This window comes from Misgurnus anguillicaudatus, chromosome 7, assembly GCF_027580225.2.
Source record: "Misgurnus anguillicaudatus chromosome 7, ASM2758022v2, whole genome shotgun sequence".
NCBI classification, from domain to species: domain Eukaryota; kingdom Metazoa; phylum Chordata; class Actinopteri; order Cypriniformes; family Cobitidae; genus Misgurnus; species Misgurnus anguillicaudatus.
In genome coordinates, this window is record NC_073343.2 from 13,535,922 (window position 1) to 13,824,279 (window position 288,358).

Sequence of the window (288,358 nt, forward strand, 5' to 3'; positions counted from 1 at the left end):
AAGTGTAATTTCTGTGATGCAAAACAAAATCTTTACTCTCACTTCTAACAAACAGAAGTGCAACTTACCATTTTAAGGTAACACTAAACAATTTGTTAACACAACAATAAACTTTGATAATAATTGAAAATATTTCTTGAGCAGCAAATCAGCGTATTAGAATGAAGTCTGATAGATTATGTGACACTGAAGACTGGAGTAATGATGCTGAAAATTCAACATTAATCACAGTAATAATGCTGCCTTCACGTGCTATGGGAAAGATGATATTTTCCATTTGTGAACTGGTATTCACCAGCGTGTTGTGTTCAAGTGCATTTTCCATTTGTGAACTAGAATTTACCATTGCTTTTGTTGTCATTCAACCATTCACGACGTTGCTGCTGCTCTCCGCCATTTTGAAAAGGTCAAAGGTAATCTCATCTCGGCAACTCGGGCATCAAAATATTTTACGAGTTGCCCAGTGGAAAATACCACATGAGGGGTGTTCATGTGCATTTTCCAAGTGGGATTTTGCTATTTACCATAATTACGATAGCACGTGAAGGCAGCATTAATTACAACTTACAATATGTTCATATAATAAAAGACGTAAAAAAATTGAACCTAAACCTTTGAATGGCATTGTAAATTATAGTTATGATGGCTTGTTCCTCCAACTTAATGATACTATTGCATATGTAGTTTGTTCCATAGAGACTGTCTCGGTTCCCCAAATAATGAGAACAAATTTACTAAGGAATCCAGAAAAAATCTGATTGTGATTTGAACCAGATAATTGCTTAATAAGGTCACAAAATTCTTGGTAGTACCCAGGAGTCAAAGTCCACCAAAGGAGGCAGAGCTTTTTCACATTTTACTCCCAAACTCTTCCAGTGTAAATCTAGAAAAAGTCCTACCTTTTTAGCCAAGCATTCACATAACACATTTTATAACCTTGTTCTTAAGTTATGAAAAGTATTAAACAAGTGCACATGATCATCTTTTGCTTGAAATAATATGAACAGCAGCTATGGTAATCCTTTTGCTTTCCTGTTTCTATCAGGATACCCATACAAGTTACAGAAGCTCCAGTATGGATCCAGCCTCACTTGTAAAGACTTCAGATGACGCCTACACTCTCAGAGACTTCAGATGATGGCAACTAGATGGACATACAAGACTGCCAAACATTATATATATATATATTGCACTCACTGCCTCAAAGCATAAGTTTGCAGATTTTCAACCCACGTTATATTTTTACAATAAATTGGGGTATTTGAATGGACAATGTTAACGCTTTAACTTAAATTCCCAATTAGTTCTTGACAATACTCTGCCAGATGACAGATTACATATATTACAGACATTGTAACAATACAAAGTGGGTTGGAAATCTGTAAACTTCCTCTATAATCATAATTGTCTGTTTAACTGAGCATGACTTAATACAAGGCATGTGTTATCTTAGAGCTATATTATTGCTGTATTAACATCACTTCGTTACTTAATGAGATTTATGCTTATCCCTAGTTTCACAGACAAGGCTTAAGCCCATAGTCCTTGACTATAGTCCTAGATGTTTGAGCTGTCTCAATTGAAAAGAACTTTCAATGTGAGATTTTAAAATAAGCCAGTGCCAGTGATTTGTCTTAAGATAGACACCAGTAACACATTTTTTATAAGGCATGTTTATTAAAGATGCTTAAACATCTTATTTTAACTAAGGCATAGTCTAGCTTTAGCTAAGCCGTGTCTGTGAAACCAGGCCTTTATTCTTAATGCATTAAGATATGTAAGTTGAATGAAAAGCTAAAAATCTGTTTACACTTTATTGGTAAAACATACCAAGCAGATTAGCCCAGAAAATAAACCAAATGCGTTAAATTACAGTTTGCTTGACCATTGTATGAATTTAATAATTATTAAAATCCTTATACTTTTTTCACAAATTAATATATCATTATTGAGAACTGAGATTTGGAATTTTGTTTAGTTTTGTTTTGAGTAAACTTTTCCAGTGTTTGTATACTATTAGTTTAACTTGATATGTCTGTTATGAAGTCTTTGACTAACGTTTTTTTACATTATTTCATTGTTCATAATGTTTACAATTATATGTTGTGTCAGTTAGACGTTTTGTCATATTAGGTTGCATTAAATTAAATCCTTGTAGTTCTTAGCATAAGATATTTTCTCCAGTGATTTGTCAGTGTAGCTAACGGGTCCTCAGAAGAATTGTGTTAAACATGAGTTCAAAGCCTACTGGAAATCTACATTTTTCACTAAAATAATGGAAGACAGATTTTGCGGAACCTACAGTTCAAGTCTACCTCCAGAAGGATTGAGAGCTCACAGGTTTGATGATTAACGCGTTCTTTCTGTTAACGCCCAACGCGTTTCGGCACGTGCAACATGAGAGGTATTAATAACGTTTTTTTCACGTTGTGAAAAGGTTGTGATAACGCCATTCTCCGACGCATTCAACACGACCAAATGTCGGGTCTTCTGAACGCCACAAATAAGCACCTTCACAACGTTGCAAAAATGCCCAGATTACGTTATCAAAACGTTTTTGCAACGTTGTGAAAACACGTATTTATAACGTTTAAAAAACCCGACATTTGGTCGTATTAAGTACGTCGGAAAATAACGTTATCAAAACTTTTTCACAACGTAAAAAAAACGTTTTTATAACGTTTTTGTGTTTGCTGGGATGTCAGCCAGATAATATTACATTGATGAGCTCGTATAAATTAAGAAGAGCTGCAAATTCGTCAACAAGTTTTCAAGAACTGTTTAATTTTCTGTGTATCCATTAATTAAAATAAAATTAAAAATTTCTTCCTGTTTATTTTATCCTCCATGTGTGGGATAGATATTTTCAAATAAAAGTGTAATGTTTTGAGTTCGATAACATTTGCTTTTACGTCTTTTTTAACTTTCAGTTTAGGCTAGACAAGATGAGTTTGAAATTACGTACTGTTCAGCCTATTTCCTGTTTACCCATTATAAGGCTTGGGATTGGGTTAAGAAAAATAGACGTCATTCTATGCGACAACCCATTACTTTACGGAGAGCTTACGACCTACTAGCTACATTCTGCCTTAAGAACAAATGGTGCAACCGAATTAAGTAAAGAGTTAGTTATAAACTAGCTAGTAGTACTAAGCCTCTAGTTTGGACTTTACGTCCCAGTTTAAGTAAGAACTTACGAACGACTATAGTGCAACCCTACCCAGGTGTCTTTATGCAGCTAACAACCTCAAACAGGTGCATCTAATTTAGGATAATAAATGGAGTGTTGGTGGACATTTTAAAGTTAGACTAACAGGTCTTTGAGGGTCAGAATTCTAGCTGATAAACAGGTGTTCAAATACTTATTTGCTGTATCATACAAATAAATAGTTACAAAATCATACATTGTGATTTCTGTTTTTTTTTAGATTATGTCTAAAAAATAAGATTATGCAAATAGATTATGCACCTACGATGACAATTTCAGACCTCCCCATGATTTCTAAGTGGGAGAACTTGCAAAATAGCAGGGTGTTCAAATACTTATTTCCTCACTGTATATATATATATATATATATATATATAGAGAGAGAGAGAGAGAGAGAGAGAGAGAGAGAGAGAGAGAGAGAGAGGTGTGTGTGTGTATATATGCATGCATGTATGTATGTAGCCATTCTGTACACTGAGTTTTAGTAGCCTATATATTGATTTAACATAAATACCTTGTCCATGTGCACTGCAGAAAATGAATGCCTTAGTAATGTGTCTAAGTTTAAGAATGTTCAAAAACAAGACACAATTACCTTGTTAGCAAGTGGCTTAAGATATTAAGTCTTGTTTATTGAAATAAGTGCAGTAAGAAAAATAAACTTAATTCAATAAACTTAAGTTGAAATTGAAATTAAGTTTATTTTTCTTACTGCAGTGGCAGATATTTTGACTTGTGTTAAGTTAAAAAAAAACTCTTGATTTACATCATTCATTTCAATAAACAAGACTTAATATTTTAATCCACTTGCTTACCAAGTAATGTGTATATCAATTTAAGAATTTTAAGATATTTTTTATTAGAAAACAAGACAAAAATACAAAGTAAGACATTGGAATTTCATATGGAATTCCATGGTTATAATTATTCATAAGTATGCAGGGTCATAAGTACATCTCTGACATTTTATAACAAACCAAACAGTTTGAAAATCGGTAAAAATTGAGGAAGTTATGGTTATTTAAAAAGTACAGGCACCATTAAAACACAGTGTTATGAGTGAGCGAGCTGACTGTGACAAGATGGCCACCAGCTGCGAACGTCGACCTCTATTAGCCAGCAGCGCGGGCGAGACATCTAGCCTTTATTGTGTATATCTATGGATAAAAGTACAGTGTGAGTGGGTGCGTCTGGGGGAGTAGGGACTAGAGAGGGGGGACAATCGCGCTGCGGCATGGTTTGGTTTGGATAATATGAGTGCGCACATGACAGTATCTTTTGCAAGCAACCCTGGACAGACCTTACACATTGCGTTATTACTCACCGTTTCCACGTGTAGATCCAGAAAGATGTTTTCAACCATGATGAAGTAAATTTCTAACCATTATGAAGTAAAAAATTGTTTTCTTATAACGCGTTGTTTTTCTCGTTTCATGTGTTACAATACTGATCAACCTACAAGTTATTTAGTGATCTACACGTTCTGAAGGTTGCATTCTCAGAGTTTTTCAAAATAAAAGTAAATCGGGTTTAAATGGCAGGATTTGCTGTCGGGAAGAAACACACACTTGTTACTTTTTTCCCACTGCTAATACGTTGTATATGTTGAAAATTGATACTATTCTAGTTTGATTTAATTTCACTTTCATAATGTAGAAAAAAAATATTTTCAACAATTTAAGTTTGTACTGACAGTTGCTTTTGAAACATTTGATAAAACTTAAAGGAACAGTATGTAGGATTGTGGCCAAAACTGGTATTGCAATAACAAAACTTGTGGCTAAAACTGGTACTGCAATCACACAACTGGTGGCTAATACACAAAATGACAACATAAACATCAGTTGAGGGCTGCAACTCCACTTTTTAAATGACAATATCCTGGCCATACCACTGTTGTCAGTGATATAAGTATTTGAAATTAAAATGATTTCTTAATGTCTAGTGACATATCAGGGCCATTTTATGATTAATTGATATACATTTCTTACATACTGTTCCTTTAATTTAAAATGTAATTTTATTATTTTTTACAAAGATAAATTACAAAAAAATTACATTGTAAAATTTCACCTGGTATTGATAGACATGTGAGTTACTGACCACAGCAAAAAATATATCTGTCTCAAATATTATTTTTTAAAATTAAGTTTTATGAAAAATTTAAAACTATATATTAATAATACATTATTAAAATAAACAAAATTTGCAAAATTACTGCATATTTCAAAGATATAAAACAATTTAGTACTGATTTTGCAAGATCTATTCAGAATCAGGTCTTTAAAAAAGCAGTTACTTTGTGTAAAATAACACTTTATGTATCAGTCCATTGACAGGGCAATAGTGTGTCTAGCACCTTAAAAATCGCAGCTAGTAGTCAAAATTTTATGGACACCGCTGTACCTCTCAGTGTTAAGTTCAAATCAAAAGGTTATACGTTCCATTAGAGTCCATCTGTGCTTTATTTCTAATGTATGCTTTTGATTTAATCTTAGCAACAAAAATGAAGACAATAGGAAGTGAGACCAATGAGGCATTGTAATTGTATTTCCTATATACTGTCATCCACTACTGATCTTTTTGTGTGCCTGTGATGGTGGGGTTTGTAGGTGTGTTCTCTATTTATGCATTCCTGGTTATTTGATAACCTTTTGATGGTTTCTGTTGTTTTTAAACAAAGAAATGCTTTGAAAGAAAAATGAAAGCACATTCTTACAAACATTGTAATGAAATTAAAGGCAGTATTTTTATGTGGTGTTAGAGCCTAAATGAACTAGGCAAGTATTCAAAAGACTCTAGGTTTGCTTCCAGTAAGTAGCAGTCATTGAAGCATCACAAGTCACATGAAAACACAATCCTGGTTAATTACCACAGCGGCAATGAGCAAGACATTTAAGCCCTGGTATTTCCGGGCCAATGTTTCCTGCAGCTGGTTTTCCAGGGCACCATTTCCTGAAGTTGGTGTAAAGTCTTTCACAAATGTATCTGCTAAATGACAAGGACCCAAGGCAGTTTTTATTTTCAATATAGGATGAAAGACTAGTTAGAAATATGCTTGATCATGCACCCAGATTAATTGTTGATAGGAATGCACAAAATATAGTTCCATCCATGATCCTCTGATTTTCTAGAGTATATCCGACTGTATCTTATACATAGGTAATGAGAGATTTGGAGCAGAAGCTCTCATGTCCACATTTAGCCGGTAGGCTGGTTTAAAGGTTGGCTTGGCCTCAGATTTAAACTGTGCTTTAGAATCAGGCTTATACTCAGACCTAAATTCTGATTTAGACTCTGGTTTACTCTCCAGCTCATGCATAGGCAGGGTGCAGTTACTGTCTTCATCTCTGTATCGTCCATGAATTGGTGTGCTGCTCCTGTGGTTTCTTTTAAATTTGTTGGCACAGAGAATAACGCGTTTAGAGATGAGATAAATAATCTCGCAGACACTAAGCACGATGCACAGCGCTGAAGCTCCAACCATGAAGTAAGTGAAGACCCTTTTCTCTGTGGGTCTCCCAATGTAACAGTCCACAATGTTGGGACAAGGAGACACATCACATTTAACAAGGCGTGGCAGGTAGAAACTATCATAGATATGATGGAGAATATAGAGGAAAGTGATCTCTATACCAGTCTTCACAAACAGGCTGATCAGGTATGTCCACCACAGTCCACCATGCTTCTTCCCTGTGTTGTCATAGAGCTTGGCATTTTCGCCATGTTTGACCCGGTATTTCCGTTCACGCTCCTCGCGGTACTTCACATGCATCACCACCATCAGCGATGGACAGGTGACAAAGATAAGCTGCAAGGCCCACAACCGAATGTGGGACATGGGAAAGAAGTGGTCGTAACAGACATTCGCACAACCTGGCTGTTTAGTGTTGCAGTCAAAGTCTTTCTGCTCATCACCCCAAACTCTCTCTGCAGCTACAACGTAAACCATCACTCGAAACACAAAAACCACAGAGAGCCAGATCCGGCCAAAAGCAGTGGAGTATTTATTCACCCCACTGAGCAGGGCTTGAAACGTCTTCCAGTCCATGGCTCAGCGCCCTTGTTGTCTCTCAATGCTTCTGCTGAATCACTTTGACACTGTATTTGTCTAAGAAATACAGGTAAAGCTATAGCATCCTGGAGCCAAACATTTTAAAAAATGAAAGAAAAAAAATTATCACTCACAAATACAATTTACAGCTTTAATTAAGGGTACAAACGACATGATTTCTTTAATATTGTTGTAAAGTATGCCAAAGAGGCAGTCAATACAAATTCTCATGAATTCTATTACAAAAGACATCCGTTGTTTTACCATTAAAAGTGTTTTGGGTCTTTTCCTGTAGTATTTTTGTGTTCTGTTGGTTCCTATCAGCAGGATAACATCCCATCAATATAATCCAACATATTACAGTGACCCATAGAAAGAGACTGTCATAGTTCCCATTAATACCAATACAATTCCCATTATAACTATTACAATAAGTAAAAATTCTGTAATGGTCCTTATTGTTTTCATCAGGGACATTTTTCTGTATCAGGAAAGCACTCTAAAATAATTATCTAACAGTTAGCAGTTTTGGAGCCTTGCTTGAATTACATATATGCTATGAAAAGTTTTCTTCAACAAAAGTGATGAAGATAACAAAGGCCACTTGTGCATCATCATAGCTAATGTCAAATTACTTTAGACAGGAGTTTTGTTTCGTGTAACTGTAGTCAAACTAAAGCCTATAATACTATTATCCCTTTACTTTCGGTGTTAACAGGTTTTTCCTTATGGCTTTTAGTCGTTTCGGTTTTGATACAATTCTTAAAACGCGAAAAGATGAGCCTATATTTAACCAAAATGTAATCAAATTATGCGCGGTACACGCGGGAATTAGTAGCATTTTTAATAACGACGAACTGAAACAACGCTTGTAAACGATAGCATCTGTACACTCATTTTACTTTAAGTAATTTACTTACTTTTGGAGTGTGAGTTGTTCAAATATAAAAGTCTGGTAAACTCAGCTTTGAAGTTCTCTTCTCTGTGAATCTGAGCTTTGTTAACACGCCTCTAGAGATCAGTGAGGGTGGAGTTCAGTTGTAGACTGGAGGTTGGTGTAAAATAACTTTAAAGACAACAAACCGGAGCATATGTGCGCAAAATACGCAAAAATCTCATTTCTCGTGATATACATGCAATGTTACACGTAGAAATACGTGGAGCTTTCATGTCTTAAGTTATACTGTAAGCTTTATTTGACATAACTGTAAATTTAACTAATTTACAAATTGTTTAGCACAATTTGATGGTTCAAACAAAGCCTAATAACATTTGCATCTTATTAATACGACTTTGTGGTGGTTGAACACCTTTGTCAGGTACACACTTTGCATGTTAATTAATTTGTGATGTTCCCAATGTCTTTTCTGTGTTCAGACTTGTTCATGAATCCTGTAAAGGACCACACCCTGTCCTGAAAAACAGCTTCTGAGGTGTTTTGTTCCTAAGAAACATGTGACTGTGGGTCTGTGGAGACAGGAAGTTTTTTGAACAGGAGAAACTGGGTGAACAGAAATATTTAGCCTAAAATATGAAAAGTATTGTGTTGCGATCAGGCAACTTCTGTGCCTAATTCAGTCGTGTTTAATTATCAGGTGTAATTTATCTATTTTCGGCAACTGTTGCCTTATGTTTGTCACTTTAAATGTTTCCTCTTGGCAGCTGAATTTCCTCATAACTTCTTATAGTATGATTAATTAAGGACTGGGTTCTAAGTTAAAATCACTATGGTTACTAAACAGATAAGATTCTGAGTTAGAAAGTTTCTGTAACACAGCCCTTGGACTGCAGTTCTTTACCATCAGTGTAGCAGGGGAGACTCTGTTTGAACATGTGTTTAGGCCCTCTGACTCATTCATGAATACCTCTGTTTGCAGGATGCCAAACCCATACCACTATGGGTTTTCTGATTCAGGCATAAAAAATGTGAACTCTTTAGTGTTATGCACTCTGCAATTTTCATTATTTGGGTTGCCATTAAGACTGCTCTCAAAAAAACAAAAGGAACTGTTGTTTTGAGTAATTCAGTTCACTTGTCCGAACTTGTTTGCTTGAAAAGAAAAACTTTGCAGAACAAAACTGGAGCAGATATTGCAGTTGTATTCGAAGTTTAGGAATCAACAGTTTGCACTGAATTATGCAGGGAAATTGTTAACCTTAAGATTTTATTTTAGCTTTTTAAATTATAAGTAGGTACATTTTGTGAATTTAACAAAGCCTTCTATGTACATATCTGTATGCTTATCAGCTGTAAACATTATTGGTGTATAAAGGAGTAAATGACGGGGAGTGTAATCTTGTAATCTTTTTGAAAAGGACTTGACTGATGAGTTACCACACCTTTAGAACGTAACTGACTCAACAGCAACCGCAAACCTGCTTTAACATGAATCTATGCACATACCCCTTTCACTGTTCCTAGGCAGAGACACGGATATATGAAGAAAAAAGAGACAGGACATTTCATAAGGTAACAGGGAGGGAAGATTTCTTTGTTCTCAGAAATATTGTGTGGGTAATAAAATGAAACTACAAACTGAACAGTCTATCTGAAATAGAGCTGAAACTCAATCCAGTTATAAAACAACCCCAGAGTAATTAAAAACAAGTGGTCTGTCTTTCCACATCTAAACGGGCATCTAAAGACAGGCCTGCTATTTAAAAAATAATTTATGAAAAGTAATATATTATGAAATAATGTCAGTAGCAAGATTATGTATTTCAAAATAAATTCTATGGTTCCTCATTCCACATGTGACATTTGGCTTACTGTCATTTAAAATGAATTGTCAAGATGACAACACACATAATCATGCTTCAAGTCTTTTGAAATTTGGTTATTTTATATTCTTGCTATTTTCATGCACCACAACACATTTAGATGTGGAATTTAAGTCAATCAAATCTGTGAACAGTAAAGTTAACCATTCATTTCCTAATCCTTTAAATTAAGACATCACAGATTCAAACAGACACCAGAATTGTAAGAAAATAAAAAACAGACTTTAATAAATCTCAAAATGTAAACAACAACAAACACAGTAAAAAGGATGTAATTGTTAGTATATTGAAAGGTTGACTTTTTACTTACAAAAAATGCATCTTTATCAGTGAACTTGAAAACTGACCTGTCTCACTCATTTATATTTATGAATTTGGCAAACGCTTTTATCCAAAGCAACTTACAGTGGATTACAAGCTATAAATTTTTATTAGTATTTGTGTTCACTGGGTTCGAAACCATGACCTTTTGCGCAATGCTCTACCACTGAGGTATACAGGAAAACACTCAACACATGTACACCTGAAATTGATCATCTGGCAGCACTATAAATCTTTCTCAATAAACTCTTGCACCCTAAAATACTGCATTTTCCTGCCACAAGACATAAGAATTTGATTAGGCACCATCTGATATACAATACAATAACTCTCACTCCTCTCACATCCAGCAATGCTTATTCAAGATATTAGCTCTCTAATAATGTATAATTAAATAAGGTGCAGGGAAGTGTGCTTTAGCAACACTTTTAGTCATGTTTTGCTAGTTAGTGTCAGTTGTGATTGATGTTACTAACTTATTATGATTGGGCACATGTTGGTTGTTTTGTTTTCACAGTTGAATAAAGAACCAAACTGCTTGTTGGTTAAGTTGCTGGAACTCTGACTAATAGATGCCCTACCTAAATCATAAATTACATTGCTTTACTCATACTACAAACATACTATTAAAACATAACAATATTCTGAATACTACAACGTTGATGCCCATAGTTTTTGCTTATGATGCCACAACTTTCCTGCAAAAACATGAAAAAGATCCAGTGAATATAAAGCAAGCCTATAAGCAGGTTCCTCCAATACCAACAGCCTGCTGAGTCAGTACTATTTCAGCTCACATTCTGGTGAACATGAAGAACATTTTGAGTCTCAATTATGATCTGAGATGACCACACTGTATGCGGGCGCTGGCTGGTCTTTACTGGCCAGTTTTTTGCTGTTTGATTCCAAAAGAGCATTTGAGCTCCTCATGTTGGAGATAGACTTTGCCTTGTGTACCTGTCGTGACCCTTGCAACCTCTGGACACATTCAAAGCAACGTTTGACCACCAGGTAGAGAATTTCACAGAGAGAGAGCAGAATGCACACCAGACTTGTCATCACCATAAAGATGGTGAAGATCCTCTTCTCTGTGGGCCGAGAAATAAAGCAGTCGACCACGTTGGGGCAAGGAGGCTCAGAGCATTTTATCAAGGATGGGAAGTCATAGCCCTCGTAAATATAGTACAACAAGTACACAAAGGTTGCATCCACACCCATCTTAAATACCAGTGAAAGGACATACGTCCACCAGAGACCACCACGCTTCTTTCCGGTGTTTTCATACAGCCGCTGACAGCCATCACCAAACTTCAGACGGTGCTTTCGCTCTCGTTCCTCGCGGTACGCCACATGGAGCACCACAAGAAAAGACGGACAGGTGACAAAGATGAGCTGCAGCGCCCAGAGACGTATGTGGGACACTGGAAAGAAGTGATCATAACAAACGTTATGGCATCCAGGCTGAGCCGTGTTACATGTAAAATCCTTCTGATCATCACCCCACACTTTCTCTGCAGCAACAACGAAGACCATGACCCTGAAGAGGAAGACTATGGACAGCCACACACGCCCAAACACAGTGGAGTACTTGTTAACCCCGCTTAAGAGACCCTGAAGAAAAGCCCAATTCATGGTACCTTTTATCTCTTATGGTGTGTCACCTTAATGCCGCTCACCTTTAATAAGAGCAGAGGAGAGGCCGGATAGAGTTAGTTAATAGAACTCAAACAAGGTTGTTACTGAATGGTGTCACTTACTCTAGGGACAAAAAGGACAAAACATGTCTAACAAAACTTTCTCTGCTATTAGTTGTTTAAAAGATAGATTTTAAACTTTAAATAATAATAACTGTATTATTATTATGAAATTATGACATTATGGCTGGCCAGAGTACAACTGCGTAGTAGATTAAAACACGTAATATAGTTTAAACAGAACACAGATATGTATCGTTAAAGTAACATTTCTACTTTGCCCTAACAGAAGCTATTTTAAAAACAAACAGAAAATACAGGAAATGTGTATGTAGTATTAAAACAGTATTAAAGTATAAGCTGAAGTGTCAAGTATTTAGGGTAAACTCCCCTTCCACTTGAGCAGTAGCAGGCAGCTGCAGGATCTTTTAAACATAAATTAAATTAGATTCTAATTTCTAATTCTAATCGAATTACTTCAGGACTCAAAAAAACTCAAGATGTGTTTCGTGCCAAGAGAGGTCACACTAAATACTGACTGATGCCTGAAGAAGACATTTAGTTCTGAAAATTGTTTTGTTTTTAATCTTGTGTACATATTTACTGTATTTTCTGTTTGTATCTTAATAAAGAAGATTGAAAAATTAATATTTATGGACATTACAACTTTGCTAAAACAACAAAGCTGGTGATGGTGGCTTAAAACTTTTTGCACAGCACTGTATAAAAAATAATTGATTTTTAAATAACTGACAGCACTTTTAGTAGGTTAGTAGCTAGAAACACGGGGAAACAAAATGGCTACTGCTATTTAAAACAAGCAAAACAGGCCTAGTTATTTAACATTGTAAGATTATTCCATAGATTGACACAATCCCATATTGAGTTAGCAATAACAATACTTTGTGAACTTGGAAGAAAGAGGAGGTTACACCCAAGCATAGGCTAGTCATACCAAAAGACTATATTAAACAGATTAATCTGTTAAAGCAATTCTTGATACGAGATACAATTTTTCTGTTTTGTAGCTGTTTTAGCTTAAAAAAAAATCAGTGCTCTACACTATCTTGCTGTTTCCATGCCCACCAGACATCACAAAAACATATCCATTACTACATAAATGTCTAAAATAAAACATTTACTAGTTGTCTTATTTATTATAAAAAGGTAAATGACACTTCTTCGGTCATTTATAATTTTGTGACCAAACCTATTTAGCCAACGTAGTATTTAGCCAAATATAGTTTATGTATTTTGTTTATCTTTTATGACTTAGCCTACATTAAACTTAATAAGTTAGTAGTTATATTTAATACCATCAATCGGTTGTAAATTGTATTAAAATCAAAACATGTTGAACTGGCTACACAATCCAAACCAATCTTCAAAGTTAATCTCTCAGTTTTGTAAGTAGCCTACCTTTAAAATCGAAAAATGCTGCCAAAAAAGGAGTATATATAATTGTCTAATAAAATATCTCCAATAAAGAAAATCTTTAGTGTAGCCTATACTTACAACTTAAGAATGCAAAGTCATATATAACTTGGTGGATTCCGATCACTGTGATTTACTTGCTGTTCTTCGCGAGTATGCGCTGAGATGCGTCGTGCAAGGTTTACCCACAACTGTGACACGTGTGAGAAAATTTACATATTTACGCCACCTAGCGGAGAACATTGTGATGACGGCACAAAAGTATCCAGCTGCAGAACCGCAGAACCTGCAGTCTCAGAACCGCGGCGCCAGAACCACATTCACAGAACGGAGGGGCGGAGGTTACGTTCTTAACAGAGTAGCCCCATGTGAAAAAGAAATATATTTAAATTATATTATTTTGGGACATACTTAATATATTTAAATGATACTATACTAAATAAATTTTCAATTCTTCTTACAATTCAGAAACTGTAGTAATTGAAGTCTGCTTTATCACAAGGTGTGTGAAAAGGAAACAGAATTTATACAAAATTAATAATGAATAAACATTTGTGTATCCAGGTTTGAATAGATATGCATGTATGAAAGTTTTGTTAACTTCTCAGTTTACCTTTTAAAGCTTTAACTGTGTCCTCATCAAGCGTGTCAGTTTTATCTGTTACAGCACTCTAAAAGTGGCAATGAAAATAGGATTATAACAGGCTCATGATATAAAGCAATCTGTGTGTATTACAAGATATGTTTTCTTTGATATCTGTGTTTTATTTGAACCTAGAGCATTTTCCATTGCTTGTCTACTAAGTTCAGGTTCACCTCTGTTTAAGGAGATTTAAGGAAATCAGAAATTATGCCAAATGGTGTATGCAAGGATAACTTGACCAAGTCCCTTACAGCTTTACAATAAGAAACTGCTTTTTACATGAAGAAATTAGCCACCTGGAATGGATGTGTTGCAAACGTTTTTCTTCCAAATCACTCGTCATTTGTCCCGATTCAAAAATGTCAATAGCAATTGGCCTGAAAAACAACAGGCAAGTCATTGATTATTAATGATTTGTTTTCTTTTTAAGAATGACTTACCCCGAGTATATATTTAAGATAATATAATATAACCCAGCCTTAAGATCTTACAATCTCTCATATCTTTTTACAAAGTCATTTTTGTATCCATATGTAAAGAAATATATTTTAACAACAGACTTACCACCAAGAATAAGTATTTCTAAGGGTTGTATCTCAGGGACATGCACAGACATTTTGAGGGGCTCAAGTGAAATAAAGGGCACTTATCATAATTACGTATTTTTTTCTTTTTTTTTTAACAAAATAGTATATATATTAACGCAACTCTGACTTAAAAAAATAATTTAAAAAGTAAATACATTTTATCTTCTTCAAACTCAAGCAATTGTTTCATTTTCAAAAAATGTCTACAAAATAATCTGTTCACACAGAAACCATGGTCTCCTTAGTATTCTAGGTTTATAGAGCAGCAAAGGACACCATTACACAATGTGCATGTTTTGAAAACATTTTCTATGCTACTAGTTTCAAGTATATATTTAGAATAACCCAAATAACTGCATCAAGCAGAGGGGCGTGTTTTACTTATAATTTGTTTATTTCTGCCCAAGGCACTACATCATTTTAATTATTTTGGTGTTTTCAGAATACATAAAACCAACCAACCCAGTCTCCTGCTTCTGCGTATCTATACAACGAGTACCAAAACACACTTATAGCCAATCAAATCAAATCAAATGCCGGGTTGCGTATGTGTGGGGCGGGTCTATCAACAGAAGGTCCAGATTCTATAGAGACAGAGCGCCGTTATGCAAATTTGAAAACCACGCCCACCGGGGGGGAAATCAATCCAACCGTCTCCATTGACTTTGTATTGCGAGAAGCCGCCTCCTTGTCATTTCTGGCTTATAACAAAAAACTGAATAATGCCTAAAAGCTGCTGTGTGACAATATGTACAGCTAACAAGCCAAAGAACCCAGAAATAAGTTTTTATAAGCTGTCGAGCCGTAAAACCCAGCATTTAAGGAGAATAAAGTGGATCGCCGACTACGTTTCCCCCTAGTGGACGCAGTTCTACTAATAGAAGTACTATGAAAAGTTGCCTGTATCCATTTTTGTGTCTTTAAACGCTCGTTTTTTGGGGTCGACAGCTTATAAAAACTTATTTACAGATTAAACTTAAAAACAGAATAATACCTAAAAGCTGCTGTGTGACAAGGTGTACATCTAACACGCCAAAAAAATAAATAAGTGATTTTTTGTAGGCTGTCGACTTCAAAAAACGAGCGTTTAGACACAGAAATGGAAACAGGCAACTTTTCATAGTAGGCTACTCCTATTAGTAAAACTGCGTCCAATAGGGGGAAACGTAATCGGCGATCCACTTTATTCTCCTTAAAGACTGGGTTTTACGGCTCGACAGCTTATAAAAACTTATTTCTGTGTTCTTTGGCTTGTTAGCTGTACATATTGTCCCAAAGCAGCTTTTAGGCATTATTCAGTTTTTTGTTATAAGCCAGAAATGACAAGGAGGCGGCCTTTTGCAATACAAAGTCAATGGAGACTGTTGGACTGTTGCACGTATTTAGTACGTGATGATGATTGTGTCAATAAAATTTTCAACCAATTTGAAAACCACGCCCACCGGGGGGGAAAGCAATCCAACAGTCTCCATTGACTTTGTATTGCAAAAGGCCGCCTCCTTGTCATTTCTGGCTTATAACAAAAAACTGAATAATGCCTAAAAGCTGCTTTGGGACAATATGTACAGCTAACAAGCCAAAGAACACAGAAATAAGTTTTTATAAGCTGTCGAGCCGTAAAACCCAGTCTTTAAGGAGAATAAAGTGGATCGCCGATTAAGTTTCCCCCTATTGGACGCAGTTTTACTAATAGGAGTACTATGAAAAGTTGCCTGTTTCCATTTCTGTGTCTAAACGCTCGTTTTTTGAAGTCGACAGCTTATAAAAAATTATTTATTTATTTTTTTGGCGTGTTAGATGTACACCTTGTCACACAGCAGCTTTTAGGTATTATTCTGTTTTTAAGTTTAATCTGTAAATAAGTTTTTATAAGCTGTCGACCCGAAAAAACGAGCGTTTAAAGACACAAAAATGGATACAGGCAAATTTTCATAGTACTTCTATTAGTAGAACTGCGTCCACTAGGGGGAAACGTAGTCGGCGGTCCACTTTGTTCTCCTTGGAGGCTGGGTTTTGCGGCTCGACAGCTTATGGGGACTTGTTTCTGTGTTCTTTGGCTTGTTAGCTGTACATATTGTCACACAGCAGCTTTTAGGCATTATTCAGTTTTTTGTTATAAGCCAGAAATGACAAGGAGGCGGCTTCTCGCAATACAAACTCAATGGAGACGGTTGGATTGATTTCCCCCCCGGTGGGCGTGGTTTTCAAATTTGCATAACGGCGCTCTGTCTCTATTGGGGTAGGGGCGTGTTTGTTTAGGTGATTTCAAATATCAACATTGGCTTTCAAACATCATGGACTCCGCCTTTAACTTCCATTGATGTAGAATGCGTATGAATTGCACGCAGAACTGTAAATTGTTCACAACGTCATCATCATCATTGTCCCGCCCATTCAATCTTACAAAGATTCACGATTATGCCGAAACAGAATATGCTACGTTTAGATCCCTTTTATTACAACTAGCTGTTGTACATTACATACTGTGACGAATCTTGAAACATCTACATACACTGAGCTGTATCGGACGATTGTTTTTACAGTTTAATTCTAAACAATCCGTTTCAGACGGGGAAACAAAAGCTTTCCAGACGTTTTATTAATTCAAAGTTTAAACAGCTGTGCTGCTTGTAGTTAAATATGAAAGCTGTCTGGTTTGTTTAATTTGTTTACTGCTTTTTGGCTTGTGTTCTATATAATATATTAATAAAAATATTTAAATATCTCCGTGCTGCTTCACTGTTGTGATTGCTTTTGGAATATTTAAAGTATAAACTTTATTAAATAATAATAATAAATACATCATTTTAGTACTTCGCTGCTTCAGGAACCGCCCACTCCCGCTTGGAAACCAATCAAATGTTAAAACATCTTTCGTGTCCTTATCATTGTCCCGCCCCCTTATTGGACGGTACACGGTAGTTTAGTACAACCTGGAGAGCACGTGCGTGGTTGAAGAAGCTGCCAATCATATTATCAGGATAGGATACAAAAGTAATGTTAAGTATTTCGCAAAATTAGTTCTTGTGCGTTAATGTTGTTTGCATCACACGTTATTGGCTGAAGTGAGCATGCGCAAGTATGCTTACAGTTGTCAGGCGATTTAGTCTTAAAAAAAATATTTAAAAAAAAATCTGTTTGGGTAAAAATTTGTTTAAAGGTCAGCTGTGCGTAAGGATTACTTTATATTGATACATCATATGTTTGATTACGTTAATTAATCCCACTTATGTCCGTGCAAGGCATTACGTGTAGATCACAGATGTTTGGATTTTTATTGACACAATCATCATCACGTACTAAAACTGTGTTTATACTGGCCAACCTTTAAATCGTCTTGATGATAACAAAGTAGTTTTAAGTGGCTTGTAAGTTTTTCTGTTATGATATCAAGTTTAGTCATTTTGTGTTCTTTTTCTTGTAGTCAAAATGCCAGGTTCAACTATTCGGCAATGTCCCCACTGCCAGAACAAGGTGATTGTGTGTAATTCACACATTTTCTTTACATTGTATAGCTTCTTTTGATACACAATGTATTTCTGTTTCTCTTTCTGTAGTGTGGAAAACTGCTTGATTTTAAAAACAGACAATCCGTGCGGTTGGCAAAGTTTCGAGCCCAAGCCAGTCAGTGGGCAAAAACAACTATTAAGTCTCGGAATCAGTCCAATGTCCTTGACAATTTAGCTGTCATGGTAAGTAAATTTCAACACCCATATTTTAGTACCTCACACTTTGTTGTTAACCAAAATCATTTATACAAGTGGCTATATTATTTAAAGGCACACGCCATATTTTGGATTTTAGCTTATTCACCGTATTCCCCAGAGTAAGATAAGTCGATACATACCTTTTTCCTCTCCGTGCGTCCTGTAACTCTGTCTGACGCAGCCACCGCTAGCTTAGCTTAGCAAAAGACTGGAAGTAAATGGCTCCAGCTAGCATACTGGCCCCAATAAGTGACAAAATAATGCAAACATTTTCCTATAAATATGTTGTGATTTGTATAGTCACACTGTGTACAAATAACAAGGTGATATGAGACACAGCCATCTTTTAACAGTATACATACTGGGAACTATATTCTCAGAAGATGAAGCACTGCTACTTGGGCGGAGTGATTTGCACAACTTTGACCGAACTCTCTGCTCCTCACCAGAGGGCTTCTCGGGTGCTGCCGCCCTCGTAGCAGTCCTTCGCCTTCTGAGAATATAGTTCCCTGTATGTATACTGTTAAAGGTGCAGTGTGTAAATTTTAGCGGCATCTAGCGGTAAGGTTGCAAATTGCAACCAAGAGCTCAATTCACAGCTCACCCCTTGCTTTGAAACGCATAGAGAAGCTATAGTAGCTGCCAAAGGACAAACATGTCATCATTTAAAACAACTTAGTAAAAAAGTTTGCCCATTAAGAGCTTCTGTAGACACATGGTGGCACAAACTGGCGACTTCCATGTAAGGGGACCCTCAGTGTATGTAGGTAAAAACGTCTTATTCTAAGGTAACAAAAACAATACAGTTTATTATTAAAGGTCTTTATAAACCACTGATAATATAGTTTTGTATATTATTTTGCATTTCTCTCAAGAGATTCTCCTAAAAATTACACACTGCACCTTTAAAAGATGGCCGTGTCTCATATGACCTTGTTATTTGGACACAGTGTGACTATACAAATCACAACATATTTATAGGAAAATGTTCGTGTTATTTTGTCACTTATTGGGAGCAGTATGCTAGCTGGAGCCATTTACTTCCAGTCTTTGTGCTAAGCTAAACTAGCGGTGGATGCGTCAGACAGAGTTACAGGACGCACGGGGATGAAAAAGGTATGTATGGACTTATCTAACTCTGGTGAAAAAGCTAAAATCCCAAAATATGGGCGTGTTCCTTTAAAGATGTTTTCCATACATGTACAGATAAAACCAATTCATATTATTGCCGTTGATGTGCCAGATTTAAATGGGCAGAGATCATTAGCAGTTGGTAAAATCATATATCACTGCAGCTAGGGCTGTGACGGTGGCAAATTTTTACCACCGCGGTGGAACCATCAACAACAACCGCCGGTGTTGCGGTGGTGGGGTCCGGGGGGGGGGTTCAGAGGTTTCACTGAATGCGCTTCCTGATGCACGCGACTTAAACATGGTAAAAATGTGAATTCACAACAAAAGACAAACGTGATGTGTATGTTTTTCACTGTCACTGGGGACCAAAAGAAACTATGCAGACGCATAACACACAACACTGTGACGGCGTTTGATCATAATAATAAGCGCAAACGTGTCATTATCGTATTCATAAATCCTCATTATTTATACCATTGTAGAGCGTATGTTCTGGCCGGCGAAAGTTTGTTGCATGATGAATTAGATTATGAAAAATGAAGATGATGCTTTTTCTTTAATGCATCCTTTCCGCAAATTATTTTTGAATTATTTTAACAAATATAATGGCTATTAACGACCCTGACAAAAATCTTCCACCTTGAAATTACGCCTCTGTACCCACGTTCCCAAGTTAATTTACATTTTATCTAAAAATTTAAAAGTGACTAAAAGAAAGAAATGATGCTAAAACATCCGTACAAAGGAGACTGGGTAGGTACAAACGTACATGTTTATTTTAGAACATCCGTCAATAAAACAACACAACACAGGTTATAAATAATAGTTAAACATTAAATAACAAAATTTACAGCGTGTAACAATATAATAATAATAATAATAATAATAATAATTAAACGTTACATTAATTTCACAAATAACAGTGTGGGCCAAACAAAAGTCACATGAACAAAGCCAAAGGCTGCAGCCTTTAAATTATAAATATTAAATAACTCTGCTAATAATCAGTTACAAACAGTACCTATAACTACTAATAATAAGAAGAACAAATATTAAAACTATAGCAACAATATAAGTCAGATGCTGGACGTTTATCCACCTTGTTTTTTTAAGATTTTAAATTCTTTGCCAGAAAAACTAGCATGTTGACTTTTTCGGGTTTAAGCGAAGACCTAATTGGCGTTACAATATTTCCAGCAGTGCTAAATACGCGTTCGGATGGCGTGCTGGTTGCGCAAATGCACAGATATTTTTTTGCAACCGTAGCCAAGAGAGGGTATCTGGGCTCATTGTTGCGCCACCAAGCAAGTGGGTCATCGTTTGTATCGATCGCCTCTTCTTGCAAATATCGCGTCAACTCCTCACCGGCACGCGCTCTCTTGGGAAGAATTGTTGTGACCTTTGCTTTTCTTTTGCCGAGAAGCTGTGCAAGATTCATTTTCTTGACAGCAGGTGCTGCGCTGGTTCCTTCCCCTGCTTCCAGTGACTCCTCAGTTTGAGTGTTTTCCTGCTGATCTTCAGTTATGCGCATTATTTCTTCGATGAGTTCTTCTCTAATATCTTCCTCCTCGAAATTATTCCTGTATCTATGATCCAAAGTAGTTGCTTTTGATAGCATTTTTTGCCCCTCTAAATGTTTGTATTTGTCCTCCAAGACAGCGATCATCTTTGTTTTGAGGTTTTTTGTTAACTCACTGTCTTCAGGCGAAGGGTCAAGGAGATCGCAGGTCAGAAGTCTCAGCACAGGTCTAACCGATGACGCAGTAACAACCTTCTCGTTTGCAAGCACTGCGATGTCCTGCCATGTCAGGTTCAGGTGTTGATGCTTTCTGTCATCCAGCGCTCTTTTAATTGCATTGGCTTGCTCCAGTACTCTCTCTATCATCTTTTGCTTGCTTCCCCATCGTGTGGGACAATCCTGTTGGCATAGCGGAGGAACAAAACAATACAAAATTAAGATATCTTGTTTTTTAGTTGTTGTTTCGGTAAAATATTCTGACAGACAGCCGACATTTGTTTGTTTTCTATATGTTTCCAGTGGTTTAATTTTACATTAATTATCATAAAACGAATAAAATAAATAGGCAGACAGAAAATACGTTTTACTTAATTGACATATTAACAAAACTAAAGAAAAAAATGTGTTTGCTTAACTCGTTTCATTTTTGTGACCATAAAAATGCATTTTTTTAAATATTGTATAAATAATCCGTGATGGCGCCGAAGCACACACATTATTGCTTTGGATAAAAGACATATCAGCGTGTTAATAATAGTAATAATAATAATAATCCAAATATATATATAATATATATATTTTAAGATTTGGTTCCGGTCGGTAATTTTTTTTACTAAGATTTGACTTGAGGTACATGTTTTGTTTATAACGAATATCTTTACATTTTACCGGGGTTAAAAAAAGAACAATATAAATCTGAAAATATTATATAAATATAAAATTATATATACAATTATAGTATATAAATAATAACCAGCTACCTAAATCATTTCAACTCACCAATATCAAACTGTGTGTTGGTAGGTTTAAGGCCTTTTGCTCTTCAAGAAGTTTCTTCTTTCTTGACCAGCTGCGGGCGAATGCAGTCACCAAATTTCGGCACAACCCCATGGCCCTGGATGTCCTCTCCTTTTCGGCTGACATTGAGTTTGTGACTGCCAGGTTAAGATTGTGGCCGAAACAATTCAGCCATGGCCATTCTAATTTTCTAACAGCGGCCACGATGTTGGCCCCGTTATCTGTCGTGATGCATGCGAGATTTTTTTCATTTAATCCCCATTCTTTGAATGCGCTGCGGAGAGATTCTGCTAAATTATCCGCCGTATGACTTTCTGGTGTGTATGCAGTCTGCAAGCACCTGCTCTTCAGCTCCCAATTTTTGTTAATGAAGTGTACAGTCAGACTCATAAACGGAGTCATGTTAACGCTGGACCACATATCGGTCGTGACGGAAAAGAAATCAAGGTCGTGTAGTTTCGCGATGATTTTCTCCTTGGTTTCGTTGAATAGCTGAGGAATTACAGTGTTTGAAAAGTATTTTTTGCTCGGAAGTTCGTATTGTTTATCAAACGACTGAAGCATTTCTTTGAAAGCAGGTTTATCTACAGTGCGGAGCGGCGCGTTCTCGACTACCAAAAATGTTGCCACATTTCTCGTTAATATCTTCCATTTCTCACTTTCTCTTTTGTATTTGGTCATTTTTGAGAAAGCCTCTGCAATACCCAACTGACTAGCTGGGCGTTTGCGTTCAGAAGACATAAGTTGGGTATACGTGGCTGGATGACATGACCGGAGATGACTCTGGAGATTCGAAGTGTTTGCCCATTTAACGCTTATTTTTTTATCACAAAGCCTACAAATGGCTTCATCCAAATTTTTAGGTTCGCCTTTCTCATTCGGCACGAATCCAAAATATTCCCAGATCGGCGATGTAACATTTGGTTTTCCAACAAGCGCCATGGCTAAACTCCCACGTGCTGAGTTATGCTAAAATCCGCCAGTCTAACGGAAACGCCATACATGGTAATGTAGCGGAGATTTGTGTATTAAAATAAAACAATGTTATAAATCTGTATCTTAGGCTATAAATTACTGTTACAACTTTTGTTATTATTATTTCACTTGTACAAAAAAACTACAATTTTTACTTATTATTATTTTTTTTTTATTTTTTTTTTATTTTTTTTATTGAGTAAAAGAATATAAAACAGAGCATAACATTATACAGTATTATACAAAAATATAGTATTAATTGGACATCGGGCATTTGAAAATAATGTCATAGTGCTTTAAACATGTTAATGACTTTTTGTTTTTTAACAATTTTAAAGAAGAAATAAAACATTCAAATTCTGCTAAGAACACCTTGAAAATTGGTGATGCATTTAAATACTTTTGTTTATGTATATAGAATTTAGCCTGTAATATGAATAAATTAACAATGTACTCAAGATCTTTGTTTGCATTGTTTTCATAGTGTACAATGATATCCTTTAAAGAAAAAAAATATTTATCCTTTACTTTACTAAAAATATAGGTTGCCAATTCTTTCCAAAAAACTTGGGTTATGTTGCATTAAAAAAATAAATGTGTTAACACTTCTTTCTCAATTTTACAAAAGGAACATAAATCATCAATATCAGAATATTTTGAAATTATTGACTTAACAGGGTAAATGGTATGCAAAATCTTAAAATGTATTTCTTTAGTTTTGTTATTTATACAATATTTAAAAGGAATTAACCAAGCTGTTTTCCAATTAATATTCTCGATAATAGAGTTCCAAAAGAATTTTCCTCTGGGTTTTAATTTATTTTGATTTTGTAATATAGTGCAGATATGTTTGTTATTGCATTTTTTATCAGTCAGTGCAAGACCATTTAACATTAATTTGGGTTTTATCGTCACTTTAGAGTTATAAAGAACATGACCTTTAACAAGATGAATAAGAGTAAGAGGAATAGCTTTACAGACTGAATTAAATTCCTTGAAATGCACAGGGAAATTGTGAATTTGCATAAATTGTTCATAGGGTAAAAGATTCCCATAATTATCAAACATATTCATAAGATGATTAATATCCCTTTTAAACCAATTTCTTAAAAATAAAGATTTATTGCCAGTTGTTATGTTGGCATTATTCCAAATGAAGGAAGTATGAGGAGAGAAATTATGTGAATAGCATATCTTCGAGGCTAACAGCACTTGCTGGTGGAATTTGGATAACTTAAGAGGAATTTTGGAAATATTGAAGTCACAGGTTAATAGAAAATCTAACCCACCTATTTTGTTAAAGAGACTGTGTGGGATGTGGTTCCAAAAGGAGTTACGATTAATCAAACATTTTTTAATCCAACTGATTTTAAAAGTTCTATTAACATCTTCAAAATAAAGTACTTCCAAGCCTCCTTCAGCTTTCTTATTAGTTAGCACCCTTTTCTTTAGTTTTTGAGATTTGTTTTTCCAAATAAAAGAATAAAACAAATTATTTATATCTTTACAATAAGAGTCTTTAACATACAAAGATAGGGAGGGATAAACAAACCGAGATAATCCTTCTGCTTTAGATAAAAGAACACGACCATAAACAGAAAGATCACGTTGTAACCAACAGTTTAATACCGTTTTTGCTTTTTTTTAATCTAAATGAGAAGTTTAAGTTTTGCCTTTCATTAACATCTTTTGTTACATGAATTCCTAGGTATTTGACAGACGATTTCACAGGAATATTATTAAAAACGTTATCATTTAAATTGTGTAAAGGGAGAATTTCACATTTGGATAAGTTTAGTGTTTAACCAGAAGCCTTAGAGAAAATATTGATGAAGGAGATAGCATTGGGGACAGATGATAAGTTCTTTAAGAATAAGGTTGTGTCATCTGCCAATTGCGATATTTTAATTTCTTTTCCAAAAATTTGGAGACCTTGAATTTGTTCATTATTTACAATACCAATGGATAATAATTCAACTACCAACAAAAATAAAAAGGGGGAAATTGGACAACCTTGACGTACACCACGTTTAATGTTAAATCTTTGAGTGGTAGAAGTGTTAATTATTACGGAGCTATTTATATCATTGTAAAACATTTTAACTACATTCAAAAAATTATTTCCAAATCCAAAAAGTGTCATAGTTTTAAAAAGGAATTCATGTTCAATTGTGTCGAATGCTTTATAAAAGTCAAGAAAAAAAATAATAGCTCCTTCATCAATATTCTCAGCATAATCCAAGAGATCAAGCACAAGTCTAATATTATTAGTTATGTGCCGACCTTTTAAAAAGCCTGATTGGTATTCACTAATAATTTTATGTAAACCTTCTCGTAATCTATTAGCAAAGACTAAAGAAATTAATTTATAATCAATTGTTAGAAGAGAGATTGGTCTCCTATTTTCTATAAAGTGTGGATCTTTATCTGGTTTAGCAATTAACGAAATTATACCTTGTTTCATCGTAGTAGTCATTTCACCACTATTAATGCATTCATGAAACAAATTATGTAGAGGAGTTTCTATAAGTTCCCAAAAATGTAAGTAAAATTCTACTGTCAATCCATCTATACCTGGTGCTTTCCCTTTTTTCATTCTCATAAGGGCATCTTTGATCTCAGAGTTATATTGGATTCACAGAGATCATGAAATTCTTTATCAATAATAGGGATGTGTTGATGGACTATTTGAATGAACTCTTCACAATTAGATAAATCAAATCGAGAAGTATATAGTTCTTTATAAAATGAGTAAACAAAATGAGAAATAATTTTTGGATCCATACAACAATTCCCATTAATATTTAAAGCGGATAAAGCATTTCTTTTAAAATTTCTTTTCTCAAGAGCAAAAAAATAACTTAACCCTAACCCTCTTCAATCCATTTCGCCCTAGAACGAATAAAAGCACCCTTAGCAAGGTCTAAATAGATCAGATCTAGATGGGATTGAATTGTGACCAACTCAGCTTCTTCCTCCTCAGTAAGATTTTGCTTCTGTTCCAAGTTTCCCAATTTATCAATTAATTCTAACTCATTTTGTCTATTAATTTTTTTTAGTTCTTTACAACGTTTAATTCAGTGCCGGCGCCAGCCGAGCGCTGATGAGGGGGCGTCTGAAATACCAGAGGGGGCAATCACATTTGCCATATTTCAACGATCTAGGCGCATGGTCTAAAGCGCACCACCTAAATGGGTGTGTCCGAATCCACTTTTGCTAATTTAACGCCGGGGAAAAAATGGCCAAACACAGAGTGTTAAAGGGTTGTTCCTATATTCTAGTAATGATTTGTTGGTTTGTTTTGAGCATAACGTGCAATAAACCAATGAAAGTCTCAGCTCTCATCACCTTTAAAAGCCAATAGTTGCTTGCACATGCCGATTCGCTATTTAGATGTCGGAATTTGTAAACAGAAAAACTAGCGGAGGGTACAGACCACCAGTTTAAGATTGATGTTAAAAAATTGTGTTTTTTTATTTGTATTGAAATTGTTATTTTAGTATTAAAACCTTTAAAGGTCATTTTTTCAGTCATGGGAGTAAAGATAGCAGGCGTTTAATTGCTGTGTAAATTTACGGATAGCCTATATGATCAGTGTAATCTCAAACAATAATTTACAAATATGCAAGAAAAGGTTTATACTTATTTGTAACAAACAGGAGATAACGAATTTACAAACGTGTGCAGCCGAAACCTTTCAGCACTTGGACAGCGTCATGAGTGTTTAGAAAAGCATTACATAAAAACGGTTCTTATTTCACCATATCCACAGGTACAAAGTCATCATATACAATAAATCCGTGGGGTAGCATTTAAAAAAAATCAAAATAGATGCAATATTTCTATTTGTTTAAAGCAAAACATTAAATTACTTACCAGACTACAGGTGAAGCAGCTCTTTACGCCTTCTAACGTCTCATAATCGATCCTCATTAATGTCCAAGAGACTCAATAATAATCTTTTATATTTTAATCCATTAAGTTTTTAGATTTTAAAACGTTTGTGTGCTGCTCCATGTGTGTGATAAGCAAACGCGCGTTGTCATCCCGTTTATAGGCGCATATTACTAACGCGCTCATTAAATAACAATATTGCGCCATTAACTTTAATTCAATTAAATTCAATTTTATTTATATAGCGCTCTTCACAATAGTTAATTGTTTCAAAGCAGCTTTACATTAATAGATGTATGAAAAGCATAGAAAAACGAGCATAGTAATAATGTAATAATGTAACTTTAGACTGAATGCATAGAAAATAGATACATAAAGCTTTGACGTTCCTTGAGTTTTTAACGCGTCATAAATCAAACATCTCGGTAATACAACCACAAAAACTGCAGCTATAGTTAGCAACGTACAGAGCTCTGAACAATCTTACTATATACAAAAAAAATACATATTAGAAAACTCATCATACATATAAGTCTTAGATAATCAGATATATGCGGGTTGTGTTTGGCCATATTTTACAGAAGCATTGGATGAATCAACACAAGCACTATACCTAAAACTAGGAAGTGACCTCCATTCCTTTTAGTTTCATACTTTTAACATACGTTTTATTAGTTTTTTTTAAAACAAGAACATTCACAATTCAGGATTTTTAAAATTCATTTAACCAACAAAGTATACCCACAGATCTAAAATCTTATCTTTAATTTATGTGTGACCTTTAAAATCACAGAGGAAAACTATCCTTCTGACAGTCAGACAAAGATGTGTGATCAACTGTAAATAATAAATTTAAAAAATATATAAATAATAAACAAACATCTCGTTAATACAACCACAAAAACTGCAGCTATAGTGAGCAACGCAGAGCTCTGAACAATCTTACTATATACAAAAAACGCGTTCCTAATTTCCTACATATTAGAAAACCCATCATGACTTATACATTCAGTAGGTCTAAGATAATCAGATGTCCATATACCCAATTTCAAAAGTTGTAATGCGAATGCGGGCACGTTACCACAACAACAACACCACCACCAAAAGCAGTACCATACAGTACATTAATTTAACGCAATATTACAACAAACCTTTTTAACATGAGCAAAACATTTGCTTGCTTAATTTTAGCCTCAGTAGAGCTGCAATCGTCTCTTTGATGAGTGAAACCTCCTCAGCAATAACTCTTTCCATTCTTCTCTGAATTTTCGAGTAAGGTCATTTTCAAAGGCCAGCTTGATCAGATGTGCTTTTCGACTATGCAACATGCTGCGTCTGTGCTCAGAAAATACATTCTTTAACGTTGAGAAAGAGTTCTCGCACATAGCAGTCGAGGCCCCAAATGTTAGTGCGTGTTTTAGGGCAGTCAGCACCACTGGCATGGCTTGGAAAAGGTTGGAGTAATTTGACAGAAGTTTGACCAAGGTCATTTTCTCGTCCTGGCCTGTGCAAGATGTTTGCCAAAACTGACGTGCAACGGTGAACTGGGACTCTACCATTTCGGTGTTCGTTAAATTCAGTAGTGGTTTCACTTTTTCCACATCCAAAAAGTTCTCACTTCCAGGGTCAAGTGCATCCAAAGCTGTCATGTACTTGCTGTTACGTTCGCTGAAACGCATGGACATTTCTCCGAGAATGGAGTCGATAATGTTAAAAAACAGCCGCTTGCACTCCTGTTCAATGTTCGCTTCACGCTGGCCAAGACTTTCATTCACAACATAGTCTTGCAAAGACTTACTGGCCTGTCGCTGCCGTTTCGGAGGGGTAGGAACCGCGTCTGCACTTATGCTTTCAGCCCACAGTTTATCAAACTCTGCATCCGATCGTAGACTTTCAATGCAAGAAGAAGCGCTGCGAATGAGCCGAACTGCCGTCATTAGATCTGTTTGTTCAGCTTGCAGCATCCTATTCGGTGGATCCATCAAGCCCAAAACTTTGTACATCACAGAGGATATAAATTTGAAAGTTGCTTCTGCGATGGCCTTGTGAAGTCCAACAGCTTCAAGTTTTACATCAGCACCTTTTCCTTTGGTTGCGATCTCATTCAGAAAATCCACAAGCGTGTCGTGCGATTTCAGCACCACGGACACCGTATCAAGGTGGCCCGTCCATCGTTGATCCAGCAGCCTTTTCAGCTTTTCTCCCTTATACTGTGCTGCTACAGTGGGCTTTCTCAGGAATTTGTAAAGCGCATTGCAAACATCAAAAAAATCCGCAACAGCACTCTCAGAAGAAACGGCATGCACTATGACCAAATGTAACTGGTGATTAAAACAATGGATGTACGGCACTTCTCTGTTTAATTTGTTTTGAATATGTTTCTGCATGCCTCCTTCTCTTCCAGACATGACGCTGGCCCCGTCATAACACTGACTTAGTATTTTATTTGTATCGAGACCAACATCTGACAGCTCTTCAAGCACAATGTTAGTGAGTGACAGGGCATCACACTTGTCTGTGGTCAGTATTGACAACAGCCGCTCTTTCACTGTGCAGTTAGAGTCTACATATCGAAGAACAATTGAGACATTCTCACTACCTGTTGGGTCCTTGGTTCCGTCCACTTTAATTGTAAACCATGACTCCCCAACATCTTTCACAATTTGCTCTGTCACGATTGTACTCATCAATTCAATTAAATCGTTTTGAACTTCGTGTGATGTGTATGTAGCATTTTTTGGAATTGTACTGAAGGCATGAGCTAGCTCTTTGTTTTTCCTCAGCGTGTAATCAAATAGAGACAGGAACAGTCCACTGCCCGCTTGGCCTCTGTCATCAACGGAATCAACGGCACCCCTAAGTGGCAGTTCGTTTGAGACCAGGAATTCAATTATGTCTATAATTGCAGACACATAAAGACGGTTTCGAGAAAGCTGATCAGAATTAACCAAAGTTGAAATCTCCTTACCCGTGGAACATCGCAAATGCTGTTCTTTCCAAATAGCCATGCATGCCAGATGTTCTTTACTGTTAGCATGTCTGCAAAAGCCCTTCGCTTTATCTGTCGCGTGCTTCCAATTGCTAAAACCAGTACTTGTAAACACAGAGTCACTCCCACCAAATTTTCGACAGGGGAAACAAAATGCCGAATCTGCTTTCTCTGAATATTCTAGCCATTCTCTCTCATTGTACCAATTCGGCAAAAATGACCGCTTACAGTCATTTTTGTGTTGTTGTTTCTTTGGAAACTGCTTGAGACGAACCTGGACTGGCTTATCTTTACCAAGGTCCTCTGGCACACTTGACGGTGAGTCATTGCTTTTGGCGGGCTGAGTGTTCGTCAGTGGTGTAAGCGGGCCTGCACCGTCGGTGTCCACAACGCTGCTCACTGGGAGCTCAGACCCGGAGGTAGTGGTGGTGGCTGCAGTTGCTGTATTGTCTTTCTTTCTAATCCATTTTCGGATGTCCATGGTGAAAATAATTAATGCAATAGCTTGAAATCATGAAATGTTCGTGTTCGGTTTCCGTAGTGCAAGACATTTTACGTATGTTATTTGGGAAAAACGACCAATCAAAATTCGACGTTGCATCACAGACCGTCCATAATTTAAAAAATGCTATTTTAGCCTATTATTCACTATAGGAATACAATACACTAGGCAAATGTGATTTTTAAATTGTACATTTATTGCACATTTTATCATTAAAATCCCATTCGACATTAGTGTGATCTGAGGGGGCGGGATAGTGCCGGTGAGGGGGCGACGCCCCCTCACGCCCCCCTGTGGCGCCGGCCCTGGTTTAATTGCAATTTTTCTAACATTATATTTGAAAAATTCCCATTTACATTTAAATCCTTCCTTTGATCCTCCCAAAATCTCATTGGCGATTTTTTCCACCTCATTGTTAAAGTACTCATCCTTAAGAAGATTATTATTAAATTTCCAGTACCCTCTAAGATTAGAGTTCTCTTTCGTGCCTGTAAGAGTTAAAGAAATAAGCTTATGATCAGTTAAAGGGGCATAATTATGAGTAATTTCCTTGACATATTGCAGAGCAGAAGTAGAAATAAGGAACATGTCAATTCTAGATTGTAAAGATTTGTTTTTGTTAGACCATGTATATTCAGATATCCCGGGATTGTAGAACCGCCAAGTATCAGTAAGTGATAAACGGGTGCATAAAGAAGCTAAGTTTGATTGTACGTCATGCTGTGAAGAACGAGGAGGATGTCTATCACTCAAATTGTCCAAGCATTCATTAAAATCTCCTGAACATATAACATATGAAGCTTGGAATGTATCAAATTTGCTTTGAATAATATCTGAAACCTTTGCAAATAAGGACTTGTTCAACGGATTAGAATTATGACCGTAAATATTACAAAGTATAAATGTAGTATTGTCCAGTTTCACAGTCAGAATAATCCATCTTCCGTTTTCACACGTTACAGAGTTCAAGACGTCTCCTTTAAATGTGTTAAACAAAACCATAACTCCCGCAGAATGGGAAGTGCCGTGACTGAAAAAAAGTGATTTTCCCCACTGAGATTTCCAAAATTTTTCATCCACGTCCATAGAATGTGTCTCTTGACAAAAAATAATATCAGCATCAGTCCGTTTTAAAAAAAGAAATAAAGCCTTTCGCTTTGCAATTTCTCGGATGCCCCTTACATTCAAAGATGCTATGCTCAAAGAATTGAACTTAAAGTCCATTTCGAACTAAGTAGAACCTGAACAATAACGAAAAAAGAAACAACACAAAACAAACAAACAAAAATCACAAATTACAATTTACCAAGCTCCAAGACCTACTGTCTTGAAGCTGAAATGTATTGGGTTAAATCTGAAAACCCGGAGATGTAGCAGCAGTAGAAAAACAAATAATAAATAACACGCCCGGCATGTGAGAATGGTTGAAAATGCCTTATGGCTATTAGTCATAATTTAATCAGTCATTAACGTCAATCTTTTTCCCCTCGATGTATGCATATGGGCCACGAAATACAGCCCTTTTACCTTCCTCTCTAGCCTTCTTCACCCTCGGCCACAGTTTCTCTCTAGTCGCTTTGTCTTCAGGTGATAGCAACTCAGAGATGCGAAGCTTGTTGTCCAGTAAAAATCTGGAGTTTTTGGCTGCCCTCCAAATCTCGTCACGGTAACGGCGCATCGAAAAGAGAACGACAATGGGTCGTGTACGAGTATCATTTGGTGGTGTTGATTTGCGACCAAGACGATGAACAACGTCCACCGCCAGATCAAGCTGGTCTTGAATATCTGGAACAACTTTTGCTAGAGCATCAATAGTTATCCGTCTGACATTTTCACCGCCATCCTCCTTCAATCCATGCAATTTGAGGGACCAACGTCGAGTGTAACGTTGAGCCTCTGCTATATTAGACTTCAGCGTCGCGTTTTCAACCTTTAGAGCTTGCATTTCATTTTCCATCAGGGATAACCGTTCGTCGTGAGAGTTAACTTCGACGATGAGCTGTTGCACAGAAGTTGCTAAACTGTCTACTTTGGCCGAAGTGAGCTCCGTAGTTTTCTCGATCGCCGAAACCTTTAAATGGGTTTGATCGAGCTTTAAGCCGAGTGCATTTATAGCTTCGAGGATCTCGGAAGTGTTCTCGTAATCCGGTTTTGCGCCGGGACGATTCTTTTTTTTAGCCGGAGACTCAGTTTTTTGGGGTGTTTCAGGCAGAGAGGGGAAATCAGCCAGGGAACGGGACTCCATAACGGACTCGAGAGCAGGTTCCATCTCGTTAGCATCTGCGTTGTGAAGAGAGGAAAGTTTTCTATTTCTCTTTTTGCCCATTCAAAATGTCTGTTTCTTCGATGTCATTAGTATATAATATTAATAGGCACCTTCACGCTAAAGAAAATAAGATAAACGCCAGGATGTATGTTAGTTTCTAGCTACAAACTCCACGTTTACTGAGGACGGAGGAAAAGCACGTCTAACTAGAAGGACGCCATCTTGGGACCCCTTTTACTTATTATTTTGTTTAATCATTCACCTGATATGTGACGTCACACAACCGCCGGTGGTCATCACCGTCATGACAACCGTCCCACCCCTAACTGCAGCTGCAATTGAGAGCTGTAGTTGCTATAGAAAGTAGAAACTACTGCACATGCGCTTTAACTAGGTCAAAACAAAATATACAGTTTTGAACTTAGTTTGCACTTATGACACAAATCATATGACCCAGATCATGTCAGATTTTATTGCAGGTTTGGAATATGTTATTTAAGTTTAAGTTTGGCAAGTAAATATCAGTTAAACTTGCATAACCAAGCTGCCTAAATTTATCTTCGGCAGAAGCCATGATTTATCTATTTTGAAATAAGTCTGCTTGTATTTATGGATGTATGGTTGACAAGAATTCAGGTTTTATTTGTAAATATTGTTGAAGGTTGTATGGAAAATAAAAGTCTGGACATTTTTAAATGTCTCTGTTTTTGTGTTTAACCAAGAAAAAGCATGTTGGCGTAAAGTGACATGGGGCTTAGCAGATTTTTTAGCGGTTACTTTCACAATTAATATGAACCATTTAATAACATGTTTACTGTTTGACATTCTTATATTTTAGATGGAAAAACTTAAAGCCCTTGGTTACCTTCCAGTTCTTTTACTGGGAAAATCATCCAAGGCCCAAAAATGGACAGCAGAGGTCCAATGCCCATTTGAGTTCCCACCTGAGGGCCATGGAGTGATTGAAAAAATGCTCATACTATTTGAGCATATTTTACAGGGTAAAACCTATTGGCATCTCTGGCACTTAAAAGTTTTTCTAATATTTTAATGTATACAGTAAGCTCTGCATCTATTTCTGTTAAACTGCACTTTTTTGTAGTTTTTTTATGTATTTTAAAGGGTTAGTTTACCCCAAACTTACAATTTTATCATAAATCACTTACCCATGTGTCGTTCTAAACAACCAAGTCCTTCGATTGTCTTCCAAACACATTTTTTTTATTTATTTATTTTTTTTTATTATATAATGCAAACACAGAAAGTGACTCTATTTACATGTGCTGAATAACAAAGGAAAAACAAAACAAAACAAAAACAAGTAAAACAAACAAACAAACGAACATATTCGCTGCCCATACAAATTCAAACATAAAAGCTGCTGTATATTTGCATGAAAGTTGTATACAGGTTAACAATGGATAAATCAATTCAATAATAAGATTAAAGCAGATTCATTAGGTTGAGAAAAAAAAAAGGGTGGGGGTATAGGATGAGAGAGATGACCATGAGTAGTTGTATTGTAGTAGGAGAATAGTTTTATATTGTATTCATTGTGTATGTTCATGTTGAGAGGTTGTAAGGGAGTTTCTTTCTTTTTTTTTCTTTCTTTTTTTCTTTTTTTTTCCCTTTCCTTTTTTTCCTTTCCCTCTTATTTTCTGGAGGGGGGGGGGGGCAGATGGGGCACCCCATGACCCCGCAGGATAATTCCTGCCCCAGACCACCGCTCTCACGCCAACCCTGATATATTGCTTTTGGATGGTGTCAAACAAGAATATCTAGTGTGTATTGCATTAAAATAGTGGACGTGCAGTAGAGAACAAGACCTGGGTAGTGGTCAGGTCAACACACACGACACACTTACCCTGTGGTATATTTTTATATTTATCAGTTGATAATGTATGAATATGTCATGGATCTGCTAGTGTTTGATGCATTAAAAAAGTGTGATGTGTAGTGCAGAGCCAGGCCAAAGCAAAGGCCTTTTCAACATACACGCCACACTTGCCCTATTTTATACTTTGTTTGAATGTGCCTATGTCTGATTATTTAAAGTGTAGTGCCTGAAATAATAGTGATAATAATAATAATAATAATAAAAAGGGTGTAAGGCATGAAAAGCGGGAAACACATTTTTAGATATTTTGATGAAAACTTGTGTCTGTCCCATAGACTGCAGTTTGGTTTTCACAATCAAGCCCAGAAAAGAATGAAAGACATTGCCAAAAAGGTCCTTGTTCCATCAGTCGTTCAATAATAATATTATGAAGTTTTCTTGTTTGTGCAAGAAAACAAAACAAATTCGACAATTTGTTCTCCTGCTTGGTTGTTCAGTGCGCGTTCACGACGTCACCTGCTAACTTAGTTGCCAACGTACACAGGTCACATCAGCAGCATGCTTTTCTTTGCACATAAAAGTGTTTTCTAATTGCTTCATAATAGTATTATTGAACTACTGATGGACCTTTCTATCGATGCCTTTGATTCTTTTCTTGGCTTGATTGTGAAAATCAAACTGCAGCCTATGATACAGACACAAGCCTCCCAGTTTTCATCAAAAATATCTAAAAATGTGTTTTGAAGACAATCGAAGGACTTGGTGGTTTAGAACGACAGGGTAAAGGATTTATGATAAAACTATAATTTTGGGGTGAACTAACCCTGTAATATGAATTTAATGCTGCTTTTTTCAAAAATGTTTTTTTAAGGTTTTAGTCCAGAAAAAGAGCTTGAGGTCACAGAAGGTGATAAGGCAGAAGGTCAGGACTTGAACAAGACCATAGAGGATGAAGAGGACATTATATTGAAGAACAATATAGAAGTGGAAATATTGGAGGATGAAGAGCAGATGGAAGAACAACAGATAGAAAGTGGGAAGGGAGAATCAGATACTCAAGAGGGAGAACCAAAAAACCAAGAGGTCACGGGCGATGAGGCAGAAAGTCAGGACTTGAAAGGGACTGTAGAGGATGAAGAGGACATTCTGTTTGAGAACAAAGTAGATGTGGAAATATTGGAGGAGGAAGAGCAGATTGAAGAACAACAGAGTGGGGAGAGAGAACCAGGGATTGAGAGAAAAAACGCTGAACAGGAAAAAAGGGTGAAAAGAAAGATTAGAGCACTTGAGATGGAGGAAAGGAGAGAAATGGAGAGAAGAGAGAATAACATAGAAACAGGTGCACATATAAATGAGGAAGTCATATTGGAAGCAGATTGGTGAGTATAAGTAGAGGTGAAGCAAAGACATAGATATAGGAAAACATTGCACTCCATTTACTTAAGAATAGATGAAAGTGTAATGCACAATATGGCAAATTAATCCTGCTTTCTGAATATGCTAGTTGTTGATTAGAAAAGTAATCATGTAATTTCAGATGTTGTTAGAAGCTGTTGTTGCTATAGACTGTTTCAGCAGTAACAACATAAACAAGCAGCTTTCGTGGTCAACACGTAACTTCCGGTAAACTCCGCTAAGAAAAAATAACAACAAAGTCCTTTTAAAGTAGTTTATTTATATAACAAGCAAAATAAACAACACGTAGATTACGTAGGAAACCAAAACATTTGCTATTATCAAAGAGGTATTTGTTCAAGAGTTCAGTTTAGCAACTAGTCAGACCATTCAAAAACTGAAACCAGACGCGTAATTGTCTCACCATACGGGCGTCTATAGAAACAGACAGTATAGTACAGGGGTTTTTAAACCTGTTCTAGATGACACCTACTGTAGTCCTGCACATTTTGCGTGTCTTCCTCATCAGACACACCTGATTCAAATCTTCAGCTTGTTAGTAGAGACTGCAACACCTGAACTGGGTGTGTAATGTATCTGAATGAGGTGTGTCACAAACGGGAGATATACAAAATGTGCAGTATTAGTGGTCCTCTAGGACAGGTTTGAAAACCCCTTGCGTAGTATACTGTCTAGAATGAAAAGTAAGCATTTTTATCTCCCTTTAAACACGAGAAACAAAGGTTATAAAACGATGAAGTTGTTGTCGGATTTTATAAGTGATTTCAAATATGAAATTTGAAAGTTTTCCCATTTAAAGAGATAGGAGCTGCACTTGCATGCCCGAGAGGCATTTTAGAAATGACCGAACTGATGATCAAAGTGACATGACTTGTCATAAAGGGACTTTGGGTAAAACCATTAGAATAAAAATTTGAACTTGGGCTCAGTGAAAACTGTTCTTTGACATACACTTGAACTAATGCTAAAAACTTTTTACTTTCTTTACAGCAAATCAGCTGTCAACATGGTTGCAAAAAGAAAGCGGAGAAAAAAGATGGACACAGGTATTTAATGTTATACAATATAGTAAGTGGTAACAATTAAGAAAAAGACTTTGATTAATTGCATCAGGTATGTTTGATGAGAGTTGGAGCAAAACTGTAGAGCTGTGGCCCTCCAGGTACTGAGTTTGAGACCAGTGATTTAGCTCCTTAGCACAGCTTAAGGGATAGTTCACCCAAAAATTCTGTCATCATTTACTCACCCTCATGTTGTTACAAACCTGTATAAAATTTGTTGTTCTGCTGAACACAAAGGAAGATATTTTGAGAAATGTTTGTAACCAAACCATTTGTGGACCCCATTTACTAGTATTCTTTTTTCCTACTTTGGAAGTCAATGGGGTCCATGAACAGTTTGATTACAAACATTTCTCAAAATATCTTCCTTTGTGTTCAGCAGAACAAATACATGCAAACAGGTTTGTAACAACACGAGGGTGAGTAAATGATGAAATGGGTGAACTATCCCTTTAATTGTTGCATGTAATCCATTTGGAAAGTTCTTATACTATTGATGTTTATATTTGTTATTTAGGTATGTTTGATGAGAGTTGGAGCAAAACTGTAGAGCTGTGGCCCTCCAGGTACTGAGTTTGAGACCAGTGATTTAGCTCCTTAGCACAGCTTAAGGGATAGTTCACCCAAAAATTCTGTCATCATTTACTCACCCTCATGTTGTTACAAACCTGTATAAAATTTGTTGTTCTGCTGAACACAAAGGAAGATATTTTGAGAAATGTTTGTAACCAAACCATTTGTGGACCCCATTTACTAGTATTCTTTTTTCCTACTTTGGAAGTCAATGGGGTCCATGAACAGTTTGATTACAAACATTTCTCAAAATATCTTCCTTTGTGTTCAGCAGAACAAATACATGCAAACAGGTTTGTAACAACACGAGGGTGAGTAAATGATGAAATGGGTGAACTATCCCTTTAATTGTTGCATGTAATCCATTTGGAAAGTTCTTATACTATTGATGTTTATATTTGTTATTTAGATTTAAATGTTTTTTAATGTTTAAAGATTATTTTACATTTGAACTTTTAGACATTCTCCATTCACTTTATTTACTAATTGAGCAATTCATTTCTAACCAAATGTTACTTTTGTCAATTTCAGAATGTCAATTTCATGAGGCTCTGGACGTATTTCCTGTGGAATCTTTTTCAAAAAGGTGTGTCAGAAAGGTTTGAATTAATCAGTATATACAGTCTGTTAATGTTTTGTTCCATAATACTGGTGACCTTTTTATGTACAGTAAATTAATTTATATAATTCCTAATAAAAAAGTAAAATATTTATGTTTTTGGATCATTCTTAGCATAATTTCTATAATAATAAACTTAGGATAAAATATCTGGCTCTGTTGTAATGTTAAAAACTCCACATATAATGCATGCTAGTGTGAAGGGTACTTTATTGCTAAATTTACATCTAGAATGGACTTCTTAATTGCTTAGTCCTAAGTGCATGGCATTGGACTCATTACAGTATGTGCAAAAGAGCATGAGTTTGAAGAGCACACGCCAGTGAAGAATTGTAAATTGATATAATAATGGCTTTTACGGTGTTCTGTGAATATATCATAATCTAACTATATAACATGTAGGGCTGCTGTCCTGGAAAGAGTTTAGATTAATCCAGAAATAGGTTATAGTTATACTATAGTTATATTAAGGCATATATTAAGTAGTTTTAACAAACATACCTTAAAAGAAACAATACTGGTGTGCATCTTGAGACAAAATTTTTGAGTTATGTTAAATGCTTTGAAAATGTAGTGATGATGTAATGATGTGTAGGGATGGAAATTGTAAAGTTATTTTTGTAATTGGCTCTGTTTTCTTACCTAATTCACAGGGACGTAAAGAGGTTTTGGTGCATTGGCAGCCATGTCCATCCTGGTAAATACACCTACATGCCAATTTAATTCACCACTGTACTCTTATTAGTTATTAATTGTTGTAATTTTTTTTTACAATTTTTTTCCCAGTAAGAAGACATGGCCGCCCACCTGGGAGCCTGAAGATCATGTTCAAATTACCCTCACTCAGTGTTAACTACAGTACATTACTGGTACATGATGGGTTTTTTCCACCGTTTTTATTTCTAGTAAACAAATAAAGGTTTAAAATTTTACTATGTGCAACTTTGTCTTTCATTTACATCTTTTAACTATAAAAAACATCAAGTTTTTATATTTTAAAGGTGTAGCGAAGGATTTTCTCGAATTTTAGAAAAGAACCGCCTTCTCCACTTTTTAAAAAAATGCAATTGCGCAACACTCCTGATTGACAACTAGGAGGACCAATAGTCTTCTTGATCCACACGGAAAAAGAAAATCCTCCGCAATACCTTTAAATATCTAGATGCTGGAGCTTATTTCAGCTACCTAAGGTCAGAAGAGGTGACCAGTCTGTCACAATGATGACACAGAATAATTGCCAATAGTTTCTGAATAACCATTCTTGCATGTTTTTGGAGTGAGAAGACTTCTGCGCCCAGAGGAAACCAACAGCAACAATGGGAAAACCACCTACTACGAATGTCTCAAGGAAGTGTGAAGTCATTTGTAGACTTGCATAGTAACTGTTTAATACTGTGTGTATACAGTATAATATATATATATAGGAGTTATGGAGTATATATACATACATACACTGAATTAGTCTATTTACTAGTGATGGCGAAGTGAAGCTTTCTTGAAGCAGTGAAGCTTTCAACCCAATTGTATCGGAAAAAGGTTCATTACTCGAAGCTTTTCAAATCAGAGCTAAATGAGGACCTCTGCTGGTGAAAGTGCTGTTTCACAACATGTTCCACAACCAAACAACGTATTAATTTAATTATAAAAGCAAAACTTAATGGATTGACAAATTAAGGATAGATTCATAAATAAATGTAACACTATATTAAATACATGACCAAAGCATGTTCCATTTCATGCGAATGGTACTTCAAACAAAAATAACAAATTAAGGATAGACCTTGTCTCAAAAGTATAAAGTGTGAACCAATTAAAAAATATATGGTATTAAGTGGTGCAGAAAAGGCTTTTTACTCCTAATATATTCTATATATATATCCAGAGCCGGATTAAATAAATGGACTACACTAGGCAGGCTGCATTTTTTGGGCCCCCCATCGAGGTTATTTATGAATTGAAATCTGAAACTTACCAAAGTTACTAATAAAAGTTAATTCACATTTTACATAGCCTAGTCTTTGGTTACAAATTGTTTGTATGCCAGATTAAGTCATGTGTTGTATATTAACCAGTCTATCAGACAATTTTTTGCTAAATTTATTATTTATACGTCATTACACGGCTCTATTAAATGCTATTAAATTATCCTCACCTTATTCATTGGGAGTGTCATTATTAAGGCAGTAGTACCAGTAAATAACCAATAGGTGTCAGTAATATGCGGGAGAGCTTCGCTGCATATTTCTCTTCAAGATTGAGAATCGCAACGAAATCCTCGTCGAGCAACACGTCCACTGAGGTAAATGTCCTCAAAACACTGGTTATTTATGTTTCAGTTATATGAATTATATAATAACAGTTTTTATATTATGTATAACAGTTTTATCTCGAAGTAATGGTAGTGCTAAAGTCTAATGTATCGTTTCTGAGGCTGCTAGATTTTTCTTTACGCTATTCACGTTTGTGAAGTGAATTTAAAACACAGATTGCCTCGTTATTATACGCAAACATGCCTTATATAACGTAGGGAAATGATCGTTTGTCCTTTATTTATTTATTTTTTGCAGCAACCATGTCTGTGTCCTTAAAGGAACTCTGTCAGGTACAGAGTGGAACGATGAACTTGAAAATCAACCATTCTGATGACTGGCGTCCCCATCCGAGTCACCACCTCAGACAACAACAGTCATAAACTCACAAATACACTCAGTAATGGGCTTAATAAAGAAAGACTTAACTATGATTTTATCTGTGTTAACCTACGATATCAGTTATTGATGTATTTTAAATATTTACGTATTACTAGGCTTATCATACATGCATTGAAGTTTTAAAATCCCAGCAAACATTGGTCGGACGGCAACGTCGTCTCCCTGGCCAAAAGAGGTCGCGGCAGGACGCCACAAATGGTGTACTATTGGTCCGAAATCAACGTCGTCTCCCCGTCCAAAATTTGTCGGTGCTGGACGGCACAAATGCACAACATGTCCTAAAATGCATTTATGTAGTCCTTGTGAAATATGCAAATGCTGTGCGTACACCTTGGTTAATACTGCAATAATTAATTTAAGTGAACAAAGTATATTTTTAAGAGGTTATGAATAGACGTCCACTCGCGTCTTTTACACGTCTAGACTAGACTCGTAGGAAAAAAAACATAATAATCTTTATGAAATACACGATTTGTATGCAAAGTAAATATATTAACTTTATCTTGTTTAAATAAATTATAATCACAAAGTGCCCAGTGTGATTGCAAAGCCACACTGCATTTTAGTCATTATTTCACCTGTTTTATTATTGAATGTATGCATATAAATGTAAAACAGATACATATCCGGTCACCATTTAGGTGTGAGTTGGATGTAATTTCAAAAACTGTGATTCCAATATTATTTTAAGAAATATATTACAAAATCCCGCGATAGGACAGATTATCTCGCGAGATAGTGGTCACGTCACGCGTTCTTCCGGAAGTTCACATTCAAACACGAGGAGCGATTACGAGGGAGTTTTGTCTATATATTATGCAAAATCTACTGTTGGGTAAGTACATTATGTATTATTTGATTGACGTGCTTAAGTTTTACTTGTTTGACACGAAGGCTCCGAAATAAACGTTGCCAGAATTGTTGTCCACACTGAGTATGACAAAAATTAGCTAGAAGGCTAAAATCTAACGTACTTTGAAGTTATAACGTTACATGGTATAAAGTATGTTTAAGAATACAGTCAAAGTTATTACTGTAACTAATTAATGTAGCCTCTTGAAAGTCTCTTTCAGAAGGTAAATTATCTGAAAAATAAAAGTTATTTGGCATTAATGGAATTACAATGATATGATTGCCTAAACATTGCACATGCAAAATATTAAATACTGTTTTGCATTAAAAGTTCAGCATAAGCGTTTGTTTGATTAACTTCCTTTGCTTTTGTCTTGTACAAAGAAAAAGTAGAACCTCATCCAAATAAAATTAAACAAGCTGTTAAAGGCACTGTGTCCTACACAGACCCTTCAAAATATAACCACCCAAAACCCAAGTCAGGTAAATGCCTCAGTTTGAAAATACATTAACAAATTGGAGTTGTTATTGTGGAGTTAATATAATTAATTACAATTTCGTTTTATTTACAGTTGAAGATCAACACAAACCAAATAAAGATGCGCATTCTACAAACAATAACAAAAGGTATGGAAAACTGTAGATATGAATTTTTGTAGATATGGCTTAAACAGTCTACACATTTGTTAATGTTCTAATTTGTCATATGTCCTTTTTTGTGCTAAAGATCAAGTTTTGTGTGCAACACACCTGGATGAGACGTGCCCGATCCCTGACTTTGTCTACCCTACATTAAGTTGTAAGTTTTTGACTTCTTTGCTTAATACTACGAAAAAGCGTGATTCTTTCAAAAAGGACTTTTATATATTTTGATATGAAACTCAAAAATGTATATAAATTGTTTTGGTGTATTTTGTTTACACAGGCACACTTCATGACAGTAAACATCGGTATCAAGATGGTGTGATTGATCTATACCCTGGCCTAGAATAAGCTGTGACACTATGAGACGTACGTGCTACTGATACTTTTGTTATTTTTTTGGTGCATTCCCAGACTATACAAACACATTGCTTTGCTCCAAAGTGCATACACTTTTGCCTTTTATAATGTCATTCTCATTTTTAGGTAAAAATTTATTCCATGTCAGGGTTTTGCCTGAATGTCAACATAATATCCAAAAACTTTGATATAAAAAGTGATTTATTTTAATATTTGACACTACTATGTATTTTTTTTAAATACATTGTGCATGTGTATGTTTATTGTACTTAATGAAATTACATGCAAGGTGTTTGTTTCGCAGGGTCACATAATGAACAGCCATCTTACAGACAACCGAAAGAGGCATAGTATTGTTTTCTTGTGTATTGTCATACACCTACAAAGGATTTTTTGTAATCATACAATTATGGTGTTATTCATTCATTAATGTGTCCTTTCTTACCTTAAATAACTGACGAGATGCGCATGATATCGCATGCGATTTATCGTGCAGCCCTAGATTTTACATCAGTGACAACACAGCTTAGAGGATAAACATGTACATTTCTCTGAATCTGAGTTAATAGTTACAAATACAGAGCTTATAATGTCTGTCATTGCTCAACCACAAAGACCTAAAAGTACAGACAGCTAATTTCATAACTAATGCAGTATTACACTGTGAAGTTATTTATATATACTGTTAAAATATTACACTACCATATAATTAACTCTATTTGTCCAGGTGAGGTAACACAACGAAAAAATAACAGGATGGAGACTACCTGATTCTTCACCTATGGCCTCAGCTTCAAATGCAAGAAGCAAGAAATGCTATATGACTGTGTATTTTGCATAATGAATACATTATGAATACATCAAAGATGTTGATAACAATGTGATCTGGGTAAATTGTGACATAAAGAATATGTATATATATTTCCATCTATCTTTCTATAACATTATTTCAATTGTTTTCACATGTAGGTCCAGCAACTGTCTGAGTTGGTGTATATTCTGTCAGAGACTGCGTGAACAATGTTATGAACAGGTATGTATTTCTCTTGAATTGTGTAATCCTGCATAATATTTCAGGAATATATATTGATTACCACCATTAACCCAGCTATTTATATTACTTCATTTCAGGATTTAATCTGTCACACATTACTTGTCAGAAGTTTTAATGTTCATAGTGGCTCAAACAGTCAAACAAGAAATCAAAACATAATTTCAGTGTAAGCCATTACTTGTCATCAAAACTTATGGATGAGGATATAGTTTATAGCACTTGTTACATGATAGATGAGTAGTTGTGAAATGTTAAAACATAGTTTATGTTTGAACATTGCATGCAATTGCTATGTTGCACATTACTGTTAATTGTGATTTATTGACCATTTAGGTAATTTGTCTAAGGTGAAGTAATCATACATTTCTTTCACAGAATGATGTCTAATTGTCTTATGGCAAAGTTCAATATGAGCGGTGGTGGACATCTGGAAAAGAAGGCTTTTAAAGGCACACCTTTGTATTATGTTATTCAAGGTAATTTGGGGAATATGTTGATCTAAAAAACTTGTTTTTGTATATAGATAAATTTTTATTGCTATGCTTTATGTATTTAGGGGACATCACAGCTCACCTGTCTTTATCAGAAATATCCTGTTCATTTTTTGACAATTACAAACCTAGTTAAAGGTCTTCCTCAAGGGCACCACAGTGGTTTTGTAGAGGGAGGGGACAAATGCCGTTTCCCCCACAAGTGATCTAACACTTATTTAATGCAGAACATCTTTCATACTATATATTGTATTGTATTTTAATTGTATTTATTTTAAAAAATAAACATATTCTTCTCTTCCCTCAGATGCTGTGAAGAGGTGGAGCCCAAATGCCAGAGACTCAGAAATAGATGCAGCTATGGCAGACCACCTCAAGCACGGTCCAGGATGAGCTGGGGGTTGTGAATACACTAAATAAGCCAAACAGCTGTAATGTGTAAAAGAGAGAGTTGACCCAAAAATGAAAATTGTTATAATTTTCTTACCCACATGTTTCAAACCTGTATACATTTCTATTTTCTGCTGAACACAAAGATTGAAAAATGTTTGTAACCAAGCTAACTGTCAATAATTTTTTTTTACAACTGTAGTAATGGGTTGTGAGATCTGCTTTCTGCTTTCTATTCTTTCAAATATCTTTGTGTTCAGCAGGGCATAGAGGGGTATACAGGTTTGAAACATGGGAGAGAGTAAATTACTAAATAATCATTTTTGTGTGAACTATCCTTTTATATAGTAAAGTATTTTGATATTGTTATTATAGTTAAACAGTTTAAAAAAAATAAAAAGTGCTAAATCAGAACATGCTTCTTTTTTGCTTATGTCCACAAATAATGTGTTCTTTAATGTGTTTGAAATACACGTGATTACAACGTTATAAAGACGTTCAGGTTTGACTGGACTAAATTTGTGTATTTTAAGAACCTTAATAATTGCCTATTACAATTGTACAAACTAGCCTGTTTTATATGCACGTTTTAAGTGAGTATAACGCCTAAATTAAGCAGAGACTCATATTACCGTCCAGAAGAGGACATTTTTAGACGTGCACGGACCGTGCAGAAAAGACGTGTGATTCACGGTCAGATGACGCCAAAGACGTCGGTTGGATTTTCATTTTGGAACTATTTTTCAACCATGACGGGACGTGACGAACGGACGTCTTTTCAACGGTCATCACACGTCCAAATGTTTGCTGGGTTTTCTTTACAGAAATAGAACGTTATTTTTAGGTTATTTTAACGTTTTCCTAACGTTATTCTAACCTTTTCCTTACGTTATTCTAACGTTTTCCTAACGTTAGGAAAACGTTAAAATAACCTTAAAATAATTCTATTTCTGTAAAGAAAACTTTCCTGGCTAACCAAAAACAAACCTTGGAAAATAACGTTATGGGAACCAAAAACTAACGTTAGGGGAACGTTTTGAGAACCAAAAACTAACGTTAGGGGAACGTTTTGGGAACCAAAAATTGTTAGCTGGGTTGGCATTAAATGACAATCTTTTGTCAGAAGAGTAGTTTTACTATTGTATGATGTAAATAAGTCTAAAAACCTAGATTTAAGCAATACTTGAAAACAATGAATACTTAACAATCTTTAAAATTAGCTTAAATATAAAACATTTTAACACATATTATATTAAAGACTTGTGGTACAATCATAAACTGATGCAATTACAATGTCATATGCCATAAAACAGAACATTTATTTACACAATCTCTCACGTTGTAGCGACTACGGCAAATCAGCTGTTCCGTAGTAGACCATTACAGTAGAACGTCGCAAAGTAGCAGATAAATTCGCGCATGCGCAATACAACGCCAGAATGCCGTTCCACCAGAGGCGGTTGCTTAAAGTCACTAAACCAAAAAACTGAAAATATGAAATGTAGTGGAGTAAAAATTATGATAAAATGCGTTGGAATGTATGTTTTCCAAAGAAAAACACTAATAAAATAGGAACACTTGAAAATTTACTTTTATTATGTAGAAAGTAAAAATACTTATGTACTATACACCTCTGCACAAAAGTGTAGCCTACAAAAAATATGCTGCCAGTTGTTATGCTTCGCCGTAGTGTTTCAACGCATGCGTGGTACCAATCGCACAGTGAAATTGACGTTTTCTCCTACGCAATTATGCGCATGCGCAGAACGGATCGGGTGCTGACAGGGGAGCTGGAACTCCAGCTCCTCCCATCCCAACACCCGGGAGCCAATTCGCAGCGTGTGCGCGGGCGCGCATGCGCGCTTTACGTCTCTACCCCTACACGTGTTTTCCGAGCAGACGGACACATGCGGAATGGTAAGATGGCGACAGACGGAGGCCAAGCTGCGCTACCCTGCGCCTTCAGCACAAAATCACGCCAGTTCCTTGCCCTCTGCGCACAAGACGGACGATTGCGGATATGGAATACCGACAGTAAAACTCTACAACAGGAATACGTGCCTTCAGCGCATTTGAGCGCAACCTGTACATGTGCGACATGGGGACCGTGCCGAGCGGTTCAGGTACCGTATAGTATGCGGGGTAACTTAGTGATGGGATGCGGCCCGTTGTAAAGTAATACATCACTGCATGGTCTTAGAGATCGCTATGTCTGTATTTGTCCTTATTTAAATGACAAAAGTAACATCTTGGAAGAATGTGAATTTCTGCCGTTGTATAGTTGTGCTTTCGTAGTGCGCTGCGCACGTGTGAGGGCACATGTTCAAACAGGCCGCTGCACTCGTAGATCCTGCTTTACATACACTGGAAACAATAAAGAACTTTTAAATCAGTTGGATGTAACGTTTACTGGTTAATAACTCGGATTTGATGATAGGATAGGTTTGTGTGGCCTAGGGTGATAATTTTACATAAAACTACAGTTTTACAGCTGAAGCATGCAACAATTTTGTGTTTGTGTGTAAAATTGTTATACTTTTGGTTTTAGTCATCTCAGTATGTATTTAGTATCTTTAGGTGCTCTTGAGTGACTAAACACATTGTCATGTGGCTGCACACATTTGTAGTACACTTTTAATGTTTCTATACAAAGTATCAAATCCAGGTGTCAGATGACCAAGACGAAACCGCATGCTGTTAAACAATTCTTAAAGGAATAGTCTACTCATTTTCAATATTAAAATATGTTATTACCTTAACTAAGAACTGTTGAATCATCCCTCTGTCATCTGTGTGTGTGCACGTAAGCACTGGAGCGCGCTGCTACGCTACGATAGCATTTAGCTTAGCCCCATTCATTCAATGGTACCATTTAGAGATAAAGTTAGAAGTGACCAAACACATCAACGTTTTTCCTATTTAAGACGAGTAGTTATACGAGCAAGTTTGGTGGTACAAAATAAAACATAGCGCTTTTCTAAGCGGATTTAAAAGAGTAACTATATTGTATGGCGTAATAGCACTTTTGGGAGTACTTCGACTCGCCTGAAAAGTCTGTTCCCCTTCTCACTCTCATAATGGGAGAGGGAGGGTGTTACTGCGCCGAGTCGAAGTACTCCCAAAAGTGCTATTACGCCATACAATATAGTTACTCTTTTAAATCCGCTTAGAAAAGCGCTATGTTTTATTTTGTACCACCAAACTTGCTCGTATAACTACTCGTCTTAAATAGGAAAAACGTTGATGTGTTTGGTCACTTCTAACTTTATCTCTAAATGGTACCATTGAATGAATGGGGCTAAGCTAAATGCTATCTTAGCGTAGCAGCGCGCTCCAGTGCTTACGTGCACACACACAGATGACAGAGGGATGATTCAACAGTTCTTAGTTAAGGTAATAACATATTTTAATATTGAAAATGAGTAGACTATTCCTTTAAAGGAACAGTATGTAAGAAATGTATATCAATTAATCATAAAATGGCCCTGATATGTCACTAGACATTAAGAAATAATTTTCATTTCAAATACTTATATTAGTCACAACAGTGGTCTGGCCAGGATATTGTCATTTAAAAAGTGGAGTTGCAGCCCTCAACTGATGTTTATGTTGTCATTTTGTGTATTGGCCACCAGTTGTGTGATTGCAGTACCAGTTTTAGCCACAAGTTTTGGGATTGCAATACCAGTTTTGGCCACAATCCTACATACTGTTCCTTTAACTATGGGTGCGTTCACACGATAAAATTTCGGGAGTGACAACCGTATTTACTTACAGGTGTGAGTCTGGAAGTGTCCTGTTCACACAGCAAATTAAGGACACAAATAGAATACTGCCTGTATGAACGAGCAACCGACCTCAAACCCGTATGCGGCGCCTGTAACCATAGTGACGGACGAATATATTAAAAAAAGTATTATTTATGCAATGGGCAAACTTTATTTATGTAATTAACAAAAACAGCTGGCTGGTGTAACGCTTACCATTGTGCAGAGAAAAATAAACAAGGGTGGTTCCTTATTAAAGTTTTCATTTCCAAAATGAATGAACATAAAATCAGTTTCAGCAACTGCACGTTTTACCAAAGCAGATATATCCAATACAAAAGTAATCATAATGACTTGTGAAGCAAATCGATCCGTTTTTGCAAGAAATTGAACTTTATTTAAAGGATTAACGCAGCCAAATAGGAAGTGCGCTTGCGCTCCAGCTCTGTGGGTGGCGCAGAGAGTATGGTTTACCAACCGCAGGCAAGACCAGCCTCTTAGCGCCACCTTGAGAGCGGGAGTGTAAAAGGCGCACTTTATATGTTGCCACAGTTCTGTATGGACGCTAATAATGTTGTAAATAACGTTCAATATCCTGCAAAAACCGACCGATTTGCCTCACAAGCAGCAAAAAATGTCACCAGGAGTCATGGAGATTACTTTTGTATTGGATATATCTGCTTTTTGACCTCTCAAACTGACGCATCTTTTGCTTGCATTATTTGAATCACAGATGGGTTGTTTTGCAAAATATCTTCTTTATTGCTCTACTGAAGATAAAAGGTGAGTAAATAAACAGCTAATTTGTATATCCCTTTTATTATGCAGTTAACATTATATTAATCGTCCACTTTTAAAGTTTAAACTTTATATATCTCACTTACTTGGCTGCACTCAATTTTATGCGTAATGTAATATGTTCTGTGCCGTCTATGAAGGTAATATAATATCACATTAACCTTATGGAGCAATTCTGCTGCGTAGTTTGCATTCATTTTCATGCACTGTAACGTTATCTTAACACAAGAGCAACAAATGACGTGACAGACAACTGGTTGTCCAGTTGGGATTCCGTTCACACGGCACAGTTTCTCAGTAAATACGGTTGTGAAACCCGTAAAGTTACGGGTGTGAAGTCGGTTATAGAATGCGGTTGTCAAACCCGTAAATAACCGAACTGCGTGCGAACGGAACCGTCTTAAGGACTCAAATACGGGTTTGACAACCGTATTATGGTACCGTATGAACGCAGCCTAAGTTCTCTCTCTGGATGTCAGTAATGTATAAAACCATTATACTCCTCAATGTTAGGTGTTATTGTCAGTTAAAACCAGAGGTGGACAATACTTAAGTATTTTACTATCTACATAAAAGAACATTTTCAAGTATTCGTATTTTATCAGTCTTTTTTTTTTGGAAAACATACAATTCAAAGCATATTATCATAATTTTTACTCCTACATTTCATAATGTCAAGTTTTTGGTTATATTTAATATTTAAGTACATTAAACATCTAGTACTTTTTTTCTTAAGTGTAAAAAAAGTGTTACAATTTTTATGTAATTTGGTATTAAATCAGTTTTAATATGCAATATAAAAGGAATACACAGAATGATTCTACGCTTTACTAAAAAAATTTCACTACATTCTAAAGTACATTTTTTCCCAAGAGAAACACTCTGATAAAGCACGGATGCTTGGAAAATGTGACTAAAATACTCAAGTAGTGTCCACCTCTGCTTAAAACTGTTGTTTTAGAGAGGAGAGAGGCACATTTTATTGACTAGACTTTTTAAATGTTCGTTTGGTCTTGTCCCATGTTAAAAAAATTTTTTTTGTTATATTGATTGACTTTTCTTTTCCTTTTGGAGACAGAATGCTGCGTCTTCCCGGTTATATCGGTTAGGGGTGGGAATCGCTTGGACCCTCGTGAATCGATCCAGAATCGATTCATAGGGTCCCGATTAGATTCAGAATCAATTCTTTACGTACTAATTTGCATATCTGTGACGTCATTACGTCACATTTGCTCTCAAAGCCAGGTTAACGTTTGTGCTTTTGCTACTAGTCTCTGAACTGTCATATACTGTACTTTAATGCAACTAGGGGATAAATAATGTATATACATTATCTTATATCAGTGTTTCTCAAAGTGTGGGGCGGGCCCCACTGGTGGGGAATAGGAACATTACAAGTGGGGCGTGACAAATGGGAGAAAATCTATTAATTCAATTATTTATTCACCATACACTCAAAACGGCACATTTAAACATAATCCTAGCTTAAAACTTAAATAAATCAGACTGTAGAAAATGTCACGCGGTAACTTAAAGCCTAGCTGATTACGATTTTGTTGGGGCGATTGGGACAGGTGGGCTTGAAACCCTTCCCCACCTCCAAAATGGGGAATGGCAGAAAAAGTTTGAGAAACACTGTCTTATATACATATATGTCCTGTTTCTGTTGTAAGACATTAAAACCAGTAAAAATAGTAATTAAACGTGACATATTAGTTCTATATGTTAACGTTATTAACTTCACTGAACTGACGTGCGTCTAGCATCATCATTATACACAGTGATCGGCAGTATTACTGTATTTATATAATGCAGCGCATCCAGCGACTGAATAACAAACTATGTGCATATTTTTACAGAAGTATATTCATGTTATATCTAAACAGTCAGCAGATGGTTTAGGGAAACGCTATAGCACAGTCAGAAGAGTCATTAAATTAAAGGGAAATTCCGCCTTGAAATGATCCTAGGGTTAATAACAAACGTGTACCGAGTTCGACCGTTCACTGGAGTTTGTTTTCATGCTAGTCTAACGTGACCAGTGTTATTGCTAAACGCAAATTAGCATGTTATGGTAGCCTTCGGGGCATCAGTGCATTAAAAACGAAATCGCTATGTCTATACTACTAATAATGCTCAAAATAACCCCACACTTACACTGTAGCACAATGAGGGTCTCTATATGTAAACCGAAGCATTGAGAACTTTGCAAGTGTACAGGCAGTTTATTAAAAAGAAACACTTACCGTTCACGTCTGGATCACATATCCATGCGGGCGCCATCTTGGGAAAACTGAACTCTCGCGTGAAAGCACAACACCTTTTTAGGGCAACAACGTTTCACGCGAGAGTTTAGTTTTCCCAAGATGGCGCCCGCATGGATATGTGATCCAGACGTGAACGGTAAGTGTTTCTTTTTAATAAACTGCCTGTACACTTGCAAAGTTCTCAATGCTTCGGTTTACATATAGAGACCCTAATTGTGCTACAGTGTAAGTGTGGGGTTATTTTGAGCATTATTAGTAGTATAGACATAGCGATTTCGTTTTTAATGCACTGATGCCCCGAAGGCTACCATAACATGCTAATTTGCGTTTAGCAATAACACTGGTCACGTTAGACTAGCATGAAAACAAACTCCAGTGAACGGTCGAACTCGGTACACGTTTGTTATTAACCCTAGGATCATTTCAAGGCGGAATTTCCCTTTAAATGCGCTGTTTCTCCCTGCCGCTCACTGAACAGAGAAAAGGCAGAGCAAGACTATCCCAAAGTGTATCTTGTTTTCTTGCAGTTTAGAATGAGTCAAACAGGGCTGTTCTAGGTCTTATTTCTTTCTCTTCTCCTCTTGTAAGCTGCGCTGTGCGCTCGTGCAGTGCGCACTCTCTTAAGTTGTTCGTGTGCAGCACCGCTCCCCCAGTTGAGTTCCGCCTTTTGGTTCTGATAATGTATTTTGTAAACTAACATTTAAGAATCGATTCTTGACATTTGTGAATCGATTCAGAATCGCCCCACGTTCGAATCGCGATTCATATAAGAATCGATTTTTTTTGTCCCACCCTTAATATCGGTCCATTTTTTTGTGACGCGTTTCTGTGCAAACAGAGGCGTATGATATCAAAGCATCGCAAGAGCAGACTGCCCCGCATGCGTTCTAATTGCTCTCGCTGTACTTTTATGTTTTGATTGATCGCCGCAGTGCCAACAACACACGTGATCATCTGCAGTCAATATTCGTAGCTTACTTATTTGAAAAATAGTTTACTGTTTTGATCCAGTTTAAATTAGCAAAGTTCAAAAACGCGTGTTAAGGTGCATTGTCTGGTTTATCAGGGCATTAAATAATTTTCATTCCTTTTCTACATGTTAGGAAGTGCCACAGAGTAAGAGGAGAAAATGTGAGGCTATATCAGCACCAGAGCAGTCAGATCTGTTGGCACTGGGCACTGCTGCTGGGTCTGTCCTGATCTACAGTACAGTAAAAGGAGATCTCCATTGTACTCTGGTAGGTGGGAATACGTTTTGTGCTTTTAAACTGGGGATGTGTACTTTTTAAACTAGGGATGTGTATTTTCAATAATATTGTTCTGCCCTCACAGGGCTCCAGATTAACATTTTAGAGGGGTGGCACTGGTGGCGCCAGTTGTACAGCTGGTGGCGCTGGGCCTCAATTTTGTGTCACCAGTCACTGGTAGTGTTGTTTTTGGAAGCCTTTTTATTTTAGTTTTAGTTTAAGTCTAGTCTTTGTGTCAAGCTGTCATTTTTCATTTGGAGACAGAATGTTGCGTCTTCCCGGTCATATCGGTCCATCAATTGTGACGCGTTACTGTGCAAACGGAGGCGTATGATATCAAAGCATCGTAAGAGCAGACTGCCCCGCCGCATGCTTTCTAATCGCTCTTGCGGTACTTCTATGTTTTGATTGATCGGCGCAGTGCCAACACATGTGATCATCTGCAGTCAGGTGGCGGGGGCGCGGAGATGCTGGGAATGGCAAAAAAGACAAATTAATGTATAACATTTCGTGTCGTCTCGTTTTGGTCAACGAAAATAGAGACATTTTAGCTTAGTTTTTATTTTGTAAACCACTTTGTCTCGTTTTTATTTGTCAACAATACTGCATTATACATTTTATTATAGTCATCATCACATGAACAGCATTTTCGTTGCGTCTCGTTTTCTTCAAGTGAAAAAGGTTTGTTGACTTTTTGTCGACGAAAGCAACACTAGTCACTGGGTGGTGTGAAAATAAACAAAAAACGAAACACTAAAACTAAGTTCAAACATGTTTAATGCATACACTTTTTCAGGCATCTAGGGTCCGCCAAAAACAACTATTTTGATAATCGATTAATCAACTAATTATTATTTTTTTTGTAGGGTTGTGCTGATAGACGATAGTATTTAGGGCCCTATAAAATCCGTTTTATTTTTTCCCAAATTCCGTTTTATTTTTTCCCAAATTCCGTTTTCTCCGTTTAAATTTTTGCAAATTCCGTTTTATCCGTTTTAATTTTTGGCAATTATATTTTTTACCCTTTACTTTTATTTTAGTCATAAAAAGAGTGTGCCTTTAATGTTAATAATTAAAATGTAAATGATTTGGGGAAAAACTGGATAACAGGATCACTTAACGACTATAAAAGATGCATCTACACACGCACATACACACACACACACACACACACACACACACACACAACTCCATTCAATGCTTTGTTTAGTGTTGTTGCAGGAGGCTATAACAAGGTGTCAAAGCAGTGGTGCCCCCAGAAGTGCCCTAAACACATCAATCCAGCGGAACGCGATCCATATTTTATACACAATCGCTTGAAATGCATATAACTTTACAAACATACACAGTATAGTGATCTGACTTAGGACAGCATGCATGAGCACGCAGCTCTTTGCACGTGCGAGCGAAAGAGAGACAGAGAGCGGCGCCATGATGCAGATGATTATATTTTAAATGCAAGGGATAGTTAGTTTGCCTCAGCTCGCTTGAAATGCATAAAACTGAACAAACACATGAGGATTTGTGTTCGCACTTCGGACAGATGCGTGAGTGCGTTCACGTGAGAGTGGTACAGTGAGACAGACGTGGATGAGAGAGTGCGTGTATCTTTGCGCTCACCGAGAACAGAGTGTTGACAAAACTTCCAAAATAACAGTTCTCCGGTCACATAAAAGTCATGTGAGACCTGCTCGGAACTAAGTGCTTAGCGTCGAATTTCTTAATTTTTTCGCTGACGAAAGCAGAGTCGTGGAGAGCCGCTTCGCCATGGTTTCAGTGTTTTGGAGGAGGTCTGAAACGACGGGAGGGGGCGTGTCGCCCAGATTTACTTCCCCCGGTCTGCAATTCCCCCAGACATACGTTCGTCTCCCACACAAAAACATAATTTTATTCAAAATATGTAAAATTCCGCAAAATTCCGCGTTAATACTAGATTCCGTGTTAATTAGCCGATTCCGTGATCGCGGAAATTATAGGGCCCTAAGTATTGTGTATCGACGATTGTCAGACAAATCGCTAATAGCAGGCTTTCATGACGATAGTTGGCAGTAGTTATTATTATCATCATAGTTTCACATTAATGTGCACTGCATGGTTTTCCTCGCATAAGAGGGTTTGTGGGCTTCTATTCAGATTTTTTTCTTGCACGCACGTGGACTCAATGCGTGCATCTTGGACTCTTGCTCGGACCTGAATGTGCATGGCATGGACTCCTTGCACCTGAACTTGTAATTCGCGTGGCGTGGCTCTGACATTTTCTTGCACTAGAGAGGTTGTTAGGCGTGCAGAGGGTTAAAACCAGCAAGTGTGGTGTTCCCACTTCCTGGCAAGCAGGAAATTTTAGAGCGCCTCTGCTTAATGATGCGGAAGGATTAATGGCATCAGTTTTAAGAAGTTTGCGGTCATAACAGTGTTGCCCTTGCTTCTTTTTTGCCCACAAATCAATTGACTTGTCATAAATAAGTAAAAATGAATGAATAAATAAATGAGTAAACTTCTGCCCCGCCCCTCGATACTATCGTGTATCAGCAATCTTGCAGGCTGATGATAGGACAGTCTTAAAATGGTGTGGGGGATGTTTTCTTGGCACACCTCTTAGTGCCAATTGGACATCGTTTAAATGTAGGGTTGGGTATCGTTTGAATTTGAACGATTCCGATTCCAATTCCGATTCCTTGTTTCGATTCCAGTTCCTATCGTTTCTCGATTCCGATTCTTTTAACAGGCAGGGTCAAAAATGTTTAGTATATTTTAAATGAGCTAGCTAACCAATGGTCTTTCTGAAGGAAATACTATGACCTTCTCCAATTTAAATTTTATAAAATTTTGACTTTTTATGAACTTTACTATTCATTTCTCACATGGCTGTTTTCAACTACAATATAAATATCAAATCTATGAACTTGAATATAAATATTATAAATTATGAATATATTTTTACAGGTGTACACTTTCCTCAAGAGAGCTTTATTTATGAAAACCTCATGAAAACACATTTACACATGAGTGTATGATGCTGCTGCAGGTACTTGAACATGTTACCGTGCTCCCATTGATGGGCTAACTAACAGTCGCACTCTTAGCTCGTAAATTGTCTATGAAAAAATACATGGGCTAATTTGTTAGCTCAATGTTGGCTCAAGGCATTCTTTTCAGGGCTCGCAAAATTGCTAGCCCGACGTCCCGGGGCTATTGCGAATTCCTGTCGGGTTACCAAAATGCATCTTCGCTCTGCCCATCGGGCTATCATAGGAAAAATATTTTAATGTTTTTGCATTCTCTCAGATTTTGTTAGGTAGTATGTACGGCGTCGTCTTGTCAGTCATTACTATCCTCACGTAACAATAAGTGAAACTGAAAGCATAATTAAACCCATTATTCCTTTCGTGTTCACGTCTGAGATGCGCGCTCCTCTGCATCCCGAGTCTGCTCTTCACAAGTACGCGCTTGTTCTTGTGCTCAGCAAAAAGCGCAAACTCAAGTAATTAAAAAATAATAAGTCCTTTTGTTTTCAGAGACTAACATTGTTTTAGCGTTTCTTTTTTCTACCAGGGATTTTGAAACTTAGCGAGCCCTCATTGTATATGTATTGTTTTACTTACTTGATACGGCCTGCAGTGCAGTCACTGCGGTGCCAAGCTGGGGGTCAGAGACAGAGGAAGAGGCAGCAGAGGACGGTCGGCGCAGCACGTCAAAGACGGGGCACACATTTATTTCTACTCAATGAACGAGGTGCTTTATTATGTTCGACGTGCCTATGCACGAAACAGACGCTTCTTCATTGGTGTTCAGCGGTTTCTTTTTCCGGTCGGCGGACTGTGAATGGAAACTAGGAATCGAAATTTAAACTTTTAAACGATTCCGGGAAAATCGCAAAGCTAGTCCCGGTTCCAATCGATTCTCGATTCCCAAGCCTATTTAAATGCCATGGCCTATTTGAGCATTGTTTCTGACCTTATCCATCCCTTTATGACCACCATGTACCCATCCTCTGATGGCTACTTCCAGTAGGATAATGCACCATGTCACAAGGCTTGAATCATTTCAATTTGGTTTCTTGAACATGACAATGAGTTCACTGTACTAAAATGGCCCTATAGTCACCAGATCTCAACCCAATAGAGCATCTTTGGGATGTGGTGGAATGGGAGCTTTGTGCCCTGGATTTGTATCCCACAAATCTCCATCAACTGCAGGATGCTATCCTATCAATATGGCCCAACATTTCTAAACAATGCTTTCAGCACCTTGTTGAATCAATGTCACGTAGAATTAAAGCAGTTCTGAAGGCGAAAGGGGGTCAAACACAGTATTATGGGCTTCCTGGGTGCAGAATTGATGCACATGAGGCATCCTCTCATGGGAATCCTTGCACCACAATGGAAAGTTTATAACTGTTAAAACTTGGGCTGTAACGATTGATTGCGTGTCCAATTAAAAATGCCTGTCTGAAATCGATTCTGAATCGCAAGGCTGCGATTCTGTGTTTCATGCACAGCTTGTGCGTGTACTATGGCTCTGTGATCAATAGGAAGTCCTTATCAATCTCAAATCATTGAGTCTGAGTCGTTTATAATGTGCATTTAAAAAAGCAAAACTCGTTAAACAAAATCATTCAAAACATTCTTTATCATGAAAATACCTGAGACATTTTGAAGAACAGCGATATAAATATTCCTATAGACATTTTCTGGAATAGCGTTTGTTATACTGCTGCTTCTGTGGCACAAAGGAAGTTTCTGCATGAGAGCGCCCCCTGGCTTTGGGATGTGCAGAAATTTCACCGTAATTCATTAAAATTCATTAATTGAGAAAACGCACATTTGCACAATTAATCGTTACTGCCCTAGTTAAAACACAAGGAAAATAGATGCATCGTGTGCTTTGCAAATAGTGAATTGCATCCATTCATCCATCAGCTTATCGAGACTTTATACAATCAGATCTTTAAAATAGCCTTCAGTTGTTGTGTGTGCGTGTGTGAATGACGCGTTTCATCCTTCTACTTACCACATGCAACTCATGACCCGGTTGGGGAAATCCAGTGCATCGAACACACAAGCAAAACTCTGCTGCTACCACGGATAATAAACTATATCCATTGTTTCCATAAGACTGGCTTTCTTCTCCTTACATCCAAAACACACTTCTTCTTTCGTGCCATTGTTGAGTTTTGAAAGTTCTAGCGTCTCCCGCTGATTGACGGGTGGGCGGGGTTTTCCAGGGGAAGGGCCCATATACAGAAATGATACGTATAGAGACCCCTGAAATGTCAGCCGGACCTCTAATAAAAAAAAAACTTTCCGAAACTTGTACGAACCCTGGCGAAGTGCATTCGGCACAGAAATACTCTGTAACACGCCCAAATGCTTTTTTGACACTTTGGCTACGTTTAGCATGAGGAAACAACTTTATAACTGTGTTAAGTCAGAATGCTTGAAATACCATTGAACCACGCCTTTAAATATGTATGTAAAAGTGTACGTTTGTTTCTTAACACGAAACTATCGAGTATATTAAGAAGACTTTGAATATAGTGCCTAAAAACGCTTATGGTGCTTTTATAATACTTTGTTCTTTGTAGGGCTGCACGTTTTCAAGTTTTTAATTAACCGTTAACCGACACCCTTAGCGGTTAATACTCGGTTAACCATATTATGCGCAAGGCAACCCAGAGATACAGACACACAAGAAAGGGGTAGTTATTAATTTTTAACACCTTTAATAACTGGTTGGACCACATTTAAAACGAAATTAATTTATAGAAATAAAACGCTGTGGTAAGGATAGAGCAGCTTAAGTATGTCACTGACTTTTGCGTTCGCGGGGATGGTAGGCTGGGCGAAGGTACTCGCAGGCTCCGCGGCCGCCTCTCTATGATGCCCGGGTGTTGGCTGGGTTTGTCGCGATAGTCGGTGAAACGGTGATTGCCGCCAGCCTCTCACCGGTTAGATCACTTGCCCACCCCGACACCATCTTTCACCGTCGTGTTGATATTTTGTTGTTATTAAATCATTTAGCTTCATTAGAGAGAGCAAACACTTATAACTGAATGTGTCTGCTGCATGAATTCACAGCGGAGCTGAACGCGCGTCACGTCACAGAGCAGCAGGTGTCAGATTTCATTTATTTCTGTCAGAGTTTGCGAGGCGAGCTGAATGACCAGACGATAGCAGAAGCCGCGTGCTTACTAGTTTTTGTTATAATGCACATATATGATGTTTAATATAAGCGAGATAGTTTTTTTGTATTTTTTATCAAGAAAAATAATAAACCCATCATTCAAGCAGCGCTTTATGGAGGAGTAGCCGGTTGCACTGCTTGGACGAGTTCTGCGAGAATTACCTGCGCACATTGACTCAAGCACTTAATTAAACCAACTGTTTATTCATAAGCATGCAAATTCATACGCGATTTAATGCAGCTTACGCAAGCGCTGCATTTAAACAATTGCGTAATTCAAAAGTGAAAGTAAAATGCGCACGTCTGCATGCATTAACCGGTGGGAAAATTCTGTCATATAAGCACTGCATTGCAATACTTGCATTTTGCCCTGTCATTCTCGATTTTAAAGTGCTCCCATGCTGTGCTTTTCTTTGCCCGCTTCATATTAGAAAACTGCTACTACTCGTAGACATTACAAATGTCTGGGAGCGCTTTGGCAGTCTCTGGTGGTGCAAAAATGTATTACAACTCAATTCAATGCACGCCATTGATGCCTCTTAACCGAGCAAAATGTTTCACTCGGTTACACAATTTTTAACGGTTAATCTGTTAACCATGGATACCGTTAGTCCTTTGAATAGGTTGTCAGTAAAAACCACAGGTAACGCACAGTATCGAAATTGGATCGGTCATGTTAGTCCAATATCCGATCAAGTCAAAAAAGCCCAGATTGGCCTCGACACTATTCCAAAATATTGGATCGGTGGATCCCTAAATAAATTTTAAAGGAACAGTATGTAGGATTGTGGCCAAAACTGGTATTGCAATCACAAAACTTGTGGCTAAAACTGGTACTGCAATCACACACATGGTGGCCAATACACAAAATGACAACATAAACATCAGTTGAGGACTGCAACTCCACTTTTTAAATGACAATATCCTGGACAGACTACTGTTGTGATGATATAAGTATTTGAAATGAAAATTATTTCTTAATGTCTAGTGACATATCAGGGGCATTTTATGATTAATTGATATAAATTTCTTACATACTGTTCCTTTAATCCTAATTTCTAAATTTAAAGAAATTAGTATTTTTACGTCAGTCTGCTCCAAAACTCTCAAGATGTGTTTAGTCCCAAGAGAGGTAAATGCCTAAAGAAGACATTTTGTCCTGAAAATGTAATACGTTTTTGTACATATTACTTGTATTTTCTGTTTTGTATCTTAATAAAATATATTGAAAGATAAATATGTACGGACTAGGGGTGTACATCGGAGCCTTCATGACGATTCAATCCGATTCCGATTTCTTAAGCCAACGATTCGATTATTTTCGATACTTCATAATTCCCCGTGATCCGATCCGATTTAATACTAGATATTTTTTAGGGCTGTCAAAAGATTAAAATATTTAATCTACATTAATTGCATGGTTTCATGAGTTTACCTCAATTTAACACTTCAAGTTTTTAATGTTCTAATCAACATGGATTTGGACAAATATGTTTACAACAGCCTGTTTATATTTTCAACAGAACCATCAGTCATAGTTTTATATATGATTTTCCCTTTAGAAGACCTTGTTCTTTTCCATTTCTGTGACCGCTGCTGCATCATTTGTGAAGTGTGCTAGCAAATTGAGTTGGGATGAGCAAATTCTCTAAAATTAGTTATTTATATTTTAACATTAAAAAACTTCAAAACAATGCATGATTTGTTGGAATCTGACAAAACATGACAGAACTACACCTGTTTACGCAAAGCAAAAACAATATCACTGTATTAAATTTATGTTTTTTGTATTGTTTAATTTTGACATTGAGACAGACCGCTTTAAGATACTGTAGGCTAATGCAAGGGTTAAATATAGCCTAATGTTACACAACAGATACTTTTCCTCAACAGTTAACCAAACATTCACTTCAGATATAACAGATTATAGGTCATATCTGCGTGAATTCTTGTCAAAACAGATATTTTTAAAACTGTAATTTTAGATGTCTATATCAGGGTCACGAACTCGCGCGTTTGTGTGGATGCGCGTCAGAAAGATCGCTTTTGAGTCTTGTCACTCTTAATAACTCTTAACATCAATCAGGTCCAGAACTTTATCTCTCTTAATAATTATTTTAACATCAAGCAGTCTATTTTCTGTCATTTCTGCATGCTTTAAAAACAAAACCAAAAGTGAATGAAGACGCTTATTTGCTTTAGATTATGAATTTGGGACGGTACACCTCTCAGGAAACGAACAGATTAAGATCATTTTAGATGTTTAATAAACATTTAGAGCATTGGATTCGCTAGACGAGAGCTTAATGTTCTTATTTTTATGAAAACCTCTGACTCATCTAGACAGCGAGAGTCACTAGCTGTGTCTCAATTCATCCAGCTGTGGGCTTGACCAAGGGTCAAACAGAAATTGCGTTAATCAAGTGTTAATAAAATTTGTGGCGTTAAAATGATTTTGTGTTAACGTGTTCATTTTGCGCGTTAATAAATCAACAAAAATAACACATCATTTGCCTTTTATTGAGGATACAGAAACAGTATTCTATTTACAAAATGTGTATGTTACACTATAGCAGTTGTGCTGAATGTACTGCAAATGGATGCCTGTGTTTTCTTTACACTCACCATCAATACCATGGCGGCTTTTTAGGTGTGCGGATAGATTCGACGTATTGCCACATTCCTTAACTCACACTGACAGCATTTCTCTTTGCAAATGGCAACATCTCTTACCAGTGCTCCATCTGTTTTTCTGAAGCCAAAATATTTCCACACGAATGACTTGACGCCGACTGGAGTGTGTAATATTTCACTTTCATTGTCAGCTCGCCCTGACGGTTCCATCGCTTTTAAAAGACTTAATGTGTGTGAACAACAGACTGAAACGCAATAACGCGTCTGAAGTGGTGTGATGTAGAAGATAACGATGAGGTTAGTAAGCGTCACACGCAGCTTAATAGTAGGTTGTACGCATATGTCGAGCGAATGTTAAAAATACACAGACGAGCAGACAGGCGGCAAAATAAACACATTAATCGATCCTCTTACGTACGCATCGATGCATCGAATCGGCGCTTGTGTAATCAATGCATCGATACGAATCGATTAATCGTTACACCCCTAGTACGGACATTAACATTTCTAAAACAAGTCTTGTGGTGATGGCCGAAGACTTTTGCACAGTACTGTATATATGCTTATTGTGTATGATAACAAATACACGTTGTTCTCTCACTCTGTCTTATGCAGAGAAACCATTAAACAACAGGTTTATGCTTATATTGTGTATGATTAAAGGCTCTCTAAGCGAATCTGCGAGACGTTAGTTATTGTTGACGTTTGAAACTGTTTTCAAACAGACGGAGCGTAGCTAACTCCTCCCCCTCCCCGTCCCTTTCGTGCTTTCATGAACGCGCCCAACCCCCACCCCCAAATCCTTTTTGTCGTTTATTGGCTGGAATACTTTGTTTTGTTTTGTGATGCTAGGTTTGGCTAGGTTTGGCCACTATGTTGATATTGCCGTTTGTGAAGCCTGGGCTGTCTACAGAGATGGCGTTTTTTTACAGTTTGATCAGCGGACAGGCAGCAAGCAGATAGTGAGGAGATTTTTCCGGTATGTAACAAAAAATGTTTTATGGTCTAAAACGCTTCAATTCGCTTAGAGCGCCTTTAAAGTGAATACATTTGCGTTGTTCTGTCAGTCTGTCTCGTGCAGTGCATTAATCCTCATATTCATTTTAAACTTCAGAGAAACGTATAGACCTTTTGCGAGTCGACGTCACAGTTACGTCACGTGCGCAATGTGGTGGCAGAAAAACAGTGTAAATGAATGAGACACGAGTGAAACGAACAATATAACTCACTAGAAAATGTCTTGTTGTGCTGTTGAGTGTCAGAATAGGAATGTCAAAATAGATTACCTTTATTTTTATTGTACACCGTCGTCGAAGACACCATTTGAAGATAAATGTAGGTGTTTATGGTTGCAATAAGCCCTCAACCGGACAGACTGGAGTGATGAAATCATCTGAAAATCTTTTAATAATTTGAGTAGAAAATAATTAGAGAAGATATCCGGTGTTCTGTCGAAGTCTGTTCCCTCTATGTGTCTCTTATAGCATTTTTATCACGTTACGTTTATAATACATTTATTCAAGTTTTCATATTGTTTTCATTTTCTACTAGTATTTTCTAACTTCTGTATTAGCCTATGTCTTCTTCCTGTTTGATCTAAATTATGTTGTTTACTAATAAATACATAAACATCACACACACACACACACACACACACACACTCTAAAGTGTTAATAATATATAAACAGGCCAATACAAATTAATTTGTATGTATAATAGTTTTAGAACAAACGCATAGGCTAAAAATATAGGGAAGAAATTGAAAACAGGAAATGATGAAATATTTAATAAATGATATTATATCAGAATACATGATAGTATTGCTCTTATAAGTACTTCAGCGATTCATACTGTAAAAATAATTGATTTACCAATAAAGAACAATACATGTACATTACATACATGCACACATATCAGTAGCCAAGCCATTTAAACTTTTAATTTATTTAAAAAACAAACGTAACTTGGTGAAGAAGTTATAAGAAACTTACACTTAAGAGAAATATAGGGGAAACAGACTTCTACAGAACACTGGATACATAAAAATCACAGTTTAACGCTAAAGGGCTCGTCGTGCGTAAATAGTAAATAGTCGTGCGTAGGTCCTACGGCGTAGCAGCGACGGCGTAGGTTCCGCGTCGGTTTTCATTTATACTTTTGCGTCGTCGTCCGCGTCGACGTGCAAACACACACGCGACCGCTGGTAGGCAGTAGCCACGCGTGTAACCACAGTAGCAGCGTGACCGTCAGAGAAGAAGAAGCTTGGCAAGGTAACCCACAAACGAAGAAGAACTTGTTGTGTATGATTTGAAAAGACCAGCAATGATGGAAGTAAATAAACAGCGACTTTTGATGCACTTTGAGTTAAATCACTCAACTTGGCTCATCTTTGTTTTCACCTCACAAACGGAAATACCTATGACGCTGTTTTTTTACCTGACGGGAGGGGTTCTGGTGGACCAATCACAGCGCTTGCGGTCCGCGTAGATCTGACGCGTTGTTAATTTTTTTGTGAGGTACGCATCAGGCTACGCAGAGCTACGCACAGGCTACGGATAGTAGTGTTGGGCGATATGCCCTATTTTCAGATCGTCCTATCGTCAGCCTGTGAGATCGGCGATACACGATAGTATCGGGGCCGGGGCAGTAGTTTACAAATTTTTTTATTTGTTAATTTTTTACTTATGATAACAAGTCCCTTGATTGGTGGACAAAAAAAAGAACAAGAGCAACACCTTCATGACCGCAACCTTCTTAAAACTGATGCCATTAATGCGAGCGCGTCATTAAAACCCTAACCATGATTACTTAATAACTGTAAAAACATGCATCTGCACACACACGTGCGCACATACAAACAATTCAATGCATTGGTTTAGTGCTGTTGCAGAAGACTACACGTGTCAAGCAGTGGTGCTCTCATAAGGTGCCTTTTTAAACGCATCGGTCCAGCGGAACGCGATCATATTTTAAACACAATCATATATTAAACACGAGGGACGTGTTGCTACAACTCATTGAAATGCATATCATAAACAGGATTAATACCTAGTGATCTGACTTTGGACAGACCGCAGCTTTCTGCACGTACGCGAGAGTAAGAGAGAGGCGCTAATATGCAGCGGGTCATATTTTAAACAAAAAGTAAAGTTTGTCTCAGCTCGCATGAAACGCATTAAACTGAACAAATACATAAGGATTACTACTTTAGTTTATGTTTAGACTTCGGACAGACGCGAGAGCGCGTGCACGTGAGAGGGAGAAGCGCAGCTGCTCATGACGCGGCGCACTGGATTTAGTGGTAGAAGGAGACCAAGATGCGCGCATTAAGTGCAGGTACGTGCAAGAAGGAATTCTCTCTTTACAAGCTCTCCACGTAAAGTGAAGCCCACAAACCCTCATGTGAGGAAAAGCATGCAATGTGGGTGTTAATATAAAACTATGATGATCATAATAATAACTATCGTCATGACTATCGCCATGAAAGCCTGCCATTGGCGATATGTCTGAAGATCGTCGATACACGATACTATCGTCTATCGGCACAACCCTAACGGATAGCATACGCCGTAGCTACGGCGTAGAACCTACGCACGACTATAAATCGCCCTTAAAACACTTCACACCCCTATTGCAGAGCTGTCACTTTCTGCCACCAGTTGGGCTCCGCCCACAAAAAATGTCATCTGTTTGCAAACACGCAAAAGGTCTATTAAACAACATATTTAATGTTTGTATTGATGAAAGTGAATACGGTCGTTTCGCCGTCTCGCTCTCTCTCTTTCGCACCAAGATAATCCTCATAGGATTTTAACTCTTTCACCGACAACATTTTTAAAAAAAGTTGCCAGCCAGCGCCAGCGTTTTTCATGATTTTCACCAAAGTTTAATGCCTTCCAGAAAATGTTCTTCTTCAGATATATAAACATACAATATACCAAATGAAAGAACAGACCCTCTGCTTTCAAACAAAAAAAAACGTTTCATCCTACCTTGAGTAGTTCTTTTGTAATCAGCTTTTGAATATGGGTAGGTTTCTGCAAAAACACCACATTTTGAGCAAAAAGCAGAGATAATTCCATTTTTGTGACGGACTTTTCATAGAGTTCCCATTCAGAGCGATCTTTAAAACAGACACGGACATGCAGCAGCTTGTCAGAGGGCAATACTTCCGGGTTGTATAAGTTGCGGAAGTGCGCCACCTGGTGGATAAAAGCGGTATTGCGGAAAGACGGAAAATCTCGTCATTGGCGGGGAAGCGTTTTCTCTTAATTGACGAGATATCTCGTCAATGGCGGGGAAAGAGTTAATTGTCTTTCTAAAGGTAAAAGATAAGTTATAAGATTGTACTGTATGTGTTTGAGGGAATACAGACACACAGACAATTAAAGCACTTAAACTTGGAAAAAGTCAGATTTTCATTAGGGCTGGGTATTGGCAAGAGCCTCACAATACAATACATCGGCATCATACAATGTATCACGGTACGATACAATACGATGCATGCTGCAATACATTGCAATACTTTTTCTTTTTTTAGTCAAAAATGTAAAAAAAAATGGAGCTTAATTTTTAAAAAACTTTTTTCTTTTTTAAAGTTTAGGTGCTTCCACATACGGCTGGACAGTAATTCCATATCAATATATCTCGCAGTATATATATTTTCAATAACGGTTATATGGTTTCCGAACACATTTCCGATATTTCGATATACATTACAGCGTTCGGTGGCCGTTCGCATGTCATGTTTAAAAACATGTGTTAAACTCGGGTCAAAGCGTTTCTTTCTTCCAAAGCACGCCCCTGTGGCGGGTTTCGTAGCTAAGCAACCATGAGCTGCGTTTGGTAAGGAAAACACAATAGGTCAAATCATATTGTCATTATTTTGCGATCAACAAATCTGGTCGGGACTTTGTAGTGTTTGCTCGGATAAGAGCAGTCACCCAAAAATGCGAGAAGGAGTTGCGGGGTTGGTTCGTGTCAAGTCAAGGAATCATCTATGTGTGTGTGCATGGGTTGGGAGGGGGTCAGACCAGGTACAAATTAATAACTTTTATTTTCTTTCACAAGCAGCACACATAAACAACTTTCTGATAAAGTGACCAAAACTGTCTTTCAAGTGATGAACGAAGACAAAACTGACGATGCATTAATATATTTTTAAGGTAAAATGTAAGGCAACATTTGTTTAATTATTCCTCATAACATTTTAAAGCCACGATCTACAGAACATCACACAAAAAACATTTTGATAAATAAACCTAAAAATATATCAAAGGTGATCCTGCCTTGGAAACCTAATTCAGTGTTTTTATTTAATTTGGAGATTAAGGGCGTCAAAGCAGTCATGACAAAAAAAAAAAAACGACAAATGAGAAATGACAAATAATTTGTGATTGTTACTGCAAATGATAAAAACTAAGCTTTATATACAATTCATAAAAACACAGAAATTAATGATTTTATAGACACTGCGCGTTATTATTTAGCACAGAAATACCTGCTTGCTTTCACTTTGATCATCTCCATTCATTTTAGATACAGAAACAACTGATGATATTTATTTCATGGAATCTCTTTTCTATCATTTGAAAGTGAACACCGACCATAATATTAAATCACAAGAAAGACAGTCGTGTCAGGCATAAATATAGGTTTGGTGCAGATATTTTCCGTTTCATCACCGAAATTTAAATAAACGGCTTACCTGTTTTGTAGTTTAACTTTTGACAAGATAACCACTATGTTTTAAATACATTTTAAAAACGTATACCCATCGAAAACATCAGTTTTTTAATGTTTAGTTTGATGAACTTCTAAATATGAGACGAAGAGCACGTTCGGCTAAATTGCATGCGCAAGCATGGCCAGCACGCAATAGTGCAAAATCTATACAACGAAAAGCAATCCAAAATGTACAGACTTAAATTAGATCAGAATTTACATTTGTAATAAATATTTTTTTTTAATAAAATATGGTCAGAAGTAACAAAGTGCAGAACAAATGTGCAAAATGCCTCAAGTGCACGAAAACAAAACACAAGCCAAACAGATACATCAGATAACCCAGAGTGATTTATAAATAAAATAAAATAAACTAAAGAAATTATTAAAAGAATGAAAGTATAGCCAGAATTGCCAGCTTTTTCTTTTAAATGTAGAAACAAAGAGGCAATGGTTTCTTAACATAGGAACCTCTTATGGACGTGTAGCCCGGTCACAGGGGTTGCTGGATTTATTAACGCATTTTAAAAATATTTATTGAAAGCTGATACTTCACATATTATTTGCAGAATTATAATAATATGCTGTATATTAATATATTGGGAGAAAGCTGTTATATGTGAAATCAGATTTGTGCACCGTGCACCCATACGGCCAAAATGAAAGGATCCTCATTTCATAACGCATCTGCGACGATTCGACTGTGAGATTGGTAGTCGTATCAGGCTTCTCCTATCGATGCATCGAATCTTCGACTATTCGGGGTCACCCCTATTAATTTTGATACATTTGTATGTTTTAATATGTAGAGCAATTTATTTAATTTGGATAAATTTGTTTGTGTTTTATCAGACTTACCAATTGTTATAATTTATATTTATGCTGGTCAGTTATGAATAATAGGTAACATTGAACTGCTAGCAAAAACTTGAGAATTTGGTGGGGCAGAGGGGCCTCTCCCCCAGAGGTGGGTAGAGTACCCAAAATCTGTACTCAAGTAAAAGTACAAGTACTTATACAAAAATGTACTCAAGTAAAAGTAAAAGTAACAATCTAATTATTTACTTGAGTAAAAGTAAAAAAGTATTAGATGAAAAAACTACTCAAGTAGTTAGTTACTCGTTACTTCCGATCTGATTGAAAAGAAGCGTAAAATCCCTGAATTTCAGACTACTTGGAGGGCTTTCACAAACCTCTCCTTAAAAGTCTCATTGTTCTGCTTATATACTACTTATAAACCTAGGTTAAAGTAAAGCAGTCTATCTCAGTCCTCCAACATCACATAACGTGTCACATAACTGTTTTCTGACAGTTAACTGTGTATTTATTTTCAAGTTCACAACAAAATTTGGCTGCATCTGCCTTTAAACAAGCTTACAGTAAGAAAAAAAGAATGTGTGTGTCTGTTTGTTATCATGTTTTTATATGAATAGGTTATTTTCATTGCCATTAATGTGCAATTAATGAACATAAGGAGCTTATTAAAATGCTTATTTTAGAATTTCAAATGGAACTTATCTGTTTTTGCAAATCAACTCTACATTTATTATAATATATAAAACATGTTTCTTTAAAAACATACTTTATTCTTTTATTTTTATAAGTATATAGATTCTTTAGAAAGGAATTAAATAAAATACAATCCAGTTTTTATTCGTATGTATTTTCTACATTTAAGTAAGGTGTCCGGTTATGTGTAAGGGAGAACAGGTGAAAAGTACAATTTTTCAGAATTATTTTTTTTTAAGTTTTTTAAATTTTTAAAGATAATGTTTCAGACAGAGATATATTTTTGCTGTGGTCAGTAACTACCAATACCAGGTGGAATTTTGAACAAATGTAAAATGACTAGTATAATTTCACTTTGAACATAAGTGGTGAATTGTTACTTTTTTTAACACAACAAAACAATGTAGATTTTCGTGTTACACTTGTTTTTATTAACTATACATGACTATGACCTCTTTAATATGTAACTGCAAACATATTTTGTAATTTATCTTTGTAAAAAATAATGAAATTATATTTTCATTTTAAATTTCAGTTTTATCAAATGTTTCAAAAGCAACCAACAGTACAAACTTAAATTCAACAGTTTGAACAATATGAAAATTAAATAAAATAAAATTAGAATAATATAAATGGTACAAAAGTAAGTGTTACTTTCGTCCCGACAGGATCTCCTCACATTTAAACCCGATTTACTTTTATTTTGAAAAACTCTTGAGAAGTCAAACTTCAGGATGTGTTAGAGCACTAAATAACCTGAAGATTGATGAAACGAGAAACACAACGCGTTATAAGAAAACAATGACCGCTTTTGGAATTTACTTATGGTTGAAAACACCTTTCTGGATCTACACCCGGAAAATGGTGAGTAAATAACGCGATATTTGTCAGCTCTGTCAAGGGTTGCAAAGATGCTGAGTTTGGGATGCAAATGGTATCAGTCCTCTTAGAAAATCGCTTTGTTACTTTCGTCCAGCGTTACTTTTGCCCCGGTTCTCCCGTATTATTAATGCAAGACTTAACATGCTGTTCAATTTGTTTAGTTTTATGAGGAAATGATATTGAAATGTGCAGATGTGAACGTGTGTTGTTTTGTAAGGTTAGAGTAATTTTCATTGCTTGCACAAGAGCGCATATGACAAAAACAGTGCCTGAAATAATATTATAATAAGGCACTGCAGAAAGTGACACCTACCGCCGTGTTGTTTCATGTTGGAGCTTGAATTCCTGTATGCTGAGATGTCAGTTCGTTTTGGTGCACAAAGCATACATTGCATTATGAAACTATTCTTTTTGACCTTTTGTAGTGTAAACATAGACCAAACTTGAGGCCACGCGTGATCTGCCTCCAATAGCTTGCATAGGTCATCCTCCGCTTCAGTCATCTCCTTTTCATCTACGCGCGCTAAAGGGTGAAACGTAGCCACCCCTCGCAACGCACGCTGCCTCTCTAACGTCTCGCGAGACTTTCGAACAAGCCATATAAACTTAATAAAAATAAAATATATTCATTAATTATTTACCATTTGAAAGTAGCGTAGTAACGCCACCGAATGTAGCGAAGTAAAAGTACAGTTTTTTCATTAGAAATGTACTTGAGTAAGAGTAAAAAGTACCCATCCTTAAATTTACTCTAAAAGTACTAGTTACCCAAAAAAATTACTCAAGTAAATGTAACGAAGTAAATGTAATTCGTTACTACCCACCTCTGCTCTCCCCTAACAGATGTTATCTCACTCCAAACTTTTAAATAAAACCTGAGATCCCTGCATTCACCACAACAAACTTGGTCAGACATTTAAGTTCATCACCTGATAGAACACAATAAGTATCAAAAGTCTGTATGCAAAACAAGACCTTCAACCCTCACTCACTCACTCAACCATCCATGTCATGGTCTTATTTAACCACTTATGTTTGTATTGAATGTAGCCTACTGCACAGTTTCTGCTGTTAATTTTAGATGGTTACAGTTATTGTTTTCAATAGCCAAACCAAGTTTAGCCTGTTAAATACCAAATAAACATATTGTTTATGGATACTTTCATTCTTTCTTGTTTGTTGCTTGATAAGAAAAAAATCGGAAATCGGATTGGAATCGGCCAATTTGCTTGTTAAGAAAATCGGTATAAAAACCGGCCATGAAAAATCAAGATCGTGCATCCCTAAATTTAACCGCTAAAAGACGCTAAATTGAGCAATTTCCTGTACGCACATGTGGTTGAATATTTCCGGTCCAACTACGCCCTTCAAAGATCAGAACTCTTGATGTATAAACTTGAGAAAGAGTTACACTACTGTGTTTCATACTTTAGGCCATTTAAATACCTTTGGTGAATAAAGCACTAAAAACAACGCAATTTTTACTTCATGTGGAGCTGCATTCTTCACGAAGCGCTGTTTGGAATCCTCTGTCTATGTGTGTGCGTGTGTTTAAGTGCACTCAACAAATGTAGGCATGTCAGAATTACAGTTATGCCGCTTACATAATGTAGCCTTTTTTAATGTTTGATGACAAGATAGAGACTTAGGTAAAATTATGTAGACTAATAATTTAAAGGGGTGGTTCAATGGTATTTCAAGCATTCCTCAAGCTAAACGTAGGCAAAGTGTCAAAAAAGCAGTTGGGTGTGTTACATTAGTTTTTATTTCTGTATTTCTGTGCCGAATGCACTTCGCCAGGGTTCCTACAAGTTTCAGAAAGGTTTTTTCGATTACAGGTCCAGCTGACGCTTCAGGGGTTTCTATACGTATCACTTCTTTATATGGGCACTTCCCCTGGAAAACCCTGCCCACCCGTCAATCAGCGGGAGACCCTAGAACTTGTAAACATCATAAAGCTAATCTTACTTTTATAAATCTGATTAAACTAAAAAATCTTCGGAGATATAAAGGATGTAAAATACTGCTCTATAGGTACTCCAGAATAACATCAGAAATGCAGAAACAGCGTGTGTTACGTGAGCTTTAAGTTTGATGTCCTAATGATCAGCCTACTTATTTGTATGGCCCACAGCTGACATGGAACGTTATTAACCGGGTCAGGAACTTTATTTTTTGTTCTAACCGGTTCAGGAACATCAATTTTGGGGTTGAACCGAAAACTGAACACGTTAAAAAACTGTTTCTGTTCGGAACTAACCAATTGGGAAAAAATTCTGGTTCAAAGCCCTGCTTCTGAGACATTGGGCGAATAGCCGTTCAGGGCTCCAGACTGCCACCAAATGGGGGCATTTTGCCACCAAAATTTGAGAGTGTGATTTTGAATTTTACATCCAGTTGCACATGTGCGACCAGTAAATTTGACCTTTTTTTGTGATGTGACACTGAATTGGAAAACGGCTCATTGTACTTTCTGCATCTATCATTAAAGAATTTATTAGTAATACAGTGGAAATTAGTAGAAATGTGAATATTTGGATAGCTGGTTGATTTACAGTGTGTACCCCTAAATTTTCTGGTTGTGCCCTTAAAATTTTCAGTTCGTGGCCACTGTGCTCCTAGTAAAAAAAGTTAGTCTGGAGCCCTGCCGTTTATGACAGACAAATGGACAGCGTCAACTACAGCAGCGACGGAGGTCTTTTGATGCACACAGAGGGATTAGATTAGTTTTTTTGTATAAATATCAATACTAGAGATTGCAATATTGATACACTATCATGGGAAAAATATCACAATAGTTAGCTGTATCTATATTTTTGCACAGCCCTAAATTAAATTTTATGAAAATGTACAGAAATCAAATCAAATAGATATTCACACTTTATATTGTATTAAATTATATATACTTAATATTTTTTAGAGCAACAGAAGTTATTTTTTTTCTTTGTCCTGGGTTGTTTGTTTTACATTAATGACACAGACTTACGTAGGTTAATTGAGGTTGCGGTCTCTTTAAGATAAGCATGGACTGGTTTCTGCCTAATCTATACATAACCTTAAGACTTAAAAAATGTTCACTTGCTTTTTGAAACGCGTCTCTCCATGTGTGCACTTTTGAGTGCACTTAAGCGTGCGGAGCACGAATTCCAAAGGGCGCCGTACACTCTTAGAAATGAAATGTTGTATTTAATTAAGTAAGTTATGTCAACCGGTCCCATAAAACTTAGTTGCTTAAATGTAAAAGATAATATACAATTAATTGTAACATAATGTTTTAGGTAAATCACTCATAACTGTGTTAATTAAATGGTACATCATACACTTATTTTGAATAAATGTAAATTATTGTATTGAATTTAATGACGATAGCTTGAACTTAAGTCACTTTAAAGGCGGAGTCCACGATGTTTGAAAAACGCATTGGAAAAGGAGACGGGCCGACTACCAAAACACACTTATAGCCAATCAAATCAAATGCCGGTTTGCGTATGTGTGGGGCGGGTCTATCAACAGAAGGTCCAGATTCTATTGGGGTAGGGGCGTGTTTGTTTAGGTGATTTCAAATATCAACATTGGCTTTCCAACATCATGGACTCCGTCTTTAATTAACTTTATTCAACATTGAATAGACATCATGACTGACAAAATGTTTGAAAATATGTAAGCAAATTGTACATACAAATACAAAAGGTACCAATTAAATTTATGACACTAACATAAACCCACTTATAAAATTCAATTAGACCAATACAAATAAAAATTCAAAAGTATAAAACATGCAGTTTGTGTTTGAGGACCTAGTGGAGAGCTTGTTCCCATCTAATTCCATTAACACTTTCTGAAAAAAATTCGAAAGTGTATCGCAACTAGGGGTGTCACGATTTTCGAAATCCTCGATTCGATTACATTTTCACGATTCAATTCGATTCTCGATTTTTAAAGGATTTTTTTAAGACAAAAATATATGCCTTTATTATTATTATTATAGTTTCACATTAACATGCACATTGCGTGCTTTTCATCGCACGGGGGTTTGTGGGCTTTACTTTACGCGAGAGAGCTTGTAGAGAGAGAATTCCTTCTTGCACGCAGATAGACTTAATGCGTGCGTCTTATACTCCTATTATCTGAAATAAAACCGGTGCGTCATAATCAGCTGCGCTTCTCTCTGTCTCACGTGCACGTGCTCTCACATCTGTCCAAAGTCTAAACATAAACTAAAGTAATAATTAGGGATGCACCGAATATTCGGCCACCGAATGGCCCAAAAGTGGATTTTCGGTTTTCGGCCAAAAGACTTTTATCACCGAAAAAATACGGCCGAAATAATGTGATGACGCAAACAGAAACCGCGACCTGCACGTGCTTGTCTGAAGTAACATATCTGCGGTGTGGACTAGATTTCTCTCAAACCCGCGTCCGCCGAATTTCTGACCAGGATCTCCGCACCCTTTGAGTTTCACTCCCGCCCACGACCGTAATGTTTGTGTCCAAACCTGCGGATTTTCTCTGGGCATTTGTGTACAGTTTTCACAAGCTCCGACTATACATTCGTTCAGATTAACATCTAGAATAACAGACATTTAACATGATTGCTTTTAAAATTAGGGATGTGCACGAATGGTCAAATATTCGATCTGCAATAATAATTAGAATGGGGAAAAATTATATTCAAATGTTTTTAATCCGCCACCGCAGCATTACGGCTACTGCTCATTTAATCCTTTTTCACTTCACATGTACGGTCTTTTACAGACTTTAATATAAAATATACATGAAAATTAATATGTATGTATTTCTGATTGTTTTGGTAATTCAGATTGCAGACTCATTTAAGTGTTTAGAGCTTTAATGCCGGGTGTTAGACGTGCTTCTCCGCCGCTGCATCAGTATGGTTATAACGAACCCGATAACTGCAAATGCCATAACAGCAAACAATAGCTCCGTTTTGTGAAGTGTTGTTAAATTAAACTTTGCACCCTCAGCAATAATGTATCAAGCCAGCTTCTGTTATTTGTAACATAATTATAATATTAAATTCAGATATATTTGTTAGATCCGTTTGTTGTTCTCACTGGATAACCACAGAGCAGAGTTTTTCTGCAGCTGGCATTAATGAGAAAAACGGGTTTCACCGGAGAAGTTGGCTAAATATGATTTTCTTTCTAAACAAAAACATGTCAGACTAAATAAAGAAGATATTCATATTTGACTGAGCCTTCAATCCATTCGGGGTTTTAACGTGCATAAAAATGACATCATTTTTATCAGCATTTTGTAACATTAACGTTTAAACAAACCCACAACTAGCCCATCTCAGTTTTTAAATGTATACTGCATGGCAAACAAGCACCAAAGGATTAATTAAACAAGCAGTTTAACTTTTAACAACCTGATGTGTCACTAGTAGCCTACTCAACAGTTTTTCCAGATGGGAGGCAGATAGCCTATATAACTGAAGTTGGGTTTGTTTATGCCACATGCTGTTTGGCTTAATTTTCTTCTCAAATTGTGTTTGTTGACTCCATTTCTATTACACGCAAAAATACCATAAATGCAATGGTAGTACTAATAATTGGCATAATTTCTTTCGGTGTTTCGGCTTTTGGTTTTCGGCCTTGGTTTCCTCTTTTTCGGTTTTCAGTTTCGGTCAAGAATTTTCATTTCGGTGCATCCCTAGTAATAATCCTTACCTATTTGTTCAGTTTTATGCGTTTCATGCGAGCTGAAGCAAACCATCCCTTTTGCTTAAAATATAACCGGCTGCATCTTGGCGGCTCTCTTGTGCATATGCAGAGAGCTGCGCTCTGTCCGAAGGCAGATCACTAGGTAGTAATCCTGTTTATAATATGCATTTCAAGGAGTTGTAGCAATACATCCCTCGTGTTTAAAATATAAATCGCGTTCCGCTGGATGGATGTTTTTAAAGGCACTTCTGAGAGGTTTATTTTCCCTCGTTTGGCAAGCCGACCGGACGTGACATGGGGCGTGGCAGCATCGACGATCGCATTTTTTAATTCGAAGTTCGAGGTTGTAACTTAAAGGGGACAGAGAATGAAAAACCATTTTTACCTTGTATTTGTTGAATAATGGTAGTCTACCCATATTCACAAACATACAAAAAGTGCTAAACATGTTAAACATCTCAGTCTCAGAAATTACTCTTTTAGAAATTTTAGCCAGAAAACAGCCCAATCTGAAAAACTGATGCTTATGACATCACAGGCATCTAACTCCCCCTCTACTTTAAAATAATTGGCTAGATTTTTTGAGTGGAAGCAAAGTCAGCCAATCAGTAATGAGATTGCAAGTTAAGCCAGTAGGGGGAGCCAAATAGGTGCAAAACCAGTTGCTTAAAATCCCCCCACCCTAATAGAGCTATCTGAGAGAGGTTTTTAGGAAGCTTCTAAGGCATTACAGACCCAAACAAAATGTTTTTGTCTACATGTCACATCACAGAACAAGGAAAAATACTCCGTTCAATCATTCTATGTCACCTTTAATTTCGATCGATTTCGATTTAAAATCGAAATCGTGACACCCTTAATCGCAACTCCTTGGGATAACTCAAGTTTAAACAGTACATCAAGCCAAACAGGACTGCACATCTGTTTGTGATCTCTCTTAGGTCTCGCAACACCGTGCAGCCTTCAATGACGACGCAAACATCCTCAGGTGGATCTGTAGTATCTGCTCCATCATGTCAAACAATGTAGACACCCAAAGCCACTCTCTCCATTTCTGTCATTCGATCGATACCAATATCCTCAATAGCCTATGACAAAGAAAAGACCCATTATTAATTACGCATCATTAGTAACAAACCCAAAATATGTTAAGTCTACAATTAGAGAACACAATACTCATTCCCAAGAAGTATATTTGCTTATTATTTTGCCTGTCTGTTTGAATAAGGCAGATTGTTTATTTGACTTAACTTTACATAATGTTATAATGTGGAAATTGTTGGCCATTATGTATTTGGATGATTAATCCAATTAAGCATCATATTCAAATTTCTTTGAAAATTAGATATATTGCCAACATAGGCAAGTGGTTCTCAATTCCGGTACATGAATAATAATTAGTAATAATAATAATAATTAATAGTTTTAAGTGCTTTCCGAGTTTTGAATCAGCATGGGCATTCATAGTATGTGCATGGATATCTGGAGTGTCCTTGGCCATAATGGCCATGGTTCATTTATAGTGTTTTAGTAATTGGTACCTTGTAGATTCACTTTCAGAACACTGTTTACACCTCCACATTCAGAGCCTAAAAAACATGAAAGTGTTAATGATACAGGGTCCCTTCCAAATCTACAACAATTATATTTTGAGCCACTGGCTCTTCTCATGGTGAGTTCACAGTGCATGGGCGCCTTGATGCCTGGTTCAGATTACACGATTTTGCTTGATCCGTTAGATGTAGGGTCTTGCAGAGACGTGTTTCAGGACGCAAGATTCGATCGTTTCATCTTGTGTCATAGAAGGCGACAACCTACGTCGCATCTGTGATGCTTCAGATGCAGACAAAAAGACTAGGTTTCATTTTTTTCTGTCCTCCACAACGAGTTCTGTCAAGAGTGAGTGAGTGACAGTGTGTGTGCAAGTGAGCAAGTGTGTGTACGAGTGAGTTAGCAACAGCAAATGTGAGTGTGCACGAGTGAGCAAGTGTGTGTGCGGTAAGCGAGCAAGTGCGTGCGTGCGTGTGTGTGAGCGAGCGACAGTGAGTCTGCGAAGAGTGTGTGTGTGTGTGTGAGTGACAGTGAGTGCACGCATGAGTGAGTGAGAGTGAGCAACTGTGTGTGTGTGTGTGTGTGTGTGTGCGCGCTAAGATCGGTTCTTTTTTATGACTTTGCAACATCCACAAAGGAAAGCACATGTCTCATGAACATCTCACGTTTTATATATTTTTATTCTGCTATTTATTCCATTCAATTTATGACGCATTAAAGGCAGAATAGGCAGGAATTATCTAAAAAAACTTTTTTACAAATTTGTTTAAACTGACTTTATATATCAATACATAAGTAAAATGTAAGTACTCTGAAAAAGAGAGTATGGGAATCGAGTGTCTGTATACCTCTCAGCACTGTTTTAAACACAGCTAACTTTTCCATTCACTCCACCCCCTCCCTTCTGGGTTTCTTCTTAAGCCACGCCCCCAAAACACATGAACGCGCGAATTACCTCAGACAAGCGGAGAGGAAGGAGCGCGGTGCATGTAATAACATCAAGTCACAATCACATGTAATAATACACCTAACTTTATCACTAGGAATATAAACAGATGGCTTTTATAAACGGATGGCTTTTAGTACTCACTCAGCCAGTGTTTTGCATGGAAGAGTTTCTGTGATGAAAGCATTGTTGACTCTGACGAGGACTACACTCCGCAGACAATACCGCTACCGCATCATCGACTCGAGGAAAAGCCACGCGATATTTCCTCTCGTTTGATTGCTTCATTTATTCCTTTTTTGCCTTCGCTGACTCGATATGCAGGTACTGTAAGATGTGAATGCAGTTTCTGTGAGTTGTGAATGCTATTTCTCTGCTGTACTATTGCTCTTCGTATTGCCTCGTGCACGTTCAAATCAATCGGGTGTGCGCATGTCTGGGCAGATCCCATAGCAACGGGTGGAGCCATGGTCGCGAGAGAGAGTGATATTTGAGCAAGCTAATCATATGTTTCGTCCCGGATGGAAATAATTAGCTGTGTTTAACACAGTCGTGAGAGGTCCACAGACACTCGAGTTTTGTGCTCTCTTTTTTAGAGTACTTGCATTTTGATTGTGCGTTTGTATATAAAGACAGTTTAGACAAACTTGTAAAAAAGTTTTTTAGATAATTCCTGCCTACCCTGCCTTTAATCACGCGTGGCAGTGAAGTTATTTATAGTTTTTTCGCTAACACGTATTTAACAAGCTACTCACAGTACAACACGGCTCAGCCCAGTGTATCAGCCATGGCGTTGCGATAGTTTTTTAAAATGAGATCTTGGTAACTTTTTTAACTTAAAAAAACTGTCTAGAAATCATTCGGATGGTTAAACAATCTGTTCTATCAATCGTGTTTTTGTATAACTCCGTTATACCCCATCACAAAAAAACCATCATCTCTTGTAACAAGTGTACAATTGTAAAATATATTACTAAAAAAAAGTTACTTACCAAATAGTTTATGGATGACAGCAGATTCAAAGTTGTACGCAGACAGTTGGAAAATGTCATCACTGTCTCATCTTCTCTGCATGTGCAATTACTACGGAAAGCGATTTGGGACAATCTTCAACCGCTAGTAGGTTTAAAGTGATCTGGTTACATTGGTTTTAATCTGTTACATTTTGTAGACTTAAAATGTTATACTTTTTATTTAATGCAATGAAACTTGCTTATTTTTACTGTATAAACATAATACTTTTAGTAATTTTACCATAAAACCAGTATTTAAATTTAACTACACGCATGCTTCATTTCTAAGAGTGTATAAACGTTGCTCATCATAAAAGTTTACATTGTTTTTCAGTGCTCTATTTGCCAAATGTATTTTAATGGACTACAGTATGAGACACAGTAGCGCAACTTTCTCTCTAAAGTTTACACATCGAGTTCTGGGGTCTCATTTATAAAACTGTGTGTAGGATCCATTCAAAAAGTCTACGTACGCACAAAAGCCAAATATGGCAAACGCCAAAAAATATTAAGAATTATAAAACAAAGCAATGTTCCCTTTATAAATCACAGATCACCTGCAAGTGTATGTACATGAGTCATCCTCATATCCCACCCTGCAAGCCAATTCTCCCATCAAGTTTGTTTTTATAGATCACAACCTTTGCGTAGGAACTGCTTTATAAATGGGACCACTGATCTTTGAAGGGCATAGATGATCACGTCTGACTGGAGCTGGACTAGACACATTCAACCGCACATGCGTCTGTACGTACAGAAAGCTGCTCATTTTAGCACCTTTTTGCGGTTAAATTATTTAAAGTAGTAGTCCACTTTAAAGATTGGGTCCATTGACTTTACATAGTAGAAAAAAACTATGGTAAGTCAATGGGCCCCATCTATAAAGTGGACTACTCCTTTAAAATAATTTGAAAGTTAACATTCGCAAGCTTTTGAAACACTTGCAAATGGTAAACTTAACCTATTTAAATGTGTATATTAATAAGCGAATTGCATGTGAGTTGAACTGTGGGTCGTGATCCATACGGATTACGGATCAACTGTGATCCGTCGCAGCACTTCATCTTTGTAATATAGAAAAAGTGAGATCATCAGGGGAGCGTGTGAAAGCCGCAATTACACTTGCTCTAACAGCAGCTTATTTGATCAGAAAAAGCTAATATGGTAACATTTCTTCAGAGGAATTGCTGAAATGTATTAATTTACTGATGTTTTTATTAGTACTACAGCTGGTAATGGTCTTTGAGATGGGACATGGCATTGCCAAGTTCTTTTAATCGGAGACTTGTGGAAAGCGGCAAAACGTGGTTGGTTTCACATGGCACTTCGCAAAGGCATGTCACATGATCTGTAGATCCAAATAAAGAGAAAAGGATGCTGTATTCTATTGCTCTATTCGCCAAGTGTATTTTAATTGGCCACACGGAGACACAATTGTGCAACTTTCTCTAGAGTTTATACATCGATCAAATAGATAATAAGCTGTTTTAATCATCTACAGTTACTGGTAATCTTACAACCTCTCTTGAGTCATTCTCTGAGATGGGTGCCTTTTGGGTCATACTTTTTTTAGAATATATACCTTAAATATTTATATTTTTGTTCATTTCATGTGATAGTGGATTAGTCAAACCTTTAAGAAAATACATTTTCCCACCTCAGGCATGAAATTCTAATCAATATTGAGTGTTTTTTCCACTTGGACTTGGACCCTGTTTAAATATTTAAAAAGATTTTCAAGTAAATTCTTGTAGAAGCTTTTCAATGAGATGTCCCTTGTTTGATATCATTTATTGCATGTAGAATTTTTTTAATACTCACCATTTGAATACCAAATCAGGTCATGAAAACTGTATCTAACATTGGTCTTCATATCTTATCACAAAATATGCATTAACATTAGAATTTAATCAGGCTTTCATATTTTTTCAGACTGTCCTGTAAATTCTGCACACAGCAAAACAAACATTGACCTAATTTGTCGTTTTATCACCAAAATATTAATAAAAATTATCAAATAACAGGGTTGAACTCAGCATAACGGGGTTAAAAATGATAACAGGGTTGAAGTGATGATCATTATTTAATATAGCATGGATTTCTTACCTGTAAAATTAATGATATCACATTCAATAAAATTGTATTTTATTAAAGTTGGCAAACACAAACAAACATTTTAATAAGTATTTAACATTAAATCAAAAGAATTAAGGATTAATTGATCAAAAACATCAATCGATCTTTCAATTTGGTTTTATTGAACATAAAATACCATAATCGATTATTTCTAACAGGTCACATAACAATATAACAAGTCTACAATTGAGTACTCTACTAAAAAGTGTCAAATTTTCAACCCCGTCACAACAATTCAACCCTGTTATAATAAAAATGTGACAGGGTTGAATGTGACGGGGTTGAAGTTTTTGCCTAACAGTAGCTGTAACTCCGTACTTAACTAAGACAGTAGCATCACATGGCATTTAGGAAATCATACAAGTTTAATGTTTTGCAAAACTATTATTTAATTTTTCTTAAACCATTGTTTACTATCATTTAGTAATACAACAGAGTTGAAATGTTGAGCCTGACAATCTTAATCTGACAGTGAAAAGCATGAAATAAATGTAAGAAAAGATTCTGACACTTGCCTTTCTTTGCAGCATGTTCTTCAAGAGACTTGTGTGATATCACTTTCTGGGTGTGATGCCACAGGGATTGATCCGTTATTTTTTTAGGGGGGTAAATAGTATGGCGTGACGGGGTTGAAAACAAACTGGAGGACGTGTATAAATATTGCAATTTCATATATAATTAATGCATTTTTATATACATATGTATATTTTAGTTAAAGTAAACCCACGTATGATTAAATTAGGAGTAACTATTTTGCATTAATTGCAGTTTTTATTTGTTTGATATTCAATGAAAATGTAATGATGGTTAGTGAGGACATGCAAGTCTGCTTGTTGTCTACTACTTAGGCAACCCATATCTATAAATTAAAATAAAATAAAAGCATTTTTTGTTGCATTATAATGCAAAGGCACCTGGTTCTATTAATTGACAGCGTTAAAATGCATTTTGTGATTTCCTTTAATTAAAAATCTTTGAAGTAAGTTTGGGGGACTTAAAGGGCACCCAATTCAGAGAATCACCCTCTTACTGGTAAATTGGAAGCACTGATTTACTAAAAAGGTAATGTTCACACATGACCTATTAACTGCAATTTACCAGTATGTGTGAGGGATTATTGGCTGAATACCTCAAGCATCTGACAGAAATTGAAGTTTCTTACCATATTTGGAAAATCGGCTCCCAATACAATACTGGCACGAGTTAATGTTGTCTCTACTACCTGATTAATATGTGCCCGAATCTGATAAGATAAAATTTGTTAATATTCAATAAAAGAAGCTACAGTAGCATGCAGCAAGTCTAAGTTTGACACGAGCCATGGCAAATGAGATAACCAGCGGTGTTAGAACTAAATACTTAAATAAATTGGTCTGTGATCTGAATGGCAAAACAAATTATTTGTCATGTATATTTTACACTGAAATCTGTAAAAGACAGTGCAAATAAAGTGAAAAGATGAAAGTGTAAAAATGCTATTCGAATAGCATTTTCTTTATGAATAATTACATCCCTATTTTAAACCCCTGTGCACTTTGAGCTTCTTAAAGAAAGCACAGGAAGTTAGAAATGTTTGTTGGAACTGTTGTCTAAGAGTGATTTCAGATCATGGGTGAAATAATGTTGATGCTGTCTTGTTAGAATGGAGGACACAGTGGGCCAGTAAACAGTGTGCAGTGGCATCCAGATGACTCTTTGTTGTACAGTGGCTCAGATGACACCCACATTGCTGAGTGGGACCTGCAGACAGGAAAAGTTTGTTGGTGAGTTTTCAATCAATATAGGATTTCTTTTACTGATGCCTAAAGGTTTTTTAACCTCTGACTCTGCATACACTCTTAGGGCGCAGTCACACCAAAAGCGCTTTAAACGCTTGCAAACGCAAGGCGCGACGCACTGCCTTTTTTAAAAAAAGAGCAGTGCGGCGCGGCTTTTCATATTGCTAAGCAACCACCGAGTCAGCTGTCTTGTCAATCAAATATTGAAGCGTGAGCGCTCTTTTGCTGTTAACTGTCATATTAGCAGAAACTTTAAAAAGAGGACGCTTGCTCTGACCTTGTTTGAGGGTGAGAGGTGCACAAACACGCAGGAGAGAGTGAGCGAGTGGAGTCCGGTTCTTCAAAGCAACTGTAAACTTCCCTCACCACAACGTAAGGCCCGCCTCTCCCCTCATTCGATTGGACAATGGAAGACGCGAATGACGTCAGGCGCTTTCTCCGCTCTCAGCGCTCCTTCAACTGCCATAAACGCTTTTGGTGTGACTGAGCCCTAGGCTTGCCGCGATAGTCGGTGAAACGGTGATAACCGGTGCTTCAGCCTCTCACCGGTTATATCACTTGCCCACCGCGACACCGTCTTTCACCGTCGTTTTGATATTTTCGTGTAATTAAATCATTTAGTTTCGTTAGAGAGAGCAAACACTTACAACTGAATGTGTCTGTTGTCTGAATTCGGCGGGGCTGAACGCGCGTCACGTCACAGAGCAGCCGCAGGTGTCAGGTTTAATTTATTTCTGTCAGAGTTTGCAAGGCGAGCTGACTGACCAGATGATGACAGAAGCCGCGTGCTTTGCTTGTTTTTGTTATAATATACATATATGATGTTTAATATAAGCGAGATCGTTTTGTTGTTGTGTTTTTCATCAAGAAAAATATTAAACCCATCATTCAAGCAGCGCTTTTATGGAGAAATAGCCGGTTGCTCTGCTTGGGACTTGCGGGTTCTGTGAGAATTACCTGCGCACATTGACTCAAGCACTTAAGTAAACCAGCTGTTGCACTCACATTGCACGCAAATTCATAGGCGATTTAACGCAGCTTACGCAAGCGATGCATTTAAACAGTTGCGTAATTCAAAAGTGAAAGTAAAATGTGCACGTCTGCATGCGCATTTATAAGCCCCTCCCACTCGGTGATACCGGGATCACCGAGTTTGTGACGCGCTGATTAACCGGTGGGAAAATTAGGTCACCGCGGCAACCCTACTGAGCCCTTAGAATGGATGTTTTAAAATCAACACAATCAGTGTTAGTTTAGAGACGACCCACTTAATGCATTGTCCCAGTGATACACATATCCAAAGAAAGCCTTAAATGTCTACTTTTAAACAAGCTTATTAACTTATAAGTTAAAAATATAACCATTTCTGGTTGGTCCGTTCTGTTAAAGAACCTCTTCAACTAGGAATAAAAACTTGTTTGCTTAATGTAATGAATGCTATTAAAATGTAGTTTTGTCTGGGGGTGGATCTGAATAATAAAGTTTTGTATCCGATTTATGAACTCTGTGTCTTCAGTAAATGGAAAGCGGACCGATCGGCTGTCAGTAGCTTGTGTGTGAGTCCAGATGGAAAGCTACTGCTTTCTGCAGGAATGACCATTAAGATGTGGAACCTGGAGACTAAGGAAGTATACAGAGTGAGTCTGGCCTCTTTCACCTTCTTGCTGTCAGGCACTTTTTTTATTAATGTTCAAATTTACCAATATAATCAATTTGTTCGATTTGCAGAAAGTTTACAGGTCATTCTACCATGGTTACGACTCTGGCCTTTGCCACAACACGACCCCCGGACAGCAATGGACTGTACTTCCTGTCTGGTGCAGCTTATGATAGGCTCCTGAGTGTGTGGTATGTAACGGTGTTTCTAACTCTTGACTTTATTCAGAAATAAATAGGGATGTGCATTTTTGTCATTTTTTCATTTCAATTAATCCATAGGTCTGAGAAATGAGTACTCGATAAACTGGGGGCGGGGCAATCAAGGGGGCAGGATGTATGGGTCATGGTGAAAATGAAAATATTTTTATTAAAAACACTTAATTTTGAAGAAACTATGACAAACAATGAACACGTACTAGATTATTAACGAATTAAATGTTTTTAACAGAAACCTCTACCAGGAAAAGCTCAGTGATTTAGTCAAACTAAGGGTTAATATACCTAAACTGAAGCGCTTTCTATTATGATGCACTCTACATAATATTAAGCCTTATATACAACATAAATGTATTATACAACATGCATATCTGCACAAAATGCAAGCCTTAAAGGAACAGTATGTAAGAAATTTATATCAATTAATCATAAAATGGCTCTGAAATATCACTAGACATTAAGAAATAATTTTCATTTTAAATACTTATATCACTGTCAACAGTGGTCCGGCCAAGATATTGCCAAAAAGTGGCAATTTAAATTTAAAAAGTGGAGTTGCAGCCCTCAACTGATGTTTATGTTGACATGTTGTGTTCGCCACCTTCCTTCTATCTACCAATCACAAAGTCAGTAGTGTTTCGGTGTACAGGTGGCCAACTCTGTTCTAGTTACTACAGCTGCAGCTACGAACGTGTTAGATAAAAAATGTCTTATGTAGGGGTGGGCGATAAACCGGTAGACATAATTAACCGGTAGAAATTTGTCAACCGGTAGAGATTTTGTACTATCGTTTCTATCGAGGTTACGTGCCCATGTCACGCTCCTATGCGTGTGGTCGCGAAAACGTAACGTTTGTACATGTATTTAAGCACTGCAGTTTAAAAAAAAATTATTTTAAGCCATTGAAACAGACAACAGATCTGTATGCGTGCGTTCTTTCTGTGTGTCAAGAGCGGACAAGTCGCGCAACCGCTGCTCTTTCTGTCTGTGAGGAGCGCGCAAGTCGCGCGGCCGCTGCTCATTAAGCTCGTTAGCATTTTTCACGCTGGCCTTAAATAGACATATGCGTCAAAATTCCCGTCTTTGCAAGCATCCTCATAAACACGACCAGTTAGGTCTTAAGAGAAAGTAAACAGCTAAAAGAGAAAGCGCATGTGTAACAGTGTATTGGATCCGGACTTTGGTCTTAAAGGGGAAGTTACCTAATTTTGCTCCTGTCTGTCACTCGTGTTAATCAAACAGCACTGAGAGAAAATCTCTCACTGCTCCTGATTAAATCACTTTTCTACCTTAAATAAAAATATATATAGGCCTATACATACATGCATAATTATTTATTATCATTCTTATATCATTGACTGTTTATCTTCAGAGAGCTTGATTTTTGTTTGTTTTTATCTTCTTTCTATGCTTTTTGTGAGAATTATGAACATTTCTATGGTATTAAAGATTTAAACCTTATTAAAACATTAAAAAAAACTCTACCGTGATACATATCGTTATCATGATATAAAATTAATCCTATCGTGATAGAAGATTTTGGTCATATCGCCCACCCCTAGTCTTATGTTATGAATTCGAAATACGTTGTGACAAAGTCTGAAATAAAACAAGGATTTGTATAGGAGATGCCTTTGAAAGAATTTGAATCTGCCCTGATCGCGTAACTTTTTGCCTTCTCAATAGTAGAATCTTGCTGCGTGCACAATTATTAAAAAACAATATGGATTATATATGGATTATTTTATACAAAGTATGATGGAATATCAATATTTCTCATATGTAATATGTTTGTGGACACAAACTGCAAATGGATGTTATAATGTGAACGTTTGGCATCGAGATTGCCCTGATCGCATAACGATATGCCTTCTCCGTAGTAGAATCGCGCTGCGTGCACAATTATTGAAACAATATGGATTAAAGATTATTTTATACAAAATCCGATGGAATATCAATATTTCTCATATGTAATATGTTTGTGGACAAAAACAGCATATATTGTGAACGTTTGGCATTGAGCAGCGCGAGTCTGGAGTTAACGTTATGGACCTGCTGTTTCATAATAAAAGGTATCATGTAGAGCCCGACCGATTTATCGTTTTGCCGATTTTATCGGCCGATATGAGCATGTCGCAGATATATCTGTATCGGCGTATAAGCCGCAGATATGTGCCGATATGAACGTTTGTTACAGAACACATTAAATGCATTTGAAAGATGTAAGTACTTGTTTGTCCAGCAGAGTGCGCCATACTGGTTGCTAATGGTGACCCAGATCACTCACTGTAGTGACACCAGCCAATCCCCCACCCCCTTCACCTCAGTCAGTCTCTCAGTTCAGGTGGCATGGAAGCAGTCACGCAGTGTCTTCTTCACAACATTTTTACACCTGGTATTAAGACGCGCTTTGGTCGATTGGATTATAAATGGACAAGAGAGACGCATTCCCGCTTACATTTGGTGTTTTTAATCCGTCTCTTTGTCGACTTGCGAGTTAAAACGCAAGCAGGAGAAATGACGCGAGACGGAGAAATGACACGTTTAAACTACGCGCAGCCGTGCACTTATATATCACTATATGGGATTACTGCTGCTTGTGTTGTTAGTTAACATGCTAATTTCAGAGCAATTGATTCAATAAGCTCGCGCAACTTTACACCCTTGCTAAATAAAAGAGGCGGAGCGAAGACGCTTTAGTTTTATAAAAGTTTAAAGTTTGCACGGAACCCTGGGTTTGTGTTATAAAAACGTTGTGCACAACATTAAACGTAGCGTACATTAGTATGTGCTCCGTCAAGCATTGTCTTCGTAACTGAGTGGCTTACTAATTTGTGAAGTACACAACTTACTGTAAAGCCAAAATTAATCAATGACTTCATAAGTTTCTCTTTATAACGTTAGTCTCGTCAAAACTGCAAATGATGCAAGTTTTATGTCTTTTGTTCTCTTTGTGTTTTAAAGTTATTTATAATAAGTCAAGTTTACTGTTTAGTGCACTGATATCCAACTAATTTTGGATAATAAAGTTAATTGTTAACTTCTTGCCTATAGTACATATCTTTGTCACATCAATATAAGTGTTGGATCACCACATTTGTGGGTGATCACCACATTTGTGAGTGATCATTGCATTGCATTGTATTTATTCATATACAGTATATTATGTTAAAGTATATAGTGTATTCTAGGGGTGGAACAATACATGTATTCGTTTCGAACCGAATTGGTACGGGGGTCACGGTTCGGTGCATGAATTTAAACGGAGAATACACGGTATGAAAACAAAAAAAACTTGCGTGCAAAATAATTAGTGTAATGCGGAACTACTGTTAGATACGCGGGTTCTTTATGGTCAGCTAATCTGTTGCCCCGCTTTAGCTCTGAAGCTCTGATTGGCGCCAATGCAGCCGAGCTCCGCCTATGTATGCGCTCTATCAGAGCCCGTCTAGATTCTCTGGCACTCTGCATTTTTTTGTCACGTCGACGCCGGTCCAGTCAGTGAATGAGCAGCCGACAGCGAGTATGGCAAGTGGTGGGCCACAAGAGTTCATTTTTGTTTTGCTTTTCCCTCCATTGTACCGAAAGTGAATCGAACCGTGGCGCCTGAACCGAGTTACGAACCGAACCGGGACTTATGTGTACCGTTCCACCCCTAGTGTATTCTATGTACAGTACTGTAGTATAATATACTGTAGTACATACTGAACTATAATATACACATAAAGAATATCGGGCGATATATCGTTATCGGTCTTTTTTTACTCCCTAATATCTGTATCGGCATCGGCCCGAGAAAACGCATATCGGTCGGGCTCTAGATCATGTCATTTTATGAATAAACAATTCAGATATGACCTCGTTGCATTAAATGTGTTATTAGTTATTTTGCTAGAGCATTTATTTTATGAAACAGCACTTCGAAATGACATCTCAACCCTTTGTAATGATATATATGGCATGACAAGTTTAATACCCTTCTTCATCAATATGATACATTGTAAACTTAATAGTTTGTAAACAAAGACTCGTCGGTCCCACCAGCGTGGCTTAAAGGGTTTAAAAAAAAAAACTTGTGTAGGACTCGTCACTTGCCATTGGAAGCTTCTTGTAGCAACCAGTACATTCCGTTGGATCCTGCAGCCTATACTATCTGGCAACCTCGAGTCAGGTGGGAGTGGAATGCAATACACCACTCTACAGTAATTTGAAAGTGATTGCAGTACCATTTTTGGCCACCATCCTACATGCGGTTCCTTTTAACTAAGATATGTACTGGATAGAAAGTTTAACTCCCGTTGTGTATGTTCACCACAACAGCACGCTTTAAAACATCCAGTCAAAGCATGAGCTTCATAACATTAAGCAGATTTAAAGGGCGTGTTGCAGGTTAACCACCACTGTCGATTAATGGGTACATAAATCACTCAAGATATGTATATAATTTTTTAAAATGTCTCTGGTTCTGTACGGTTCTTATTGTATAATTTTTTTAACACTCCAGAAATGTATTATCTTATTAATGTATTAATTATCCATAATTTAGGATACAGTATTAAAAAAGTTATCATGTAATCATGCACAATATGAATTTTGCATAAGCACATTATTGAGACCATCTCTGAGGAAAGCCAGGTGAGATTTTGATACAGTAAGAGGGAAGACATTGATGATTTCAACATGCTTTACATTTATTTGGCAAAAAGTGTGTGTTTCCATCTACATGAACTTATGTGCATTTTTAGCACACAAAGATAACTTGCATTTATCAAAATGCCAAGTGTAGCTCTAAGATTTATCATTGAGAGGCTGCTTATACTGCAGAGAGTATATGTGGATGAGAGAGAAACATAATGTTTACATCTGTAATATTTAAATCCGTCTCTCTTGTCCACTTTTGACCACTTCTGTCCTGATTACTTTGAGGGGTAATTTATGAAATAAGATTGCGCAACTTTCACGCGCTAGCAAAATGAAACTACGCGGAAATCAGCCGCTTTCATTTTATCAATAAAAGGCTAAAAATAGCGCTGTTCACCGTATGTCAGAAAAGACGTGAGACATTGTGTTCAGTACCTCAGGTTAGATAAACGGGTGGAGAGGCTGTTAGAACACATTCAACCCATAGACTGCAGTTCTATCTATTGTTTAATTTCCGCTGTCATCATAGGTAACATGAAATAAAAAAAATGTTTCCACACACCAAACTTATACGACGCTGGCACATCCTTCCAACTCCGAGCAGACTTCCTTTTCTCTCCCACTTGCCATTTCTACACGTAACATGACCTGCAGCACTCACTTTCCAAACCATGATTCGCCAAAGGGAAACACGCTATCTGAGGTCACATACAGGGCACGAGGCTACATACATTGCGCATACCATGAACCGTCGAACTGTGCGACGCACACACGCTCCGAACCGAGACAAGCGAACGGAACGGTTCAGATTTTTTTCATGAACCGTGCCACCCCTTCTATCTATCTATCTATCTATAATCTGTGCTAGGGTTGTGCCGATAGACGATAGTATTGTGTATCGGCGATCTTCAGACATATCGCCAATGCCCGGCTTTCATGGCGATAGTCATGACTAGGGATGCAACGATTATAGATTTTGATGGTACGGTTATAGTCTGATAAATAATCACGGTTGTACGGTTATTGCGGTTATTATGGACTCATTTATTTTACAACATTAATGTCAAAAATCACATGAATACATTTTTTAACAGTTGCTAAATTCTTTTGTATTTTCAGTTTGTGTATTTTTTTCTGTAATTCTTGGTCAAATGATAATAATAATAACCTAGCAGGCTTTCACTTAAACAGTATAGGTGCCTTTTGAAACCTATAGGCTATTCATTTTAATGACCTTTTGAATAAATGTAATTTTATATTTGGACTGAATATATAATATAATATATTATAAATATATTATTAAACTAAATGTATATTATTTTGATTTGTTTGAAGTATTAGTAAAAATGATAAGATCCTCTCAAAACTAATAATAACACAGGGTCATCCTGGACTGGGTTCTGCGAGTCATTTTGGACTGGCAGCATTAACGTGTTAAATCATGCTATTAATTCATAAATCATTAACGCGTTAAAATAATTCAACGTTATTAAATGCAGTCAGACCACCAGGAGCCCCGCCCGGATTTGATCCGCGAAGAGGAGGTTTTTAATGCTGCACAGACCGATTGGAGTGTGGCTCTTTCACGCACCCGTGCAGGCACGCACACGCACGAACAACCAAGAGACGTGTCACGCGGAGGTTTGTCATACAGTGCGTTAACGAGCATGTCGCATGCCGCACGTGCCTCTTGGTGGTTCTTGGATCTGGTTTGTGTGTGCATGCGTGAAACAAAAACACGCGGTGTAGCGGAGGCTTTACGGTTACTTAACCGTGACATTTTAAAGCGCTGTTAATATTGAAACCGGTTAATCGCTTCTCCCTAGTCATGACGATAGTTGGCAAATGGTTATTATTATTATCATCATAGTTTTACATTGACATCCACAATGCATGCTTTTCCTCGCATGAGGGTTTGAAGGCTTCACTTTACACGGAGAGTTAGTAAAGAGAGAATTCCTTCTTGCACGTACCTGCACTTAATGCGCACGTCTTGGACTCCTTCTAGCATTAAATCCAGCGCGCCGCGTCATGAGCAGCTGCGCTTCTCTCTGTCTCACGTGCACGCGCTCTCGCGTCTGTCCAAAGTCTAAACATAAACTAAAGTAGTAATCCTTATGTCTTTGTTCAGTTTAATGCGTTTCATGCGAGCTGAGGCAAACTTTACTTTTTGTTTAAAATATGACCCGCTGCATATTGGCGCCTCTCTCACTCTTGCGTACGTGCAGAGAGCTGCGCTCTGTCCGAAGTCAGATCACTAGGTATTAATCCTGTTTATTATATGCATTTCAAGGAGTTGTAGCAACACATCCCTCGTGTTTAATATATGATTGTGTTTAAAATATGATCGCGTTCTGCTGGACCAATGCGTTTAAAAAGGCTCCTCTGAGAGCACCACTGCTTGACAGGTGTAGCCTTCTGCAACAGCACTAAACAAATGCATTGATTTGTTTGTATGTGCGCGCACTTTAATAATAGATGCAGAAATTACAAATGTGATGTTTCAAATTCAGTGTCACATTTTATTCTGCACTTTTGAAGATGCAACAACAAGGTAAACTGACAGCACCATCGCTGTCATGACAGTAAATATAGTAAACAAAATACCATACATTCAGAATAAAAAAGTGCTTAGTAACAAAGTGCTTAGTAACCTTTCGGTCATTTCACAGCTACAAACAATACTTAAATGTATGTAACTCTGCATCATCATCCGACGGTGACACTGTAGACCAGGGGTCTCCAACCTTTTTTCATTGAAGAGCTACTTTCTAAAAAATAAAAGTGGTCGAGAGCTACTTGTGTCACGTTATACCTAAATCTCTTAGATAATGTATCATACCTCTCAAATTCAGTTTGAGTTTTTGTGTACACGTGTATCAGAAGAATTTATTTTAATAGAAAACACTTTGCATATTATACAGTTCTTTACACATATTAATGAAATGAACACTGTAACAGTATTTAAATAAGTAGGTTCATTATAGCTGCAACTTAAACAAGTTTTTAAACAAATATTTAAATGGGTGACTGAGTTTAACTGGAAAGAATTGAATGCATGTTTGTTTTTTTGTAAACAAAAAACTGTAATACTCAACTTCATAACTATCAAAATATTAAATAGCTACATTTAGGATTTTTAAAATGAATATAAAATCCAAATGCGTTAAATGTCATTTCATTCAAGTGACATTAGCAACCAAGTTAAATGGTATTTCAGTTTGTTTTAAATAAGGAGCCAGGTTTGTAAGCATTGTTGGGCGTGTGTGTGTGTAAAGTTTTAACGCATCATCCATTTTGGGAGACGCGGGTGTGAAGTCTTGCGATGCGGACTTGCGGAGACAGGCGTGAGTATTTAATAAGCATAGAGACACAGGCTGCGACACCTGTCTGTTGTGGAAGACGCGCGCGCAAAGTCTTGCAATGCGGAAACGGGCGCGAGTATTTAACAAGCATTGAGAGAGACAGGCTGCGCGCACGCTTTAAATTGAAACCCCTCGTCAGTTTAGGAGAAGCGCTGTTTTTGAATGATAAATGTTAAATTACTGATGTCATACACCGGTCTACACAGCTCAAAGCGACGTCAAACACGCACCCAGTCTTTACTACCACAGGCGCTTGTAACACTAACCAGACATCCAAATGCCGCCATAACCACAGAAAATAAATAAATAAACCCACGAGCTAGCTACCTGCAATTAACTTACCGGTAGATCGCGAGCGACGTGTTGGAGACCCGTGCTGTGTGTGTATTTGCGTGCGCTCGCGTCTCATTGATTATTTCATTTCTCATTGATTATTTCATTGCTCATTTCATTGATCATTGACGTGCCCCTTCCACATTTAATGTTTAAAAAAATATGGTGGGGGAGGCAAATTTACTGGTCGCACATGTGCGACTGGATGTAAAATTCAGTCGCACACTCTCAAATTTTGGTCGCAAAATGCGACTATTTGGTCGCAGACTGGAGCCCTGGATACACAACAACATGAAATGCAATGGATAACAGTTTAAATGTTTATTATCAACAAGCAAATTGCACAAATGTTTTGAAAAATTTAACCTGCAACACGCATTTAAGTCTTTTGCTATAATTTTAGCGGTTAGCTGACAGACTGTGTCGTTTCGTCCTCTCTTACCTGGTCTCAGTCAAGATGTAATGCTGGTTGACATTAAATATGAGATGAGGGTAAGACGGTGACATTTTGAACCTGTCTGTCTGTATTTTCGACTGAATGCGACGTCAAACGACGCTTGTAACGCTAACCAGGTGTCCAAATGCCCGCCATAACCACAAAAAAATAATAAATAAACCCACGCGATCATTGTTTTCGTGATCGATCATCAATGCCACGTTCGAGTACTCGAGCAATCGATTAGTCATGCCCATCCCTAGAAATAAACGATGACTTTTTTAAATATTTGGTTGAAAGCAGACAGTAGAGCGAAATAAGCATTATCTACAGAACTAGTGAAGTGCTCCATACCTTTTACGGATTTGAAACCAACATAAAATGCATGCATCAAAAATAAATGGCAATCAGAATTGGATCAGTGTGTAAAAAATAAATTGCGTGAATTTAAACTTGATTTTGGGTAAAAGCATGTATTCCTTTTTGAGAGTTGTTGGGATCAAGTCATTTACACAAGATGTCAGAAAAGACACATACATTTTTACTCTCAGGAAGGGATGCTCCGATCAGGATTTTGCAGCCAATACCGATTTGTTATCTTGGTGATCGTCCGATTCCGATAAGTTTTTTTTGCTGATAATGCAAAGCTCTTTGATGACTGTAACTGTTAACATTTTTTTTTTAGATAAAGTAATACCACAGATGTTGCCTTTGTTATATTCGGGCATGAAAATCCCTCACCTTCCAGCGAAATTTGCCGTTTTGTAGCCAAAACAATGACCCACGTGAATCGTGTATATTCGATAAAAATATTTGGGGGATGGGGGGTATGCGCGTTGTTTGTTGACGGGCCCTTCGCCGTCATCCAAGGGGCTGTTTACACTTGGTAGTAAGATGTGTTTCATCGAACGGATCACAAGTGGACGAGAGAGACACATTACGTTTACACCTGGTATTTTAATCCATCTCTTTTGTCCACTTTCGACTGCTGCTGTCCTGAATACTGTGAGGGGGGGCGGTCTGTCGAGTCTCTCTGCTGTCATTCAAACGCGAGCGGGAGTAATTATGATTTCATATGGACGTGAACTAATATTATGTTGGAGTCCGCATGTATGTCTAGCAAGTAAACATGCTGCACAGTGTTTTGTGTAAATGTATATGTTAGAGCTTTCTCTGAATTTCCAGCTCAATTAATGAAATAGGATCACGCAACTTTCACACACTTTCAAAACGAAACTACGGAGATCAGACGCTTTAGTTTTATCAATAAAAAGGCTAAAAATAGCACTGTTCACCATCTGTTCACGCCAGAAGTCAGAAAAGACGTAAAACTTGTGTTTAGTACCTCAGATTAGATGAATGGGCGGAGGGAAGGGGTTGCGTGTGGCTGTTTGAACACATTCAACCACATGTGCATTTAAACTACAAAAGCAATCCGATCGAAAGGGGTTTCGACTACCTCTGAATGTGGTTGAAAGTGGTCGAAAATGGACGTGTTAAAAACGTTTTGAACACCGTTTACACCTCCTGGCATTAACGTCGTCCACTTGTGATCTGATCGACGAAAACGCATGTTAATGCCAAGTGTAAACAGCCTCCAACATGTATCCCAGACATTAGATTTGTTTTCAAGTTCATGCCATGCTGCAAAAACAAACAGGCAGGTGACATCAAAGTACCACATGAGTGATTCGAGAAGTCATAAGAACTCTGCTTTAAACCTCTCTATCGCTACTGTGACGTCATCTGTTTTTTTTTGTGTTTTGTGTATGCTTCACATGCTTGTTGATGCGTAGAGTGACTGCCTTCGGGACGTAAAGCCAAGTGTAAGACACAAAACGCTGTAACACTATAACTGTAGAATTCTGACTCGTTAATCAATTAAAACATTTATACACAGACTGACACTGCAAAGTGACCTGAGAGATTTTTTTTTGTTGGAATGGATTGGAACGTATACAACCGTTTTTTTTTTTCATGGCATTAGGATCAGTCTGCCAGCACTGCCAAAAGATCGTTTTTGACCTTGATCTGCTGGAGGTCTACAGTAATTGGTTGTTACGCTGTTAGGGTGCAGTTGCAATCGCAAGTTGCCATCGCAAGTTTTCTGAGAGCTAGCTTGCCAATCCTATATATAAAGCCTGGTTAGCCAAAGACTTAAAATTTTTAAGGATAATGCAGGGTTCCTACGGGGTCTTAAAGTCTTAACTTCAAAATGTTAAATTTCTTACCTACGTTCATTCCCGAAAAGTGTTGTCCGCACACCGCAGAAAATAAAATAGTCATTTCAAATGCTGAAGAACTATCAGTGGTGGAGGCAGAAAGTGTATGATGGGTGCGTCTCTAAAAAGAAACATTCTGCACTTTGTCATAATCCACGCAAATCGTGCCATAAGCTATATTTCAGGTGTTGTGATCTGACTTAATACTGTTGGTTTGGCGAGAAACAATCCTTAAATTTAGTGTTGTATAAGCAAAAACGTGTCAACTGTAGTGTTACACAGTTTTATATTTTAGACCTAAATATTGCTCTCTGCTGCAATGCACTAGAACCTAACGCGCTTCCCCTTCAGCTCTCCACAAAAGCAGCGATTTGGCGGACGGAAAGCAAGTACTTCAATAAACCATATATTTCCAAAAAGCGCAATTGTCGTCTTTTAGGAACAATTCAAACTTTTTTTATAGCGCAAATGCTTCAGGAGTTACAGTTAAATGAATAGCGGTAGAATCAGAGCCCTTCAGGCCGTTTCTCAATCAAAAAGGCTGTAGCCTCTGGAGGTTGCATAGGCAGGCTGCTGCATACGTCATCAAGCCTAGTTGAAGTTAACTGAGCATTATATTCTCAAGTCATAAGCATATTACAACAATTTACAAAGAATAATATGAATAAAAATAAATATTTTAAAGTTAATTTTAAAGTTAATATTTAAGCAATAAGGTACGAGAGGCTGTGCTGTATCGTGAATAAGTAACGGCTGAAGGGCGTTGTTAGGCACGACGCGAAGCGGAGTGCCTGCAACCCCTTTAGCCGTTACTTATTCACGATACAGCACTTGCCTCGAGTACCTTATTGCTTTTATAAAACGGTTACCACACAATATTAAAGTAAAAAAAAATTAGTGCAACTTTCATGAAGTTAAATCAATAAAAGCATTCCTTCCCTGAATGCAAACAACAACATGGAAGCTCAAATAAAAACAACAAACTGCTCTCAGACTTTGGCTGCGTTTACACTTGGCATTAACATGCGACCTGTATCCGGATGTTGTCCACATGCACATTGAAAAGACAAGTGTAAACGCGTCTGTGATCGGAATGTTATCCGATCTGTGTGTCCTGATGCAGAGGTAGTCGAGGACGCATTGTGATCGGATCTCAGTGTAATGTAAACGCAATCCAGCCACCGTATCTGCATTTACAGGTCAACGTCACAAAAAACCCCGCCCACTATCATCTCCTCTCACTGACAGCTGTCAAAAATAAAGGACATTAGGTCATGGAGCGCAGCTCAAAGACGCATACATTCATATTTGTGGAGCAATGGAAGCTACGCTTAAAAGTATCTAATAAATCGATATTCAAAAGCATTTAACACTGCTGACTGCATTTAAGTTATTCAGGCATATGTTATATGTTCCTATTCATAGAGAGATTTAAAATTTAATGGCAGAATTCAGGATCGTTATAATGTTTGAGTTTCCATGGTGACGTATCAACATGAATGTTGCGCTTTTTTCTGGTCAATTTCTGTCTCATTTAACACATTTTAAGTTACTTTAAAACACGTACAAACCATAATAACATTAACCAAATACATTTATTCAGTGTTGGTTTTATGCAAGGTTACTTATATGTGTTTGTAAATTACATTACTTCTTACGCACTATGAACTGGAAATTTAGGAAATTGTTAGCTCTTTTAATTAAATCATATAAAAATTACCAGGAAACATAACTAACAACAGTTTATGGTTAAAATATAAATATACATATATGTTCAGGCAGAGCCAAAAGCCCTTTATTAAGGCAGAATAAAACAGTGGAGTCGGTCATGTTTCACATGGATTTTGTTGTTGATTTAAAGCATGCGGGTGAAAGTCAAGTTCCTTTAAAGTTAAACAGGACATTCATCCGCGGTGCTGACGCTATAAGGCTTTTAAAGGTAAGACTTTTAAAGCTAAAAAATATAACGCTTAAAATGTGAACATCACGGTTGTTGGGGTTGCTAGTTATTCTCTGCTGTTGGCCTCTCAGTAGCACTGTACAATACGGGATTGCGGTTAGCGTGAAAACCCTAAATCCTGTGGCTAAAGACAGCTGTACCCATTTTGATTGACAGCTATCCACCCAGCGCGCGTCTCCCCGCACGGGATCCGATCACACATCCAGATACAGAAACCACATTTATGTGACAAATGTAAACGCGCCGTGTCCTGATATACGAATGATCGGATCTGCGTGAACGGATCACCGAGATCGCATGTTAATGCAAAATGTAAACGCAGCCTTTGTCTCATTATATGTTTATGTGTTGCTAAGGGTGTTGCTAAGGGTGCAGTGATATTAAATAGAACCGTTGGGTGAAGAGGTCATAGCAGTGTTTTATTGTGAATAAAGCACACCTATTGACCAATCAGAATCAAGGATTGGAACTAACGGTTTTATAATCTGAAATAAGACATATGTTTGCAAATGTATATGTATGCAGCCCAGAAATGCGACCCTTCGGAGGTCGTTAGCAACACATAACAAACCACGATCAGACTTTTAATGTGCGACGAGATCTCGCTAGATTAAATATGTATCGCGAGATTAAGTGTGTCTCGCGAGATTTCTTGTGTAGGTGAAATTCTGTCCGTTTCTGAAATAAAAGACTGCATCCTTCGGAGGTCGCATTTTTAAACTGCATTACTTCATAAAGACTGTCTTAATAGAGACTACTAACAATTATAAAGTTTACTAATAATTTAGTTAATCGCAAATTGTTGTAATTTGCTCATGACTTGCGAATGTAATGCTCAGTTAATGATCTGAAATAAACCTTAATGACGTATGCAGCCTGCATATGCGACCTCCGGAGGATGCAGCTTTCTGTTTGACAGTTACACCAAAGGCGTTTATGGCAGTTGCAGGCGCCTTTTTAAATGATATTCTATGGGCATGGAGCGTTTGCGCGCTCTTTATGCGCGGTGAGCGCCTTGCGGTTTTTGCCGGCGGCCGCAGCACGCACCTTTGAAGGAACGCTGAGAGCGGAGAAGCGCCCGACGTCATTCGCGTCTTTCCATTGTCCACTCGAATGAAGGGAGCTGCGGGCCTTACGTTGTGGTGAGGGAAGTTTACAGTTGCTTTGAAGAACCGGACTCCACTCACTCACTCACTCTCTCCTGCGTGTTTGTGCACCTCTCACCCTCAAACAAGGTCAGAGCAAGTGTCATCTTTTTAAAGTTTCTGCTAATATGACAGTTAACAGCAAAAGAGCGCACGCTTCAATATTTGATTGACAAGACAGCTGAACAGGTGGTTGCTTAGCAATATTAAAAGCCGCGTCGACTCGCACTGCTCTTTTTAAAAAAAGGCAGTGCGTCGCGCCTTGCGTTTCCAAGCGTTTAAAGCGTGGTTGGTGTAATTAGCCTCTAACAGGGCATGCATTATATTCTGTCTTTTACTGCATTTGCTTTTTTGTTTGGGTTTCCAATAATGTTAGTTTGGGAGCTCGTATGAAGTCTGAGACGTGCTGTGTTTGTCTGTTGATCAGTGTCAGATGTGAAGTCTCAGCAGATTAAACCATCACAGAGTTTACATGATTTAATGTCTGCATGTTCATTTCTATTGTAAAGAAATGGACATATATTAAATATTCAAATGGATTTAAACATTGTTTGGCTAAAAATAAGCATTCTCTCCGTTAAAATTGAAAGTGAAGATAGCGTCCGCGAGACGAGTCAACTATCTCCCCCTGCAGGCATTTGTTATAATATATACATAATGTTTTTTATTTATAGACCACAAATGTAATGTGTTTGTTAATGTAATGTTGTTTAATGTAACTTGGTTTTAATACTTTTTTTGAACCAATTATTATTGCATCTTCGTTATTATGTCATTTTAAAGGCTACTGCTCACTTGGGTCTATTTTTATTACCCAAAAATAACAAATTACTTAATTATCAGTTAGTAAAATAATTGTTAGGGCCAGTCCTTGATTAGTTAAAACATTTAAAAATAACATGATTTCAGTTTCTTATTCATTTATTTTATCATCGAGGGTTTCTTAAAAAGTGTAAAAATAACGTCTCGTTCTCGTGAACCCAATCTCGTGTCTCGTCTCGTGGATTAAGTGTCTCGTCACACCCATACCCATAAGGGTTGACAGGAGGATGTGGTGATTGACGGTGTCAAAGCGGCAGATAGATCCAGTAAGATCAGCACTGATGATTTGGAGGATGCCCTGTTTGCCTTAGGGCTTCCATGACTGAGAGCAGCACAGTCCCAGTTGGAGTGACCGCTTTTGAAACCAAACTGATTGCTGTCCAGGAGGTTATTTTGTGTTAAGAAAATAGGAGAGTCAAACACCATGTGTTCAAGAGTCTTTGCAATGAAGGGAAGAGAAGTGGGTCTGTAATTCTTTAGCGTAGCAGGATTGAGTGTGGGCTTCTTCAGCAGTGGGGTTATCCAGGCCTCTTTAAATACTGTGGAGAAGTTACCAGTGGAAAGAGATGAGTTGATAATGTGGGTGAGAGCTGGGATAACCGATGGAGAGATGGCCTGAAGGAGATGGGTGGGTATGGGGCCTAGCGGGCAGGAAGTCAGATGGTTGGAAGCAAAGACTTTGGAAAGTCTGCTTCAGATAACAGAAAGAAGGAGGGAAGCGAGCATGTCTCAGAGGTTTGAACATGCGTAGGAAGTGGCGGCTCAGAGAACTGACTGCTGATGGTATTCGTTTTCTTCACAAAGGAAGCAAAATCATTAATCATTAAATCAGATGAAGATGGGGGACGCGCATACAAAGAAGAGTAGATAAGGTCTTGAAGAGAGTGCGAGAGTCAGGTGAGCTGTTGGTTTTTGAGTGATAGTTTTGAGACTTAGCAGAGGAGACATTCGTGGAGAAGGAAGCAAGAAGAGACCCAGAGACAGAGGTCAGCAGGATCTTTCGGTCTGCGCCACTTCCTTTCTGCAGCCCTGAGTCTGGAGCAATGCTCACGGAGCGGTTGGAGCTAGGGCTGTCAAAATTGCTCAAAAATTATGTTCGAATATTCTCCCTAAAAATACCACGAATATTCGAACTATTCGACTATCTGGTTGCCCATTTTTTTTCAATGATGGTATTACGTCAATAACGGGACAAATTAATACAAAGAGACATAACTACTTGTATAGGTAGTCTATTTAAAGTTTAAATATATTTGACAACTTATATTACATACACAAAAACAAATAAATCAAGAGACATCAAAGGGATATGGTACCTCGGTTACATTGCTTGACAGAGCTCCCTGAAGCATGCTCCATCCACAACACTGATCGGTCTCATGTCCTTGCAAATTAACGAAATTAATTTCTCCGTTATGACCTCTTGTCGTGATGCAGACAAAGAGCTTGTGGCAGGCGACGCAAAGTAAGTTTCAAGACGTGACTGTTTAGCTGGAGTTCCACACATTGTGGTCTCGTACACACTGCGAACTTTCAGGAGTGACAACCGCATTTAAATGCGAAAATGTGATGATTGACACGGAGATAGCAACGTTTTGCCGTCTCGGGTGCTTATCACTCACAGCTTTGACCAAAATAATTTAACAGTGTTATGATTTGCAATAAACCTCCGTCATGGTATTGTGCATTGTACGCATTTATGAGGCTGCTCGACAGTCTTGCCAGGTCCTCGTCTTTTTTGTACTCGCATACCATTTTAGCGCTTAACCATTTATGGCTTTTTGGCTCATGAAGCGATAAAGTTTTTGGTGTTGTTAAAATGTGAAGGTGCCGGTCCCAATATTTTGATCTTTGAGGTAAAGCATTTGGATTTATTTCGGTTTATTATTTGAATTTTCTTGTTCGCTGTTTTTTTAATGCAAGATCTGGCAACACTCAGCAGCAAACGCTTGAGCCTCTGTCATTGTCTGTCACTTTATTAACTACTAGTTGTTCAGTTCGGTTATGTAGGCTACACACTATGCAAAGTTTTTGTAAATGCGATTGTCACTACCTGCATTTTGAGGGAGTTAATGCGGTTGTAGAATGCGATTGTCAGTCCCGTAAATTACTGAACTGTGTGTGTACTAGTGCTGCAACGACTAAAAATATGTTGACATGCGTAAAATGCGTCGATGCGTCGCTGTTTACATTCATCTCGCGTAATGGCGGCTTCTGCTCCTGGCAGTGTTATCCATACATTGATTTGTTTGAGTGCACCACAAAATCAACCAGTCGAAGTACTCCCATAAGTGCTATTACGCCATACAATATAGTTCCTCTTTTAAATCCGTTTAGAAAAGCACTACGTTTTATTTTGTACCACCAAACTTGCTCGTATAACTACTCGTCTTAAATAGGAAAAACGTTGATGTGTTTGGTCACTTCGAACTTTATCTCTGTTTGATACCATTGAATGAATGGGGCTAAGCTAAATGCTATCGAAGTGTCGCAGCGCGCCCCAGCGCCCACGCGCACGCACACAGATGACAGAGGGACGCATCAACAATTCTTAGTTAAGGTAATAACATAGTTTAATATTGAAAATGAGTAGACTATTCCTTTAATAACTGTAAAAACATGCATTTTGCACACACACGTGTGCGCACATACAAACAATTAAATGCATGTGTTTAGTGCTGTTGCAGAATGCTTCACGTGTCAAGTGGTGCTCTCAGAGGTGCCTTTTTAAACACATAGGCAAAGCGATCATATTTTAAACACAATCATGTTTTAAACATGAGGGACGTGTTGCTACAACTCATTAAAATGCATATCATAAACAAGATTAATACCTAGTGATCTGACTTTGGACAGAGCGCAGCTCTCTGCACGTACGCAAGAGTGAGAGAGGCGCCATTATGCAGCGGGTCATATTTTAAACAAAAAGTAAAGTTTGCCTCAGCTCGCATGAAACGTATTAAACTGAACAAATACATAAGGATTACTGCTTTAGTTTATGTTTAGACTTCGGACAGACGCGAAAGCGCGTGCACGTGAGACAGAGAGAAGTGCAACTGCTCATGACGTGGCGCGCTGGATTTAGTGCTAGAAGGAGTCCAAGACACGCGCATTAAGTGCAGGTACGTGCAAGAGGGAATTCTCTCTTTACAAGCTCTCCTCGTAAATTGAAGCCCACAAACCCTCATGCGAGAAAAAGCATGCAATGTGGATGTTAATGTAAAACTATGATGATATAATAACCATTCGCCAATAGGGATGCACGATATATCGCCCGACATATCGTTATCGGCCGATAACTGATTTTTTATATTATCGGTTATCGGTCTGATAGCAAAATTAGGCCGATAAATGAAAGCCGATAAATTATGGATTATTTTGGTTTGTTGAACCACTTCACTTGCTCATTGCTGGCCATGTGAAGTTTTGATTGGTGCTTTCTGTGACATAGCACGAAAATGACACTTGTTGCGGGCTTAAGAAGAGTATGCTAGTCTAGCGCAAAGACAAGATGTCCGCGGTCTGGGAGTTTTTCATTGTGAAAATAATGAATATTTATCGGCCTATATCTATATATATATATATCTATCTCGGTTATCGCCCCCAAATATAAAGAGTTATTGGTATCGGGCAAAATTTCCATATCGGTGCATCCCTATTCGCCAACTATCGTCATGACTATTGAAAGTCTGCTATTGACGATATGTCTGAAGATCGTCGATACACGATACTATCGTCTATCGGCACAACCCTAAGCTACCGGAAGGTAGTTAATTATGTTAATAACATTTTAAATATGGATATTTCTACAACAACACCGCACGGATTACCCTCAGAAGACCTTTGTTTATCATCCTGGAGCCGTTTGGATTTAATTAGTGAAGGATGGACGCACTTTTTTTGGACTTGAAGGTCGTGGACTATGGCTGGACCCTGTAACATTACATTTAATCAACAGAAAGATCTAAAATATTTTCTAAATATCCAAAAAATGTGTTTGTCTGAAAAACGACGGACATATGCAACTCGGGACAGCTTGGGGGTGAGTAAATCATGGGTTTAATATCGTTTTTGGCCGAACTATCCCTTTAAAGCCCTGTTTTCAGATTGTTAATGATGAAATAGAACGGTTTTGACTGAAATTATGCGGCTGCCCCGAGAATTTTTGGGGGTTTGTGTTTCACCTCCCACCTTTACAATGGGTTTAATGGTGCACTGGAACAATCCTTCCTAAAATGCATTAAACTTTCGTTTACAAAGACGTGAAACTCACCGAGTGGTCAGGGGTGTTCACTGGTATGCTCACACAAAAATCGCTGCAAAATACGCATTCCATCAGGTTTTATCGTAGTTTTTGCCAACTCCATTGACTTGTATTAGATGTGCTGTGAGGTACGGTATAAGTCCGGGAACTTTGTTTCTATTCTTGCAATTGGCAATGGTGGATTAGCGCCACCACCTGGGCTGGAGTGTCTATTATTCAAGCTCTAAGCGGAAGAATGTACGGGTGTGAGGCGTTTGGAAAAAAAGGTCCACAAGTTAACAACGAATGTTAAAACAGCTGTTGGAAAGCATCTTTTGCAGCGATTTTTGTGTGAGCATATCAGTAACCAACCCTGACCACTCGGTGAGTTTCACATCTTTGTAAACGAAAGTTTAATGGATTTTAGGAAGGATTTTTCCAGTGCACCATTAAACCCATTGTAGAGGTGTGAGGTGAAACACAAACACCCAAAAATTCTCGGGGCAGCCGTAGGGTTGTGCCGATAGACGATAGTATCGTGTATCGACGATCTTCAGACATATCGCCAATGGCAGGCTTTCATGGCGATAGTCATGACGAGAGTTGGTGAATGGTTATTATTATCATCACAGTTTTACATTAACATCCACATTGCATGCTTTTCCTCGGATGAGGGTTTGTGGGCTTCACTTTACGCGGAGAGCTTGTAAAGAGAGAATTCCTTCTTGCACGTACCTGCACTTAATGCGTGCGTCTTGGGCTCCTCCTAGCACTAAATCCAGCGCGCTGCGTCATGAGCAGCAGCGCTTCTCTCTGTCTCACGTGCACGCGCTCTTGCGTCTGTCCGAAGTCTAAACATAAACTAAAGTAGTAATCCTTATGTATTTGTTCAGTTTAATGCGTTTCATGCGAGCTGAGGCAAACTTTACTTTTTGTTTAAAATATGACCCGCTGCATAGTAGCGCCTCTCTCTCACTCTCGGTTACGTGCAGAAAGCTGCGCTCTGTCCGAAGTCAGATCACTAGGTATTAATCCTGTTTATGATATGCATTTCAATGAGTTGTAGCAACACGTCCCTCGTGTTTAATATATGATTGTGTTTAAAATATGATCGCATTCCGCTGGACCGATGCGTTTAAAAAGGCACCTCATGAGAGCACCACTGCTTGACACGTGTAGTCTTCTGCAACAGCACTAAACCAATGCATTGAATTGTTTGTATGTGCGCGCACGTGTGTGCGCGTGCGCAGATACATGTTTTTACAGTTATTAATTAATCATTATTAGGGTTTTAATGACGCGCTAGCATTAATGGCATCAGTTTTAAGAAGGTTGCGGTCATGACGTTGTTGCTCTTGTTCTTTTTTTGTCCACCCATCAAGTGACTTGTTATAATGAGTAAAAAATTAACAAATAAAAAAAATGAGTAAACTACTGCCCCGCCCCCCGATAATATTGTGTATCGCCGATCTCAAAGGCTGACGATAGGAAGATCTCAAAATAGGGCATATCGCCCAACACTAGGCAGCCGCATATGTCCAAATTTCACCATAAACAATCTGAAAACAGGGCTTTAAGTGTAAAATACCGAACTTGTCCTTTAAGTCTTTTCTGACTTCTGGCTTGAAGATACGGTGAACAGTGCTTTTTAGTAGAGTTCTCAACGGGCCTGAAAATTACAACCCGACCCGGCCCGTGGCCTTAAAGCCCGGACCCGATGTAACCCGACACATCAACGTGAATTATCTGTCCGAACCCGATCCCCGCGGCCCGAAGCCGCCGACCCCCCCTGCCTTTTTTTCTCATACACGTAGGCTATTATCATGACCAGCAGACGGAAATTCAAACCAAGCTTTAATGTTCACGCCTTTGAACAATACAAACAACTGAAACAATAAACTTTAAATATAGGCTATATAAATATGCCTAAAAATCACACAACAATAAAAAAAGAACTCAAACATGTACCCAGCCAGCTGCTTCTCCTCCTGTAGTAGCAAGCAACGGTGAATTCACCTGCAGCAAGTTTACTTTTCTCCATCTCTTCTTCTCCAGGCAACAGGCGTGCACGCAGTGATAGCAATAAGCTTTGGGGCGGATCCGCAACGGATCCGCCCCGAAGCCGGCAGCTCCGGTCTGGATCCGTTGCTGATCCACCCCGGAGCTTATTGCTATCCCCCGCCCCTTTCTGTGATGCATGTTGCAGCAGCCAGACCAGACTTTCTTTACGGTGAACAGCAGTGATGATTAATAATTTTTTTCGCGGAGCGTAAAAGATTAAGCCCGATGTCCGACCCGACTCAGTTGCTTATATTTTTGACCCGTTGAGAACTCTACTTTTGGCCTTTCATTGATACAACTAAAGTGGCTGATCTCCGTGGTTTCGTTTTGAAAACATGTGAAAGTTGCGTGATCTTACTTCATCAATTGCGCTGAAAATTCAGAGAAAGCTCTAACATATACACAAACAAAACACTGTGCAGCATGTTTACTTGCTATACATACACACGGACATAATATTAGTTTGCGTCCATATGAACTCATTATTACTCCCGCTCGGGTTTGAATGACAGCAGAGAGACTCGCCCACCGTCTCACAGACCACCCATTCATTGTACACAAATCCGCCGTCTGTTGAGCTGCGTGCGTTGATTTGTTACAGCTGTGAGATTTTGTAACCATAGCGTCTCCGCTGCCGTGTTTTGGCAGAGACTACCGTAAAATACTTAGTATAAACACTTAGGTAAGGGTGACAGTTAAGACCTTTGTTGCAACGCTCTTAAATAAATCCCTTACCTCAGGGATTTTTTCTCCCTCAGGGAAACCCTCAACTAAGGAGTTTCATGCAACCGGGCACAGGTGTAAACGTGATGTGTCTCTCTCGTCCACTTGTGATCCGATCGATAAAAACACATCTTAATACCAAGTGTAAACAGCCCCATTGTTTCGTATTAGTGTGGTGTTGTTTATTTCTACGCTTAAGATAGCCTATTAATGTTAGCATCATCTCAGCCTTGTTGGGAAACATAAGTTACAACTAATGCAGCATCTATTTATTACTTATACAGATATGTAATTTGTAATAGATTATATGACAACGAAAACTTTAGTGTACTGTACCCTTTTACTTGGTTTTACATTCACGTGCGATGTATCCCCTGTTGCTGCGGTGGTATCACATCATGTGTCACAATTGTCACAACAACCAGCACAAGGCATTAATGGTGTTAGTTTTCGCCAGTAGAGGGCGATCTACTACTTTTTAATGCAAATCAGTGGCAGAGCTTCCCTGCTGTCTTCCCTGTTGAGTATGCAACAAACGCAACTGGAAAAAACTATCGGTTGGAATTTTTACTGATGAACGATAGATATTGTTATTGTTATCGGCGCGGATTAATCTGCAAATCCGATGAATCGATCGACCTCTACAGCAAATAACAAAAACCCAAATTAATATCGGTAACTTTACTGCTTTACCACGAGATGCAAACAGCTGCAGGAGGCAAAGGGTCTGAAAGGGTCATTTCACTGTTTATTTTGGTAAGGTAGGCATGTGATATGTTTGTATTTAGATGGATTAAGATATTCTACTTTGAAACATTGTGTTACTTATGAAATTTGTGTTTTTTACAGATTATCGTAACAATATAGTTACTACGTCTACACAACCGAAAGTGTGCTTTAAAGTGACACCATGTAATTTTTCAACCTTCATAATAAATTTTCAAGACCCTTGTGATAGTACATCGACTTTAAATAGGTTGAATGACATGTCTACCATAGCCTGACAGGGTCTGTATCACTTTTACTCGTATTTTAAAACTTAGGGTTTCTGGTAGTAACCAGAGCACAAAAAAAACTACAAAATTCGACTGCTTTACGGCATACGTCACTTCCTCCACACAATTTGTTTTTAACGTGAATTTTGCTAGAGGCTTTCTTAAGGAATGTAGAGAGCAGCTTCTATTATGTGACTCTGTGGCACAGTCTTTAGTAGGGCTGTGCAATTAATCGTTTTTCGATTTCAATTTCGATTTTTGCACATTTCGATTGCAAAAACAAGATAATCGAGGGAGATCGATTAGTGTGCCGCATTTCTGTTATTTCGTTTTGAGTCATTAATCCAGCGCGTCATAAGCAGCTGCGCCTCGCACACAAAGTAGAAATCCTCATGTATTTGTTCAGTTTTATGCTTTACAAGCGAGCGGAGGCAAACTATCCCTCACGTTTAAAATATTATCAGCTGGATTGTGGCGCCGCTCTCTGTCTCTCTCTTTCTCTCTCACACGTGCAGAGAGCTGCGCGCTCAGGCATCTGTTTAAAGTCAGACCACTAGGTAATAATCCTGTTTATGTTTGTAAAGTTATATGCATTTCAAGCGATCGTGTTTAAAACATGAATCGCGTTCTGCTGGCACTTAAACCTTACTGCTTTGACACGTGTAGCCTTTTGCAGCAACACTAAACAATGCATTGAATTTATGCAGGGCTGACATTAAAGGGATACTTCACCGATTTAGCATTCAGCTTTGTATCTGTAGAAACCCGGCAGTATTACTGAATGACCATGTTTCCCTCCCTCATTTCCCCCTGAGAGGAGAGATATCTGCATTTTGGTTCTGCAAAAAAGTCCTCCGATGATGTAATATGACGATTTTTGCATCATCGGAGGACTTTTTTGCAGAACCAAAATGCAGATATCTCTCCTCTCAGGGGGAAATGATGGAGGGAAACATGGTCATTCAGTAATACTGCCGGGTTTCTACAGATACAAAGCTGAATGCTAAATCGGTGAAGTATCCCTTTAACACCCGCCAAATGCGGGTAGATTTCGGCTGCGGCGGGTAAGACAATCTCACTAGCCACTTTGGCTGGTTGAATATACATTTTTATTGTAGTTTTCTTAAAAGTTATGCAAAATGATAACCAATAGCAATTCGACACTGGGAAACTACAACTCCCATGAGCACTCCCTGCACCGAGCGCAACGCGATCAGCGGAGCGTTGCGGACCAAAGCGCCACCTCCCAGAGAGCGCGCCAGAGGTGATGGATTTGCGAATGCACAAGAGGACGCAGTCTGAGCGCACACACACTTGGGGAAAGATAAAACAATTGCATGGAAGTGATTGGAGAGATATATATTGCGTGCACATTCTCAGGGCAAGAGCGGAGAGAAATTCAGTGCATACCTGAATGCACACGAAATCAAAGGAAACCCGCCAGCTGAGAGGTTCGCGCATCATTTTAATGTAGGCTACTTTGGGCAACAATAATGCCCTCTCAACATTTGTCATTAAAAGTCTTAAATCACTTTTAAAAGAAAACCTGATCAAGCATATAAAATACAATCTGCATAAACAAGTTGAAAGTAAAATTCATGTACATTTCTTGACTGCTGTTGTTAATAAATATTTAAAGTGGTTGTCGAGGGGTTTTGTGTTTATCTTTTCAGTTAATCTTCTACACCCCTGCTCCACTTTTAATATATTCATTCAATGTAAATCTATTAATGCCTTACTAGACTGTTTTTATGCACCTAAATATATGATATGATCTATACTGATATACCTGGTATATACCAGCTAATAAATGTTGTCCTAATTTGGGTGGTCAGACTGCATTTGAAATTCATTCTGCATCTAATTTAGCTAAACCAAGTAAATTTGCTCGAATTAAAGTCATTTTAGGATGCCAAAGTCAAGTTTAATCATATAAAATGTATTTTACCAGCAACAAAATTGTGGCCTGTGAAAATGCTGTGTGGCTAGTAACTTTGGAAAACAACTAGCCACTTTGGCTGGTGAGCAAAAAAGTTAATGTCAAGCCCATGTATAAATGCATGTTTTTACAGTCATTTAAGTAATCGTGTTAAATAATCGAGATTAAGATTTTTATCAAAACAATCGGGATTATGATTTTTCCCATAATCGAGCAGCCCTAGTCTTTAGTGTCACGGACCTATGACACGGGCGACCCGGGTTCGATTCCCCTTTAAGGCAATTTTTTATATAAACTCTTGATTCATACATAAATGCGATGTTCTTTATAAATGACGGCGATTATCTTGCATATAGTTCCCTGTATTCACATGCGGTGTTCGCGTATTTACCTTTCTTTTACTGTGTCTATGATATTTACATTACAATCCAGGATGCAATAGCAGTCAAACTTGCTCAAACTCACACAGTGTAAAACCAAACCCTCTTCATTCACCAATCAGATCCGAGCGTTTCTCTCTTCCTCATTTGCTGCGTTCCGCTGTCACTCACGTGACATATTACAAAGCGGCAGCCTTTAGGTCTGCTTGGACCACATCGGTTTACTTGGATTTGGAGCGACAACAGAAAGTTGTAACATGACTGCGTTTCTCCCTGTTGTCTCAAAATGTTGATCGTTAGCGTTTTAAATGTTTAGTTTTTAGTTTAGTTTTAAGGTTGGCCAGTTCCTTTCCTTTGCGACAGTGCTGCGGCGCTTGTGGGCTCTAGGGGCGCTAGAAGTGAAAAATACATGTCTAGCACCCTAGTGGCCAAAAAGTTTCATGGTGTGCCTTTAACTTATTCCGATGTAAACCAGTTGTTTATGTTGGTTATTTTGGTAATGTTATTCACTTTGTACAGCAAAGTTTTCTCACTGGTAAATGAGACATTGGATGTGGCCGGCTGATCTGTGCATGTTCATGTGTTTTGAAAGAGGCGTGACTTTGAATGGCGATTTGAATGGAGGGTGGGATCGTGATTTCATTGCAAGTCTGTTACCGTTAGCATTTTTCAAAATTTGATGCCCTACCTATAAGAGAAAATGCTTGTGAACCAGCGACAGGCTCATTAATGCATGTGGGGAGTGAAGGCTGGCCCTTGTGGTCCGATTTCCTGCTTAAACTCTTGAGCCTCTTAAAAGTCGGGCCCTGATGTTTGGGTTATTTTTTGCTTCTCAGGCAGGTGCGGTCAGATGGCAAAGACAAGAACTCTGTGGTTTCTTTTACACTGACAGACGAACCCCAACACATAGACCTACAGACATCCAAGAGCAAAGATGAGGTGAGAGTTTGATGAGCTAGTTTTTATGCTTGTAACGTAATTCAGTATGACAATACATTGCTTCACAGAGATCTATGTGTGATTTTAGGCTGTGAGGTTGTCAGTTGTTTGTAAAGACGGTCAACTTCATCTCTTTGAGCACTTTCTTAATGGGTAAGTTTATTTATCCTGTAATTGTTAGAATTAAGCCCCAATTGTGCAAACTGAATGCCTAATTTCTTTAAAACAGTTTAATAAAGCTAATAAGCATTTTTCTTCACATCTCTCAGACCGTGTAAGAAGCCACTGACACCGGCATGTTCACTGCAGGTGTCCACAATGAAGGGAGAATCACCTGTACTCGTTCCTCTGCTAGCAGCAGCTCTCTGCGCAGACAGACAGAACTTGATGTTGGCATATGGAAATCACCTGCAGCCTGTAATAGAGAAAATTGTAAGTATTAGACAACCTGTATCTTTCATGACTTGGAAACAGCAGGTTGTTGAATCCTTTTTGATATTTACAGATTGTTTAAATGTGTCCTGCAGGCAGATAACTCTTATGATAATGTACCTCTTTTCATTCTACAGCCATTTAACACATCGGAAAGACATGTTTGCTTAGTCAGAGATGTACAAGCCACACTTTCTCTTTCTGTAGACACAGCTGTCTCCAAGGTAACCGTGCCCATAATGTATATTTTCTTTCATTTTACATGTATAGATTGCACGTTCATCCAATGAAACATTGTCGCAGTTACGCAGCTTGTTGTCAAAATTAAACTACTCTAAAAGGACTCTTATGTAATTGATCCTTTGTGGAGTTTACCAGAAGTTATGTTTGTCCACGAAAGTTGTTTATGTTGTTACTGCTTAAATGTCTATACTGTGTATATTGTTTACTTGTCTTGATTTTATGAGTTTGTTTAAAAGTTGACACTCGCTTGATTTATTTTAACATCTTTTAGGTGAAGACACCACTTACTAATAAACAAAAGAGCAAAGTTTTGATACCCGGACTTCCAGGCCACAAGGCACCAATCAAATTAACTCCCAGTGAAACAGAGAAAAGGAAAAAAGAGCCAAGTGCCACAGAGGTAATACTTTAAATACATCTGAAATGTTTCCTACATCCGAAAAAGTTGTCATTAAACACTTTAATAAAGGCAGATACCTTTAACAGATAAAGAGAGAGGTATTCTTAAAAAAAAATGTGTCAAATGGTACTTATTGTTAAAATGTATTTTCTAGATGTCTATAGAGGAGCGTTTGGAGCAGATTGAGTTGACGGTTTGTGGGAAAGGTGCCAGTAAAGGATCAGCTTCCCTGCAGACAGACAGCTTTGCTGTGCTACTTGTGCAGGGCCTAGAGAGCAAAGATGAGAAGATCTTAAATGCAAGTTGTACATGCTTATTACCAGCTTCATTTTGTCCAATGGCTAATTTTGACAGTTTGTAAAATTATAATTTTACCAATCCATAACTGAATTGTCGGAAATAAAAACACAGTTTGTCTGTAGAAGATGATGTTCTCATTCTAATTTAATTTATTCAATCAGAAAATATTTCAAACCAAAAAGGAAATGTTGATCAAAAACACTGTGGCCCGAATACCACCTACAGCTGTCCTGCCATTACTGGAAGAGGTACATATTATCATTATGGCTGTGTCATTTTTAATTACGTATATGACAGCTGTTTTTGATTATTTTTACTGTACTGATTTTATTATTTGATATTCCTCAGTTGTCCAGAAGACTCCAGGGACATCCATTTGCGTAAGTAAACCTTCTCTGGTTTTGTGTTGCAGAATTGAGGGGTTCAACCTGGTAATATTTGAATTCTGTTTTTTTTTTTTTTTTTTTGCAGGGCTCTGCTTATAGTTCAGTGGTTTAAGGCTGTACTTACACAACATACATCATACTTGTCTTCAGTAAGTATGCGTGTACATTTATATATGAGGGTTCCAGTGTTTCCTCTAGGATTTTTTCCAGCTGTGGCGGCAGGGGGCGCCCATGATGATTATAAATGTACATTATTTTTTTATGTAGAATATAGGCTACAGTAAACTAACATGCATTTTTTATCATTTTCATGCTGTCATTTACGTTTCCTTATATTTATAGCATATTGCTTTTCTATGTTTGATCTAAACTGTATTTTCTTTAAAAATACGTAAGTTTTATAGCTTCATACGGATCTTTCATTGTAGTTTTAATGTAGTGTGCAAGTTCGTTCTCATGTTTAGCGTTACAGAGCTGTTGCAAAGTCACGCACAGTACTGTTTGATAATGCGCACCGCTGTGATTGACAGACCCGACATCAGCAGCAATTTATTCCAGCATTCCACACCCGGCCTGTTTGATAAAGAGCCCGACCCGGTCACACCGCAAATCGCGCAGATAAATATAAACCTTTAACGTTCTTCAGACAGAGCTTAAACACAAATAAGCCATTTAAAAACTGCTACCTATCGGAATTGAGTCGAATTTTGGTCTTGGATGTTAGACCTGCAGTTTAGCCTACTCTTGCTTATTGAGTCCCGACCTGCATCTACAACGCAAATGACACGTTAATATTATTACACCCGTTACATCAAATATTATGTGGTTCACCCGCGGGTACCCTGATCCCGCTGTCTGAAAACAGATGAAACCGTCTCACCGTGTGCCTCAAGTTTTTGTAATATGTTAAATCGAAAGTTTAATCATGTCTTTTCTCGCAGCCCAGCGCTGCGTCCGTGTATATGCGCATGTGAAAAGCATACGCGTGATGACCTTGCAACTTAAATTACCCTTAATTTATTGCCATACAGATAAAAGTAAAATAACATTCGAAACTAAATTTTTTTTTTTTGTGTGTAAACTCACAATAAGGAGAAAACCTTGTGCTTATTTAAAATCATTAAAAACATGACGTGTTTTCTGCTGCTTTGGTTTAACAGCGCGTCACAAAAAAAGAACAGCAACTCAAATACTTTTTTAAATGTCAATCTGATAATTATAACATATTTCGTGTAGGCTTATTTATTTTATTATTATTTCTCAAAACAGAGACGTAGCCTAATCATCATCTGTTGATTTAAATCTATTTGTGCATGAAACTAAACCCATGGGGGAAATGGTGATATTTTAGGAGATTTATTTATTATAAATGAGTGAACAACGCGAATCCAGAAAGGAATTTATTTCTTTAAAACAGCCAGTCTGGTAGGGCGGACATTTCGGTAGCTTTATTTATTTTGCGAGCTGCCGCCATGGGTTTTGTCTAGAAGGGATACATAAAATGCCGAAAAGTTTAGAATTAGATTTGGAGGTAGGATTTTTAGGATGAAAACAGCGGCTCTGGCTAAATGAGATACAAATACATTCTACAATCCTGTGAATTTTTGTGTTTAGAGTTGGGTTTGGGTGAAGGATTATGATAAAACTCCGGCGAGATTTCGTTTGCTGTATCCCTTCTATACACTACCGCAGGCGTGGCGGGGATGTTTTAGGCGTGGCGGCACGCCATGGTTGAATGTATATAGCGGAAACACTGGGGTTCACATGTTCACTATGCTGAATATTTTATTTTTGCTACACTAGGAACTTTTTGTAACTGTGTTTTGGACAAACCTGATGTGCAATCACAAATGTTAAGATTTGTTTGCAATAAAAATCTAATTTATTAAACTTTTAGGTTTGTTAAGCAATTCATGATTATGTTTTTTGTTCCACATAGCTGCCGGATTTGGTAACTCACTTGGGGTCAGTCTACCACATTATAGAGAGCAGAGTGAAGTTATATCAGCAGATTACCAGACTGCATGGCAAAATGTACCTGCTCATGACACAGGTTAGCTAAGCTGGTGAAACTTGCAGTTGGAACAAACAAGTTGAGCATAGCCAATATTTTACAATCATGTTAACTTGATACTTTTCTTCAACTAGGTGGCGTCAAGTGGCAACGCGAACCAAGTTGGTGAAATTGATCACACGGCAAAGCTGGTTTATGAAGAGGGTAAAGTGCCTTTTTTTGATTTTTGTTTTAAATAGAGATCCTGCTTTCATTTACAATTTAACATACATCTACAACTCAGACATACATTGGAAGATACATTTTTGTAGGTAAACGGTCACTTGATTAAAAATATAATAAGTTAAAGGAATAGTATGTAAGAAATTTACATCAATTAATCATAAAATGGCCCTGATATGTCAGTACCCAGATAGCAGACAAACAGTGAATCAACATTGAAATGATTTTAATTCATCAACCAAATTATTATTGAATTAGCATTGAAATTTTTCATTGATTTTTCATCAGGTTTGCACCCTGGAATAATGTTATTTAAATGATGCAAAATCAATCAAAATGGTTAAAAAAACCAATCTTTCTTCAACATAAATTCAATCACTCAAGGTAGCAGACCAACAGTGAATCAACATAGAATTGATGTTGATGCCATTAACCAAATTATCATTGAAACAATGTTGACATTTTTCATTGATTTTTCATCAGGTTTGCACCCTAGAATAATGTTATTTCAATGATGGAAAATAAATCAAGATGGATATAAAATCAATGTTTATTGAACATCATTTCAATAGTTTAATTAACAATATAGCAACATTGAAGTAGAGGTCTGCGCGGGACACAATTTTCAGTCCCGCTCCCACCCGCACCCGCAATGTTCAGTCCCACTCCCGCCCGCTCCCGCAAAGATTTTTAATTTTTAGTCCCGCTCCCGCCCGCATCTGTGATATTTTGTCCCGCTCCCGCCTGCAAATGCCCGCAGGCAGGATGGATGGGTGTTTACTTTCGGTCGCAGGAAAGGTCTTAAAAAAATGTGCGTGCACATATAATTCCTTACCAATACATGGTAACAGGCTTAGATCGGACAAGGAGAATTCCTGATGGGCCGGTCTGTTTTTTGGCAACGAGGCCGGTTGTTGTCATGCCACCAGGTTGAAGGTTGCTGTCATAGGCTGCCTGCAGTCACAGCAGCCCCACCACTTTATGCCCAAAGTGATTGTGTCCTGAGTCCCGACCACTTATTGGAAGAATTTTTGCATTCGAGTCCATTAACTTAACATCTAAAGTGAATGGAAAACGAAGGACGCACTGAATTTCTTCTTCTTTTCAAAGCGTTCGCCTGTAAATACGAGTTTTGTTTCAGACGCTCATCAAGATTTAAAATAAACTTGGCAACTTGATGCGAACGGTCTCTAAAAAGAAAAGGATATACAAATCGTAATTTTAAGTCATAGATGTAACAATGAATCGTCTGTGAATCGTCATAAATAGTCTATTGCAAGAGTATCAAAAATCTATTTGATGCAAAACTCATCAGTTTATTGGAAAATAAAGTAAGTTTTTGGACACAAAGTATGCGTATCTTACGACGTTATTTACTTATATACATGAATAACATGATATAATTACTAATAAAAAAAATTAAAAGATTTGATTAAGCTTTGATCAATCTTGCTTATGTATTATAGGGGTTTGCAAACTTTTTCAACCCAACAGGTAATCTCAAGACCCACCATTTAAAAAAATAGAAACAAACACATTTATTTCCTTTCAGTAGTTTTTGAATAAATTTAAGTGAATAAAATTTTAAAAAGTTCTGAATTTATATATAAATTTCATAGTGTGGCCAATTAAAATACACTTGGCGAATAGAGCAAAAAAATACAGCGTCTTTTAAAAATAAGCTGCTGTCAGAGCAAGTGTAATTGCAGCATTTACACGCTCCTCTGCTCTGATCTCTTTTTCCAAATTGTTCTTTAAAGTCAGAATGTAAAAATAACATGGACACTTAACTTACGTTCTTACAAAGATGTGTTGGATTTAGGGATATGCAGGTGAGGATTTTTTTCACCTTCTGAATACATTAAACACACCGCATATTTTAAACGAAAATAAATTTGGCAAAGACGTTTAAAATCCTACCCAGTAGGCTACATTTAATATTTATCGTTAGATTATTAATTATTTCCATTTCTTAATAAAATAAATTTGGTAAATGTTTGTTTATTATTCATTGTATATATCAGGGGCGGAGTAGGACCAAAAAATCTACCGGGAAATTTCATATACCACCTGCCCTCCGTGGTAAAATAAAAGGTTTTGTATTTGTAGTAAAACGGTAATACAAATCGCAATCAATCTGCAAAAAAAAAAAAACATTTTCATAATAATAATAAAATCATCAAATCATTGATAATTTCCCTAAATGAGTAACTTTACAAAATGATACCTGTTTAAAAGACGGAGATGCGCACCTGTCAATCAGCTATTACATAACAGAGCGAGACCAGAGATGAACGTGCTCATAAACTGGAGTAATATGGAATACTTTCTTTACATCTTTGAAAAACTGTAAGAATTTTTCCTTTAAATATCATTTTTGTCATATAAAGTTTTGAGAGATAATAATGTTTTTTTCCACTGTGATTGCTTATTTATTTTAACGTGTTTACCTCGCGCATTTACCTCAGAGTTTATTTCAGTTATGTTGCTGTTTTTCCGGTAATAATAATACAATTTACATGCCAATCCTACTTCCTTGTCTTTTATTCATTTCATTATGCTGTTATATTAAGTTATGTGGATATTTATTGCCATATAAGACGTTAATTGCCGTTATATACTCTCGACTAATATTCAAATCATATGCGGAATAATGTGTGCATCTTTGAATAACTGTAAGAATACAGTTAATCCTTAAAAATAATTTTTGTCAAAGTTTTGAGAAATAATAATGTTGTGAGAATATATATTGCCATATTGCAGTTGAATACTCTCGTTTATAATATGAATTATATTCACATCAAGCCGCCAGACGGGGTTGCTATAACTCGCAATGTATAACTATTATCAGAGCGACCCTTGCAGCCTCAAAATCAACACCAATAAAATAGTAGGCTTACAATGACAAACTCACTTATATTAAACAGTTTGTTTTAATAATAAAACGAATTCAACGGATGCTATCTGCGTTATAACGAATAAATGAAAGACATAATTTTCCATCACTACGAATGCTTAGTATTTTTTTTTTTTTGTTAAAACAGAACAACAATAAATTAGTAAAATGACTCGCTTATTAAACGGAACGTTTAACAAAAACTAATAGACAGAAAACATTTACTCATCTTTTAACATAAATAAATCTAAAGTTTTGTAATATTAACTAATATTTAATTTGCGGGAGTGCAGCGTATCATCCCTCCCGCCCGCACCCGCAAGTGCATCTCTATCATCCCGCCCGCTCCCGCAATGACCATTCAAAATTTGTCCCGCGCCGCACTGTTTTGCATCGGGACCCGCGGGACTCCCGCGGGAGTGCAGGCCTCTACATTGAAGCAATATAAAAAAACAAGCTTTATCTACTGCAGGATTCAATGTTACTAAATCAAGTCTGTTTTGACTAGTTTTTAAATCAGAGACCATGTAGGGCTACAATTAACATACTTTAGTTTAAACCAAAAAGTCACTAACTTGCAATACACCCACACAGTTTAAACAGGATACATCATGCTCAAGAAATTAAATACCACAAGCAAATTTAAACGTATATCGTAAAATACAATTGTTTGAGTCAATTTTTTTGCCATAAAATACAAAAGTACAAATTAAAATTATAAATATTATTGCCACTAGAGGACTCTGGAAAATTGAGGCAATATCATAAACATACATCAGCAAAATGAATTTGGAAAAGCAATTCAATTTTAATTCAATTTTTAATGACCACATACAGGTACCATACAAAACTCAAAGACAAACACAACTGTACTTCTTGAAACATTTAGAAATTGAAACATTACCACAGTTCATTGTTTAGGACTATTCAGTAACTGAAGCTCCTCCTCTGATGCAAATGTGATGGATTTTCTTCACATTAAACAGAGACACTGTTGAACGCAGGGCCTTTTAAACACCAATCCGTTCACGGGCATAACATAGCTGTTTTTGCACAGTCACAGCAAGGACATACTCTGAGGTCTCCCAGATTTCATTGGTTCTTGTGAGACATCTAAAGAATTAAAAACAAGCAGGAAGTTAGAACTGCATACTTGTGGCTACATGAAAAAAAAAATGTGCTAGACAACATAGTATTGTGTATTGAAGAGTGTGGTTCAAAATGAGATATATCACAGTATGTGTGTTTCAGCTTTTTTTGTATTGTTTTTGGAGTATACAAATTTGCCGCTCACTAATTGGATTTTAACTAAATGCTCACCACAGTTTTAAAAATGTAGGTTGAAGTTGGTGTTAAAGGGAAAATGCAGAAAATAAATAGAAGATGGGTCTTGATGGCCAGAATCTTGTTTTTGAATCAGTTATTTTTTTGTAGGCTATTAAAGATATACAAAGCATTGGAGATGCACCAAAAGTAAAATTCTTGTCTGAATCTGACAATTTTAAAAATATATTTTTCTAATTATTTTGCCAATTTTCTCACCATGATTGCACAATTAAAATTTTCTAAATGTCCTTTTTAATATATTTAGTTTACATTATTTAAAACATTTTTTTACATTACAGCAGTCATTAAATGTCCCTTTTACACCTGGCCACTTCTCTGATCAGATTCATTTGGTCACATAAATGAGTTAATGTTAAAGAGTTAATCCGATCTACTATTCTGCACAAAGTGCAAATAACATTTTCACTTAGGAAACATTGTAGTGTATGTTGAGCAGCGGACGCCGCTGGAGCGATGTAGTTTGACGTGCCATTTGCTCACAGGACAACAACTTTTATCAGAATGACAAGAAAGGAGACTGAACAGTTAAGGTGCAAGTCAAAGAAAGTAAAAAGCGACAAGACCACTTTGAAACAGACTCCATGATCATTACCTCATAGCACCTTCATATTTATAATCTCCATATTTAAAGATCTGATATACAGGTATTTTCCCTGTCTGGTTTGTGCATATTCATACTTGTTTGTATGCCTATTTTTTATGTAATGTATTGCATAAATATAAAATACAATGCATACTATACTTCAATAGCCTAGAAAATAAATGGCTGGTTTAAAAACAAGATTCTGTCTATCAAGCCTTAATCTTTTGTTATCTTTAGTGCATTTTCACGTTAACACTAACTTGAACTTAATACATTTGAAAAACTGTGAGCATTTGGTTTAGGGCTGATTGGTGAGTGGCAAATTTGTATATTCCAAAAACAATATAAACATAAAGCTTAAACATATATACCGTTACCATAAAATAAAATGACAAATTGTGTGGGATGGATTTTGTCATTCCACCTGCATTCACGGCACTGCTGCAACTTAAATCAGGCTCAGCAGATCGTGTCAACTGCCACAAGTGTTTGTACAAAAACTATCATGCAAGACAGAGGTAGTGACATAGGGCTGGACAATAACGCCCCATTACCAGCAGTAGCACAGGGACGCAATCTCATTAATTTCAATGGAAACCTGGCGACTTCCGGTGGCACGAGCGAAAGCGACCATATGGGCGTCTCCACCGACGAGAGAGGGTTGATAAAAGTTTAGCTTTATGCAGGTGTTGGGTGAGTTTCAAGAGCGACTACCGGTGAGAGTGAAGCGGTGGCGTTCGCGTCGTCCTTCTCTCGGCAGTTGCTGGAGTGGATGGTGCTCATTTGTTTGTGGTGGCCGGATTTGGACGCGCCTCGTTGGGGGAGACGGGCGACACGCAGCGATGGCGTCGCTGTCTGTCTGAATGAGGGGTAAATCAATATCGATATGACGCGATATAATTTTTTTTCAATGATATGGCTTCTAAACACAATTCCGATCTTTCGATATACATAACTGCATCCCGTGGCCGTTCACATGTCACTTCCCACGTTCGGACGGCCAGCGACGTTGTCGCTGTGTGTCGCCCGTCTCTTTCAATGGGGCATGTTTAAATCTGGTAATCATAAACAAATGAGTACCATCCACTCCAGTAGCTGATGAGAGACGGATGATGTGGGCTCCACTGCTTCGTTCTCATTGGTGGTCGCTCCCGGAATTCTCTCAACATTGGCATGGGGTTTAACTTTTCTTGACTTTCTTGCTACGCTGGACACGCCCAAACAGTCGCCAACGGTTACTTTCGCTCGTGTCGCCGGAAGTCTCAGAATATGAGAAGGAGGTGCGGGGTTAGTTCGCCTCAAGTCACAGCTTCCAATGGTGACGCCATATAGAAGGGGAAAACCGGAAATGTAATTCAACACAAACTGAACTACGAATGAGAAAATTCAGGTTCACGTGTTAAAAAGGGGGAAATAAACATGCAATAGATAAAAGTATGTAGGCAGCTATTGTTCTCGTTATGAGTATATGAATATGAAGTAGTATGCTACAGATGTGGCCTTTAAAAATGCGCGTTTTCTCCCGCAGCATTCGCCAAATCGTCTCGTGGAGTCTCGCAGAATTCTGCAAGTGTTTTCGGGGGGGGGCTACTTTGCCTTTTCCCTTAATGTTTTTCGCTTCCAAGAAAATCCACCAGGTGGCGCATAAAAAACTTGTCATTGCGGTTGTTTCCAGAAGTTAATAAGGGCATTGCCGTATATTTAACATTGCTATTAAAACAGCAAAGTGACGTCAACCCCTTCTTGCCAGCATAACAGCGCATACAACGATGACTGTATGTACAATGCATTTATACTAATGCAACGGAGAATTTAGTGTGAGCCTAATACACGTAACTCTATTTACAATGAATATCTTAATTATTTGTGTTGTCGAATTTTGACACCGTTTCATTGTTTGTTCATATTATTTATAATTGTCAATTTTTCTAAAAGTATCAATATTTTAAAGAGATTAATGTGGTATAATAAATACATGTTTTACAGCTAAAAGTGTTGTAAAAATATATTAGTATTCTTATATATTGAGAACAATAATATGACACATGTATATTGCGCTAAAATGCTTTACATATGGAAAGAGGAATTCTTCTCAGCCACCACCAATAAAGTTTAAAAATGATTCTTTAGAAAAACAGTGTTTAAACCCACGCAGAGCGAACAAGAAAACATAGGTCTATGCTTACATACTGTACAGTTGGCATATGATATCTTTATTTAGTTTTACATTTTTATAGTTATACCTTTAATAATACCTTTTTTGCGCATATAGGCAGTGTTGTGATTTTTTTTAAATCCTTTCAGCCGTAATTCATATCTGTAAAAATATCCAGTGGCTTGGTAAATATCATTAAAATAATGGATTAAAATAACTTTATAAAATCTCTTAATGTCACTTATGTATTTTTTAGTTGGTCAAACCAAAATAAATGACTACAAATAGAACAGACATTTTTATTTAAAATTGACTATATGTAGGCTATACTGCATCTAATAAATTAGCGAACAGAGAAACTGCGCCTTTTACGGACGGAAAACACCTCTGAAGTGTTGAGTTTATGAATATTTACACCTACAATTTGTACTTTGTGAAATGTGTGAGTAAAATAATAAATTTAATAACATGTGGCTATATAGACAAACACGCCGCGTCTCCTTCCAGATATCTTATCTCAGACATTCGCATTCAACAGTTTTCAAAACTTATTGATATATAATCTAATTTATAAATTAAAAAAACAAAGTTTTAAGTTAAAGCCCCACATATTTTGGTTGCATATGCGGCGCTGACTGGTCGGCGTTTGACATCAGAGTACCGCGAGAGCAAAGGTAAAGTCGGACCATTTGTAACATTTCGACTTGCTCTCGCGGTCTGCGCAGCGCCACATAGAAACGCCCTTTGACTCTTTACAGCAGAGTACCAGCAACATGAGAAGTGGTGGCACGCAAAAGAAAGTGAAGGAACCCAGTACGCTAAAATATAAAGTGTCGGTACTGCGAGCACTGGTTTAGTTATTTACATCGTGTGTTGCTCTTTCACCATTGTGCACCCGCGCACTCGCTCTGTAGTTTGTAGCTCGCGCTCCGACTTCTGTAAACAATGGCCGTTTCTCAATACCAAGTAGGGGAGAGTGGGGCAAAATAAGCCAGTGGGTAAGTTGGCCCACCCCCTTTATCTAGGCAACCATACAGATTTGTAGCCGTGTGACCAATACAGGTATAGCAACCTTAATTTCTATTTGGCTATGTTAAAGAGAAGGACAAATTAAAGAGTTATAATTAAAGTATGTTTTTTTACAAAAAAATAGTTTTTATCCCATCAAAGAAAAATTTATACATACCAGGTATAATGGTTATGTCAAAGTAGATTTATCCATGTCTAAATATTTATACCATAAATATTGGTGATAGGCTAATGTATAAAACCATGTGAATGATTTAGCTAAAGATTTCCCAAAATGGTGGCTGTGGGGCAAAGTGAACCAGATGGGGTAAACTGAACCAGCGGTTCAACCCCACCATGAGGCACTGAAACCACTGAATATGTTTCATTAAAAAGTATATTTCCGTGTAGTTTCGCACAACTGATTTGTTTATTTTTAAACATTTTTGAAAACATATCATGCCAAGACATTACAATATTACTAAATTTTTATTTTATGCATTTGGCGTTTTGGTCCATACTGAAAAAACAAACTTACCATTAAGAAACGTCCATTCTCCAAACAATAAGTTGTTCCTCAAAATCTGTATTTTCATCTGATACAGACTCAAACATGAGTGGATGACATCAGAGTACCGCGAGAGCGATTGAAACCAACCTCCTCCGCCTTATTTCTCACGGTACTCTGATGTTATCTGCTTGTTGGCTCTTGCGGCGCTGCGTAAAGTTGACCACACCTAAAAACCGTACTGCTAAACTCGACAGAAATGCTCTGTGTATACCAGCACCTCCTTTATTAATTGTATAGCAGGAAAAGTTCTATTTTACTTCTCAGCGTGAGAAATAGCTTACACGGTTTGGCGTGTGACCGTGAACTCACAGAAATGCTCGTGTCTCATGATGGCGAATGCGTGGGACTTGAGAGCCCAGGTCAGGGAACTACACTAACCTTTTCCACTGGTGGCACTTGCGCTACCAACTTTTTCAGTTACTGGCGCAAAATATGATTTGGTCGCACATATTTTTTTCAAGTTATATTAAGGCGCTCTGGATAATAATGAACAATAAAGAAACTGTATTGCATACAGATATGCTTTTTATTTTACTTGCCATCTTTTGCACATGCCGCCTTGTTTTCTTAAACGTTGCAGTGTTTCCCACAGATCTAAAATTTACTTGGTGGTGGTAGCCGGTAAAAAATGGCAATTATTACTCACTGACAAATAATGGTCTACTATACATGTGACGAAGAACTAATAATGTGTGACACAACACAATACTTTGATTTATTGAAAATTAATATTAATTTCACATTATTTTTCATCAATCTAACCACCCCAAACTTTCTTTGCCATTAACAAAGCTGACACTGTTTGTCAAAGCACCACGAAAACACTTACTGTTTTTGCACTGATATATGAAGCAATTAGACCACTTTTATCAAACTCAATATAATACAATACTATGTATAGTATATTAATAGACAGTGCAGGTCTATATATTATAAATGTGACTGATGTTATGACTGATGTTATAATGGTAATAATTTCTATTAGATAGGCACTTTTACTGCTTCTGCTCTATCTTTCTATTTCTCTCTTGCCGATTTAAAAAGCTCAATCCACTCATTATTTCAAATTTAAAAGTCTACTTGCTGTCCCGGTGACAGACTTTACATTGCTTTGCTCGTTCAGTGCAATTGGCTTGACATTAGCATTGCTTTTTGCTACAATCTCTGTCTAAACTTAATATGGATATGGTTTTAGAAAAGATATGGTTTATTAATAATAAGATTATTACAAAAATGTGAGAAAGAAAAATGCTGCGCGTGGTCGTAACAAGAACCATCGCCATAGAAACCGGAGGCACGCTAAAACTGCACTCGAGCTTTAGCGCGGTAGCGCTCATGGCCGTTTTCCGATCAACTCGGGTTATAAACACAACATTAATCAGACTTGGGACCCAAAGTAATTAAACTAGGACCTAACCGGACCCGACAGACCATTTAAAATATAAACCCGGAACCATACGGGTCCCGCGTCCTCAGTGAAGAAAGACCTCTGCTCAAGTTCAGTAACATGGAAGACACTGCGCTTGCGTCGCGTCGCACCTAATTCATTGAGAAACAGCTGAGGACGCAAACGCACACTGATAGGGAGAGACACGATGTGCTTTCACGCAAAATGAAGCCAACGTGTTGATGGCTCAGAGCACGTTATAAAACGTATTCTTAAAATCCACATTTCTGTTTTAATAAATGCTTATAGTAAATCATAGCATATTGTCTAAAACATTAGGTAGCACATTTGCGACCCATTAAAAATTAGGGTCGCAACGGCAGTTCAAAAGGTCGCATATGCGACCATTTTGGTCGCAGTGTAGCTCCCTGGCCCAGGTTATATCAACATATGTCAAATTACGTTACCCGATATCCACTTAATTTTAAAAGTTATAAACATTCATTTAAAATAACTTACAGGGTATGTAGTAGGCCTAGATTTGAATTTAAACAAAGGAACTGCAAGGGTAGGAATTGAAACGCCACACGCTGGTGAAAACTTGAAAAAACGGTTCCCTGAGAGGTGATTGATTAGCGTTGGGGGTTGTCAAAGAATTGGCAGACCTGGGGGTGGGTGGTTTTTAATTTCTTGACTCTAGTCTGTGTCACTGGTAGCTGCTAAAACTAGCAGCTAAACAATGTGCAATTAATTACATTTTGGAATTAACTTCCTTCATGTCGTTTTATTTATACACTGTAAAAAATATTTTCTGAATTTGTAAGTAAAGTTAGCATTAAATATGTTTTACAATTTTAAATGCATTTTTGCTTTTATTATAATTATAACTTAAATAACTGTAAATATTTATTAAAAATAATACACATTTTTTATCAAAAAGACAAATAACTTGATTCTCATTAATAATAGGCATGGAAAACAAACTTCTCATTTTCAAAGCCTCGTACAGCTTGTGCCTATCTGCGTTGAACTTGAGAGCGCTTTAAGCGTTTATTGTGTCTTATACATATGTGTGTTACATATGTGACCCATTCTGTCTAAATTATGTTTTCAAATACTCGATTAATTAAACATCTAATACGTTTTCTGAGAGTGAAATGATTAATACTAAGATGCGTGTCATGTCTGACATCTTGGTTTCGGTTTAAAAACATGCAGGAATTTGAAAATAAAATGCAGGACTTGCTTGATGTTTAAAGAGTTAAGAGAGATAAAGTTCGGGACTGATTTATGTTAAAAAGTTATTAAGATCAACAAGATTCGCGCTGACTGACAGATCCGAAATGCAACGCACAGACACGCAAGTACCTGACTGACAGAATAGTTAAAAAAACATCTGTTTTGGCAAGAATTTACGAAAGCATATTAAGCATTACAAAAAACTTGCTAAGCTCATTATTAAATATGTCCATAGCCTACAGCGTTTGCGCGAACAGAACGAATTGTTTAAAAAAACTTTCTCATTAATCTTTATCTAAAATAATAAATAATCAGATATTCTTTTAATATTTTAAATAACAGTATGCTCTATTATTTAAAAGTCAGATTTGACTTAGTTCAAAACAAGCAAAATGATTTTAAACAATAAGGTAATTATAAAGATGTAATTCAAATGTTTCAGTTGTTATTTACTAACTTTATTTTTATGTTAATTGCAAGTCATGTCATAATAATCTTCAGTATAAATTTTGCTTTTAAAATGTTACATTTTCATATTTTTATCTATTTACTTGTTTATTTTATATTCACCTAGATTGACAATGAAGCTGGCTTTAACTTGAACTAATTAAAAGATCATCTGTGACCGAAGTCACCGAGACAGAGTTATTAACGAATATTTTATTATCAGAGTGCAGCATTTTATCAAGGTTTTCTGGTCTTGTGTAATTAAATAAAATATAAAAAATTAAGTGTAATTTTTTACAGTTGGATTAAAAGAAGTTTGATATTAGCAGCGTTTTAAAACTAATTCCAAAACATCTCGCGTTTCCAAATAATGGAATTTTATAGATTACACTCATTCACTTCACACACATATTATATGTGCTTTAAGGGCTTTATAATTTAGCTGTTCCAGTAAACACTTGATTATGTCTGGCCAAATATTTTTTCTGTTATTCGGATGAATTCGTTATTCGTTTTAAAGCCATTATCCGTGCCCTTCCGAATAACGTATTTAGCTTTGGGCACATCCCTAATATATATATATATATATATATATATATATATATATATATATATATATATATGACGAATGCTTATCATTACATTACTTTTTGTTTCTTCAACTTTAAAGATGAATATTCTCCTCCTATTTTTTTGCAATAGCACATTATATTCAAAATTTTGAGCTCATAAAAAAAGATTTGTCGCTTATTTAAATTACTTGTTTATGTTTTTGTGCACGTTTAGTTTTGGTGCAATTTCCCAAAAGCTTATAATTAATACACACAACGCGCTTAACTTATATTTTCTTATATTTCTACTTATATTCCTACTGTTCAGTAATGCAGAAAAGCGCAACACAAAGCTATTAAAACGTTCAGATGCAAAAAAAGAACTAAATGTAAAATTTAGACAGAAAATCCGTGTCATGTTACTTCAATATCATACAGTATACGCTCAGCATGAAGTCAAGCACACAAATTGTCGTCAGTATGGCCTACATGAAACACGACTGCCATCTACAGGTTTTTGTATTTCCTGCGTCCCTCACCGAACCCCCCTTCTGCGGGATCTCGCAGAATTTCGGAAGTGCTCGCGGCATTCTGCTCTCAGAAACGCGCATTTTTAAAGGCCACATCTGTAGTATCCAATATATGATTATGTAGCTTGCTATGCAAATACAAATAGAGCTTTGATATAAATGTTTCTGTCCAACTATCGTATGTATCATTAAATGGCCTACTACCATTCAAAAGTTTTAGGGTCACTTACACTTACATTTTTCCACATATTACTATAATAGTAAATTGATCAAAATTATGGCACTATGAAAGTTAATACTGTGACTTAAGAATTTGTTATTAAAAAGATTCATTAGTTTAAGAGCCCTGCATTACAGCATTTATCACTGACTGAACCTTATTAATTTTAAAGTTGAGCCCTAAAGTCTAATTATTTGACAGTGAGTTTACATTTATCTTTGTGTGAAGGCTAAATACAAATAAAAAATGAACATCAATTTATTTATACCATTTTTTATTTTAGTAAATATTATATAGTTTTATAGGAGGAGGCTTCATAGACTTGGTAAATTCATTTGTTTAGAAGTTTGTATGTACAGACATTCGTTTTGGGCATTCTTTGCAGTTTATCCCAAGGCTTTTTTAACATTCATACCGATATCGGATTTATACCGTATCAACCGAAATTTAGAAGTATTCCGGCAATAAACACTTTTTCACCATATTGTCCAGCCTTATAAACACGATGTGCAAACATTGATTTTGTGGCGGACTGAGAAATGAATTAATGTATGGGAACGTATAGCATTCCAACACTGCTTTCACTTGTGTGATGTCACAGCAGTAGGCAGCGCAAATATAACAACATGCATAATCCCTCCCAATCTGAAGTGTTACTAAACTCGATGGAAAATCTAACAAAGCCAAAGTGAAGTGAGCTGACTCGACCTGACCCTGGAGTACCATGCAATGGAAAAGCACCATTAAGGTGCAAAACCCCTTTTAAACATAAAACGGTTAAAATGACGTGCTGTTATATATAATATATACCTACAACATAAAAACTTAAGATTTACATTACCATAACATCTTCTCTCTGAAGAATCACTCTGAAGATTCACTCAGCTTCTTCTACCTTCGGCAAGTCTTTTAGAAAGAGTGATAGAGGTAATGTGATAGAGATTAGTTGCTAGCAAATACAGTTTATACATTTTGTACATTACTTAATTACTTGCCATTTACCTTTCATTATGTACTGCGACTGGATAATCCATTCGCTGACCTTTAATAAAAAATACAAAGATAAACTAAGTAATAATTAACAACACCTGTCACATCATGTATCAACTGGCAGAAATTCACTCTTACCATGTGTGAGAGAACTCAGGAAATCACTCTGATGGGCCTATACAAAAAGAGAAATAATAAAAGGGAAAACACTCCCATTAGGCAAGTTTTGAGCCAAACATTGGTTGTGATTTTGGTGAGGTATTGACTTCAGCTATGTCAAGCTATAAATGCTTAGCCTGCTTGCAGTGTCTGCTTAAACACAAACATAACCCTCTTGCTAAAATATCTAAAAAAAGATAAAAGGATAACTCTTGCATAATTAGATAAATATAAGGAATGTCAAAATACATTAGAACCTTATGTGTGTGTATAGCTATTACTTTCTGTTAACAATGTCTGACATGTTCTTTTTCTACAATTATTTTTTAAGTAGGCTAAATAAACAATTCGTATTATTACTGTTCCTAAAACAACAACAGGCTTCATAAGGTTAGCCATAATAATATAAATGAACAGTTCTGTGCAATAACATTAAATGAAGACATATTTACAAAAACACCCACGAAAAATTAAGCATTAACAAACCTGGCACTGTCGTTGTCCTTTCGCGCCCAAACTTAACGTTATTCTGCGCTTCTAAACTGAGTGGCGGTTGGCAACTGAAGGGTCATTACCGCCACCTACTGGACTGGGTGTAGCGCATTTAATAGTCAGTGGGGGGATATTTTTATTATATACTGTGTTCTTTGGGCTATTCATTATTAATTGAGCAATAAATGAAAATTAAAGTAAATTTAAATTTCACACGATTTTTTTCTATAACACTTTACATAATTATATGCAAATTTGCTAGACAAACACTATAAGAGAGATAAAAGCAACAAAAGTAATGTTAGGTTATTTATTTCATAACTTTACCAATTCCTGCAAAAAATAAAATTAAATAATAAAATAAAATAAAAATTATAATGTCATTGATTTGTGATTATTAATAATATCAGTTTTGACTTATGATTGTTGTTTGTTAATATACACTTTGTTGGCAGTCTTCTGACGATGGTAAACTAAGGCATTTCTGTCTAAGGCATTTAAGTCATTTTTGTTAAACGTATTTAAAATAGCTGTTGATTCCCCAAAATGATCATACATTTGAAATCTTCTTGAATACTCGCATATTTAGAGATGATCTGACCAGATAATTTTTACTTGCTGTATAAAAGCAAAAACTTGTCTGATGGTGGTCCTGGTGGAAAGGTCTTTAGGTCACAAAATGAACAGGACTTTATAGGATCGTAAATATGTACACTAAATTACACAAAAATTCACCCAATTTGATTTGTGTTAAAGTGTGCAGATTAAGCTGACCAAAATCAACATTCAACATTGAGTCAATGTTTGGCTTTTCAACATTGAAAATTAAATTTATTATAATCATTGATTCAATGTTTGGATTTTCAACATTGAGAAGGCAATACATTAGCAACATTGATTCAATATTATTTAGCATTGAAATTTCAAACTTGACCATAATGATGATTCTGATGGAATTTCAACATTTAATCAATGACACCTTGCTATCTGGGTAGACATTAAGAAAATAATTTTCATTTCAAATACTTATAACACTGACAACAGGGGTATGGCCAGGATTTTGTCATTTAAAAAGGGGAGTTGCAGCCCTCAACTGATGTTTATGTTGTCATTTTGTGTATTGGCCACCAGCTGTGTGATTGCAGTACCAGTTTTAGCCACAAGTTTTGTGATTGCAATACCAGTTTTGGCCACAATCCTACATACTGTTCCTTTAAAGTTAGTGTTAAAGTAAAAATGCACAAAAGATTACAATAGATAAGTCTTCATAGACAGAATCTTGTTTTTTAATTAGTTTTTTATTTTGTAGGCTATTAAAGATATAGTATGCATTTTATTAATGCATACATAAGCATGTAAAACGACTAAGTATGAATAAGCACAAAACAGACAGGGAACATACCTGTATATAATATCTTTAGATAAGGAGATTATAAATATGAATGGCGCTATCAGGGGATGATCATGGAGTCTGTTTTGTCGCTCTTTACTTATAGACTTGCATCTTTACCGTTGCGTCTCTTTCTTGTCTTTTTAAACCAAGATGTGTGTACTGTAAGCTAACATCGCTTCAAACTAAATCGCCCCAGCTTCGCACGCGTCACTGATATAAACACGAGTAAACTTAAACTTTATAACAACTAACAGCATTATGTGCGGGAACTCCTTTCTTTATTTGGCAGCACAGTTTCTTGCGCACGGTTGGAGAGACTTCTGCATGCCAGAGACTCAGCTGCACGAGCACAGCGAGAGCGTGCCCTTGCGCGAAAGAGAGACCTGCACCTCACTAGTGCTTATGAAATTTCATAAATTACTCTTTCATTTGTTGGTGGATTATTTCCCGTTTCTCTGTCACACTCAGTTTAACATGCAGGAATGCCAAATTGACCACGCACACTTAATTACATTACGCGGAATAGAAAAATCTGTTACATCTGAAATTTTATTTCACGGTAAGTTACCATGGACCAATTATCAGCCATGTAACACGCAATTAGATTGATTGACAGAAAACCTGACAAGTTACAAAGCAATATGACATTTTCAGCTCATCCACTGAACTTGGGAGGACCCTGGGCTTCAGCCCAGGTAAGCCCGTGCATTAAGGCAGCCTTGGTAATGGTGCTTCTGCAGTGCCTATAGAATTTCTGCATGAAAGCACCCTCTGGCTTTTGGATGTAAAGACACTTCACCATAATTGATTGAGAATCATAGCAAGCAGAATTGCCCAATGTATTATTACATCCGTAATAAAAACATCTGCCATATTTGCAGAGTCGTCAAATGAGGATGAAGGTTCAGGAGATGAAGGACGTCCTGAAGATGACTCTGATGTAAGACACATTTGCCATGTGTGTTTAAAATATATAATTTAGGATTATGGAATTGTTCTCATTTTGATTTGTTCTTTAAGAATTGGGAGGAGGACGAGGCATCGATGGAATTGACAGGGGATAAAGAGAACCATGCAGATGAGGAAGACGATGATGAAGATATGAATGATGAATCAAAAGCTAATGGGGATTCGGATATAGACCATGAAAGTGAAGAGGAATAGGATATTATCAGGCTGCAGGATTCAAAAAGGACCTTAACATTTATATATGATTTCATTTTAGTTTTCATTATTTTAGATTTTAATGTCACAAAATGAAAGGTTATGTTTTATAGAAATTCAATGACCATTGTGGGCTGGACTTCAGCTCCACATGTTTAGAGTGCATACATGTATTTAATGTACATTTGGGTCAGTTTCTTCAACTTGAAGATGTCTCAGATTTTTCCCCAGAAAATATTACAATCAAATCCCCTTCATCTTCAAGTTTTCCATCCTTAAGTGTGCAATGTCTCCATGGTTTGGCCATATGAAATTATCATAAGTACTTCCCTTAATATGTCCATCAGTACTGTCATTTGCTCACATCTTTAGTTTATCACTGTTCATTGCTCTGTCACAGTAATTGCTGGTTTCCTTTGGCCTGTGCGATTTAACGTGAGGAGGTTTTTCTATTCATTGCAGTCATGTTAACTTCTCCATTGAATATGGAAAACTTAAACATAGAATCACAAAGGTGTGAACGTTTATTAATTATACAGTGGTTGCTATTAGTGTCAACCAAAACTTTTCAGGCAACAATATGCAAACAAAATATCAGCGACTGTTGTACAGTTTAAATGAAATAAATACCATTTTGTTCTCATTATGTGTCTGGTTTTATATTTTAGAACATACTTTGTGCATGACAATGTTATTTTGCAAATCTTAAAATTCTAAATATTTAAATGCAAAAAGTTTTAAAGTGCACCTATTTTATTGCTAAAACGTTATTTTGTGTATTTGGTATAATGTGGTCTTGTGGTTTATGGTTCAAAAAAATATTTTGTAGCTCCGGATTTACCTTTCTTCCTAAAATGCACTGATTTTGTATAAAACTCAGATTTAAAAAGCGTTGTGTCCCTGATTGGCCAGCTAATCTGTATGTTATAATTGAATACTGAATACTTATGACATAAGCCAAAAATGTGACACTACTTGTCATGTTGGAAAGATTTGCTCCCAATGCAATGCCAACAGAAGTTAACTTGCTGGCGAAGTCTGAAGCGGAAGAATTATGAGAATGTACAGTTGTGTTCAAAATTATTCAACCCCAACTGAAATTGATTGTTTTGGCCGGTTTGACATTGATTTTGATCATTCAGTCATCCTGCTTACAATTACATCAAAGAGGCATGTGTAGGTCAGACAAATATAACATAACATTTATAATGAAATAACCACAAATGTCTTTTCTGTGCTCACATCATTTTCAGTTTTATTCAACCCCCAAGTGACATTCAATCTTAGTACTCAGTACAACATCCTTTTACAGTTAAAACAGCTTTTAAACGTGAAGCATAGCTTGACACAAGTGTCTTGCAGCGATCTACGGGTATCTTCGCCCATTCATCATGGGCAAAAGCCTCCAGTTCAGTCACATTCTTAGGCTTGCGCACTGCAACTGCTTTCTTTAAGTCCCACCAGAGGTTCTCAATCGGATTTAAGTCTGGTGACTGCGATGGCCACTTCAAAATGTTCCAGCCTTTTTTCTGCAACCATGCTCTAGTGGATTTGGAGGTATGCTTGGGATCATTGTCCTGTTGAAAGGTCCAACGTCTCCCAAGCCTCAGGTTTGTGACGGACTGCAACACATTGTCATCCAATATCTCCTGGTACTGAAGAGAATTCATGGTACCTTGCACACGCTGAAGTTTCCCTGTACCTGCAGAAGCAAAACAGCCCCAAAGCATGATTGACACCCCACCATGCTTCACAGTAGGCAAGGTGTTCTTTTCTTCATAGGCCTTGTTTTTCCTCCTCCAAACATAGCGTTGATCCATGTGCCCAAACAGTTCTAATTTTCCACAGAACACTATCCCAAAACTTCTGTGGTTTGTCCACATGACTTTTGGCATACTGCAGTCGACTCTTCTTATTCTTTGGAGACAGCAAGGGGGTGCGCCTGGGAGTTCTGGCATGGAGGCCTTCAGTACGCAGGGTGCGCCGTATTGTCTGAGCAGAAACTTCAGTACCCACATCTGACAGATCTTTTCTCAGTTCCTCAGCAGTCATACGGGGACTTTTTTCCACTCTACGCTTCAGATAGCGCACAGCAGTCGCAGTTAGCATCTTTTTTCTGCCACGACCAGGAAGCATTTCAACAGTGCCCTTTGCCTTGAATTTGCGAATGATGCTTCCTATGGTGTCTCTTGGTATGTTTAACATCTTTGCAATCTTCTTATAGCCATTGCCCTTCCTGTGAAGATTAATCACCTCTTCTCTTGTCTTCCTGGACCATTCTTTTGACTTCACCATGTTTGTAACCACACCAGTAAATGTTTAGAAGGAGTTGAGTATCACAGTCATTTTAAAGCTGCCTAATTGGTGCTTATTAGGCTTTATTGCTGTTCCCTGACATCCATAGGTGTTTTCAATACCTGATTGAAAACACTTCAATGAACCTCTGTTCTTCAGAGTGGTAGTTCTTTAAGGGGTTGAATAATTGTGTCAATGAAGAATTCACAAAAGAAACATTTACTACTATATTACAAAACCAATTGATGTCATTTTAGTTGCATATGGTTCTTTAAGAAGTCATTGTAGGATTTCATTCTGAATACAATTACAAATGTACACTAAATTCCCTAAAACCCTTAACAGCATTGGGGGTTGAATAATTTTGAACACAACTGTAGGTCTTTACTACATCACCAATCCCAGGAAGTAAATTCCTAGCAAACACAAAACGTTGTTGTATTATGGTTATAATTTGGTAATGTTGCAGCACAACGTTTTAAATAGCACCTATTATAAGATGCACGTTTTTAAACTTCCTTTTGTGTGTAGGCATGTATAGACCTTTTCTGCGAGTCAATGTCAGTTACATTACCGCAAGCTGCGCGCGCAATGTGGTGGCAGAAAACATCTGTTACTATCGTAACCTTGGTTCCCTGAGAGACGGGAACGAGACATAGCGTCTGCTGATGTTATGGGAACTCCTCCCTCTTCCGGTTTCTCTTAAGCTTTTATTGAACAACGCCAGTGTACTGGCCAATGTTGCCCATGACGGCATATAGGGGTGGGACTTCCACTGCTGTATAGCCTGATTAGGCAGCAAAATACTCTGATTCTTTCGATTGAACAAACAGTAGAGCTGATCTGAGCAATGACACGGCGGCTTATGCAATGTCTCGTTCCCACCTCTCGGGGAACACGTTCCCATTCAAGAGCGGTCACTCGACATTGCGTCCGCTGACGCTTTTGGAGATGTATTCAAACACGCCGTGAGAACAGCGAAGAGCAGCCCCAGTGAAACTTACTCAAGTCCGTGTGCCGCAATGTTTATCTGAGTCACTGTAAGCCAATGCAAAGTGGATTTGATGCCTGAGTCTCTAGGGACTCAATCAGAAGCTCATTCAGAACAGAATGCATGCAGTCACAGCCCTACAGCAAATAAGCAACCTGTAACAGCACGACAGCAATGGCTAGGCCAAGCCCAACGTGGGCAGTAGCAAGCATATCTGCACACAGTATCTGCTGTTATTACCATATGATGCACGATGGCCAAGATAGCTGGCGTGAAAGTACAAGGATGAAACGAAAACGCGGCTCCATACTTTGACATCAGCAGTAATACGGCTGTACTGGCAATGCGGTACAAACTGTGAATAGGTGTCGGATAGTGCGACTGCTGAATTAAAAAACACTGCTATGCAAGTGTGGCGGTAATGTGCTGCCCTCCCTTAGCACCTAATGATCCAGTGAACCCAGCTGGATCCCAGCAGCTGACTGCTTAGGTGGAGTGGAAAATATCTTAGAATGAGCTGGGCAGGTCACAGCAATCATTTACGAATGCCACAGCCCATCTCTGAAGCCTAAAGAGTTGCTCTTACAGCAATGTCAGAGCGGAGTGCTTGGATAAATGTATAACACCCATACCGGGCACAGCTCACATAAGCTAGATGAGAAGGTAAAATGCAACCGTCTACGCTCTAACTGCGCTGAGGGTGGTTTAGGCACATAGTACCTTAAGGGCATATACAGCCCATGATGGCACTATAATAGGCAAGTGAAAGAGAATTAATTGTGCCTTGACACTGTGTGCCCAAGGCACCAGCATGAAACGCAGCAATAGCTGCGCGAAAACCCTTGGGGTAGACCATCCGCTTCTCCTTTATCTGCTTACTGTTGCAAAGGTAGAACGTTCGACACGTGACTGCGCACTGGGTCGTAGTCATTGCTTCACACCATTACAGGCACTGCGTAAAAAGGGGGGTTTAGTATGAAGGCTTGCTGTCCTTACACTGAAAAAAATGATTCATTGAATTTAATCACATTTTTAAGGTAAGTGGTTGCAATCAATTTATTTAAGCTACATTTAAACAAAAAATATTAGTAAAGTAAAATAAAATATAAAACTTTTGTTTAAATGTAGCTTAAATAAATTGATTGCAACCACTTACCTTAAAAAATTTGATTAAATTCAATGAATCATTTTTTTCAGTGTACAGATTTTGCATGTATAAGCAGCAAAACCCAATTGGGGCAACACGTAACCACTTGTGTTTCACACAGAGCGCAACAGGGTTGAGCGTTGTGCATTGAGTTTCGAAACGGATCGCTACACAGTGCGAGGGACCACACTCAAAGTTATCCTGCCCCCTTTCTCTTTTTTTCTCCGTAAAAGCTGTATATTGCTGTATATATGGTCTCTGAGTTGGCAGCTCGCTGCCCGTCAGCGGCCATTGGACACCTCATCTGAGAGCCTAAGCATAGCAAACACAGATTCCGGTCGTCACCCGAAACAGTATAATTTGTGGCAGCTTAGACACTTTAATGGTGTATTGCTGCCCTCCTCAGTACGTCTGAAGAATAGCAGGTCCCTGTGTACGTATGGCGCTTTGCAAAAGAGCTCGCGTAGTGACGTGGCAGAAATGCCCACGGCGGGGGATGTCATGCGATAAAGCCCGAGACAAGCATATGTTAAGTTACGCCAGCTGCTGTGCTATAGTGGCCGAAACATGAGAATCAGCTGGAGCGCACTGTATCACACAAGGTAGACGCCAAGGAAATAACCTTAAAGGAGCATTTCACCCATAGAAACATTAATCTTTATTGAAAGTGTGTCGTATTTGTAGTGGAAATGTAACATACATTTAGAATTTGGTGCCTATTTGACCGAGAAAAGGGGTGTTTGTAGTCTCACCCCCTCAACAAAGATATTGCACTTCCTTCTTTCAATGATGCAAAATGATGATTTTTTGAAAGATAGAAGTGCAACACTGAAATCTGTATTTCTCCTGTCTCAGTGGCAACTGAGGAAATGATGCATGCCCATTCAAAAACATGACTGGGGTTCTAACTATACAAAGATTAATGCAAATGGATGAAGTGTCCATTTAACGTTACATCCATACAAGTGTGACAGACGGCCATGTCGCAGCGCAGTATAGGTGAAGGTCTTAAGCCCAAAATAATTGCATGATTTTGGCTGTCCCAGACGAAAGATTGCCATTGTGAAACAATCGTCACAATTTTTGTGATCGTGGCTCTTTATCAGTGGTCCTATGTCGTACAGTGAAAGAGATTCAAAGAGAACCGTTTTCCCGGTCTTGCATCCAAAGATAGCCTACGATAGTTTACTGACAGTGTCTGAAATTCAGCATGATCAGCGCACAGTGTGTTTGCTGCTACGACCTATGGGCTCAGAATTGTTTTGTTATTCTGAATAAATATACTATGATCCACAAATATAGAGAGTTTCATAAATATTTTTTAAATCCACAAATGCACAATAAGCGAACCATAAATATATGCTAGACATTTCATAAAAAGGAAGGAAATTCAGAAATAAATAAAATGGGATTTGCAAATGAAAAAATATTTATAAATATATTTTTTTTATTTTATATGTGAATGGCTTCCTGCGCATTTGTGGATCGCTTTCTGTGCATTTGTGGATCGCTTTCTGTGCATTTGTGGATCGCTTTCTGTGCATTTGTGAATTGCTGCACACATTTGTGGATCTGATGGTCGTTTTCGAAGCACTGCTTCATGAGAGGCTTCGAAACATTTACGAATCTTTTGTTTCGAATCAGTGGTTCGGAGCATGTTTCAAACTGGCCCAAGTCACGTGATTTTAGCAAACGAGTCTTCATTACGTCATAACTGTTTCGAAACGTTTCGAAAATCTGATGGTTCACCACTAGGGGGAGTTGATCACATGACCAGTGTCTAATATGTTTCGGTGAACTCGGGTCAGTTTTATTATAAAAGTTCATAAAACATTTATCTTTCTGACTAATAACGCTGCCATTTTGTCTATTTATTGTTTATAGACAGATTTAATGACAAAAATGTGCATAATTAAAAGGGTAGTTAGTTTTAATGATTTGTTTGCTCTAAATAAAACTTAAAACACATAATACACTTTTAACTATGTCTTAAGTTAAATAAATTTTTTTTAACATATTTTAATAAAAATCTTGCTATTATTTTGTAGAAAAAAGGTGTAAAATGTTTGGCCATATCTGCTTTACACTATTTTGACCAGCAGGGGTCGCCAGCGTGTGTGGTGTTTCGAACTGCTTCGAAAAACTGAATCAATTTTCGAAGCAATTGGTTCAATTGATTCGAAGCTTGAAAAGCTTCGTTTCTCCCATCACTATTCTAACGTCAAAACGTGCACAAGAATCCACAAATAGGTGGACTCCGCCCAACGTCTACTCCAGCCAATCAGATAACAAGCACACTGTGCTGACCAATCGTGGCAAGATTTCCCTCCAACCAATCACATTTTGTTTTATTGTTAGGTCGGGAACACAGATGAATTTCATCAGGCAATCTTTTGTAGGCTGCATACATCGTCAAGACTGTCTTATTTTAGAAAATTAACTATTATAACGTTGACTATTATTTTTAGTTAGTCGTTAATTGTTGTAATATGCTTATGATTTGCGGATATAATGCTCAGTTAACTTAAATTAACCAGACGTGATGACTTATGCAGCCTGCATATGCGACCTCCGGAGGCTGCAGCCTTCCGATTAAGGAACGTGCACTGTTGACAGTTGTCAATAATTCTTTACTAGGGATTCTCTTAATGCACTTTGTGGTAAGGTATGTCAAGGTTAATATTTGTCAAATGAAATTGATTAAATCCAGTTTTTAGCAGTAGTTTACTCCACACGTGGCCTTTTGGTTCCTTCTGTTGCCGTGTTTGTTTGTTTCCTGGCTGACATTAACTAAGTTAACTAAGAATTATTAAATCGTGGCCACGTTTTAGTAATCGTTCCCTCGTTTAAGCTAAATCGTGCCCACGTTTTAGTAATTCGTTCCCTCGTTTAAGCTAAATCGTGCCCACATTTTATTAACTCGTTCCCTCGATTAAGTTAAATCGTGGCCACGTTTTATGAATTAGTGCCCAGAATTTCATTTAAACCATCGGGACATTAACACAATGCTAAGTAACACATCTATTAAAAGATCAAATTCACTATAGACATTATTAATGATGCATACTAAATGCAGTTTTATAAATTCCTGCCAAGAATTTCATTAAAATCATCGGAATAGTGACGCTTATCGCAGCTCAATGCATTAATACATTGCTATTAAGTACACCTTAATACACCTTATGGCTCGTATACAGTTTTATTAACTCCTTCCCAGAATTGCATAAAAAACATTGGGACATAACATGAGCTAACGCATTGATACAGTGCTATATAAGAATCAAATTCATACATCTTGGGTCTTAATCCTGCCTGGAATAATAAAAAAACCCATCGGGACATTAACCCTCATATTATGTTCCGGGTCAATTTGACCCGTTTTGATTTTTAAGCTGTCGGATAAACCAGTTAACCTGTGATTCTATTCTTGAAATTTTGTGACTTTTTCTCATTTATGGCCTTGAACATGCATGCAAAGTTTAGACATGCTGATATGTTTTGAAGTGTACCAAAATAATTTTGTAACGATTTTGAGGTTCGCGGGTCAATTTGACCCGCATTTTGTTTTGCGCCAAAGCAACTGTATAGACCTAAATTAAATATATATTTTTAGTGTTTGTTGTTATATTGGTGTTTTACTATCCTAAAATGGGGGTAAAAATGCTTCTCCTCACTATTTTGAGTACTGAAAAAGACTTTTACAGACACAGATGGTAAAAGTGAGCTATAATTTTTATTTTCAATTTATATGAAATACTACTTAAGTTAAAGTTTTCTTCCAGAAATTTTGTCACTTTTTCTCATTTAGGGCCATGAACATGCATGCAAAGTTAGGATACACTGATGTGTTTTGAAGTGGGTTTTTTTAGCACAAATAATGATTTTTGGTACGATTTTGATGTTCGCGAGTCAATTTGACCCATATTTGTTTGTTCCAAGGCAACTGTACAGACACAAATTAAATACTTTTTTTGCATATATTTTGGTGTTTTACTACCCTGGAAAGGGAAAAGTGAGCTTTTTCTCACTTTTTTTTTAGTACTGATAAAGACTTCCTCAGACACAGAAAAGTAAATGTGAACTATCATTTCTATTTTCAATGTATATGAAATACTATGTAAAGCTGATGAATTCAGACCCACAGAAAATCCAGAGGTGAATACAGGTGATGACAACTGTGCCCCATAAAGCATGACACTAAAATAAGCACCATTTGTGTAAAATGCAGGAAGTCAGAAAGCACATGCTTGATGTATGCAGATCATGTAAACAGTGATTTCTTGAATTTGTACAATGAGCCTTAAGAACAAAAGATGAGCCTATTTAGAAAAATAAAAGCTTCATTTCATTTCAAAGCAATATTAAATTGTTCATTTAGGATGTCTTAAACATAGGTATGTTAAAAAAACATGTTGAATTAAAATTTAAAATGTTAAATGTTGCAACAGTTTTAGTGCAACATTTGTTAAAACAAACATGTTCAAAATTGTGGTTAAATGCATTTTTTCTAAAATCATACTTTTTAATTTTAAGTGTTTGTAATGTGTGACAAAGACTGATACTAAAATGGTTTTGTTCATACCTAATTCCTTCTTGTCTTTCATAATGTGATATTTAAGGAATTGCATTGAATCCAATGCGGGTCAATTTGACCCGCTCCATCAAAATCGTCACAAAAATCGAACACAATACAAGGGTTAACATGACGCTTAACGCATAAATACAGTGCTCACTGATTCTTGAGAGTCGGGACAAAACAGGTTTTAAAATACACACTATATCAATTAAAGTTATATGATTCTGCAGAGAAAGGTCTTAGCTATTTAACCATGTAAAGGAACAGGTTCTAAATAAAAACACATTTTTAAAAAATAAACATGTTTCCCTTCAGAACTGGATTTGGGTCAACTCCATCAGACACGCTAAAAAGTATAAAAATTTAATTATTTCAATCCAACCAGAATCTAATTTTCTCAAGTATATTGTAATAGTGTTTAGTTACTCTGATATGTAAAAAAATACAATATATAAACTTAGGTTGTGATTCCACACTATTCTGAAAACTCAGATTTCTAAATATTAGCATTTTCAAACATTGATTTTAACTTCAATATTGTAAAAACAATTTCCTTAAATAAATAAAACATAAGAGATGGTAGATCAGATGGTCCTTTATTACAAAAACAACATAAACTGAAGAAAGAATATATTTTCCCCCAAAAGATTAACAAAAAAATACATCCAACGCTGTTGGAAGATCTGACGGTGTTGACAAAAAAACTGATGGTGTTGACAAAAAATATGTTTGCATTGCTGATTATTGAACAGATGTGCTCTTCAAACACTACTACTAAAACTACTCATTGTTATTAGAGTATTGAACTTACTGTAAAGCAAACTATAATAAAGATATTGCACATACACCGTTTCCTACTATCAAAAAAAGAACAATAAGGGAAACCAGGGGCCCTCCTCCGCCTCTGTTTTCATTTCACATTTGTGTGTGTGTTTGGGTGTGTTGGATGTATGATTGCCCTGCATCATATATATACATATATACACACTCACCAGTCACTCCATTACATGTGGTGGCTCTGTTTATTTTTCTAATGTTTGGCTGCTTGGCAGTGTGTTGTTCATTTGTTATTGTGTGCAGGTGTGATCTGTAACGAGTGGGCGGAGGGACACCCTTTAAAACCTTTCGTGCGGATGGAGACTGGAGCTGACTACCACGCCTGTGATTGATCTTCCTGCCTCAATTTCTATTTTGTTGTAGTTAAACTTCTATTTTCTGTTTTGTTTGCAAGTTATGTAGTTGTTTAATAAATCCCTTAGATAAACGCGTCCAATCGACTTTGCGGTCCTTTCTGTGTTGTGGTTAGTGTGCCTGATCATAACAATTGGGAGCTCGTCCGTTTGGTTTTTTTTGGGGGGTAGAAAGTAATTTGTAGTGAGCGACTTGTGGTGAGTACCATATATTTTTTTTCTGGGTAGAGGAGCGTGCACCTCAATAAGTAAGTCATCGGGCAGACATAGAGTCTGCCACTTTATTATTTTAGTTTCATTATTTTTGGTGGTATCCTTAGTCGGTACGTTTCGGGGGTTGTGGTAGACTGCGTAATCGGTCTACTATGTCCTCACGAGCTTAACGTTTAATGTACACCGGGTAGGGGGATCCACTGAAGACTAGTGAGGCTAAGTTTAGTTTTTTTTTTGGATAGGTAAGTAGGGGTTGGGGTGTGGCAGTGAATCTCCCAGTCTTTTGGTACTTATTTTGTCGTTTAAGTGATTTAATAATGCACCACATAAAGTGGTGTTTAAACAGGCTGAGGTCGAGTTTAGACTTTTGTTGGCTGCAGTGATTTTTGGGGTTCTAGCCCATTTTGTGTCTAACTTTTCCTCAGCTTGTCAGTATTGTGGCGTGGTTATGTTAAAGTTTTGTGTTCATTTTGGGGATTTTGATCACTTCGTTTCTAGTTTTTTTCCTATAGTTATGTAGCAGCCTGTAGTATTTAGTTTTCTTTATTTTGAATTACTATATTAATCATGTCTATAGCTCCGGAGTTTGTTGAAAACCCTTCTGTAGAGGCATTTAATAATCTTAAAAAAGAGCAACTTTTGGAATTGGCTACATTTTATGAGATTGAATTGTCCGCTTCCGAAAAACGTCTCAAACAAACCATTAAAACTGTTCTGCTACCATTTTTGGTAGAGAAGAGGGTTTTGCCTCCTGTTGATATGAGGGATTCTATTCGGTTGAAAGAGCTTTCTATTCGGGAGAGAGAGTTAGATAATGAGAGAGAGTCATTGCGGTTAAAAGTCTCTGAGAATGAATTGGAAATGAAACGCTTAGATTTAAAAGCTAGACAGGAAAATATTGATCTCATTCACACAGGGTCTTTTGACGTGAGCAAAAACATTAGGCTTGTACCACCGTTCATAGAAAAAGACGTGGAAAAATATTTTCCGCATTTTGAGAAAGTTGCGTCAACTTTAAATTGGCCAAAAGAGGTATGGACTTTGTTAATTCAGTCAGTTTTAACTGGTAGGGCACAAGAAGTGTACTCTTCACTTTCACTTGAGCAAAGTAAAGACTATGGTGTGGTTAAGGCGGCTATTCTTAATTGTTACCAATTAGTTCCAGAAGCTTATCGACAGCGCTTTCGCCGATGTGAGAGAACTGAGCAGCAGACTTATATCGAGTTTGCTCGTGAGAAGGAGGCTTTGTTTGATCGATGGTGTTCATCAAGTGAAGTGGACAGCCAGGCAAAGTTGCGAGCTTTAATTCTTGTGGAAGAATTTAAAAACTGCTTGCCCGATGTTGTAGCTACTTACCTTAATGAACATAAAGTCGATTCTTTGCATGAAGCTGCTGTTTTGGCAGATGAATTTGTTTTGACCCATCGTATCTTCAAAGAACGATATAAACCTATAGGTTCATCTCCAAATTCCAGTTATGCTGCTGTTCATTCTTCTAGTAGTTCAGAGCAGGCTTGTTTTTATTGTGAGAAGCCTGGGCATTTTGTGGCAGACTGTCCAGTGTTGAAGAAAAAGCAAGCTGCGAAAGGCTTTGGGTTGATTAAAGCATCTCCCCATTCTGCTTTGCCATGTCTTGAATTTTCAAGTGACGTGAAGACCGGCTATGAACCTTTCATTAGTGATGGTTTTGTGTCATTGTGTGAGGATGGTGATAGTTTAATTCCTGTACGCATTTTGCGTGACACCGGTGCTGCACAATCATTTATTTTAAATGGGGTTTTACCTTTGTCTCAAACAACAAAAAATGGCACTAGTGTATTAGTTCGTGGCTTTGAGATGGGCGTTACTGTTGTTCCACTTCACCAAATCATTTTAAAATCTGGTGTAGTCACCGGCCGCGTTGCGGTTGGTGTTCGTGAATCTCTGCCCATTCCTGGTGTGTCCTTTATTTTGGGCAATGATTTGGCAGGTGGTAATGTGTGGAACCGAGTAAATATGGAAGTTCTTCCTCAAGTTGTTACTATACCTGGCAAGACAGTAGAGCATGAGTGTGTAGAGAAAAATCCAGATGTGTTTCCCGCATGCGCGATTACACGTGCTATGGTGAAGAAAGGAGGGCGCTCCTTTTCTCCTGCTGAATATGAGTTGTCTGATTCTTTCTTTGTGAATCTTGAGTCTGAGAAATCTCCTGAGTCATCTGCTGTTGATCTATCTGGGCCTGATAAGGAGATTAATAAAACTATGACGGAGTCTGCGTGCTTGTCACGCACAAAATTGATCGCTGCTCAAAAAGCAGATATGTCTTTAGTCTCTCTATCTCGTTCTGCCTTATCTGATGTTAACATTGATAAAGAACCACAATGTTTTTTCTTTCAGGATGGTGTTTTAATGAGGAAGTGGAGGCCTTACAATGTTCCTGACCATGGTAACTCTGTTTATCAAATTGTGATGCCAGTTGAATATAGGGATAAAATTTTGAGTGTAGCCCATGACTGTGTAGCTGGTCATATGGGGGTTGCCAAAACATTAAATCGTGTTAGCCAACACTTTTACTGGCCAGGGTTGAAGCGGGATGTAGTTAGCTTCTATAAAACTTGTAAGGTCTGTCAGCTGGTTGGTAAACCCAACCAGAAAATCTCTCCTGCTCCTCTGTATCCCATCCCTGTGGTGGCCCCGCCATTTGATCATGTCATTGTTGATATTGTTGGTCCACTTGTGCGTTCCACGAGTGGATATCAATATCTTTTAACAATGATGTGTGCATCTACTCGTTTTCCGGAGGCTATTCCTCTACGAAAAATTTCCGCTAAAGTTGTATTAAAGGAACTGCTAAAATTCTTCTCTGTGTTTGGTCTGCCAAAAATCATCCAAACTGATCGTGGATCGAATTTCATGTCTCGCGTATTCACCCGTGTTTTGAAACAGCTTAGCATACAACATAATGTTTCCAGTGCCTATCATCCTGAAAGCCAGGGGGCACTGGAACGTTATCATCAAACTCTGAAGGGGATGTTGCGCGCATATTGCCTCAAGACCGGTAAGGATTGGGTAGATGCAGTTCCCTGGTTGCTGTTTGCCTGTAGAGAGGTGAGACAGGAGTCACTTGGGTTTTGTCCCGCTGATCTTGTTTTTGCACACAATCCACGAGGTCCGTTGGCTGTATTAAAAGATCAGTTTTTAAGTGATCTACCTGCAAAAGACATTTTGAGTTATGTGTCAAATTTTCGTTCTCGTTTACACAGAGCCCGTGAGTTAGCCCATGAAAATCTTGAGCAAGCACAAGATAAGATGAAAAGCTGGTACGACCGTAAGACTATAGATCGACACTTCAAAGTGGGTGATAAAGTTCTTATGTTACGTCCCATCCCTGGATCTGCGCTACAAGCCCGTTTTAGTGGTCCATATGTGGTAGTGCATAAAGTTTCTGACCGCGATTATGTAATAGCCACTCCAGATCGACGACAGCAAAAGCGACTCTGTCACATTAATATGTTGAAGCCTTATTTTGAGCGTACTTCTCTTTCCGCTTCTTTAGTTTCATTTCCAGCTGAGCTGGAATCTGATTCATCGAGGTCGAAAAGTGATAAATCCGTGCTGTTATCTGTTGTGGTGGAAGAGAGTGATGAACTTGAAAATAATCCATCTCGTGCTCTAATTGAGGGTCGTCTTAACAACACTGAAATGCTCTCAGTCTTAGCTGATCACCTCCCACACCTCACAGACTCTGAGAAGGCTGACATTTTGGATGTTGTTCATCAATTTCGAGAGTTGTTTAGTGATGTTCCAAAACAAACTCATGTCATTGAGCATGACATTGATGTTGGAACAACAGCACCAATAAAACAACATCCATACAGGGTAAACCCTTTGAAACGTGCTGTGTTAAAGAAGGAAGTACAGTATATGCTTCTAAATAACATTGCAGAGCCTAGCATGAGTGCATGGAGTTCTCCATGTCTCTTGGTGGCAAAGCCTGATGGTACGTTTAGGTTTTGTACAGATTATCGGCGTGTTAACGCAGTTACTAGACCTGACTGTCATCCTTTGCCTAGGTTGGATGATTGTATTGATCGCGTGGGTTCTGCAGTTTTTGTTAGTAAGTTTGACTTGCTGAAAGGCTATTGGCAGGTTCCCCTTACTAGTCGTGCAAGAGAAATATCTGCATTTGTTACCCCAGACGACTTTCTGAATTACCACGTCATGGCTTTTGGAATGCGTAATGCTCCCGCGACATTTCAGCGGTTAATAAATACAGTGTTGTCTGGCATGTCTGGCTGTGAGGCCTATTTGGACGATGTGGTCCTTTATAGTGCGTCATGGCCAGAACATGTTCAGCAGATCCGAGAACTGTTTTGTCGACTGTCTGCAGCCAATTTAACTATTAATTTAGCTAAATGCGAGATTGGCAAAGCCACAGTCACTTACTTGGGTAGAGTAGTAGGAGGTGGCCAGGTGCGTCCTTTGGATGCTAAAGTGTCTGCTATCTGTAGTTTCCCTCCCCCTGCTGATCGTCGTGAGTTGCGCAGATTTCTTGGTATGGTGGGCTACTACCGTAGTTTTTGCAGGAATTTTTCATCTGTAGTAGCTCCACTGACTAATTTACTTAGTCCAAAGGTTGTATATGAGTGGTCTGAATACTGTCAGAGCGCCTTTGAGAATGCAAAGGCATTACTCATTTCAGCTCCTGTGTTAGCTGCACCTGATTTTGTGACACCTTTTTTTTTAATGGTTGACGCTAGTAATCAAGGTGCTGGCGCTGTTCTTCTTCAAGATGTTGAGAATGTCCATCACCCCGTTTGCTACTTCTCCAAGAAGTTTAACTCATATCAACGGTGGTACTCAACCATCGAAAAGGAGACGCTAGCCCTTGTTCTTGCGGTCCAACACTTTGAAGTATATCTGGGTGCTTCAGAGAGAATGATTGTTTATAGTGATCATGACCCCCTGAAGTTTCTTAGCCGCATGAGAAATACCAATCAGCGCCTGATGCAGTGGAGTTTGATTCTACAGCCTTTTAACATCGAGGTTAAGCATATCCGTGGCTCTGACAACGTCTTGGCAGACGCCTTGTCTAGGGTACCTTAGTTTAGTATTTTCATGTCTACAGTTACTGGGTAACTGTATGGTCGTGTGTTTGTTTGTTTGTGTATGGTATTGTGTGTTTTGTGTGTTTTGTCATTTAATTATGAAGACTGGAGTCAACATTTTGGTTTGGGGGTGTGTTACGTCCCTCCATTACATGTGGTGGCTCTGTTTATTTTTCTAATGTTTGGCTGCTTGGCAGTGTGTTGTTCATTTGTTATTGTGTGCAGGTGTGATCTGTAACGAGTGGGCGGAGGGACACCCTTTAAAACCTTTCGTGCGGATGGAGACTGGAGCTGACTACCACGCCTGTGATTGATCTTCCTGCCTCAATTTCTATTTTGTTGTAGTTAAACTTCTATTTTCTGTTTTGTTTGCAAGTTATGTAGTTGTTTAATAAATCCCTTAGATAAACGCGTCCAATCGACTTTGCGGTCCTTTCTGTGTTGTGGTTAGTGTGCCTGATCATAACAGGTACACCTGTCCAACTGGGCGTTAATGCACATTTCTAATCAGCCAATTACATGGCAGCAACTCAATGCATTTAGGCATGTAGACATGGTCAAGAGGATCTGCTGCAGTTCAAACCGTGCGTCAGAATGGGGAAGAAAGGTGATTTAAGTGACTTTGAATGTGGCATGGTTGTTGGTGCCAGACAGGCTGGTCTGAGTATTTCAGAAACTGCTGATCTACTGGGAATTTCACACACAACCATCTCAAGGGTTTACAGAGAATGGTCCAAAAAAGAGAAATAATCCAGTGAGTGGCAGTTTTGTGGGCGCAAATGCCTTGTTGATGCCAAAGGTCAGAAAAGAATGCCCAGCCTGGTTCGAGCTGATAGAAAGGAAACAACCGAGGTATGCAGAAGAGCGAGCATCTCTGAACACACAACACGTCAAACCTTGAGGCGGATGGGCTGCAGCAGCAGAAGACCACACTGGGTGCCACTCCTGACAACTAAGAACAGGGAACTAAGGCTAAAACTCACACAAGCTTACCAAAATTGGACAATAGAAGATTGGAAAAACGTTGCCTGGTCTGATGAGTCTTGATTTCTGCTGCAACATTCAGATGGTAGAGTCAGAATTTGGCGTCAACAACATGAAAGCATGGATCCATCCTGCCTTGTATCAACGGTACAGGCTGGTGGTGGTGGTGTAATGGTGTGGGGGATATTTTCTTGGCACACTTTGGGCCCATTAGTACCAATTGAGCATCGTGTATTGTTTCTGACCATGTTCATCAGGGGCGTCACTAGGCCCTTTTTTTATTGACATTCAGCCCAGCCCCCCTAAAAATTATTTGATTCATTAATTTGTGATCGCGTCAGTCACGTATAAAAACTCTTTAGAAAAGGCAGCTTGCTGCGTCAAGTTTCGGCTCCTCCCCTGATCTGAGTCAGCATGGATTTAGCGCGTTTTTCAATCCGCAGGGGGGCCGAGCAGAGCGAACACATCAGTAGTACAAGGTGTGTGCAAGGCGGACTGGCGGCTGTTCTGGCCCGCCGTGCAGTCAGCGCAGGTTGACATGTGAAAATAATATGACATGAATGAATGACGGACCTCTTAAAATCTACGAATCAGGCAATCGCGGTGCGAAAATGCCAGCACATGAACTAACGGCGGCAACCCACTGCCTTTTTGGCTTTATCTAACAAATATGCAGCGCAAAGGAGAAGCAGAGAGAGAGAGAGATGCAGCGAGATGCTGCAAAATCACAGAAATATTCGCCAAGAAGGGAGCAGGTCAGTCAAGTTACCAGTAAACGCACACATCTATATATTATTATTGCTGATTAACGTTACATGTTTTAAAGTCAGGTGCTGGCGTGATGCATTGCTTTATGTACAGTTGCTCTTAACGCATCAAGTAGATAATTTCATGCAGCAAAACAAACACCAGGTGATTGTGAAGTTTATCATTTTATAAAACTTGTTTTTTGTGGAAAAACTGGATCAAAAGTGCAAATCAAGCTTTTTATGGCAGTTTCACCTTATATTTGCAGTTCTTTAAAATAACTTTTTTAAATCTAATATTATAAGTAAAGTATAGGTTATTAAATATGTTTGTTTCATTTAAAATATTAATATTTCAACATTTGAACTCCTTCCTTTTAAAAAGTGTATGCCACATGTGTATTTGTCTGTGGTATGGTAGACTACATTGTGTATTACTAGTAAGTTTTTGAGGGTTCACCTACTAGACATAGGGGCTTCCCAGACAGGGCTTAAGTCTAGTTCAAGACTAAAATCCATGTTTAAGTTTTAGTTCTTAACTAAAAGTAGCTTGTACTAACATATCTTAAAATACATCAGTCACATTGTTTTGTCTCAAGATGCACACCTGTAATATTTTTGTAAGATATGCTTGTAAAAACTACATAAACATCATAATATAACCAAGGCCTAGTCCTGGCTTAATCTAAACCCTGTCCTGAAAACCACATCATACTGCATCTTGACAACTCAGTATTAAGGTATAGATCACTTGTTGGTCAGTCCCCTTTTCTATATTTTAGATCTGTATAAATTTGTTCCCAGATTAACACAGTGTCTATATCAACAATTAATATTAACCTTTAAGATAAATTACAATAAAACAGTAAAAACAGTAAAATGAAACGTGTGTTGTGTATTTGCATAGTGAATAATGAATCAGGAAGTCATTGTAAAAAAAATCTCCATTCCCAACTGAAAATTTTCTTGTCCCGTTTATGAAACACGGGGAATACAATGGAATAGTGGATTGCAATAAGGTTGGTAGTATACAACCCTACCGTAATAGTAAAATAATATTTTTTTAAATCATACCCTTACTGGGGGCTGAGCCCCCCTAAAAGGAAAATCCTAGAATCGCCCCTGATGTTCATCCCTTTATGACCATAGTGTACCCATCCTCTGATGGCTACTTCCAGCAGGATAACGTGCCATATCATAAAGCGCAAATCATCTCAGACTGGTTTCTTAAACATGACAATGAGTTCACTGTACTCAAATGGCCTCCACAGTCCCAGATCTCAACCCAATGGAGCATCTTTGGGATGTTGTGGAACAGGAGCTTTGTGCCCTGGATGTGCAGCTGACAAATCTGCAACAACTGTGTAATGTTATCATGTCAATATGGACCAAAATCTCTGAGGAATGTTTCCAGTACCTTGTTGAATATGTGCCACGAAGGATTAAGGCAGTTCTGAAAGCAAAAGGGGTCCAACCCGGTACTAGTAAGGTGTACCTAAGAAAGTGGCCGGTGAGTATAATATATATATATATATATATATATATATATATATATATATATATATATATATATATATATATATATATATAGTTACATGTTACACAATAACGTGCATTTATGTGTAAATAAAACCCTGAAATAACGGTTTAATCCTTCACTATATTCACAAATAGTATTATAATCGCACATTAAGAGGTTTTTGGTGGATTTGTCAACTCCATCAGCTTACAGGTCAACTCCGTCAGACATAGAACCTGACGGAGTTGACGTCTGACGGAGTTGACATAAGGGCATGTATTTTCCCTCCAAAACATTTATTGTACACTGCAGCTAGGTACTTTTTCCTCAGTTGCTAGCTGTCCCAATAACCTCACTAAAATGCTAAAATTCAATCCACTATGGTTTAAAAAAAGTATCTTAACAGAAAGATGGTGTTGACATGGTGCAGCTGTGACCATAGGAATATTGACATTGTTTGTCTAAGATATATAAAAAATGTAAACATAACAGAGAATGTGTGGTAGTGCTGCATTCCCCACAGGCAGTGAGATGAAAAGGGGTCCTCAAGGATATAGCTGACCTGAATTTCCTGATTTAAATAGCTTTATAAAAAAAATCTGACGGAGTTGACAGAAACTGAGGACACAACTTTAATAGGTAGATTTTTATGGAGAATATTGTTTGATGTTCACTTCATGCATTGTTTTTTATATTTATACCCCTTAATGTTTATTGGATATATATGTTTTCACAATTGTAGAGCTTTTTTAAAGTTTTTTTGATGATTAATATTGTGACCTCTTGCTGAGGACAAGTGCAATAACATGGACCTTCTAATCACAGTCCACACATTTAATAAAAAATCCCCCCAAAAATAAAAAAAGTTTATTCTAAAAAAAATCAGATATGTATATACAATTCCTTTAGATTTAACTTTGTAATTATGTCAATCATGATGAATTTCTTAATTTTTGCTATAAATTAGACTTTTCTAAATGGGACATGTTTTGTCCCGACTCTCAAGAATAAGTGTGCTATTTAAAGATCAAGTTTACTATATATACCTTATTAATGAGTCATACTACAGTTTTATTAATTCCTGTGCAGAATAAAAAAAAGTTAACACAACTGAACCTTAGGGACATTAACATGACGCTTAATGCATGCTAATGCATTAAATACAGTAAAAGATCAAAATCACTATATACCTTATTAATAAGTCATACATATTCCGTTTTTATTTTATTCCAGCCAAGAATTTAAAAAAAAAATATTGGGACATTAACGTGACGCAGTAATTAATTAAACCAAATAATTCAGTGGCTTAAATATCACTAAAATAAAATAACATAAATAAAATAATCTCTTTATTTCACTTGGGTGATTTTTTTAGTTGGACAAACCAAAATAAATGACAAGATTAACTAGATAGAAAAGTTTGAAGACAAACTTTATGTTGGCTTGAAAAAGCCTGGCCTAAACGTTTAAAACAGTTTAAGAGAAACTTAAAACAAGTTTAGTTTAGTAGTCTAACTTTCCGTAAACATGATTTAACAAAAAGTTAGCATGTTAACATGATTTAGCATGAAGCTGGCATGAATTAGCATTAAGCTAGCATAATGCTAACATGAATTAGCATGAAGCTAGCAAGATGCTAACATGAATTAGCATGAAGTTAGCAAGATGCTAACATGAATTAGCATTAAGCTAGCATGATGCTAACATGAATTAGCATAAAGCTAGCATGATGCTAACATGAATTAGCATGAAGCTAGCATGATGCTAACATGAATTAGCATGAAGCTAGCATGATGCTAACATGAATTAACATGAAGCTAGCATGATGCTAACATGAATTAGCATGAAGCTAGCATGATGCTAATATGAATTAGCATGAAGCTAGCATGATGCTAACATGAATTAGCATGAAGCTAGCATGATGCTAACATGAATTAGCATGAAGCTAGCATGATGCTAACATGAATTACCATGAAGCTAGCATGATGCTAACATGAATTAGCATGAAGTTAGCATGATGCTAACATGAATAAGCATGAAGCTAACATGATGTTAACATGAATAAGCATGAAGCTAGCATGATGTTAACATGAATTAGCATGATGCTAACATGAATTAGCATGATGCTAACATGAATTAGCACGAAGCTAGCATGAATTAACATGAAGCTAGCATGATGCTAACATGAATTAGCATGAAGCTAGAATGATGCTAACATGAATTAGCATGAAGCTAGCATGATGCTAACATGAATTAGCATGAAGCTAGCATGATGCTAACATGAATTAGCATGAAGCTAGCATGATGCTAACATGAATTAGCATGAAGCTAGCATGATGCTAACATGAATTAGCATGAAGCTAGCATGATGCTAACATGAATTAGCATGAAGCTAGCATGATGCTAACATGAATTAACATGAAGCTAGCATGATGTTAACATGAATAAGCATGAAGCTAGCATGTTTTATTATGAAATTAGCATAAAGCTAGCATGAAACTAGCATGAAGCTAGTATGACTTAGCATGAAGCTAGCATAAGGCTAACATGACCAAAAGACCCAACCCCCATGCCTCTATGATGTTCGGATCCAGAGATATAAGGCTTTGTTTATTATGTTGCTAGGGTGCTCATATTTGGTTGCTAGGGGCGTGGCTTAATACCCCAATAAGAATCCTCAGAGACTGATTGGATGCCCGAGTAAAATGAGCCCACCCCCAAGTCTCTGTGACACTGTGCTGCAAAGATATCCATCTGGGCAATTTATAATGGCAGTCTATGGGATATGTTGCTAGGGTGCCCAAAAATGGTTGCTAGGGGCGTGGCTTAATAGCTATGGGACGATCTTGAGAGACTGATTGGGTGCCTGAGTAAAATGAGCCCACCCCCATGTCTCTACGACATTCTAAAATGAAGATATTCCATCTGGGACGCTTTTATTCCCTTAAATGGGCATGTTTCCTGCCCCATTATAAGTCAATGGGGAAATTTGGGTGCCTCTTACACCCCAGGGGTACAGCTTACACCCCAATGTGATGTATGTTCTTACACAGCCTACCAGCCTCTTCAACTGTGATAACCCACAAGTTTCTACAAATTTCTCGTTCGCAGCTATGACCCATCAAAATTGGTCGTAATGTTAAGTCAATGGAAATTTTGGGGTGTTTGAGCGCCCCGTGTAGGAATTCGGTAGGTCCCATCAGTTAGAAAAGTCATAGCATAAATCTACGGACCAGTCTTAAAAGTTTTGTAAAGTTTGGTGGGTGTAGCTTAAAAGCTCTAGGAGGAGTTACAGTCAGAAAAAGTGTGGACCAGAAGAATAATAATAACTAGATAGGTACATTTCCTGAAGAAAATGTGAGTGGTGCTTGCCGTGGCAAAATTCTGGGGAACATATATGATCATCCTCCAAGCCAAAAGTAAAACGATCCAACTTCCGTGTCTCTACGATGTTCTGATGCGGAGATATAAGGCTGTGTTTACTCTGTTGCTAGGGTACTGTATTTGGTTGCTAGGGAAAAAATTGGCATCCCATAGTGATTACACTCTGAGTCACGAGTCAAACGGTCCAACCCCTGTGCCTCTACGATGCTCTGATGCGGAGATATAAGGCTTTGTTTACTCTGTTGCTAGGGTACTGTATTTGGTTGCTAGGGAAAAATTTGGCATCCCATAGTGATTACACACTGAGTCACGAGTCAAAGGGTCCAACCCCCGTGTCTCTACGATGTTCTGATGCTGAGATATAAGGCTTTGTTTACTCTGTTGCTAGGGTACTGTATTTGGTTGCTAGGGAAAAAATGGCATCCACTAGTGATTACCCTCCGAGTCACAAGTCAATTGGTCCAACCCCTGTGTCTCTACGATGTTCTGATGCCGAGATATAACTGTTTGAATTTTATGTTGCTAGGGTGCTCAAAAGTGGTTGCTAGGGGCGTGGCTTAGTAAGTATTTAAGGATCCTGAGAGACTGATTGGATGCCTGAGTAAAATGAGCCCACCCCCATGTCTCTGTGACAATGTGATGCAAAGATATCCATCTAGGCATTTTATAATGGCAGTCTATGGGATAGGTTGCTAGGGTGCCCAAAATGGTTGCTAGGGTAACCTTACACCCCCTTGTGGGGGACGTCCTGACAGAGTCTAGCACCCTCCTCAAATTTAGTAACCCACATGTTTCTATGAAATCCTCACTCGGACCTATGACCCGTCAAAATTTTTGCAATGTTAAGTCTATGGGATTTTGCCCCATTGACTTTTCATTGGGCATTTTTGGGCACCTCTTACACCCCAGGGGTACAACTTACACCCCATTGTGATCCATGTTCTTACAGAGCCTACCACCCTCTTCAAATGTTGTAACCCACATGTTTGTACAAAATCCTTGAGCGGAGCTATGACTCGTCAAAGTTGGGCCCAATGTTAAGTCAATGGGATTTTTCGGGTGGTTTTTCGCCCCCCTTTCGGAAATCCTGCACCCGATCCCTTATAAAAGTCATAGCACACCTCTCCTCAATAAACCGGTCAATTTGAGCCCTCATTCGTGTGTCTACGACAAACCGTCCGGGACGAGTTACGCGCCGAAAAAGTGTGCAGACATAAGAATAATAAGATACTAGATAGGTACATTTCCTGAAGAAAATGTGAAGTGGTGCTTGCCGTGGCAAATTTCGGGGGACAAAATCTTCTAAGAATGATTATACTCCCAGTTACCAGTCAAATGATCCAAACCCCGTGTCTCTACGATGTTCTGATGCGGAGATATAAGGCTTTGTTTATTCAGTTGCTAGGGTACTGTATTTGGTTGCTAGGGAAAAATTTGACATCCAATAGTGATTACCATCCGAGTCACGAGTCAAACGATCCAACCCACATGTCTCTATGAGGTTCTGATGCTGAGATATAAGGCTTTGTTTATTCGGTTGCTAGGGTACTCTATTTGGTTGCTAGGGAAAATTTGACATCCAATAGTGATTACACTCCGAGTCACGAGTCAAACGGTCCAACCCCCGTGTCTCTATGGTGTTCTGATGCGGAGATATAAGGCTTTGTTTATTCGGTTGCTAGGGTACTGTATTTGGTTGCTAGGGAGAAAATTGGCATCCACTAGTGATTACAGTCTGATTCACGAGTCAAACGGTCCAACCCCCGTGTTTCTACGATTTTCTGATCCAGAGATATAACGATTTGTTTATTCCGTTGCTAGGGTGCTCATATTTGGTTGCTAGGGGCGTGGCTTCATACCTCTTGGCATCCACTAGTGATTACCCTCAGAGTCTGGAGTAAAACAGTCCAACCCCCGTGTCTCTACGATTTTCTGATGCGGAGATATAACGATTTGTTTATTCGGTTGCTAGGGAAGTGTATTTGGTTGCTAGGGAAAAATTTGACATCCAATAGTGATTACCATCCGAGTCACGAGTCAAACGATCCAACCCCCGTGTCTCTATGAGGTTCTGATGCTGAGATATAAGGCTTTGTTTATTCGGTTGCTAGGGTACTGTATTTGGTTGCTAGGGAGAAAATTGGCATCCACTAGTGATTACACTCCGATTCACGAGTCAAACGGTCCAACCCCCGTGTTTCTACGATTTTCTGATCCAGAGATATAACGATTTGTTTATTCCGTTGCTAGGGTGCTCATATTTGGTTGCTTGGGGCGTGGCTTCATACCTCTTGGCATCCACTAGTGATTACCCTCAGAGTCTGGAGTAAAACAGTCCAACCCCCGTGTCTCTACGATTGTCTGATGCGGAGATATAACGATTTGTTTATTCGGTTGCTAGGGAAGTGTATTTGGTTGCTAGGGAAAAATTTGACATCCAATAGTGATTACACTTTGAGTCACGAGTCAAACGGTCCAACCCCCGTGTTTCTACGATGTTCTGATGCGGAGATATAAGGCTTTGTTTATTCGGTTGCTAGGGTACTGTATTTGGTTGCTAGGGAGAAAATTGGCATCCACTAGTGATTACACTCCGATTCACGAGTCAAACGGTCCAACCCCCGTGTTTCTACGATTTTCTGATCCAGAGATATAACGATTTGTTTATTCCGTTGCTAGGGTGCTCATATTTGGTTGCTAGGGGCGTGGCTTAATACCTCTTGGCATCCACTAGTGATTACCCTCAGAGTCTGGAGTAAAACAGTCCAACCCCCGTGTCTCTACGATTTTCTGATGCGGAGATATAACAATTCGTTTATTCGGTTGCTAGGGAAGTGTATTTGGTTGCTAGGGAAAAATTTGACATCCAATAGTGATTACACTTCGAGTCACGAGTCAAACGGTCCAACCCCCGTGTTTCTACGATGTTCTGATGCGGAGATATAAGGCTTTGTTTATTCGGTTGCTAGGGTACTGTATTTGGTTGCTAGGGAGAAAATTGGCATCTGCTAGTGATTACACTCCGAGTCACGAGTCAAACGGTCCAACCCCCGTGTCTCTACGATTTTCTGATCCGGAGATATAACGATTTGTTTATTCCGTTGCTAGGGTGCTCATATTTGGTTGCTAGGGGCGTGGCTTAATATCTCTTGGCATCCACTAGTGATTGCCCTCCGGGTCACGAGTAAAACGGTCCAACCCCCTTGTCTCTACGATTTCCTGATGCGGAAATATATCGATTTGTTTATTCCGTTGCTAGGGTGATCATATTTGGTTGCTAGGGGCGTGGCCTGGGAGTGGCCAATGATGTGGCTAGTTATTACACTCCCAGTCACAAGTAAAACGGTCCAATCCCCGTTTCTCTACGATGTTCTGATGCCGAGATATAACTGTTTGAATTTTATGTTGCTAGGGTGCTCAAAAGTGGTTGCTAGGGGCGTGGCTTAATACCTATGTAAGGATCCTGAGAGACTGATTGGATGCCTGAGTAAAATTAGCCCACCCCTATGTCTCTATGACACTGTGCTGCAAAGATATCCATCTGGGCATTTTATAATGGCAGTCTATGGGAGATGTTGCTAGGGTGCTCAAAAGTGGTTGCTAGGGGCGTGGCTTAATAGCTCTGAGATTATCCTGAGAGACTGATTGGATGCCTGAGTAAAATGAGCCCACCCACTTATCTCTATGACACTGTAAAGCAAAGATATCCCATCTGGAACGATTTTATTCCCTTATATGGGCGTGTTCCCTGCCCCATTATAAGTCAATGGGAAATTTCGGGTGCCTCTTACACCCCAGGGGTACAACTTACACCCCATTGTGATGCATGTTCTTACAGAGCCTACCACCCTCTTCAAATGTTGAAACCCACATGTTTCTACAAAATCCTCGAGCGGAGCTATGACCCATCAAAGTTGGGCCCAATGTTAAGTCAATGGGAATTTTCGGGTGGTTTTTCGCCCCCCTTTCGGAAATCCTGCACCCGATCCCTTATAAAAGTCATAGCAGACGTGTCCTCAATAAGCCGGTCATTTTGAGCCCTGTTTCATTGGTCTACGACAAACCGTGTGGGACGAGTTACGCGCCGAAAAAGTGTCCAGATATAAGAATAAATAAAGATATAATAAGTATGAGCAATAGTAATAGTGATGCCTTGCATAAATGCAAGCACCACTAATAAGCTTAAATACAATAACAGTATGTTTTTCAAAGCCAACATAATTACTGCGTCACGTTAATGTCCCAATATGTTTTTTAATTCTGTGCAGGAATAAATAAAACGGAATATGTATATGACTTATTACAGTGCATTGAAAATGCGCTGTACTGTTGTTACTGGGCTTTTTATTATTATTAGTGGTGCTTGCATTTATGCAAGGCATCACTATTATTATTCGTCAGGGATATTCTTCTTTTTCTTCTCCTTACATCCGGACACTTTTTTCGGCACGTAACTCGTCCCGCACGGTTTGTCGTAGACCCATGAAAGAGGGGTCAAATCGACCGGATTATTGAGGAGAGGTGTGCTATGACTTTTATAAGGGATCGGGTGCAGGATTTCCGAAAGGGGGGCGTAAAACCACCCGAAAAATCCCATTGACTTAACATTGGGCCCAACTTTGACGGGTCATAGTTCCGCTCGAGCATTTTGTAGAAACATGTGGGTTACAGCATTTAAAGAGGGTGGTAGGCTTTGTAAGAACATACATCACATTGGGGTGTAAGCTGTACCCCTGGGGTGTAAGAGGCTCCCAAAAGTGCCCTAATGAAAAGTCAATGGGGCGAAAATCCCATTGACTAACATTGCGGAAAAATTTGACAAGTCATAGGTCCGAGCAAGGATTTCGTAGAAACATGTGGGTTACTAAATTTGAAGAGGGTGGTAGACTCTGTAAGAACATACATGACATTGGGGTGTAAGTTGTACCCCTGGGGTGTAAGAGGCACCCGAAAATTCCCATTGACTTATAATGGGGCAGGAAACATGCCCATATAAGGGAATAAAACAGTTCCAGATGGGATATCTTTGCTTTACAATGTCGTAGAGATAAGTGGGTGGGCTCATTTTACTCGGGCATCCAATCAGTCTCTCAGGATCATCCCAGAGCTATTAAGCCACGCCCCTAGAAACAATTTTGGGCACCCTAGCAACATCCCCCATAGACTGCCATTATAAAATGTTCAGATGGATGTCTTTGCAACAGTGTGTCATAGAGACATGTGGGTGGGCTCATTTTACTCAGGCATCCAATCAGTCTCTCAGGATCCTTACAAAGGTATTAAGCCACGCCCCTAGCAACCACTTTTGAGCACCCTAGCAACATAAAATTCAAACAGTTATATCTTGGCAACAGAACATCGTAGAGACACGGTAGTTGGACCGTTTTACTTGTGACTCGGAGTGTTATCACTTGCCACGTCATTGGCCACTCCCAAGCCACGCCCCTAGCAACCAAATATGAGCACCCTAGCAACGGAATAAACAAAGCCTTATATCTCCGCATCTGAACATCGTAGAGACACGGGGGTTGGACCGTTTTACTCGTGACTCGGAGGGTAATCACTAATGCATTCCAAGAGGTGTTAAGCCCCGCCCATAGCAACCAAATATGAACACACTAGCAACAGAGTAAACAAAGCCTTTTATCTCCGCATCAGAACATCGTAGAGACACGGGGGTTGGACCGTTGTACTCGTGACTGTGAGGGTAAACACTAGTGGATGCCAAGAGGTGTTAAGCCACGCCCCTAGCAACCAAATACAGTACCCTAGCAACAGAGTAAACAAAGCCTTATATCTCCGCATCAGAACATCGTAGAGACACGGGGGTTGGACCGTTTGACTTGTGACTCGGAGGGTAATCACTAGTGGATGCCAATTTTTTCCCTAGCAACCAAATACAGTACCCTAGCAACAGAGTAAACAAAGCCTTATATCTCCGCATCAGGACATCGTAGAGACACGGGGGTTGGACCGTTTGACTTGTGACTCGGAGGGTAATCACTAGTGGGTGCCAATTTTTTCCCTAGCAACCAAATACAGTACCCTAGCAACCGCATAAACAAAGCCTTATATCTCCGCATCAGAACATCGAAGAGACACGAGAGTTGGATCGTTTTACTTTTGGCTTGGAGTTTAATCATATATGGTCCCCAGAATTTTGCCACGGCAAGCACCACTTCACATTTTCTTCAGGAAATGTACCTATCTAGTTATTATTATTAGTGGTGCTTGCATTTATGCAAGGCATCACTATTATTATTGCTCATACTTATTATTATATTTTTATTTATTTATTCTTATATCTGGACACTTTTTCGGCGCGTAACTCGTCCCACACGGTTTGTCGTAGACCAATGAAACAGGGCTCAAAATGACCGGTTTATTGAGGACACGTCTGCTATGACTTTTATAAGGGATCGGGTGCAGGATTTCCGAAAGGGGGGCGAAAAACCACCCGAAAAATCCCATTGACTTAACATTGGGCCCAACTTTGACAACTCATAGCTCCGCTCGAGGATTTTGTAGAAACATGTGGGTTATAACATTTGAAGAGTGTGGTAGGCCCTGTAAGAACATACATGACATTGGGGTGTAAGTTGTACCCCTGGGGTGTAAGAGGCCCCCGAAATTTCCCATTGACTTATAATGGGGCAGGGAACACGCCCATATAAGGGAATAAAACCGTTCCAGATGGGATATCTTTGCTTTACAGTGTCGTAGAGATAAGTGGGTGGGCTCATTTTACTCGGGCATCCAATCAGTCTCTCAGGATCATCCCAGAGCCATTAAGCCACGCCCCTAGCAACAATTTTGGGCACCCTAGCAACATAAAATTCAAACAGTTATATCTCCGCATCAGAACATCATAGAGACACGGGGGTTGGACCGTTTGACTCGTGACTCAGAGTGTAGTCACTATGGGATGCCAATTTTTTCCATAGCAATCAAATACAGTACCCTAGCAACAGAGTAAACAAAGCCTTATATCTCAGCATCAGAACATCGTAGAGACACGGGGGTTGGACCGTTTGACTCGTGACTCAGAGTGTAATCACTATGGGATGGCAATTTTTTCCCTAGCAACCAAATACAGTACCCTAGCAACAGAGTAAACAAAGCCTTATATCTCCGCATCAGAACATTGTAGAGACACGGGGGTTGGACCGTTTGACTCGTGACTCAGAGTGTAATCACTACGGGATGTCAATTTTTTCCATAGCAACCAAATACAGTACCCTAGCAACAGAGTAAACAAAGCCTTATATCTCAGCATCAGAACATCGTAGAGACACGGGGGTTGGACCGTTTGACTCGTGACTCAGAGTGTAATCACTATGGGATGCCAAATTTTTCCCTAGCAACCAAATACAGTACCCTAGCAACAGAGTAAACAAAGCCTTATATCACCGCATCAGAACATCGTAGAGACACGGGGGTTGGACCGTTTGACTCGTGACTCAGAGGGTAATCACCAGTGGATGCCATTTTTTCCCTAGCAACCAAATACAGTACCCTAGCAACACAGTAAACAAAGCCTTATATCTCCGCATCAGAACATCGTAGAGACACGGGGGTTGGACCGTTTGGCTCGTGACTCGGAGGGTAATCACTAGTGGATGCTGTTTTTTTCCCTAGCAACCAAATACAGTACCCTAGCAACAGAGTCAACAAAGCCTTATATCTCCGCATCAGAACATCGTAGAGACACGGGGGTTGGACCATTTGACTCGTGACTCGGCGGGTAATCACCAGTGGATGCCATTTTTTTCCCTAGCAACCAAATACAGTACCCTAGCAACAGAGTAAACAAAGCCTTATATCTCCGCATCAGAACATCGTAGAGACACTGGAGTTGGATCGTTTTACTTTTGGCTTGGAGTATAATCATATATGGTCCCCAGAATTTTGCCACGGCAAGCACCACTCACATTTTCTTCAGGAAATGTACCTATCTTTATATCTTATTATTCTTATGTCTGCACACTTTTTCGGCGCGTAACTCGTCCCGCACGGTTTGTCGTAGACACACGAATGAGGGCTCAAATTGACCGGTTTATTAAGGAGAGGTGTGCTATGACTTTTATAAGGGATCGGGTGCAGGATTTCCGAAAGGGGGGCAAAAAACCACCCGAAAAAATCCCATTGACTTAACATTGTGCCGAACTTTGACGGGTCATACCTCCGCTCAAGGATTTTGTAAAAACATGTGGGTTACATTATTTGAAGAGGGTGGTAGACTCTGTAAGAACATGGATCACAATGGGGTGTAAGTTGTACCCCTGGGGTGTAAGAGGCACCCGAAATTTCCCATTGACTTATAATGGGGCAGGAAACATGCCCATATAAGGGAATAAAAAAGTTCCAGATGGGATATCATTGCTTTACAATGTCGTAGAGACAAGGGGGTGGGCTCATTTTACTCAGACATCCAATCAGTCTATCAGTATAGTCCCAAAGCTTTTAAGCCACGCCCCTAGCAACCACTTTTGAGCACCCTAGCAACATAAAATTCAAACAGTTATATTCAATTCAATTTTATTTATATAGCGCTTTTCACAATTGGTGATTGTTTCAAAGCAGCTTTACATTAATAGAAGAAGTGAAAAGCACAGAAAAACGACAGATAGCACAAGCAGCTAAATTTGATGCGGCTATGAATCAACATTATAAGCGTGCGTATTGCTAATGTAACGTAAAGAAGATGGTGCTAAGTTAAGCCCAAGAGGGCTGCCTCCCCGGGTTGAAAAACCCCCTAGGAGAAAAAAAACCCCAGGCTCAGCCGGGGAAGTAAAAAAAAGTCATAGGAGGGAAAAACCCTTGGGAGATATATTTATATTGAAACGATTAAGGAGATTAGGCGGAGGTTAAGCGGGTTCTGCCGGTGGTCGTTGGTCATGCATCAGCTGGGCATCACGTTGAAGGTCTGCCGGTGGGTCAGAGGTGTGCCGACTTTCACATTTACCGGAACTGGGTCTGTTTGTCTCATTGTCCTCGGAGAGGAGGACGAGACATAAAGAAAGAAAAACAAAACCCAATTAGCGTAGGGGCCATTCATATGTATACACCTATACATATACACAAACATATATCCATATATATCCACACATATCTATATATACATATATACACATATATATACATACACATACACACACATACACATATATATACACATATACATATATATACATACACACATATACACATACATACACACACATGTACATATACGTATTGAAGATACAACGTCATCCTAGTGAAAGACTCTGCACAGTTTGGTTTAGGGAGAATGAGAAAAATGCACGGGACGGCGAATGTTTTGGAAATGGGTGCAGTGACACCCTTTTAAGGACTGAAGTCCCGCCCCCGACTAGTGGGCTTAACACCACAAATCTATACCCAATCTATACATATCTCTGCATCAGAACATCATAGAGACACGGGGATTGGACCGGTTCACTTGTGACTCGGAGTGAAATTATTATGGGATGCCAATTTTTTCCCTAGCAACCAAATACAGTACCCTAGCAACAGAGTAAACAAAGCCTTATATCTCCGCATCAGAACATCGTAGAGACACGGGGGTTGGACCGTTTGACTCGTGGCTCAGAGTGTAATAACTATGGGATGCCAATTTTTTCCCTAGCAACCAAATACAGTACCCTAGCAACAGAGTAAACAAAGCCTTATATCTCCGCATCAGAACATCTTAGAAACACGGGAGTTGGACCGTTTGACTCGTGACTGAGAGTGTAATCACTATGGGATGCCAATTTTTTCCCTAGCAACCAAATACAGTACCCTAGCAACAGAGTAAACAAAGCCTTATATCTCCGCATCAGAACATCGTAGAGACTAGGGGGTTGGACCGTTTGACTTGTGACTCGGCGGGTAATCACTAGTGGATGCCAATTTTTTCCCTAGCAACCAAATACAGTACCCTAGCAACAGAGTAAACAAAGCCTTATATCTCCGCATCAGAACATCTTAGAAACACGGGGGTTGGACCGTTTGACTCGTGACTGAGAGTGTAATCACTATGGGATGCCAATTTTTTCCCTAGCAACCAAATACAGTACCCTAGCAACAGAGTAAACAAAGCCTTATATCTCCGCATCAGAACATCTTAGAAACACGGGGGTTGGACCGTTTGACTCGTGACTGAGAGTGTAATCACTATGGGATGCCAATTTTTTCCCTAGCAACCAAATACAGTACCCTAGCAACAGAGTAAACAAAGCCTTATATCTCCGCATCAGAACATCGTAGAGACTAGTGGGTTGGACCGTTTGACTTGTGACTCGACGGGTAATCACTAGTGGATGCCATTTTTTTCCCTAGCAACCAAATACAGTACCCTAGCAACAGAGTAAACAAAGCCTTATATCTCCGCAGCAGAACAATCGTAGAGACACAGGGGTTGGACCATTTTACTTGTGACTTGCCATGTAATCACTAGTGGATGCCAATTTTTTCCCTAGCAACCAAATACAGTACCCTAGCAACAGAGTAAACAAAGCCTTATATCTCCGCATCAGAACATCGTCGAAACAAGGGGGTTGGACCGTTTGACTTGTGACTTGGAGTGTAATCACCAGTGGATGCCAATTTTCACCCTAGCAACGAAATACAGTACCCTAGCAACAGAGTAAACAAAGCCTTATATCTCCGCATCAGAACATTGTACAGACACGGGGGTTGGACCGTTTGACTCGTGACTCGGCGGGTAATCACTAGTGGATGGCAATTTTTTCCCTAGCAACCAAATACAGTACCCTAGCAACAGAGTAAACACAGCCTTATATCTCCGCATCAGAACATCGTAGAGACACGGGAGTTGGATCGTTTTACTTTAGGCTTGGAGTATAATCATTTATGTTCCCCAGAATTTTGCCACAGCAAGCACCACTCACATTTTCTTCAGGAAATGTACCTATCTAGTTATTATGTTGGCTTTGAAAAAGCCAATATATTGTTATTGCTATTAAACTTATTAAGTTGGCTTGTGAAAGCCAACTTATTGAAATGCTATTTAAACTTATGATTAGTGGTGCTTGCATTTATGCAAGGCATCACTATTACTATTCCTCAGGGATATTATTATAATTATTATTAGTGGTGCTTGCATTTATGCAAAGCATCACTATTACTATTGCTCATACTTATTATTATTATGTTGGCTTTGAAAAAGCCAATATATTGTTATTGCTATTAAACTTATTAGTGGTGCTTGCATTTATGCAAGGCATCACTATTACTATTGCTCATATTTATTAGTGGTGCTTGCATTTATGCAAGGCATCACTATTACTATTGCTCAGGGATATTATTATTATTTTTCTTATATTCTGGACAAAATTTCGGCGCGTAACTCGTCCCGCGCGGTTTCACGTAGTCCCATGAAAGAGGGCTCAATTCGACCGGATTATTGAGGAGAGGTGTGCTATGACTTTTATAAGCGAGCGGGTGCAGGATTTCTGAAAGGGGGGCGAAAAACCACCCGAAAAATCCCATTGACTTAACATTGGGCCCAACTTTGACGAGTCATAGCTCCGCTCGAGGATTTTGTAGAAACATGTGGGTTACAACATTTGAAGAGGGTGGTAGACTCTGTAAGAACATACATCACAATGGGGTGTAAGTTGTACCCCTGGGGTGTAAGAGGTGCCCAAAAATGGCCAATGAAAAGTCAATGGGGCAAAATCCCATAGACTAACATTGCGGAAAACTTTGTCAGGTCATAGGTCCGAGCGAGGATTTCGTAGAAACATGTGGGTTACTAAATTTGAAGAGGGTGGTAAGCTATGTAAGAACATACATGACATTGGGGTGTAAGCTGTACCCCTGGGGTGTAAGAGGCACCCAAAAATTCCCATTGACTTATAATGGGGCAGGAAACATGCCCATATAAGGGAATAAAACAGTTCCAGATGGGATATCTTTGCTTTACAGTGTCGTAGAGATAAGTGGGTGGGCTCATTTTACTCGGGCATCCAATCAGTCTCTCAGGATCATCCTAGAGCTATTAAGCCACGCCCCTAGCAACAATTTTGGGCACCCTAGCAACATCTTCCATAGACTGCCATTATAAAATGCCCAGATGGATATCTTTGCACCACAGTGTCATAGAGACATGGGGGTGGGCTCATTTTACTCAGGCATCCAATCAGTCTCTCAGGATCCTTACATAGATATTAAGCCACGCCCCTAGCAACCACTTTTGAGCACCCTAGCAACATAAAATTCAAACAGTTATATCTCTGCATCAGAACATCATAGAGACACGGGGGTTGGACCATTTGACTAGTGACTCAGAGTGGTATCATTATGGGATGCCAATTTTTTCCCTAGCAACCAAATACAGTACCCTAGCAACAGAGTAAACAAAGCCTTATATCTCCGCATCAGAACATCGTAGAGACACGGGGGTTGGACCGTTTGACTCGTGACTCAGAGTGTAATCATTATGGGATGCCATTTTTTTCCCTAGCAACCAAATACAGTACCCTAGTAACAGAGTAAACAAAGCCTTATATCTCCGCATCAGAACATCGTAGAGACACGGGGGTTGGACCGTTTGACTCGTGAATCAGAGTGTAATCACTATGGGATGCCATTTTTTCCCTAGCAACCAAATACAGTACCCTAGCAACAGAGTAAACAAAGACTTATATCTCCGCATCAGAACATCGTAGAGACATGGGGGTTGGACCGTTTGACTCGTGGTTCAGAGTGTAATCATTATGGGATGCCAATTTTTTCCCTAGCAACCAAATACAGTACCCTAGCAACGAAGTAAACAAAGCCTTTTATCTCCGCATCAGAACATCGTAGAGACACGGGGGTTGGACCTTTTGACTCGTGACTCAGTGTGTAATCACTATGGGATGCCAATTTTTTCCATAGCAACCAAATACAGTACCTTAGCAACAGAGTAAACAAAGACTTATATCTCCGCATCAGAACATCGTAGAGACACGGGGGTTGGACCGTTTGACTCGTGACTCAGAGTGAAATCATTATGGGATGCCATTTTTTTCCCTAGCAACCAAATACAGTACCCTAGCAACAGAGTAAACAAAGCCTTATATCTCCGCATCAGAACATCGTAGAGACACAGGGGTTGGACCGTTTGACTCGTGACTCAGAGTGTAATCATTATGGGATGCCAATTTTTTCCCTAGCAACCAAATACACTACCCTAGCAACAGAGTAAACAAAGCCTTATATCTCCGCATCAGAACATCGTAGAGACACGGGGGTTGGACCGTTTGACTCGTGACTCAGAGTGAAATCATTATGGGTTGCCATTTTTTTCCCTAGCAACCAAATACAGTACCCTAGCAACAGAGTAAACAAAGCCTTATATCTCCGCATCAGAACATCGTAGAGACACGGGGGTTGGACCGTTTGACTCGTGACTCAGAGTGTAATCATTATGGGATGTCAAATTTTTCCCTAGCAACCAAATACAGTACCCTAGCAACCAAATAAACAAAGCCTCATATCTCCGCATCAGAACATCGTAGAGACATGGGAGTTGGACCGTTTGACTCGTGACTTGGAGTGTTATCAATAGTGGATGCCAATTTCCTCCCTAGCAACCAAATACAGTACCCTAGCAACGGAATAAACAAAGCCTTATATCTCCGCATCAGAACAGCGTAGAGACACGAGGGTTGGACCGTTTGACTCGTGACTCGGAGTGTAATCACTATTGGATGTCAAATTTTGCCCTAGCAACCAAATACAGTACCCTAGCAACCGAATAAACAAAGCCTTATATCTCCGCATCAGAACATCGTAGAGACACGGGGGTTGGAGCGTTTGACTCGTGACCCGTTGTGTAATCCCTATTGGATGTCAAATTTTTCCCTAGCAACCAAATACAGTACCCTAGCAACCGAATAAACAAAGCCTTATATCTCCGCATCAGAACATCGTAGAGACACGGGGTTTGGATCGTTTTACTCGTGACTGTAGGTATAATCATATACTGTCCCCAGAAATTTGCCACCGCAAGCACCACTTCACATTTTCTTCAGGAAATGTACCTATCTAGTTATTATTATATTTTATTCTTACATCTGCACGTTTTTTCGGCACTTAACTCGTCCCGCATGGTTTGTCGTAGACCCATGAAAGAGGGCTCAAATCGACCGGCTTATTGAGAAAAGGTGTGCTATGACTTTTATAAGCGATCGGGTGCAGGATTTCCGAAAGGGGGGCGAAAAACCACCCGAAAAATCCCATTGACTTAACATTGCGCCCAACTTTGACGAGTCATAGCTCCGCTCGAGGATTTTGAAGAAACATGTGGGTTACAACATTTAAAGAGGGTGGTAGACTCTGTAAGAACATACATCACATTGGGGTGTAAGTTGTACCCCTGGGGTGTAAGAGGCGCCCAAAAGTGCCCCAATGAAAAGTCAATGGGGAAAAATCCCATAGACTTAACATTGCAAAAACTTTGACGGGTCATAGGTACGAGCAAGGATTTTGTAAAAACATGTGGGTTACATTATTTGAAGAGGGTGGTAGACTCTGTAAGAACATGGATCACATTGGGGTGTAAGTTGTACCCCTGGGGTGTAAGAGGCACCCGAATTTTCCCATTGACTTATAATGGGACAGGAAACATGCCCATATAAGGGAATAAAAAAGTTCCAGATGGGATATCTTTGCTTTACAATGTCGTAAAGACATGGGGGTGGGCTCATTTTACTCAGACATCCAATCAGTCTATCAGGATATTCCCAAAGCTTTTAAGCCACGCCCCTAGCAACCACTTTTGAGCACCCTAGCAACATAAAATTCAAACAGTTATATCTCTGCATCAGAACATCATAGAGACACGGGGGTTGGACCGTTTGACTAGTGACTCAGAGTGTAATCATTATGGGATGCCAATTTTTTCCCTAGCAACCAAATACAGTACCCTAGCAACAGAGTAAACAAAGCCTTATATCTCCACATCAGAACATCGTAGAGACACGGGGGTTGGACCATTTGACTCGTGACTCAGAGTGTAATCATTATGGGATGCCAATTTTTTCCCTAGCAACCAAATACAGTACCCTAGCAACAGAGTAAACAAAGCCTTATATCTCCGAATCGGAACATCGTAGAGACACGGGGGTTGGACCGTTTGACTCGTGACTCGGAGTGTAATCATTATGGGATGCCATTTTTTCCCTAGCAACCAAATACAGTACCCTAGCAACAGAGTAAACAAAGCCTTATATCTTTGCATCAGAACATTGTAGAGACACGGGGTTGGACAGTTTGACTCGTGACTCAGAGTGTAATCATTATGGGATGCTAATTTTTTCCCTAGCAACCAAATACAGTACCCTAGCAACAGAGTAAACAAAGCCTTATATCTCCGCATCAGAACATCGTAGAGACACGGGGGTTGGACCGTTTGATTCGTGACTCGGCATGTAATCACTAGTGGATGCCAATTTTTTCCCTAGCAACCAAATACAGTACCCTAGCAACAGAGTAAACAAAGCCTTATATCTCCGCATCAGAACATCGTAGAGACACGGGGGTTGGACCGTTTGACTCGTGACTCAGAGTGTAATCACTAGTGGATGACAATTTTCTCCCTAGCAACCACATACAGTACCCTAGCAACAGAGTAAACAAAGCCTTATATCTCCGCATCAGAACATCGTAGAGACACGGGGGATGGACCGTTTGACTCATGACTCGGCATGTAATCACTAGTGGATGCCAATTTTTCCCCTAGCAACCAAATACAGTACCCTAGCAACAGAGTAAACAAACCCTTATATCTCCGCATCAGAACATCGTAGAGACACGGGGGTTGGACCGTTTGACTCGTGACTCGGAGGGTAATCACTAGTGGATGCCATTTTTTTCCCTAGCAACCAAATACAGTACCCTAGCAACAGAGTAAACAAAGCCTTATAACTCCGCATCAGAACATCGTAGAGACACGGGGGTTGGACCGTTTGACTCGTGACTCAGAGTGTAATCATTATGGGATGCCAATTTTTTCCCTAGCAACCAAATACAGTACCCTAGCAACAGAGTAAACAAAGCCTTATATCTCCGAATCGGAACATCGTAGAGACACGGGGGTTGGACCGTTTGACTCGTGACTCGGAGTGTAATCATTATGGGATGCCAATTTTTTCCCTAGCAACCAAATACAGTACCCTAGCAACAGAGTAAACAAAGCCTTATATCTCCGCATCAGAACATCGTAGAGACACGGGGGTTGGACCGTTTGACTCGTGACTCAGAGTGTAATCATTATGGGATGCCAATTTTTTCCCTAGCAACCAAATACAGTACCCTAGCAACAGAGTAAACAAAGCCTTATATCTCCGCATCAGAACATCGTAGAGACACGGGGGTTGGACCGTTTGATTCGTGACTCGGCATGTAATCACTAGTGGATGCCAATTTTTTCCCTAGCAACCAAATACAGTACCCTAGCAACAGAGTAAACAAAGCCTTATATCTCCGCATCAGAACATTGTAGAGACATGGGGGTTGGACCTTTTGACTTGTGACTCGGAGTGTAATCACTAGTGGATGACAATTTTCTCCCTAGCAACCAAATACAGTACCCTAGCAACAGAGTAAACAAAGCCTTATATCTCCGCATCAGAACATCGTAGAGACACGGGGGTTGGACCGTTTGACTCATGACTCGGCATGTAATCACTAGTGGATGCCAATTTTTCCCCTAGCAACCAAATACAGTACCCTAGCAACAGAGTAAACAAAGCTTTATATCTCCGCATCAGAACATGGTAGAGACACGGGGGTTGGACCGTTTGACTTGTGACTCGGAGTGTAATCATTATGGGATGCCAATTTTTTCCCTAGCAACCAAATACAGTACCCTACCAACAGAGTAAACAAAGCCTTATATCTCAGCATCAGAACATCGTAGAGACACGGGGGTTGGACCGTTTGACTCGTGACTCGGAGGGTAATCACTAGTGGATGCCATTTTTTTCCCTAGCAACCAAATACAGTACCCTAGCAACAGAGTAAACAAAGCCTTATAACTCCACATCAGAACATCGTAGAGACACGGGGGTTGGATTGTTTTACTTGTGGTATGGAGTATAAACATATACCGCCCCCGAAATTTGCCACGGCAAGCACCACTTCACATTTTCTTCAGGAAATGTACCTATCTAGTTATTATTAGTGGTGCTTGCATTTATGCAAGGCATCACTATTACTATTGCTCATACTTATTATTATTATTTATAATTATTATGTTGGCTTTGAAAAAGCCAATATATTGTTATTGCTATTAAACTTATTATTATTATTCTTTTTCTCCCCCCAAAATTTCGGCAACTAACTCGTCCTAGGGCTTTCAAGCTACATGCACCAAATTTTCCACAGACCTTCAGACTGGTCTGACTTAGTGTGCTATATCTTTTCTAACTGATGGGACCTTCCGAATTCCTAAACGGGGGGCTCGAACACCCCAAAATTTCCATTGACTTAACATTGAGACAAACTTTGACGGGTCATAGCTGTGAGTGAGAAACTTGTAGAAACTTGTGGCTTACCAAATTTAAGGTGGCTGACAGGCTCTGTAAGAACATACATCACAATGGGGTGTAACCTATACCCCTGGGGTGTAAGAGGTCCCCAAAATTTCCCATTGACTTATAATGGGGCAGGAAACATGCCCATATAAGGGAATAAAAGCGTCCCAGATGGAATATCTTTACTTTGGAGTGTCGTAGAGACATGGGGGTGGGCTCATTTTACTCAGTCATCCAATCAGTCTCTTAGGATCGCCCCAAAGCTATTTAGCCACGCCCCTAACAACAATTTTGGGTACCCTAGCAACATCTTCCATAGACTACCATTATAAAAAGCCCAGATGGATATCTTTACACCAGAGTGTCATAGAGACATAGGGGTGGGCTCATTTTACCCAGGCATCCAATCAGTCTTAATAGGATTCTTATTGAAGAATTAAGCCACGCCCCTAGCAACCAAATATGAGCACCCTAGCAACATAATAAACAAAGCCTTATATCTCTGGATCTGAACATCATAGAGACATGGGGGTTGGGTCTTTGGGTCATGTTAGCTTCATGCTAGCTCCATGCTAAGTCATACTAGCTTCATGCTAGTTTCATGCTAGCTGTATGCTAATTTCATAATAAATCTTGCTAACTTCATGCTAAATCATGCTAACTTCATGTTAAATCTTATTAGCTGCACGCCAAATAGTGCTAGCGTCATGCTAATCATGTTAGCATCATGCTAATCATGCTAGCTTCATGTTAAATCATGCTAGCTTCATGTTAATCATGCTAACCTCATGCTTACTTCATGCTAATCATGGTAGCCTCATGCTAGCTTCATGCTAATCATGCTAGAATCATGCTAGCTTCATGCTAATCATGTTAGAATCATGCTAACTTCATGCTAATCATGCTAGAATCATGCTAGCTTCATGCTAATCATGCTAGAATCATGTTAGTTTCATGCTAACATCATGCTAGCTTCATGCTAATCATGCTAGCATCATGCTAGCTTCATGCTAATCATGCTAGCATCATGCTAGCTTCATGCTAATCATGCTAGCATCATGCTAATCATGCTAACATCATGCTAGCTTCATGCTAATCATGCTAGCATCATGCTAATCATGCTAACATCATGCTAGCTTCATGCTAGCTTCATGCTAATCATGCTAGCATCATGCTAGCTTCATGCTAATCATGCTAACATCATGCTAGCTTCATGCTAACATCATGCTAATCATGCTAGCATCATGCTAGCTTCATGCTAATCATGCTAACATCATGCTAGCTTCATGCTAATCATGCTAGCATCATGCTAGCTTCATGCTAATCATGCTAGCATCATGCTAGCTTCATGCTAATCATGCTAACATCATGCTAGCTTCATGCTAATCATGCTAGCATCATGTTAGCTTCATGCTAATCGTGCTAGCATCATGCTAGCTTCATGCTAACATCATGCTAATCATGCTAACATCATGCTAGCTTCATGCTAATCATGCTAGCATCATGCTAGCTTCATGCTAATCATGCTAGCATCATGCTAGCTTCATGCTAATCATGCTAACATCATGCTAGCTTCATGTTAATCATGCTAGCATCATGCTAGCTTTATGCTAATCATGCTAGCATCATGCTAGCTTCATGCTAATCATGCTACCTTCATTCTTAAACATTCTAACAGCCAGATAGCCTACTAAACTAAACTTCTGTTAAACCGTTTTAAACGTTCAAGCTACGCTTTTTCAAGCCAACATAAAGTTTGTCTTCAAACTTTAATTAGTGGTGCTTGCATTTATGCAAGGCATCACTATTATTATTCCCCATACTTATTATTATTTATTTATTCTTATATCTGGACACTTTTTCGGCGCGTAACTCGTCCCGCACGGTTTGTCGTAGACCAATGAAACAGGGCTCAAAACGACCGGCTTATTGAGGACACGTCTGCTATGACTTTTATAAGCGATCGGGTGCAAGATTTTCGAAAGGGGGGCGAAAAACCACCCAAAAAATCCCATTGACTTAACATTGCGCCCAACTTTGATGGGTCATAGCTCTGCTCAAGGATTTTGTAGAAACATGTGGGTTACAACATTTGAAGAGGGTGGTAGACTCTGTAAGAACATACATCACATTGGGGTGTGAGTTGTACCCCTGGGGTGTAAGAGGCACCCAAAAATTCCCATTGACTTATAATGGGGCAGGAAACATGCCCATATAAGGGAATAAAACAGTTCCAGATGGGATATCTTTGCTTTACAGTGTCGTAGAGATAAGTGGGTGGGCTCATTTTACGCGGGCACCCAATCAGTCTCTCAGGATCATCCCAGAGCTATTAAGCCACGCCCCTAGCAACAATTTTGGGCACCCTAGCAACATCTCCCATAGACTGCCATTATAAAATGCCCAGATGCATATCTTTGCACCACAGTGTCATAGAGACATGGGGGTGGGCTCATTTTACTCAGGCATCCAATCAGTCTCTCAGGATACTTACATAGGTATTAAGCCACGCCCCTAGCAACCACTTTTGAGCACCCTAGCAACATAAAATTCAAACAGTTATATCTCGGCATCCGAACATCGTAGAGACACGGGGGTTGGACCGTTTGACTCGTGACTCGGTGGGTAATCACTATGGGATGTCAAATTTTTCCCTAGCAACCAAATACAGTACCCTAGCAACAGAGTAAACAAAGCCTTATATCTCCGCATCAGAACATCGTAGAGACACGGGGGTTGGACCTTTTGACTCGTGACTCAGAGTGTAATCATTATGGGATGCCAATTTTTTCCCTAGCAACCAAATACAGTACCCTAGCAACAGAGTAAACAACGCCTTATATCTCCGCATCAGAACATCATAGAGACACGGGGGTTGGACCGTTTGACACGTGATTTGGAGTGTAATCATTATGGGATGCCAATTTTTTCCCTAGCAACCAAATACAGTACCCTAGCAACAGAGTAAACAAAGCCTTATATCTCCGCATCAGAACATCGTAGAGACACGGGGGTTGGACCGTTTGACTCGTGACTCGGAGTGTAATCATTATGGGATGCCAATTTTTTCCCTAGCAACCAAATACAGTACCCTAGCAACAGAGTAAACAAAGCCTTATATCTCCGCATCAGAACATCGTAGAGACACTGGGGTTGGACCGTTTGACTCGTGACTCTGCGGGTAATCACTATGGTAAGTCAAATTTTTCCCTAGCAACCAAATACAGTACCCTAGCAACAGAGTAAACAAAGCCTTATATCTCCGCATCAGAACATCGTAAAGGCAAGGGGGTTGGACCGTTTGACTCGTGACTCGGCGGGTAATCACTATGGGATGTCAAATTTTTCCCTAGCAACCAAATACAGTACCCTAGCAACAGAGTAAACAAAGCCTTATATCTCCGCATCAGAACATCGTAGAGACACGGGGTTGGACCATTTGACTCGTGACTCGGCGGGTAATCACTATGGGATGTCAAATTTTTCCCTAGCAACCAAATACAGTACCCTAGCAACAGAGTAAACAAAGCCTTATATCTCCGCATCAGAACATCGTAGAGACACGGGGGTTGGACCGTTTGACTCGTGACTCGGAGGGTAATCACTAGTGGATGCCATTTTTTTCCCTAGCAACCAAATACAGCTCCCTAGCAACAGAGTAAACAAAGCCTTATATCTCCGCATCAGAACATCGTAGAGACACGGGAATTGGACCGTTTGACTCGTGACTCAGAGTGTAATCACTATGGGATGCCATTTTTTTCCATAGCAACCAAATACAGTCCCTAGCAACAGAGTAAACAAAGCCTTATATCTCAGCATCAGAACATCGTAGCGACACGGGGGTTGGACCTTTGACTCGTGACTCAGTGTGTAATCACTATGGGATGCCAATTTTTTCCCTAGCAACCAAATACAGTACCCTAGCAACCGAATAAACAAAGCCTTATATCTCCGCATCAGAACATCGTAGAGACACGGGGGTTGGACCGTTTTACTTGTGACTTGGAGTGTAACAACTTGTCACATCATTGGCCACTCCCAAGCCACGCCCCTAGCAACCAAATTTGAGTACCCTAGCAACCGAATAAACAAAGCCTTATATCTCCGCATCACAATATCGTAGAGACACGGGGGCTGGACTATTTTGCTTGTGACTCGACATGTAATCACTAGTGGATGCCAATTTTTCCCCTAGCAACCAAATACAGTACCATAGCAACAGAGTAAACATAGCCTTATATCTCCGCATCAGAACATCGTAGAGACACGGGGGTTGGACCGTTTGACTCGTGACTCAGAGTGTAATCACTATGGGATGCCAATTTTTTCCCTAGCAACCAAATACAGTACCCTAGCAACAGAGTAAACGAAGCCTTATATCTCAGCATCAGAACATCATAGAGACACGGGGGTTGGACCGTTTAACTCGTGACTTAGTGTGTAATCACTATGGGATGCCAAATGTTTCCCTAGCAACCAAATACAGTACCGTAGCAACAGAGTAAACAAAGCCTTATATCTCCTCATCAGAACATCGTAGAGACACAGGGGTTGGACCGTTGACTCGTGACTCAGAGTGTAATCACTAGTGGATGCCATTTTTTTCCCTAGCAACCAAATACAGTACCCTAGCAACAGAGTAAACAAAGCCTTATATCTCCGCATCAGAACATCGTAGAGACACGGGGGTTGGACCGTTTGACTCGTGACTCAGTGTGTAATCACTATGGGATGCCAAATTTTTCCCTAGCAACCAAATACAGTACCCTAGCAACAGAGTAAACAAAGCCTTATATCTCCGCATCAGAACATCGTAGAGACACGGGGGTTGGACCGTTTGACACGTGACTCAGAGTGTAATCACTATGGCATGCCAATTTTTTCCCTAGCAACCAAATACAGTACCCTAGCAACAGAGTAAACAAAGCCTTATATCTCAGCATCAGAACATCATAGAGACACGGGGGTTGGACCGTTTAACTCGTGACTTAGTGTGTAATCACTATGGGATGCCAAATGTTTCCCTAGCAACCAAATACAGTACCGTAGCAACAGAGTAAACAAAGCCTTATATCTCCTCATCAGAACATCGTAGAGACACAGGGGTTGGACCGTTGACTCGTGACTCAGAGTGTAATCACTAGTGGATGCCATTTTTTTCCCTAGCAACCAAATACAGTACCCTAGCAACAGAGTAAACAAAGCCTTATATCTCCGCATCAGAACATCGTAGAGACACGGGGGTTGGACCGTTTGACTCGTGACTCAGTGTGTAATCACTATGGGATGCCAAATTTTTCCCTAGCAACCAAATACAGTACCCTAGCAACAGAGTAAACAAAGCCTTATATCTCCGCATCAGAACATCGTAGAGACACGGGGGTTGGACCGTTTGACACGTGACTCAGAGTGTAATCACTATGGCATGCCAATTTTTTCCCTAGCAACCAAATACAGTACCCTAGCAACAGAGTAAACAAAGCCTTATATCTCAGGATCAGAACATCATAGAGACACGGGGGTTGGACCGTTTGACTCGTGACTCAGAGTGTAATCACTATGGGATGCCATTTTTTTCCATAGCAACCAAATACAGTCCCTAGCAACAGAGTAAACAAAGCCTTATATCTCAGCATCAGAACATCGTAGCGACACGGGGGTTGGACCTTTGACTCGTGACTCAGTGTGTAATCACTATGGGATGCCAATTTTTTCCCTAGCAACCAAATACAGTACCCTAGCAACCGAATAAACAAAGCCTTATATCTCCGCATCAGAACATCGTAGAGACACGGGGGTTGGACCGTTTTACTTGTGACTCGGAGTGTAACAACTGGTCACATCATTGGCCACTCCCAAGCCACGCCCCTAGCAAACAAATTTGAGTACCCTAGCAACCGAATAAACAAAGCCTTATATCTCCGCATCACAATATCGTAGAGACACGGGGGCTGGACTATTTTACTTGTGACTCGACATGTAATCACTAGTCGATGCCAATTTTTCCCCTAGCAACCAAATACAGTACCATAGCAACAGAGTAAACATAGCCTTATATCTCCGCATCAGAACATCGTAGAGACACGGGGGTTGGACTATTTTACTTGTGACTCGACATGTTATCACTAGTGGATGCCAATTTTTTCCCTAGCAACCAAATACAGTACCCTAGCAACATAGTAAACAAAGCCTTATATCTCTGCATCAGAACATCGTAGAGACACTGGGTTTGGACTATTTTACTCGTGACTTGGCATGTAATCACTAGTGGATGCCATTTTTTCCCTAGCAACCAAATACAGTACCCTAGCAACAGAGTAAACAAAGGCTTATATCTCCACATCAGAACAATGTAGAGACACAGGGTTTGGACTATTTTACTCGTGACTCGGAATGTAATTACCAGTGGATGACATTTTTTTCCTAGCAACCAAATATAGTACCCTAGCAACAGAGGAAACAAAGCCATATATCTCCGCATCAGAACATCATAGAGACACGGGGGTTGGACCGTTTGACATGTGACTCAGAGTGTAATCACTATGGGATGCCAATATTCTCCCTAGCAACCAAATACAGTACCCTAGCAACCAAATAAACAAAGCCTTATAGATCTGCATCAGAACATCATAGAGACACGGGGATTGGACCGTTTTACTCGTGACTCGGAGTGTAGTCATAGGTGGATGCCAATTTTTCCCTAGCAACGAAAAACAGTACCTTAGCAACCAAATAAACAAAGCTTTATAGATCCGCATCAGAACATCATAGAGACATGGAGTTGGACTGTTTTACTTGTGACTCGGAGTGTAATCACTATTGGATGCAAATTTTCTCCCTAGCAACCAATTACAGGACCCTAGCAACGGAATAAACAAAGCCTTTTATCTCCGCATCAGAACGTCATAGAGACAAGGGGGTTGGACCGTTTTACTTGTGGCTTGAAGAATAATCACTAGTGGATGCCATTTTTCCCTAGCAACCAATTACACTACCCTAGCAACGGAATATACAAAGCCTTATATCGTTTTTTTGGTGTGTTGATTACTATTAGCCAAGCCATGGTTTTACTACAGTAACCATATTTTAATTATTTTGTGTTAACCATGGTTTTACTACAGTAACCATTTTTTTAACTGTAATAAAACCATGATTAATTTTCGTAAGGGTCTATAGTTGTTTTGAAGTCATTATTTTTATATTGTATAAAATACAGTGTTATCTAAATACAATATGTGATGCTGTGTTATTTTACAACACAATTAGCTCCAGTTCATGTTCTCTGAACAATAAACACTGTTCAACACATGATTTTAGTCTGATTATTTGCATTCAGGCATATCACAATATAGAGGTTATAGGGGAAAGTTATCAGAATGTTAAAGCGTAACTAAACCCCTGGTCAGAGCCTGACTCCACCCACTGGCTATATTTGAAAAATGCAAGAAAAGTGAGCAGATCCCAAGGAGATAGAGGGGACGAACTAAGTGTGTGGTGAGATCGTAACAAGGGCGTGGTGAGCTTGAACCTGCTTAGTCACGAGTCATTTTTTGTACCCACCATCTAATAGGAAAATTCAACTGCAGTAGCCACCATTCAACCTGAAGAGGGCAGCACTCAGACGTTTTTACACCATATTATTGAAACACTTTATATCCAAATTTAAAAAAACTTACTAAAATGAATGAACAACATTAATAAAGCCCCATTGTTACAGAGATCATTAACTAAAAAAGCTGTTTCAGGGTTTAGTTACGCTTTAAGGGAACATTCATTTTAACGTTTGCATGAGGGACGTTCCCTAAACCTGAAAGGAATTAAGTACATATTTATTTTTGTTTATTTTTAAATTGAATGCCACTATAATGTAGTGCAAGTGATTAGATTAATGTGCAATAATTATTATAAATTAAAAATAACAAAAAAAATCACAGTAAACATGGGCTCATTATAGTGACAGTTAATGCTGGCTGCTGATTGGCTGTACGCTATTGCTGTCTGGAAAGAGTTGCCAACTGGTTGCTAAGGCAGTTATTCTCCTCCTGAGGTAAGTTGCAGACGGTTGTTTTCCAAATATGCTCTTTTATAAGTCCTTATCATGTCAAATGTAGCTCTTTATCTTAGTTAATATCATTTTTTTCCGTCAATTTAGGCGATATTATCTGTATTATAATTTGGCGTTTAGTTTTGTTTGATGAATTTAAAGCCGTATGTGTAATGATCATGTGTGATAATAGGCATCTAAGTTACTGGTTGCCACCAACGTTTTGGTAAAATCGGTGTTTGATTGATATAAATGGTTTTAGCCATTTGCAGTGTTTCGCGTATGTTATATTTCGTAAGATTATAAGATAACTTACATCGAACATGTAACTTATTGATTTTGGCGCCCATTTTAGGCATCCACGATGGTAACTTGTGTGGTAGCCTATGTTGTGCGAGTTAAAATAACAATTAAGGTTTATTCCCCGTTTTTTGTATTATACGTTACACTGAGACTAAAGTGAAATGTGAAAATTAGCGCAGATTGTGACTTTGCATTGCATTTAGGTAACTTGTAGGTTCACGTTTCATCAAGGGTTAAGCTGGCTGCACGGTACAATCACACTTTTTCGTTTGAGCATGCAATAAGATTAGTTATCAGTGAAGAATCCATTTGAAACATTGATTTTTGCTAATCGAAATATGCTCAACAGGCACACATGCTGCAGGGTTGCCAACTCTTAACGCATCTGGCGTGACAGTCACGCATTCAGCCTCAATCTCACGCCCAAAAATGAAATCTCACGCTAAAATAGACATTCTTCTCTGTTGTATTTTTTACTCATGTGCATGGCCGTACCCACCATTAAAGTCTTCGTCTTATTTAACCCAATGCTCAACGCTCGCTTAGCTTATTGCGGTGCCGTGCAGACCGATTAGCATGTGACGTCTTAGCACCGCGAGACCGATTCAACAGTAAATGACTCAGTATGCTTTTAGATCGATCTCGCGGTAGTGTGATGTCACAAGCCAACAGGTCTGCACTGCGCTCCATCAGAGCCATAGAGAAACTCTGCGACCAGTCAAATTAATTACCAGATGACGAATCAAATAACATACAAGAGGTGCAACTCAAAGGAGGACAGCTGCGCGATTCCTCAGAAAGTGGAAGTGCAAGAAAGATGTAAGTAATTAAACGCTGACTATTATACAGCTGTATAAGGATTAGATTCACAGCCTTCGAAAAAAAATCTGACGCATCGTGCGCGGCACAACGCTTCATCCATCGGTAGCGCGCGTGCAGAGTTTAAATAAGCCCATGTTTGTCTTTTGGCTTAAACGAACAAATTCACATAACAAATCACTCACTGGTCTTGACTGTAACTTCTGTAACTTCGTTATAAAGGATTAATCCATATTTACTTTTAAATAGATTGCTATTTTAGCCAAAAATCCTTAGTGTTGAGCTCTTCTATTGAAGTAAGCTTAAGATTTATTATGGAATTTTGATTTTCTGAACAACTTACTAAAATAACAACTTCTTTAACAGACAGTAAATCATATGTGAAGTTAAAAATTCAGCCTTGCATTATATATTACAGCAGGTAAGCTCAAATATGATTATTTGTTACACCTGACCTAGATAATACACATGTGAATATTAGCCAAAGCAAAATTCTTATGACAGACAGGAGTCTAATGGATCATTGTAAGGGCCCAATATATAGTAATTTCCTAAATATAAGCACCATGCATTGTTTTATTCACCATGTTTTATGCAAACAAAAAACAAAACCATGAATTAACCTCATCTGTGTATTAAACTCAGTTTACTAACACAACCTATTGAATCAGATCATGAATTGATGATGAAGTAGAATAAATGCAATGCCATGTATAGTCCTCACTACTGCATTAACCTCATAGATTATGACCTTATAATAAGCCATACTGGGATTCTGGGAGCTAGATGAACTTTCAGCTCTCTTTTTCAGCAATGCCCTGATCATTACAATCACATAATAAATCAAATAGTCAAAGTAACAGCAGTGTTTCCGCTAGGATTTTTTTCAGCTGTGGCGGCAGGGGGCGCCCATGAAGATTATAAATGTAATTTTTTTTTATGTAGAACATAGGCTACAGTAAACTAACATGTATTTTTTTATAATTTTCACGGTGTCATTTACTTTTCCTTATATTTATAGCATATTGCTTTTCTATGTTTGATCTAAACTGTATTTTCTTAAAAAAACGTTACATAGCTTGGTACGTAGTTCGGATATTTCATAGTTTTAATGTAGTGTGCATTGCAAGTTCGTCCTCGTGTTTAGCGTACAGAGCTGTTGCAAAGTCATGCAGTCCTGTTTGATAATCCGCACCGCTGTGATTGACAGAACAACCGACCAGTTATCCGACATCAGCAGCAATTTGACATAAAGACTGTGACCCCGAGCCGGTCACACCGCAAATCGCGCAGTTAAATATAAACCTTTACCGGTCTTCAGACAGATCTTAAACACAAATAAGCACGGGACATTTAAAAACGAGTCGAATTTTGGTCTTGGATGTTAGACCCGCATTTTACTCTTGTCTATTGAGTCCCGACCTGCATCTACAACACAACTGACACGCGAATAGCCTATTACACCCGTTAGATCAAATATTATGCGGTTCACCCAGCGGGTACCCCGACCCTGCTGTTTCGTCTGAAAACAGATAAAACAGTCTCACCGTCTGCCTCAAGTTTTTATTACCAACGTTCTTCTCTTCCACGAGAATAATGTAAGTTTTCTTACAAACAGATTCGACTATTAATGTCTTGCAGTCGCATATAAGTAGTATTCAGTATTTAGCCTTTTGTTTTTGGACAAATATCTTATCATTTAATGTGAAACTGTGAGTGTCGATCTAAAGCACAGAAGATTGATTGACAGCTGAGCGGTCAGCAGCGCGCTGCGCTTATAGCCTATATTCTGAATAACTAATGGCCAGATAAGTTGATAATATGACTACAGTGATTCCAAATTAATGTCCAAAAAACTCGTAATATGTCAAATCAAAAGTTTAATAATGTCTTTTCTCGCAGCCCTGCGCTGTGTTGGTGTAGATATGCGCCGGTGAACATCATATGCGTGATGACCTTGCACCTTAAATTACCCTAAATTTATAGTCATAAAGATAAAAGTAAAACAACATTCGAAACTTCAAATGATGTATTTTTATTTGTGTAAACTCACAATAAGGAGAAAACCTTGTGCTTATTTATAATCATTAAAAACATGACGTGCTTTCTGCTGCTTTGTTTTTAGAGCGCGTCACAAAAAAAGAACAGAAACCCAAATACTTTTTTATTCGTTTTGTCAATTTAATAATTATTTAAGTGCAACATATTTCGTATAGGCTTATTTATTTTATTATTATTTCTCAAAACAGAGACGTAGCTTAATAATCCTCTGTTGATTTAAATCTATTTGTGCATGAAACTAAACCATGGAGGAAATTATAATATTTTAGGAGATTTATTTATAAATGAGTGAACAACGCAAATCCAGAAAGGAATTTATTTCTAGACAGCCAGTCTCGCAGAGCGGACATTTCGGTAGCTTTTTTGCGAGCTGCCGCTGTGGATTTTGTCTAGAAGGGATACAGCAAATGCCGAAAAGTTAAGGATTAGATTTGGAGGTAGGATTATTAGGATGAAAACAGCGGTTCTGGCTAAATTAGATACAAATACATCCTACAATCGTGTGAAATTTTGTGTTTAGAGTTGGGTTTGGTTAAAGGATTAGGATAAAACAGTGCTCATCCAACGAGATTTCGTTTGCTGTATCCCTTCTATCCACAACCGCAGGCGTGGCGGGGATGTTTTAGGAGTGGCGGGCCGCCACGGTTGAATGTATATAGCGGAAACACTGTAACAGTGAACAAAAAGAAACTTATCAGAACAAAAAGAAACTTGCAAGAAACAAAAAGAAACTTAACAAAACAAAAACATCAAACATTTGGAAATTAATGTAGTCAGTGTAGGTTAAGAGGCTTGTGGTGGCGGCAGCAGTGGCCACCAGCCAAATTTTCCAGTAGGCCACTGCATGCGCATGTTTGGGGAGAAATCTCACTCCAGACAAATCACCAAAGTTGGCAACCCTGCACAGAGACGGTGGAGCACGTGATGCAGGTATTCTGAAGCGATTGTACAGTAATGCATCATAAAAATAAATTAGGCTTGTTCTGTGGACCAGCATCATTCTAGAATAGATTGTTTGCCGGTTGATTCCGAGGTTATAAACGCATCACTGCTGTTGAGGAGTTGGGAATGCCTCGACTGTGACGATGGCATCGCACCGCGAGCTGAGTTGACTATCAAAATATAACGTTACAATTTGATAAAAAGTTTGTATTCAAAGTAATGAGCAGACAAACTAGAGTTTATTAAAAGCAGGCTATCTGAACTATCTGTATCCTCTAGTTTCTGCTTTACTGTTGTCTGTTTTAAATAATGAACACTGTTATGTATAGACGGGTTGCACGGCGACGTCACTAACTGGTTGCGCGCGCAACCGAGGGGCAGAAAGAAGAGAAGTGCATTGTGTTGTATGCTAGTAGCGGTGTCTGTAAGTCAAAATGGCAAGGAATTGTTGCGTGGAAAATAGTACCAACAGAGTCAGTGCTGGGTGCCTGATGTTAACATACCAGTTGATGCGACTATTACGTTACTAGCATTATAATTATAACATTATAATTCATACATGTATCACAGTAACACTGCAAAAATATAGACAGAAAAACAGATCCAACTAAAATCAAGTCTTATTTATATACAAACAATAAAGAACGCTTCAATAATTAAGGTTGTTGCAGTAGCAGATCAGCTCACCAATCGGGCTTTCTGCCCCCTGTATGCGCGCGCACCCTGCAATGTTTGTAAACTTGCAACCCCTCTATAGACCATTTCAAAAGATGTAAACAACACTGGTCCAGAAGCACTTCCTGTTTCCTTTTTTTTAACACTAGATAAACGTTGGGATAAAATAAACCAACAGAACATATAAACCTGAATTAACTGAAGTTAAACAAACATCTTAAAGATAATAATATACGTGAAATAAAAAAATAACTGTCACAAACTGTAACAGGAAGTGTTTCTGGACCAGTGTTGTTTACATCATTTGAACTGGTCTATATTTATAGAATAATAACCCTAAAGTTTTCTGAATAAAGGATGTTTTCTGTCTTCTTAGCAATTTGTCTGTTTTACTTTCAGTAGCAGCTGATTTGTGTAGCCTATATATTGCATATGTACTGTATTGCAATACATAATATATCCGTAGGCCACAGTGCAGATAATACTGTAAGCTGGTTCAATGATGGGGAATCCTGATCATAACCAGCTTGACAAAAATAATAAATGATAAATGTTTATTTATAAGTAATAAATGGGTGGTTTCAATTACAGGAATTAAGTGTAGTCACAGATCAAAATGCATGTTTGAATTGTGTGAACTACTGTATAAACAGCTTGCAGTGACATATCTTATCAGATTCAATGATACCGTTTTGTCACAAGATGCACGGAAGTAATGTCTAAACCCTGCCTGGGAAACTGGCCCATCATGTTTATCTGTAGTATTTTGTTTGCAGTGTAAAAAAGTGTGTGTGTTTGTTAAATAAATTACTGGAATATTACTAATAAGAATGATAGTAAATAGGGATGCTCCGATCAGGATTTTTGCAGGCCGATACCGATCACCGATTTGTTGTCTTCGTGATCGGCCGATACCAATGCCGATACCGATTTTTCAAGCTAATATGCAAGCTCTTTGATGACTGAAACTTTAAAAAAAAATTCTAGATAAAGTAAAACCACGGATGTTGCCTTTGTTATATTACTTGCAGTAATTAGATATATTATTGTTTTAATAGAGAATCAAATAAATTAGCACAACAAATATTTCTTCTGCAAAGAGAAATTTAATATGCCATTAAAAAGGCTTATGTCTGTAAAAACTAATGAAAATAAAACAGTTAACAGTCTTTACTGTATAAATTAAATATTCACGCATTTGTATGAAGTATAAAAGTTCTTTAGTGAAGAGCAGAGAGTGATTTTATTAAGAGATGAATTAGGTTACTGTAGCTTTAAGACTTGACAGAGATCGCTCTGTTCACGTGCACTGATGACAGGCTGCTGTGTGTGCGCGCGGCGGGTGTATGCAGACGAGAGCAGCTGTGAGGAAAATTAAAGTTTAAACGCTCAAAACTTTAAAACGCATGCAAATAATAAACTTTTGACATGAGGATGCAATTGTCCGCGATAGATATGTGTTGTATACGCTGTTTGATGGGGATGTGAAGACGCCTCGCGATGTTAGGACCGGACCGTGTCCTCAGAGAAAATACACATATCTCTGTAAAGGCAAAGAGAGAAATGCAAATCTACACGTCGCTCATCAGCCACGGGTTATTAAAATGCTCTCACTGCATAAAAATGGTCTCTACGTGCAGCCGCATTGAGGAGCCATATCATGAAAGACAAAAGTAAACACAAAGATCAGTTCAGGAAATCGGCAAATTTACCGAGGACCGATCGAGTTATTTAATGCCGTTATCGGCCGATACCGATCTGCGGCCGATCGATCGGAGCATCCCTAATAGTAAATCTTGTTAGCCATTTTAATGTTTAAATGATTGCTTACAGCAGTGGTTCTCAAACTTTTCCGGCGTGCGGCCCCCTTTGTATACGGTGCATTCCTTCGCGGCCCCCCCAAAGAAAATTTATGACAAAAAACAGTTCTAAAACTTCACATTTTAATTAAACAAAATATTAAATTATACAAAGTAGTGCTGCCTTATTTTTTTTTAGGTTTAATTTCACAGAATTCATGATAAATTAATGTATTTTATAAAAATGTCATAAAACTGGGGACCCCCTGGCACCATCTCGTGGCCCCCCTGGGGGCCCCCGAACCCCAGTTTGAGAACCACTGGCTTACAGTGTAAGAAAAACACTTTTTCTGAAAATTAGGGAGGGGTGAGGTCTAAATTTTGCTTAGGGCCTCCAAATGTTTAGAACCAGCCCTTTGCTTGCTTTCTGTATTGTTTTCTACTCTGTATGACTGTAGTTGAGTTTTATGTGTGACACTGATTTTTCTGTTTTAGAATACTGATTCACGAGCTGTCATTCCTGCATTTTGAGGTAATAAATTAATTTGTGACATGGCCAGAAATACAAGCAGTTTTGTACTTTGCTTGTTTAAAACAACATCGATATAATAATGACAGTGATCAGGATTATAGAAACCATTCAAATGAAAACTGCTGTTTATACTACAAATAATAAATACCACATTCCTGAACCATTCTTCGAACCACTTGTACTATATAAGGGGATGCTGAATCTTCTTCCAGCTTTCTTGCTGTAGACCTGGATCAATAGGCAGTCCACCCAGTCCAAGACTGTATATTTGGCATAACTTGCCTTGTATTTATGACTGGTTATTCTAAGAAAGAGACATTTTCAAGATACATTCCAAGCAATTAAATTTTTTACATAGACATGAATTATATAATTGATGTTTGACAACATGCATGTTATGCATAGTTGACTTGAGTTTTCATGATGTTATCATTGTTTGTTTTTCAGCTTCACTGATTGGAATACAATTGCTGCACCTTTTACCTTGGTCAGTGTTGGTGGATTTTTAAGCAGTATTATAGAATTTTCATGAGATGACCACCATGATTGTAGTTCCTGTGTCTTATTATGTCTGTTTCTTTTTCAGGTTCCTTGTGCTTTGGCTTTTTCTACAGAGAGCAGTTCATATAAATACTTATATTAAGGCTGTTACTTTTATTGCATTTTTTTGTGTTCTGTCTTCTATTTAATAAGGCAATTTTTAGTTTATAGATTAGATATAGATTAGTTTAAAAATTAGATTATAGATTAGATATAGATTAGTTTATAGATATTTTATACTTTTTTGTGCTCTTTGTTTAACTTCCTATAGAAAGCATTACATTTTAACTTTACTTTTTATTGTTCTTAAAAAAAACAAATTGTTTATTGTATTTTACAGTTGCATTTTACCATTAAATTTATAAATATTCTATTGCATTGTTATTAAACTGTTTTCTCTTCTTTAGGCTACTCTACTCTACAGGTTTTATCTTTGCAGGCTCAACAGGGAACATACATCGGTAAAAGTATGTGCATATTGGATTGTCCTGTTGAAATTTTTTTGACTGAGTAATTAGATTTCTCCATGCTTTTAGCTGAGTTCATTTAGACCAGTTTTTCCCCATCCTGGTCCTCGAGTACCCCCTACCAGAAAGTTTTAGATGTCTGCTTATCTAACACACCTGATTTAACTCATCAGCTCGTTGGGGAGACATGTGAACCATTCTGGAAGGAGGCTGATGAGTTGAATCAGGTGTTTTAAATAAGGAGACATTTAAAACTTTCTGGGAAGGGGTACTTGAGGACCAGGATTGGGAAACACTGATTTAGATAATTAGAAGGAGACCCATGGCTTACGTTTAAGACTTAAGAGTAAAGTTTTACTTTTAGAAGTTACTTAGTTAAGCCAAATTGGTGATATATTTGAAAGGATTATTTTTCGTATCTTTTGATATTTTAAAGGATGCCACGGAAGGGAAAGCGATCTCAGGCTCAAAAGACGCGTTGGAGAAAGGTGGACCTGGAAAATGAACAGACCAGACTTTCCAGGACTAACAAGGTACTATAAATCTCTTTGTTTGGGATAATAACATGTTGCTTTGGCTGGACAAAAATGATACCATACCACTGTTTCCAATACATTTTTTTATTTTTGGCATGCCGCCACAGAATTAACACTGGCCGCCACAAATAGATTTTTCATGATTACCATTTACATTTTACTCTCTGTGTGCGGCACCTCGACAGTGACTCTATCACATGACACTGATTAAAAGAATTAACATACTGCTCCCAATAAGTGACAAAACAATGCGAAAATTTTTTTTCCTATTAATATGTTGTGATTTTCCTATTAATATGTTCCTATTAATATGTTGTGATTCACACCATGTACAAATAACAAGGTCATAAGAGACACAGCCATCTTTTAACTGTATACATACAGGAAACTATATTCTCAGAAGACGAAGCATTGCTACATTTGCTCGCAGCACCCGAGAAACCCAGTGGTGATGAGCAGAGTGTTTGCTCAGAGTCACTCCGCCCATGTAGCAGTGCTTCGCCTTCGGAGAATATAGTTCCCAGTATGTATACTATTAAAAGATGGCTGTGTCTCTTATGACCTTGTTGTTTGTACACGATGTGACTATACTAGGGGCTGGACGATATGGCCAATTTTTTTATCAACGGTGTACTTCTAAATTTCGGTCAATACGGTATAAATCCGATAACGGTATGAATGCAAAAAAACAGCCTTGGGATAAACTGCAAAGAATGCCCAAACCAATGTCTGTATACAAACTTTTAAACAAATTAATTTAGCAAGTCTATGAAGCCGCCTCCTCATATAAAACTATATAATATTTACAAAAATAAAAATGATATAAATAAATTGATTTTCATTTTTTATTTGTATTTATACCACAAGTCTGTTGAATGCTGTATTCTGATTGACTGAGAAATGTTCCGTGGGTATGCATTAATTTCTGATAACCGCACACCAAAATTGTCAAATGTCTTAAAAATAGGCACCAGAGCAATGTTTGTGGTAACCGTGGTATAAGAGGAATAATTGACTCCGGTCCTTTGAATTATTTGAAAATAATGCACACCTGCATTAAATGAGAACTATATTGTATGGGGAAAGAGCACTTCGGCCTCTGCACGCAGTAACATCATCACTCCCCCTCTCACTGAGTTTGAGTGAAGGGGGGGCGGGGGGTTAACAGGAGTGGTGATGTTTGCAAAGTGCAGCAAACTAAGTGCCCTTCCGCCATACAATATAAAGTCGTGGCCAAAAATATTAGCACCCTTGGTAAACATGATCAAATAAGGCTGTGAAAATTTATCTGCATTGTTAATCCTTTTGATTTTTCATTAAAAAAATCACAAAAATGTATTCTTTTATTGGATAATAAGAATTTAAAATGGGGGGGGAAATATGATTATGAAATAAATGTTTTTCTCTAATACACGTTGTCCAAAATTATTAGCACCCTTTTATTCAATACTTTTTAAAACCTCAATTTGCCAGTTTAAAAGGTCTAAATTTTCTCCTATAATGCCTGATGAGGTAAGAAATCACCTAACAAGAGATCAGAGACCATTCCTACATTCAGAATCACTCCAGACCTTTTAGATTCCCAGCTACATGTTGGTGCTTCTCCTCTTCACTTCACTCCTCTCATTTTCTGTGGGGTTCAGGTCAGAAGAGTGGAATGGCTTTAGCAGAAGCTTGGTTTTGAGCTCAGTGACCCATTTTTGTGTTGTTTTTGAGGTTTGTGTTTTGGTTATTGTATAGTTAGAGGATCCAAACATGGCCCATTATAAGAATTCTAACAGAGTCAGTCACTTACTGATTTTTTATCTGTTGGTATTTGATAGAATCCATGATGCCATGTATTTTACCAAGATGTCCAGAACCTCCATCAGAAATATAGGCCCACAACATCAAAAACACAGCAGTATATTTCATTGTACACATGGGGTACTTTTTTTCTCCGTGTTTACCAAACCCATCTTGAGTGTTTGCTGCTAAAAGCTCATTTTTTTAGTTTCATCTGACCATAGAAGACATTCCCATTTAAAGTTCCAGTCATGACTGATAACTGAATATGCTTTAGTTTGTTTTTGAATGATCTAGGAGAATTTTTCTTGTAACCCTCCCAAACAACATGTGTTGATATAGGTTCTGTTTGACAATTTTTTAAAAGGTTTTCTGAACCAGAGGCTCAGCAATTTTCTGCAATTCTCCAGCTGTGACCTTAGGAGAGTCTTTAGCTACTCAAACTCTCCTTCTCACCGCACATTAGGACCATATAGGCATAGGTCCTCTTTCAGGCAGTTTTGTAATATATTCTGATGGTTGGAAATTCTTAATTATTGCCCTGATGATGGAAATGGTCATTTTCACTGCTCTAGCTCTTTTCTTAAAGCCACTTCACCAATTTGTGAAGATCAATTATCTTTTGCTGAACATCAGAAATATATTCTTTGGTTTTTCTCATTGTGATGAATGATTAAGGGAATTTAGGCTTTGTTTCCCCTCCTCTTCATATTTTTGTGAAACAGAAGCCAGAGCTGAATGATTTTGTGTTTACAATCATGCTGGAGTTCTGAAAATTGTGAAAATGAATGGGAATATACTTCAGAGATATTTTACCAATAAAAATTTCTAGGGGTGCTAATAATTGTGTCCAACGAGTATTTGAGAAAAACATTTATTTCATAATGATATTTCCCCTCCATTTTAAATTCCTATTATCCAATGAAAGGATACATTTTTGTGAATTTTTTAAATAAAAAATCAAAAGGATTAACAATGCAGATTAATTTTTTACAGCCTTATTTGATCATATTTACCAAGGGTGCTAATATTTTTGGCCACGACTGTAGTTCACATTTTTATCCGCTTAAAAATCACCACGTTTTATTTTGTGCCACCATACTTAATCGTGTAACTACTCATTTAACAGCCTTTAAATAGGGAAAACATGGAAGTGTTTGGTGGCTTCTAAATTCATCCCTGTTTGGATCCTAAGAAATTAATGGGGCTAGGCTAAATGCTAACACATTCATGACGTGTTGTGCAAGGATGAATGCTGCGTCCGAAAACTCTAAATTGCTGCCTCCTGAGGCAGCTTTCCAAGGCAGGAAGGCATCAAGGCATGCCCAAATTCAATGTTAGGTTTACTTCCTGTCTCCTGAGATACCCATGTGTGGGCGTACAATAAGCATGGGATTGGTCGAGCCTGGTCAAGTTAGAAAAAATAAAATGGTGGCCAAGGAAGCGACTGGAGCAAAAATTTAGTGTAAATAAAGGTAGATGTTCACTTTTTACACCTTTTAATTGCGTTTCTAGTGAGAAATTAGTATTGCAGTTTTCAAATATGTGATTAGTTATCACAAAGGCGCTCTCTGTTTATATTTCAAACGCGCTGCCTTTGAAGTGTGTCCGAAAGTCTTTCTCTGAGCTGCCTTCATGCCTCCGAAGTCATTTCCTCATGAAGCAGTGAGGCAACGAGTCACTGCCTTGAGTTTTCGGACGCAGCCGAAGTCTTTTATCTCTAATTTTTAAACACGAGGCATGTTTTGATGCATCTAGCTTAAAATGCATATAACTTTACAAACATAAACAGGATTGCTACCTTGTGATCTGAATGCGACACACTAATTGAATTACCTCGATTATCTTGTTTTTGCAATTCAAATGTGCAGAAATTTAAATCGAAAAATGATAAATTGCACATCCCTAGGAATTAGCACCAGAGGCTTTAAATGAGACCCCACACTTATTGGCCTATGCTTTGATGTAAAATAAAAACTAATATACATCTGTGTTCTAAATAATTATGCATGTCACATATCAGTTAGATTTTAGTAAAAGAACATTCAGGTTTTAAAGAACTTGGTTTTTGTTTTATTTCCCATATCTTTTTAGCCAACTTTTATCAATCTCAGACAGGTCTATTGTTTAGTTTTGTAGGGAGATCATAATTAAAGGGAAACCTAATTAAAAAGGTTGTTCTACATTATTAAGCAAGTTGTATGTCACATACAATATGGGTAGGAAAAATATCTTTCTATAGAAAAGAGTGTGCATTATCATAAAGTGATTTGTTTTCTATAATTTATATTTGTTGGAACTGAAATCATTGAACTATTATAAGATTTATGCGTGATTCACAGTTAAAAATGATTTGACTATATGAAGGCTTTTTTAAGAATTCCATTAATGATTATTTACAGGTTGAACTGGCATGCATCCCTACTGCTGTAGCTCGGGTATCTGACAGAATACATGTAGAAGACTGTAATAGTGCACCCAGAGTTTGGTCTGTGCAGGCTTCCCATTGCCAGGGTGATATAAGGTATGATGTTTTCTCAAGGAATCATCAGTGCACATGTGTAGGACTAATATTCTTGGCCAACCACAGTGAAGGGGTTCAGTTTGGAATGTCTGATCTTGATAGAGTTTTAGAAGAGGGGGATGCTTTGTATGTTGGTGTTAAAATGCAGCTTATGCATGAGCAAAGATTTCTTCAGGACAATTTGGCTGTGGAGGATGTACCACTTAACGTTTCAACATTTACCCAAACATACCGTGTGCAGAAGTCTGAACTTAAGATGGGATTCCTCAGAGCCAGAGGGAACCCTGGCACAGAAGCATGGTTTATTCCTCTTACTGAAAGACTGCAGTGTCTTTCAACTACTGTTAACCTTGCGTTGCTCATCGTTTCTGTGGAATGCATTGCCCTGTTCAGAGACAGATCTGGAAGATATGGATTCTTTGATTCACACTCAAGGACTGCTGAAGGTTTGCGACATCCTACTGGAGCTGGAACTGCTGTCATGTTAACTTTTACCCACCTAAGTGACATGATAGACAGAATTCTCAGGATCTTTCAGGATCACTCTGATAGGGCCAGCTATGAATTTTTGCCAGTGACATTTGAAATAGAGCAGCAATCTGACAAACAGTCAGCACCATTAGCTTCTATACAAGTCTCACAAATGAATTTGACCCCTTCAAAATCAGGAAACATTGTTGAACCCCAAACCCCAGAAATGATTGTTTTCAAAGCAGATGAAAACCAGCAGGTGATGAAAACAAATAAGCAGTCGAGAAGAAAAGTAAAGAGGAGAATAACTGCAAACCAAAAACAACAATTACAATGCAGGGACAAAATTGCATCTCAGAAAGTCAGAAAATTGAAGAAAAGGGAATATGAAAAAGAGCGATATGTTACCTGTTTAAAATATCGACTAAAAAGAAAGGAGGCTATGAAGGAGCGATATAATCAAGATCCTCAATTCAGAAAGAAATTTCGACAATATATGACAAGAAGGTATAACACATGTGCTGTTGTTCAGACAAAAAAGAAAGAGTACATAGTGAGGAGGTACAACACGGATACTGTCTTTCAGAGGAAGATGAAAGAGAAGATGAAAGAGTATATGGTGAGGAGGTACAACACGGATACTGTCTTTCAGAGGAAGATGAAAGAGAAGATGAAAGAGTATATGGTGAGGAGGTACAACACGGATACTGTCTTTCAGAGGAAGATGAAAGAGAACATTGTGAGGAGGTACACCATGGATACTGTTTTTCAGAGGAAGATGAAAGAGTATATGCTCAAGAGATATGCAGATGACCCACAGTTTAGAGCGTGTCACATATTACGATGTACCTTGTACAAAAGACAGAAATGTGTCAGTGATGTTGCATACCATGTTTATCATAAATTGCAATGTGCACTTCGAATCAAAAGGAAATATAAACTTCACATCAGTTTCAGACCGGAAACACCTCAGCCTGTGGTCAGCAAAGTAATGCAAAGTGCCATAGATGCATTTAGATGTAACATTCAGCAAGGCCCCACACATGTCTGCACAGTCTGTCACAGAGCTATGTTTCCAAATCAAGTCAGAGTCTGTAACAGAAGGAGTTACATTAAAAATCCACATATTGTGGCATCTTGCTTAACTGGGCAATATGTTCACATTTGTGACAGTAGCTGCAGAGATTCTTGTGTGGTTCCAGAACAAAGAAGAAAGGAATGGATTTGCTATACTTGTGATAGCCATCTGAAGAGAGGAAGCATGTCTTCAATTGCTGTGGCAAACAAACTTGAATTGGCACACATCCCTGCAGAATTAATGGAATTAAATGTGCTTGAACGTCAACTCATTGCCAAAATTGTACCGTTTGCAAAAATTGTCGCACTGCCTAAAGGACAGCAAAGAGCAGTACATGGTGCCGTTGTGTGTGTGCCGTCTGAGGTGGAAAAGACAGTAAATTGTCTACCAAGACATAGTAGTGAGTCGCAACTCCTACAGGTGAAGCTTAAAAGACATGTCCAATTTAAAGGATACCAGCATTTTCACACTGTGAATATGCGCAACGTCGTTGCAGCTTTATTAAAGCTAAAAGCGATTCACTCCGAATACAAGGATATCTCCATAAGTGAAAATTCAATACTTGAAAGTCACCTTGATGAGGAGGAAATTGAGACAGAACAGCAACAAGACGTCAGTGTTGCTGAGGAGAATGAGCAACATGTGAGTGAAGAGGAACAGGATGAACTTAGACCTGGCCTCACCTTGGACACATGTATGCAGCCACCAGACATCGGCCAGGAGATCTTATCATATGGCGAGGGAATATTCAGTATTGCACCTGCTCAAGGAAAAAAACCTGTTGGATTTTTCAAAATCCCAAAGCTGGAATCCATGGCGTTTCCCGTTCAGTTCCCTACTGGAGAAAACACCATTGATGAGGCAAGAGAATTAGCATTATCTCCAAGTATGTATTTCAATGCTAGATTGCTCTCTGCGGATACACGCTTTGCTAGAGACCAAACCTACCTTTTCTTTGCACAGTTTGCAACAGAAACACATATGGCCAGAAACAGCATGACTGTCCAGTTGCGGAAAGGCAAACCCATCACAAAAGATGGCCGGAGAATTTCCAACAGGTTGCTTCAAGATAACCGTGAAGTTGAAAGACTGGTGCGCAACAAAGATGCCACGCGATTCATGCAACCCCTTAGAGGCTCGCCATCTTATTGGGAGAAAACTCTAAGAGACCTACAAGCCATGATCCGGCAGTTGGGAACCCCCACTTTTTTTTGCACATTCAGTGCAGCCGAAATGCGATGGCCTGAAGTAATAACAGCAATTAAGGCGCAGCAAGGTGAAAAGGTTGATTTTTCAGAGCTTGACTGGATGACAAAATGTGAAATCCTTCGAAGTAACCCTGTTACTGTCATGCGGATGTTTGAGAAACGAGTGGATGCACTAATGACTCACCTGCTTTTGTCACCTGCCCAACCCATTGGAAAGGTCAAGGATTTCTTTTACAGAGTTGAGTTTCAAGCAAGAGGTAGCCCACATATACATCTGCTTGCATGGGTAGAAGATGCACCTGAGTTTGAAAGCGATTCTGATGAAGTTGTTTGTGGCTTTATTGACCGCTACATAACATGCAGGCTCCCTGATTCCATGGCTGATCCTGAACTTCATCAGATTGTCACAGAGGTTCAACTTCACAGCAGGAAACACTCCAAGTCATGCAAGAAAGGAAATGTGTTGTGTAGGTTTGGGTTCCCTAAACTACCAATGTCTGACACCACAATAACTCGCCCGCGACCACAAAGACCTGAAGAAGAGGAAAACGAAGAGGATAACCACCAAGACAGAAGAAAGTCACGATCAGATGCTGTTCAAAAAGCAATGAGTGATGCTAGGATGAAACTTAAACCATTGTGGGATTTGCTGAATGATCCCCAAGTCACCTTTGAAAACTTGTCTGAGCTACTGACAAAATGTAATTTGTCCATGGAGGATTACATGAAGTACACCAGGGAGTTGTCCACATCTAGTGTCATTTTGATCAAACGTGATCCAAAGGAGGTTTGGGTTAATGGATACAATCCGGATTTGTTGAGGGCATGGAATGCTAACATGGACATTCAGTATATACTTGACCCTTACAGCTGCATCATGTATATGCTGTCCTATATTTCCAAACCAGAGCATGAAATGAACGAGATGCTGAAGAACGTAATCAAAGCAGTGCGTGAAACAGATGTGAACGAAGAGGATGAAATGAAGCACATTATGCAAGCCTATTCGAAACACAGACAGGTGAGCTCACAGGAGTCTGTTGCACGAACGTGCAGCCTACCAATGAAGAAGTGTTCGCGAACTGTTGTGTTCGTACCAACGGACGATGATGCTCTGAAGATGAGTCTGCCCCTTAGTGTCCTAATGAACAAAAATCCAGATTCAGAGGATGTCTGGATGTCAGGAATAATAGATAAATACAGAGCAAGGCCTCAAACACCGGAGTTTGAAAAGATGTGTCTGGCAGACTTTGCTTCAAATTACCGCATTGTGTACGGTCGGCAAACTAAAGGAAAGAATGTGCAACGACTGCTCAACGATATGGGATTTATTCAGCAAAGAACTGTCGGTAAGGCTGCCATTATTCGATACGCACGGTTTTCAGAGGAAAAACAACCAGAAAAGTTTTATGGAAGATTAGTGAAGCTTTATGTGCCACATCGTTTCAATGCACAGCTGAAACCTCCAACATTTCCAACTTATGAGCAGTTTTACAAGAGTGCATTTGTAGAACTTCCTTCCCACCCTGGTCTCAGAATGCCTGTATGCGCAATAGTGAAAACACACCAGGAGAAATTCGAAAAACACAGTGAAGAAGTGGACAAAGCAATTGAACAGTTGCAGCAACAAGGCCCATCTGAAAATGCTTGGACAGCTTTTGCCCCTGAAGCTGAAGTGGATAATTTGGAGTGCATTGCAGAGCGAGAAGATGTCAATCCTGATGAAGAGGATATGCAAGATGATGTGCCAGAATACCAGATTCTTCTTGAAGATGGAGATGGAGTCATTCCTCAGATAAAGGCACCACAGATGAGTGTTGAATTTGTCAGGAAGATGTATCAAAGTCTAAATGAGATACAGGCTGCCATTTTCTACATTGTCCGTCAGTGGTGTCAGAAGCGTGTCTGGGGTCATAATCCGGAACAGTTTTTTTACTTTGTGTCAGGTGGTGCTGGTTGTGGAAAATCACATGTCATTAAGTGCATATATACGGAAGCAACCAAGATCCTAAGCAGAGGTGGGTAGTAACGAATTACATTTACTTCGTTACATTTACTTGAGTAATTTTTTTGGGTAACTAGTACTTTTAGAGTAAATTTAAGGATGGGTACTTTTTACTCTTACTCAAGTACATTTCTAATGAAAAAACTGTACTTTTACTTCGCTACATTCGGTGGCGTTACTACGCTACTTTCAAATGGTAATAATTAATGAATATATTTTATTTTTATTAAGTTTATATGGCTTGTTCGAAAGTCTCGCGAGATGTTAGAGAGGCAGCGTGCGTTGCGAGGGGTGGCTACGTTTCACCCTTTAGCGCGCGTAGATGAAAGGAGATGACTGAAGCGGAGGATGACTTATGCAAGCTATCGGAGGCAGATCACGCGTGGCCTCAAGTTTGGTCTATGTTTACACTACAAAAGGTCAAAAAGAATAGTTTCATAATGCAATGTATGCTTTGTGCACCAAAACGAACTGACATCTCAGCATACAGGAATTCAAGCTCCAACATGAAACAACACGGCGGTAGGTGTCACTTTCTGCAGTGCCTTATTATAATATTATTTCCCGCACTGTTTTTGTCATATGCGCTCTTGTGCAAGCAATGAAAATAACTCTAACCTTACAAACAACACACTTTCACATTTGCACATTTCCATATCATTTCCTCATAAAACTAAACAAATTGAACAGCATGTTAAGTCTTGCATTAATAATACTGGAGAACCGGAGCAAAAGTAACGCTGGACGAAAGTAACAAAGCGATTTTCTAAGAGGACTGATACCATTGCATCCCAAACTATGACAGCATCTTTGCAACCCTTGACAGAGCTGACAAATATCGCGTTATTTACTCACCATTTTCCGGGTGTAGATCCAGAAAGGTGTTTTCAACCATAAGTAAATTCCAAAAGCGGTCATTGTTTTCTTATAACGCGTTGTGTTTCTCGTTTCATCAATCTTTAGGTTATTTAGTGCTCTTACACATCCTGAAGTTTGACTTCTCAAGAGTTTTTCAAAATAAAAGTAAATCGGGTTTAAATGTGAGGAGATCCTGTCGGGACGAAAGTAACACTTACTTTTGTACCATTTATATTATTCTAATTTTATTTAATTTAATTTTCATATTGTTCAAACTGTTGAATTTAAGTTTGTACTGTTGGTTGCTTTTGAAACATTTGATAAAACTGAAATTTTAAATGAAAATATAATTTCATTATTTTTTACAAAGATGAATTACAAAATATGTTTGCAGTTACATATTAAAGAGGTCATAGTCATGTATAGTTAATAAAAACAAGTGTAACACGAAAATCTACATTGTTTTGTTGTGTTAAAAAAAGTAACAATTCACCACTTATGTTCAAAGTGAAATTATACTAGTCATTTTACATTTGTTCAAAATTCCACCTGGTATTGATAGACCACACTTGTGAGTTACTGACCACAGCAAAAATATATCTCTGTCTGAAACATTATCTTTAAAAAATTAAAAAACTTAAAAAAAAAAATTCTGAAAAATGGTACTTTTCGCCTGTTCTCCCTTACACATAACCGGACACCTTACTTAAATGTAGAAAATACATACGAATAAAAACTGGATTGTATTTTATTTAATTCCTACCTAAAGAATATATATACTTATAAAAATAAAAGAATAAAGTATGTTTTTAAAGAAATATTATAATAAATGTAGAGTTGATTTGCAAAAACAGATAAGTTCCATTGGAAATTCTAAAATAAGCATTTTATCAAGCTCCTTATGTTCATTAATTGCACATTAATGGCAATGAAAATAACCTATTCATATAAAAACATGATAACAAACAGACACACACATTTTTTTTTTCTTACTGTAAGCTTGTTTAAAGGCAGATGCAGCCAAATTTTGTTGTGAACTTGAAAATAAAGACACAGTTAACTGTCAGAAAACAGTCAGTGTGTGTTTAAGATTTTTTTTAATGACACGTTATGTGATGTTGGAGGACTGAGATAGACTGCTTTACTTTAACCTAGGTTTATAAGTAGTATATAAGCAGAACAATGAGACTTTTAAGGAGAGGTTTGTGAAAGCCCTCCAAGTAGTCTGAAATTCAGGGATTTTACGCTTCTTTTCAATCAGATCGGAAGTAACGAGTAACTAACTACTTGAGTAGTTTTTTCATCTAATACTTTTTTACTTTTACTCAAGTAAATAATTAGATTGTTACTTTTACTTTTACTTGAGTACATTTTTGTATAAGTACTTGTACTTTTACTTGAGTACAGATTTTGGGTACTCTACCCACCTCTGATCCTAAGACAACTGCCTCGACTTCAGGAGGAAGGGGATCTCTCTATGCCTACAGTGATTTTGAGTGCATTTACAGGAACAGCAGCATTCAATATATCTGGTAAAACACTGCATTCCATTTTAAAACTGCCAAGGAACTTAAAGCCACCTTATCAAGGACTTGGGAATGCTCTAGATGAACTACGAGCAGAATTATGCAGTGTGGAAATTCTCATAATTGATGAAGTGTCCATGATTTCGAAGGATCTTTTCGCCTATGTAAACTGGAGACTTCAACAGATCAGAGGCAGCAAGAAAGCATTTGGAGGAATCTCTGTTCTCGCTGTAGGAGACTTTTTCCAACTACCACCTCTCGGTAAAGCCAAACCGCTCTGTGTGTATGAAGATGATGTTCTGGACTTCTGGAAGGACAGTTTTCAAATAATTACCCTTACAGAGATCATGCGTCAAAAGGAGGACCTTGCCTTTGCTGAGCTTTTAAATCGACTGCGAGTGAGGCAGAAGACTGATGTTCTTAGAGAAGAAGACCGAGTTCTGTTACACCAAGCTGTAAAGAACCCAGAAGACTGCCCTCATGATGCTCTGCACATATTTGCAACCAACAAGGAAGTTCACATGCACAATACCAAAACAATACATGCTATTCACACTGACATCATAACCATTGATGCCGAAGACTACAGGAAAGACCCAAGAACAGGAGTGATGAAAAGACAAAAGAAACCTGTCACTGGAAAGAAGGATGACTTGCTGGATTCTATACAAGTTGCAGTGGGAGCTCGTATAATGGTGACAAGGAATCTGGATGTTGAAGATGGAATTGTAAATGGATGTTTTGGTCAGATTGTTAACATTGTCACTAAAACAAGAGATGGAATCTCCACTGCACACATGCTAGGACTTCAGCTCGACAATCCAAATGCAGGTCTGAAACACCGCAGAAGAGTGGAAGGTGAAGACGACAACGCTGTATATATTGAGAGATCTGAAGAAAGTCTGAGGAAAGGAACAGTTCGTCGTCAATTTCCCATCAAGCTCGCTTATGCCTGCACAGCTCACAAAGTTCAAGGTATGACAATGCAGTCTGCCGTAGTGTCACTGAAGAAGATTTTCGAACCTGGAATGGCTTACGTTGCCCTCAGCCGAACGACGTCGCTTTCTGGATTACACATTACAGACTTCGTTGAAAAGAAGATTTATGTTGATCCTGAAATCACAGCATCGTTGGAAAATATGAGAAGAGCGACAATTGAAGGAATCATGCCACTTTTGCAACACATAAGGGAAATCAACCAGGACCAAACACTTAAAATAGTTCACCATAACACGGAAGGACTGTCATCTCACATCGAGGATATCAGATGCCATCATGAGCTACTTTTATCGGATATTCTTTGCATAACGGAAAGTCACTTGTCTGGCTCATGTATTCCACAACATCTCCAGTTGGAAGGATACAAGATGTTTGCACGGAATAGGCATGCCTCCTACTCAACCAATGCAGAAATGGCAAAGAAAGACGGTGGTGGAGTTGCAATATTTTGCAAAGAAGATTTTCAAGCTCAGTCCAGACAGTACATCCAAAGTGTCACAGACCTGGAGTTTGTTGTCATCAACATTGACACCCCAATGTGTGCAACAATTGCTGCAGTGTACAGGCCACCACACTACAGTCTTGAAACATTCTTGCCAAATTTAAGGGGCCTACTTGATTATCTGGACATGATGGATAAACATCCTGTAATCATCTGTGGAGACTTTAATGAGGACCTTTTATGTGCTGGAAGAAAGGCTATACTGGAGATGTTTCAATCAAAGGAATATACACAGCTAATCACATCAGCTACAACTGAAAAACACACACTACTGGATCACATTTACATCTCACATCCAGACTTGTGTCTCCAGTCAGGTGTGTTACAGAGTTATTACAGTTACCATAATCCTGTGTACTGTATTTTGCAAAAATGACATTCTGTGGTTGGCGGATATTGTTGTGTTTTTTGCCATACGGAATCGTGGGCACCGACTACGCATTAACTTTCTTCAAGCTATGTGGTGCTGGACGTGCAATCGGAGGAGCTGGAGACGCAGCGCTGGTTGGGTTTCTGGTGCTATTATGAATGGAGAAGGTACCAGCAAATGTCGGTTAGCATGCATCAACTTTCTTTAGGCTGTGTCGTGCTGGAGGTGTAATCGGAGGAGCTGGAGACGCAGCGCTGGTTGGATTTTTGGTGCTATCATGGCTGCGGAAGGTAAGAAGCATGCTTCGGGTCTTGGATGGCCTCAGCCAACGGTTTGGCGTGTATGGTTATACCAGTGGGACTTTGATGGCCTTAGCCAATGGGTAGGTGGTTATGGTTGTGGTGTTTCGACAAATGGAACGATGGGCAGTAGGCATTAACAGTGGCAATAGGGCTCTGACAGCCTTAGCCAATTGGTTGACTTGAATGGTTGTGCACTAATGGTTGTGTTGTTATGCCATACGAACCCGGGGGCCACTGAACCTGCATTAACGACGACAGTGGGGGCTCATTGACAGCCTTAGCCAACGGGTTGGTGCGTATGGTCGTGTTGTTTTGTTGTCTTGCGTTGTGTTGTCATGCCATACGAAACCGGGGGCCACTGAACCTGCATTAACGACGACAGTGGGGGCTCACTGACAGCCTTAGCCAACGGGTTGGTGCGTATGGTCGTGTTGTTTTGTTCTCTTGCGTTGTATTGTCATGCCATACAAAACCGGAGGCCACTGAACCTGCATTAACGACGACAGTGGGGGCTCACTGACAGCCTTAGCCAACGGGTTGGTGCGTATGGTCATGTTGTTTTGTTGTCTTGCGTTGTGTTGTCATGCCATACGAAACCGGGGGCCACTGAACCTGCATTAACGACGACAGTGGGGGCTCACTGACAGCCTTAGCCAACGGGTTGGTGCGTATGGTTGTGTTGCAATGAGATTGTGGCATCTATGGTCATTTAACAGTGTTATGGCAGTGAGCTACAAAGCAGGTACAGCAGCAGGAAGGACGAGGGAGGACACTAGGAAGTAAAGGCGGCGGAGCAGCAGCAGCATACAGGATGCAGTGAGGATTAGTGTGGCAACTCCAGGGAGGACACAGACAGTGAGAGCAACAGTGGCAGTAAGTCATAAATTACAGTAAGGTAAAGTTAGAAGTAGTAAGACACTGTTGTGATGTATTTGCCTTGTGTTCAATTTGTGACAATGTGTACTGGATTTTTTATTTGCAGTTCCCTGCTATTCTGTTATTATTAATATGTGCTCTTCTGCAAAGTTGCAGGAAGAATTTTGAGACGATAGCAGTCCTATCCAACAATGGATATGAGTGTGCAATATACCATCTAAAGCTAAGTGTTTTAAGAACTTGCTTCAGTCACTGTACTACTGCACATTGTAACTACTTTTGGAGGAATATTTTAGGCTAATTCTGATTTTGATGTTTTTCAGGAAGCGCCAGGTCAGAATGTCTGAGAAGATCAAGTGTGCTACAACACCGATAATGACAAGCTGGGTACATTGGAAAGCTGGATTTCTTTAAGTAAGTTGTAACTTTTATTTATTTTTATTTATTTTTTTGTTTTTTGTAAGTATATGTGTATTTAGTAACCCCATTATTCATTTATTGGTTTCATGGCTAGATAATGTGACCAAACCCATTTGGCATTTAGGACAATACTGAAGACTAAAGAACCAAATGAAGAACCACATTGAAGCAGTAGAGGTAAGTGTCAATACTACTGGTAAAGTCTAGTGTTTTAGTGCATTTTATCATACAATGTGTTGTTTAAAGGCATGTGCTTTGAGGTTAAAACCAAGACAGTGTTAAAGTGTATAATGTTTCTTGCAAGACATGTATCTGACCTTAACTTAATGCTCTGTCAGTTTTGCAGAATCAAAACAATTTAAATAAATACACTAATATGATCCTCTGTTTTACCTTCTCTACCTCAGGGTGTCCAGCCTGTATGCAATGTCAGATCCAGCGGAGAGATGTCGGGAGCTGCTTCACTACACCGCTCATTGCATTAATTAATTTCATTTTATTTAAAATTTAGTTTTATCATATTAAATAATTGGTTTCTATATATAGATATTAAAATATAAAATATTAGTTTAATATAATAACTGGTTTCAATATATAGATATAGATATTAAAATATAAAATATTAGTTTAATATAATCATTGGTTTCAATATATAGATATATATAATACTTGGTTTCAATATATAGATATAGATATTAAAATCTAAAATGTTAGTTTAATATAATAATTGGTTTCAATATATAGATATAAATATATAGATATTAAAATCTAAAATATGAGTTTAATATAATAATTGGTTTCAATATATAGATATTAAAATATAAAATATTAGTTTAATATAATAATTAGTATCAATATATAGATATAGATTTTAAAATATAAAATATTAGTTTAATATAATCATTGGTTTATATATATATATATATATATATATATATATATATATATATATATATATATATATATATAGCAAAATATAAATATTAGTTAAAATAGGAATGTTATTAATAATGTGTACGCCATGCCAGAAGAGGATGGGCAGCCCCCTGCTGAGTCTGGTTCCTCTCAAGGTTTTTTTATCTCCTCTCAAGGTTTTTTTCTTGCCACTGTCGCCACAGGCTTGCTCACTGGGGGTGTTGTGCCAAATCCTGTGTCCCTCTCATGTCTTTGTCAACTAGGGTTTTCAAAACAACAGTTTGCAAGTCAATAAAAATATTTATTTATTAATTGAAATTATAAAAATATAAATAACCAGGGTCCCACAATTAATTAGAAATAAAAATGTAATCATAATAAAAGCCCCTCTGGTTTTCTGAAATCACAGGACTTATTACTCTTATAAATACCTGCGTTGTAATAAACCAAATCGTGGACAGCAATAGAGTTTTTAAAATAGTTTTGAAAAAACATGCAGAAGGTTAACAATAATCCCAACAACTTTTTACCGGTATTATCCCAAAATAAAACGTGTGTTAGAAATTTTTGAAATGAAAAAAAAATGTATGTTTTGAAAAAAGAATTTAAAGCAAAAATTATTGTGTTAAACAAGTTAACAAATAAGGTGGTTACTACACATATAGGTATATCATTTTTCTCCTAGTATATTGTATTATTTCAACAGTAAAGTATTAGAAATTTAAACAAGTTAACAAAGTTAGTTACCACACATATATAGGTATATCATTTTCTACTAGTAAAAGTATATTGTTGCAACTGTAAAGTAATTGTTCCTTTTTAACATTTAGTAAAAAATTGTAAAATGTATATTTAAATTAAAAAAATTATATTTAAATGTGAGCTATTACAACATTTTAGGATCTAGCTGTGCATATGGGTGGGATTTGGCACAACAGGCGTTTTCTAAATCTTTTAATAAATTTGTTGAATTGGCACATCAAGTGTTTTTGTCTTTATTGAAACCTCTTCAATGGCACATTAAAAATGTGTTCTTGTGAACTTCACAGAAGTTCCAGCGGGTACTCCAGAAAGCAAGGTTAACTTACCCTCACATATATGTATTTGTATTTGCATATTTTTCATAAATTTTAATGGCAGGAACTAATGATTGCAAAAACAATTAGTACATGAGTTTAATTTATTGACAAAGAACTGCTGTTAAAAGCATCAGATCTACTGTAGTATGTTTATTTAGCTCACGACTCTTTACGGCAGTTAATACAAAAATTTGCCTCAAAAACCTGCATTCCCGTATGGGCTGTGGGTAGCATGCAAGAGGTTCATTCGAAGTGGCCAGTGTATAGTATGTTTTAGTTTATAGTTGTTTATAGTAAGTTGGTGATTGTATATCAACAGTAGGAACATGTTTGTGGGCATTTTATGTTGTGATTTCACCGAAACAAATGAGAGTGCTCAAGTGGCGTGTGTTATTGCTCAGCAACCACGAGCTGCGCTCTCCTTTTCGGAGCAGAAACTTCAAGAAAGGAAGACCCTGCATGATTTCAGAAACACATTCCTGCACCGGATGACCAACTGGAGATAGGCTGGCTTTTCTAATATATTCATTCGGGCCAAGAGATGTTTTAAAAAAAGTGGCGGGGACGAAATCGAACTTCCTAAAAAGTAAATCCAATCATTTATTTTGTACAACTGTTCAAGTGATCTTCTTTACAATATAGTCAGTATTTGCACTATTTTACAATAAAATAGTTGTTCATTTTTTCATCATTGCACGTTTATCTATTTTTTTTATGTTACTTTTGCAAATGTATTTAAAGATTAAAATATGGAAAAAGTCAGTTTAGGAGGCAATTATCCTTTATTGAAAAAGGTGCAGTGGAGAGGTGAGTTAAGTGGAAAGTTGGTAATGCATCTTTTTTGGTGGGTTTATTATAAACAAGACCGAAATACAACGTGACTCTTATTTTGAAATTAGTCTGCTAATTTGATTTCAGATTAAGGAGATAAAAGTAACTCTTATAACAGTATAAAATATATTACCATAAAAACACTGAAAAGTAAAGATTGTTATGAATTATAAACATAAGTTCATAGGCAATCTCTTGGCATAAATGTGCGATATTCATTGTTTCATCTGTAAATATAAATTAGTGGGGTCCCCTGTTTTTATTAAAAATAAAATGCTACATGAATTTATAATTCTCATGCCACAAGGCTGACTATTATTTGTCCCAATTTTGCAATAAACAAATCAAAAAGATTTCTGTCTGAAATAAATATAAACTCTCAAGTTGCATTCTAGAGGAATTGACAGACGAGTCAATGTCTCTGCGTGGATTATTTTCCCATCATTGACAGTAAGAATCTTAAGGGTTAGGGGTTTTTTAAAATGATTCTCAAAAATTATTTCACACCAGTGGCGACACTACACTCAGATTGATGGTGGGTCCATCCAGTCAGAAGCGACACTTATTGAGAAAGCAGAAGAAATCACCCATAAATTATAATATTTTTAATACTATTCGTTTAAATATGCATCATTCAGAAAAAAAAACAACTATAGAAAGTTTATTGTTTCCATGTGTGTCTAAACCTTGCAAATGACATGGGGGCGGGATCGTTTTACTTTTGGCTTGGAGTATAATCATATATGGTCCCCAGAATTTTGCCACGGCAAGCACCACTTCACATTTTCTTCAGGAAATGTACCTATCTAGTATCTTATTATTCTTATGTCTGCACGTTTTTTCGGCGCGTAACTCGTCCCGCGCGGTTTGTCGTAGACACACGAAAGAGGGCTCAAATTGACCGGTTTATTTAAGAGAGGTGTGCTATGACTTTTATAAGCGATCGGGTGCAGGATTTCCGAAAGGGGGGCGAAAAACCACCCGAAAAATCCCATTGACTTAACATTGCGCCAAACTTTGACGGGTCATAGCTCCGCTCAGGGATTATGTAGAAACATGTGGTTTACATTATTTGAAGAGGGTGGTAGGCTCTGTAAGAACATACATCACATTGGGGTGTAAGCTGTACCCCTGGGGTGTAAGAGGCACCCAAAAGTGCCCCATTGACTTATAATGGGGCAGGAAACATGCCCATATAAGGAAATAAAAAAGTTCCAGCTGGGATATCTTTGCTGTACAATGTCCTAGAGACAAGTGGGTGGGCTCATTTCACTCGGGCATCTAATCAGTCTTTCAGGATCATCTCAGAGCTATTAAGCCACGCCCCTAGCAACAATTTTGGGCACCCTAGCAACATCTCCCATAGACTGCCATTATAAAATGTCCAGATGGATATCTTTGCAGCACAGTGTCATAGAGCCTTGGGGGTGGGCTCATTTTACCCAGACATCCAATCAGTCTCTCAGGATCCTTATTGAGGTATTAAGCCACGCCCCTAGCAACCACTTTTGAGCACCCTAGCAACATAACATTGAAACAGTTATATCTCGGCATCAGAACATCGTAGAGACACGGGGGTTGGACCGTTTTACTTGTGACTCGGAATGTAATCACTGGCCACATCATTGGCCACTCCCAAGCCACGCCCCTAGCAACCAAATATGAGCACCCTAGCAACCCAATAAACAAAGCCTTATATCTTCGCATCAGAACATCGTAGAGACACGGGGGTTGGACCATTTTACTTGTGACTCAGAGTGTAATAACTGGCCACATTATTGGCCACTCCCAAGCCACGCCCCTAACAACCAAATAAGAGCACCCTAGCAACATAATAAACAAAGCCTTATATCTCTGGATCCGAACATCATAGAGACATGGGGGTTGGGTCTTTGGGTCATGTTAGCTTCATGCTAGCTTAATGCTAAGTCATACTAGCTTCATGCTAGTTTCATGCTAGCTTAATGCTAATTTCATAATAAATCTTGCTAACTTCACGTTAAATCATGCTAGCTTCATGCTAACTTCATGTTAACTTCTTGCTAATCATGCTAACATCATGCTAGCTTCATGCTAATCATGCTAACATCATGCTATCTTTATGCTAATCATTCTAACATCATGCTAACTTCATGCTAATCATGTTAATATCATGCTAGCTTGATGCTAATCATGCTAGCCTCATGCTAATCATGTTAGCTTCATGCTAGCTTCATGCTAATCATGCTAGCTTCATGCTAGCTTCATGTTAACATCATGTTAATCATGCTAACATCATGCTAACATCATGCTAGCTTCATGCTAATCATGCTAACTTCATGCTAATCATGTTAGCTTCATGCTAGCTTCATGCTAATCATGCTAGCTTCATGCTAGCTTCATGCTAACTTCATGCTAATCATGCTAACATCATGCTAATCATGCTAACATCATGCTAATCATGCTAGCTTCATGCTAATCATGCTAGCTTCATGCTAGCTTCATGCTAATCATGCTAGCTTAATGCTAGCTTCATGCTAACTTCATGGTAATCATGTTAGCTTCATGCTAGCTTCATGCTAATCATGTTAACATCATGCTAGCTTCATGCTAACTTCATGCTAATCATGCTAACATCATGCCAACTTCCTGATAATCATGCTAACATCATGCTAACTTCATGCTAATCATGTTAGCTTCATGCTAGCTTCATGCTAATCATGCTAGCCTCATGCTAGCTTCATGCTAACTTCATGCTAATCATGCTAACATCATGTTAACATCATGCTAGCTTCATGCTAATCATGCTAACTTTATGCTAATCATGTTAGCTTCATGCTAGCTTCATGCTAATCATGTTAACATCATGCTAGCTTCATGCTAACTTCATGCTAATCATGCTAACATCATGCTAATCATGCTAATCATGCTAACATCATGCTAATCATGCTAGCTTCATGCTAATCATGCTAGCTTCATGCCAATCATGCTAGCTTAATGCTAGCTTCATGCTAACTTCATGCTAATCATGTTAGCTTCATGCTAGCTTCATGCTACTCATGTTAACATCATGCTAGCTTCATGCTAACTTCATGCTAACTTCATGCTAATCATGCTATCATCATGCCAACTTCCTGATAATCATGCTAACATCATGCTAACTTCATGCTAATCATATTAACATCATGTTAGCTTCATGCTAATGATGTTCGCTTTATGCTAGCTTCATGCTAATCATGTTAACATCATACTACCTTCACGTTAATTATGCTAACATCATGCTAATCATACTACCTTCAATAAACAAAGCCTTATATATCCACATCAGAACATCGTAGAGACGTTTGACTCGTGACTCGGAGTATAATCATACATTGCCCCCAGAATTTTGCCACGGCAAGCACCACTTCACATTTTCTTCAGGAAATGTACCTATCTACAGGGCTTGACATTAACTTTTTGAGCAACTTGTCCTTCGGACAAGTAAATTTGTGTTTCACTTGTCCATGCACAAAAGTCACTTGTCCGGGTAAAGATTTATAATATTATGTATTTTTGTGTTTTGCTATTCAGTGGCGGAGCAAGGGATTTTCCATAGGGGTGGCCAGGCAGGGGCCAGCAGTTACTCTGGGGTGGCATATAAAATCTCTATCATCCAACCTTAAAATACTTTGAAGTATTATAGGTGTCTTAATCAGAATAATGTATAACATATAATTGCTACAATACTTGAATTTTAATTAAAATGAATTGAGATTAACATACAATTTATAGTCATAATTCAACCTCATGTTTTTTTTAAACTATTTAATCAAATAAAACTTTTGAAATTTACTTTGAAACCAGGATTTATATCTCCCATTGCTGAAAATACTATAGAGACAAGAAAATCATGTGAATTTTGTAGGCCACTGAAATGTATTTCACTAAGATTCATTTGGCTGCTTCTTGTTACTCTTTCTGAAGAAGGATGCTATATCTGCTGCCCACATTTCAATGATTGTCTGACATTAAACACTAAACCAAAAAAAATTAAAACATTACCATGTTTTAAAAAACTTATTAGGGTAAATGTATCTTGATTATCTGTTATATATAAAATCAATCTTAATCCTAGCATTTACGCTGTAATGTTTGTGTGGGATTTTAATGTACAGTGACGAACTCTTGTCAGATTCAAATCAGCTGTCGCGCAGGCGCAGCGCACACACACACATAGAGGCGCGCTGAAAGAGAGATTCTCATTATAAAACAGATTCTTAAACAAGATTTTAAGCCCATTATGTGTTTTTACCGAACTTTAGAAGAGAAAAATACGGACTTAAATCGCTTTGACACACAGTGATGAAAACGCAGTTGAAGTGCCTGTCAGTTATTATTCATGCCGGAGCCCGAAGAAACATCACTCTCCACTCCACGCCATCCCGCGACTCCCGCCCCTCCGTGTTCGTCCTTCAGGTTAATGCGCGTGCAGCATGTTTAGTAACAATAACAGTAACATGTAAACGAGTGTGTGTGTCGGCGCGCTCTCTGTTCAATATTCCGCTCGGTGTTTGCGCTGCGCGTTCTGCTCTGTCGTTAACGCCACATAACGTTAAGTAACATTGTTTGAAATTTAACTTGTCCAGTCGGACAACTAATTTTCTCATACACTTGTCCTAGAAAAAATCCACTTGTCCCGGACAAGCGGACAAGCCTTAATGTCGAGCCCTGATATAGGTTCTTTAGTGTATTCTGAAGCTGTACCATGTTGGCATTTTCTTTAATTGCTTTAGTCACACCCAGCTCCAGGCGATGAGCAACACAGTGTATGGAGATGAGGTATGGAATGTCCCTTAGAAGCTGCGCTGCCACCCCATTTCTGCATCCGACATTGACTGCTGCTCCATCGCTGCCAAATCCCACTAGCCGTTCTTTCCAGTCATCAATGCCAGCTTCTCCAAATGCTTTGAATAAAAAACACAAAAAGAAAAGTCAGTTGAGCACCACACATTAAATGTAGACATGAAAACACAGATATTACATTGCTAAAACAAACCCCTCTGGATTAAGGTAGTTCCAACCAAATCAGTCCCACTTGTCAATTGTTTTCTGCATTTCAATATCATGACATTTCATGTGAAAACACTGTAAATCTACCATCCAACCATTCCACATTACCTGCATAGATGGCATCAAGGATCCCAGAAGCATTTCCATGCTTAACAGCTTGAATGGAGAGGAAAGCATTTACTGGACCCTCGTCTGCCATGAAGCGGATATAGACAGCTTCATTTTCAATGGTGCCACCATCAGTTGCCCCATCAATCATGATGGAGAAATGTTTGGCTTTTCTCAACTTCTCCATGAGCTTTTCCCTCTCCACATCATATATGTTACAAATGAAGCTGCAAAGAACAACATTATTCTGTTAACACTTTGGGCACTGTACACAATAAAGCATTGTTTGGCTACTTTATGTGTTTATTTTGTCTGTGTGTGACATACCGAGCACATGCTTTGTCTGAATTGTAGCTGTCTGGGAGTGTCCCACCAGTCCTGTTGATGAGCCCAAAAAGTTCAGGAAATTGAGTGAAGGGTTGCTCCTGCTTTGCAACGTAATAGGCTGTGTGCATAACGTTTTTCATTTTATTAAAAAAGGCTGGGTCCATTTTTTGTACACTTTGGACTATAGTTGGCACTTCTGCATTAGGACATTTTGCCTTTTCTGCAACAGCACAGTGCTGGTGACGTTTGCTGAGCCCGTGGGACAGCAGTGTGTCATGTCTAAAGGCACTTGTCCCTTTGACCAATGAAGATGAGCTGAAATATTATAAAAAAAATAATATAGGTAACAATTTAGGTGTTATTAAAAAATTTTATTTGTTAAACATTTACACAATTTCTGCAGAATTAAACACTTTCTATTATGTACTGTTTTGCAGCTTCGTCCCAAGATCCCTTGGTAACATTCAGACCATGCAGTTAATTTAATGCTCAACACTTAAACAGGGATTTCATTACTTAAGAGGAATTATTTACTTCGTCATCTTAGTTACATACATTATCAGGGCTTGGAAATAAAGGGACTTGCTAAAGTAGGCAAATGGCTAGTAGAACATAACCTTTCATAATAATTTCAGTAAAAAATTAACTAATTATTATTAATAATTTTATAATAATTTCCAAACTGCAAGACGCAGTGAAAATTTATATAACGTTACAGTTAACAAACTAACGTTAGCTTGCATTGCTAACGACATTGGCTAACTCAAATTCGGTAGGTTCCCTCAGTATTTGCAAGCTATACCTATACTTACTGTATAACTACTATATCTAAAATAATTTTGGACAACAACGGACAATGGATTTTGCCACTTTCTACCCAGCAGAGGCTGATTTACCAAGGGATACTTTAAAACGTGTAAGTTAGCTACTTTACATCTGAACATTAGCTAATATTTAACTGCATTTAACCAATACGAATGCTGTTAATGCTTGTTTACAATACACGGCTGTCGATGCTAATTAGCTAACATCACTTACTTGTCAGCCAGGTTGGGTTGCCGCCGACAGACGCCACAGAACATTTCTCCGTCTTCATAAATAACCCAGTCGAATTCATCTTTCCATCTGGTTAAAAATTTTCGCTCCCGCTTTAATTCATATGGTGCTTTTTGTGTAAGTTGACATGTTTTCGGGGCTTTTCCTGGCACTTGGCCGGGTTGCGGAGCCTGAAGAAACATCGCTCTCCACTCCAGTCTTTTTGCCTCGCAGAAAATATGCCGTCCCGCCCTCTGTGTTCGGCGCGTGCAGCTTGTTTAGTAACAACTATGAGGTGTGTGTGTGTGTGTGTGTGTGTAAGTCAGGGCGCTGCGCTCTCTGTTGAATATTCCGCTCGGTGTTTGCGCTGCGCGTTCTGCTCTGTCGTTAACGGCACATAATGTTAAGTAACATGCAATTTTATTTTGTTTGAAATTTAACTTGTCCGGTCGGACAACTAATTTTCTCTTACACTTGTCCTTCAAAAAATCCACTTGTCCCGGACAAGCGGACAAGCCTTAATGTCGAGCCCTGTATCTAGTATCTAGTTATTATTCTTCTTTTTCTGGACACTTTTTTCGGCGCGTAACTCGTCCCGCATGCTTTGACGTAGACCCATGAAAGAGGGCTCAAATCGACCAGCTTATTGAGGAGAGGTGTGCTATGACTTTTATAAGCGATGGGGTGCAGGATTTCCGAAAGGGGGGCGAAAAACCACCCGAAAAATCCCATTGACTTAACATTGCGCCCAACTTTGACAGGTCATAGCTCCGCTCGAGAATTTTGTAGAAACACGTGGGTTACAACATTTGAAGAGGGTGGTAGGCTCTATAAGAACATGGATCACAATGGGGTGTAAGTTGTACCCCTGGGGTGTAAGAGGTGCCCAAAAGTGCCCCAATGAAAAGTCAATGGGGCAGAATCCCATAGACTTAACATTGCAAAAATTTTGACGGGTCATAGGTCCAAGGGAGGATTTCATAGAAACATGTGGGTTACTAAATTTGAATAGGGTGCTAGACTCTGTCAGGACGTCCCCCACAATGGGGTGTAAGGTTACCCTAGCAACCGTTTTGGGCACCCTAGCAACATCTCCCATAGACTGCCATTATAAAATGCCCAGATGGATATCTTTGCACCACAGTGTCATAGAGACATGGGGGTGGGCTCATTTTACTCAGACATCCAATCAGTCTCTCTGGATCCTTAAAGACTTACTAAGCCACGCCCCTAGCAACCACTTTTGAGCACCTTAGCAACATAAAATTCAAACAGTTATATCTCGGCATCTGAACATCGTAGAGACACGGGGGTTGAACCGTTTGACTCGTGACTCTGAGTGTAATCATTATGGGATGCCAATTTTTTCCCTAGCAACCAAATACAGTACCCTAGCAACAGAGTAAACAAAGCCTTATATCTCCGCATCAGAAAATCGTAGAGACACGGGGGTTGGACCGTATGACTCGTGACTCTGAGTGTAATCATTATGGGATGCCAATTTTTTCCCTAGCAACCAAATACAGTACCCTAGCAACAGAGTAAACAAAGCCTTATATCTCCGCATCAGAACATTGTAGAGACACGGGGGTTGGACCGTTTGACTCGTGACTCGGCGGGTAATCATTATGGGATGTCAATTTTTTCCCTAGCAACCAAATACAGTACCCTAGCAACAGAGTAAACAAAGCCTTATATCTCCGCATCAGAACATCGTAGAGACACGGGGGTTGGACCGTATGACTCGTGACTCGGCGTGTAATCATTATGGGATGCCAAATTTTTCCCTAGCAACCAAATACAGTACCCTAGCAACAGAGTAAACAAAGCCTTATATCTCCGCATCAGAACATCGTAGAGACACGGGGGTTGGACCGTATGACTCGTGACTCGGCGTGTAATCATTATGGGATGCCAAATTTTTCCCTAGCAACCAAATACAGTACCCTAGCAACAGAGTAAACAAAGCCTTTTATCTCCGAATCGGAACATCGTAGAGACACGGGGGTTGGACCGTTTGACTCGTGACTCAGAGTGTAATCATTATGGGATGCCAATTTTTTCCCTAGCAACCAAATACAGTACCCTAGCAACAGAGTAAACAAAGCCTTATATCTCCGCATCAGAACATCGTAGAGACACGGGGGTTGGACCGTTTGATTCGTGACTCGGCATGTAATCACTAGTGGATGCCAATTTTTTCCCTAGCAACCAAATACAGTACCCTAGCAACAGAGTAAACAAAGCCTTATATCACCGCATCAGAACATCGTAGAGACACGGGGGTTGGACCGTTTGACTCGTGACTCAGAGTGTAATCACTAGTGGATGACAATTTTCTCCCTAGCAACCAAATACAGTACCCTAGCAACAGAGTAAACAAAGCCTTATATCTCCGCATCAGAACATCGTAGAGACACGGGGGTTGGACCGTTTGACTCATGACTCGGCATGTAATCACTAGTGGATGCCAATTTTTCCCCTAGCAACCAAATACAGTACCCTAGCAACAGAGTAAACAAAGCTTTATATCTCCGCATCAGAACATGGTAGAGACACGGGGGTTGGACCGTTTGACTTGTGACTCGGAGTGTAATCATTATGGGATGCCAATTTTTTCCCTAGCAACCAAATACAGTACCCTACCAACAGAGTAAACAAAGCCTTATATCTCAGCATCAGAACATCGTAGAGACACGGGGGTTGGACCGTTTGACTCGTGACTCGGAGGGTAATCACTAGTGGATGCCATATTTTTCCCTAGCAACCAAATACAGTACCCTAGCAACAGAGTAAACAAAGCCTTATAACTCCGCATCAGAACATCGTAGAGACACGGGGGTTGGATTGTTTTACTTGTGGTATGGAGTATAAACATATACCGCCCCCGAAATTTGCCACGGCAAGCACCACTTCACATTTTCTTCAGGAAATGTACCTATCTAGTTATTATTAGTGGTGCTTGCATTTATGCAAGGCATCACTATTACTATTGCTCATACTTATTATTATTATTTATAATTATTAGTGGTGCTTGCATTTATGCAAGGCATCACTATTATTATTCCCCATACTTATTATTATTATTCTTCTTTTTCTGGACACTTTTTCGGCGCGTAACTCGTCCCGCACGGTTTAACGTAGTCCCATGAAAGAGGGCTCAAATCGACCGGATTATTGAGGAGAGGTGTGCTATGACTTTTATAAGCGATCGGGTGCAGGATTTCTGAAAGGGGGGCGAAAAACCACCCGAAAAATCCCATTGACTTAACATTGCGCCCAACTTTGACGAGTCATAGCTCCGCTCGAGGATTTTATAGAAACATGTGGGTTACAACATTTGAAGAGGGTGGTAGGCTCTGTAAGAACATACATGACATTGGGGTGTAAGTTGTACCCCTGGGGTGTAAGAGGTGCCCAAAAATGCCCAATGAAAAGTCAATGGGGCAAAATCCCATAGACTTACCATTGCAAAAATTTTGACGGGTCATAGGTACGAGTGAGGATTCCTTAGAAACATGTGGGTTACTAAATTTGAAGAGGGTGGTAGGCTCTGTAAGAACATACATGACATTGGGGTGTAAGTTGTACCCCTGGGGTATAAGAGGCACCCGAAAATTCCCATTGACTTATAATGGGGCAGGAAACATGCCCATATAAGGGAATAAAACAGTTCCAGATGGGATATCTTTGCTTTACAGTGTCGTAGAGATACGTGGGTGGGCTCATTTTACTCAGGCATCCAATCAGTCTCTCAGGATCCTGCCAGAGCTATTAAGCCACGCCCCTAGCAACAATTTTGGGCACCCTAGCAACATCTCCCATAGACTGCCATTATAAAATGCCAGGAGGGATATCTTTGCAGCACAGTGTCATAGAGACTTGGGGCTGGGCTCATTTTACCCAGACATCCAATCAGTCTCTCAGGATCCTTATTGAGGTATTAAGCCACGCCCCTAGCAACCACTTTTGAGCACCCTAGCAACATAACATTGAAACAGTTATATCTTGGCATCAGAACATCGTAGAGACACAGGGGTTGGACCGTTTTACTTGTGACTCGGAGTGTAATCACTGGCCACATCATTGGCCACTCCCAAGTCACGCCCCTAACAACCAAATATGAGCACCCTAGCAACATAATAAACAAAGCCTTATATCTCTGGATCCGAACATCATAGAGACATGGGGGTTGGGTATTTGGGTCATGTTAGCTTCATGCTAGCTTAATGCTAAGTCATACTAGCTTCATGCTAGTTTCATGCTAGCTTAATGCTAATTTCATAATAAATCTTGCTAACTTCACGTTAAATCATGCTAGCTTCATGCTATCTTCATGCTAACTTCATGTTAACTTCTTGCTAATCATGCTAACATCATGCTAGCTTCATGCTAATCATGCTAACATCATGTTATCTTTATGCTAGTCATTCTAACATCATGCTAACTTCATGCTAATCATGCTAACATCATGCTAACTTCATGCTAATCATGCTAGCATCATGCTAATCATGCTAACATCATGCTAGCTTCATGCTAACATCATGCTAGCTTCATGCTAATCATGGTAGCTTCATGATAATCATGCTAACATCATGCTAGCTTCATGCTAATCATGCTGGCTTCATGCTAGCTTCATGCTAATCATGCTAACTTCATGCTAACTTCATGCTAATCATGTTAGCTTTATGCTAGCTTCATGCTAATCATGCTAACATCATGCTAGCTTCATGCTAATCATGCTAGCTTCATGCTAATCATGTTAGCTTCATGGTAGCTTCATGCTTATCATGTTAGCAACATGCTAGCTTCATGCTAACATCATGCTAGCTTCATGCTAACATCATGCTAGCTTCATGCTAATCATGCTAGCTTCATGCTAATCATGCTAGCTTCATGCTAGCTTCATGCTAATCATGCTAACTTCATGCTAACTTCATGCTAATCATGTTAGCTTTATGCTAGCTTCATGCTAATCATGCTAACATCATGCTAGCTTCATGCTAATAATGGTAGCTTCATGCTAATCATGCTAACATCATGTTAGCTTCATGCTAGCTTCATGCTAACATCATGCTAATCATGCTAACATCATGCTAGCTTCATGCTAATCATGGTAGCTTCATGATAATCTTGCTAACATCATGCTAGCTTCATGCTAATCATGCTAGCTTCATGCTAATCATGTTAGCTTCATGCTAGCTTCAGGCTAATCATGCTAACTTCATGCAAGCTTCATGTTAACTTCATGTTAATCATGCTAACATCGTGCTAATCATGCTAATTATGTTAGCTTTGTGCTAGCTTCATGCTAATGATGTTAGCTTTATGCTACCTTCATGCTAATCATGCTAACTTCATGTTAATCATGTTAACATCATACTACCTTCACGTTAATTGTGCTAACATCATGCTAGCTTCATGCTAATCATGCTGCCTTCAATAAACAAAGCCTTATATCTCCACATCAGAACATCGTAGAGACACGGGGGTCGGACCGTTTGACTCGTGACTCGGATTGTAATCACAAGTGGATGCCAATTATCTCCCTAGCAACCAAATACAGTACCCTAGCAACCGAATAAACAAAGCCTTATATCTCCGCATCAGAACATCGTAGAGACACGGGGTTTGGATCGTTTTACTCGTGACTGTAGGTATAATCATATACTGTCCCCAGAAATTTGCCACGGCAAGCACCACTTCACATTTTCTTCAGGAAATGTACCTATCTAGTTATTATTCTTCTTTTTCTGGACACTTTTTTCGGCGCGTAACTCGTCCCGCATGCTTTGACGTAGACCCATGAAAGAGGGCTCAAATCGACCAGCTTATTGAGGAGAGGTGTGCTATGACTTTTATAAGCGATGAGGTGCAGGATTTCCGAAAGGGGGGCGAAAAACCACCCGAAAAATCCCATTGACTTAACATTGCGCCCAACTTTGACGAGTCATAGCTCCGCTCGAGAATTTTGTAGAAACACGTGGGTTACAACATTTGAAGAGGGTGGTAGGCTCTATAAGAACATGGATCACAATGGGGTGTAAGTTGTACCCCTGGGGTGTAAGAGGTGCCCAAAAGTGCCCCAATGAAAAGTCAATGGGGCAAAATCCCATAGACTTAACATTGCAAAAATTTTGACGGGTCATAGGTCCAAGGGAGGATTTCATAGAAACATGTGGGTTACTAAATTTGAATAGGGTGCTAGACTCTGTCAGGACGTCCCCCACAATGGGGTGTAAGGTTACCCTAGCAACCGTTTTGGGCACCCTAGCAACATCTCCCATAGACTGCCATTATAAAATGCCCAGATGGATATCTTTGCACCACAGTGTCATAGAGACATGGGGGTGGGCTCATTTTACTCAGACATCCAATCAGTCTCTCTGGATCCTTAAAGACTTACTAAGCCACGCCCCTAGCAACCACTTTTGAGCACCTTAGCAACATAAAATTCAAACAGTTATATCTCGGCATCTGAACATCGTAGAGACACGGGGGTTGAACCGTTTGACTCGTGACTCTGAGTGTAATCATTATGGGATGCCAATTTTTTCCCTAGCAACCAAATACAGTACCCTAGCAACAGAGTTAACAAAGCCTTATATCTCCGCATCAGAAAATCGTAGAGACACGGGGGTTGGACCGTATGACTCGTGACTCTGAGTGTAATCATTATGGGATGCCAATTTTTTCCCTAGCAACCAAATACAGTACCCTAGCAACAGAGTAAACAAAGCCTTATATCTCCGCATCAGAACATCGTAGAGACACGGGGGTTGGACCGTTTGACTCGTGACTCGGCGGGTAATCATTATGGGATGTCAATTTTTTCCCTAGCAACCAAATACAGTACCCTAGCAACAGAGTAAACAAAGCCTTATATCTCCGCATCAGAACATCGTAGAGACACGGGGGTTGGACCGTATGACTCGTGACTCGGCGTGTAATCATTATGGGATGCCAAATTTTTCCCTAGCAACCAAATACAGTACCCTAGCAACAGAGTAAACAAAGCCTTATATCTCCGCATCAGAACATCGTAGAGACACGGGGGTTGGACCGTATGACTCGTGACTCGGCGTGTAATCATTATGGGATGCCAAATTTTTCCCTAGCAACCAAATACAGTACCCTAGCAACAGAGTAAACAAAGCCTTTTATCTCCACATCAGAACATCGTAGAGACATGGGGGTTGGACCGTTTGACTCGTGACTTGGCGGGTAATCACTAGTGGATGGCAATTTTTTCCCTAGCAACCAAATACAGTACCCTAGCAACCAGAAAAACACAGCCTTATATCTCCGCATCAGAACATCGTAGAGACATGGGGGTTGGACCGTTTGACTCGTGACTCGGAGGGTAATCCCTAGTGGATGGCAATTTTTTCCCTAGCAACCAAATACAGTACCCTAGCAACCGGAAAAACACAGCCTTATATCTCCGCATCAGAACATCGTAGAGACACGGGGGTTGGACCGTTTTACTTTTGGCTTGGAGTATAATCATATATGGTCCCCAGAATTTTGCCACGGCAAGCACCACTCACATTTTCTTCAGGAAATGTACCTATCTAGTTAGTGGTGCTTGCATTTATGCAAAGCATCACTATTATTATTCGTCATACTTATTATTTATAATTATTCTTCTTTTTCTGGACACTTTTTCGGCGCGTAACTCGTCCCGCACGGTTTAACGTAGTCCCATGAAAGAGGGCTCAAATCGACCGGATTATTGAGGAGAGGTGTGCTATGACTTTTATAAGGGATCGGGTGCAGGATTTCTGAAAGGGGGGCGAAAAACCACCCGAAAAATCCCATTGACTTAACATTGCGCCAAACTTTGACGAGTCATAGCTCCGCTCGAGGATTTTGTAGAAACATGTGGGTTACAACATTTGAAGAGGGTGGTAGGCTCTGTAAGAACATGGATCACAATGGGGTGTAAGTTGTACCCCTGGGGTGTAAGAGGTGCCCAAAAATGCCCAATGAAAAGTCAATGGGGCAAAATCCCATAGACTTACCATTGCAAAAATTTTGACGGGTCATAGGTACGAGTGAGGATTTTGTAGAAACATGTGGGTTACTAAATTTGAAGAGGGTGGTAAGCTATGTAAGAACATACATGACATTGGGGTGTAAGTTGTACCCCTGGGGTGTAAGAGGCACCCGAAAATTCCCATTGACTTATAATGGGGCAGGAAACATGCCCATATAAGGGAATAAAACAGTTCCAGATGGGATATCTTTGCTTTACAGTGTCGTAGAGATAAGTGGGTGGGCTCTTTTTACTCGGGCATCCAATCAGTCCCTCAGGATCATCCCAGAGCTATTAAGCCACGCCCCTAGCAACAATTTTGGGCACCCTAGCAACATCTCCTATAGACTGCCATTATAAAATGCCCAGATGGATATCTTTGCACCACAGTGTCATAGAGACATGGGGGTGGGCTCATTTTACTCAGGCATCCAATCAGCCTCTCATGATCCTTACATAGGTATTAAGCCACGCCCCTAGCAACCATTTTTGAGCACCCTAGCAACATAAAATTTAAACAGTTATATCTCCGCATCAGAACATCGTAGAGACACAGGGGTTGGACCGTTTGACTCGTGACTCAGAGTGTAATCATTATGTGATGCCAATTTTTTCCCTAGCAACCAAATACACTACCCTAGCAACAGAGTAAACAAAGCCTTATATCTCCGCATCAGAACATCGTAGAGACACGGGGGTTGGACCGTTTGACTCGTGACTCAGAGTGTAATCATTATGGGATGCCAATTTTTTCCCTAGCAACCAAATACAGTACCCTAGCAACAGAGTAAACAAAGCCTTATATCTCCGCTTCAGAACGTCGTAGAGACACAGGGGTTGGGCCGTATGACTAATGACTCGGAGTGTAATCATTATGGGATGCCAATTTTTTCCCTAGCAACCAAATACAGTACCCTAGCAACAGAGTAAACAAAGCCTTATATCTCCGCATCAGAACGTCGTAGAGACACGGGGGTTGGACCGTATGACTAATGACTCGGAGTGTAATCATTATGGGATGCCAATTTTTTCCCTAGCAACCAAATACAGTACCCTAGCAACAGAGTAAACAAAGCCTTATATCTCCGCATCAGAACGTCGTAGAGACACGGGGGTTGGACCGTATGACTAATGACTCGGCGTGTAATCATTATGGGATACCAATTTTTTCCCTAGCAACCAAATACAGTACCCTAGCAACAGAGTAAACAAAGCCTTATATCTCGGCATCAGAACATTGTAGAGACACAGGGGTTGGACCGTTTGACTCGTGACTCGGCGTGTAATCATTATGGGATGCCAATTTTTTCCCTAGCAACCAAATACAGTACCCTAGCAACAGAGTAAACAAAGCCTTATATCTCCGCATCAGAACATCGTAGAGACACGGGGGTTGGACCGTTTGACTCGTGACTCGGAGTGTAATCATTATGGGATGCCAATTTTTTCCCTAGCAACCAAATACAGTACCCTAGCAACAGAGTAAACAAAGCCTTATATCTCCGTATCAGAACATCGTAGAGACACGGGGGTTGGACCGTTTGACTCGTGACTCAGAGTGTGATCATTATGGGATGCCAATTTTTTCCCTAGCAACCAAATACTGTACCCTAGCAACAGAGTAAACAAAGCCTTATATCTCCGCATCAGAACATCGTAGAGACATTGGGGTTGGATCGTTTTACTCGTGACTGGAAGTATAATCATATACTGTCCCCAGAAATTTGCCACGGCAAGCACCACTTCACATTTTCTTCAGGAAATGTACCTATCTAGTTATGTTGGCTTGAGAAAGCCAACATACTGTTGTTGCACTTAAACTTATTATTATTATTATTATTCTTTTTCTTCTGAGACCAAAATTTCTAACTCTAACTCCTCCTAGAGCTTTTAAGCTACAGCCACCAAACTTTGCACAGACCTTCAGTCTGATCTGAGGAGGTGTGCTATATCTTTTCTAAGGGATCAGACTTACGGTTCTCCTAAACCGTCCGATCAAACATCCCAAAAAAGTCCCATAGACTTACATTCATAGAATGTTTAGGCTGAGTGTTTATTTTCAAATTCTAACTGTCTTCTCATTCATACAAATACATTACATCATCTCTCAACCTCTCTCAGTCTATCTCTGTCTCACAAAACTCACTCAATAGCACAGACAAACACAACTACACACATACACACACACACAGACACACAACCACACAGACACGCAACTACACACAACTACACACAGACACACAACTACACACAGACACACAATTACACACACAAACACAAAGTTATATATAACATACTGTCACAAAAACACACACACACACACACACACACACACACACACACACACACACACACACACACACACACACACACAATCACACACAGACACACAACCACACACAACTACACACAGACACACAACCACACACAACTACACACAGAGACACAACTACACACAGACACACAACTACACACACAAACACAAAGTTATATATAACATACTGTCACAAAAACACAGACATGCACACACACACAACCACACACAGACACACAACCACACACAATTACACACAGACACACAATTACAGACACAAACACAAAATTATATATAACATACTGTCACAAAAACACAGACTCACAAACACACACACACACAACCACACACACACACACACACACACACAACCACACACAACTACACACACACAGACACACAACCACAAAATTACACACACAAACACAATATTACACACACAAACACAATATTACACACCCAATCATACTCACACAAACACACACATAAATGTCCCAACTGCCCTAAATGCCCCATCTGCCCCAACCGCCCCATTTTGCCCCAAATGCCCTATTTGCACTAACTGGCCAATTCTGCTCCAAATGCCTCATCTGCCCCAAATGCCGCATCTGCCCAAACTGCCCCATTCTGCCCCAACTGCCCCAAATGCCTCATCTGCCCCATTCTGCCCAAACTGCCCTAAATGCCCCAACTGCCCTAAATGCCCCATCTGCCCCAAATGCCCCGTCTGCTCCAACTACCGAATTCTGCCCCAAATGCCCCAACTGCCCCATTCTGCCCCAACTGCCCTAAATGCCCCATCTGCCCTAAATGCCTCATCTGCCCCATTCTGCCCAAACTGCCCTAAATGCCCAAACTGCCCTAAATGCCCCAACTGCCCTAAATGCCTCAAATGCCCCAACTGCCCTAAATGCCCCAACTGCCCTAAATGCCCCATCTGCCCTAAATGCCCCATCTGCCCCAATTATCCAATTCTGCCCCAAATGCCCCAACTACCCTAAATGCCCCATTTGCCACAAATGCCCCATTCTGCCCCAACTGCCCAATTCTGCCCCAACTAACCCATCTGCCCCAACTAACTTAACTGCCCCAACTGCAGCTCTATCTATTACTCTCAGACTAGGCTTTCTCAAGCCAACATAAAGTTTGTTCACAAACTTTAACCTCATCTAGTTATGTTGGCTTGAAAAAGCCAACATATTGTTATTGCTTTTAAACTTATATTTTATTATGTTGGCTTTGAAAAAGCCAACATACTGTTATTGCTATTAAACTTATTATTAGTGGTGCTTGCATTTATGCAAAGCATCACTATTATTATTCGTCATACTTATTAGTGGTGCTTGCATTTATGCAAGGCATCACTATTACTATTGCTCAGGGATATTATTATTATTTTTCTTATATTCTGGACAAAATTTCGGCGCGTAACTCGTCCCGCACGGTTTGCCGTAGTCCCATGAAAGAGGGCTCAAATTGACCGGATTATTGAGGAGAGGTGTGCTATGACTTTTATAAGCGATCGGGTGCAGGATTTTCGAAAGGGGGGCGAAAAACCACCCAAAAAATCCCATTGACTTAACATTGGGCCCAACTTTGACAACTCATAGCTCCGCTCGAGGATTTTGTAGAAACATGTGGGTTACAACATTTGAAGAGGGTGGTAGACTCTGTAAGAACATACATCACACTGGGGTGTAAGTTGTACCCCTGGGGTGTAAGAGGCACCCAAAAGTGCCCCATTGACTTATAATGGGGCAGGGAACACGCCCATATAAGGGAATAAAACCGTTCCAGATGGGAAATCTTTGCTTTACAGTGTCGTAGAGATAAGTGGGTGGGCTCATTTTACTCGGGCATCCAATCAGTCTCTCAGGATCATCCCAGAGCTATTAAGCCACGCCCCTAGCAACAATTTTGGCCACCCTAGCAACATCTCCCATAGACTGCCATTATAAAATGCCCAGATGGATATCTTTGCACCACAGTGTCATAGAGACATGGGGGTGGACTCATTTTACTCAGGCATCCAATCAGTCTCTCAGGATACTTACATAGGTATAAGCCACGCCCCTAGCAACCACTTTTGAGCACCCTAGCAACATAAAATTCAAACAGTTATATCTCGGCATCCGAACATCGTAGAGACACGGGAGTTGGACCGTTTGACTCGTGACTCAGAGTGTAATCATTATGGGATGCCAATTTTTTCCCTAGCAACCAAATACAGTACCCTAGCAACAGAGTAAACAAAGCCTTATATCTCCGCATCAGAACATCTTAGAGACACAGGGGTTGGACCGTTTGACTCGTGACTCGAAGTGTAATCATTATGGGATGCCAATTTTTTCCCTAGCAACCAAATACAGTACCCTAGCAACAGAGTAAACAAAGCCTTATATCTCCGCATCAGAACATCGTAGAGACACGGGGGTTGGACCGTTTGACTCGTGACTCGGAGTGTAATCATTATGGGATGTCAAATTTTTCCCTAGCAACCAAATACAGTACCCTAGCAACAGAGTAAACAAAGCCTTATATCTCCGCATCAGAACATCGTAGAGACACGGAGGTTGGACCGTTTGACTCGTGACTCGGAGTATAATCATTATGGAATGCCAATTTTTTCCCTAGCAACCAAATACAGTACCCTAGCAACAGAGTAAACAAAGCCTTATATCTCCGCATCAGAACATCGTAGAGACACGGAGGTTGGACCGTTTGACTCGTGACTCGAAGTGTAATCATTATGGGATGCCAATTTTTTCCCTAGCAACCAAATACAGTACCCTAGCAACAGAGTAAACAAAGCCTTATATCTCCGCATCAGAACATCGTAGAGACACGGGGGTTGGACCGTTTGACTCGTGACTCGGAGTGTAATCATTATGGGATGCCAATTTTTTCCCTAGCAACCAAATACAGTACCCTAGCAACAGAGTAAACAAAGCCTTATCTCTCAGCATCAGAACATCGTAGAGACACGGAGGTTGGACCGTTTGACTCGTGACTCGGAGTATAATCATTATGGAATGCCAATTTTTTCCCTAGCAACCAAATACAGTACCCTAGCAACAGAGTAAACAAAGCCTTATATCTCCGCATCAGAACATCGTAGAGACACGGGTGTTGGACCGTTTGACTCGTGACTCGGAGTGTAATCATTATGGGATGCCAATTTTTTTCCCTAGCAACCAAATACAGTACCATAGCAACAGAGTAAACAAAGCCTTATATCTCCGCATCAGAACATCGTAGAGACACGGGGGTTGGACCGTTTGACTCGTGACTCGGAGTGTAATCATTATGGGATGCTAATTTTGTCCCTAGCAACCAAATACAGTACCCTAGCAACAGAGTAAACAAAGCCTTATATCTCCGCATCAGAACATTGAGGAGACACGGGGGTTGGACAGTTTGACTCGTGACTCGGCATGTAATCACTAGTGGATGCCATTTTTTTCCCTAGCAACCAAATACAGTACCCTAGCAACAGAGTAAACAAAGCCTTATATCTCCGCATCAGAACATCGTAGAGACACGGGGGTTGGACCGTTTTACTTTTGGCTTGGAGTATAATCATATATGGTCCCCAGAATTTTGCCACGGCAAGCACCACTCACATTTTCTTCAGGAAATGTACCTATCTAGTTATTTATAATTATTCTTCTTTTTCTGGACACTTTTTCGGCGCGTAACTCGTCCCGCACGGTTTAACGTAGTCCCACGAAAGAGGGCTCAAATCGACCGGATTATTGAGGAGAGGTGTGCTATGACTTTTATAAGGGATCGGGTGCAGGATTTCTGAAAGGGGGGCGAAAAACCACCCGAAAAATCCCATTGACTTAACATTGCGCCAAACTTTGACGAGTCATAGCTCCGCTCGAGGATTTTGTAGAAACATGTGGGTTACAACATTTGAAGAGGGTGGTAGGCTCTGTAAGAACATGGATCACAATGGGGTGTAAGTTGTACCCCTGGGGTGTAACAGGTGCCCAAAAATGCCCAATGAAAAGTCAATGGGGCAAAATCCCATAGACTTACCATTGCAAAAATTTTGACGGGTCATAGGTACGAGTGAGGATTTTGTAGAAACATGTGGGTTACTAAATTTGAAGAGGGTGGTAAGCTATTTAAGAACATACATGACATTGGGGTGTAAGTTGTACCCCTGGGGTGTAAGAGGCACCCGAAAATTCCCATTGACTTATAATGGGGCAGGAAACATGCCCATATAAGGGAATAAAACAGTTCCAGATGGGATATCTTTGCTTTACAGTGTTGTAGAGATAAGTGGGTGGGCTCATTTCACTCTGGCATCCAATCAGTCCCTCAGGATCATCCCAGAGCTATTAAGCCACGCCCCTAGCAACAATTTTGGGCACCCTAGCAACATCTCCCATAGACTGCCATTATAAAATGCCCAGATGGATATCTTTGCACCACAGTGTCATAGAGACATGGGGGTGGGCTCATTTTACTCAGGCATCCAATCAGTCTCTCATGATCCTTACATAGGTATTAAGCCACGCCCCTAGCAACCATTTTTGAGCACCCTAGCAACATAAAATTCAAACAGTTATATCTCCGCATCAGAACATCGTAGAGACACGGGGGTTGGACCGTTTGACTCGTGACTCGGACTGTAATCATTATGGGATGCCAATTTTTTCCCTAGCAACCAAATACAGTACCCTAGCAACAGAGTAAACAAAGCCTTATATCTCTGCATCAGAACATCGTAGAGACACGGGGGTTGGACCGTTTGACTCGTGACTCGGAGTGTAATCATTATGGGATGCCATTTTTTTCCCTAGCAACCAAATACAGTACCCTAGCAACAGAGTAAACAAAGCCTTATATCTCGGCATCAGAACATCGTAGAGACACGGGGGTTGGACCGTTTGACTCGTGACTCAGAGTGTAATCATTATGGGATGCCAATTTTTTCCCTAGCAACCAAATACAGTACCCTAGCAACAGAGTAAACAAAGCCTTATATCTCCGCATCAGAACATTGTAGAGACACGGGTGTTGGACCGTTTGACTCGTGACTCAGAGTGTAATCATTATGGGATGCCAATTTTTTCCCTAGCAACCAAATACAGTACCCTAGCAACAGAGTAAACAAAGCCTAATATCTCCGCATCAGAACATTGTAGAGACACGGGGGTTGGACCGTTTAACTTGTGACTCGGAGAGTAATCACTAGTGGATGCCAATTTCCCCCCTAGCAACCAAATACAGTACCCTAGCAACAGAGGAAACAAAACCTTATATCTCCGCATCAGAACATCGTAGAGACACAGGGGTTGGACCATTTTACTTTTGGCTTGGAGTATAATCATATATGTTCCCCAGAATTTTGCCACGGCAAGCACCACTCACATTTTCTTCAGGAAATGTACCTATCTAGTTATTATTATTATTATTCTTTTTCTGAGACCAAAATTACGAACAGTAACTCGTCCTAGAGCTTTCAAGCTACATGCACCAAATTTTCGACGGACCTTCAGACTGGTCTGACGGAGTGTGCTATATCTCTTCTAACTGATGGGACCTTCCGAATTCCTAAACGGGGGGCTCGAACACCCCAAAATTTCCATTGACTTAACATTGAGACAAATTTTGACGGGTCATAGCTGTGAGTGAGAAACTTGTAGAAACTTGTGGCTTACCACATTTAAGGAGGCTGACAGGCTCTGTAAGAACATACATCACAATGGGGTGTAAGCTGTACCCCTGGGGTGTAAGAGGCCCCCAAAATTTCCCATTGACTTATAATGGGGCAGGAAACATGCCCATATAAGGGAATGAAAGCGTCCCAGATGGAATATCTTTACTTTAGAGTGTCGTAGAGACATGGGGGTGGGCTCATCTTACTCAGTCATCCAATCAGTCTCTTAGGATCGCCCCAGAGCTATTAAGCCACGCCCCTAGCAACAATTTTGGGTACCCTAGCAACATCTCCTATAGACTACCATTATAAAAAGCCCAGATGGATATCTTTGCACCAGAGTGTCATAGAGACATAGGGGTGGGCTCATTTTACTCAGGCATCCAATCAGTCTTAATAGGATTCTTATTGAGGTGTTAAGCCACGCCCCTAGCAACCAAATATGAGCACCCTAGCAACATAATAAACAAAGCCTTATATCTTTGGATCTGAACATCATAGAGACATGGGGGTTGGGTCCTTGGGTCATGTTAGCTTCATGCTAGCTCCATGCTAAGTCATACTAGCTTCATGCTAGTTTCATGCTAGCTTTATGCTAATTTCATAATATAACTTGCTAACTTCATGCTAAATCATGCTAGCTTCATGTTAAATCTTGTTAGCTTCACACTAAATAGTGCTAGCTTCATGCTAATCATGCTAGCATCATGCTAATCATGCTAACTTCACGTTAAATCATGTTAGCTTCACGCTAATCATGCTAACCTCATGTTTACTTCATGCTAATCATGCTAGCATCATGCTAGCTTCATGCTAATCACGCTAGCTTCATGCTAGCTTCATGCTAGCTTCATGCTAATCATGCTAGCTTCATGCTAATCATGCTAGCTTCATGCTAGCTTCATGCTAATCATGCTACCATCATGTTAGCTTCATGCTAATCATGCTAGCATCATGCTAGCTTCATGCTAATCATGCTAACATCATGCTAGCTTCATGCTAATCATGCTAGCATCATGCTAGCTTCATGCTAATCATGCTAGCATCATGCTAGCTTCATGCTAATCATGCTAACATCATGCTAGCTTCATGCTAGCATCATTCTAGCTTCATGCTAATCATGCTAGCTTCATGCTAGCTTCATGCTAATCATGCTAACATCATGCTAGCTTCATGCTAATCATGCTAGCATCATGCTAGCTTCATGCTAATCATGCTAACATCATGCTAGCTTCATGCTAATCATGCTAGCATCATGCTAGCTTCATGCTAATCATGCTAGCATCATGCTAGCTTCATGCTAATCATGCTAGCTTCATGCTAGCTTCATGCTAATCATGCTAGCATCATGCTAGCTTCATGCTAATCATGCTAGCATCATGCTAGCTTCATGCTAATCATGCTAGCATCATGCTAGCTTCATGCTAATCATGCTAGCATCATGCTAGCTTCATGCTAATCATGCTAACATCATGCTAACTTCATGCTAATCATGCTAGCATCATGTTAGCTTCATGCTAATCATGCTAGCATTATGCTAGCTTCATGCTAATCATGCTAGCATCATGCTAACTTTATGCTAATCATGTTAGCATCATGCTAACTTCATGCTAATCATGTTAGCATCATGCTAGCTTCATGCTAATCATGCTAACATCATGCTAGCTTCATGCTAATCATGCTAATCATGTTAGCATCATGTTAGCTTCATGCTAATCATGCTAACATCATGCTAACTTCATGCTAATCATGTTAACATCATGCTAGCTTCATGCTAATCATGCTAACATCATGCTAGCTTCATGCTAATCATGCTAACATCATGCTAGCTTCATGCTAATCATGCTAACATCATGCTTATCATGCTAGCTTCATGCTAGCTTCATGCTAATCATGCTAGCTTCATGTTAGCTTCATGCTAATCATGTTAGCATCATGATAGCTTCATGCTTATCATGCTAGCATCATGCTAAATCATGTTACCTTCATACTTAAACATATTAACAACCAGATAGCCTACTAAACTAAACTTCTGTCAAACCGTTTTAAACGTTCATGCTACGCTTTTTCAAGCCAACATAAAGTTTGTCCTCAAACTTTAATATCTAGTTATTATTATTCTTTTTCTTCTGAGACTAAAATTTCTAACTCTAACTCCTCCTAGAGCTTTTAAGCTACACACACCAAACTTTGCACAGACCTTCGGTCTGATCTGACTTGAGTTGCTATATCTTTTCTAAGCGATCGGACTTACGGTTCTCCTAAACCGTCCGATCAAACGTCCCAAAAAAGTCCCATAGACTTACATTCATAGAATGTTTAGGCTGAGTGTTTATTTTCAAATTCTAACTGTCAACTCTCATTCATACAAACACATTACATCATCTCTCAACCTCTCTCAGTCTATCTCTGTCTCACAAAACTCACTCAATAACACAAACACACAGACAACTACACACAGACACACAACCACACAGACACACAACCACACAGACACACAACCACACACAACTACACACAGACACACAACTACACACAGACACACAATTACACACACAAACACAAAATTATATATAACATACTGTCACAAAAACACAGACATGCACACACACACAACCACACACAGACACACAACTACACACAGACACACAACTACACACAGACACACAATTACAAACACAAACACAAAATTATATATAACATGCTGTCACAAAAACACAGACTCACACACGCACACACACACACACACACACACACACACACACACACACACACACACACACACACAACCCACAACTACACACACACAGACACAGACACACAACCACAAAATTACACACACAAACACAATATTACACACCCAATCATACTCAAACAAACACACACATAAATGTCCCAACTGCCCTAAATGCCCCATCTGCCCCATTCTGCCCCAAATGCCTCATCTGCCCCAAATGCCCCAACCGCCCCATTTTGCTCCATTTGCCCCAACTGGCCAATTCTGCTCAAAATGCCTCATCTGCCCCAAATGCCTCATCTGCCCCAACTGCCCCATTCTGCCCTAAATGCCTCCTTTGCCCCATTCTGCCCTAAATGCCCCAACTGCCCTAAATGCCCCAACTGCCCTAAATGCCCTGTCTGCCCCAACTACCCAATTCTGCCCCAAATGCCCCAACTACCCTAAATGCCCCATCTGCCCCAAACGCCCAATTCTGCCCTAACTGCCCTAAATGCCCCAAATGCCCCAACTGCCCTAAATGCCCCAACTGCCCTAAATGCCCCATCTGCACTAAATGCCCCATCTGCCCAAACTGCCCTAAATGCCTCAAATGCCCCATCTGCCCTAAATGCCCCATTCTGCCCAAACTGCCCTAAATGCCCCAACTGCTCTAAATGCCCCATCTGCCCAAAGTGCCCCGTCTGCCCCAATTATCCAATTCTACCCCAAATGCCCCAACTACCCTAAATGCCCTAAATGCCTCAAATGCCCCAACTGCCTCATCTGCCCCATTCTGCCCTAAATGCCCCATCTGCCCTAAATGCCCCATCTGCCCTAAATGCCCCATTCTGCCCAAACTGCCCTAAATGCCTCAAATGCCCCATCTGCCCTAAATGCCCCATTCTGCCCAAACTGCCCTAAATGCCTCAAATGCCCCATCTGCCTCATCTGCCCCATTCTGCCCCAACTGCTCTAAATGCCCCAACTGCTCTAAATGCCCCATCTGCCCCAATTATCCAATTCTACCCCAAATGCCCCAACTACCCTAAATGCCCCATCTGCCACAAATGCCCCATTCTGCCCCAACTGCCCAATTCTGCCCCAACTAACTTAACTGCCCCAATTGCAGCTCCATCTATTACTCTCAGACTAGGCTTTCTCAAGCCAACATAAAGTTTGTTCACAAACTTTAACCTCATCTAGTTATGTTGGCTTTGAAAAAGCCAACATACTGATATTGTATTTAAACTTATTATTATGTTGGCTTTGAAAAAGCCAATATATTGTTATTGCTATTAAACTTATATCTTATTATGTTGGCTTGACAAAGCCAACATACTGATATTGTATTTAAACTTATTATTATGTTGGCTTTGAAAAAGCCAATATATTGTTATTGCTATTAAACTTATTATTATGTTGGCTTTGAAAAAGCCAATATATTGTTATTGCTATTAAACTTATTATGTTGGCTTTGAAAAAGCCAATATATTGATATTGCTATTAAACTTATTATTATTATTCTTTTTCTCCCCCCAAAATTTCGGCAACTAACTCGTCCTAGGGCTTTCAAGCTACATGCACCAAATTTTCCACAGACCTTCAGACTGGTCTGACTTAGTGTGCTATATCTTTTCTAACTGATGGGACCTTCCGAATTCCTAAACGGGGGTCTCGAACACCCCAAAATTTCCATTGACTTAACATTGAGACAAACTTTGACGGGTCATAGCTGTGAGTAAGAAACTTGTAGAAACTTGTGGCTTACCACATTTAAGGTGGCTGACAGGCTCTGTAAGAACATACATCACAATGGGGTGTAAGCTGTACCCCTGGGGTGCAAGAGGCCCCCAAAATTTCCCATTGACTTATAATGGGGCAGGAAGCATGCCCATATAAGGGAATAAACGCGTCCCAGATGGAATATCTTTACTTTAGAGTGTCGTAGAGACATGGGGGTGGGCTCATTTTACTCAGTCATCCAATCAGTCTCTTAGGATCGCCCCAAAGCTATTTAGCCACGCCCCTAGCAACAATTTTGGGTACCCTAGCAACATCTCCCATAGACTACCATTATAAAAAGCCCAGATGGATATCTTTACACCAGAGTGTCATAGAGACATAGGGGTGGGCTCATTTTACTCAGGCATCCAATCAGTCTTAATAGGATTCTTATTGAGGCATTAAGCCACGCCCCTAGCAACCAAATTTGAGCACCCTAGCAACATAATAAACAAAGCCTTATATCTCTTGGTCTGAACATCATAGAGGCATGGGGGTTGGGTCTTTGGGTCATGTTAGCTTCATGCTAGCTCCATGCTAAGTCATACTAGCTTCATGCTAGTTTAATGCTAGCTTTATGCTAATTTCATAATAAATCTTGCTAACTTCATGCTAAATCATGCTAACTTCATGTTAAATCTTGTTAGCTGCACGCTAAATAGTGCTAGCGTCATGCTAATCATGTTAGCATCATGCTAATCATGCTAGCTTTACGTTAAATCATGCTAGCTTCATGCTAATCATGCTACCTTATGCTTACTTCATGTTAATCATGGTAGCCTCATGCTAGCTTCATGCTAATCATGCTAGAATCATGCTAGCTTCATGCTAATCATGCTAGCTTCATGCTAATCATGCTAGAATCAAGCTAGTTTCATGCTAACATCATGCTAGCTTCATGCTAATCATATTAACATCATGCTAGCTTCATGCTAATCATGCTAACATCATGCTAGCTTCATGCTAATCATGCTAGCATCATGCTAGCTTCATGCTAATCATGCTAGCATCATGCTAGCTTCATGCTAATCATGCTAGCATCATGCTAGCTTCATGCTAATCATGCTAGCATCATGCTAGCTTCATGCTAATCATGCTAGCATCATGCTAGCTCATGCTAATCATGCTAGCATCATGCTAGCTTCATGCTAATCATGCTAGCATCATGCTAGCTTCATGCTAATCATGCTAGCATCATGCTAGCTTCATGCTAATCATGCTAGCATCATGCTAGCTTCATGCTAATCATGCTAGCATCATGCTAGCTTCATGCTAATCATGCTAGCATCATGCTAGCTTCATGCTAATCATGCTAGCATCATGCTATCTTCATGCTAATCATGCTAGCATCATGCTAGCTTCATGCTAATCATGCTAGCATCATGCTAGCTTCATGTTAATCATGCTAGCATCATGCTAGCTTCATGCTAATCATGTTAGCATCATGCTAGCTTCATGCTAATCATGCTAACATCATGCTAGCTTCATGCTAATCATGCTAGCATCATGCTAGCTTCATGCTAATCATGCTAGCATCATGCTAGCTTCATGCTAATCATGCTAGCATCATGCTAGCTTCATGCTAATCTTGCTAGCATCATGCTAGCTTCATGCTAATCATGCTAGCATCATGCTAGCTTCATGCTAATCATGCTAACATCATGCTAGCTTCATGCTAATCATGCTAGCATCATGCTAGATTCATGCTAATCATGCTAACATCATGCTAGCTTCATGCTAATCATGCTAGCATCATGCTAGCTTCATGCTAATCATGCTAGCATCATGCTCTTCATGCTAATCATGTTAGCATCATGCTAGCTTCATGCTAATCATGCTAACATCAGGCTAACTTCATGCTAATCATGCTACCTTCATACTTAAACATTCTAACAGCCAGATAGCCTACTAAACTAAACTTCTGTCAAACCGTTTTAAACGTTCAAGCTACGCTTTTTCAAGCCAACATAAAGTTTGTCTTCAAACTTTAATATCTAGTTATTATTATTCTTTTTCTCCCCCCAAAATTTCGGCAACTAACTCGTCCTAGGGCTTTCAAGCTACATGCACCAAATTTTCCACAGACCTTCAGACTGGTCTGACTTAGTGTGCTATATCTTTTCTAACTGATGGGACCTTCCGAATTCCTAAACGGGGGTCTCGAACACCCCAAAATTTCCATTGACTTAACATTGAGACAAACTTTGACGGGTCATAGCTGTGAGTGAGAAACTTGTAGAAACTTGTGGCTTACCACATTTAAGGTGGCTGACAGGCTCTGTAAGAACATACCTCACAATGGGGTGTAAGCTGTACCCCTGGGGTGTAAGAGGCCCCCAAAATTTCCCATTGACTTATAATGGGGCAGGAAGCATGCCCATATAAGGGAATAAACGCGTCCCAGATGGAATATCTTTACTTTAGAGTGTCGTAGAGACATGGGGGTGGGCTCATTTTACTCAGTCATCCAATCAGTCTCTTAGGATCGCCCCAAAGCTATTTAGCCACGCCCCTAGCAACAATTTTGGGTACCCTAGCAACATCTCCCATAGACTACCATTATAAAAAGCCCAGATGGATATCTTTACACCAGAGTGTCATAGAGACATAGGGGTGGGCTCATTTTACTCAGGCATCCAATCAGTCTTAATAGGATTCTTATTGAGGCATTAAGCCACGCCCCTAGCAACCAAATTTGAGCACCCTAGCAACATAATAAACAAAGCCTTATATCTCTTGGTCTGAACATCATAGAGACATGGGGGTTGGGTCTTTGGGTCATGCTAGCTTCATGCTAGCTCCATGCTAAGTCATACTAGCTTCATGCTAGTTTCATGCTAGCTTTATGCTAATTTCATAATAAATCTTGCTAACTTCATGCTAAATCATGCTAAATTCATGTTAAATCTTGTTAGCTGCACGCTAAATATTGCTAGCGTCATGCTAATCATGTTAGCATCATGCTAATCATGCTAGCTTCACGTTAAATCATGCTAGCTTCATGCTAATCATGCTAACCTCATGCTTACTTCATGCTTATCATGCTAGCCTCATGCTACCTTCATGCTAATCATGCTAACATCATGCTAGCTTCATGCTAATCATGCTAGAATAATGCTAGCTTCATGCTAATCATGCTAGAATCATGCTAACTTCATGCTAATCATGCTAGAATCATGCTAGTTTCATGCTAGCTTCATGCTAATCATGCTAACATCATGCTAGCTTCATGCTAATCATGCTAGCAACATGCTAGCTTTATGCTAATCATGCTAGCTTTATGCTAATCATGTTAGCATCATGCTAATCATGCTAGCAACATGCTAGCTTCATGCTAATCATGCTACCATCATGCTAACTTCATGCTAGCTCCATGCTAATCATGCTAACATCATGTTAACTTCATGCTAATCACGTTAGCATCATGTTAGCTTCATGCTTATCATGTTAGCATCATGCTAGCATCATGCTAATCATGCTAGCATCATGCTAACATCATGCTAGCTTCATGCTAATCATGCTAACATCATGCTAGCTTCATGCTAATCATGCTAGCATCATGCTAGCTTCATGCTAATCATGCTAGCATCATGCTAGCTTCATGCTAATCATGCTAGCATCATGCTAGCTTCATGCTTATCATGCTAACATCATGCTAATCATGTTAGCTTCATGGTAATCATGATAGCTTCATGTTAGCTTCATGCTAATCATGCTAACATCATGCTAGCTTCATGTTAATCATGCTAACATCATGCTAACTTCATGCTAGCTTCATGCTTATCATGTTAACATCATGCTAGCCTTATGCTAATCATGCTAGCATCATGTTAGCTTCATGCTAATCATGCTACCTTCATGCTAATCATGCTAGCATCATGTTAGCTTCATGCTAATCATGCTAGCATCATGCTAGCTTCATGCTAATCATGCTAGCAACATGCTAGCTTTATGCTAGCATTATGCTAGCTTCATGCTAATCATGCTAGCATCATGCTAACATCATGCTAGCTTCATGCTAATCATGTTAACATCATGCTAGCTTCATGCTAATCATGCTAACAACATGCTAGCTTTATGCTAATCATGTTAGCATCATGCTAATCATGCTAGCAACATGCTAGCTTCATGCTAATCATGCTACCATCATGCTAACTTCATGCTAGCTCCATGCTAATCATGCTAACATCATGTAAACTTCATGCTAATCACGTTAGCATCATGTTAGCTTCATGCTTATCATGCTAGCTTCATGCTTATCATGCTAGCATCATGCTAACATCATGCTAATCATGCTAGCATCATGCTAGCTTCATGCTAATCATGCTAGCATCATGCTAGCTTCATGCTAATCATGCTAGCATCATGCTAGCTTCATGCTTATCATGCTAGCATCATGCTAATCATGCTAGCTTCATTTTAATCATGATAGCTTCATGCTAGCTTCATGCTAATCATGCAAACATCATGCTAGCTTCATGCTAATCATGCTAACATCATGCTAGCTTCATGCTTATCATGTCAGCATCATGCTAGCTTCATGCTAATCATGTTAGAATCATGCTAGCTTCATGGTAATCATGCTAGCATCATGCTAGCTTCATGTTAATCATGCTAGCATCATGCTAGCTTCATGTTAATCATGCTAGCATCATGCTAATCATCCTAGCTTCATGTTTATCATGTTGGCATTATGATAAATCATGCTAAATCATGCTACCTTCATACCTAAACATACCAACAGCCAGATAGCCTACTAAACTAAACTTCTGTCAAACCGTTTTAAACCTTCAGGCTACGCTTTTTCAAGCCAACATAAAGTTTGTCTTCAAACTTTAATATCTAGTTATTATTCTTTTTCTCCCCCCAAAATTTCGGCAACTAACTCGTCCTAGGGCTTTCAAGCTACATGCACCAAATTTTCCACAGACCTTCAGACTGGTCTGACTTAGTGTGCTATATCTTTTCTAACTGATGGGACCTTCCGAATTCCTAAACGGGGGTCTCGAACACCCCAAAATTTCCATTGACTTAACATTGAGACAAACTTTGACGGGTCATAGCTGTGAGTGAGAAACTTGTAGAAACTTGTGGCTTACCACATTTAAGGTGGCTGACAGGCTCTGTAAGAACATACATCACAATGGGGTGTAAGCTGTACCCCTGGGGTGTAAGAGGCCCCCAAAATTTCCCATTGACTTATAATGGGGCAGGAAGCATGCCCATATAAGGGAATAAACGCGTCCCAGATGGAATATCTTTACTTTAGAGTGTCGTAGAGACATGGGGGTGGGCTCATTTTACTCAGTCATCCAATCAGTCTCTTAGGATCGCCCCAAAGCTATTTAGCCACGCCCCTAGCAACAATTTTGGGTACCCTAGCAACATCTCCCATAGACTACCATTATAAAAAGCCCAGATGGATATCTTTACACCAGAGTGTCATAGAGACATAGGGGTGGGCTCATTTTACTCAGGCATCCAATCAGTCTTAATAGGATTCTTATTGAGGCATTAAGCCACGCCCCTAGCAACCAAATTTGAGCACCCTAGCAACATAATAAACAAAGCCTTATATCTCTTGGTCTGAACATCATAGAGACATGGGGGTTGGGTCTTTGGGTCATGCTAGCTTCATGCTAGCTCCATGCTAAGTCATACTAGCTTCATGCTAGTTTCATGCTAGCTTTATGCTAATTTCATAATAAATCTTGCTAACTTCATGCTAAATCATGCTAAATTCATGTTAAATCTTGTTAGCTGCACGCTAAATATTGCTAGCGTCATGCTAATCATGTTAGCATCATGCTAATCATGCTAGCTTCACGTTAAATCATGCTAGCTTCATGCTAATCATGCTAACCTCATGCTTACTTCATGCTTATCATGCTAGCCTCATGCTACCTTCATGCTAATCATGCTAACATCATGCTAGCTTCATGCTAATCATGCTAGAATAATGCTAGCTTCATGCTAATCATGCTAGAATCATGCTAACTTCATGCTAATCATGCTAGAATCATGCTAGTTTCATGCTAGCTTCATGCTAATCATGCTAACATCATGCTAGCTTCATGCTAATCATGCTAGCAACATGCTAGCTTTATGCTAATCATGCTAGCTTTATGCTAATCATGTTAGCATCATGCTAATCATGCTAGCAACATGCTAGCTTCATGCTAATCATGCTACCATCATGCTAACTTCATGATAGCTCCATGCTAATCATGCTAACATCATGTTAACTTCATGCTAATCACGTTAGCATCATGTTAGCTTCATGCTTATCATGTTAGCATCATGCTAGCATCATGCTAATCATGCTAGCATCATGCTAACATCATGCTAGCTTCATGCTAATCATGCTAACATCATGCTAGCTTCATGCTAATCATGCTAGCATCATGCTAGCTTCATGCTAATCATGCTAGCATCATGCTAGCTTCATGCTAATCATGCTAGCATCATGCTAGCTTCATGCTTATCATGCTAACATCATGCTAATCATGTTAGCTTCATGGTAATCATGATAGCTTCATGTTAGCTTCATGCTAATCATGCTAACATCATGCTAGCTTCATGTTAATCATGCTAACATCATGCTAACTTCATGCTAGCTTCATGCTTATCATGTTAACATCATGCTAGCCTTATGCTAATCATGCTAGCATCATGTTAGCTTCATGCTAATCATGCTACCTTCATGCTAATCATGCTAGCATCATGTTAGCTTCATGCTAATCATGCTAGCATCATGCTAGCTTCATGCTAATCATGCTAGCAACATGCTAGCTTTATGCTAGCATTATGCTAGCTTCATGCTAATCATGCTAGCTTCATGCTAATCATGCTAGCATCATGCTAACATCATGCTAGCTTCATGCTAATCATGTTAACATCATGCTAGCTTCATGCTAATCATGCTAACAACATGCTAGCTTTATGCTAATCATGTTAGCATCATGCTAATCATGCTAGCAACATGCTAGCTTCATGCTAATCATGCTACCATCATGCTAACTTCATGCTAGCTCCATGCTAATCATGCTAACATCATGTTAACTTCATGCTAATCACGTTAGCATCATGTTAGCTTCATGCTTATCATGCTAGCTTCATGCTTATCATGCTAGCATCATGCTAACATCATGCTAATCATGCTAGCATCATGCTAGCTTCATGCTAGCTTCATGCTAATCATGCTAGCATCATGCTAGCTTCATGCTAATCATGCTAGCATCATGCTAGCTTCATGCTAATCATGCTAGCATCATGCTAGCTTCATGCTTATCATGCTAGCATCATGCTAATCATGCTAGCTTCATTTTAATCATGATAGCTTCATGCTAGCTTCATGCTAATCATGCAAACATCATGCTAGCTTCATGCTAATCATGCTAACATCATGCTAGCTTCATGCTTATCATGTCAGCATCATGCTAGCTTCATGCTAATCATGTTAGAATCATGCTAGCTTCATGGTAATCATGCTAGCATCATGCTAGCTTCATGTTAATCATGCTAGCATCATGCTAGCTTCATGTTAATCATGCTAGCATCATGCTAATCATCCTAGCTTCATGTTTATCATGTTGGCATCATGATAAATCATGCTAAATCATGCTACCTTCATACCTAAACATACCAACAGCCAGATAGCCTACTAAACTAAAATTCTGTCAAACCGTTTTAAACGTTCAAGCTACGCTTTTTCAAGCCAACATAAAGTTTGTCTTCAAACTTTAATATCTAGTTATTATTGTTCTTCTTCTTCTTCTTCTTCTTCTTCTTCTTCTTCTGAGACTAAAATTTCTGCGGCTAACTCGTCCGACAGCTTTCAAGCTACATCCACGAAATTTTCCACGGACATTCTGACTGGTCTAAAGAAGTGTGCTATATCTTTTTGATGGGATCCGACTTACAGAATTCCTAAAACGGGACATAAAACTTCCGAAAAGTCCCATTTACTTAACATTGCGACAAACTTTGACAGGTCATAGCTGCGAGCGAGAAATTTGTAGAAACTTGTGGGTTACCACATTTGAAGAGGCTGGCAGGCACTGTGAGAACATACCTCACATTGGGGTGTAAGTTTCACCCCTGGGGTGTAAGAGGCCCCCAAAATTCCCCATTGACTTCTACCGGGGCAGGAAACACGCCCATATAAGGGAATAAAAACGTTCCAGATGGAATATCTTCGCTTTACAGTGTCATAGAGACATGGGGGTGGGCTCATTTTACTCAGGCATCCAATCAGTCTCTCTGGATCGTCCCATAGCTATTAAGCCACGCCCCTAGCAACCATTTTTGAGTACCCTAGCAACATCTCCCATAGACTGCCATTATAAAATGCCCAAATGGATATCTTTGGAGCACAGTGTCACAGAGACATGGGGGTGGGCTCATTTTACTCAGGCATCCAATCAGTCTCTAAGGATTCTTATTGAGGTATTAAGCCACGCCCCTAGCAACCAAATATGAGCACCCTAGCAACATAATAAACAAAGCCTTATATCTCTGGATCCGAACATCATAGAGACATGGGGGTTGGGTCTTTTGGTCATGTTAGCCTTATGCTAGCTTCATGCTAAGTCTTACTAGCTTCATGCTAGTTTCATGCTAGCTTTATGCTAATTTCATAATAAATCTTGCTAACTTCATGCTTATTCATGTTATCATCATGCTAGCTTCATGCTAATTCATGTTAACATCATGCTAGCTTCATGTTAGCTTAATGCTAATTCATGTTAGCATCATGCTAGCTTCATGTTATTTCATGTTAGCATCATGCTAGCTTCATGCTAATTCATGTTAGCTTCATGCTAGCTTCATGCTAATTCATGTTAGCATCATGCTAGCTTCATGCTAATTCATGTTAGCATCATGCTAGCTTCATGCTAATTCATGTTAGCATCATGCTAGCTTCATGCTAATTCATGTTAGCATCATGCTAGCTTCATGCTAATTCATGTTAGCATCATGCTAGCATCATGCTAGCTTCATGCTAATTCATGTTAGCATCATGCTAGCTTCATGCTAATTCATGTTAGCATCATGCTAGCTTCATGCTAATTCATGTTAGCATCATGCTAGCTTCATGCTAATTCATGTTAGCTTAATGCTAGCTTCATGCTAATTCATGTTAGCATCATGCTAGCTTCATGCTAACTTCATGCTAATTCATTTTAGCATCATGCTAGCTTCATGCTAATTCATGTTAGCATCATGCTAGCTTCATGCTAATTCATGTTAGCATCATGCTAGCTTCATGCTAATTCATGTTAGCATCATGCTAACTTCATGTTAACTTCATGCTAATTCATGTTAGCATCATGCTAGCTTCATGCTAATCATGCTAACTTGATGCTAGCTTCATGCTAATCATGTTAGCTTCATGCTAGCTTCATGCTAATTCATGTTAGCATCATGCTAGCTTCATGCTATTTCATGTTAGCATCATGCTAGCTTCATGCTAATCATGTTAACTTGATGCTAGCTTCATGCTAATCATGTTAGCTTCATGCTAATCATGTTAGCTTCATGCTAGCTTCAGGCTAATCATGCTAACTTTATGTTAAATCAGGCTAGCTTCATACTTAAACATACTAACAGCCAGATAGCCTACTAAACTAAACTTCTGTCAAACCGTTTTTAACGTTCAGGCCAGGCTTTGTCAAGCCAACATAAAGTTTGTCAACAAACTTTTCTATCTAGTTAGTGGTGCTTGCATTTATGCAAGGCATCACTATTATTATTGCTCAGGGATATTATTAGTGGTGCTTGCATTTATGCAAAGCATCACTATTACTATTCCTCAGGGATATTATTAGTGGTGCTTGCATTTATGCAAAGCATCACTATTACTATTCCTCAGGGATATTATTAGTGGTGCTTGCATTTATGCAAGGCATCACTATTACTATTCCTCATACTTATTATTATTATTATATCTTATTATTCTTATGTCTGCACGTTTTTTCGGCGCGTAACTCGTCCCGCGCGGTTTGTCGTAGACACACGAAAGTGGGCTCAAATTGACCGGTTTATTTAAGAGAGGTGTGCTATGACTTTTATAAGCGATCGGGTGCAGGATTTCCGAAAGGGGGGCGAAAAACCACCCGAAAAATCCCATTGACTTAACATTGCGCCAAACTTTGACGGGTCATAGCTCCGCTCAGGGATTTTGTAGAAACATGTGGGTTACATTATTTGAAGAGGGTGGTAGGCTCTGTAAGAACATACATCACATTGGGGTGTAAGCTGTACCCCTGGGGTGTAAGAGGCACCCAAAAGTGCCCCATTGACTTATAATGGGGCAGGAAACATGCCCATATAAGGAAATAAAAAAGTTCCAGCTGGGATATCTTTGCTGTACAATGTGCTAGAGACAAGTGGGTGGGCTCATTTCACTCGGGCATCCAATCAGTCTTTCAGGATCATCTCAGAGCTATTAAGCCACGCCCCTAGCAACAATTTTGGGCACCCTAGCAACATCTCCCATAGACTGCCATTATAAAATGCCCAGATGGATATCTTTGCACCAGAGTGTCATAGAGACATGGGGGTGGGCTCATTTTACTCAGGCATCCAATCAGTTTCTCAGGATCCTTACATAGGTATTAAGCCACGCCCCTAGCAACCACTTTTGAGCACCCTAGCAACATAAAATTCAAACAGTTATATCTCAGCATCAGAACATCGTAGAGACACGGGGGTTGGACCGTTTGACTCGTGACTCAGAGTGTAATCATTATGGGATGGCAATTTTTTCCCTAGCAACCAAATACAGTACCCTAGCAACAGAGTAAACAAAGCCTTATATCTCCGCATCAGAACATCGTAGAGACACGGGGGTTGGACCGTTTGACTTGTGACTCGGAGTGTAATCATTATGGGATGCCAATTTTTTCCCTAGCAACCAAATACAGTACCCTAGCAACAGAGTAAACAAAGCCTTATATCTCCGCATCAGAACATCGTAGAGACACGGGGGTTGGACCGTTTGACTTGTGACTCGGAGTGTAATCATTATGGGATGCCAATTTTTTCCCTAGCAACCAAATACAGTACCCTAGCAACAGAGTAAACAAAGCCTTAAATCTCCGCATCAGAACATCGTAGAGACACGGGGGTTGGACCGTTTGACTCGTGACTCGGAATGTAATCATTATGGGATGCCAATTTTTTCCCTAGCAACCAAATACAGTACCCTAGCAACAGAGTAAACAAAGCCTTATATCTCCGCATCAGAACATCGTAGAGACACGGGGGTTGGACCGTTTGACTCGTGACTCAGAGTGTAATCACTATGGGATGGCAATTTTTTCCCTAGCAACCAAATACAGTACCCTAGCAACAGAGTAAACAAAGCCTTATATCTCAGCATCAGAACCTAGTAGAGACACGGGGGTTGGAGAGTTTGACTCGTGAATCAGAGTGTAATCACTATTGGATGTCAAATTTTTCCCTAGCAACCAAATACAGTACCCTAGCAACCAAATAAACAAAGCCTTATATCTCCCCATCAGAACATCGTAGAGACATGGGGGTTTGACCATTTGACTTGTGACTCGAAGTGTAATCACTAGTGAATGGTAATTTTCTCCCTAGCAACCAAATACACTACCCTAGCAACCGAATAAACAAAGCCTTATATCTCAGCATCAGAACATCGTAGAGACATGGGGGTTGGACCGTTTTACTTGTGGTTTGGAGTATAATCATATACTGTCCCCCGAAATTTGCCACGGCAAGCACCACTTCACATTTTCTTCAGGAAATGTACCTATCTAGTTATTAGTGGTGCTTGCATTTATGCAAGGCATCACTATTACTATTGCTCAGGGATATTATTATTATTATTATATTTTATTCTTACATCTGCACGTTTTTTCGGCACCTAACTCGTCCCGCACGGTTTGTCGTAGACCCATGAAAGAGGGCTCAAATCAAGGGGCTTATTAAGGACACGACTGCTATGACTTTTATAAGCGATCGGGTGCAGGATTTTCGAAAGGGGGGCGAAAAACCACCCGAAAAATCCCATTGACTTAACATTGAGCCCAACTTTGACGAGTCATAGCTCCACTCGAGGATTTTGTAGAAACATGTAGGTTACAACATTTGGAGAGGGTGGTAGACTCTGTAAGAACATATATCACAATGGGGTGTAAGTTGTACCCCTGGGGTGTAAGAGGCGCCCAAAAGTGCCCCAATGAAAAGTCAATGGGGGATTATCCCATAGACTTAACATTGCAAAAACTTTGACGGGTCAGAGGTACGAGCGAGGATTTTGTAGAAACATATGGGTTACATTATTTGAAGAGGGTGGTAGACTCTGTAAGAACATGGATCACATTGGGGTGTAAGTTGTACCCCTGGGGTGTAAGAGGCACCCGAAATTTCCCATTGACTTATAATGGAGCAGGAAACATGCCCATATAAGGGAATAAAAAAGTTCCAGATGGGATATCTTTGCTTTACAATGTCGTAAAGACAAGGGGGTGGGCTCATTTTACTCAGACATCCAATCAGTCTATCAGGATATTCCCAAAGCTTTTAAGCCACGCCCCTAGCAACCACTTTTGAGCACCCTAGCAACATAAAATTCAAACAGTTATATCTCTGCATCAGAACATCATAGAGACACGGGGGTTGGACCGTTTGACTCGTGACTCGGAGTGTAATCATTATGGGATGCCAATTTTTCCCTAGCAACCAAATACAGTACCCTAGCAACAGAGTAAACAAAGCCTTATATCTCCGCATCAGAACATCGTAGAGGCACGGGGGTTGGACCGTTTGACTCGTGACTCAGAGTGTAATCATTATGGGATGCCAATTTTTTCCCTAGCAACCAAATACAGTACCCTAGCAACAGAGTAAACAAAGCCTTATATCTCCGCATCAGAACATCGTAGAGACACAGGGGTTGGACCGTTTGACTCATGACTCACAGTGTAATCATTATGGGATGCCAATTTTTTCCCTAGCAACCAAATACAGTACCCTAGCAACAGAGTAAACAAACCCTTATATCTCCGCATCAGAACATCGTAGAGACACGGGGTTTGGACCGCTTGACTCGTGACATGGAGGGTAATCACTAGTGGATGCCAATTTTTTCCCTAGCAACCAAATACAGTACCCTAGCAACAGAGTAAACAAAGCCTTATATCTTTGCATCAGAACATCGTAGAGACACGGGGGTTGGACCGTTTGACTCGTGACTCGGAGGGTAATCACTAGCGGATGCCATTTTTTCCCCTAGCAACCAAATACAGTACCCTAGCAACAGAGTAAACAAAGCCTTATATCTCCGCATCAGAACATCGTAGAGACACGAGGGTTGGACCGTTTGACTCGTGTCTCAGAGGGTAATCACTAGTGGATGCCATTTTTTTCCCTAGCAACCAAATACAGTACCCTAGCAACAGAGTAAACAAAGCCTTATATCTCCGCATCAGAACATCGTAGAGACACGTGGGTTGGACCGTTTGACTCGTGACTCAGAGTGGAATCACTATGGGATGCCAAATTTTTCCCTAGCAACCAAATACAGTACCCTAGCAACAGTGTAAACAAAGCCTTATATCACATCAACAGAACACCGTAGAGACACGTGGTCTGTACCGTTTTACTCGTGACTCGGCATGTAATCACTAGTGGATGCCAATTTTTTCCCTAGCAACCAAATACAGTACCCTAGCAACAGTGTAAACAAAGCCTTATTTCTCCGCAACAGAACATCGTAGAGACACGGGGGTTGGACCGTTTTACTCGTGACTCGGCGTGTAATCACTAGTGGATGTCAATTTTTTCCCTAGCAACCAAATACTGTACCCTAGCAACAGTGTAAACAAAGCCTTATATCTCCGCATCAGAACATCGTAGAGACACAGGGGTTGGACCGTTTTACTCGTGACTCGGCATGTAATCACTAGTGGATGCCAATATTTTCCCTAGCAACCAAATACAGTACCCTAGCAACAGAGTAAACAAACCATTATATCTCCGCATCAGAACATCGTAGAGACACGGGGGTTGGACCGTTTGACTTATGACTCGGAGAGTAATCACTAGTGGATGCCATTTTTTCCCCTAGCAACCAAATACAGTACCCTAGCAACAGAGTAAACAAAGCCTTATATCTCTGCATCAGAACATTGTAGAGACACGGGGTTGGACCGTTTGACTCGTGACTCGGAGTGTAGTCATTAGTGGATGCCATTTTTTCCCCTAGCAACCAAATACAGTACCCTAGCAACAGAGTAAACAAAGCCTTATATTTCCGCATCAGAACATCGTAGAGACACGGGGGTTGGACCGTTTGACTCGTGACTTAGAGTGTAATCACCAGTGGATGCCAATTTCCCCCCTAGCAACCAAATACAGTACCCTAGCAACCGGATAAACACAGCTTTATATCTCCGCATCAGAACATCGTAGAGACACGGGAGTTGGATCGTTTTACTTTTGTCTCGGAGTATAATCATATATGTTCCCCAGAATTTTGCCACGGCAAGCACCACTCACATTTTCTTCAGGAAATGTACCTATCTTTATTATTAGTGGTGCTTGCATTTATGCAAAGCATCACTATTACTATTGCTCAGGGATATTATTATTATTATTATTAGTGGTGCTTGCATTTATGCAAGGCATCACTATTACTATTCCTCAGGGATATTATTATTATTAGTGGTGCTTGCATTTATGCAAGGCATCACTATTATTATTCCTCATACTTATTATTATTATTCTTATGTCTGGACACTTTTTCGGCGCGTAACTCGTCCCGCACGGTTTGTTGTAGTCCCACGAAAGAGGGCTCAAATCGACCGGATTATTGAGGAGAGGTGTGCTATGACTTTTATAAGCGATCGGGTGCAGGATTTCCGAAAGGGGGGCGAAAAACCACCCGAAAAATCCCATTGACTTTACATTGCGCCCAACTTTGACGAGTCATAGCTCGGCTCGAGGATTTTGTAGAAACATGTGGGTTACAACATTTGAAGAGGGTGGTAGGCTCTCTAAGAACATACATCACATTGGGGTGTAAGTTGTACCCCTGGGGTGTAAGAGGCACCCGAAAATTCCCATTGACTTATAATGGGGCAGGAAACATGCCCATATAAGGGAATAAAACAGTTCCAGATGGGATATCTTTGCTTTACAGTGTCGTAGAGATAAGTGGGTGGGCTCATTTTACTCGGGCATCCAATCAATCTCTCAGGATCATCCCAGAGCTATTAAGCCACGCCCCTAGCAACAATTTTGGGCACCCTAGCAACATCTCCCATAGACTGCCATTATAAAATGCCCAGATGGATATCTAGTGGATGCCAATTTTTTCCCTAGCAACCAAATACAGTACCCTAGCAACAGAGTAAACAAAGCCTTATATCTTTGCATCAGAACATCGTAGAGACACGGGGGTTGGACCGTTTGACTCGTGACTCGGAGGGTAATCACTAGTGGATGCCATTTTTTCCCCTAGCAACCAAATACAGTACCCTAGCAACAGAGTAAACAAAGCCTTATATCTCCGCATCAGAACATCGTAGAGACACGGGGGTTGGACCGTTTGATTCGTGACTCAGAGTGTTATCACTACGGGATGCCAATTTTTTCCCTAGCAACCAAATACAGTACCCTAGCAACAGAGTAAACAAAGCCTTATATCTCCGTATCAGAACATTGTAGAGACATGGGGTTTGGACCGTTTGACTCGTGACCCAAAGTGTAATCACTATTGGAAGTCAAATTTTTCCCTAGCAACCAAATACAGTACCCTAGCAACCAAATAAACAAAGCCTTTTATCTCCGCATCAGAACATCGTAGAGAGACGGGGTTTGGATCGTTTTACTCGTGACTGGAAGTATGATCATATACTGGCCCCAGAAATTTGCCACGGCAAGCACCACTCACATTTTCTTCAGGAAATGTACCTATCTAGTTATTAGTGGTGCTTGCATTTATGCAAGGCATCACTATTATTATCTTGCATACTTATTATTATTATATCTTATTATTCTTATGTCTGCACACTTTTTCGGCACGTAACTCGTCCCGCACGGTTTGTCGTAGACACACGAATGAGGGCTCAAATCGACCGGTTTATTGAGGAGAGGTGTGCTATGACTTTTATAAGCGATCGGGTGCAGGATTTCCGAAAGGGGGACGAAAAACCACCCGAAAAATCCCATTGACTTAACATTGCGCCCAACTTTGACGAGTCATAGCTCCGCTCGAGGATTTTATAGAAACATGTGGGTTACAACATTTGAAGAGGGTGGTAGACTCTGTAAGAACATGGATCACAATGGGGTGTAAGTTGTACCCCTGGGGTGTAAGAGGCACCCGAATTTTCCCATTGACTTATAATGGGGCAGGAAACATGCCCATATAAGGGAATAAAAAAGTTCCAGATGGGATATCTTTGCTTTACAGTGTCATAGAGATAAGTGGGTGGGCTCATTTCACTCGGGCATCCAATCAGTCCCTCAGGATCATCCCAGAGCTATTAAGCCACGCCCCTAGAAACAATTTTGGGCACCCTAGCAACATCTCCCATAGACTGCCATTATAAAATGCCCAGATGGATATCTTTGCACCACAGTGTCACAGAGACATGGGGGTGGGCTCATTTTACTCAGGCATCCAATCAGTCTCTCAGGATCCTTACATAGGTATTAAGCCACGCCCCTAGCAACCACTTTTGAGCACCCTAGCAACATAAAATTCAAACAGTTATATCTCGGCATCCGAACATCGTAGAGACATGGGGGTTGGACCGTTTGATACGTGACTCGGCGTGTAATCATTATGGGATGCCAATTTTTTCCCTAGCAACCAAATACAGTACCCTAGCAACAGAGTAAACAAAGCCTTATTTCTCCGCATCCGAACATCGTAGAGACACGGGGGTTGGACCGTTTGACACGTGACTCGGAGTGTAATCATTATGGGATGCCAATTTTTTCCCTAGCAACCAAATACAGTACCCTAGCAACAGAGTAAACAAAGCCTTATATCTCCGCATCAGAACATCATAGAGACACGGGGGTTGGACCGTTTGACTCGTGACTCAGAGTGTAATCATTATGGGATGCCAGTTTTTTCCCTAGCAACCAAATACAGTACCCTAGCAACAGAGTAAACAAAGCCTTATATCTCCGCATCAGAACATCGTAGAGACACGGGGGTTGGACCGTTTGACTCATGACTCAGAGTGTAATTATTATGGGATGCCAATATTTTCCCTAGCAACCAAATACAGTACCCTAGCAACAGAGTAAACAAAGCCTTATATCTCCGCATCAGAACATCGTAGAGACACGGGGGTTGGACCGTTTGACTCGTGACTCAGAGTGTAATCATTATGGGATGCCAATTTTTCCCCTAGCAACCAAATACATTCCCCTAGCAACAGAGTAAACAAAGCCTTATATCTCAGCATCAGAACATCGTAGAGACACGGGGGTTGGACCGTTTGACTCGTGACTCAGAGTGTAATCACTATGGGATGCCAATATTTTCCCTAGCAACCAAAAACAGTACCCTAGCAACAGAGTAAACAAAGCCTTATATCTCCGCATCAGAACATCGTAGAGACACGGGGGTTGGACCGTTAGACTCGTGACTCGGCGTGTAATCACTATGGGATGCCATTTTTTTCCATAGCAACCAAATACAGTACCCTAGCAACAGAGTAAACAAAGCCTTATATCTCAGCATCAGAACATCGTAGAGACACGGGGGTTGGACCGTTTGACTCGTGACTCAGCATGTAATCACTATGGGATGCCATTTTTTCCATAGCAACCAAATACAGTACCCTAGCAACGGAGTAAACAAAGCCTTATATCTCAGCATCAGAACATCGTAGAGACACGGGGGTTGGACCGTTTGACTCGTGACTCACAGTGTAATCACTATGGGATGCCAATTTTTTCCCTAGCAACCAAATACAGTACCCTAGCAACAGAGTAAACAAAACCTTATATCTCCACATCAGAACATCGTAGAGACACGGGGGTTGGACCGTTTGACTCATGACTCAGAGTGTAATCATTATGGGATGCCAATATTTTCCCTAGCAACCAAATACAGTACCCTAGCAACAGAGTAAACAAAGCCTTATATCTCCGCATCAGAACATCGTAGAGACACGGGGGTTGGACCGTTTGACTTGTGACTCGGAGGGTAATCACTAGTGGATGCCAATTTTTTCCCTAGCAACCAATTACAGTACCCTAGCAACAGAGTAAACAAAGCCTTATATCTCCGCATCAGAACATTGTAGAGACACGGGGGTTGGACCGTTTGACTCGTGACTCGGAGGGTAATCACTAGTGGATGCCATTTTTTTCCCTAGCAACCAAATACAGTACCCTAGCAACAGAGTAAACAAAGCCTTATATCTCCGCATCAGAACATCGTAGAGACACGGGGGTTGGACCGTTTGACTCGTGACTCGGAGGGTAATCACTAGTGGATGCCATTTTTTTCCCTAGCAACCAAATACAGTACCCTAGCAACAGAGTAAACAAAGCCTTATATCTCCGCATCAGAACATTGTAGAGACACGGGGGTTGGACCGTTTGACTTGTGACTCAGCGGGTAATCACTAGTGGATGCCATTTTTTCCCTAGCAACCAAATACAGTACCCTAGCAACAGAGTAAACAAAGCCTTATATCTCCGCATCAGAACATCGTAGAGACACGGGGTTTGGACCGTTTGACTCATGACTCGGAGGGTAATCACTAGTGGATGCCAATTTTTCCCATAGCAACCAAATACAGTACCCTAGCAACCGAGTAAACAAAGCCTTATATCTCCGCATCAGAACATCATAGAGACACGGGGGTTGGATCGTTTTACTCGTGACTGTAGGTATAATCATATACTGTCCCCCGAAATTTGCCACGGCAAGCACCACTTCACATTTTCTTCAGGAAATGTACCTATCTAGTTATTAGTGGTGCTTGCATTTATGCAAGGCATCACTATTATTATTGCTCATACTTATTATATTTTATTCTTATATCTGGACACTTTTTTCGGCGCGTAACTCGTCCCGCACGCTTTGTCGTAGACCCATGAAAGAGGGCTCAAATCAACCGGCTTATTGAGGAGAGGTGTGCTATATCTTTTATAAGGGATCGGGTGCAGGATTTTCGAAAGGGGGGCGAAAAATCACCCGAAAAATCCCATTGACTTAACATGGTGCCCAACTTTGACGGGTCATAGCTCCGCTCGAGGATATTGTAGAAACATGTGGGTTACAACATTTGAAGAGGGTGTTAGGGTCTGTAAGAACATACATCACATTGGGGTGTAAGTTGTACCCCTGGGGTGTAAGGGGCACCCTTAAATTCCCCATTGACTTATAATGGGGCAGAAAACATGCCCATATAAGGGAATAAAAAAGTTCCAGATGGGATATCTTTGCTTTACATTGTCGTAGAGACAAGGGGGTGGGCTCATTTTACTCAGACATCCAATCAGTCTATCAGTATAGTCCCAAATTTATTAAGCCACGCCCCTAGCAACCACTTTTGAGCACCCTAGCAACATAAAATTCAAACAGTTATATCTCAGCATCCGAACATCGTAGAGACACGGGGGTTGGACCATTTTACTTGTGGCTTGAAATGTAATCATTATGGGATGCCAATTTTTTTCCCTAGCAACCAAATACAGTACCCTAGCAACAGAGTAAACAAAGCCTTATATCTCCGCATCAGAACATCGTAGAGACACGGGGGTTGGACCGTTTGACTCGTGACTCGGTGTGTAATCATTATGGGATGCCAATTTTTTCCCTAGCAACCAAATACAGTACCCTAGCAACAGAGTAAACAAAGCCTTTTATCTCCGCATCAGAACATCGTAGAGACACGGGGGTTGGACCGTTTGACTCGTGACTCGGAGGGTAATCACTAGTGGATGCCAATTTTTTTCCCTAGCAACCAAATACAGTACCCTAGCAACAGAGTAAACAAAGCCTTATATCTCCGCATCAGAACATCGTAGAGACACGGGGGTTGGACCGTTTGACTCGTGACTCGGAGTGTAATCATTATGGGATGCCAATTTTTTCCCTAGCAACCAAATACAGTACCCTAGCAACAGAGTAAACAAAGCCTTATATCTCCGCATCAGAACATCGTAGAGACACGGGGGTTGGACCGTTTGACTCGTGACTCGGTGTGTAATCATTATGGGATGCCAATTTTTTCCCTAGCAACCAAATACAGTACCCTAGCAACAGAGTAAACAAAGCCTTATATCTCCGCATCAGAACATCGTAGAGACACGGGGGTTGGACCGTTTGACTCGTGACTCGGAGGGTAATCACTAGTGGATGCCAATTTTTTTCCCTAGCAACCAAATACAGTACCCTAGCAACAGAGTAAACAAAGCCTTATATCTCCGCATCAGAACATCGTAGAGACACGGGGGTTGGACCGTTTGACTCGTGACTCGGAGTGTAATCATTATGGGATGCCAATTTTTTCCCTAGCAACCAAATACAGTACCCTAGCAACAGAGTAAACAAAGCCTTATATCTCCGCATCAGAACATCGTAGAGACACGGGGGTTGGACCGTTTGACTCGTGACTCGGTGTGTAATCATTATGGGATGCCAATTTTTTCCCTAGCAACCAAATACAGTACCCTAGCAACAGAGTAAACAAAGCCTTATATCTCCGCATCAGAACATCGTAGAGACACGGGGGTTGGACCGGTTGACTCGTGACTCGGCGTGTAATTACTATGGGATGCCAATTTTTTCCCTAGCAACCAAATACAGTACCCTAGCAACAGAGTAAACAAAGCCTTATATCTCCGCATCAGAACATCGTAGAGACACGGGGGTTGGACCGTTTGACTCGTGACTCAGAGTGTAATCATTATGGGATGCCAAATTTTTCCCTAGCAACCAAATACAGTACCCTAGCAACAGAGTAAACAAAGCCTTATATCTCCGCATCAGAACATCGTAGAGACACAGGGTTTGGACCGTTTGACTCGTGACTCAGAGTGTAATCACTATGGGATGCCAATTTTTTCCCTAGCAACCAAATACAGTACCCTAGCAACAGAGTAAACAAAGCCTTATATCTCCGCATCAGAACATTGTACAGACACGGGGGTTGGACCGTTTGACTTGTGACTCGGCAGGTAATCACTAGTGGATGGCATTTTTTCCCTAGCAACCAAATACAGTACCCTAGCAACAGAGTAAACACAGCCTTATATCTCCGCATCAGAACATCGTAGAGACACGGGGGTTGGATCGTTTTACTTTTGGCTTGGAGTATGATCATATATGTTCCCCAGAATTTTGCCACGGCAAGCACCACTCACATTTTCTTCAGGAAATGTACCTATCTAGTTAGTGGTGCTTGCATTTATGCAAGGCATCACTATTACTATTGCTCAGGGATATTATTATTATTATTATATTTTATTCTTACATCTGCACGTTTTTTCGGCACCTAACTCGTCCCGCACGGTTTGTCGTAGACCCATGAAAGAGGGCTCAAATCAACGGGCTTATTAAGGACACGACTGCTATGACTTTTATAAGCGATCGGGTGCAGGATTTTCGAAAGGGGGGCGAAAAACCACCCGAAAAATCCCATTGACTTAACATTGAGCCCAACTTTGACGAGTCATAGCTCCACTCGAGGATTTTGTAGAAACATGTAGGTTACAACATTTGGAGAGGGTGGTAGACTCTGTAAGAACATATATCACAATGGGGTGTAAGTTGTACCCCTGGGGTGTAAGAGGCGCCCAAAAGTGCCCCAATGAAAAGTCAATGGGGGATTATCCCATAGACTTAACATTGCAAAAACTTTGACGGGTCAGAGGTACGAGCGAGGATTTTGTAGAAACATATGGGTTACATTATTTGAAGAGGGTGGTAGACTCTGTAAGAACATGGATCACAATGGGGTGTAAGTTGTACCCCTGGGGTGTAAGAGGCACCCGAATTTTCCCATTGACTTATAATGGGGCAGGAAATATGCCCATATAAGGGAATAAAAAAGTTCTAGATGGGATATCTTTGCTTTACAATGTCGTAAAGACAAGGGGGTGGGCTCATTTTACTCAGACATCCAATCAGTCTATCAGGATATTCCCAAAGCTTTTAAGCCACGCCCCTAGCAACCACTTTTGAGCACCCTAGCAACATAAAATTCAAACAGTTATATCTCTGCATCAGAACATCATAGAGACACGGGGGTTGGACCGTTTGACTAGTGACTCAGAGTGTAATCATTATGGGATGCCAATTTTTTCCCTAGCAACCAAATACAGTACCCTAGCAACAGAGTAAACAAAGCCTTATATCTCCGCATCAGAACATCGTAGAGACACGGGGGTAGTACCGTTTGACAAGTGACTCAGAGTGGAATCATTATGGGGTGCAAATTTTTTCCCTAGCAACCAAATACAGTACCCTAGCAACAGAGTAAACAAAGCCTTATATCTCCGCATCAGAACATCGTAGAGACACGGCGGTTGGACCGTTTGACTCGTGACTCGGAGTGTAATCATTATGGGATGCCAATTTTTTCCCTAGCAACCAAATACAGTACCCTAGCAACAGAGTAAACAAAGCCTTATATCTCCGCACCAGAACATCGTAGAGACACGGGGGTTGGACCGTTTGACTAGTGACTCAGAGTGTAATCATTATGGGATGCCAATTTTTTCCCCTAGCAACCAAATACAGTACCCTAGCAACAGAGTAAACAAAGCCTTATATCTCCGCATCAGAACATCGTAGAGACACGGGGGTTGGACCGATTGACTCGTGACTGAGAGTGTAATATTTATGGGATGCCAATTTTTTCCCTAGCAACCAAATACAGTACCCTAGCAACAGAGTAAACAAAGCCTTATATCTCCGCATCAGAACATCGTAGAGACACGGGGGTTGGACCGTTTGACTCGTGACTCGGAGTGAAATCATTATGGGATGCCAATTTTTTCCCTAGCAACCAAATACAGTACCCTAGCAACAGAGTAAACAAAGCCTTATATCTCCGCATCAGAACATCGTAGAGACACGGGGGTTGGACCGTTTGACTCGTGACTTGGAGGGTAATCACTAGTGGATGCCAATTTTTTCCCTAGCAACCAAATACAGTACCCTAGCAACAGAGTAAACAAAGCCTTATATCTCCACATCAGAACATCGTAGAGACACGGGGGTTGGACCGTTTGACTCGTGACTCGGAGTGTAATCATTATGGGATGCCATTTTTTTCCCTAGCAACCAAATACAGTACCCTAGCAACAGAGTAAAGAAAGCCTTATATCTCCGCATCAGAACATCGTAGAGACACGGGGGTTGGACCATTTTACTTGTGACTCGGCATGTAATCACTAGTGGGTGCCAATTTTTCCCCTAGCAACCAAATACAGTACCCTAGCAACAGAGTAAACAAAGCCTTATATCTCAGCATCAGAACATCGTAGAGACACGGGGGTTGGACTGTTTGACTCGTGACTCAGAGTGTAATCACTATGGGATGCCAAGTTTTTCCCTAGCAACCAAATACAGTACCCTAGCAACGGAATAAACAAAGCCTTATATCTCCGCATCAGAACATCGTAGAGACACGGGGGTTGGACCGTTTGACTCGTGACTCAGAGTGTAATCACTAGTGGATGCAATTTTTTTCCCTAGCAACCAAATACAGTACCCTAGCAACCAAATAAACAAAGCCTTATATCTCTGCATCAAAACATCGTAGACACAAGGGGGTTGGACCGTTTTACTTTTGGGTTGGAGTATAATCATATATTGTCCCGGGAATTTTGCCACGGCAAGCACCACTTCACATTTTCTTCAGGAAATGTACCTATCTAGTTATTATTATTATTATTCTTATGTCTGCACGTTTTTTCGGCGCGTAACTCGTCCCGCACGGTTTGCCATAGTCCCATGAAAGAGGGCTCAAATCGACCGGTTTTTTGAAGAGATGGTGGCTATGACTTTTATAAGCGATCGGGTGCAGGATTTCCGAAAGGGGGGCGAAAAACCACCCGAAAAATCCCATTGACTTAACATTGCGCCCAACTTTGAAGGGTCATAGCTCTGCTCGAGGATTTTGTAGAAACATGTGTGTTACAACATCTGAAGAGTGTGGTAGGCTCTTTAAGAACATACATCACCATGGGGTATACCTTGTACCCCTGGGGTGTAAGAGGCACCCAAAAATGCCCAATGATAAGTCAATGGGCGAAAATCCCATAGACTTAACATTGCGAAAAATTTTGACGGGTCATAGGTCCGAGCAAGGATTTCGTAGAACCATGTGGGTCACAACATTTGAAGAGGGTGCTAGACTCTTTCAGGACGTCCCCCACAATGGGGTGTAAGGTTACCCTAGCAACCATTTTGGGCACACTAGCAACCTATCCCATAGACTGCCATTATAAAATGCCCAGATGGATATCTTTGCACCACAGTGTCATAGAGACATGGGGGTGGGCTCATTTTACTCAGGCATCCAATCAGTCTCTCAGGATCCTTAAAGACTTACTAAGCCATGCCCCTAGCAACCACTTTTGAGCACCCTAGCAACATAAAATTCAAACAGTTATATCTCCGCATCAGAACATCGTAGAGACACGGGGGTTGGACCGTTTGACTAGTGACTCAGAGTGTAATCATTATGGGATGCCAATTTTTTCCCTAGCAACCAAATACAGTACCCTAGCAACAGAGTAAAGAAAGCCTTATATCTCCGCATCAGAACATCGTAGAGACACAGGGGTTGGACCGTTTGACTCGTGACTCGGAGTGTAATCATTATGGGATGCCAATTTTTTCCCTAGCAACCAAATGCAGTACCCTAGCAACAGAGTAAACAAAGGCTTATATCTCCGCACCAAAACATCGTAGAGACACGGGGGTTGGACCGTTTGACTCGTGACTCAGAGTGTAATCATTATGGGATGCCAATTTTTTCCCTAGCAACCAAATACAGTACCCTAGCAACAGAGTAAACAAAGCCTTATATCTCCGCATCAGAACATCGTAGAGACACGGGGGTTGGACCGTTTGACTAGTGACTCAGAGTGTAATCATTATGGGATGCCAATTTTTTCCCTAGCAACCAAATACAGTACCCTAGCAACAGAGTAAACAAAGCCTTATATCTCCGCATCAGAACATCGTAGAGACATGGGGGTTGGACCGTTTGACTCGTGACACGGAGTGTAATCATTATGGGATGCCAATTTTTTCCCTAGCAACCAAATACAGTACCCTAGCAACAGAGTAAACAAAGCCTTATATCTCCGCATCAGAACATCGTAGAGACACGGGGGTTGGACCGTTTGACTCGTGAATCAGAGTGTAATCACTATTGGATGTCAAATTTTCCCTAGCAACCAAATACAGTACCCTAGCAACCAAATAAACAAAGCCTTATATCTCCCCATCAGAACATCGTAGAGACATGGGGGTTTAACCATTTGACTTGTGACTCGAAGTGTAATCACTAGTGGATGGCAATTTTCTCCCTAGCAACCAAATACACTACCCTAGCAACCGAATAAACAAAGCCTTATATCTCAGCATCAGAACATCGTAGAGACATTGGGGTTGGACCGTTTTACTTGTGGTTTGGAGTATAATCATATACTGTCCCCCGAAATTTGCCACGGCAAGCACCACTTCACATTTTCTTCAGGAAATGTACCTATCTAGTTATTATTATTCTTATGTCTGCACACTTTTTCGGCGCGTAACTCGTCCCGCACGGTTTGCCGTAGTCCCATGAAAGAGGGCTCAAATTGACCGCATTATTGAGGAGATGGTGGCTATGACTTTTATAAGCGATCGGGTGCAGGATTTTCGAAAGGGGGGCGAAAAACCACCCGAAAAATCCCATTGACTTAACATTGCGCCAAACTTTGACGGGTCATAGCTCTGCTCTTGGATTTTGTAGAAACATGTGGGTTACATTATTTGAAGAGGCTGGTAGGCTCTGTAAGAACATGGATCACAATGGGGTGTAAGTTGTACCCCTGGGGTGTAAGAGGTGCCCGAAAGTGCCCCATTGACTTATAATGGGGCAGAAAACATGCCCATATAAGGAAATAAAAAAGTTCCAGATGGGATATCTTCGCTTTACAATGTCGTAGAGACATGGGGGTGGGCTCATTTTATTCAGACATCCAATCAGTCTATCAGGATAGTATCAGAGCTATTAAGCCACGCCCCTAGCAACCACTTTTGAGCACCCTAGCAACATAAAATTCAAACAGTTATATCTCGGCATCAGAATATCGTAGAGACACGGGGGTTGGACCGTTTTACTTGTGACTCAGAGTGTAATCAGTGGCCACATCATTGGTCACTCCCAAGCCACGCCCCTAGCAACCAAAATGGGCACCCTAGCAACTTAATAAACAAACCCTTATATCTCCGCATCAGAATATCGTAGAGACACGGGGGTTGGACCGTTTTACTTGTGACTCAGAGTGTAATCAGTGGCCACATCATTGGTCACTCCCAAGCCACGCCCCTAGCAACCAAAATGCGCACCCTAGCAACATAATAAACAAACCCTTATATCTCCGCATCAGAACATCGTAGAGACACGGGGGTTGGACCGTTTTACTTGTGACTCGGAGTGTAATCAGTGGCCACATCATTAATCACTCCCAAGCCACGCCCCTAGCAACCAAAATGGGCACCCTAGCAACAGAATAAACAAAGCCTTATATCTCCGCACCAGAACATCGTAGAGACACGGGGGTTGGACCGTTTGACTCGTGACTCGGAGTGTAATCATTATGGGATGCCAATTTTTTCCCTAGCAACCAAATACAGTACCCTAGCAACAGAGTAAACAAAGCCTTATATCTCCGCATCAGAACATCGTAGAGACACGGGGGTTGGACCGTTTGACTTGTGACTCGGCGTGCAATCACTATGGGATGCCAGTTTTTTTCCCTAGCAACCAAATACAGTACCCTAGCAACAGAGTAAACAAAGCCTTATATCTCCGCATCAGAACATCGTAGAGACACGGGGGTTGGACCGTTTGACTCGTGACTCGTAGGGTTATCACTAGTGGATGGCAATTTTTTCCCTAGCAACCAAATACACTACCCTAGCAACAGTGTAAACAAAGCCTTATATCTCCGCATCAGAACATCATAGAGACACGGGGGTTGGACCGTTTGACTCGTGACTCGGAGGGTAATCAATAGTGGATGCCAATTTTTTCCCTAGCAACCAAATACAGTACCCTAGCAACCGGATAAACACAGCCTTATATCTCCGCATCAGAACATCGTACAGACACGGGAGTTGGATCGTTTTACTTTTGGCTTGGAGTATAATCATGAGTATAATGGTCCCCAGAATTTTGCCACGGCAAGCACCACTCACATTTTCTTCAGGAAATGTACCTATCTAGTTAGTGGTGCTTGCATTTATGCAAGGCATCACTATTACTATTCCTCAGGGATATTATTCTTATTATTATTATATTTTATTCTTATGTCTGCACGTTTTTTCGGCACGTAACTCGTCCCTCACGGTTTGCCGTAGTCCCATGAAAGATGGCTCAAATCGACCGGTTTATTGAGGAGAGGTGTGCTATGACTTTTATAAGGGATCGGGTGCAGGATTTCCGAAAGGGGGGCAAAAAAATCACCCAAAAAATCCCATTGACTTAACATTGCGCCGAACTTTGACGAGTCATAGCTCCGCTCGAGGATTTTGTAGAAATATGTGGGTTACAACATTTGAAGAGGGTGGTAGACTCTGTAAAAACATACATGACATTGGGGTGTAAGTTGTACCCCTGGGGTGTAAGAGGCACCCAAAAGTGCCCCATTGACTTATAATGGGGCAGGAAACATGCCCATATAAGGAAATAAAAAAGTTCCAGCTGGGATATCTTCGCTTTACAATGTCCTACAGACAAGTGGGTGGGCTCATTTCACTCGGGCATCCAATCAGTCTCTCAGGATCATCTCAGAGCTATTAAGCCACGCCCTTAGCAACAATTTTGGGCACCCTAGCAACATCTCCAATAGACTGCCATTATAAAATGCCCAGATGGATATCTTTGTACCAGAGTGTCATAGAGACATGGGGGTGGGCTCATTTTACTCAGGCATCCAATCAGTTTCTCAGGATCCTTAAAGGCTTACTAAGCCACGCCCCTAGCAACCACTTTTCAGCACCCTAGCAACATAAAATTCAAACAGTTATATCTCAGCATCCGAACATCGTAGAGACACGAGGGTTGGACCGTTTGACTCGTGACTCAGAGTGTAATCATTATGGGATGCCAATTTTTTCCCTAGCAACCAAATACAGTACCCTAGCAACAGAGTAAACAAAGCCTTATATCTCTGCATCAGAACATCGTAGAGACACGGGGGTTGGACCGTTTGACTCGTGACTCGGCGTGTAATCATTATGGGATGCCCATTTTTTCCCTAGCAACCAAATACAGTACCCTAGCAACAGAGTAAACAAAGCCTTATATCTCCGCATCAGAACATCGTAGAAACATGGGGGTTGGACCGTTTGACTCGTGACTCGGAGTGTAATCATTATGGGATGCCATTTTTTCCCTAGCAACCAAATACAGTACCCTAGCAACAGAGTAAATAAAGCCTTATATCTCCGCATCAGAACATCGTAGAGACACGGGGGTTGGACCGTTTGACTCGTGACTCGGAGTGTAATCATTATGGGATGCCAATTTTTTCCCTAGCAACCAAATACAGTACCATAGCAACAGAGTAAACAAAGCCTTATATCTCCGCATCAGAACATCGTAGAGACACGGGGGTTGGACCGTTTGACTCGTGACTCGGCGTGTAATCATTATGGGATGCCAATTTTTTCCCTAGCAACCAAATACAGTACCCTAGCAACAGAGTAAACAAAGCCTTATATCTCCGCATCAGAACATCGTAGAGACACAGGGGTTGGACAGTTTGACTCGTGACTCAGAGTGTAATCATTATGGGATGCCAATTTTTTCCCTAGCAACCAAATACAGTACCCTAGCAACAGAGTAAACAAAGCCTTATATCTCCGCATCAGAACATCGTAGAGACATGGGGGTTGGACCATTTGACTCGTGACCCGGAGTGTAATCACTATTGGAGATGTCAAATTTTCCCTAGCAACCAAATACTGTACCCTAGCAACCAAATAAACAAAGCCTTATATCTCCCCTTCAGAACATCGTAAAGACATGGGGGTTTGACCATTTGACTTGTGACTCGGCATGTAATCACTAGTGGATGGCAATTTTCTCCCTAGCAACCAAATACACTACCCTAGCAACCGAATAAACAAAGCCTTATATCTCCGCATCAGAACATCGTCAAAACATGGGGGTTGGACCGTTTGACTTGTGACTTGGAGTGTAATCACCAGTGGATGGCAATTTTTTTCCCTAGCAACCAAATACAGTACCCTAGCAACCGGATAAACATAGCCTTAAATCTCCGCATCAGAACATCGTAGAGACACGGGAGTTGGATCGTTTTACTTTTGGCTTGGAGTATAATCATATATGTTACCCAGAATTTTGCCACGGCAAGCACCACTCACATTTTCTTCAGGAAATGTACCTATCTAGTTATTAGTGGTGCTTGCATTTATGCAAGGCATCACTATTATTATTGCTCAAAGATATTATTAGTGGTGCTTGCATTTATGCAAGGCATCACTATTACTATTCCTCAGGGATATTATTATTATAATTATTATTATATCTTTATTCTTATGTCTGCACAAAATTTCGGCGCGTAACTCGTCCCGCACGGTTTGTCGTAGAGCCATAAAAGAGGGATCAACTTGACTGGATTGTTGAGGAGAAGTGGGCTATATCTTTTATAAGTAATCGGGTGCAGGGTTTTCGAAAGGGGGGCGAAAAACCACCCGAAAAATCCCATTGACTTAACATTGCGCCGAACTTTGAAGGGTCATAGCTCTGCTCGAGGATTTTGCAGATACATGTTGGTTACAACATTTGAAGAGGGTGATAGGCTCTTTAAGAACAAACATCACATTGGGGTGTAAGCTGTACCCCTGGGGTGTAAGAGGCACCCGAAATTTCCCATTCAAAGTCAATGGGCGAAAATCCCATAGACTTAACATTGCGAAAAACTTTGATGGGTCATAGGCCTGAGCGAGGATTTCGTAGAAGCATGTGGGTCACAACATTTGAAGAGGGTGCTAGACTCTGTCAGGACATACCCCACAATGGGGTGTAAGTTCACCCTAGCAACAATTTTGGGCACCCTAGCAACCTATCCCATAGACTGCCATTATAAAATGCCCAGATGGATATCTTTGCACCACAATGTCATAGAGACATGGGGGTGGGCTCATTTTACTCAGGCATCCAATCAGCCTCTCTGGATCCTTAAAGACTTACTAAGCCACGCCCCTAGCAACCACTTTTGAGCACCCTAGCAACATAAAATTCAAACAGTTATATCTCGGCATCAGAACATCGTAGAGACACAGGGGTTGGACCGTTTTACTTGTGACTAGGCGTGTAACAATTGGGCACATCATTGGCCACTCCCAAGCCACGCCCCTAGCAACCAAATTTGAGCACCCTAGCAACTGAATAAATAAAGCCTTATATTTCCGCATCAGAACATCGTAGAGACACGGGGGTTGGACCGTTTGACTCGTGACTCCGAAGGTAATCACTAGTGGATGCAGTTTTTTTCCCTAGCAACCAAAAACCGTACCCTAGCAACAGAGTAAACAAAGGCTTATATCTCCGCATCAGAACATCGTAGAGACACGGGGGTTGGACCGTTTGACTCATGACTCAGAGGGAAATCACTAGTGGATGCAGTTTTTTTCCCTAGCAACCAAAAACCGTACCCTAGCAACAGAGTAAACAAAGGCTTATATCTCCGCATGAGAACATCGTAGAGACACGGGGGTTGGACCGTTTGACTCGTGACTTGGAGGGTAATCACTGGTGGATGCCAATTTTTTCCCTAGCAACCAAATACAGTACCCTAGCAACAGAGTAAACAAAGCCTTATATCTCTGCATCAGAACATCGTAGAGACACGGGGGTTGGACCGTTTGACTCGTGACTCGGAGGGTAATCACTAGTGGATGCCATTTTTTCCCCTAGCAACCAAATACAGTACCCTAGCAACAGAGTAAACAAAGGCTTATATCTCCGCATCAGAACATCGTAGAGACACGGGGGTTGGACCGTTTGACTCGTGACTTGGAGGGTAATCACTGGTGGATGCCAATTTTTTGTCCCTAGCAACCAAATACAGTACCCTAGCAACAGAGTAAACAAAGCCTTATATCTCTGCATCAGAACATCGCAGAGACACGGGGGTTGGACCGTTTGACTCATGACTCGGCGGGTAATCACTAGTGGATGCCGTTTTTTCCCTAGCAACCAAATACAGTACCCTAGCAACAGAGTAAACAAAGGCTTATATCTCCGCATCAGAACATCGTAGAGACACGGGGGTTGGACCGTTTGACTCGTGACTTGGAGGGTAATCACTGGTGGATGCCAATTTTTTTCCCTAGCAACCAAATACAGTACCCTAGCAACAGAGTAAACAAAGCCTTATATCTCTGCATCAGAACATCGTAGAGACACGGGGGTTGGACCGTTTGACTCGTGACTCGGAGGGTAATCACTAGTGGATGCCATTTTTTCCCCTAGCAACCAAATACAGTACCCTAGCAACAGAGTAAACAAAGGCTTATATCTCCGCATCAGAACATCGTAGAGACACGGGGGTTGGACCGTTTGACTCGTGACTTGGAGGGTAATCACTGGTGGATGCCAATTTTTTCACTAGCAACCAAATACAGTATCCTAGCAACAGAGTTAACAAAGCCTTATATCTCCGCATCAGAACATCGTAGAGACACGGGGGTTGGACCGTTTGACTCGTGACTCGGAGGGTAATCACTAGTGGATGCCATTTTTTCCCCTACCAACCAAATACAGTACCCTAGCAACAGAGTAAACAAAGCCTTATATCTCCGCATCAGAACATCATGGAGACCCGGGGGTTGGACCGTTTGACTCGTGACTCGGAGTGTAATCACTCTGGGATGCCAATTTTTTCCCTAGCAACCAAATACAGTACCCTAGCAACAGAGTAAACAAAGCCTTATATCTCCCCATCAGAACATCTTAGAGACACGGGGGTTGGACCGTTTGACTCGTGACTCGGAGGGTAATCACTGGTGGATGCCAATTTTTTCACTAGCAACCAAATACAGTACCCTAGCAACAGAGTAAACAAAGCCTTATATCTCCGCATCAGAACATCGTAGAGACACGGGGGTTGGACCGTTTGACTCTTGACTCGGAGGGTAATCACTAGTGGATGCCATTTTTCCCCTAGCAACCAAATACGGTACCCTAGCAACAGAGTAAACAAAGGCTAATATCTCTGCATCAGAACATCATAGAGACCCCGGGGTTGGACTATTTTACTCGTGACTCGGCATGTAATCACTAGTGGATGCCAATTTTTTCCCTAGCAACCAAATACAGTACCCTAGCAACAGAGTAAACAAAGCCTTATATCTCTGCATCAGAACACAGTAGAGACGCCGGGGTTGGACTATTTTACTCGTGACTCGGCATGTAATCACTAGTGGATGCCAATTTTTTCCCTAGCAACCAAATACAGTACCCTAGCAACAGAGTAAACAATGGCTTATATCTCCGCATCAGAACATCACAGAGACGCGGGGGTTGGACTATTTTACTCGTGACTTGGAATGTAATCACTAGTGGATGCCAATTTTTTTCCCTAGCAACCAAATACAGTACCCTAGCAACAGAGTAAACAAATGCTTATTTCTATGCATCAGAACATCATAGAGACACGGGGTTGGACCGTTTGACTCATGAATCGGAGTGTAATCACTAGTGGATACCCATTTTCCCCCCAGCAAGCAATAGCAGTACCCTAGCAATGGAATAAACAAAGCTTTATATTTCCGCATTAAAACATCGTAGAGACACGGGGGTTGGACCGTTTGACTCGTGATTCGGATTGTAATCCCTAGTGGATGCCAATTCTCTCCCTAGCAACCAAATACAGTACCCTAGCATCAGAATAAACAAAGCCTTATATCTCTGCATCAGAACATCATAGAAACAGGGGTTGGACTTTTTTACTCGTAGCGTAATCACTAGTGAATGCAATTTTTTCCCTAGCAACCAAATACAGTACCCTAGTAACACAGGGTTTAAATTGGGCCGGGGCCGTCCGATGCTAAGCTCCGGCACATAGGCTGAAGGTCTCGCTCTGCTCATGCCAGTCTACCCGCTGCGCTTGTGCGTGTGTACTCGCTGCGCTGGTGCGTGTGCACTGACGCGAAGGGAATAATGTGTTTCCATTCATTATGGGGCATACTCACCAACGCAAGTTCAACAATTTGCGCCAGTAGATTACATACAAAGTCAATGCAAAGACGCAATCAGACGCGTCCCCGCACGGGGCGATGCAAATGACGCGAATTGGGCGGCGCAATTGCCGCAGAAACACGCGCTTTTCCTTTTAAACGCGTCTTCGCGCAAGTTATACAACTCGAGCGAATAAACTCAGGAACTTCAAGAACGGCTTTCACACAGGATCATTTGACATTGTAGAGAGAGATAGAGAGAGAGAGAGAGCGCGAGAGAGAGAGAGAGAGAGAGAGAGAGAGAGAGAGAGCGCGCGCGCGCGAGGGAGAGAGAGAGATAGAGAGAGCGAGGTAATAATGGTGCCCACGTCGAGGAAATTTAATAGAAGACTAGAAACGTGTTAAGGACTAAAGTATGTATGTCACTCATCTAATTACAGCATGTTAACTGGATATCACTGCATATAACTCACTGTATAGTTTAATACATTTATGTATTTTGATTACACAAATCAAACCTTACGATTGTTTTAGCTGCTGACCAGCATAGGGAATCTCTATTGCTAATTTATTAGACATGTTGATGATACAGTACTGTGTGTTGTACCTTTTAATTAAATCTTTTTGGGTAGCCTATCTTATAGAATTATTCAAGGAGGTTGATTCCTTTTACTTCATTTAAAGTTTGATCAATTGTGCATAATGACATGTGCAACAAATGGATATAGGGTGTCAAACTCATAGATTTGCATAATTTAAAATTCAGACACTCTTTATAAAATATTTGTGGTCAATCTCTGGCACAGATTTAAAGTTGAAACTTATCAAATCCTATCAGAGGTCCAGAATGTCATTAAAACACCCCAGTGGCTTTGCTGTCATCAGTATTAAACATGTTACCCCTTAAAGTACCCTCCCCGCAGAGCCCCCCCACATAACAAATTCCAATTTAACCCCTGCTAGTAACCAAATAAAGAAAGCCTTATATCTGCATCAGAACATCAAAGGACATGGGGATTGGACCATTGAACTTACAGTCTTTCTGCACCATACTGCATGAAGTCAAACACAACAATAAGAACCACGTCTTAGAACATTTCTAAATTTGTTACACCGTTCTTGTAGTCCCTGGCTACTACCCATCAAACATAGAACGTCTCCTTATTGTTCTCATATGGTTTCTATTTTGTTAATTTTTTGGGAATCAAATAAGAGTGTTCTGGGAACATTTCCTGTAGCTTAATAACTGAGGACCTTCTGAGATCGTTCCCTGTAAGTTATTTAAGATGTACTATGAAAATGGAAGTAAAAATTTAAGGAAATTAACCATCTTGTTTTGTGGTAAAAGTGTAGTAACCATGTTTTTTTATTGTATTGATTACTATTAGCAAAACCATGGTTATTTTGTGGTAACCATGGTTTTACTACAGTAACCAATTTTTTTGTTTAAACTGTAAAAAACCTGGTTAATTATTGTATGGGTCTTTAATTGCTTTGAAGTCATTATTTATATTTTTCATAAAATACAATGTTATTTAAATACAATATGTGATGCTGAGGGTTTTTTATACAAAAAGCTCCAGTTCATGTTCTCTGAACAATTAACACTGATCAACACATGATTTTTAGTCTGATTATTTGCATTCAGTCATATCACCAATAGTCATTTGGACCCAACATCCAATAGGAAAATTCAACTGCAGTAGCCACCGTTCAACCTGAAGAGGGCAGCACTCAGACGTTTTTACACCATATATTGTAGTATTGAAACACTTTACATTCAAATGTCAAAAAACTTACTAAAATCATTGAACAGCACTAATAAAGCATCATTCTTACAGATCAGTACCTTAAAAAAAGTTCCTCAACGTTTGTAAAAGGTTAGAGAGGGACATTCCCTAAACCTAGAGAAATAAATTACCCACACATTTATTTTTATATATATATTTTAATTAAATGCCATTGTAATATAGTGCAAGTGATTACATGAATGTGCAATAATTATTATAAATAAAAAATATTATAATAAGAAACACAAAAAAATCACAGTGAACATGGGCTCATTATAGCGAAAGTGCTAGCTGCTGATTGGCTGAAATGGCTGAGCGATGTTGCTGCCCGGTTGCCAAGGGATTCATTCTCCCCCTGAGGTGAGTAGTGACGGCTGTTAAATAAATATGCTCTTTAATAAGCTTTAATTATGTCAAATGTAGCCCTTTATATTAGTTTTTTTTCATCAATTAAGGCGATATCATTCGTATTATGATTTAGCGTGTAGCTTCGTTTGATGAATTTAAAGCCTGCTCTGTAATGATCTTGTGTGATCATGTGCATTAACGTTACCTACTGCTAGCCACAAAAGTTTGGTAAAATCTGTGTTTGAGTGATATTATGTCAATGGTTTTAGCCATGTTAAGTGTTTAAATTATGTTATATGTCGTATGATTATGATGTACGTCGGAGATATATTCATTTTGGCGCCTATTTAAGGGCTTCACGATGATGTGGTTATACTACATTTTGTGCGAGTTAAAAAAAGAATTAAAGTTAAGCGAATTCGCAGATGAAGATGTACAAGTAGAACCAATCACACACTTTGAGAATGCACTGTCAGATTGGTCATTGGCGAAAAAATCCGTTTTAAATAGATTTCTTTCTGCTAAGCAAAATGCTCAACGTTAGGGGTGTAACGGTTCTCGGTTATTCTTCTCCTGCGGTTCGACACGCACATGCACCAACAACGCATAAAACCGCTAATGTATGGTTCTGAATATGTTCTGCGTGTGTTTATACGAGACTACCGCTGCGTCCCAAACCCCATACTAACATACTACTTCTCGTACTCTTTGCTTACTATATAGTATGGAAGTAGGTGGTTTGGGAGGCAGTGTACATGTCCATTCAACTCGTCATATGCAAATCGGTTGCTAACTTAACTCCTCGTGGGTGTTTGTGTGTGTGTGTGTGTGTGTGTGTGTGTGTGTGTGTGTGTGTGTGTGTGTGTGTGTGTGTGTGTGCGTGCGTGCGTGCGTGCGTGCGTGCGTGCGTGCGTGTGTGTTGCGGACCGTTCAGCGTGGCAAGCGACGGAGAAAAGCAGCTTAAAGAGGCACCGCTAGCTTCATTTAAAGGGATAGTTCACCCAAAAATAAAAATTCTGTTATCATTTACTCACCCTCGTGTTGTTACAAACCTGCATTCATTTCTTTGTTCTGATGAACACAAAAGAAGATATTTTGAGAAATGTAACAAAATTGTTTGTGGACCCCATTCACTTCCATAGTAGGATAAAAGAATACTATGCAAGTAAATAGGGGCCATGGATGTTTTGGTTCTAATATGACAAGTCACTTATTTTGCCGTCATCACCATGGGATAGCATGCGATTGCAGATTTGGTTAAAAACTGCTTAGGTTTTTATTGTTGTAAAGAAGCCTGTTGTGACCAAATTGTTAGCTGTTTGTAACCCAATAAATAACTATTTTTTTCTTAATTGGACAGTAGCCTTTTTATCCCTGTAAACATACACATTGAACCATACTGAAACCATGACCCTCAAACCGTGACACCGAACCTTGAGTAATTTGAACCATTGCACGTGTGCGTGATGCAGGTATTCTGAATCAATTGTAATGTATTATGAAAATAAATTGAGCTTGTTCTATAGATCAGCATAATTCTAGAATAGATTGTTGTTTTCTGTCTTCTAAGCAGTTAGTCCGTTTTCCTTTCAGTAGCAGCTGATTTGTGTCACCTATATGTTGCATATGTATGGTATTGCAATACATAATATATCCATAGCGTACAATACAGATAGCACTGTAAACTGTATTATACTGTATATATATGTGTGTGTGTATATATATATGTGTATGACTGTATTTGAGTTTTATGTGTGACAATATTTTCTCCGTTTTAGAATACTGATTCATCAGCTGACATTCTTGCATTCGGAGGTAATAAGTTAATTTGTGCCAGCTTCAGACTTTACTTGTTTTAAACACCTTCAGGGCCCATTGTTACTTACCTGATTGGGCAAGTGCTTTGCCCTCAGTCACTAAAATATATTTTCTGCCTGTGCCCAGTTTTCTGTATTTATTCTTATGCAATGTTTCAATCAAGACACAATTTAAGCATCACGAATGTTTCTCAGCAATCTCATGTGTTTTTTTCTACATTATTGGTTGTTGTGGACACTTCTGCATGTGTTTTGTGTTACATTAGCTGATAAAGCATAGCAACGTTTTTGGTGGGGCCACTGAAAATTTTGGCAAGTCAAGTGAAAACCTGAACCACTGGCCGAGCGGCCAGTATAAAACTGATTAATCCAGGTGTGCCTGACCTCAGTAGTCACAAACAAACTGATTGATCCAGGTGTGCCTGACCTCAGTAGTCACAACAGCAATAATCAGACACACCTGGATTATTCAGTTTGTCCAATATGAAATGAAATGAAATGAAATGAAATGAATGACTGAAACTTTTTGGAAACGTTATTTTAAATTAAAAAAAACTATTTGGTATTGCTTTAAACCCTGACCATTGTAAAAATAAATAAAATATAAAAATAAATATCACATTCACCAACCATTCTTCAAACCACTTGTACTTCTGGATCAATGCCTGTTTACCCAGTCCAAGAATGTCATGTATATTTGGCATAACTAGCTTTGTATATTGACTGGTTATTCTAAGTAATATACATTCTCAAGGTACATTAAAAAAATTACCCTTTTTTACATAGAAATGAAATATTTAATTGATGTTTGACATGCATGTTGTGCATAGTTGTCTTGAGTTTTCTAGTTTTCATGAGGTTATCATTGTTTGTTTTACAGCTTTACTGATTTGACTACAGTTGCTGCACTTTCTACCTTGGTCAGTGTTGGTAGATTTTTTGGCAGTATAATGAAAATTTTATGAGATCACCACCATGATTGTAGTTCCTGTGGCTAATTACGTCTTTTTTCTTTTTCAGGTTCCTTGTGTTTTGGCTTTTTCTACAGAGAGCAGTTCATATATATATATACTTACATTAAGGGTGTTTTACTGCACTTTTTCTGTGTTCTGCCTTTTTAGTTTATAGATAGTTATAGATAGCAATTTTTAGTTTATAGATAGATAGATTATATATAGATTAGTTTATTTATATCTTATAGACTTTTTTGTGCTCTGTGTTTTACTTCCTATAGAGGGCATTACATTTTTACTTTTATTGTTCTTAAAAAGCCTAATTGTTTATTGTATTGTACAATTGCATTTTAACATTTACATTTATACATACTCTCTTGCATTGTTGTTAAACTGTTTTCTATTCTTTAGGCTACTCTACAGGTTTAATCTTTGCAGGCTCAACAGGGAACATCATCGGGGGAAGTATGTGCATATTGGAGTCCTGTTGAAATAAATTTGACTAATGAGGAATTATATTTCTCAATGTCTTTTAGCTGAGTTCATTTTGATGATTAGGAAAAGACCTATGGCTTACTTTTAAGACTTGAGAGAAAAGATTACTTGGTTAAGTCAAATTAGTGTTATATCTGAAATGGTTATTTTTCTTATCTCTTGATATTTTAAAGGATGCCACGGAAAGGAAAGAGATCTCAGGCTCAGAAGATGCGTCGGGGAAAGGTGGACCTGGACTTTACCAGACTTTCCAGGACCAACAAGGTACTATTGATCTCTTTATCGCTCATTTAAGATAATAACATGCTGGTTTGGCTGGACAAAATAATACCATACTAAGATTGTGATAAAGTTTTTCATTATACCAAGTTTAACTGACATAGCAGATTCATTTAATTTCAACGCATAAAGCATAAATATGTGTGATAGCAAAAGAAATGGAAAAGAATGAATAAAATAATTCAATAGAAAAGAAAATGAATACAGTAAAAAACAGATTTTTCAGTTTTGTTTTTGGTTCATTATTTCTAATATAAAACTAGAACAAACTATGCATAACTACTGAGAAACTATTTAATAAAGCAATAAACCCCAAGAAGCAGTGGGTTACCAGTGCATTTTATAACAGCTAAGGGGCGTTGTTAGGCACGACGCGAAGCGGAGTGCCTAAACCCCCTTAGCTGTTATAAAATGCACTGGTAACCCAACGCTTCGAGGGGTTTATTGCGTTTATAAAACGGTTACTTCATATGCATAACGTTAGCGGGGTTTTATAAAATAAAACACAAATAAGTTGTAATTATATTAGTATAAATATTACTTTTCCGCCAAACAAAGTAGTTCCTCAGAATCAAGTGTGGCTGCAACAGAGCGCAGTTCATGCGGTATATTCCGTTACCGCGGAATAAACTGTCAGACGTAACACATTTTTCTATTCCGTCTATTCCGCGGAATGCAAATAAGTGGGCGTGGCTAACTCACACGCCCACACGCATGTTAGACTTAGTGTGACGGAGAAACATGTAAAATAATTCACTCATAAAAAATGACTGAGTTAATTCTGTAATTTTTATAATAACTGCCAGTGAATCAACCGCGGGTCTCGCAGTCTGTCTCTAGGCATGCGCAAGGAGCTGCGACGCCAAATAAAGGGTTCTTCTCGCACATAATGCTAATAGTGGTCAAGTTTTCTCAACTTTAAGCAAGCTAAGACAAAACTCGCGTTTATATCAGTGACACATGCGCTCCTGGAGCGATGTAGTTTAACACGCCATTTGCTTATACAAACATTACAAGAAAGAGACACAAATGTTAAGGTCTAATAGAAAGTAAAGGGTGTCAAGACCTTAAAACAGACTTCATGATCATGACATCATATCATAGCACCTGTCAAATATATAATATCTAGAGCTTCGTCTCTCATATAGGCTATAGGTATATGAGTCTACAGCCTCCATAGTTCGCATTTGTAGGCTTATTTTTAGAATATTAAAATTTTTCAAGTTGACATTATTCTTATTTAATTGTATATTGTTGTAACACGCTTATGACTTGCGAATGTAATACTCAGTTAACTTAAATACACCAGGCGTGTAATGACGTGTGCAGCCTGCATATGCGACCTAAAGGTTGCCTTCTAATTGAGAAACGGCATACACACTCTCCTCATTCACTGATTTACTCGCACTCGGTTTTTGTATGTCCATTACATTTTATCCTTTCTCGTTTCTTGTCACAGCAAATGCAAAATTTTGCCACACATCAAAATTTAAATTTGCGTTTCTTTTGCTTCCGCCATTGTCCCTCCACTTGTAGAGAGGCATCAGAGTGGCACGAATGGGATTATGGGAATTGTAGTCCCCGCGTTTCTCCACTTGCTCCACTTGGCCGGAAAAAAACTACACGTATATGCTTCAGACAGATGTCAGCGCACAACTCTCTGCATGTGTGCAGAAGTGATAGAGGCGCCAATATGCAGGAATTATATTTTAAACAAGAGGAATAGTTTGACTCAGCTTGCTTGAAACGCATAAAACCGAACAAATACATAAGGATTACTACTTATTTTCAGACTTTGGATAGATACGAGAGCGCCTGCACCTGAGACAGAGAGAGGCGCAGCTGCTCATGACGCACTGGATTTTTTAAAATGAAATTTAAATGTTCTAAATTATTATGTATGTCACATATCAGTAAGGTTTTAGTAAAACAACATTCAGGTTTTAAACAACTTGATTTTTATTTTATTTTCCATTTATTTATTTTTATTTATTTTACTCAATCTCTATCAATCTCATACAGGTCTATTCAGTAGTTTACAGGGAGATCTTAATTAAAGTGAAACCTAATTTAAAATGTTGGTCCAAATTATTAAGCAAGTTGTATGTCTCGTACAATATGGGTATGAAAAAGATATTTCTAAAGAAAACAATTGCATTATACTAAAGTAATTTACTTGCTATAATTTATATTTGGTGGAACTGAAATCATTGAACTATTATAAGATTTATGAGTGATTTAGAATTGAGAATAATTTGACTATTTAAATGGCTTTTTAAGGATCCCATTAATGATTATTTACAGGTTGAACAGCCAAGCATCTCTACTGCTGTAGCTCAGGTATCTGGCAGACTACATGTAGAAGACTGTGATAGTGCACCCAGAGTTTTGTCTGTACAGGCGTCCCATTGCCAGGGTGATATAAGGTATGATGTTTTCTCAAGGAATCATCAGTGCACATGTGTAGCATTAATATTCTTGGCCAACCACAGCGAAGGGGTTCAGTTTGGGATGTCTGATCTTGACAGAGTTTTAGAGGAGGGGGATGCTTTGTATGTTGGTGTTAAAATGCAGCTTATGGATGAACAAAGATTTCTTCAAGACCATCTGGCTGTGGAGGAGGTACCATTGAACGTTTCAACATTTACCCAAACATACCGTGTGCAGAAGTCTGACCTCAAGATGGGATTCCTCAGAGCCAAAGGGAACCCTGGCGCAGAAGAATGGTTTATTCCTCTTACTGAAAGACTTCAGTGTCTTTCAACCACGGTTAGTCACGCACTGCTTATCATTTCTGTTGAATGTCTTGCAGTGTTCAGAGACAGATCTGGTAGATATGGATTCTTTGATCCACACTCAAGGACTGCTGAAGGTTTGCGCCATCCTACTGGTGCTGGAACTGCTGTCATGTTAACTTTTACCCACCTAAGTGACATGATAGACAGAATTCTCAGGATCTTTCAGGATCATCCTGATAAGGCCAGTTATGAATTTTTGCCTGTGTCATTTGAAATTGAGCAGCAATCTGACAAACAGTCAGCACCATCAGCTTGTACACAAGTCTCACAAATGAATTTGGCTCTTCCAAAATCAGGAAACATTGTTAAAGCCCAAACCATTAAAGGAGATAAAAACCAGCAGGTGATGAAAACAGATAAGCAGCGGAGAAGAAAAGTAAAGAGAAAACTAACAGTACAACAATTAAAACCCAAGGATAAAACTGCATCTCAAGAAGTAAGAACATTTAAAAAAAGGGAATATGAAAAAGAGCGGTATGTTGCCCGTTTAAAATATCGACTGAAGAGAAATGAGGCTATAAAGGAGCGATATAATCAAGATCCTCAATACAGGAAGAAAATTCAATACTATATGACCAAGAGGTATAACACATGTGCTGTTGCTCAGACAAAGAAGAAAGAGTACATGGTGAGGAGGTACAACAAGGATACTGTCTTTCAGAGGCAAATGAAAGAGAAGATGAAAGAGTACATGGTGAGCAGGTACAACACGGATGCTGTTTATCAGAGGCAGAGGCAAGAGAAGATGAAAGAGTACATGGTCAGGAGATACAGCACGGATACTGTCTTCCAAAAGAATATGAAAGAGCACATGATAAGGAGGTACAGCACGGATACCGTCTTCCAAAAGAAGATGAAAGAGTACATGGTCAGGAGGTACAGCACGGATACCGCCTTCCAAAAGAAGATGAAAGAGTACAGGGTCAGGAGGTACAGCACGGATACTGTCTTCCAAAAGAAGATGAAAGAGTACATGGTAAGGAGGTACAGCATGGATACTGACTTCCAAAAGAAGATGAAAGGGTACATGGTCAGGAGGTACAGCACGGATACTGTCTTCCAAAAGAAGATGAAAGAGTACATGCTGAGGAGGTACAGCACGGATACTGACTTCCAAAAGAAGATGAAAGAGTACATGGTGAAGAGATATAGAGATGACCCAGAGTTTAGAACACATCACATGCTACATTGTACCTTGTACAAAACACAGAAACGTGTCCATGATGTTGCATACCACATATTTCATAAGTTGCAATGTGCACTCCGGATCAAAAAGAAATATCAACCATACATCAGTTCCAGAAAGGAAACACCACAACCTTTGGTCAACAAAGTAATGCAATGTGCCATAGATGCATTCAGATGCAACATTCAACATGGTCCCACACATGTCTGCACAGTCTGTCACAGAGCTATGTTTCCAAATCAAGTCAGGCTCTGTAATAGAAGTTGTTACATTAAAAATCCACATATAGCCATATCTTGCTTAACCAAGCAATATGTTCATGCTTGTGACAGTAGCTGCAGTGTTCCTTGTGCAGTTCCAGAACAAAGAAGACGGGAATGGATTTGCCACACTTGCGACAGCCATCTTAAGAGAGGAAATGTGCCTTCAGTTGCAGTGGCAAACAAACTTGAATTGGCACACATCCCTGCAGAATTACTGGAATTGAATGTGCTTGAACGTCAGCTTATTGCCAAAATTGTACCGTTTGCAAAAATTATTGCACTGCCCAAAGGTCAACAAAGAGCGGTGCAAGGTGCGGTTGTGTGTGTGCCTTCTGATATGGAGAAGACGGTCAACTGTCTGCCAAGACCTAGTAGTGAGTCCCAGTTACTACAGGTAAAGCTTAAAAGACACATCAAGTTTAAAGGATACCAGCACTTCCATACTGTGAATATGCACAACGTGCTAGCAGCTTTATTAAAACTAAAAGAGATACACTCAGAATACAAAGATATCTCTATCAGCGAAACTGCATTGTTTGAAAGTGACATTGATGGGGAAGTTGATGATACAGAACAAGAAGAAGAAGAAGAAGAACTCGGTGGTGTTGCTGAAGAGGAGGAGCGACATGTGAGTGTAGAGGAACAGGATGAACTTAGACCTGGCCTCACTCTGGACACATGTATGCAGCCACCTGACATCGGCCAGGAGATTTTATCATATGGCGAGGGAATATTCAGCATTGCACCTGCTCAGGGAAAAAAACCTGTTGGATTTTTCAAAATCCCAAAGCTGGAAGCCATGGCGTTCCCTGTTCAGTTCCCTACTGGACATAACACAATTGATGAGGCAAGAGAAAAAGCATTGTCACCAAGTATGTATTTCAATGCGAGATTGTTCTCTGTGGATACACGGTTTGCAAGAGACCAGAGTTACCTTTTCTTTGCACAGTTTGCGACAGAAACACATCTGGCCAGAAACAGCATGACTATCCAGTTACGGAAAGGCAAACCTATAACAAGAGATGGCAGAAGAATTTCCAACAGGTTGCTTCAAGATAACCATGAGGTTGAAAGACTGGTGCACAACAAAGATGCCACACGGTTCATGCAACCCCTGAGAGGTTCGCCATCTTACTGGGAGAAAACACTAAGAGATCTACAAGCCATGATCAGGCAGTTGGGAACACCAACTTTCTTTTGCACATTCAGTGCGGCCGAAATGCGATGGCCTGAAGTAATTACGGCAATCAAGGCTCAGCAAGGGGAAGACGTCGATTTTTCAGAGCTTGACTGGATGACAAAATGTGAAATCCTTCGAAGTAACCCTGTTACTGTCATGCGGATGTTTGAGAAACGCGTGGACGCGCTAATGACTCACCTGCTTTTGTCACCTGCCCAACCCATTGGTAAGGTTGAAGATTACTTTTACAGAGTTGAGTTTCAAGCAAGAGGAAGCCCACATATACATCTGCTTGCATGGGTAAAGGATGCACCTGAGTTCGAAAGTGATTCTGATGAAGTTGTTTGTGGCTTTATTGATCGCTACATAACATGCAGGCTTCCTGATTCCACGACTGATCCTGAACTTCATCAGATTGTTACAGAGGTTCAGCTTCACAGCAGAAAACACTCCAAGTCATGCAAGAAAGGAAATGTGTTGTGTAGGTTTGGGTTCCCTAAATTACCAATGTCTGACACCACAATAACTCGTCCACGACCGCAGCGACCTGAAGAAGAGGAAACTGAAGAGGATAGCCATCAAGACAGAAGAAGCTCAAGGTCAGATGCTGTTCGAAAAGCAATGAGTGATGCTAGGACGAAACACAAACCTTTGTGGGATATGCTGAATGATCCCCAAGCCACCTTTGAAAACTTTCCTGAACTACTGTAAAAATGTAATTTTTAAATGGAGGATTACATGAAGTACACAAGGGAGTTGTCCACTTCAAGTGTGATCTTGCTAAAGCGTGATCCAAAGGAGGTTTGGGTGAATGGATAAAATCCAGATTTGCTGAGTGCATGGCATGCTAACATGGACATTCAGTATATAATTGACCCTTACATTTGCATCATGTATATTTTGTCCTACATTTCCAAGCCAGAGCATGAAATGAACGAGATGCTAAAGAACGTGATCAAAGCAGTGCGTGAAACAAATGTGAATGAAGAGGATGAAATGAAGCACATTATGCAAGCCTATTCGAAACACAGACAAGTGAGCTCGCAGGAGTCTGTTGCACGAACGTGCAGCCTACCAATGAAGAAGTGTTCGCGAAGTGTTGTGTTTATACCAACGGATGACGATGCTCTGAAGATGAGTCTGCCCCTTAGTGTCCTACTGCACAAAAATCCAGATTCAGAGGATGTTTGGATGTCGGGAATAATAGATAAATACAGAGCAAGGCCTCAAACACCTGAGTTTGAAAAGATGTGTCTGGCAGACTTTGTGTCAAATTACCGCATTGTGTACGGTCAGCAAACTAAGGGAAAGAATGTACAACGTCTGCTCAACGATATGGGATTTGTTCAGAAAAGATCTGTCGGTAAGGCTGCCATTATTCGATATGCACGGTTTTCGGAGGAGAAACAACCGGAAAAGTTTTACGGAAGATTAGTGAAACTTTATGTGCCACATCGTTTCAATGCCCAGCTAAAACCTCCAACATTTCCAACGTATGAGCAGTTTTACAAAAGTGCATTCGTGGAACTTCCTTCCCACCCTGGTGTCCGAATGCCTGTATGCGCAATAGTGAAAGCACACCAGGAGAAATTCGAAAAACACAGTGAAGAAGTGGACAAAGCAATTGAACAGTTGCAGCAACAAGGCCCATCTGAGAATGCTTGGACAGCTTTTGCCCCTGAAGCTGAAGTGGATAATTTGGAGTGCATTGCAGAACGAGAAGATGTCAATCATGATGAAGAGGATGAGCAAGATGATGTACCGGAATACCAGATTCTTCTTGAAGATGGAGATGGAGTCGTTCCTCGGATAAAGGCACCACAGATGAGTGTTGAATTTGTCAGGAAGATGTTTCAAAGTCTAAATGAGACACAGGCAGCAATATTCTACATTGTCCGTCATTGGTGTCAGAAGCGTGTCTGGGGTCATAATCCTGAACAGTTTTTTTACTTCGTGTCAGGTGGTGCTGGTTGTGGAAAATCACATGTCATTAAGTGCATATATATGGAAGCAACCAAGATTCTAAAACAACTGCCTCGATTTCAGGAGGAAGGGGATCTCTCTGTGCCTACAGTGATTTTGAGTGCATTTACAGGAACAGCAGCATTCAATATATCTGGTAAAACACTGCATTCCATTTTAAAACTGCCAAGGAACTTAAAGCCACCTTATCAAGGACTTGGAAATGCTCTAGATGAAGTACGAGCAGAATTATGCAGTGTGGAAATTCTCATCATTGATGAAGTGTCCATGATTTCGAAGGATCTTTTCGCCTATGTAAACTGGAGACTTCAACAGATCAGAGGCAGCAAGAAAGCATTTGGAGGAATCTCTGTTCTCGCTGTAGGAGACTTTTTCCAACTACCACCTCTCGGTAAAGCCAAACCGCTCTGTGTTTATGAAGATGATGTTCTGGACTTCTGGAAGGACAGTTTTCAAATAATTACCCTTACAGAGATCATGCGTCAAAAGGAGGACCTTGCCTTTGCTGAGCTTTTAAATCGACTGCGAGTGAGGCAGAAGACTGATGTTCTTAGAGAAGAAGACCGAGTTCTGTTACTCCAAGCTGTAAAGAACCCAGAAGACTGCCCTCATGATGCTCTGCACATATTTGCAACCAACAAGGAAGTTCACATGCACAATACTAAAACAATACAGGCTATTCACACGGACATCATAACCATTGATGCTGAAGACTACAGGAAAGACCCAAGAACAGGAGTGATGAAAAGACAAAAGAAACCTGTCACTGGAAAGAAGGATGACTTGCTGGATTCTATACAAGTTGCAGTGGGAGCTCGTATAATGGTGACAAGGAATCTGGATGTTGAAGATGGAATTGTAAATGGATGTTTTGGTCAGATTGTTAACATTGTCACTAAAACAAGAGATGGAATCGCTACTGTACACATGCTAGGACTTCAGCTCGACAATCCAAATGCAGGTCTGAAACACCGGAGAAGAGTGCAAGGTGAAGACGACAACTCTGTGTATATTGAGAGATCTGAAGAAAGTCTGAGGAAAGGAATAGTTCGTCGTCAATTTCCCATCAAGCTCGCTTATGCCTGCACAGCTCACAAAGTTCAAGGTATGACAATGCAGTCTGCCGTAGTGTCACTAAAAAAGATTTTTGAACCAGGAATGGCCTACGTTGCCCTCAGCCGAACGACGTCGCTTTCTGGATTACACATAACAGACTTCATTGAAAAGAAGATTTACGCTGATCCTGAAATCACAGCATCGTTGGAAAATATGAGAAAAGCGACATTCGAAGGAATCATGCCCCTTTTGCAGCACATAGGGGAAATCAACCAGGACGAAACACTTAAAATTATTCATCACAACACGGAAGGACTGTCATCCCACATCGAGGATATCAGATGCCATCATGAGCTCCAGCTGTCGGATATACTTTGCATAACGGAAAGTCACTTGTCTGGCTCATGTATTCCACCACATCTCCAGTTGGAAGGATACAAGATGTTTGCACGGAATAGACATGTCTCCTATTCAACCCATGTAGAAATGGCAAACAAAGACGGCGGTGGAGTTGCAATATTTTGCAAAGAAGATATTCAAGCTCAGTCCAGACAGTACATACAAAGTGTCACAGACCTGGAGTTTGTTGTCATCAAAATCGACACTCCAATGTGTGCAACAATTGCTGCAGTGTACAGGCCACCACACTACAGTCTTGAAAAATTCTTGCCAAATTTAAGAGGCCTACTTGATTATCTGGACATCGAAGACAAACATCCTGTAATCATCAGTGGTGACTTTAATGAGGACCTCTTATCTGCTGGAAGAAAGGCTATACAGGAGATGTTTCAATCCAAGGGATATACACAGCTAATCACATCAGCTACAACTGAGAAGCACACACTACTGGATCACATATACATCTCACATCCGGACTTGTGTCTTCAGTCAGGTGTGTTACAGACCTATTACAGTTACCACAATCCTGTGTACTGTATATTGCGAAAATGACATTCTGTGGTTGGCCAATATTGTCGTGTTTTTTGCCATACGGAATCCTGGGCATCGACAACACATTAACTTTCTTCAGGCTCTGTGGTGCTGGACATGCATAATGTGGTGGATATGATTGTGGTGTTTCGACAGACGGAATGATGGGCAATAAGTATTAAAAGTTGCAATAGGGCTCTGACAGCCTTAGCCAATGGGTTGACTCGAATGGTTATGCACTAATTGTTGTGTTGTTATGCCATACGAAACCGGGGGCCACTGAACCTGCATTAACGACGACAGTGGGGGCTCACTGACAGCCTTAGCCAACGGGTTGGTGCGTATGGTCGCATTGTTTTGTTGTCTTGCGTTGTGTTGACATGCCATACAAAACCGGGGGCCACTGAACCTGCATTAACGACGACAGTGGGGGCTCACTGACAGCCTTAGCCAACGGGTTGGTGCGTATGGTCGTGTTGTTTTGTTTTCTTGCATTGTGTTGTCATTACAAACAATACAGGGGGCCACTGAAAATGCATTAACGACGACAGTGGGGGCTCACTGACAGCCTTAGCCAACGGGTTGGTGCGTATGGTCATGTTGTTTTGTTGTCTTGCGTTGTGTTGTCATGCCATACAAAACCGGGGGCCACTGAACCTGCATTAACGACGACAGTGGGGGCTCAATGACAGCCTTAGCCAACGGGTTGGTGCGTATGGTCATGTTGCAATGAGATTGTGGCATCTATGGTCATTTAACAGTGTTATGGCAGTGAGTTACAAAGCAGGTACAGCAGCAGGAAGGACGAAGGAGTAATGTGGCAGCAGAAGGGAGGACACTAGGAAGTAAAGGCGGCAGCAGCAGCAGCATACAAGATGCAGTGAGGATTAGTGTGGCAACTCCAGGGAGGACACAGACAGTGAGAGCAACAGCGGCAGTAAGTCATAAATTACAGTAAGGTAAAGTTAGAAGTAGTAAGACACTGTTGAGATGTATTTGCTTTGTGTTCAATTTGTGACAATGTTTACTGGATTTTTTATTTGCAGTCCCCTGCTATTCTGTTATTATTAATATGTGCTCTTCTGTAAAGTTGCAGGAAGAATTTTGAGACAATAGCAGTCCTGTCCAACAATGGATATGAGTATGCAATATACCATCTAAAGCTAAGTGTTTTATGAACTTGCTTCAGTCACTGTACTACTGCACATTGTAAATACTTTTGGGGGAATATTTTAAGCTAATTCTGATTTTGATGTTTTTCAGGAAGCGCCAGGTCAGAATGTCTGAGAAGATCAAGTGTGCTACAACACCGATAATGACAAGCTGGGTACATTGGAAAGCTGGATTTCTTTTAGTAAGTTGTAACTTTTATTTATTTATTTATTTTTTTGTTTGTTGTAAGTATATGTGTATTTAGTAACCCCCATGTGACCAAACCCATTTGGCATTTAGGACAATACTGAAGACTAAAGAACCAAATGAAGAACCACATTGAAGCAGTAGAGGTAAGTGTCAATACTACTGGTAAAGTCTAGTGTTTTAGTGCATTTTATCATACAATGTGTTGTTCAAAGGCATGTGCTTTGAGGTGAAAACCAAGACAGTGTTAAAGTGTATAATGTTTCTTGCAAGACATGTATCTGACCTTAACTTAATGCTCCTCTGTCAGTTTTGCAGAATCAAAACAATTTAAATAAATACACTAATATGATCCTCTCTGTTTTACCTTCTCTACCTCAGGGTGTCCAGCCTGTATGCAATGTCAGATCCAGCGGAGAGATGTCGGGAGCTGCTTCACTACACCGCTCATTGCATTAATTAATTCCATTTTATTTAAAATTTAGTTTTATCATATTAAATAATTGGTTTCTATATATAGATATAGATATATAGATATTAAAATCTAAAATATTAGTTTAATATAATAATTGGTTTCGATATATAGATATTAAAATCTAAAATATTAGTTTAATATAATACTTGGTTTCAATATATAGATATAGATATTAAAATCTAAAATATTAGTTTAATATAATAATTGGTTTCAATATATAGATATAAATATATAGATATTAAAATATTAGTTTAATGTAATAATTGGTTTCAATATATAGATATTAAAATCTAAAATATGAGTTTAATATAATAATTGGTTTCAATATATAGATATTAAAATCTAAAATATGAGTTTAATATAATAATTGGTTTCAATATATAGATATTAAAATCTAAAATATTAGTTTAATATAATAATTAGTATCAATATATAGATATTAAAATATAAAATATTAGTTTAATATAATCATTGGTTTCTCTCTCTCTCTCTCTCTCTCTCTCTCTCTCTATATATATATATATATATATATATGTATATATAAAAATATAAATATTAGTTAAAATAGGAATGTTATTAAAAATGTGTACGCCATGCCAGAAGAGGATGGGCAGCCCCCTGCTGAGTCTGGTTCCTCTCAAGGTTTTTTATCTCCTCTCAAGGTTTTTTTCTTGCCACTGTCGCCACAGGCTTGCTCACTGGGGGTGTTGTGCCAAATCCTGTGTCCCTCTCATGTCTTTGTCAACTAGGGTTTTCAAAACAACAGTTTGCAAGTCAATAAAAATATTTATTTTTAATTGAAATTATAAAAATATAAATAACCAGGGTCCCACAATTAATTAGAAATAAAAATGTAATCATGATAAAAGCCCCTCTGGTTTTCTGAAATCACAGGACTTATTACTCTTATAAATACCTGCGTTGTAATAAACCAAATCGTGGACAGCAATAGAGTTTTTAAAATAGTTTTGAAAACAACATGCAGAAGGTTAACAATAATCCCAACAACTTTTTACCGGTATTATCCCAAAATAAAACTTGTGTTAGAAATTTTGATAGTGAAAAAAATTTTATGTTTTGAAAAAAGAATTTAAAGCAAAAATTATTGTGTTAAACAAGTTAACAAATAAAGTGGTTACTACACATATAGGTATATAATTTTTCTCCTAGTATATTGTATTATTTCAACAGTAAAGTATTAGAAATTTAAACAAGTTAACAAAGTTAGTTACCACACATATATAGGTATATCATTTTCTACTAGTAAAAGTATATTGTTGCAACTGTAAAGTAATTGTTCCTTTTTAACATTTAGTAAAAAATTGTAAAATGTATATTTAAATTTAAAAATTATATTTAAATGTGAGCTATTACAACATTTTAGGATCTAGCTGTGCATATGGGTGGGATTTGGCACAACAGGCGTTTTCTAAATCTTTTAATAAATTTGTTGAATTGGCACATCAAGTGTTTTTGTCTTTATTGAAACCTCTTCAATGGCACATTAAAAATGTGTTCTTGTGAATTTCACAGAAGTTCCAGCGGGTACTCCAGAAAGCAAGGTTAACTTACCCTCACATATATGTATTTGTATTTGCATATTTTTCATAAATTTTAATGGCAGGAACTAATGATTGCAAAAAAAATGTGTACATGAGTTTAATTTATTGACAAAGAACTGCTGTTAAAAGCATTAGATCTACTGTAGTATGTTTATTAAGCTCACGACTCTTTACGGCAGTTAATACAAAAATTTGCCACAAAAACCTGCATTCCCGTATGGGCTGTGGGTAGCATGCAAAAGAGGTTCATTCGAAGTGGCCAGTGTATAGTATGTTTTAGTTTATAGTAGTTTATAGTAAGTTGGTGATTGTATATCAACAGTAGGAACATGTTTGTGGGCATTTTATTTTGTGATTTCACCGAAACAAATGAGAGTGCTCAAGTGGCGTGTGTCATTGCTCAGCAACCATGAGCTGCGCTCTCCTTGACGGAGCAGAAACTTCAAGAAAGGAAGACGCTGCATGATTTCAGAAACACATTCCTGCACCGGATGACCAACTGGAGATAGGCTGGCTTTTCTAATATATTCATTCGGGCCAAGAGATGTTTTAAAAAAGTGGCGGGGACAAAATCGAACTTCCTAAAAAGTAAATCCAATCATTTATTTTGTACAACTGTTTAAGTAATCTTCTTTACAATATAGTCAGTATTTGCACTATTTTACAATAAAATAGTTGTTCATTTTATCATCATTGCACGTTTATCTATTTTTTTATATTACTTTTGCAAATGTATTGAAAGATTAAAATATGGAAAAAGTCAGTTTAGGAGGCAATTATCCTTTATTAAAAAAGGTGCAGTGGAGAGGTGAGTTAAGTGGAAAGTTGGTAATGCATCTTTTTTGGTGGGTTTATTATAAACAAGACCGAAATACAACGTGACTCTTATTTTGAAATTAGTCTGCTAATTTGATTTCAGATTAAGGAGATAAAAGTAACTCTTATAACAGTATAAAATATATTACCATAAAAACACTGAAAAGTAAAGATTGTTATGAATTATAAACATAAGTTCATAAGCATTCTCTTGGCATAAATGTGCGATATTCATTGTTTCATCTGTAAATATAAATTAGTGGGGTCCCCTGTTTTTATTAAAAATAAAATGCTACATGAATTTATAATTCTCATGCCACAAGGCGATACTGACTATTATTTGTCCAAATTTTGCAATAAACAAATCAAAAAGATTTCTGTCTGAAATAAATATAAACTCTCAAGTGCGCCCCACGCTGCATTCTAGAGGAATTGACAGACGAGTCAATGTCTCTGCGTGGATTATTTTCACATCATAGATGGTAAGAATCTTAAGTAATCTAGGGTTAGGGTTTTTTAAAAATGATTCTCAAAAATTGTTTCACACCAGTGGCGAGACTACACTCAGATTGATGGTGGGTCCACCCAGTCAGAAGCGACACTTATTGAGAAAGCAGAAGAAATCATCCATAAATTATAATATTTTTAATACTATTCGTTTAAATATGCATCATTCAGAAAAAAACAACTATAGAAAGTTTATCATTTCCATGTGTGTCTAAACCTTGCAAATGACATGGGGGCTGGATCGTTTTACTTTTGGCTTGGAGTATAATCATATATTGTCCCGAGAATTTTGCCACGGCAAGCACCACTTCACATTTTCTTCAGGAAATGTACCTATCTAGTTATTATTCTTCTTTTTCTGGACACTTTTTCGGCGCGTAACTCGTCTCGCACGGTTTGCCGTAGTGCCATGAAAGAGGGCTCAAATCGACCGGATTCTTGAGGAGAGGTGTGCTATGACTTTTATAAGCGATCGGGTGCAGGATTTCCGAAAGGGGCGCGAAAAACCTCCCGAAAACGTCCCATTGACTTTACATTGCGTCGAACTTTAACGGGTCATAGCTCCACTCGAGGATTTAGTAGAAACATGTGAGTTACAGCATTTGAAGAGGGTGGTAGGCTCTGTAAGAACATACATCACATTGGGGTGTAAGTTGTACCCCTGGGGTGTAAGAGGTGCCCAAAAGTGCCCTAATGGAAAGTCAATGGGGCGAAAATCCCATAGACTAACATTGCGAAAAAAATTTGACGGGTCACAGGTCCAAGTGAGGATTTCATAGAAACATGTGGGTTACTAAAATTGAAGAGGGTGCTAGAGTCTGTCAGGACGTCCCCCACAATGGGGTGTAAGGTTACCCTAGCAACCGTTTTGGGCACCCTAGCAACATCTCCCATAGACTGCCATTATAAAATGCCCAGATGGATATCTTTGCACCACAGTGTCATAGAGACATGGGGGTGGGCTCATTTTACTCAGGCATCCAATCAGTTTCTCAGGATCCTTAAAGACTTATTAAGCCACGCCCCTAGCAACCACTTTTGAGCACCCTAGCAACATAAAATTCAAACAGTTATATCTCGGCATCAGAACATTGTAGAGACACGGGGGTTGGACCGTTTTACTTGCGACTAGGGGTGTAACAATTGGGCACATAATTGGCCACTCCCAAGCCACGCCCCTAGCAACCAAATTTGAGCACCCTAGCAACCGAATAAACAAAGCCATATATCTCCGCATCAGAACATCGTAGAGACACGGGGGTTGGACCGTTTTACTTGTGACTAGGGGTGTAACAATTGGGCACATCATTGGCCACTCCCAAGCCACGCCCATAGCAACCAAATTTGAGCACCCTAGCAACCGAATAAACAAAGCCTTATATCTCCGCATCAGAACATCGTAGAGACACGAGGGTTGGACCGTTTTACTTGTGACTAGGGGTGTAACAATTGGGCACATCATTGGCCACTCCCAAGCCACGCCCCTAGCAACCAAATTTGAGCACCCTAGCAACCAAATAAACAAAGCCTTATATCTCCGCATCAGAACATTGTACAGACACGGGGGTTGGACCGTTTGACTCGTGACTCGGCGGGTAATCACTAGTGGATGGCATTTTTTTCCCTAGCAACCAAATACAGTACCCTAGCAACCGGATAAACTTAGCCATATATCTCCGCATCAGAACATCGTAGAGACATGGGGGTTGGATCGTTTTACTTTTGGCTTGGAGTATAATCATATATGTTCCCCAGAATTTTGCCACGGCAAGCACCACTCACATTTTCTTCAGGAAATGTACCTATCTAGTTATGTTGGCTTTGAAAAAGCCAATATATTGTTATTGCTATTAAACTTATT

General features: G+C 39.1%; 7 protein-coding genes and 2 long non-coding RNA genes across 21 annotated transcripts in view; 5 read left to right on the forward strand and 4 right to left on the reverse strand.

The window, feature by feature from the left end:
• LOC141365273 (uncharacterized) overlaps window positions 1-2,170 on the forward strand; it is a 3,585-nt gene extending 1,415 nt beyond the window's left edge. Inside the window, exon 4 of the long non-coding RNA XR_012370491.1 lies at window positions 1,046-2,170. This is a non-coding gene — a long non-coding RNA (uncharacterized lncRNA). The remainder of the gene's footprint in view (window positions 1-1,045) is intronic.
• A 3,484-nt stretch (window positions 2,171-5,654) lies between these two features.
• gjb3 (gap junction protein beta 3) lies at window positions 5,655-8,320 on the reverse strand. Its single transcript, XM_055172778.2, has 2 exons — window positions 8,183-8,320; window positions 5,655-7,348 (listed from the first exon to the last, which is right to left on the reverse strand). The coding sequence occupies exon 2, from the start codon at window positions 7,257-7,259 to the stop codon at window positions 6,339-6,341; it is 921 nt and encodes a 306-aa protein (XP_055028753.1). The 5' UTR covers window positions 7,260-7,348; window positions 8,183-8,320; the 3' UTR covers window positions 5,655-6,338.
• A 1,923-nt stretch (window positions 8,321-10,243) lies between these two features.
• On the reverse strand, window positions 10,244-13,703 carry gjb10 (gap junction protein beta 10). Of its 2 annotated transcripts, none has more exons than XM_055172779.2 (2): window positions 13,574-13,703; window positions 10,244-12,040 (listed from the first exon to the last, which is right to left on the reverse strand). In XM_055172779.2, the coding sequence occupies exon 2, from the start codon at window positions 11,994-11,996 to the stop codon at window positions 11,193-11,195; it is 804 nt and encodes a 267-aa protein (XP_055028754.1). In that variant the 5' UTR covers window positions 11,997-12,040; window positions 13,574-13,703; the 3' UTR covers window positions 10,244-11,192. The 2 variants fall into 2 exon arrangements, with proteins under 2 accessions (XP_055028754.1, XP_055028755.1); XM_055172780.2 differs by having other exon boundaries at window positions 13,478-13,631.
• Window positions 13,704-35,318: 21,615 nt separating this feature from the next.
• LOC141365271 (uncharacterized) lies at window positions 35,319-39,163 on the forward strand. 4 transcript variants are annotated; one of them, XR_012370487.1, is made up of 6 exons: window positions 35,319-35,941; window positions 36,969-37,024; window positions 37,092-37,140; window positions 38,144-38,211; window positions 38,885-38,928; window positions 39,018-39,163. XR_012370487.1 is itself a non-coding variant. In XM_073869445.1 (5 exons), the coding sequence occupies exons 1-5, from the start codon at window positions 35,574-35,576 to the stop codon at window positions 39,082-39,084; spliced, it is 603 nt and encodes a 200-aa protein (XP_073725546.1). In that variant the 5' UTR covers window positions 35,325-35,573; the 3' UTR covers window positions 39,085-39,163. The 4 variants fall into 4 exon arrangements, 2 of the variants coding, with proteins under 2 accessions (XP_073725546.1, XP_073725545.1); XR_012370486.1 differs by having other exon boundaries at window positions 35,320-35,941; window positions 38,144-38,198; XM_073869445.1 differs by lacking the exon at window positions 37,092-37,140 and having other exon boundaries at window positions 35,325-35,941.
• Window positions 39,164-46,467: 7,304 nt separating this feature from the next.
• wdr43 (WD repeat domain 43) lies at window positions 46,468-132,704 on the forward strand. Its single transcript, XM_073869448.1, has 18 exons — window positions 46,468-46,854; window positions 52,667-52,801; window positions 82,717-82,838; window positions 84,370-84,486; window positions 84,579-84,701; window positions 110,830-110,932; window positions 111,021-111,085; window positions 111,202-111,364; window positions 111,502-111,588; window positions 111,879-112,007; window positions 112,162-112,305; window positions 112,469-112,555; window positions 112,656-112,687; window positions 112,779-112,842; window positions 114,633-114,746; window positions 114,842-114,911; window positions 131,779-131,837; window positions 131,918-132,704. Exons 1-18 carry the CDS (start codon window positions 46,483-46,485, stop codon window positions 132,059-132,061), a joined length of 2,130 nt encoding a protein of 709 aa, XP_073725549.1. The 5' UTR covers window positions 46,468-46,482; the 3' UTR covers window positions 132,062-132,704.
• Window positions 118,454-129,119, reverse strand: LOC129417001 (uncharacterized). The gene is made up of 4 exons (XR_008635652.2): window positions 128,992-129,119; window positions 128,866-128,905; window positions 128,705-128,769; window positions 118,454-118,938 (listed from the first exon to the last, which is right to left on the reverse strand). It is a non-coding gene; the product is annotated as an uncharacterized lncRNA (long non-coding RNA).
• A 54,136-nt stretch (window positions 132,705-186,840) lies between the features above and the next one.
• Window positions 186,841-204,970, forward strand: LOC129417669 (uncharacterized). Of its 5 annotated transcripts, XR_012370492.1 has the most exons (8): window positions 186,841-186,923; window positions 187,371-187,410; window positions 187,510-187,930; window positions 188,367-188,463; window positions 192,654-192,775; window positions 203,121-203,384; window positions 203,485-203,567; window positions 203,798-204,118. XR_012370492.1 is itself a non-coding variant. In XM_055172490.2 (5 exons), exon 1 carries the CDS (start codon window positions 192,861-192,863, stop codon window positions 197,556-197,558), a length of 4,698 nt encoding a protein of 1,565 aa, XP_055028465.2. In that variant the 5' UTR covers window positions 192,789-192,860; the 3' UTR covers window positions 197,559-202,967; window positions 203,121-203,171; window positions 203,294-203,384; window positions 203,485-203,567; window positions 203,798-204,970. The 5 variants fall into 5 exon arrangements, 3 of the variants coding, with proteins under 3 accessions (XP_055028465.2, XP_055028464.2, XP_055028466.2); XR_012370493.1 differs by lacking the exon at window positions 192,654-192,775 and having other exon boundaries at window positions 186,843-186,923; window positions 203,798-204,112; XM_055172490.2 differs by lacking the exons at window positions 186,841-186,923; window positions 187,371-187,410; window positions 187,510-187,930; window positions 188,367-188,463; window positions 192,654-192,775 and adding an exon at window positions 192,789-202,967 and having other exon boundaries at window positions 203,121-203,171; window positions 203,294-203,384; window positions 203,798-204,970.
• Window positions 204,971-207,760: 2,790 nt separating this feature from the next.
• Window positions 207,761-213,142, reverse strand: LOC129417671 (zinc finger protein 862-like). Its single transcript, XM_055172493.2, has 4 exons — window positions 212,720-213,142; window positions 211,682-211,996; window positions 211,355-211,581; window positions 207,761-211,140 (listed from the first exon to the last, which is right to left on the reverse strand). The coding sequence occupies exons 1-4, from the start codon at window positions 212,917-212,919 to the stop codon at window positions 210,773-210,775; spliced, it is 1,110 nt and encodes a 369-aa protein (XP_055028468.1). The 5' UTR covers window positions 212,920-213,142; the 3' UTR covers window positions 207,761-210,772.
• A 55,602-nt stretch (window positions 213,143-268,744) lies between these two features.
• On the forward strand, window positions 268,745-283,879 carry LOC129435080 (uncharacterized). 5 transcript variants are annotated; one of them, XM_073869449.1, is made up of 9 exons: window positions 268,749-268,850; window positions 270,617-270,653; window positions 271,536-271,575; window positions 271,676-272,367; window positions 274,687-274,808; window positions 282,869-282,919; window positions 283,042-283,132; window positions 283,231-283,283; window positions 283,519-283,879. In XM_073869449.1, the coding sequence occupies exons 4-8, from the start codon at window positions 272,278-272,280 to the stop codon at window positions 283,246-283,248; spliced, it is 372 nt and encodes a 123-aa protein (XP_073725550.1). In that variant the 5' UTR covers window positions 268,749-268,850; window positions 270,617-270,653; window positions 271,536-271,575; window positions 271,676-272,277; the 3' UTR covers window positions 283,249-283,283; window positions 283,519-283,879. The 5 variants fall into 5 exon arrangements, 1 of the variants encoding a protein (XP_073725550.1); XR_012370498.1 differs by lacking the exon at window positions 274,687-274,808 and having other exon boundaries at window positions 268,745-268,850; XR_012370497.1 differs by lacking the exon at window positions 274,687-274,808 and having other exon boundaries at window positions 268,748-268,850; window positions 282,869-283,132.
• The last annotated feature ends 4,479 nt before the right edge of the window (window positions 283,880-288,358 follow it).

Excerpts from the sequence above, each read along its gene's own strand:
- gjb3 (XM_055172778.2), bottom strand. The coding sequence starts at position 7,259 with ATGGACTGGAAGACGTTTCAAGCCCTGCTCAGTGGGGTGAATAAATAC.
- gjb10 (XM_055172779.2), bottom strand. The coding sequence starts at position 11,996 with ATGAATTGGGCTTTTCTTCAGGGTCTCTTAAGCGGGGTTAACAAGTAC.
- LOC141365271 (XM_073869444.1), top strand. The coding sequence starts at position 35,574 with ATGGAAGAACAACAGATAGAAAGTGGGAAGGGAGAATCAGATACTCAA. Across the intron at positions 35,942-36,968 it reads GTCATATTGGAAGCAGATTG|CAAATCAGCTGTCAACATGG; the intron begins GTGAGTATAAGT and ends CTTTCTTTACAG. Across the intron at positions 37,025-38,143 it reads GAGAAAAAAGATGGACACAG|AATGTCAATTTCATGAGGCT; the intron begins GTATTTAATGTT and ends TGTCAATTTCAG.
- wdr43 (XM_073869448.1), top strand. The coding sequence starts at position 46,483 with ATGCGCATGCGCAGAACGGATCGGGTGCTGACAGGGGAGCTGGAACTC. Across the intron at positions 112,008-112,161 it reads AAGAGCCAAGTGCCACAGAG|ATGTCTATAGAGGAGCGTTT; the intron begins GTAATACTTTAA and ends TGTATTTTCTAG. Across the intron at positions 112,688-112,778 it reads CTCCAGGGACATCCATTTGC|GGCTCTGCTTATAGTTCAGT; the intron begins GTAAGTAAACCT and ends TTTTTTTTGCAG.
- LOC129417669 (XM_055172489.2), top strand. The coding sequence starts at position 192,861 with ATGTCTGATCTTGATAGAGTTTTAGAAGAGGGGGATGCTTTGTATGTT.
- LOC129417671 (XM_055172493.2), bottom strand. The coding sequence starts at position 212,919 with ATGTTTCTTCAGGCTCCGCAACCCGGCCAAGTGCCAGGAAAAGCCCCG. Across the intron at positions 211,997-212,719 it reads CAACCCAACCTGGCTGACAA|CTCATCTTCATTGGTCAAAG; the intron begins GTAAGTGATGTT and ends ATAATATTTCAG. Across the intron at positions 211,141-211,354 it reads CCTTGATGCCATCTATGCAG|CATTTGGAGAAGCTGGCATT; the intron begins GTAATGTGGAAT and ends TTTTATTCAAAG.
- LOC129435080 (XM_073869449.1), top strand. The coding sequence starts at position 272,278 with ATGCCACGGAAAGGAAAGAGATCTCAGGCTCAGAAGATGCGTCGGGGA. Across the intron at positions 272,368-274,686 it reads GACTTTCCAGGACCAACAAG|GTTGAACAGCCAAGCATCTC; the intron begins GTACTATTGATC and ends GATTATTTACAG. Across the intron at positions 282,920-283,041 it reads CTGTCCAACAATGGATATGA|GAAGCGCCAGGTCAGAATGT; the intron begins GTATGCAATATA and ends GATGTTTTTCAG.